This window comes from Chelmon rostratus, chromosome 1, assembly GCF_017976325.1.
Source record: "Chelmon rostratus isolate fCheRos1 chromosome 1, fCheRos1.pri, whole genome shotgun sequence".
NCBI lineage: Eukaryota > Metazoa > Chordata > Actinopteri > Chaetodontiformes > Chaetodontidae > Chelmon > Chelmon rostratus.
The window spans coordinates 6,817,083-7,054,047 of NC_055658.1; the positions used below are offsets into that span (position 1 = coordinate 6,817,083).

Consider the following 236,965-nt stretch of genomic DNA (forward strand, 5'->3'; position numbering starts at 1 on the left):
CATCAGAGCAGGGGGCCAGAGTGGCGTGATGTCAGTCAGACACATAGAACAGGATTAAAAGGGCAATTCAGGGACAAGGAAGAGAAATAAAGGAAGAAGGAAAGACCTTGTCCTCTTTTCCCAGCATCTTAAATTTACTCCTCGATAGATAGATAGATAGATAGATAGATAGATAGATAGATAGATAGATAGATAGATAGATAGATCACAGACTGGAGGGAAAAGCACACGATAGAGGGAAGACAAGCACATCTGACACAATGTAATATTTACAGTATGTAATAAAACGGCAGAAATGGACTAAGTACTGTCAAGTGGAGCTATTGATCACCTGTAAAACATTAAAGTAGATTTTTCTTTGTTGTGATGAGGATTCTGTGTTAAATGTGCCCCAGATTTATTGCTTTTGAACAGGAGTTCTGCACAAAAAGTGAAGCTGGTTCTCAGATAGCCTGCGTTTAATGCCAGCTTGTAGACAGATGGAGCTTGGTTTCAACAATGAAAGTGCTTTTAATTCTCCTGAATGTAAATTTATCTCACCATAATGCCACATTCAAATCAATGAAGCGGCTCAGGGACATCAGAGCAGCTGCAGCAAACTTTTAGGAACTTACACAGTATTTAATGGGGGTCTTCTGTAAGCTCGTGCAGTCTGGTTGTAAAAACCTCTTGGCAAAATATGACTTGATGTGTTTTTGAGAAAAGAGGATTGTGGTCGTTTCAGCTTCAGTCTATGGTCTGATAAAAGGCGTTAGGTTGAGCCACTGTACAATATGCATCCTTGTACACAACTATTCACTGAATAGGACACAGTTCAAGACTATATTATAAACTTTATCAAACATTCATAACGATAGAATAACAATAACTACTTAAATGAGTCGCTCAGTCAGCCAGTAAATAAATAAACATGAAGAGATCCAATATTATATTAAATAAAATAAAGGACACATTAAAACGATGAAAAATGTGTGTCTTCAGATATCATTCTGCTGTATATACACGACGGGATAAAATACCCTACGCTTTTTTATTTCGTGCCAAAAGCTGTGAGAATATTTGTTGGAATTTTTACTGCTTGGGTTTTTACAGTTCTGTTGTTTTTCCGCGTCTGAAACTAATGCTGCTTTTTACAATCATTAATTCCCCACAAATACGTGCAACATACCGAACGATGTTTGCGATGCAATCTGAACGCGTGTCATCAGGAAAATCCGATTTTTGTTCATTCAGACTCAATTTTTATAATAAAAACTTGAGACAAACGTGCTATAAAATCTATAAAACAAGCCATAAACAATCAGGAAATTAAAAAAAAAAAAGACAAAGAGAGGAATTGGAAAAAGTTTTATGTTTGGAGGAGGAATAAAGCTGCCTGTGTGGAATATATTTTTAATGAAACCTTGTAAAAAGGTGCAATAATCTGCTATAAAATACTCTGACTCTACATGATCAAATATTTATTTAGCAGGCTGCATTTCAAGCGTGAAATATTTCATCCACAACAGCGGATCAACAGTTTCTTCATGCTGAAATGATCAGCGCTCATTTATTGTGCGCGTCCCGTCAGACACGAAGCCCACAAAGAGCCAGTGAAACACCTCACAAACAGACAGCAGCACAGAGGAAAGAAGAGACAGCGTGCATTTTCACCGGCTATCCGCTGACTCTCACAGAAAAATCAAAGTGCAGCAACAAACGTTATTCAGGATGCTTTTTTCCGTCTTTGTAAAGTTGCGTCGTGGCTGTAGAAGAGGCACCGAGTGAAAAACAGCTTCATAAAACGGACTTTATTCCTCTTTCCCTGCTTTTACTGACGATCCACAGTCTCTGTAGCCTGTTTCAATTCAATCCAATAATTACATCAAACCAAAATATTCTGGATTTCTATAATTACGATTTTTATTAAAGTGAAATTATTTTTCAACTTTTTTTTAAAGACATACAAGCAGCATAATGTTGCTGAAATTAGATTTTGGGGAAGACTGTGAGCCAGTTCGGCATCATTATAGAATTGAGTGATAATTATTGGTTTTGTCGTTGAGGCTAAGGCTTGAAAAGCCGCAGTCAGCAGCTGTTTCACATCACAAATAAACCGGTCGGCCTGCAGTGGGACAGTCACACCAGACAGTCTATTTCACGTATTGACGTTCAGCCATGGCTGGTTTCATTCAGCCTCTCTGCTCTGAAGGCTGAGGGTTGAGGAAGGTGAGAAAACAGGAGCAGCCATGTGGTCCCTGCTTCCGTCTGCGGTTCACACCTGGAAATCACGCTGCTGTGATCCCGCAAAACAGGATCCACCAACCACACACGTCGAAGTCACATTATCGATTCATCAGGCCGAAAATATAATTTTTTATGAAATTCAGTAAAACTAGTTCACCGGCTAAAAGTCGTTTTACTGTTTTTTTTTACACCATGTCACCGTTTTCCCCAAAACTTCCAGATTCGTCTCCATCATAAATCAAGGTTATAATAATTTTCATTAGATACCAGTGACTGCCATGTTCACTTAAATTCGCACCAAACGGTTGACTCGCATCGTGAACAGGCTGGCTTCATCTCCCCACAGCACCGCAGGAGAAGAGCCTTTGGGTGGAGCATTTTCAGCTCAATCTGATTTTATTTGATAAATATAGTTTGATTATTAGTGTAACTCTGTACATTTGAAAACATTCAGATTATTAAAGCTTCCGGTGGGCTCGAGTCTTGAGGTTGAACAGTCAGTCCTTACTTGACGTTCTCATTCTTCTCATTTATTTTATTTCTTTCTTCCTTTTTTTTTGAGAATCTAATGCGTGATCTGATTGGCTGCCGACTTTGAGGCGCGCAAGCTGTTTGGCTAAATCCAAACCATGTTGCGTAATGATCCAGCCTCGGCTCCACTCGGTGCTCTCTTATTTATGACTCGGACCAATCTTAGAAAAGTGACGCAAATACGGAAGCAAACGCATTTGAGCAACGGCGGAGATATTTCTCCTCCTTCCGGCTCAGACTCAGCCAGGACTGCGCTGGTCTTCCTCCTCCACCGCGCCCTGCACAAACCCACTGCTTGTCATTTACTTCTGTTGGACCTGTACGTGTGTGGGAAAATAGTCCATTGTTTTATGTTGGCCCTTTGGCCCAGAACACCCAGGGGCCGTCGAGCGCCCAGCTTCATCCTCCTCAGGGTAAACTGTTGTGACAGAGCACTCAGGGGCCCCTCATTAGCTCTCTGTCCACTAAGAAGCAAAGAAGCTGCTTTAATCCTCTCTGTCCTCCACAATCTGGCAACACAGACGCGATTATAATTCCATTTTCATTCTGCTCACTTGTTTTATGCAGGGTTTAACCATCTTTGTGAATGAACATCCCCCTCAAAAGCAAGAAAGCACGTTTGTTGAGAGATGTTAAGTTAGTGTTAAGTAGGAATATTTAGTTAAACTGGTTTAACGTAGGTGAAAAGAGACCTTTACGACTGTAGCTGGAGGTTTCTACCACCATCTGTCTGACTCCCTATAAGGGCTGACTTATTTTTGATTGTTTTGATGCTGGTTTCACTATTCTTATACACTTCAAAATAGTGATTAATATGCAGCATGTGCATATTCATGTGGTGCAATACGAAACCTTCATCTACTTTAAAACTACAGCAGGGTGAACAGTGTGTGAGCTGTTTGCCATGTGTTTTGAACGTGTTTCTGTTGGTTAACTACATACCTGATCGAGCCCAGTGTTCTACAACTGCAGGAGGAAAGTTACATGTTTTCCTGCTGCAGGCCTTCAAATGAGGAACCTTCAAATAAGTCTTGACATGCACGTAAGGTCTGTCAACGGGAAGCAATTAGTTTGATTAAAATGTCTGATTAGTGACAATATTACAGTCAAGCAGGCTCCAAAACACCAGACAGCTCTGCTTGGCTTTCATTTCATTTCAGCAGGCAAACCTGTGCTCGCTCGCACACACACACACACACACACACACACACACACACACATTTTTTTCTTCTTTTGGGAGCGGGGGCAGTCATGAACACCATAGAACTGAAATGTCAAAATAAACCAAATACACTTTATTTATAAATCTTGAGTTATAATTTAATACGGTACCAATATGTTAACCAATATGCTTTCACAGTACATCAGAGTGGTTGTCAAAAAGAAGTAAACACAAATACACACTCACATACACACACACGCACACACACACACACACACACACACACACACACACATGCATGCACTCACACAGATACACACACGTTCAGTTCAGCAATACCCTGCAGTGGTCTGTTGTGCCATTAAGCGGCTTGGGCTCATAAATGCATGACTTATCATGAAATAGATTTGCAGACTTGTCCTAGGAAGTTGTGCACAGCTCATTTATCCCATTAACAAACTGTAGTTACATTATAGAGCCTACATCAGGCCCGGTGCTCTTAAAATCTCTCTGAGACAGTGTAAAAGACCTGGAAACATACATGAATCAGAAGGGTTTGGTAATGCATTAATCATTAATCCAGTAAAGTAATGTCATTACTTTTCCTTGCAACAAGTTACCAGTTAAAAGAAAATGACTGTGACTTTAACCATTCTACGTATAAAAATGTCAGATTAACATAAAGTTATCTAACATTGATTATCTAACATGATCTATTTTGCCATAATTAACCTGCTATCTCTGTTCAGATGAGAAGTAACAGAAAAGTTGAATTTCTCTGAGTGGTAAAATTCACTAATTTGATCAGAAATAAACATGATGGAGAATTCTTTTTTTCAAAATATTGTTTTTAGAAGGTAAAATGAAGCCTTATGACAAGAGGAAATACTTACATCTGCTAAGAAGTATTAACTAAAATATTTAACAAAATATTCATGTAGGACAGTAATGATATTACCTATGAAAGGAGTAATGCATCACTTGGCACAGCCTAACCCTGATCACGAGAAGTGCATTTCCAAACATTTTGTTTTTGCTCTTTTTCTTCTTACTCTTTGTACGTCAAAAATGGAAATGGAGCAAGAATCCAAAGTAACTTAAACAGAGCATTAATCTCACCATTCTGTCTGTACACAATTGAGCAAATGGGTTAAAGTCAGATGATGCTGGGTTTTAAACACCTGTGTTAAATCTTTCTGAAATGTTCATTTAGGTCAAAGTGCCATGTCTGGAAGGTATGAAACAAACGATAAAAAAAACGAAACAAAAAAAAAACAACAGGTTGACACAAGACAATCCCTGCACGTTTCTCACTGGCCGGGGCAAAAATACGCAAAACATTTTAAAAAGGAGCCAAAACATAATTTACAAGCACGATAAATATACACACAGGGTCCAATAAATATTGTTTGTTATCCCAAAAATCATAGACTGTGATTGGTCACCACACTGCAAAAAATGTTCATCATAACCAGTCATTTCATCTCGTGAAATATTGCTTCACTTTAAACAAGTAAAAAATTCTGCCAGTGGGGTCAAATCATTTAAAATGCTTCATTTACTTCAGGGGCCTTTCTAGATACTATGCAGAATAAGGCAGATCTCTCCTCTTGTATCAAGAAAATGGAGGTTGGTACGAGAAAAAATATGAATTGAGATAATCTATTTAACATTGGACATGTAATCATCTAATTCCACTGGCAGTTTTAGTTTTTTTTCCTTGATCGAAGCAACAGAGATTTGATGCCGCACTGAAATGACTTGATTTGACGTGCGGGACCTTTTCCTGACCTCAGAAGCACCGCTGTAGCTTTTTCCTCTATTGAATAGGCATGTAGGGCCAGTTGAAGCTGCTTCCGGACAGCAGCATGTCCCTTATCAGAGTTTCTATGGGGGTCTTCCCCACCAGACGGACGAAGAAAAGCTGCTCTATGACAGAAGATGAGACGGTGCGCAGGGAGGGCAAGCGGAGCAGCAGCTTCCCAAACCTGTTAGGCTGGTTGGGATACTGGCTCCTCACATACTCCTCTAAAGCACACTGGGATTTCTCCTGCAGACCCTCCACATGAGCCACGTCCGACAGACCACAAGCATCTACAGATGGAAAGGGGGACAGCGAAACAGGAAACAGACAGGAGAAGGAGCGGTCAAGACCAGTGCTTCAATCCAAAGGAAGGCCAGCAAAATGACGAATAGTAGTGGTTTATGTAGTGTTCAATAAATATAGGCCAACTATGATCAATAGAAGGCAAAAAAAACCCCACCAGAAATAAAAAACTATTATATTTTTAGACAAAAAACAACAGTTTATCTCTTGAAAGTTATTGTTCTTTACATATTTACTATATCACTGATCAAGACATTAAAGGAACAGGCAGGGCTGAAGACTACTAATATAGTTTACTATCTTATAATAAGCAGATCAGAGTAACAGTGACGTAGTAAGGGAACCGTAGAGCAGGAATATACAACACCACCGTGAACAATATTGAACAATGGTCAGTCATAGTCAGGAATAACATGCAATACAAGAGCAAATGTGTCCAAATGTAATCTGTAAATAAGTAAAATCCCTGTAAGTGCTGTGGTGAAAACACAACAGCATGCAGACAGGAAAATCATTATATTGTTGCCTGTCATTGACATACACTGATATCTCATCAATCTCGTGGCATCAGGGATCAAAGATGGAGCTGTTTCTGCCATTAAAATCTATAAAACCATGTTCAGCATGAGGAATAACCAAAGTATTGATATGTATCAGAGCGCATCAGCGGAGTGTCAACTGCTTTACTGTAAAAGACCGTTGCACACTGTATGTGTGGTATTTCCACACACAGCAGTGTCCTCTGTTTGCACTGTAACGCTGCAGACCGGATGGCAGCAGGGGTTAAAGAACGGTCTCTGTGTCCCAGTTTAAAGACACGTGTTCAGATGTGCTCCTGGGGACTAAAATAGACCTACAGTCCATAGGAGACCATTTTTATTTTTCACTCTGCTGCTAGTCATTCCTTTGATCCGGCTCACGATACAGCCACCAGACATCATCCTGCCTGTTGTTAAAAGGCTCTGGAATAATAATATGAATTTTACAATGCAGTGTGAAGCCAGTTTCACTGATTTCAGTAAAGGTCTTTTAAAAAAGTATTAGCTGTAAGCTAAATCCAAAGGTGTACCAATTCAAAGATATAAGAAAAATAAATGCATTGATTTACATTTATTATTTTTTTGTAATTAATATTTACCGTATTGACAAGAATTAGATTCAATTTCTCCTATTTAATTATTTTAATAAATAAAGTAAATAAATGCAGAATTTAAAGCGTACAAATCAGTTCACATCTGTTAATTTACCTGCTTTCTATTTGGAGTTTAAAACAAGCAAAAACAAACATTAAATAAAATAAAACAGTCTATTTGATAAAGTAGCTTGTTGATGCACCAGTGGAATGAAATGGAGATGCTCAGTCTTGTTTCCATTGGTAAAGGCTACTGTATGATTCATGCATACTGCTCTATATTTTAGGGATTCAATGCAGTTTGTAAATCCACAAAAAACTCACCCACAGCCTCTTAAATGTTACAATAATAATAAACTTCACAAAACTTAACTGTGTTTCTCAAGGGGCTGATAAACTTTGTAGATCCTAGTCTAAAGAAATGATACAGGTTACAAGACTTTTTCTTTTCTTTTGTCTTTTTGGGCTTACTTTTTGCTTCATCATGTGTGGAGGTCTGAGTTCTGATCAGACTGATTTTTCTTTAGGAATAATAATTGTTTGATCTAAGTATCTAACTTTTTTTTTTTGATTAGTAAAATGTGAATGAGCGAGCCCGTTCTAACGAAACATAACCCCAAAAGATTGATTTTAACAGGAGAAAGATGGAGTTGTCGGTAATGCTCTGAAAAACGAGGCATTCGTGGTTTTCCTAGAAAACGCCACATTTCTTTGAAAGTCTGTTGGTTTTAATCCTCTTATTATTTCCCACTAAACCAACGCTCATACCGTCACCGTTATTGTAAAAATATTCGTTCTCTGAAAATATTTTATTTAGGCCAAACTGATGGTTGTTTCCAATGAGACGGTCATTTATTAGTAACGCTTCAAAAAATTAAATGCTCTTAGAGTTGATCCACCTTTTATTACGCTGCAGTTTACTGAATAGTGATGTTTTATATATATACATAAAACAGAGACGTATTTGTTCATATGGTGCTTGTTTGACTGGATGTGATTTTATTTACTGTATTTTTAATGTATTTATGTATTTATTTATTTATTTATTTTTTGGACCAGGATTAAAGGTTTTGGTGAAAACACATTTCAGCCATCCAGGCCTCCGTGTTTGGGCGCAGAGAAAGAGCGCTTACCTGTGGTGAACAGCACGATGGCCTTAATGCAGCTGTACTCTGCTGAATCCACGTGCAGCACCTTCAGCTTCTCCACCTGCTCCTGGAACACCCGGATGTGGTCCATGAAGGCCACCACCCGGTCCGCGGACATCGGGGAGGCGTGGAGGCCGGCGGCGGCCAGCAGCGGGGCGACGTGGACGGGCATGGAGCACTGGGCGGCGTTCAGGACGAACAGTTCGCTCCAGGTGAGGCGGAGCAGGGCCACCTGGTCCGTTACCTGCAGGTCCGGGAAGAAGGGGATGTTGCGGGCCCACTCCACGGCGCTGAAGAGCATCCGAGCCGCCAGCTCGCAGATGTTCTCGATGCCCATGATGTTGTTGCTCTGCAGACACTGAGAGCCGAACCTGGAGGTCGGGTAGGGCTCGGCCCGCAGCAGCAGAGAGATGTATCCCGACAGGTAGGAATGACACTGCAGAGGGTCTCCGTTTGTCAGAGCAAACTGGCCGTGATAAGACTGGGTAGGAAGCCTGCCTCTCTGGACAGCTGCGACGAGAAACAGCAGAAATGTCAAATCAAGCTGGAAGGGGATTAATACGCACAATACAGACAATATCACACCAAAGAGGAACGGGAATATGCAGGAGCAACAGCGATGTCCGTTAAAACGATGGATCATCTTATAAACACACGCACACACTCGTCTTTTAGCCACAGACTTCATGTCTACGGCCATTTGTCTAATTTGAACATAAAGAAACGTGAAATTTCTACATATCCGCGCTTTACGGAAACGTACAACGTATACAGTTATTGTGGGTCGCATCAGTAGGCCGAGGCTACCCTCCAGCAGAAGCTCTTCAATCCCGGCCATGAGTAGCAGTTTTCATCAACACACACGCGCACACACACACACTCTCTGCTCGGAAGCTATTTTTAGGCCACGACCTGCAGATAATGGCGTGTGGGATTTTTCTACGTTTTCGTGGGTCTTTAAATGGCTCTATTGGATGTCGAATCGTTTACATTCACGACCAGAACTGTCGCGTTTGCGCCTTGAACTCGTGTCCTCTAATATTCGCCACTTTCTGGCGAGTAACTTCGCTCGCACCCGCTCTTCGTAACAGCCCAGGCTGCGGGGCCTGTGGGGGCTTTTCCCTTCGTCTCCGATGGTGAAATACTCTGCATTCAACTTTATTCAAATCTACAATGAAACTGTTCTCATAACTATCAGATGTCAGTGAGTTGTTTTGGCAGCAGTAGCCTAACAGAAGGCTACAGCAGGCAACGCTGGGCCTGTTCGACCAGCATGCATTATGAATAGCTAGTATACGCACACACACACACGCACACACACACAGTCCACATGCGTACACTTTATCCGTCAAAAACGTCACACACTTTGATGCTACAATTTAAACGAAAAAACATCGAAAATCACAAAAAATGTGGCGAAATGACTGTCGAATTGGAACACGTGACATTTAAAAGCGGCTCCGGGCTGTTTGAGCCACACAATGGCCACGCAGGACGCACGGAGAGCGGCCGGAGAGCAGCGCGCAGCACCGCACATGCTACGAGAGGCTAGCCGGAACACACTCATCTCTGTAACATCACGGCCGAGCCAGCGGAGATACAGACACATATATGATAGCAACACAGCGTGGACAGGCGCAGGAAACATCTCGTCCAATATCGCGGACCAGACAAAGGCGGCACGAATGGCCGTGTCCAGGAAGAAATGATACAGACACAAACTGTACAGACGCAGCATGCACAGAATTTAGAGCAGTTTTAAAGGACACACGTGTGCTCATAAATGATGTCGTTAAATGCATATTGTCAGAAGATTAGTGTCCTGGATAATATGATGTGATAATACCGATAGCAACAACAGGAGGACGCCAGCCCGTACCTTCCCTCCTCATGCCTACTTTGAGGCATTTCTTGAGGCGACAGTACTGGCACTGGTTGCGGTGGTGCTGGTCTACGGGACAGTTCCTGTTGGCCCTGCAGGTGTAGCTCAGGTTCCTCCTGACGCTGCGTTTAAAGAAGCTCTTACATCCCTCACACGTGAACTGTCCGTAGTGCTTCCCGCTGGATTTATCCCCGCACACGATGCACTCGATCTGCTGGCTCTGGTGTTTGTCCATGGACGAGGAGGAGGAGGAGGAGGAAGAGGAGGTGGTGTTGTTATTGTTGGTGGCGGTGGTCGCGGCGGCGGCGCTGGACGGATTGGGCGGCGGTGCGCCCTGAGGTGCTGCCGCTGCCGGGTTTATTTCCAGAGAGGGCGCCGGGTTCATGTGTCCCGCCAGCTCCCCGGGCAGAGACAGAGGCGCGACCTGGGACACCGGGGAGGAGAGGGTCCCCTGACTGTCCCCGACGCCCTCGGTGTTTCTCCACGCCACCATAGCCATATCGACCGTCTCCAAAACTTTGCGCGCCCAACTTTCCTCTTTTTACGCGATAATTAACGCTCGCGATTCGTCTGCATCAATCACTAGCAAAAATTCAAGGAAACTGCAGCATTGTTGGACAAAACTAAATACAAGTTACGCATCGAAATACGAACAGAGCGCATGAAATAACGGCCATATAATTATAACGCGCGACTTCACAAGTACAGAATGGGCAGTCACCCAGAAACAGCTTCGGCGCGGTGGAAATCCAAAAAGAAAGCTTCATTCAGACCGAGATAATGTACTATAACATCCACAGAGGGGAAGTAAAGACAGACAACACTGTGCCAAAATCCTCGGAGGAATGCAACGTTATCCCAAAAATATACAATCTTTAAACAGAACACCATGCGTGCAGATCCTTCATCAGAGATGGAGTCGCCGGACCAGGCTTTCCAGACGCTCCCTGCTCTCCCGATCAGTCAGAAGTTACATTAAAAAGACAACGGATGGGAGAGAGAGGGAGAGAGAGAGAGAGAGAAAGAGAGTGATGGATGAGGATTTTGATGATGCTTTGCTCGGGACGGAGGAGGAGAGTGGTGCGTCCCCGCGTCACGGGCTGTGACTCGGTGACGTCAGTGTTTGGGGCGGGGTTAACGCGAGGAGAAGCTGGTCTGGGAGCAGCAGGAGAAGCAGCAGCGTGGGGCCCCAGTCGTTTGAGCTAACAGCCCCCTTCCTCTGATCTTTTCTGGTTGTCTTCTCTCTTTGTTTGCGCGTGCGGTGCTGCGGCTACTTGACTCCAATACTTGCAGTGACTCAGTCAGGCCATTGTCTCTGTCTCTGTCCTCTACTCTGAAATATAAGGAGAGGACATACTTCAGCTCACACTTCATTCTCACGTGAGGAGTGCAACGGACACAGAAGCAGCAGATCCTGACTGCAGTAATTTGATGCCACCTAGTGTCATCAGTAACTTACGCAGAAAATTACCTAAGACTAAAAGATGCTCATGGCCTGACGAGATAAATCTACTGCATTACTAATGAACTGTCTTCACTGCACATGTTATGTAAAGGGTCCATCATGCATATGACTATATGTTAACACTCACTGCTCCCCTCACAGCTCTGTTGCAGTATTTCAACCCTGACTGTAATTTTATTTGTGTAATTGGACTTTTCTCAGTTCTCATGTTTCATTTTATGTAAAAATAATTTTCCCCTAATATTTATTTTTTAGAAACTGCTGCATCATAAATTTGCTAAATGTGAAGCCACTCATAGTGACCTGTCAGTTAGGAGGGGAGGGGATAATTCAATTTTCTCTGCTTGTCTCGTTAATATGTTTTTTATTTTTCACTCTAAGGATGTAATGTGAGCACAGTCCACAGTTTTGATTAGCATGTAAAAGTGCATATTTAACCATGTGTGGATGTAAACATGACTAAAATTTTACTAAGTCACTTAAAATTTTAATTGACTTAAAATGATTCTTACACTAATGTTACATCTACTTAATTACAGTTTTACCAATAGAGAAAACATCTAGGATACTGTGTTACTGTTTTTCATCCCTGCCTTCGCTGTCGTTCAACATGCAGCTTCTCATTGCTTTAATGAAAGATTTTTATAGCCACTAAATATACTGAAATCATGGAAAGCACAGAGACCAAAACTAATCAGTGTTTTGCAGAGACACTCATCATATGTTTAAAATTAGGATGAAATCTAAAACTTAGCCTGCTGTTTTCCATCAGTACAACTAATATCTTATAATATGTTGCTTTAGAATACATATAGACAGTATAGCACAGCTGCAACAATTTACAGCTGGAACCTACTGCACACACAGCGCATGACTGCACCTATATAAAACACTTTTGTTTTTTGCACTTATAGGGTCATATGCACAGTGTTACCCTCTTGTCCCAGTACCATCTCCACACACTATACTACTTTTAGCTCCTGGTGTGTTTCCAGTGTCACAAAGATTCATTCTTGTCCATTTTTTTGTATTCAGGGATTAAATGATTTCAATGTTCACGGAGGTTCTTGGTAGCAAATCATCGCCATGTGAAAATGACTGCATCGCCATTTCACTGTTGACTCATGCTCCATGAGTCCTGAGGCTGAGTGTGCCGTCACGTTCTTCCAGACGGCCAGCTTCGCAGTCATTCACTGACTGCTCACACACAAAACGAGCTCTGCTCTGCCTGCTAACAAAACACACGGCTGCCGTCCAAGACTGATCAACAGTGGAAGGTCAAGGCGAAAGTGTTTACTGCGCTGGGTGGGGATGATGCATTCCTCCACAGTTTAATGCACTGACCTCTCCCCTCCCTGCTCTATCTCGTGGCAAGACGAGTTCACATTAAACACAGATTTGAGAGTTTAAAGATGATAAATCCCCAGTTTTTGCTGATCTGGTGCCCTTTAAGATTTATCACACATGGCGAGCTGAAAGCAAGCTAATTGGAGGCAAAGTGAGGAAGAGTATGGACAGGTGAGACCCACTGTGTGTGCAAAACTACCTGGATGTAGCACAGTGGGAGGCAGCGCTAACTTGCTGCTCAGAGACCAGCAGCATTTCTTAAGGCTTCAAGGTGACTTCGTAAACACATATAGTTGAATTACAGTTCCCCGCTAAGCTCTTTACCCCCTCTAACTACCATATGGTTATCTGTTAAATCCACCAAGTGTTTAATATCAGGACAGGTACAGTACAAGTACAACAGGCTTGCTCGAGGTGAGAGAGATGAGCCCGTCCCATGACCTCTGTGCGCGTCCACTGGAGGAAACCTAAAGAGGACACACACACACACACACAGAGGAGAGGTAGTAGTACCACAATGATGTCACTTCGGGGAAACTTCACAAAGATAGAAAGTATTATTGAGAGTATTTTCAGAATCGTGCACATTATGGTGCTCTGGGACAATGCAGTAGTATTCATGGCATTCAGAGTAAATGGGCGTGGTGTAAGCTCATTATGTTAATGAGATTAATGGTTGTGATCTAAAAGTACACTGCTTCCTGTCTCATATCCTCCAGCAGGTCTCTCCTGCTAATGATTTGGCAAAGCCTCAGTGAGTGTATAGATCTGACCCACCCTGCAGACCACCTTTACTCAGTGTAAAGGAAACACAACACCAAACCACAACCACAATAATCTTCCATTTGTTAATATAGCACCACTCAAAACACAGTTACAAAGTGCTTTACAATAAAAACAACACATTTATGACACAAAAACTAAAAACTAAACACAGTAAAACAAATGTATGGGAAAAATCAAACAACAGTGCATACTTATACCAACCAAAGGAGCGAGAGAGAGAACGCTGTGGGACCGCTGATGGCAAGGTGCAGCTAGTCACATGATTCACCTACCAGGACAAACACACAAGCGTACAACCTGGACGCCACACAGCCTACAGGTCACCCCCCTTGATAACAGGATAGGAAACACCAGAATCCAGAATAAGGCAAGTTTATCAAAAAAGATAAAAAAAACCCAAAACATTTTGCCATTTAAAGAACCAGTATGTAAGATTTCTATTTGCAGCGTATGTAGCGTAAGTATGTTTTCATTAGTGTATAATCACCTGAAAGTAAGAATTGTCAAAAGGGGTGAGGTGAAGGGTACTTAGTTGGTTGCAATCTGCAATCTCACTGCTAGATGCCACTAAATCCTACACACCAATGTGATGATTAGTAAGCAAAGTCACACTGTAACATAAAGAGTCACCTGTTGTCATCTCATCAGATGGTTGTGGTTGATCACAGGCGCAACATCACAATCCACATGAGCATGAAAATGTTTTTTTTATGTATTCATGAATAATTTAACTGGTAGCATATTCTCCTCCCTTCCTCAGATTAATCACTTATTATTTACACTCACAATCACTACTTGTGACAATATATGCTTGATGCTAAAATGGAAGGTTAACAGGCATGAATGTAAATCTTCTAAATAAGTTGACACTTTTGGCATTCCTTTTATGGGCTAAGAGGGTGTTTTATATATATGGCACATTTGCTCACAGGTCAGAGTTCACCTCTGTTCACCCTTTGACCATGCTTTACAGTGTAAGCTTTCCCACCCTAACAGGTGCAACAAAACAACACGGCAAATGAGGAAGAAGAATTTGGAGGGAGGCTAACATAAGTGAAAACACTTGGGCAATGTTAAAATGCTGCTATAAAGATGTATATGGAGAGTAATAGTGATGTTGAACAGTGACTTGAAACCAAAATAGAATTTACAATGAATAGTTACAGCAATATGTGTTTCTATCATCTTCTCAGTGGATGCTAATGGGAGCAGGTACTGTAGATTGTCTCCTTGCTTTTATCTTTGGCAGCCATTGAAACAAAGCTGGAATCACTTAAGGCTGCTAAGCAGGTCAAATCCTGGGCAGAGAGCAGCACTTGTCAGTTAGATTAGTGCGCCTCAGCCACTGCTTCACCTGTGACTGCTGGACCGCTTTTCGCCTTTCATTAACCCCACACCACTGACCTCTGACTCCTTCAGGGCCGCTGCAGCATTCACCATGAGGTAAATTTCATGCTTGAGAGACACATTGTGCTACATGTCAGTGTGCAATGATAACGCACCACCAACGGTCTTCCCTGTTGTGAGCCAAGCCATCCTGGCAAAGTGAAGGGATCTTCATTAGGACTCGTACAGAGCTCTACTTAACCTCTGACCTCACTCAGACGAGAACTCATTATCTGGCACAAGATTAACCCACATACTGAGTAAATGATCAAAATGCACACAACTCAGCTTTAAATTGAGACGTAGTCTTTACAGCGAAATAAGCCAGATTAAAAAAAAAGATACCAGAGACGATTGCTGCCGTCTGTCTCTAGAGATGCATCATCAGTGCTTCAGATGTTTTGCTCATGTTAACATCTGCACACTGTTCTGGCGTGCATGAATACAATAATTGTCCTTTTAAACAGGGGAAGATTGTTGATTGCGTTCACAAATAACTGGTTATTTCTAAACACAGTTTTCTTAATTAGTGTGTTGTTATTTGTGATCTTTTACTGAATGACATAGACATTAACAGCTTTAAATGAGGAAAATGCATTATTTTTTTTAACTGTTAGATGCATAAGTGGGATAAAAATTACCCAGCGGACCTGTTTTGATTTTGTTTCTGTTTTTTTGTTTTTTGAATGAATTTCCTATGAAAATGAATAGGAACAGTTCCTTAGCAGTTTCTTTTGTCACATACATGCCTGGAAGGGTTACTGGAGTGTTTCAACAGTTGCTACATGTCATTTGCTCAAGTGTGTTTTTTGCCCTGGTTGGTGAGCAGCAGTGAAACCCTTGATGGCTGAGAGGAGGGCAAGCTTTGGTGCTTCCAGGAAGTTTCCTTGTCCTTGATCTGTTGATCTGTGGCCACTGCAGGGAGGTGATGCTGGGATGTTGTGATGTACTTGATGTTACATTGGTTCAGACGGCTGTGTCAAGGCCAGGAGGGACATGGACACTTGGAGGCTTGTCTGAATGACACAGAAACTCAAAAACAGAGTCTTTCTTGGTGCTTTTCAAGGTCAGGTGGCATAAATGACTGTAATTCAGGGAGACTGTCCCTTTGTATCCGTCTGCATTTGGAATAGTTTTACAGCAGGGTGGGGTGTTGTATGTGTATAGTCCTTTTAAAAAGGCATTAAATATGGAAAGTTGGAAATAGTGCAATGGTGTTAATTTGGCATTTAAATAATGAGATTTTGCAACCGCTTTTCTCTGCGCCGCCCTCGGCACTGATTTGTTTCCACATTTTTGCAGGCAAAAACACAACAAAGACCCTTTTTTCTCCAACAGGACCAAATGTCATTCAAAGGAAAGACACTTCTTTTGTCCTTCACAGCGGCACATTTCCTCAGACTGAGAACACTGTCTGCTGTTTTGATTGATCGCGTATTTGTATCTATTCATAGAGGCCAGATTCATCATCCCAATTTGTCAAGTTGCTCGAGTGCTGAGTTAATTATGTGCAGGAGAGCCAGGAAAAGCAGACAACCTCCTGTTTAGACTCATCTGAGGTTTCCCTGCCTCACCTTGCTCCAAACGAGCAGCCAAAGCTTCACTGGGCTACAGGAGCTGCTTGGCACCATGGGTAATTAGTATGATGAATGCTTTAGTGGAACAAATAGTGGCAGTCGCTTGTCTCGCTCATCGTGTGGCTGTGCTGTCGTAGCTCAGGGGCTGCGGGCTCATCAGGGTAATGGATGATTCTGCAACAGGACTATCCCTCAACCAACAGTGCCACTACTGAGCGGGAAACACAGAGTTTACAGGCTTTTTCTCTGTGCCTCTTACTTTCCCAAATGCATCCATGCTGGTTATAGATGTCAAGTGCATGTTTGGAAGGTTGCTAACCACCAATAAGAGTTTAGTCTAGAAATATGCAATCAAGGAAGCCTTCTTCAAGACCTGGACACAGGAAATGCAAGACTTGACACATTATTACAAATATGTTTTTGTGATTTTTTTTCCACACAGCCTCTCTGGACTGCATACGTGGATATGCAAACATCTTCATATTAATCCTCTGTGGGATTCTCTTCCATGCCTGGGGTGTAGAGCCGCCGCTGCCGAAATGATGGATCACATTATTAGATTAGAGGAGAGCAAGGACAGCCGGCAACTGGATTTGCAATTCACAGCCTCTTTTGTAATATGGACCTTTTCTGCATGAAAGGGATAATTGGGACGTTGTCACCGAGTCAGAGATTGTGTTTTTTAACAATGTGGGGAACCTTGCAATAAATCAGGTCAGCTGTCAGAGCCACGTCACAAGACGGGGCATTAGTCAAATATGCAGAATAATTCTTTTGCATACAATGTAAGGAGGAATACATCATCATTTATTTGAAGTGAGGCAAGTCCAGATATCCTAATTTTTCCAACAAATGAAGGGCATATGGTGATTTTGTCTTGTGGATGAACCCGGGGGCAGAGACAGCATGAAGCTTTGGCTCTTTGTGCTGTCATTTCAGGACCAGCTAATGGCCTGTGCTTACTCTGTGCCTTGACTTTTCAACCCACTGTGACAGTGAATAATATGCGGCACATAGAGCTGAATTCTCAGCCATGTCATCCATGGAGCGGAAGCTGAATATGTTGACTGCCACAGACAGGTAATCCATAGCTATATCAGTAAAAAAAAAAAAAGAAAAAAAAGAAAACCACAAGTTCATTGAAATGTTTCGATAGCAGCCAGACCCACAGCTAACAGAGCGTGAAAGACAGGCGAGGTCGCGGAAAGGTTATTTCTGGGTCCAGGAGGTGAGACTTTGGGGATGTGGACACGTCAGTCCGGCAGAGTCCTCGGGTCAATGTGAAGACAAGTGGAAGACACATTTCTCTGTCAGCACGCAGAGAGCCCGCACGGGTTCAGGCTTTTGTCGTGAAGTCCCAAGTCATTGAGTCAATAGCCAAGGAACATGACACAACCTCTCACAGTCACTCGGCATCAAGCGGAACAGGGAATGGCATGCTTTCCATTTCACTGCACCGTGGCCCCGGCAAGACCCCGTCTGCACTCGAGAAACAGGAGAGCTCTGAGCCCCGGCTCTCGCATAGAAGCAACGCTGCAACCTGGCCCCGGACACGTACATCGCTCCCTCAAAGCAGCGGCGCAAGGTGATCCACCGGTCAATCCATAACCCGAGCTATTATCTCCACTGGCTGTTGTAGCGCGGCGGGGAGGCCCGGGGATAACCAGAGGGCTTGGATGACAGGAAATTAGATCATAGCAAAGCACAAGCACATTTCGATTAAACTGATGTCAGGATTTATCTTCTTCTGTCAATGCATTTAGACGAGAAAAGAAAATGTGACCTTTCACCTTATCTGAGACTAGGAAGCTACACATCATATTGTCTGTGCATGAAAAGCAATGTCTAAACAAATAAAAATGAAGTATTGTGTATTCCTCATATCATCATGTTCTGCAGTGGTTCCCAGTCTTTTTGTTTGTGACTCTTATAGCCAACACATTTCTGCTAATAACCCCACAGTACGGGGTGTGTACGATCTGAACAGTACAGAATATAAGCTGTGAGCACCAGAGAATGATGTTCCCTTTTCAGATCGTTTGACTGTAGTCCTGAGAAGGTCATCTCATTACCCCAAAGATTTTTCACGCGACTCCTTTGTGGGGTCCCAGCTCCCCAGGTTTGGAGCCATTCATCTAGTGGTTCAAACATACAGGGAGGTAAATTCGTTACCCTCCAGCTGAATGCTGGTATTTTGTGGCTGCGTTTCAGAAGGTTTTAGGGATGGAAAAGTTGGTCTGTTGGTTAGTTCATCACTTTTTGGTCCAGATGGAAAAATCTCAACAACTATTGGAAAGCCTTGAAAGTTTGTACTGGCATTCATCTTCCCCCTCGGGGGATCAATCCCTCTGACTCTGGTGATCTCCTGACTTTTTCCCCAGCCTCACCATGAGGTTGACATTTGTGGATTTGAGCCAAATGTCTCGAGAGCTATTGGATAGATTATCATGAAATTTGGTTCAAGCATTCATCCCCCTCAGGAGGAATTGTAGTCGTTTAGGTATGGCTCATCTGGCAACATCATGCAGGAAAAAATTCTCCAGTATTTTGGTTCTTGGTGAAATACCTGCATAGCTCATGGCACTTCTGTCACCTTCAGCTCTACTTTGTGCTTAGTGCTTAATTTGGAAATGTTACTATTCTAACATGCTAAACTATGTTGTGGTAAACATTACCAGCACGTCTGCCTGTTGGCAGCTAAAAGCATCGCTGTGCCTGAGTGCGAGCATGGCTGCAGACTTTGTTCTACACCGCCACAGATTCTGACAGGTGGCAGAACATTACCTGGTTGTTCAAGGGTGCGGGTGTTTGGTGGATGAACAGCTAGTGTGATTCTGGCATATTGAGTATGAAAACTGATACTTCAGTGGTGTGAAAACCACCTCACAGTGAGACCTGATGAATATAACCATAGATTGGACGATAACAGTCAGGCAGAAAAGGGGTTATTAAAAACAAAAATAGTATATTTAATGTATTTACAATAAACATACAATCATGTAATCTTTTCCAAAAAATATACAGAACATAAAGCTTTTAAATATAAATTCATATAATTTAAAGAAAAAAGAAAACAAATCAAAGAAGCAATAGAGCATATCTAAAAATCTTTAGTGATGCTTTGAAAATATAGGTGATATTTTCCTATTTCAATTCCCTTTTCTTTTCCACGGTGCTCTGCAAAGGGCCATGAAATTCACATGATGAATACCTCCCACAACATCAGCAAACACATCACTCTAAAACCGTCACTAACATGGTTAGCACATGGTTTCACTTTAATCAAAGGCAACATGCTGCCTGAAGGCTCAAACCAAAGGATTATCTATCTGCATATGAAGAGTTTGCTTCCAAAATACCATCCATCATTTACAAAAACTGACTATCCGTAGGAAATAATTCATCGCAACAAAAACAGTTCATGGACCTATTTACAAGACAACTGTCGGTTGATGTCAAAGTGTTTCTTGAATGATAAACCTCAGGACGTTTTGCCCATAAAATGTCATATTTTGGCAGGAAACTCTTCATATGTCAATACTTCTGTCACTAAAGATCCGCTATAAAAGTCAATCTGCTGTTACCACAAGGCAAGGTCATCAAAAGAGAATAATGAGAAAAATAGGATGTAAAAAAACATTTACGCTCCAAAGTTATTTTCTCATCACAAGGCAAAACAGTCCTGTCGCCGCAGGTGAATACAAGGTCAAGCAAGCGCTGTCACACTTGCCAGCGCATTAGACAGACCTAGAATATGTTGGCTTCTTCTTCGCGATATTACAGTGCACAGGTTGATATGGCACAACACAGGCTCCCATTAGAAAGCCTCAGAGTAGAGCTTAGTATCCAGGCACAGGTGCAGGACTGCTATCAGTGAAGTTTGGCTGTTTTTCTACGGTCAACCTTATCTACTGTACAATGTCAGGCTATAGCTTAACATTGGTGCCACTTTTTTCAAGCAAAGTATTGTTTTTATTTGGACCAAAGCAACAAACAGTTATCAGCTTTGCCACTGATGGAAAGAGAGATTAATCTAAAATAGACAATACCTTCACTAGTAGAAAAGTCCTACATATTAACAGTTATTACATCCTAAATAATATTGTTTTCTAGACCCATATACAATATTTTATAGGCAATATGTTTTTGGGACACTTTTGTATGATATGGTGAAAGTAAGTAGAGGGATATCACAGAAAGGCTACATACAGCTGGAGGATCTGCTCTGAGCTCCAGCGTGGTGAGACAAAGTTCTCTGCAGGACATTACAGAACACTTCTATGGTGTCACTTTGGCACTTGTATGGCACTATTATATACAGAGGGGTCAGCACTATGACACACTGGACGTTACAGTTATCAAAGACAGCGCCACCTGTCTGGAGCTGCTGAGGAGGAGATGGTGGCCAGCTGGTAATGTTAGTTAACACCACCCTCCCTGTTAGAAGCTTCCTTTTATCATCGTTTGTACTGTACATCTCAGCATACTGTCCGGCTGTCCTGAATGTCCTGCTAGGAGCCGATCCTCCCATCAGGGACAGTCAAATTTGAAGCGTGAAGACTGTTTCAAACACTAAATCAGTGCCCCAAAATTCTTCCCTTTTAGGAATTATAGTCTCACTGTGGTGCTAAAAATCTGTACTTATACTCTTATAGTTCACATCAAACCAAGCAGACCTTTGTTTAGATTAGTCTGGCCTGGTTTGGCATGGCTCTGCGTTGAATGTAGGTCCATTGTTGATCTCCAACATTCTCAAACTATCTGTCATCTACTGCCTGTTTTCTCCATTTGATAAAAATATTATTTTATTCTTTTTTTATGATGCCGAAGCATCAATGTATAGTTTAAGTCTTATACTATTATCATTGAAGAACTAAACTAAATACATCATGGTGTGGATCCAAAGTAATTTCCATCATTTGCAAAAAAAAAAAAAAGAAAAAGAAAAAGACTCATAAAACATGAGTGGCAGCATAAAATGAAACTGAATCATGAAAATTTGCAGGTGGCTTTGACTGTCTTAAAAGAACAGTTTTGGAACTATGCTTATTTGATTTCTAGTCAACAGTTATATATGAAGATTGATACCGTTCTCACGTCTGTATGGTACATATGAAGCTACAACTAGCAGCTGGTTAGCCTAATTTAGCCACACAGAAAGTAGGGGAAAACAGCTATCCAGTTCCTTTAAAGCTAACCTGTTTACACCATATATCTTGTTTGTTTAACATGTAAAAAACAAGCATATTTATTGTTGCACAATGTGCACAAATTGTTACAGTTTTGGACAAAGCCAGGCTGGCGGTTTCCCAGTATTTCCAGCCTTTATGCTAAGCTAACCAGCTGCTGTCTCTCATGTTTACTGTAAGGCGTGTTTGGTATCAATCTTCTCGTCTCCTCTTGACAAGAAAGTGAATCATCTTATATTCCAAAATGTTGAACTGCTCCTTTAATCCCCACCTCCAAACAGCAAAGGGACAACACATTTTGGAAATGAAGTATATTGTAATGGTGACTGACTGGACAAAGGTCCATATTTTTGATGCAAAACATATTCAATACTTACAAAGTAAGCCAGGAAAAACAATATATTCTCTATATAAACTGGATATGTCAGAAATAAGAATCCCATAGAATTCCTTAAAAAAATGAAACCGTCTGTGTTTAAACAATCACTGCAGTGTGAGTGATTATGAGTCGGCTGAGGTTTGCTAAAAATTGTCAACATCACAATGCAGTATGCATTATAAAGCTTTTCCATGGTCTAAAATAGAATTTGGAGGCCATTCGAGTTAAGTGTGTATTTAACCATTACCATGGCCACCAAACCACAGAGTCTGTGCAGCTTAGTGATACTTCTTTTTTATTATTGCATGCGTTACCAGCATGCTTTTAAATGAACTAATTCCGGCTGGACACTGTGCGTCATGCTATGCTGTGTCTGCTGACAGCTAGCCCACCACAATCATCATGTCTCACTGCCTTGACTTGGCGTTCCACTTAAATGCTTTCACACTCTCACTCTGTCCACTCACGTGAGCTTTGCTGCTGTTACTGATTCTATTAGTGAAGGCCTCCTTCCTCAAAGCCTCCACCTGCTTTGGCCCTACTACACACATGTACCCTGGAGAGTCGTATTTGTGAAGTTCCCTGCTTGTTATTTAACGTGTTGCTATGTATTCCATGCGTTACTGCTGCAGGCGGCGTCCCCAAGAGTAGAGTAGAATTATACCACCAAGTCAAACTGTATGTCGGCCTCAATCTTCCATTGACATGAGCGTTCCAGGCAGAACTACAACGACGGTGCGATCAAATCAGTGGTAAGAGATAGTCATGTGACTGAAATGTCACAGGTTCAGTTACTGAATCAGCTCATATGTGTCTTGTCCAGCTATTCATAGGTGAGCCACCTATGGGCCAACTCCTATATCTTCTCTTGTAGTCTGTTGCTTTTGGTAAGATTATCAGCTAAACACCTAGAAGGACATTTGTTACAAGTTTGCTTTTGGAAGTCGTACCTGATTCCTCTAAATGTCAAAGAGAAAAAGACTGAATGTCAACAAAATGGTGTGAAGTTAAAAGAAAAAAAAAATCTGTGGCTCTGAAACAGAAAATCAGTCTCAGAATCTCGTCCAGCGTTCATGACAAAACTCCACATGATGACGCTGTAAAGGGATAATTATTACATACAGGCTCAACTCTGCTCTACCTTCAACAAATGTGCTAAAATGCCCTGTAGAACATGAGACCAATTACACTGAAAGCTGCTGAAAAAGACTCTGTTCCCTGCTTATTCAAACTGAAGAGTCTGGATTTCCACACAGGAACAGTGACCTCCACTCTCGCAGAAATGACTGGTAGCACAGAATGAAAAACTAAATCAGTTTCTGTTACAAGAAGATACTGAGCAATAAACTTACCAGTGTGACTTCTACGTCTACGTAAACTACGTCTTCCATTCATTTACCACTGCTTCCTGCATCTGGGTTTGGGTCACTGGAGTTAAGATGAAAGAAAAGTGCAGTTATTGTATAATGGTTTGGAAATTATTTGTTTGGTTTGAGGGTAGAGGTATTCTATTCTGTCTATACTTATATTTCATATTTATATATTTACTCCTGTCCTCTGAACTCAGAGGCTTTAACAACGTAACCAGGAAATAGGGCTGCCAGGAGCCTAAGCACTCTAGTGTTGATTTCTTTTATCATTATTCTCATTTACTGGGATTATGCCTGTTCCTGGGCCTGTATTTCTTTTTGCTTGGCCTCTGTAGTCAATGTATCTCTGTTTTTCCCTGTTCATTATGTCAAATTTAATTTCTTTGAATAAAATTGATTGTGGAAACACACAAGTCTGTAGAAGGGTTGTCTAGTTACGACTGTATGTTTGGTACATCTGAAAAAGTGCTCCAACCGTGATCTTAAATACGCATGATCACGTTAACTATCATTCTTTCTATCTGACATCTGGAACTGAGAAGAACCTCCTTCTCAAGGAAAACAAACTGTCTAATAAAGGTAATTAATAAGCAAAATTTCAGACCTCCTAAAGTGAATATATAAAGGCGATTTTAACTAAACTACAAGAAACTGCAGTGTTTGAAACACTACAGAGATTTAAGTGTGGGAAAAATTAAACTGAACTAAAGAAGTAGTAGTATGATACGTTAACTGCAACACCTCTGGTTCACATTTGGTTGGGGACACTTGTTGCATGTCATTCCTCCTTTCTTTCCAGATGTTTGCTGTCAGTCTCTATTCTGCTGTCAAATTAAGGGGAAGAAATTCCCAAATTTACCAAAAGAAATGTTTTTAAGTCCTCTTATGATATTGTGTAGACCAGATTGTCTGTATTTTAGAGACAGAAAAAAATGTAATGTGGATATAGAGCATTTTGGGAAACTTCTCTTCATTTTTAGCATTATGTCTGATGTCTTAAGACCCTTACTGACAACGTTCTTCCAAACTGATACGACACCAAAGAAATATTACACATCAGATCAGTTGCACATTAACAGCTACGGCTCGTGTCTGCAATCCCAGTGCAGACTGCCACTATAAAACTGACTCCATGTTGTCACACATCTCATGGTCTTCCAGGTTGTATATGAACTTTGTCCTGTTGGCTGGGTTCTGGGTGATCTCCTTGCCCAAATTGTCCAGAGTCACATTGGAGGCAAAGAGCTCGGTGGGTGTGAGGTAACCCTCGCTGTTCTTGATGTATTTCCTGTAGTTCTTTCTCAAACACTGCCACGTGGTGGTGTACAGGAGGAAGGCTGACGACTTGAGCACAATGGCGATGCTGACATACAAATGTCTGTAGGCCACGTTGTCGTAAAGCATGCAGGCTCCCTTCTCGCCGCACACGGTGCTCCAGAACAGACAGGTGGAGTCGATGCCCATGCCGAAGATCAGAGGAGGGGGGATGAAGCCTGAAGCGGGAGGGGATTGTGGACAGACAGCAGGTCAAATGGTCAAAAAGCATACCAGTTTGAGTTCAGGTTTCCTTTATATCTGCACAGACCGATGAAGTTGATTTCAGCCAAGGTAAGAAATTGCTCTGACATTTATAAGCCTACTTCAAAAAAAGTTGGGAGACTTTGCACAACATACATAAAACAGAATGTGAAAATTTTGACATGAATGAAAAACACTAAAAAAAACAAAAGATGTAAAAAAAAAAAATGTAATGCTTGACCTCGTCAACTTCATTGGTTTTTGTAAATATCTCCTTATGCTGTATTTGATGCAGCAACATTTTGCAATGAGTTGGGACAGGAGCAACTAAAGACTGGGAAAGTTGTGGAATGCTCCAAAAAAAACTGTCTGGAACATTCCACAGGTAAACACAGGCTTTACACAGCATCCCAACTTTTCTGGGACAAGGGTTGCACATCACAGAGCAACAATGTCATCAACACGACACACAGGACAAACACGGCAGTGTGAGGCTTTTAACAGAATGTGTATCAATACAAAAGAAGAACAAAGCCTTGTTCTTCTGGTGATATGAATGCACGACAGTAAAGCGTACAAAGTGGATTGGTTACCTATCAGTCTCAGGAGCAGGAACAGAACTCCAAGGGCATACGATTTCAGCTCTGGACTTACAGTTCTGAAAGCAAAAACAGAATTGGAAATACTCAGTCATCGCAAGTAGCCATTTGTGGTAGAGAGGGCAGAGCACAAGCAAGGAGTTTCATTAAACATCAGGTCAATCAAGCTCTTTCCATGCTCATGCTAAGCTAAGCTAAGCTAACTGGAAGCTGAGTGTAATGTACCATAAATACACATGAGAATGGTATCAATCTAATTGACAAGAAGGCTCTAATTGCTCTGTCTGTATACAGAAATGAAATAATAATACATAAGCCCAAAGTTTTAATAAATGCAAAGTATTTTTTAATATATAGACATATATGCATAATTTACTATACTTATGTAGGATGATATTCATACTTATCGCCTCACCTGTCTGTTCTGTACACTTCAGTGTTCTTTGACACTGTATATAACATACTGTGTCAGTATTTCTTTGTACCAGAGATGACTAAAGAGGCTCTGATTCCATCATTTTGCCTCTGATCAACCATAAATGTCACCAGCTCCCTCTTGTGGGCAGTCTATGAATAACAGCAGGTCGCCATACCTGATGAGGATGATGACAGAGGGTGTCTGGGCCATGGCTCCGATCATGCTGCATACACAGATAACACACAGGAAGGTGAGGAAGGCCTGCTGACAGCCTGGACTGGGACACTTCCCCGGTAGAGCCACTGCATCTTCACTGTTGCTGGCTATACACGTACAGCTGGTCAGGTTCTGACACAAAGACAAGACATGAGATCAAAATGTTGTTGACTCCCACTGTGAGTACAGAGATCTGAAGCAGGACTGCTGCACTTTAGGTATGTCTGTATGCATATATGTATCTTGTCCCCTTTATTAAGTTTGTGCTCTTCAGTGTTCACAGTAGTCATGCTCCTGCTTGTTTCAGCCACTCTTAACTTCTTCACTCACTGGTTTGGTGCAGCCGGCAAAGCAGGCTGAGAGGTAGGTGACTCCATTGGATCCACAGACAGGGCTCACTGATGCTGTGTAGCAGTTACAGTTACTGATGCACGCAGACTCAGGTCGCTGCCAGGACTGCAGCGTCCTATGGAGGAGGTCAAAGGTCATGTTAGAGCCTGTATACATGCTGTACTGTCTCTACGGTGTTCACATCAAATTGAAATATCCACAGGAATAATTTGAAAATCAAAGTTAACTTTTTCTGCAGACTTCCTTTTTCCCACTTCTGTATCATTTTGAGCCTGCAAGGACATTAAATGCTTTAAAGTTTCAGCCTATAGAGTGCAGGCCAACTTGAAGTCTCTTACATAAGACTTGAATGCAGCATTAATACACCAGGCATTAATGTAAACAGACACAGTGGAAGCAAACAAAAAAACTGCAATACATTATTCTGTTTGTGAATTGTCTGTTTTGACCATGTGACATTATGCTGTTTTTTAATATTATAATATAATTTCAGCATCTAGCATGTTTGAAGTGCAGGTCATGCCTAACTAGAATGTTTCTTGAAAAACTGCGTTCAAGCAATTCAATAACTTCTCCACAGAGGGACCCATACAGTACTAGAAAAGACTCCTCATTCGCATCAGTTGGTTTCCCTGCTTACTCGTTGCTGTAGGCGACCGTCACCCCGGCGACAGGTCCCGTGTCACAGCCCAAGAAGAGAAAAGAGACGTAGCAGGCAGTGGACACCAGGTTGACCAGCATGGCCATGCGGACAGCACCCAGAGCTGACAGGTTCAGCTTCTTCACCAGCAGCCCCCCGAGGAAGATACCCAGACAGGCACAGGGGATGGCCGTCATTCCTGGGGAGGAAAAGACAAGGGTGTCCAATGTTTCCCAACTATTTTTACTTGCATTTTCCTTTGCAGAGGTTTCTGCACTGCACAAATGTCATTATTGTTTTCATTTTTTGGTTTTCTATAACATTAACCTGCCCCTCCTGCCCTGATGATTTAATAGTAAAACACATTGATTGTAAAACCCTTTAGAAACAAAATAAAGTTTGCCCTCCACTCAGACAAGATTATGATCCATCTACCGAGCAGCTGATTGGCTGAGGAGGTGGTAAGGTTGAACTGCTGCTCCAGGTATTTTCCCAGGAAGGCAGCAAAGCCAGCAACCACAGCAATCTCCATGCAGGCTGCCAGCGTGATGCAGCTGAACACCGGATTAGAGAGAAGGTGCCTGGTTACCCGGGGGATTACTGGGTCAGTGATGGAAGAAAACAGAGAAAAGGAGGACAAGATAAGAAGCAGAACAGGTAGCAAGACAAAGAAAAAAAAGATATTTCTGAGATTTTTCATTAACAATCAAATCCTTTGTTATATTTTGAAGTTTCCAACTTTTCTTCGGCCCTTTTTTCTACTTACCTCTCAGATGCTCACAAACAGAGAGGCCGCTGTTAATGTCAAAGCCATGAATGGCCCCGTTGGGTTTAGAGCCCTGGTACTCCAGGGTCAGGGAAGAAGGCAGCATGGCCTGCTCACTCTCCCCTCCACCATCTATGTCCTGCTCGTCCAGCGCCTGGGGGAAGCCGAACATGAAGAGGGCCGACAGGAAGAGTAAGGCACCGCAGAGGAGGAAGCCGCCCCACCAAGCCCCGATCCAGCGAGGGTCATCTGGGGTGATGTCCAGCTTACCTGGACAGGAGGGAGGGGAATTTACCACAATGGATGAATTTTGAATGATGCTGTAAGATGAAATTCAAGATGAATCTGAAGAAATTGGTTCCCGGTAGAAGTAAGAAGTAAATTCTGCCTGATAATTTAATGTGTCTTTTGTAGTATATTATTGCGGCATTCTTTATTATAAAGGTCAATATAAATATAACCAATGGAAATGTCCACTCACTGGTGTCGATGAAGACAGCATCAACATAGACTTTGGTACAGACAGAACCTAAGATGAAGCCACAGGCCGGGCCGAACACTAATGTTGAAAACAAAATACCTGCAAGACAGACAGAGAGAAAAGAGCATCAAGGGGTCAGTCAGTTAAAATAGAAGCAGCAGCAGAAAAAACTCCACAATATTTCAAAGTTACCAAACCAATATTTACTTTGCATTGTTTTCATTTGGTTCACTTAAGCTGTCAACCAGAAGTGCACTTCACCTCATCTTTCAGCAGAGGGCAGCATTGTATCAAGACTGTGAAGTGTCTATTAGCGAGCCCCCCCTTATTAAATATGTGTTATTCGGTTGTTAAATGCTTTGCTCGGCTGAGAGGGAAATGTGTTCCATTCAAGGAAGGATTAAAGGCTTACTATGCAGGAATTGTCAGTTACTGCTTGAGAACAAACAGTTATCGGCACTGTGCCTTCCATTTTCATAGCTTCCTCTTGGTTGCGTGCTGCTTTCGGTTTGACACCTGGTCACTACGTTTTTGTAAAGTCCCAGTCTCACCCGCAGGCTGTTATTGTGTGGAGGCTACACGCCCACTGCCCAAAGACTGCAGCCCAGAAATGTCCCAAACACAGCACAATAAGAAGAAAAAAGACAATACAGGCAGAAGGCAGGGTCACTGCAGATAAATGCACTGCCACGCACTTCCTGTGGGCCATAAGCAATGATTGATGATTGCTTTTGTAGGGGAGCATAAATTGTTTTGTTTTTTTAGGAAAATCCTGCATAGCATAGCATACCTTCAAATATTGAATTCATACTAAGGGACTTTAAATTTCATCAGATGTCTCCCACTGGCAGACTTATTCACTGTCACTGTAATATGCAGCTCATAGGTTGCACAGCGAAATTGATCTAAGACTAGATTATCCAGCAGGATTATAAATAATCAAGCAGGAAATGGGGTCTTAGTGTAAGAGCAGTGGGAAACCATGATTCAGTAACTCTGGTTTATTTTCTCTTGAAAGCAAAGCTGCCCTGTTTGGGCCCAGAGGCTGAGAGGCTTCCAGTAAGCAACAGCAGACTGTGTGTGTGTGTGTGTGTGTGTGTGTGTGTGGTGTGTGTGTGCAGTGAAACTCAGTTATCCATGCCGGTGGCACGTGGAACAATAGGAGTGAGCTCCAGTAGCCTGACTGCTAATAACCGAGCCCTGAGCAGAGAGGGCTGCTCCCCACTGATGGAATGAGAGCCAGTCAATTTTCCTGTAAGGGATGTAATGATTACCGCTGTGGTTATGGCCCGTGGTGAATCTGAGAGAGGAACGGTTTAGTTTTCATAGTGTTACCAATGCATTTCTAAAGGAACATCTGCAAAATGTAAGTCAGAAAGAACCAATGTTACAACCAGCCTTTTATGATTTCTAGTCACCAACTGAAATTTTGTTTCAGCACAAAAATACATTTCATCCATAATTATTTTAAGCATTTCAGGACATTTTTATTCCCTCATAAGGGATACACAGTAGAGATGACAAGAAATGGGAGACATAGTGATTCATGATCAGCACCTTGATACCCAGGGCAGATTTGGGGCCTTACACTCAATTATTTATGATATGTAACTTGAATTTTTTAGTCTCAATCCTGACCACAAAACACCTAATGTTGGAGGCTATCCATATGCATACAGCATGCATATGCAAACATGCTCATGTTCATCAGGTGTAATGTTTGATAACATTGGTTAAGTCACATTAAACAGAAAATACAGCTGAAGCTCATGGGAATATCAGTCCTGGGGACCATCAATGTCTGAACAGAATTCCCTGGAAATTCATTGTCGAGCTGTTGCAGCCTGGAACAACGAGGTGGTCTGACCACCCCCCACCGACACCACAGACTCTGGTACACTCTGACCAACAGTGACCGTCTCTCTCTCTCAGTCTGAGTCTCTCTGTCAGCTATGCATTACGTTCATTTCAGCAGAGTCACCGATGCCAGCGGGGCTGAAGTCAGGTGACAGAGGTGCGCACACACACACACACACACAGACAAACACACACGCACACACATGGCAGTGAACAAGTGGAAAATTGCTTTACGGTGTCGTGTGTGCATGAGTATAAAGTGAGAGCCTGGATCGGCCTTCAAAGTGAAACAGCTGATGACAATAGCAGCAATGAGCATGATGACAATTACCGGTAAGCTTTGTTATGCCGTGAGAAAAGACAGAGAGCTCATAATCCAACAGCAACAGCTGCTGGACACCCATCAGGAGACGCATTCAGGACTCAACAGTTGGTGCATCTATGGCCCATTCCTCCGAGACCCGACTGAAGCCTCATGGCATTAAAATAATGTATGTTGTGAGGGAGTGGAGCTGTAACCACATAGTAAAACCTTGACTCACATATCTGAAATCATTTGGCCTCAATGTGTCTTTCTGCTGAAAGAAAGATTCTAGATTTTTTATCTAAACAAACATAAAGTTAATAATTAATAATAATTAATAATTTGTGTCATTTTAATTCTAACAGGAGTGATGTTTTCCAAAATAACAAATGGCAGAGAACTTGGGATTTTAATTTTATCTTGAAATTATGATTACATTTATGGATTGTGACCTTCAGGAGATGAAACATTTACAAATTATATAGAAGAATAATTTTATCTAATTTTCTAATTTAATCTTTAATTCAGTGGTTAAGTTTATGTGTTCACAATGGGGTAAACCTGTAAAATTATAGAAAATTTTAGCACTCCTCAAAATAAAAAAAAAAAAAAGAAAAAAGAAATCAAAGCATGACTTTCAGGCATATTCATTTCAAACTGATCTTGTCCTGAAATTAAAGTTGCTGCACTGTAATTTCACACATTTTGAAAACAGCAACCGTTCCACTGGAACGCTGGAATGAATAAGTGAACACATTTTTAAAAACATTAATTATAAAAATCAACACCAATGTGTTTCTAAATAATTGGTTTAACATTTGACTGCTCATTAGAGGCAGAATGTAAATCCCTCTGATTTTATTGACTTTGCAATGATTGCAGTTCTGCCTTGGTGTATGTGGATGAACGCTGCAGATGCTTTCAGCGTCGTGGTTGATCTACACCGTAGCAGCACCTATCAATAGATTGATGGACCATGCAATCATCAGAATAAGGCCTAACCCTAACCCTCATCCTGAGAAAGCTTGTTTAGCAGTGATGACACTATTTGTTGAAAAACAGCAACACCTGCGCAGGAAGCCACGAATAGACTGCAGACAGAATATTTCTACAACAATATATTTCAGTGTGCATTTTTAGAATAATAAAAATATTCCATAAAGTCCATTATTAAATAACTCTCATCTAGTCAGTGCAACATATTTAAGGATCTGACTGTGTTTTCATGTTTCCTTTCAAAATTGCCTCTATTAGTTAAAATATGTTGTGTCCGTCATCTTTTTCCAGACAATGATAATCTTCCATTATGGAACCAAAAGTTTAGTTTTGGATTGCAGACAGGATGTAAATGCCGCAGATGTCTGTGTACCCTGAGGCTGTTGACAATGAAACAGATTTTGAAAAGTTTTACGTACGCCATTATGTTTTTTGTTCAGAATGATTTCTATCAAATCAACACAGCCAATATATCGCAAGAAAAATCTACAACAAAAGGTTTAAAAGCACAAAGAAGACTGTTGGTTGGCATGTGGGAATTAAATCCGACGCCGTCTCAAACACACACTGCTGGCTGTCTGAGCAGTCAATGCTTTACCCAGGAGATGCCGTGCACACTAAAATATTTCCAGGGATCCTTAATGGATTTCCATTGTTTCTATGCAAAAACCAGACTGCTGTCGTATTCCTTCTTGACACTATCTCATACTGGTCCTGCTGGACAACAAGTTAATAGAAGGGGAGTTTATTTTCTCCCATGTGCTTATTTCTTATTCCTTTCACATTTTAGCACACGCACAGGCTGGCTACGCCAAAGGGACTCTGTGTCACATGAACCTGGATGGCTGAAAATAACTGTAAGAGAAATGTATAATTCACATCAGACACTCTGGGAGGGCCTGGAGCTTTAGAGGGGACTTCGCTATCCGTGTACGACGCGAGACTCTGGCAGCTTGTTTGACCCAGCCATTTGGAAAAGACAGGTGGAGACACTCCACTTAAGCCGAGAGCTTGGAAAGGATTTGACAGCTCCTGCCTACTGTGAGATTGTACAGCTAAGTGAGTTTAATACAATATGTATAATTGGATTTGTTCCTTAAATATTAGTTTTAAGATAAAAGGTGAAATGTGCCGAATATATTACTTTCAATATGAATTGTACAATTGTGCTACTACATCACAAAAATATACAAACAAATGTCAAGGTCACATGAATTTATACAAATAATAATTTTAAAAAGTCAGAAATAATAATAATAATCTGAATAATAATATAAAAATAGATATACTCTATATACTATTCATGCTCTCTGAGGCCAGTTTTCTTTAAACTATGCATTTTTCCTGCTCATTTACATACATGCATGGGGAGAGAGACATGTTAAAATCATCTTATAATATAATGCAATCATATCCAACATCAACAGAAATTACAGCCTTCGGCAGATTATCATAGTTAAATCTACACCTAGTGGACACTAGGTGCTGAAACCACTTTCGATTTAAGTTTCACATTTTATTTGCTAGTTTATTTGATCAGGAGGACTTTCTACAAATTTTATTTCCCAGCTTCTAAATGCTGTAATATTGTGTCAAAGCCACCTCACAGGCTGAAATATATATTCTGGTGAATTCTTTACTTGCTTACTATTTTAATTTGCTCACTTTGTCTCCTGGGGATCACTAGTGTTTCCAGTTATCTTTCCTAATTTATTCGTTGACCTGAAAGTAGTTAGGCTTATACACTGAGCCTAAATTCCTACAAAGAGCCTACAGAGTGCAACCATTTGTATGTTCTTGATTATACAACATACAGTAAATTCCTAGAAAAAAAAAAAAAGGAGGACATGACCTCAGCGTCCTCAGCAGCCCCGATTACAATGAATATGGGATTTTATTTTATTGAAGACTCAGTGTGATTTTAAAACAGGACTGTAGAGGAGGGTAGCTCTGTTGTTTTGGAATATTTAGACAAAACAGTCGTCACTTGGTCATTTTTACTGTTAATATTGTTACATTTGGTCTAATAAAAACAGAAGTGATGTAAATCAGCCTCAACATGGTGGCAATACTGGTCCCCTCTCCTGTGTTCTCTGCCAAGCTGTAATGAATGCAGCAGAGGGAAGGTCATACTGTATGAGACAGGGCTCCTCTACCTGCTCACACTGCCAGCACATGAATAATTTCTCACTCAGACTCACATTATGACACGGTTCAATCACTGGCACTTTGTATCTTGGCAAAGGTGCTCCTAAAAGGTGCACATATAAAACAGCCTGTGCTGGTCTGGACAGTGTGCGCTGAGTCAGCGTTCATACCTTCCTCTACTGTCCTACGGTGGAAGAGTAATAACTCCACTGGAGTAAAAATATTTTGCTGCAGTGGATTCTCAACTTGCAGCCTCACAGAGCTTCATTACACGCATTACAGCGATGAATAGATGCTGCGACATGAAGCAGGACCCAGCGGCTGCAGAGCTGGGCCTCTCCGGCTCCGACTGCTCTTCTACTTTAAGACACTCTTATGTACAATAGGTTACCGTACTTTACACTCATGTACTGTAATATATTGTCTTGTTGCTTCTGGTTAGCACTCTGCTGCAGACCTTCAATCTGTTGTTGTCCAGCCAAGTCTGAGGGCACTTTTGTGCATTGACATAATAATAGGAAGGTCTAAATGGCATGTGCTGAAAAGCTCATAGTGGTGCTAGAGGAAACATAAGGGGGGCACCACAGTCAGTGGATTCATTTTCTGGGCACCATGAAAGCTAGAGGCATGTTGCTACTGCAGCTAAAAATGAACGTGATCTTTGTAAAGTGTTTGTGGAAAGCTTCCTTTTGAGGGGAAAATTGCTTCTCTGCCGCAGCAGACAAACCTGGCCGCATGGAAACGAGCCATTTCAGTTGCCTACTGAGTAGCTGTTGCTGCGGTGCTCACATAGAGCCGACCATATACTGTATAGAAAAACAAGACTTACATCTTCCATTAGTGAGGTACAAACACTTACACGGCATCACATTCTGTACCACATTAGGGAGTGAAGCATAAAATATTTGGGGATACATGACTGTAAAAAGGACACAGAGCATGAATACTCTAATAGAATAGCTGCTTTTCTGTTAGAGGCTCTGTGAGCAATACAATAGATGGGATGGTTACTTGCCTTCGCCTGGGGTATCAGTCAAGCAGTAGACAGCAATCAATAATCCAATTACAGTCCAGCTCGGACATTATACTGTAGGCAACTGAGCTCAGGAGGAGGTTAGTCTTTCTGTGGGAAGCCATGTATCACAGTATCATATACTGTACTACTGTAAGACCTGGGTCAAGACTTGAACATTTAATAGACACAGAGTGTAACTTTAATGTGGATGGATATGTACACACACACACACACACACACACACACTCAACATGATGTGCATGCACTTTAAGCGCAACAGTTCTAGCCAGAACAGCGGCTTGGCTTTATGGACAGCAGTGTTGGTCGGGTCATCTCCACAGTGTCCAGAGGATGAATGCCGACGACTCTGGCGAGTCCCTGACGTTTCCTGAAGCACCACCATGAGGTTGACATTTGTGGTTATGAGTGAAATGGCTTCAGTGTATTAGACGGACCATGAAATTAGGCTTTCAGGTTCTGCACAGAATGTGTTTTAATAACTCTGGTGATCTTCTAACTTTCACGTAGAGTATGAACAATAAGCAAACCAGCAACCTCCGCTTCACTGCTGTGAACATTATAGCTGCTATACATCAGCAACATTGCCTTTGTGCTCATGTTAGCATGCTGACTTTAGCATTTAGCTCAAAGCACTGTGGTGTCTGAGTAACACACAGATCCCACTCTCTATTGCTTGTGCTGCAGTGTTTGGCTGCTGCATTAATACAATTCTTTTAATCTATTTTTGTTTTCCTCTCAACTGCCAGAAGGCACAATGATGTGATGGCCAGCTCACTGACAAAACAGTCTCTGGTTCTTTTAACAAGCGTGCTGCCTGATGTGTTGGTCACATTGATTAGGACGACAAACGCACACAGACACTGGACACCATGTGAAAACCGTTCTGAGGCACAACAGGCCGCAGTACTGACACAGAACAGATACAGGACAGGTGCGTGCTGGGGGATTTGTGCCATGACAAGTGGGAAGTGTCCTCAATATCTCATGCAAGCAGTATTGATCCATGTGGGGGTGAAAATGTGGCCACAACAGAGCAGCCTCTCCTTCAATCATCTGCTTTGTTAGCGAGCCCGTGGAGAGCTGCTGCTTTAATATTTAATCATATGGTTAGCTGTTTGCTAAACAACTCCTAACTGCTGCTCTGTCGCGCTGCATTATTCAGGAGTTTTCTTACAATGCTACAGTTTCTTCACACATCAAGTTCATCAAACAATGCCCCCGCCTAGAGCCTGGGAAAAGGAAGCAGCAGAAATACTACTGAGCAGCACATAACACATACGTGCTGTATATGGACTGCGCTCCATGCAATTACAGAGCCACAACAGACAACCCAGCAGTCACACTGTGGGAGGTAACCATGGCAATCAATACGCCTGGACTGTCAAAAAAATAGAACAGAGAGGGGGTGGTTGAGTGAAAGGAATAATAGACTATCTAATAAGTGTCAAAGAAGCTTGGGGGATGCTGTGAAAGAAACGCTTCCTTATGGACTGGCAATGGCCGCGCTGCACTGAGCCAGGACACAGAACAGTCGCCATGATGCCAAATCAGTCAAGATTTCAGCTCAAAATGCAACGTATGCAAATTAAAACTCACTGTCGGCCAGTGGAGAGTGAGAAAGAGCAACAAATGCTGGCACTTTTTTAAGGCTGTGGTTGACAGACGTCCTTGTTTGACTGACTGGACTGTCAAATCCAGTCCATCACAGAGCAACACAAACACAGTCAGATTCATGCTTACAGGCAGTTCTGACTCTCAAAGTCCAACTGAAATCATAGTTAGTCATTCCGGTTTGCTGTCAAGTATCATGCCAGAGCACTTAAGAAAGTTTGAATATTTTGGCAATATCAGTCACGATGATGATGGGTTGCCACTGAAACATTTTATAGGCCTCCAGACATTCATGATCCCGAGATGATGAATCCAACCGACTGTGACGATTCCGTCACCTTATCTCTCGGGCCATCGTTAGGCTGACATTTGTGGTTTTGGGTGAAGTGTCTCGGCCGCTGCTGGACAACTTATCACATTTTAATCAATTTTGTGATGTGTTTCTTTTTCATTTAGCACTATAATGAGGTCAAGATTTCAATTTGTCCAGTACTAAATACCTGCAAAATGAATCACATTCCCAACAACTTCCTATTTTTATATTGTTTTATTTTTTTGCAATTCAGTACTGGTTATATTGTTTCATTTTTCATTTTTCACTTGATTTTACATATTTCTGTTTTATTTTATCTGATGCAAGCTTCTGGAGCTAGGCGACTATGTGTCATAAAACTTGATTTGATTTGAAACAGGGAATTTTACAGATGATAAATGTGCAGCTATGCTCATGGCTTATCACATTATAACAAGGCGATGTAGGATTAGTGAATCATATTCAGTGATAATTCCTTTAAATTTTCTGAAACAGCAAAGAAATATCAAGTGTAGTGTCTAACATCAGGCATCTGGTATGAGTTGGCCTCCAGCCAAGCAGGGGGTAGGGTGGGTTGTTGGGTGCTCTGCTAGCCTTGTTTGCCCTCCTTCCTCTCCTCCATCCTCCCTCCCTCATCTCCTCCACTCTGAGCGCTGCTGGCAGAGACTGTACAGATCAAAGCATGCACAGAACAAACCGCAGGCCTTCTCACCCTGCAAGAGGCCTGCACCGCAACACAGGCAGGGTCAACGCAACTAGCCAAGGACTAGCAGAGAAGCCTCTGAGGAGGAATAACTAGCCACATGGTAGTCAACATTATTGTATTTTTATTTTCTTTTAGTGCCTTTGTTGCTCCCATATGGGCAAGCTGATGAATCCACAAGAAGAGGAGTACAAGGACAAGAACTCTTACAGAATAACAGTTAACTACAGTTGTGCTTTGACTTATTGCTGCTTCAGCTCTTTAAGAATAAACGCGATGGAGATTTTACTGGAAAACATTATCATACAATAGCTGAATGCCTGTAAAATTGCAATTGAGTGTTGCCCATAATAAGAGGAGATGTACCGACATGACATTTCGCGATCAATGACAATGACACATATTTACCATTTGTGTTAAAACACCAATAACATTAGTCTTGCTTTCGTAAAAATGTGAAGAGGATAATAAAGGAGAACTTTTTAGATGGACCAGTGTATTTTCCCACTGTCAGTATTTTCACAAATAAACTGTAGTACAGTTGCATGTTACATGCAGCCACAGAAGAAGCAGAGCTTGTCAAATTTAATCATTGAACTTCTGAAATTCTTCTCTTGAAACAATAAAAACTAATTTTATATATTCATATTTCTTATTTTAGTAATAATGTCTGTCTTTTTTCCCTCACGTCCTCTGTCGGTGGCTGAGCGGTGAGAAGAACAGGAATGGCACATACTGTAGCCTCAGTGCCTGTCTCTGTACTGTTGCCGTGGCAACTTTGGCAGACAAGCTGTAATGTGTGTTAAGTCGACCTCCTGGTTTCTGCCGCTAGTATAACTGCAGTCCTCTGCTGCCGGCTGCTCAACGTTGGCTGAAGTTGAGCTTCGTCAAGGGCACTTATGTCAGAGAAGGCAGGATGAGACCCACAATTTCCCCCTCAACCACGACAACCCGATACAGGAAACACTGGATCTTAAATTATTAGTCAGTAATCAGTAATAAAGTCAGTAATAAAATCTTGTCATCACACCTAAATGTCCCCGAAAACCCACAAATTTCCACAAATGAGCTTTTCGAATGAACAGTGAGCTGAGAGACAGTTTGGGCGCAATAACATAATCAAGGACTGTGCCATTAAGAGCTTTATTTATCGCTGCATTATACCCATGGCACCAGTTAGCCACTAAATACTTAGTAACATGACACCATTCAGAAAAGAAGAGCAGAGCACACAACAGCAAAGTATTGATGGACTCACGCATCCCCTCACACATAACTAACATGTTTACTAACATCCACTGGCCAAACTCATTATCCGGGTAGGACAAAAAAAGGTCAATACTGTGCAGCACAGCATCACAGAAACCCCTCTCATCTCCTGAATCCTATACATACAGTAATAGTTGAGAATCAGACTTTTCTAACTGATGTTAACACATAACGTGTATAGTGAGATGTTCATGTGCTTTGCAGCGACGCAGAGGCATGTTAATGTATGTTTATTCCAGCTATTAAAAGTATTCTGATTTTGATCTGGACACAAAGTCAGTCTGTGAATCAGATTTACTGAACATGACAATGCAAAAGGACACACACACACACACAAACGCTGCACGACACACATTAGGCCTTGATGTGGGCGAGAGAAGAAAAGAGGACAGGTCAAGCAGAAAGTTACTCTTCTTAGCTTCCAGTGTACCAAGACTACTGACCAAAATGACCACTTTGTCAGCCTGATGAGACCGGGCAGGTTACTTTGCATCACTTCAGTCATCCTTCCTTCAGTCAACAAGGTTCAGTTGAAGTAAGTAAGGTTCATACCAATCATCTATGTGTCTTACATTTGTGGTTTGTTTGAAACAAACTGAAGAAAAACTGATTCGCTAGCATGAGAAACCTAGAGCCCATTTACAGAACATCCATCCATACATTACTGGCCGCTCTGACTGACAAGTGATCTCTGGGCAGTGGACTGTGGAACAGAAATTAGATGAAAAGATTATTATTATTAAGATAATAATCCACACTGATCTTTTTCTGGACTCTTTCTGCTATGCCAACACCTTTGGGGCTGGATTCAGTATCTGATTGAGGAGCACATCAGAAGCAGAGTGCTTGTCGGCACGAAGGCTTAGTCATGGTCAACAATATTATATTAAGAGTTGTATGACTATAATCTTATACGTCATGACATCTCTAATGATCTGTAAAATACTCCAGTGTCTCTTTCCATTTACTGTCTTTTGATTGTGACCATGTTTGGATACATCACACTTCACATTAACTAAAACCTAAAACTCATAACATGTAGTAATGCGCCTTTTAAGGAGAGCTGATCACTTAGTTCACATGTGAATGATTAATGTCACAGTCATATTTCAATTATGACAACATTATAATCCCATTTATGTTCATAGAGATTGGGACTGACAGATTATTTATTATTTGTCTATTATTACTTCCACATAACTGGAATCAAAGTCGACCAAAAGCAAGAGCACAAAGAATCAAGCTGTTGCTGTCGGTTGTTTAGTTCAAGGATCGAGGATCTTTCCTTTCGTTTGCATCGTTGTTCAAACGCACATCATTAAAGAAATAGTTTGAGATTTTGGGGAGTTGACCTTAATGCAATGCAAAAAGGTGGAGCGCGGATGGCGCTTAGGAGGATGAATGAAGCCTGGTTGTTCAAACCTAGCACCTAGCTGCTAGGTTTCAAAGCAGCAATGCTCATAATTATGCATGATTTTAAGATTCAATGTAATTTAAATGAGTTTGTTATGTAAAAGGTCATCTCTATAGCCAACTGTTTGTCCTGCTTCTAATCTTTATGTTAATTTAGCGTAAACTGGTGCTTTCTGGCTCTAGCTTTGTATTTAGTCTAGAGGCATGAGAGTGGTGTCAGTTTCCTCATTCACATCACTCAGCAATTGCGTCAGTACTTTATTACATCGTGAAAATAAGCTTTTGATTCTGTCACTGACGCTTCAGCATGAGCCATAAACACAGACGTGACAATCAGCTTATATGTTTTAGTTCACAGTAGCTCAGTGTTACTCACCTATATACAGCGAGGAGTCCTTCCTGTGGACATGGTCATCGATGTAGGACACCCCCAGAGGCTGGACAGGTGTGGCTCCGATGCCCAGCAGAACCTGGGCTCCGATCAGCAGAAGGTACATCATGTTGGTGTTGGCTCTGTTGCCGCATTTTAACCCAGAGTCTCGGTTCTCTGACCTGGAGTTGTTAGAGCAGACGTCCCTGCCGTCCTCGGCGTGCCACGAGTCCCCAGCCTCATACTCATACTGATGAGTCAGGAACTCCGGCAGGGCTGACAGCAGTGCCCCCAACGCCATGACGATCCCGCCACAGCCAATCAGGCGGGGTCTGTGGGCCTTGGCGCCAAAGTAGCTGACAAACAAGATGAGGGCCAGGTTGCCGATTTCAAAGCTGCTGGCAATGACGCCCACATCGGCACTCTGGAGGTTGAAGCGTCTCTCCAGAGTGGTCAAAACACTTACCTGGCAGAGAAACAAAGAGATAGACAGATAGATAGATTTTTATACACTTAGTTTATTCATCAATTAACAGTGTATAGTTTCTACACCGTTAATCGTTATACCAACCTGTCATAATTATAAATTCTGCGCATTTTCCATAAATGTTTGTGTAAAATAATAATATAGGTCATTCAGCTTTAGGTGTTATTCAGTAAAAGCAGGCAGGAAACAGCCATCTGCCACTCGCACCAACGACAGCAACCTGTTAATGGCACACAGTAGCCAACATCTTCATCCCCACACTCCTCCTCCTCCTCCTCCTGCACCCAAACCAAGCCGGAGGCTAGCCTGATGCCAACCTGGGAAAAGGGATATGTGCATGTGTGCGGCTTGAGGCGAGAAACCTCACGCAGCTGTTGCAATTATCAGACGGACACAAACACATCGTACCAGCTGTGCTCTGGGTGCGTGTAAGTGACAAACCGGCTGCTTGCATCAAATGAGCGGTGAATCATCTGCAGGACTGACGAGAAAAGGTTGGTCAGGAGTCATTTGAAACTTTTAATCCTGACTCATTCACATCAAGGTGCAGCATAAGCCTCAAGACTTCTGGATGCAATTCTCCAAAAAGGAGATTGAGACCATGACTACGCAAGAGAAATCAGGCGGATCATCGATGCTATGCACTCATCCTTCGTCTATATTGCTTGTCTTGTTCGTCCTGTCACACCAAACTCCACTGCAACATAAAAACATTTCTTGTTGTCTTGTTTATCACCAAGTAGGGCTGCATCAGTTATTTTTATAAGCAATTAATCTAACTTTAATATTCTTTTTTCGAGACAAACAGTCCAGAAACAGCCCCAAAGATAGTCAGAATTTCCTAAATCCTAACAAGTGCGGTTGGAACTAAGAAATTTTAGTTTATTTTAATTTTTTTGCATTTGTGCCTGAAATATTACTTCAACAATTAATCAACTATCAAAAAACAGTTTTTATGTTGATCAACAGATCGATTAATTGACTAGACACTCCACACAGGTAGACATCTGGTGTCCTCTTCCAAAGTTTTACTGTCATGCCTTTGTAAAAAAAAAATAATAATGTGCAACTAAAAAAAGAGGACAAAATCAAAGCACACTGGGGCTGAATTAAAAAGAGACAGAATAAAAGATGATGACAACAATATATTATACAGGAGAGGATAGGCAGTGCTTCTACACAGTACAGTGCTTTTGTCTGCAGCAGGATTTGCTAATGGTGCACTTTTGGTTTGGGATGTTATTTTAAAGGAGGTCGTTGCACTGCAGTCTTCAATGTAAACACTAATGCACTTTAAATTTGTGACTGCAGCAAATCACATTAAACCCAAAGTCAGTGGTGTTTCTGCAAGCTGCAGTCTTCACCACACAAGAGGCAACGTCTTGCAGCTTTGTGTTAAAAAATCCTCCTTTTCAACAAATGTGCCTGTGTACAGTAAGACCGGATCCTGGAGATCAGCTCATGTTGATGCAGAGTTTTTTCATACAAATTACGCCTCTGTTGTTTTTCTCATCCAAACCAGCAAGTAAATGCTGCACTAATATTAAGGGCCGAGTCGAGCAACTGATCTTCGACTTAGCCTCTTTTTAAAATGCCCTCCTGGCATATGTTGATATGTCTGTGAATGAAGATGTTTCTCTCAAGCTTTACTGTAATGGCACACTATCAAAAAGGATGGTACTTTGTTAACGTTCTGCCCCTTATGAAGAATAAAATGAAGCCCCAACATGCATGTGCAATTATTTATAGTATCAAGAATGTGCTGACAACCATCAGGGGAATTGGCTTCGATTAGGAAAATATTAATCCTGATCAAAGTGGCATCTTTTATATTCATGCAGATATACAGTAAGTGGTTGGGCCAACTCCGACTAATGTGGGTAGACATCACCACACACATACATTAACAGCTGCTGTGGTTGGCTTGGGCCACAACATTCATAGCTACCCGCACTCCCATTACACTTCAGAGCTGATTTATCACGTACCGTCAGTGCGGAGCTTTTTCAGCATGTCTGGTGTTCTGCATCACTGATTGTGCATGAAATCTTACATTTCTTATTTTCTTCTGTCCCCTAAACTCATTTTAGCCATCTGTTCACCTACTGAACCGATCTTTTCTTTTATGCTGACACCAATCTAATCATATCAGTGCATCAACTATTGTTATTTTTGTTCAAACTGTGACTAGAAATGTGCAAATGAGCAAAGAATATAAGCAAGCTTTATTGAAGAGACAATAAAAGCTATTGTCGCTTCTGTGGTGGTGATCACGTCATCTCCTAGGCCTGTTCTTCAGTGTCAAAGGCCTCCTGCATCACATAGAGGTGCAGACGGAGCAGGCAGGCTGGATGGAGCCCTGACCAGCGTTTCGTAACCTGCTCCCCAACAGACCATCCACTTACGCATATACAATTCTCCAACAGCAACGTGGAGCCTACGGCCGCCGTGACGCGCTTTGTGTCATGCAGATGGTGCATAGGCCTGATGGATAATACGCAGCAAGTCATCAATCAGTGAAAGCGCCGCGTCCCATGGTCGCTGGAGAATGTGATTACTCTAATGTGATCAGAATGATATGATTATTAACCGCATCGGCTGAAGCACCGCATCGTCACTCACTGTGTGCTGCGCCGGGTTGAAGGGCGCTGCGCTAACCCGACGTTACCTGAGATAGACAGATACGACGTTCCTTCAGACCAGCACTGTGTCCGCGGTGGTTGAAACTCACCAGATAGGCGCCCACGGTGCCCTGTGCCAACATGAGCGCACATTCCGACACCAGAAAAATCTTGATGTTGGAAAAGCACGAGGTCTTCTTCTGGTTGTCATCCTGCTCCGGGTCGTCGGTGCTGCTCCGCTCTGTGCAGATCTGGTTTTTAACCTGCATCCTTCGGCTCAGGCTCCGGTGGGGTTGGACGGCATGAAACTGAACGGGTCCGGTCCGGCGGGGAGCATCTGGTTATAATGACGAGCTGCACTGCAGAAGACGTGCGAATCTTTTTGTCAGTAGCCCGTCTAGGCTGGAAAATACGGCGAGAAATGCTGCTGTCCACTCAGCATTACGCACAGTCCGTCTGCGACCTCTCTTTCCTGCCTGTCCAGCCAGTGCGTATCGGCTACATCATATTTAAATACGTAGGCGACGCATATATGTATGACGGCTCCTGACACCCGACGTAGAACTACAGGACGATGTTTCTCCACATCCGGGATGTTACATCTCCACCCAGGACTGGTACCGACTGGATTTGGTTTCTCAGCCCTGTTCCGAGCCGCAGCTCTGCGTCCTTCAGGCGGTGTTATGATGCTCCTCCTCCTCCCATCCATGGACCAAAGCACGGCGAGGGCGGTGTAATCTCTCTCTCTCTCTCTCTTTCTGTTCCTCCCCCTTCCGTCAACGTGTTTCCCCGCATCATCATTTTACCTGTGCAGACTTTCAGCTTAATCATCGCCACAAAAAAAGCTAAATTTAACCGAAGCGTCCCCATCAGCGCACACTGACAAATCAAGTGACTAAAAATGACACAGCAAATTTTTACTTGTCAATAACAAATGTTGTGCTCCGATATTACTTTGCAGATTAAAATTGCTACAGTAAACCAAAATCATAGTGAAGCAGCTTTAACAGGCCACCACCACATCAGACATCATCTCTGTAGGACTTGTCCACCACACCAACAGGGAGCTTTCAGAATTGGATCATTGTGTTTCGGGCCCTCAGGCCACTAACTTCATATTATTTTGTGCTTTGACACTCGTTTCCTCACAGCTGAAGCCTCCTGCTGCACTAATCTGCTGTTTCCTATTGTATGTTATATGCAATATAATATAATTCACCAGAAGATATCCCGCTTCGAGAAGGTCACCGCTGTCCTCTCTGATTCTCCATCAAGGTCTGGTGAGGTGCAGCGGGACACTGAAGCCCACAGCTTCCCACTGCTGCAGGGCCAGTAGACCAGCGAGGTTGCATGAGGCAGCTTAGTGTGAATGTACAGAACAAAGTTACTGTGTGAGATGCAGGTGCTCGGTCACCGAGGTCATGATGTCTCGCAGTAAGAAGTCAGAGGCGACAGGATTTGCTGTTCACTCTGTCTCGCTGAAATGCTTGAGCAACAGTTCTGTCACGACAGCAGCACACAGTCGAGCGAAATGTTTTCAGTATGACCACCAAGATCAGACAGACGGAGAAAAGTCAGGCAGGTGGAATGGCAAGAGGGAAGGCAGAGTGGGTGGATGGTGCTATTGCTAATATCATTCTCAAACATCTGGAATAAACTGAATGCGGACAGTTTACACTTTTCAGAACATGGTGCAGGTTTGTGTTTCTCATCAAACTGCATATCTTTTTGGAAACTTCACTTTATTTTCTGGTGGGGTCCAATGAAAAGAAGGAATTAATAAATAATAAGTCATTAAAAAAATGACACCAGTTTTCATCTTTGCCTTTACCTTCCAGAGATGGTCGCTGCCTCGATAACTTTATGCAGCATACTTTATTTCAGGCCTTCATATGTAATTTATATTAATTTGAATAGAGGTTAGGTTACTATTCAGCAACATACCCAGACTTTCTATGGGGCAGGACTGTGCAAGGCTGAGCATTTAGGTAACCACTTGTTTTTGGGTTGCTCATGTTTCCCCCAGGGCTACAGTGTGGCACTCGAGCTAACCAAAGGGTCACAACCAGAGAGACATTTGGGGCCACTCAAGCAGTGTCTCATTAGGGTAAACATGGAGCATGGAAGTATCTCATTATAGAAACAGTCACTGGATAATAAGGGTCTCAACAAAAAAGAGGATGGGCAGTTGCCCCCCAGCCCCACGACTGTCCACTGCAGTGTTATATTATTATTCTGTTGTTGTGAAAGGAGCTTCAGCCGAGGTAATCTACTGTCATGCTCGACTGAAGTGGACTCAGATAGCTTCACGGTGGTTAAAAATTCAACACTTGCCACAAAAGAACTGTATTACACACATCAGCAAGCCCAGTGTATTGCACTGCAGTAGCTGTTTTACATGAACTCAAGGTGAAGCACCGTGGTATCACTGTGGACAAAGGCTTAGGGAATATTACAATCTGCGGCTGCGCCATATTTATTTTATGATTTTCAATGTGCACTCTGTATTTTGACACAGAAGGTGGTGTGAGTCTCTTCCTTAGAGTGGCTACATGATGAGAAGGCGGCGTGCATCTTGTTAAAGGGCATGTTCGTACAATGTACTTAATAGCTCTTGTGAGAACTGAATTTCTGACCTCTGTAGCCACCATTCTTGCAAAACAGTAACACCTGTCTTAATGCTTTTGTCCAGTAAATGGATTGGTTGTGCTTCTTTAACTCTGGCAAAATCAAAACATGAGAAAGGAAAAAACCATTACAGGACTGGTATTGCTGGTGCAGTGTAAGTTATCCAGCTACCATTCACGCAGATGCAATGCAACTCTCCATTGTGCTATTTAAAGTTAATGCCTCCTGGAAATCTGGATGTCACGGTTGAATTAGAGGAGCAGCACCTCAAAAAAAGGACTCGCTTCTGTAATACTCCCTTCAGCTGTACCATTACCTCCAGTTTTATGTTACCAAATTTAAAACGACCCTGTTGTTTTATACCTGGTGTAAAAGGCAAACATTCACTTTGAGTCACAGCACCAATTTCATTTTTTAAAGTACAAAGATGGAAAAGTGTTTGCACGGTTTGTATCAGGGATCAGAATGATGCCGTTCATCCACACTGAAGTTTGTCATTCAGAAGTAATGAAAATGACAGCAGAGTGGCAGAACGGAGTGCCACAGAGACAGCAGAAACAAACACAGGGCGGAAAAATCCTCCATCATAACCGTGAAATAAGAGCACTGAGTGCCAAGGTCACTTACCACTCACTCCCCAGCTTTTGGCTTACAATAATCCTCAGACCATTCAGATGCTCTATCAGGACCGATTCAATAGCATCTGAAGCAGCACAATCTATCAGGCAAACTGTGGACTCAGCAGGAAGAGCGTCCATTTCTCATGGAGTCATTCAGAGTACCCGGGGTGATTTAAGATCAACCACAGTGCTTGCTGATGCAGTGCAAGTCAACTGAAGACATTATTCTAGGATGCCTCTTAATCACAAGGTCCACAGGAAGAAGAATGCATTCATGCATTTATCCTGTAACAAGCCAATAAATTACCAGAGCACAGATGCAAATGATGTCAGAGTTTATATTTAATGCTCAAACCTTTGATAGCCGTTGTTGGCTTTGTTTTAAGAAAATAGTGTATTGTTGTTGAATGTACAGTATAATGTCTCGTTCTGTGGTTGATTTCTCAATGATTGTTGAATATCTGCACTAAGCAGTGGCTTGGAAACTCTCCAACTTTGGTGTTACAAAAAACATGTTGAAGCTGTGTTAAAAATATCTGAATTTGTTTTTTCTTCTTTTTTTCTACATCTATCCAACTGAACAAGAAAAAAAGTCACAAAGCAATAACATGAAAACATGTTTGATTTGCAGACAGATATGCATTTATTTTTAATTTGAAATGTTTCCATTTGTAATAAATACATATTTTGGTGGGTATAATACATCTCTGTGAGCTGTGTATGATGGGAATCTTAACAGACGATGTCTCTCTGACTGTGACCTTCTTATTGGTGGTTGCCTGTCATGCTGGTGATAAAGCGACTTCAGGTCATTCTACTCTTGACCTCACTGGACATTTCAGTAATTAAACACATAATTAAAATCACTTGCATGAGTTAACATTCAGTTTGGTAGAGTTGACATTTATGATCTGAATTAATCTGTATGCGCAACCAGCTTTTATTTTAAACAGCTAATAATGAAGTTAATTTCTATGAGAGCACTGGCCTATTAAACAACTCCCAGGAGATCTGTATACAGGAGCTTTGGTTTTAACCATAGAGTACACACAAGTTATTACAATATCCCGAATGGATGCAAAAGATGGACTAGCATAATAATTTGGTAAAAACCTCATGAACAACCCTTAAGTTGTTAAAATTTATATATATCTATTTTTCATCATCCCTTAATATTCTGATTATTTTCTCCATTAATTGTTGTCAACACAGTGAAAAAAGCCCAAGGTAACAGGTTTAAAGGTTATTAAATGAATGTTGGCATGTTTGGCATTTTTGTGACTTAAGTATTTATGAAAACATATTTATTATCATTATTTTTTTGATTAGTCAGATACCGACTCATTAATTGACTCATTGTTTCAGTGCAAAACCCACTAGTGATGGATATAAACTACAGACACAGTCAGTGGTTCAATGCAAACAAAAATACAGCCTTAAAAAATAATAACAAAGATTGGAACCCGATATTTTTCAGCCATCGGCTATGCGAGAGGGACGTCATTGTCGACTGGTCAGTCACCTCTGTAGTCACACTGATATATCTCAACCACTATTGGATGGTTATCTTGGAAAACTGGACAAACATTGATGGCCCAGAGGAAAATGCTAATAACTTTGGCGATTTTCTGACTTTTCCCCCCAGTTAAATTGTTGGCTCTTGATGAAAAGTCTTGACTGTTGGATGGATTAGTACAAAATGTTCTATCAATAATCAGGATTCATTTAATCACTTTGGTGATCCATGGATTTTTTCATTGAGCACCAATATAATTTTATTTATGACAAAATCAGCCTCAACTGTAGTTTGTTTAGTGCTAATGAGTTGTTAATATGAGAAAAATACAGTACCAATGTTAGCATACAAACAATAGGATTTAGTTTAAAGCACTGTTGTAACTTAGTACTGTAATTTCAGTTTTAAAGAGACAAGATATACAGAATTTTACTCAAACTAAGGTTTGGTTTACAACAGAAAATGTGATGTCTTATTGGCTGAGGAAAGCACAAGACGGTTAGTTAAAAATGTCCCATCTAATGACCACAGATAACAAACCATGTTTAAAAAGTAGGTTTGTCTGTGGAGTCCTCCCTTCACATGTTTATTAAGGTCTGACAGTGTAGACCCCAACTCATAATCCACCTGCAGACACACCTGTAGAGGAGAGTATAAAGACCCTGGACTGAACCGAGTCAGACATCAAGCTTCACGGAGTCTCTCCACAGCAGCTCTCCACAGAAGCTCCACAGCCTCCAGACCGACCCTGAAGATGACTCCTTCTGTCAGCCTGCTGCTGCTGCTCCTGCTCGGCCTCTGTCAGGCACATCCTCTCCAGGAGGAAGGAGGCCGAGAAGAGGTCCCGGACGCCGTGGACATCACCACCAGGATTCTGACCTCCAACAACGCCACCCATGAGATCCTGCTGGAAGGAGACCTGCTGGCTCCCAGAACCAGAAACGCCATGATGTGCTGGTCCCAGAACTGCCTGTGGAGGAAAGCTTCCAACGGCTTGGTGATGATCCCCTTCACCGTGAGCAGCGAGTTCAGCGGCTGGGAGAGGCAGAAGATCGACTACGCCATGCAGGCCTTCCACAGCAGCACCTGCCTCCGCTTCGTCCCCCGTCAGAACGAGTACGACTACATCAGCATCGAGAACAAAGTGGGATGTTTCTCCGCTCTGGGGAGAACGGGAGGCAGACAGGTGCTCTCTCTCAACAGGCAGGGCTGCCTCTACCACGGCATCATCCAGCACGAGATCAACCACGCTCTGGGCTTCCAGCACGAACAGACCAGGAGCGACCGCGACTACTACGTCAAGATCAACTGGGAGAACATCGACCCGCAGATGGCCTACAACTTCTACAAGCAGTCCACCAACAACCTCAACACTCCCTACGACTACTCCTCCATCATGCACTATGGAAGAACGGCCTTCTCCATCCAGTACGGGATGGACTCCATCACCCCCATCCCCGACCCCAACGTCCAGATCGGCCAGAGGCAGGGCATGTCCTACTGGGACATCATGAGGATTAACCTCCTCTACGGCTGCTAATAACACTGCAGATGCTCAATGCAACAAATTCACCCGTTTTCTGTTTCTTCAGTCTACAGCCACTATAAGCTATGGAATTCATGCTAAAGATTTCAGTTTCTTTCGCCATATTATTTCAAACAGAACAGAATATATGACTCTCCACATGCCTAAATTATCTGTAATAAAGACGTGCAAAATGACTGATCTTTGTCAAGTTGTTTTTCTCTATTTGTGTGACTGCAAAAATTTGACATAATACACGCATTAAAATAAGGCACAAGATAAATAGATAGGTGTTGTTGTCCCCACACACTGTTTTGTTTCCACAAAGTGTGAATTAGTCATGCCTCCAGAACATAGATACATTTACACATAACAACATACAATATAAATACAGTGTGATTAGTGAGATATGGAATTTAGCACCGCTGTGGCAGAGGGGACAAAACATCAGCCAATATGTGCTTTTTCCCAAACATGCAATCATTGAACTATTGGGCTGATTGCTCAGCAGTGCAGCTGGAATCTCTTCCACTGATTTTAAGGGACTGTCACAAAGGCCAATTGGCTGACAAATGTCAAAAACAGCCTAGATCAAGAAATGCACTCAGGATGACAATACAACAATGATGTTATACAATATGTAAATAATAATGCTCAAAACAGTGACAAACATGAAAATACTTCAGAGGAGAAACAGGAGATGAAAACACGTCAATTTAAAGCTCACATTAGCTTTGAGATTGAGATGTCAACAACTGACTGTAAACAACTACATTATCTCAATGAGAGCAGCAAGCTGTAAAACTGCTCCCAGGAGATCTGTAGCCAAGAGCTTTGTTTTCTTTGTTTTAGAACACACACATGATATTACAGTATCTGTAACAAAAGGAAACAACACACCAACCCAGTTGTTTGTTGAAGTGTCAGATCAGTGTAGCAACAGGACCCTCTGATAATGTGACATGTCTTGGGTCAGTTAACAAAGCCCTCTAATAAAATCTGCTCTCTATTGATGTCTTACTCAAGAAAATGTTATTATATGTTTCATGGTTTAATTTAATACTGGTAATGAATTGATTACTTAATTGGGGTAAAGCAAAGCTACTATATCTGTATCTGCAACTATGAAGAAACTAAAGTTGATTTGATGTGTCGATAAAAAAGCAGAAAGTTGTCAACAAAATCTGACAAGCTTTCTTGGTGATTATTCATGCACTTTTGAGACGGTCCCTAACTTCAGCTCCTCATTTTCCCATCTACTGTCAAGTCATACACGGCTGCAGCATCGCAACACGAGCCAACATAACACCTGTGTAACATCAGTCAAGCTTTAGCCTGCAGTGAACAAGGAATCTGCTGCAAATTGATGAAAATGTACAGTGGGTGAACCTCACTCAGTGCTGGCCCCAGTTTGTGTGTCTCAGGTACGTATAACCATCAACTCACAGAGCTCGGCTGTAAACTTTTTAAAAACATTAAAAGAGGGGTGACAATGTTGGTCTGTCAGTCGATCCACCACTTTGGTCTAGACTGAAATGATTCAAAAACAATTGGATGGGTTGCTGTAAAATATTGTACAGACATTCATGGCCCTGAGACACTGAGTCCCAATGGCTGTGGAGGTCCCCTGAGCTGTCTCATAACTCTCAAAGGAAGTCAAAGGTTTCCCTTATCCTGTATAATATGTAAACATCTACATGATGGATTGGTTGCAAATCGTATACAGTATACCCTTGTTTTTCGCGGGGGTTACGTTCCAAAAAGAACCTGTGATAGGCAAAATCCGTGAAGTAGAAACCTTTATTTTTCTTTTTTTTTTACAATTATTATACAATTAAATACTCTATTATACATTGAAAAGAAAGAACAAACCATTTTACAGGCTCAAGCATTTGTTTCACAAATAAAAGTACTTTAGAAACGTTTTTTTCAACAAATAACTTCTGTACTGTACTGTCAAATAATAATTTTAATCATCGATGTGAACAGAAGGCTTCAAATTGCGGAGATTAGCACCGCCCACCGCGACCCGAGTAATTGGATTAAACGGGAGAAAATTAAAAATGATTATGAAAAAAATACAAAGTACAGTCGGATAAATAGTGACTCAGGTGTATTTCACTGCTCTTCAGACTGAGCCGCTGCATCCTGACTCCGCTCTGCAGTGTTTTCTTCTTTTGAAGCCCGCGGTGCAGGTGTGTTTGTTCGGGAGAAGAACATAGTGATAGGCAAAACTCGAAATTGCAAGAGAATTTGCACGTACGTAATGTAAATTTGGCAAGCTGCTTTACGTACGTGTACATATTAAACTGCAACGTTATTGACGCACAGGTAGAGAAGAAGCAGAGTGACTTTTTAGCCAATCAGAATGCAGAACACAATGCACGATGCAAATCTGTGAAGAAGCGAAACCGTGAAAAGTAAACCGCGTTATAGGGAGGGATCACTGTACAGACATTGATGTTCCCAAGAGGATGAATCCTACTGACTTTGGTGATCCCCTGACTTTTCATGTAGCGCCATCATTTGGTCAAATTTTGAACTACATTCCAGGTATTTAGTTATAAACACAAATAAATAGCAAATAACAAAGAAGGCTTCAGAGAGACAGAGACATGTATTAAATGCTCATGTTAAGGCTAGTTTGACAGGGATAAAATGATGTCTTACTGGCTCAGGACCATGCAAAGAGTTTAGCTTGACAAAGCCCACCTAGTAAACCACCTACTAAAGCTGTGCTCATCCATCTAATGACCACAGATAACAAACCATGTTTAAAAAGTAGGTTTGTCTGTGGAGTCCTCCCTTCACATGTTTATTTAGGTCTGGCAGTGTAGACCCCTACCCACAATCCTGCTGCAGACACACCTGTAGAGGAGAGTATAAAGACCCTAGACTGAACCGAGTCAGACATCAAGCTTCACGGAGTCTCTCCACAGCAGCTCTCCACAGAAGCTCCACAGCCTCCAGACCGACCCTGAAGATGACTCCTTCTGTCAGCCTGCTGCTGCTGCTCCTGCTCGGCCTCTGTCAGGCACATCCTCTCCAGGAGGAAGGAGGCCGAGAAGAGGTCCCGGACGCCGTGGACATCACCACCAGGATTCTGACCTCCAACAACGCCACCCATGAGATCCTGCTGGAAGGAGACCTGCTGGCTCCCAGAACCAGAAACGCCATGATGTGCTGGTCCCAGAACTGCCTGTGGAGGAAAGCTTCCAACGGCTTGGTGATGATCCCCTTCACCGTGAGCAGCGAGTTCAGCGGCTGGGAGAGGCAGAAGATCGACTACGCCATGCAGGCCTTCCACAGCAGCACCTGCCTCCGCTTCGTCCCCCGTCAGAACGAGTACGACTACATCAGCATCGAGAACAAAGTGGGATGTTTCTCCGCTCTGGGGAGAACGGGAGGCAGACAGGTGCTCTCTCTCAACAGGCAGGGCTGCCTCTACCACGGCATCATCCAGCACGAGATCAACCACGCTCTGGGCTTCCAGCACGAACAGACCAGGAGCGACCGCGACTACTACGTCAAGATCAACTGGGAGAACATCGACCCGCAGATGGCCTACAACTTCTACAAGCAGTCCACCAACAACCTCAACACTCCCTACGACTACTCCTCCATCATGCACTATGGAAGAACGGCCTTCTCCATCCAGTACGGGATGGACTCCATCACCCCCATCCCCGACCCCAACGTCCAGATCGGCCAGAGGCAGGGCATGTCCTACTGGGACATCATGAGGATTAACATCCTCTACGGCTGCTAATAACACTGCAGATGTTCAATGCAAAAAATTCACCCGTTTTCTGTTTCTTCAGTCTTCAGCCACTATAAGCTATGGAATTCATGCTAAAGATTTCAGTTTCTTTCGCCATATTATTTTAAACAGAACAGAATATATGACTCTCCACATGCCTAAATTATCTGTAATAAAGACGTGCAAAATGACTGATCTTTGTCAAGTTGTTTTTCTCTATTTGTGTGACTGCAAAAATTTGAAATAATACACGCATTAAGATAAGGCACAAGATAAATAGATAGGTGTTGTTGTCCCCACGCACTATTTTGTTTCCACAAAGTGTGAATTAGTCATGCCTCCAGAACATAGATACATTTACACATAACAACATACAATATAAATACAGTGTGATTAGTGAGATATGGAATTTAGCACCGCTGTGGCAGAGGGGACAAAACATCAGCCAATATGTGCTTTTTCCCAAACATGCAATCATTGAACTATTGGGTTGATTGCTCAGCAGTGCAGCTGGAATCTCTTCCACTGATTTTAAGGGACTGTCACAAAGGCCAATTGGCTGACAAATGTCAAAAACAGCCTAGATCAAGAAATGCACTCAGGATGACAATACAACAATGATGTTATACAATATGTAAATAATAATGCTCAAAACAGTGACAAACATGTAAATACTTCAGAGGAGAAACAGGAGATGAAAACACGTCAATTTAAAGCTCACATTAGCTTTGAGATTGAGATGTCCACACCTGTAATGAATGACTGGGATGGGATATAATACAAACATGTCTACAGTATGTAATGTGCTATACTGAAGCAGCTGTGAGATGTGACTGTAAACAACTACATTATCTCAATGAGAGCAGCAGGCTGTAAAACTGCTCCCAGGAGATGTGTAGCCAAGAGCTTTGTTTTCTTTGTTTTAGAACACACACATGATATTACAGTACCTGCAACAAAAGGAAACAACACACCAACCCAGTTGAAGTGTCAGATCAGTGTAGCAACAGGACCCTCTGATAATGTGACACATCTTGGGTCAAATAGCAAAGCCCTCTAATAAAATCTGCTCTCTATTGATGTCTTACTCAAGAAAATGTTATTATATGTTCCATGGTTTAATTTAATACTGATAATAAATTGATCATTTAATTGGGGTAAAGCAAAGCTACTGTCTCTGTATCTGCAACTATGAAGAAAGGACAGTTGGTTTGATGTGTCGATAAAAAAAAACCAGAAAGCTGTCAACAAAATCTGAAAAGCTTTCTTGGTGATTATTCATGCACTTTTGAGACGGTCCCTAACTTCAACTCGTCATTTTCCCATCTACTGTCAAGTCATACACGGCTGCAGCATCGCAACACGAGCCACCATAACGCCTGTGTAACATCAGTCAAGTTTTAGCCTGCAGTGAACAAGGAATCTGCTGCAAATTGATGAAAATGTACAGTGGGTGAACCTCACTCAGTGCTGGCCCCAGTTTGTGTGTCTCAGGTACGTATAACCATCAACTCACAGAGCTCAGCTGCAAACTTTTTAAAAAAAATTAAAAGAGGGATGACAATGCTGGTCTGTCGGTCGATCCATCACTTTGCTCGAGACCGATATGTTTCAACAACAGATGGATGGGTTGGTGTAAAATATTGTACAGACATTCATGGCCCTGAGACACTGAGTCCCAATGGCTGTGGAGGTCCCCTGACCTGTCCCATAACTCTCAAAAGGAAGTCAAAGGTTTCCCTTATCCTGTATAATATGTAAACATCTACATGATGGATTGGCTGGAAATCGTATACAGACATTGATGTTCCCAAGAGGATGAATCCTACTGACTTTGGTGATCCCCTGACTTTTCATGTAGCGCCATCATTTGGTCAAATTTTGAACAGCATTCCAGGTATTTAGTTATAAACACAAACAGCAAGTAACAAATATGAACACAGAGGGCTTCAGAGAGACAGAGACATGTATTAAATGCTCATGTTAAGGCTAGTTTGACAGGGATAAAATGATGTCTTACTAGCTCAGGACCATGTAAAGAGTTTAGCTTGACAAAGCCCACCTAGTAAACCACCTACTAAAGCTGTGCTCATCCATCTAATGACCACAGATAACAAACCATGTTTAAAAAGTAGGTTTGTCTGTGGAGTCCTCCCTTCACATGTTTATTTAGGTCTGGCAGTGTAGACCCCTACCCACAATCCTCCTGCAGACACACCTGTAGAGGAGAGTATAAAGACCCTAGACTGAACCGAGTCAGACATCAAGCTTCACGGAGTCTCTCCACAGCAGCTCTCCACAGAAGCTCCACAGCCTCCAGACCGACCCTGAAGATGACTCCTTCTGTCAGCCTGCTGCTGCTGCTCCTGCTCGGCCTCTGTCAGGCACATCCTCTCCAGGAGGAAGGAGGCCGAGAAGAGGTCCCGGACGCCGTGGACATCACCACCAGGATTCTGACCTCCAACAACGCCACCCATGAGATCCTGCTGGAAGGAGACCTGCTGGCTCCCAGAACCAGAAACGCCATGATGTGCTGGTCCCAGAACTGCCTGTGGAGGAAAGCTTCCAACGGCTTGGTGATGATCCCCTTCACCGTGAGCAGCGAGTTCAGCGGCTGGGAGAGGCAGAAGATCGACTACGCCATGCAGGCCTTCCACAGCAGCACCTGCCTCCGCTTCGTCCCCCGTCAGAACGAGTACGACTACATCAGCATCGAGAACAAAGTGGGATGTTTCTCCGCTCTGGGGAGAACGGGAGGCAGACAGGTGCTCTCTCTCAACAGGCAGGGCTGCCTCTACCACGGCATCATCCAGCACGAGATCAACCACGCTCTGGGCTTCCAGCACGAACAGACCAGGAGCGACCGCGACTACTACGTCAAGATCAACTGGGAGAACATCGACCCGCAGATGGCCTACAACTTCTACAAGCAGTCCACCAACAACCTCAACACTCCCTACGACTACTCCTCCATCATGCACTATGGAAGAACGGCCTTCTCCATCCAGTACGGGATGGACTCCATCACCCCCATCCCCGACCCCAACGTCCAGATCGGCCAGAGGCAGGGCATGTCCTACTGGGACATCATGAGGATTAACCTCCTCTACGGCTGCTAATAACACTGCAGATGCTCAATGCAACAAATTCACCCGTTTTCTGTTTCTTCAGTCTACAGCCACTATAAGCTATGGAATTCATGCTAAAGATTTCAGTTTCTTTCGCCATATTATTTCAAACAGAACAGAATATATGACTCTCCACATGCCTAAATTATCTGTAATAAAGACGTGCAAAATGACTGATCTTTGTCAAGTTGTTTTTCTCTATTTGTGTGACTGCAAAAATTTGAAATAATACACGCATTAAGATAAGGCACAAGATAAATAGATAGGTGTTGTTGTCCCCACACACTGTTTTGTTTCCACAAAGTGTGAATTAGTCATGCCTCCAGAACATAGATACATTTACACATAACAACATACAATATAAATACAGTGTGATTAGTGAGATATGGAATTTAGCACCGCTGTGGCAGAGGGGACAAAACATCAGCCAATATGTGCTTTTTCCCAAACATGCAATCATTGAACTATTGGGTTGATTGCTCAGCAGTGCAGCTGGAATCTCTTCCACTGATTTTAAGGGACTGTCACAAAGGCCAATTGGCTGACAAATGTCAAAAACAGCCTAGATCAAGAAATGCACTCAGGATGACAATACAACAATGATGTTATACAATATGTAAATAATAATGCTCAAAACAGTGACAAACATGTAAATACTTCAGAGGAGAAACAGGAGATGAAAACACGTCAATTTAAAGCTCACATTAGCTTTGAGATTGAGATGTCCACACCTGTAATGAATGACTGGGATGGGATATAATACAAACATGTCTACAGTATGTAATGTGCTATACTGAAGCAGCTGTGAGATGTGACTGTAAACAACTACATTATCTCAATGAGAGCAGCAGGCTGTAAAACTGCTCCCAGGAGATGTGTAGCCAAGAGCTTTGTTTTCTTTGTTTTAGAACACACACATGATATTACAGTACCTGCAACAAAAGGAAACAACACACCAACCCAGTTGAAGTGTCAGATCAGTGTAGCAACAGGACCCTCTGATAATGTGACACATCTTGGGTCAAATAGCAAAGCCCTCTAATAAAATCTGCTCTCTATTGATGTCTTACTCAAGAAAATGTTATTATATGTTCCATGGTTTAATTTAATACTGATAATAAATTGATCATTTAATTGGGGTAAAGCAAAGCTACTGTCTCTGTATCTGCAACTATGAAGAAAGGACAGTTGGTTTGATGTGTCGATAAAAAAAAACCAGAAAGCTGTCAACAAAATCTGAAAAGCTTTCTTGGTGATTATTCATGCACTTTTGAGACGGTCCCTAACTTCAACTCGTCATTTTCCCATCTACTGTCAAGTCATACACGGCTGCAGCATCGCAACACGAGCCACCATAACGCCTGTGTAACATCAGTCAAGTTTTAGCCTGCAGTGAACAAGGAATCTGCTGCAAATTGATGAAAATGTACAGTGGGTGAACCTCACTCAGTGCTGGCCCCAGTTTGTGTGTCTCAGGTACGTATAACCATCAACTCACAGAGCTCAGCTGCAAACTTTTTAAAAAAAATTAAAAGAGGGATGACAATGCTGGTCTGTCGGTCGATCCATCACTTTGCTCGAGACCGATATGTTTCAACAACAGATGGATGGGTTGGTGTAAAATATTGTACAGACATTCATGGCCCTGAGACACTGAGTCCCAATGGCTGTGGAGGTCCCCTGACCTGTCCCATAACTCTCAAAAGGAAGTCAAAGGTTTCCCTTATCCTGTATAATATGTAAACATCTACATGATGGATTGGCTGGAAATCGTATACAGACATTGATGTTCCCAAGAGGATGAATCCTACTGACTTTGGTGATCCCCTGACTTTTCATGTAGCGCCATCATTTGGTCAAATTTTGAACAGCATTCCAGGTATTTAGTTATAAACACAAACAGCAAGTAACAAATATGAACACAGAGGGCTTCAGAGAGACAGAGACATGTATTAAATGCTCATGTTAAGGCTAGTTTGACAGGGATAAAATGATGTCTTACTAGCTCAGGACCATGTAAAGAGTTTAGCTTGACAAAGCCCACCTAGTAAACCACCTACTAAAGCTGTGCTCATCCATCTAATGACCACAGATAACAAACCATGTTTAAAAAGTAGGTTTGTCTGTGGAGTCCTCCCTTCACATGTTTATTTAGGTCTGGCAGTGTAGACCCCTACCCACAATCCTCCTGCAGACACACCTGTAGAGGAGAGTATAAAGACCCTAGACTGAACCGAGTCAGACATCAAGCTTCACGGAGTCTCTCCACAGCAGCTCTCCACAGAAGCTCCACAGCCTCCAGACCGACCCTGAAGATGACTCCTTCTGTCAGCCTGCTGCTGCTGCTCCTGCTCGGCCTCTGTCAGGCACATCCTCTCCAGGAGGAAGGAGGCCGAGAAGAGGTCCCGGACGCCGTGGACATCACCACCAGGATTCTGACCTCCAACAACGCCACCCATGAGATCCTGCTGGAAGGAGACCTGCTGGCTCCCAGAACCAGAAACGCCATGATGTGCTGGTCCCAGAACTGCCTGTGGAGGAAAGCTTCCAACGGCTTGGTGATGATCCCCTTCACCGTGAGCAGCGAGTTCAGCGGCTGGGAGAGGCAGAAGATCGACTACGCCATGCAGGCCTTCCACAGCAGCACCTGCCTCCGCTTCGTCCCCCGTCAGAACGAGTACGACTACATCAGCATCGAGAACAAAGTGGGATGTTTCTCCGCTCTGGGGAGAACGGGAGGCAGACAGGTGCTCTCTCTCAACAGGCAGGGCTGCCTCTACCACGGCATCATCCAGCACGAGATCAACCACGCTCTGGGCTTCCAGCACGAACAGACCAGGAGCGACCGCGACTACTACGTCAAGATCAACTGGGAGAACATCGACCCGCAGATGGCCTACAACTTCTACAAGCAGTCCACCAACAACCTCAACACTCCCTACGACTACTCCTCCATCATGCACTATGGAAGAACGGCCTTCTCCATCCAGTACGGGATGGACTCCATCACCCCCATCCCCGACCCCAACGTCCAGATCGGCCAGAGGCAGGGCATGTCCTACTGGGACATCATGAGGATTAACCTCCTCTACGGCTGCTAATAACACTGCAGATGCTCAATGCAACAAATTCACCCGTTTTCTGTTTCTTCAGTCTACAGCCACTATAAGCTATGGAATTCATGCTAAAGATTTCAGTTTCTTTCGCCATATTATTTCAAACAGAACAGAATATATGACTCTCCACATGCCTAAATTATCTGTAATAAAGACGTGCAAAATGACTGATCTTTGTCAAGTTGTTTTTCTCTATTTGTGTGACTGCAAAAATTTGACATAATACACGCATTAAAATAAGGCACAAGATAAATAGATAGGTGTTGTTGTCCCCACACACTGTTTTGTTTCCACAAAGTGTGAATTAGTCATGCCTCCAGAACATAGATACATTTACACATAACAACATACAATATAAATACAGTGTGATTAGTGAGATATGGAATTTAGCACCGCTGTGGCAGAGGGGACAAAACATCAGCCAATATGTGCTTTTTCCCAAACATGCAATCATTGAACTATTGGGCTGATTGCTCAGCAGTGCAGCTGGAATCTCTTCCACTGATTTTAAGGGACTGTCACAAAGGCCAATTGGCTGACAAATGTCAAAAACAGCCTAGATCAAGAAATGCACTCAGGATGATAATACAACAATGATGTTATACAATATGTAAATAATAATGCTCAAAACAGTGACAAACATGTAAATACTTCAGAGGAGAAACAGGAGATGAAAACACGTCAATTTAAAGCTCACATTAGCTTTGAGATTGAGATGTCAACAACTGACTGTAAACAACTACATTATCTCAATGAGAGCAGCAAGCTGTAAAACTGCTCCCAGGAGATCTGTAGCCAAGAGCTTTGTTTTCTTTGTTTTAGAACACACACATGATATTACAGTACCTGCAACAAAAGGAAACAACACACCAACCCAGTTGAAGTGTCAGATCAGTGTAGCAACAGCACCCTCTGATAATGTGACATGTCTTGGGTCAGTTAACAAAGCCCTCTAATAAAATCTGCTCTCTATTGATGTCTTACTCAAGAAAATGTTATTATATGTTTCATGGTTTAATTTAATACTGGTAATGAATTGATTACTTAATTGGGGTAAAGCAAAGCTACTATATCTGTATCTGCAACTATGAAGAAACTAAAGTTGATTTGATGTGTCGATAAAAAAACAGAAAGTTGTCAACAAAATCTGACAAGCTTTCTTGGTGATTATTCATGCACTTTTGAGACGGTCCCTAACTTCAGCTCCTCATTTTCCCATCTACTGTCAAGTCATACACGGCTGCAGCATCGCAACACGAGCCAACATAACACCTGTGTAACATCAGTCAAGCTTTAGCCTGCAGTGAACAAGGAATCTGCTGCAAATTGATGAAAATGTACAGTGGGTGAACCTCACTCAGTGCTGGCCCCAGTTTGTGAGTCTCAGGTACGTATAACCATCAACTCACAGAGCTCAGCTGCAAACGTTTCAAAAAAATTTAAAGAGGGGTGACAATGTTGGTCTGTCAGTCGATCCACCACTTTGGTCTAGACCGAAATGATTCAACAACAATTGGATGGGTTGGTGTAAAATATTGTACAGACATTCATGGCCCTGAGACACTGAGTCCCAATGGCTGTGGAGGTCCCCTGAGCTGTCTCATAACTCTCAAAGGAAGTCAAAGGTTTCCCTTATCCTGTATAATATGTAAACATCTACATGATGGATTGGTTGCAAATCGTATACAGTATACCCTTGTTTTTCGCGGGGGTTACGTTCCAAAAAGAACCTGTGATAGGCAAAATCTGTGAAGTAGAAACCTTTATTTTTCTTTTTTTTTTACAATTATTATACAATTAAATACTCTATTATACATTGAAAAGAAAGAACAAACCATTTTACAGGCTCAAGCATTTGTTTCACAAATAAAAGTACTTTAGAAACGTTTTTTTCAACAAATAACTTCTGTACTGTACTGTCAAATAATAATTTTAATCATCAATGTGAACAGAAGGCTTCAAATTGCGGAGATTAGATTAGATTACACCGCGACCCGAGTAATTGGATTAAACGGGAGAAAATTAAAAATGATTATGAAAAAAATACAAAGTACAGTCGGATAAATAGTGACTCAGGTGTATTTCACTGCTCTTCAGACTGAGCCGCTGCATCCTGACTCCGCTCTGCAGTGTTTTCTTCTTTTGAAGCCCGCGGTGCAGGTGTGTTTGTTCGGGAGAAGAACATAGTGATAGGCAAAACTCGAAATTGCAAGAGAATTTGCACGTACGTAATGTAAATTTGGCAAGCTGCTTTACGTACGTGTACATATTAAACTGCAACGTTATTGACGCACAGGTAGAGAAGAAGCGGAGTGACTTTTTAGCCAATCAGAATGCAGAACACAATGCACGATGCAAATCTGTGAAGAAGCGAAACCGTGAAAAGTAAACCGCGTTATAGGGAGGGATCACTGTACAGACATTGATGTTCCCAAGAGGATGAATCCTACTGACTTTGGTGATCCCCTGACTTTTCATGTAGCGCCATCATTTGGTCAAATTTTGAACTACATTCCAGGTATTTAGTTATAAACACAAATAAATAGCAAATAACAAAGAAGGCTTCAGAGAGACAGAGACATGTATTAAATGCTCATGTTAAGGCTAGTTTGACAGGGATAAAATGATGTCTTACTGGCTCAGGACCATGCAAAGAGTTTAGCTTGACAAAGCCCACCTAGTAAACCACCTACTAACGCTGTGCTCATCCATCTAATGACCACAGATAACAAACCATGTTTAAAAAGTAGGTTTGTCTGTGGAGTCCTCCCTTCACATGTTTATTTAGGTCTGGCAGTGTAGACCCCTACCCACAATCCTCCTGCAGACACACCTGTAGAGGAGAGTATAAAGACCCTGGACTGAACCGAGTCAGACATCAAGCTTCACGGAGTCTCTCCACAGCAGCTCTCCACAGAAGCTCCACAGCCTCCAGACCGACCCTGAAGATGACTCCTTCTGTCAGCCTGCTGCTGCTGCTCCTGCTCGGCCTCTGTCAGGCACATCCTCTCCAGGAAGAAGGAGGCCGAGAAGAGGTCCCGGACGCCGTGGACATCACCACCAGGATTCTGACCTCCAACAACGCCACCCATGAGATCCTGCTGGAAGGAGACCTGCTGGCTCCCAGAACCAGAAACGCCATGATGTGCTGGTCCCAGAACTGCCTGTGGAGGAAAGCTTCCAACGGCTTGGTGATGATCCCCTTCACCGTGAGCAGCGAGTTCAGCGGCTGGGAGAGGCAGAAGATCGACTACGCCATGCAGGCCTTCCACAGCAGCACCTGCCTCCGCTTCGTCCCCCGTCAGAACGAGTACGACTACATCAGCATCGAGAACAAAGTGGGATGTTTCTCCGCTCTGGGGAGAACGGGAGGCAGACAGGTGCTCTCTCTCAACAGGCAGGGCTGCCTCTACCACGGCATCATCCAGCACGAGATCAACCACGCTCTGGGCTTCCAGCACGAACAGACCAGGAGCGACCGCGACTACTACGTCAAGATCAACTGGGAGAACATCGACCCGCAGATGGCCTACAACTTCTACAAGCAGTCCACCAACAACCTCAACACTCCCTACGACTACTCCTCCATCATGCACTATGGAAGAACGGCCTTCTCCATCCAGTACGGGATGGACTCCATCACCCCCATCCCCGACCCCAACGTCCAGATCGGCCAGAGGCAGGGCATGTCCTACTGGGACATCATGAGGATTAACCTCCTCTACGGCTGCTAATAACACTGCAGATGCTCAATGCAACAAATTCACCCGTTTTCTGTTTCTTCAGTCTACAGCCACTATAAGCTATGGAATTCATGCTAAAGATTTCAGTTTCTTTCGCCATATTATTTTAAACAGAACAGAATATATGACTCTCCACATGCCTAAATTATCTGTAATAAAGACGTGCAAAATGACTGATCTTTGTCAAGTTGTTTTTCTCTATTTGTGTGACTGCAAAAATTTGACATAATACACGCATTAAAATAAGGCACAAGATAAATAGATAGGTGTTGTTGTCCCCACACACTGTTTTGTTTCCACAAAGTGTGAATTAGTCATGCCTCCAGAACATAGATACATTTACACATAACAACATACAATATAAATACAGTGTGATTAGTGAGATGTGGAATTTAGCACCGCTGTGGCAGAGGGGACAAAACATCAGCCAATATGTGCTTTTTCCCAAACATGCAATCATTGAACTATTGGGTTGATTGCTCAGCAGTGCAGCTGGAATCTCTTCCACTGATTTTAAGGGACTGTCACAAAGGCCAATTGGCTGACAAATGTCAAAAACAGCCTAGATCAAGAAATGCACTCAGGATGACAATACAACAATGATGTTATACAATATGTAAATAATAATGCTCAAAACAGTGACAAACATGTAAATACTTCAGAGGAGAAACAGGAGATGAAAACACGTCAATTTAAAGCTCACATTAGCTTTGAGATTGAGATGTCCACACCTGTAATGAATGACTGGGATGGGATATAATACAAACATGTCTACAGTATGTAATGTGCTATACTGAAGCAGCTGTGAGATGTGACTGTAAACAACTACATTATCTCAATGAGAGCAGCAGGCTGTAAAACTGCTCCCAGGAGATGTGTAGACAAGAGCTTTGTTTTCTTTGTTTTAGAACACACACATGATATTACAGTATCTGTAACAAAAGGAAACAACACACCAACCCAGTTGAAGTGTCAGATCAGTGTAGCAACAGGACCCTCTGATAATGTGACATGTCTTGGGTCAGTTAACAAAGCCCTCTAATAAAATCTGCTCTCTATTGATGTCTTACTCAAGAAAATGTTATTATATGTTCCATGGTTTAATTTAATACTGATAATAAATTGATCATTTGATTGGGGTAAAGCAAAGCTACTGTCTCTGTATCTGCAACTATGAAGAAAGGACAGTTGGTTTGATGTGTCGATAAAAAAAAAACAGAAAGCTGTCAACAAAATCTGAAAAGCTTTCTTGGTGATTATTCATGCACTTTTGAGACGGTCCCTAACTTCAACTCGTCATTTTCCCATCTACTGTCAAGTCATACACGGCTGCAGCATCGCAACACGAGCCACCATAACGCCTGTGTAACATCAGTCAAGTTTTAGCCTGCAGTGAACAAGGAATCTGCTGCAAATTGATGAAAATGTACAGTGGGTGAACCTCACTCAGTGCTGGCCCCAGTTTGTGTGTCTCAGGTACGTTTAACCATCAACTCACAGAGCTCAGCTGCAAACTTTTTAAAAAAAATTAAAAGAGGGATGACAATGCAGGTCTGTCGGTCGATCCATCACTTTGGTCTAGACCGAAATGTTTCAACAACAGATGGATGGGTTGGTGTAAAATATTGTACAGACATTCATGGCCCTGAGACACTGAGTCCCAATGGCTGTGGAGGTCCCCTGACCTGTCCCATAACTCTCAAAAGGAAGTCAAAGGTTTCCCTTATCCTGTATAATATGTAAACATCTACATGATGGATTGGCTGGAAATCGTATACAGACATTGATGTTCCCAAGAGGATGAATCCTACTGACTTTGGTGATCCCCTGACTTTTCATGTAGCGCCATCATTTGGTCAAATTTTGAACAGCATTCCAGGTATTTAGTTATAAACACAAATAAACAGCAAGTAACAAATATGAACACAGAGGGCTTCAGAGAGACAGAGACATGTATTAAATGCTCATGTTAAGGCTAGTTTGACAGGGATAAAATGATGTCTTACTAGCTCAGGACCATGTAAAGAGTTTAGCTTGACAAAGCCCACCTAGTAAACCACCTACTAAAGCTGTGCTCATCCATCTAATGACCACAGATAACAAACCATGTTTAAAAAGTAGGTTTGTCTGTGGAGTCCTCCCTTCACATGTTTATTTAGGTCTGGCAGTGTGGACCCCTACCCACAATCCTCCTGCAGACACACCTGTAGAGGAGAGTATAAAGACCCTGGACTGAACCGAGTCAGACATCAAGCTTCACGGAGTCTCTCCACAGCAGCTCTCCACAGAAGCTCCACAGCCTCCAGACCGACCCTGAAGATGACTCCTTCTGTCAGCCTGCTGCTGCTGCTCCTGCTCGGCCTCTGTCAGGCACATCCTCTCCAGGAGGAAGGAGGCCGAGAAGAGGTCCCGGACGCCGTGGACATCACCACCAGGATTCTGACCTCCAACAACGCCACCCATGAGATCCTGCTGGAAGGAGACCTGCTGGCTCCCAGAACCAGAAACGCCATGATGTGCTGGTCCCAGAACTGCCTGTGGAGGAAAGCTTCCAACGGCTTGGTGATGATCCCCTTCACCGTGAGCAGCGAGTTCAGCGGCTGGGAGAGGCAGAAGATCGACTACGCCATGCAGGCCTTCCACAGCAGCACCTGCCTCCGCTTCGTCCCCCGTCAGAACGAGTACGACTACATCAGCATCGAGAACAAAGTGGGATGTTTCTCCGCTCTGGGGAGAACGGGAGGCAGACAGGTGCTCTCTCTCAACAGGCAGGGCTGCCTCTACCACGGCATCATCCAGCACGAGATCAACCACGCTCTGGGCTTCCAGCACGAACAGACCAGGAGCGACCGCGACTACTACGTCAAGATCAACTGGGAGAACATCGACCCGCAGATGGCCTACAACTTCTACAAGCAGTCCACCAACAACCTCAACACTCCCTACGACTACTCCTCCATCATGCACTATGGAAGAACGGCCTTCTCCATCCAGTACGGGATGGACTCCATCACCCCCATCCCCGACCCCAACGTCCAGATCGGCCAGAGGCAGGGCATGTCCTACTGGGACATCATGAGGATTAACCTCCTCTACGGCTGCTAATAACACTGCAGATGCTCAATGCAACAAATTCACCCGTTTTCTGTTTCTTCAGTCTACAGCCACTATAAGCTATGGAATTCATGCTAAAGATTTCAGTTTCTTTCGCCATATTATTTCAAACAGAACAGAATATATGACTCTCCACATGCCTAAATTATCTGTAATAAAGACGTGCAAAATGACTGATCTTTGTCAAGTTGTTTTTCTCTATTTGTGTGACTGCAAAAATTTGACATAATACACGCATTAAAATAAGGCACAAGATAAATAGATAGGTGTTGTTGTCCCCACACACTGTTTTGTTTCCACAAAGTGTGAATTAGTCATGCCTCCAGAACATAGATACATTTACACATAACAACATACAATATAAATACAGTGTGATTAGTGAGATATGGAATTTAGCACCGCTGTGGCAGAGGGGACAAAACATCAGCCAATATGTGCTTTTTCCCAAACATGCAATCATTGAACTATTGGGCTGATTGCTCAGCAGTGCAGCTGGAATCTCTTCCACTGATTTTAAGGGACTGTCACAAAGGCCAATTGGCTGACAAATGTCAAAAACAGCCTAGATCAAGAAATGCACTCAGGATGATAATACAACAATGATGTTATACAATATGTAAATAATAATGCTCAAAACAGTGACAAACATGTAAATACTTCAGAGGAGAAACAGGAGATGAAAACACGTCAATTTAAAGCTCACATTAGCTTTGAGATTGAGATGTCAACAACTGACTGTAAACAACTACATTATCTCAATGAGAGCAGCAAGCTGTAAAACTGCTCCCAGGAGATCTGTAGCCAAGAGCTTTGTTTTCTTTGTTTTAGAACACACACATGATATTACAGTACCTGCAACAAAAGGAAACAACACACCAACCCAGTTGAAGTGTCAGATCAGTGTAGCAACAGGACCCTCTGATAATGTGACATGTCTTGGGTCAGTTAACAAAGCCCTCTAATAAAATCTGCTCTCTATTGATGTCTTACTCAAGAAAATGTTATTATATGTTTCATGGTTTAATTTAATACTGGTAATGAATTGATTACTTAATTGGGGTAAAGCAAAGCTACTATCCCTGTATCTGCAACTATGAAGAAACTAAAGTTGATTTGATGTGTCGATAAAAAAACAGAAAGTTGTCAACAAAATCTGACAAGCTTTCTTGGTGATTATTCATGCACTTTTGAGACGGTCCCTAACTTCAGCTCGTCATTTTCCCATCTACTGTCAAGTCATACACGGCTGCAGCATCGCAACACGAGCCAACATAACACCTGTGTAACATCAGTCAAGCTTTAGCCTGCAGTGAACAAGTAATCTGCTGCAAATTGATGAAAATGTACAGTGGGTGAACCTCACTCAGTGCTGCCCCCAGTTTGTGAGTCTCAGGTACGTACAACCATCAACTCACAGAGCTCAGCTGCAAACGTTTCAAAAAAATTTAAAGAGGGGTGACAATGTTGGTCTGTCAGTCGATCCACCACTTTGGTCTAGACCGACATGATTCAACAACAATTGGATGGGTTGGTGTAAAATATTGTACAGACATTCATGGCCCTGAGACACTGAGTCCCAATGGCTGTGGAGGTCCCCTGACCTGTCCCATAACTCTCAAAGGAAGTCAAAGGTTTCCCTTATCCTGTATAATATGTAAACATCTACATGATGGATTGGTTGCAAATCGTATACAGTATACCCTTGTTTTTCGCGGGGGTTACGTTCCAAAAAGAACCTGTGATAGGCAAAATCTGTGAAGTAGAAACCTTTATTTTTCTTTTTTTTACAATTATTATACAATTAAATACTCTATTATACATTGAAAAGAAAGAACAAACCATTTTACAGGCTCAAGCATTTGATTCACAAATAAAAGTACTTTAGAAACGTTTTTTTCAACAAATAACTTCTGTACTGTACTGTCAAATAATAATTTTAATCATCAATGTGAACAGAAGGCTTCAAATTGCGGAGATTAGATTAGATTACACCGCGACCCGAGTAATTGGATTAAACGGGAGAAAATTAAAAATGATTATGAAAAAAATACAAAGTACAGTCGGATAAATAGTGACTCAGGTGTATTTCACTGCTCTTCAGACTGAGCCGCTGCATCCTGACTCCGCTCTGCAGTGTTTTCTTCTTTTGAAGCCCGCGGTGCAGGTGTGTTTGTTCGGGAGAAGAACATAGTGATAGGCAAAACTCGAAATTGCAAGAGAATTTGCACGTACGTAATGTAAATTTGGCAAGCTGCTTTATGTACGTGTACATATTAAACTGCAACGTTATTGACGCACAGGTAGAGAAGAAGCGGAGTGACTTTTTAGCCAATCAGAATGCAGAACACAATGCACGATGCAAATCTGTGAAGAAGCGAAACCGTGAAAAGTAAACCGCGTTATAGGGAGGGATCACTGTACAGACATTGATGTTCCCAAGAGGATGAATCCTACTGACTTTGGTGATCCCCTGACTTTTCATGTAGCGCCATCATTTGGTCAAATTTTGAACTACATTCCAGGTATTTAGTTATAAACACAAATAAATAGCAAATAACAAAGAAGGCTTCAGAGAGACAGAGACATGTATTAAATGCTCATGTTAAGGCTAGTTTGACAGGGATAAAATGATGTCTTACTGGCTCAGGACCATGCAAAGAGTTTAGCTTGACAAAGCCCACCTAGTAAACCACCTACTAACGCTGTGCTCATCCATCTAATGACCACAGATAACAAACCATGTTTAAAAAGTAGGTTTGTCTGTGGAGTCCTCCCTTCACATGTTTATTTAGGTCTGGCAGTGTAGACCCCTACCCACAATCCTCCTGCAGACACACCTGTAGAGGAGAGTATAAAGACCCTGGACTGAACCGAGTCAGACATCAAGCTTCACGGAGTCTCTCCACAGCAGCTCTCCACAGAAGCTCCACAGCCTCCAGACCGACCCTGAAGATGACTCCTTCTGTCAGCCTGCTGCTGCTGCTCCTGCTCGGCCTCTGTCAGGCACATCCTCTCCAGGAGGAAGGAGGCCGAGAAGAAGTCCCGGACGCCGTGGACATCACCACCAGGATTCTGACCTCCAACAACGCCACCGATGAGATTCTGCTGGAAGGAGACCTGCTGGCTCCCAGAACCAGAAACGCCATGATGTGCTGGTCCCAGAACTGCCTGTGGAGGAAAGCTTCCAACGGCTTGGTGATGATCCCCTTCACCGTGAGCAGCGAGTTCAGCGGCTGGGAGAGGCAGAAGATCGACTACGCCATGCAGGCCTTCCACAGCAGCACCTGCCTCCGCTTCGTCCCCCGTCAGAACGAGTACGACTACATCAGCATCGAGAACAAAGTGGGATGTTTCTCCGCTCTGGGGAGAACGGGAGGCAGACAGGTGCTCTCTCTCAACAGGCAGGGCTGCCTCTACCACGGCATCATCCAGCACGAGATCAACCACGCTCTGGGCTTCCAGCACGAACAGACCAGGAGCGACCGCGACTACTACGTCAAGATCAACTGGGAGAACATCGACCCGCAGATGGCCTACAACTTCTACAAGCAGTCCACCAACAACCTCAACACTCCCTACGACTACTCCTCCATCATGCACTATGGAAGAACGGCCTTCTCCATCCAGTACGGGATGGACTCCATCACCCCCATCCCCGACCCCAACGTCCAGATCGGCCAGAGGCAGGGCATGTCCTACTGGGACATCATGAGGATTAACCTCCTCTACGGCTGCTAATAACACTGCTTCTGATCAAAATTGTTTAGGTAAACAAAGAGCTCAATGCTAAATGCAATAAATTCACTTTTTCCAGTTGGGTGTGACAATTTAAAAGTTACAACACTTTTAATTTCAGATTCTGTTAATATATTATTATATATATTGCAATAAAGTCAATGAAAACTTCCTCAAATTGTCATGTTATTTTTTATGTGTTTGTGTGTACATACACAAACATTAGCACAGACATACAGATCAAGGCCGGGACTTACAGACCCCAAGAAAATGGAGCTGGCTGCTGGCACCGCTTCTTGTGGTGTAAGCTACTATAGAGTAACAGTAAGTCAGTCTTTCAGCATGACATCTGAAGAGCTGTTCCTTTTTTTAGCTCCACAATGAAACAGGTGTTCAGATCCTATAGCCCAGTAGGGGTGTGATGTGTGTGGGTGGGTGATGGTGGGGGCTTCATCTGCTGTTTTATTGCGAGCAATCACATATATCAGCCTTAACTACAGTACAATGCCTACAGAATGTGGTCCATTGTTTCTAATAATGCCTAAGTTATTGCTTACTTCGAGTGTTCTTTGCTTCATGCACCTTGAATGAACTGTGGGGTTGTAACAGATTTTTTTTTTTACCCTTTATCCCAGTGAGAGGCAGGCATTGCATGTTCATCCCATCTGTTTTCATCTTCCTGCGGAATCTCTCACCTCGGCTGCCTGCCTGCCAACTATCTCTGCCATGAAGTGGGGACATTTCGTACAGGCTCCGCAACGCATATGGAGGACCCTCCGAGACACAGCACACAGACAGAAAGCTGCTTCTAAAACGACTCCTGTATGTCCCACACAGAAAAGAACTGTAGTACCAATCCGACTCTTTAACCATGTGCAACAACAAAACGCACACATTGAAAAAGGTTTATTCGTAAACTTCAGAAACACATACCACCACAGCCATCAGAGCACCGCATTTCCAGTCAATGAAAACTTCAAAAGAGATATCTGTTTGGGTGGTGACACATCATGTCCACCATTTGGACACAAATGGTGTGACTATTCAAAATAGACTATGCAAAATTCAAATTAATATGCTATATTCTCTCTATTGAAGGACCAAAAACAACAAAGAAAGCAGCCTGTTATTATTATATTGCCTTGAAATTATAACATGATGGAGGAGATAGAATCTCATTTGCATGGTGCTTCCATTGTTGTTGAACCATCTCTGTATCTGGTAAGCTAAGTGTCTTCAATGTAAATAAATATGTGCATTTACATTTTATAGACTGTTCTGTAGCGCCCCCCGGAGGTCATTGAAACCAAGGTTAGTCAGAATTCAAACCACCCATCCATCCATCCATTAGCTTACAAAAGGCCTTTTTCAGAGAAGACGTAGCTCAAAAACAAATACAAAATTAATGATGGTTTGAATTAAATTGAGCTGTGTCAGTTTCATGGTCCTCGAATTGTTCATGCTGGCTTACTGTAACACTGCCATGACTTACTGAGACACTTTAACAGCCATTGTTAATGTTATCAGAAACACCTTTACTTTTTCTACAATAACAAGTTACAGTGTCCTGAAAACAGCCTCTTGTATTTAGCAGTGAGGCCATTATGACATCAATGAGTTCAAGCCTTTTTGTAAGCCTTGTACTGTATGTATCACACCGCTAGATGGCAGCACAGCACCTAATGATTATGTCACTCTATTATTTCCAAAAAGCGAGGCCACACAATCTCTGTACTCCACCAGCCTTCTAATATCTGCACTGCATCTGTCATTCAGGCAAACGGCCTGCATTGATTTTATTTTCCTTTTTCCTCTCCTGTCTCAGCTACTACTTCCTTCTGCTTTGGCACTATTCCCCTTCTGAGATCATCAAAGTTTCATCTTGTCTTGTTGTATCCTGGTCTCGAGATGACAGGAGATCACCGATTCAACTCCCCTGAGAGACTGGGAAGGAAATGAGAAACTCATCCCTCTCATCCCTCAGCATATACTGTCATTATTATGTTGTAATATTATGTACAGTGCCTTCACAGGAACAGCTGAGTGGTTCTACTGAGCAGCAACCAGACGTCACTCTGCAATCTGTCTCCTGAGACAATGCCTATACTCCAATGTTTGAGCAGGTTGGATGCTTCTCTCAAGTAAATCCAAATAGCATTGTTGGTGGGGCTTTTTTTTCTCTGACCTTCAGCATACCAACACAGCTCCACACCTGCCTGGGATAAAAAGCAGCGTCAGAAAACCAATTTCCTCCCTGCACATTTCTTTGTGTTTTCAAAGTTGGCGTTTTGTGTTAGCATGGTGTGGCATCTCTTTGCTGAAGCTGTGTAGGGCCTACACAGCCCTTTCATCCACACAGAAATGACAGACTGATAAGGAAATTTTAAGGTGCACAATTCATCAGTAGCCGTATTGTACGTAGGTTCTTTTTCATCTACCTCAATAACTTACATTATCTGTCAGGAACAACACACACACACACACCATCAAATCCCCACCAAACCATCCGCTCTGACAACACTTCAACAAACAATATGGACTTAGTATTTTGAATAAGCAAGTAATCCGACCAGCAGAGTGCCATATGTTGACTTGCTTTCCTGAAATTGCAAAGCATCTGAGTCTCTGATGTTAAGACGTTTTCTGTCACTATACAGGTATGTGTGTCTGTTTATGTTCAGTGCTTTTGTTCAGTGCTTTCCATGAATATGACCCACTGTTACATGTCGGTTGGTGCAAGCCTTGAAGAATCAGTCATATTATAAATCGCCCTAGTCACCATTTTCTTGTGTCTGTCTACACATATCTTTGCAAGACATTTTTACATTATTATTGTAAGATCACAATTAGCAGCCAACTTACAGAGTTCACCAGTAATACAGTAGTATCTTTATTTCAGTGTGGTACAGTGGTTTCACAAGCAATATCATAGTAAGAAGATCAAAATCATCAAATTCATACCTCACTGTCTATATAATGCGCAAATGGACAACTTTGAGTTAGAATATGCTGAATACATTACTATTCTTTATTCGTATTGTATAACGGAGCACGGAGCAGAGTGACTGTTTTGGTTCAGTCTCACCACTCTCATCTACTGCTTTCTGCAAAAAAGGTTCCATGTGCACGGCCTGCCCAGCACCGAACAGCAAGCAGATACCTGGTGGTCATAGAGGAGGATTAAGTAGCCAAAGAGTGAACCATTTCCTACAGGAGTTGGAGGAGACCAAACCCAGAGCTAAAGATACATTAGGATAATCCTTTATCAATCCCACAGCGGGGAAATTTGCAGTGTTACAGCCACAAAGGGCATAGTCTAATAGTAAGCAGCAGCAAAGAAGCAAGATATGACAACCCTCTTGCCAAGAAATTACATATATACTATGTACACGACTAACTTGCTAACTTGCAACTTCATAATTCCGGAGAGTCAACATTCGAGTGAATGAAACACAACAGTCATGTACCCTGCTGGAGGTGCAGGAAGGTGGCTGGGCATACAAAGTGCAGGTCCATGACACCAGAATCCACAGTTCATGTCCAGACTGTGGTTACCTTAAGCCAACATAAGCAATTTAAATAAGGTGAAAGGAAGATTTCACTTAAACGCTGACAAAAAATGTTTCAAGTCACTGCTGACTTTTTCTGAATTAAAACAGACGATGTATTATTAACCAAGCACTGTCGGTGCCTGAACATAACCATAATACGGCTGAATAAGGCAGCAGTCACTGTGAGTGCAAAGTGCACTGCAAGATTGCTCCTTTGGTGTAAAACAAATGAAACAAGTTGTCAGTAAACATACGTTCAGTATCAGGCCAAGTGCGTTAATTAATGTTTCCTCATTATGTTAACAGAAAACAATATTAGGTCAGTACGACACTTCCCTCAAAACATATTTCCTGTTGCTATTGAGTTGCATAAATGTTATTTGCACAGAAGACAGCACAGATAAATTATAATGAGTATTGCATTCATATTATTGGACATTGGAAATATAATATTGATGTTACCCAGTTTAGCAGCTGAAACAAAGTGAAACTGAAGGATTAACAAGAAATCAATATGATGCTTTTGGGTTTTTTGTTTGTTTGTTTGTTTGCATTGTTATCCAACCCAATCAACATTTCTCAGTACTGTCAACAGCATGAAAACGTTTTCTGGCAATTAATCTGTGATCCATTTCTTCTGGCTTTGTATTTTAGTTTATTAACCAGTTAAAGGTCTTAACTGGGCTGCATGAAGCTGTTTCACCCTAACAGGTAGGCGCCAAAGCCCCGTTCACTTATCCTTTGGAAACTGTATGGCTTTATGGAATGTGCACTGATAAAGGCGTGAGCACAAAGACACAGATCACTTGACCAGTCAGCAGAAAAACAAACAAACAGAGGCTTCCTGACAAACCAGGAAATGAATAATCCACAGACACTGAGATAAGGCTGTCCTTAAAGTCCGTCCTCCTTTCTTCTGTCACCGCAGAACAACCTTCACAGCGACAAGGAGGAGAGACAGACGAGATTAAATAAATGCAAAGCACTAATCACTTGAGAGAAAGCTTGGGGGGACCGCAGCATTTGCCATCGGTGAGATAACAATGCAGAGCCCGTGCAGTGATTACTTTTTGTTTATTGTTTTTCTGGAGTTGAAGGGTTGCGGAAAACTGTTCCAAAATCAGCTGAAGACGGATGCAGAGGGAGAGACAGAGGCATACTAACGCTCCACAATTACAGAGTAAACTAGTTACTGTACTTTGGCATATTGCTGTGCATTTTACAGCAGCTCTGAATTAGGAAACCTTTACTTCAAATACAATAAATATCATCATGTATTTCATCATATCATATTGATGCACACTCACACACATTGTATTCATTACATGCATGTGTATATGTGTCTGCACAATGCCATAGCACTCTCTTGCCTTCATAAATACCAGTGTTAGCGTGGAAAGTAGTGCATGTGTTCCGTGGGTAGGAATCATTTCCGAATCTGGTCCCTGGTTGGTTGATGAGAGGTGCGGAGATGTCAGATAACCAGCAGGAAGTGCAGCTAGGGAATCTAGATACTGGGAGGGTGTGAGGGTGGGGCAGCACATCATCCAGGCAGCTATTAAAAGGAGCATGTGATTGCTAACCTGTGCTGGGGAGAGTGAACCGCTGTCTCATTGACCATATCTGACTATGGGCATAGAGACTCTCGATCTACTGTTCGATCTTTGTTTTTCTGCAGGTTTGTTAGTTTCAGGGGGCTCGGCTTAAAGATTGCTAGACAAAATAAGACTGTAACCTGACTTCACTGAGTGAACATCATCTCACATTAGTCGTGGAGTACTTCGTCTCCCGGTTTACTTTGCAGCACTCGAAGTGCAGTTCAGTTCCAGAATGTGTTGACATATTTGAAAAGGTCACTACAGATTTGTTAAATGCCACCTGACAAAACCAGTTACCAAGGATTGTAGCTCCCTGCGTCTGGAAAATGAGTGCTGGGCTTATAATGTGGCCTTAATGACATTCAGCTATCTCGGCACTTTATCGGCACCAAGTGACAGAGAAAACTGCATTAGTCTGTACAGTAAAGTGGTTGAGCAGCAGGGAGAGAACCAAATCTCCAATCCAACAAATCTGCTGTTATCTGAAACTGACCGTGGAAAGGTGGGTAATTTAAAGTGATGTTTTTTTACCCAAAATGGCATCTCATACAGTACAAAATATCTCAGCGATGAGACGATCTACATGTTGTCATCATATACAGATTTTCTGTTGTGAATCTAGTCATCTGTTTTTGCATGTGTCTGTCTGTCCTGGGAGAAGGATCCCTCCTGATTCCCCATGAGGGTCTAAAGACAGAGGGTGTTGTATGCTGTACACATTATAAAGACCCTTGTGGCAAACTGTGATTCGTGATATTGGGCTATATAGGGAAAACTGACTTGAGGCAGTAGAGTGGCGTGAAGCATGTTGACAACAGAGGCGTTCCCCTGCTCCCTTGCCGCCTAATATGGGCTCCAACCACGCCGCCGGGCTCATTAAAGAGCGTTACTGCACAAAGAAGAAATGTCTTGTTAGACACGCTGAACAGTCGGTGAATAGAAGTCATCACTGTACTGTGTTACTGGTAATCCAGTCATAGTTTGTGTACAGGAAGAGCGACTGGACTGTCATCTAGCAAGATTTGAATCCATGTGTAAAAACAAACACCGTGGGTTCAAGTGCTAGTTAAACACGAGCTCTGGCCACAAAATTCATTGAGGGTTACAACAGCTAAGCTTCTGTAGGCCAGAGAATGTTCTCAGGCTAATAATATCTCGGTCAGGGACGTCATCTGACCCTGCTGACATAATGTGAGAGGAGTAAATGAGCGGCGGTGATTTCACCAGAGACTGAAAGGATCCAGACCAGAGCAGTCAGCTGAATTCAGGGCCATGAAATGATTTTAAATGAATTCTGTGAGGAAGTCTGTAACACTGGACCGTCCTCAAGCGGCTGTGTATTCTGCACCTATCCACGTTTCACGTTGATCAGCGCATCGGTTCGCTGGGGGCAATGAGGCAAACATATACCTTTCTTGGCTTCAGCAGCTGTCCTTCAGCGGGCCACAGGTACGTCCATCTGTTTCGCGAGCGGTACGACCGGGATGAATGTTGAAAGGAGGCCCGTGCGGTGATGCGCATGAGGCGATGCGCTCCCCTCTCGCCGGAGGAGACGTAATAGGAGTGGACAGGCCTAGGAAGCATCAGCGAGCAGAGGATGAGTTGGCCGAGAAGAGATGAAAAAATAATGTGGGTCAAGTCCAGAACAATGAAAGCAATAAGTTGTTCTACCGCAATGATAAACAATCATCAAACACGCACATGTTTCAGTCTTGGCTGAAAACTGGATTAGACTGAACACAGCATCAGTGATATGGATCCTGGCAGGTGACCAACTAGATTAAAACAACAGTATCGTCATGGGTGACTACGGCTGTGTGTAGTGTTTTATTCTTTCATTAAGCCAATGGCTATTCAGTCATTTAGCTCGTCAGAGGAGAGGAGCATCATCGCCCTTGACCAGACGTGATGACTGCCCTGGTAACAGGGACAGCTTCAGGGTCCCCGTGGTTACGAGTTGAAAACATCAGCGGTGAAATGTTGGACGTCGTTCAGCGTCTACGTACCCCTGGAGACTGACAGTGACTTGGATCATCCACTCCAGCCTGCTGAACACAGCAGCCACAAGCCAGGCCCAGTTAAACCAATAACAACAAGTGTTTGTACACAGGCCGACGCACAGCTGCTGTGGCTAACATCCACTCTACTGCACTGCGATACCTCGGCTTACACTACACTATATCATTTATTATCACTAATACTAAAGTAAGAAAAAGGAACAGGTTTGACGGGGTTTGACATTTTCAGAAAATAAACGTGTTCACTTTCTTTCAGCAATTTGTGTTGCTGAGATAGCAGACACTCCATCCTTCAGCAGATTAACATGCCCTTTGCCTACAAATAGTTACACTGGCATCATTACACAAATGGTCATTTTTACATCTCTGTTCACGTTTGGTTACGCAAACATGATGTCACACCACAGTGAGATTTACAGGTGCTAGTCATTTTGTCTAGTCAAGAAAGCGAATCTGCATATTTCCTGAACGATTTATTCAAATCTGAAATGGACACGGCTGGAATTTGAGGTATCAAAAGCTGAATTTGCTGCTATTTTTGCTATTAATTGTATGTTATCAAGGGTTTAACAAATGGAGGGATCAATTTGGTTGTTCTAATGCAAAAATCTTTGCATCAAATTGAATTTGAGGTGACACAGAGGTCGTACTTCATACAGACCTGGAAGTAATCTATATTCTTTCATACAGCAAGTGTAAATCAGCCTTTATTGTCTCTCTTAGGAGAAATTTGTCTCGCACATCCAGGTGCATCCTCCATGGATGCCAGAACCAACAGGCTTTGGTTTTCTCGGATTTCTGAGCCCCCATAACTCACCTGAGGCACATCATTTTGGCTGTTTGGATGTGTAATCTCAGTTTTTTCAGCCACTATTCCAACCTGACGGCTACAGCCTGTAAGACAGGGTGGGAGTCGGAATAAAAATAGTCCAATTAAAGGCTCAGTTTTCTTTTCCAGCCTTTTCCTTTTGGTCCTTCACTGACTGCGGCTCACACACCCTTTCACTGATACAATGTTATGCTTTATACAACCCTGATACACTTACACATTAACACTGAATATTTTCAATAGTAACCTGTTGTTATAGGCTGTGCCATGATATGTTGTTATGACGTCTTCGATCTGATGGATGCTTTACCCTCATCCCTGGCTCTCTTTGCATTATCCAATGTCTTTCTGAAGGGTTTCTGTGCAAAGGTTTGTCCAGCTGTCTCCTTTCCACTGACAGACACTCAGATCAGGGCCCAGTCAGCGAGTCCCAGAGGTGATACAAAACACCAGTGTTATGATCCCGTCAGAGAGCAGAGCAGAGATGATTCTCTGCTCTTTCTCATCTAAGTTTGGTGACATTAAAGTTGTCCAAATCAATGGCTGTTACAGCATTATGAGCAATACACTGAACTTTCACCAAATTAGCAATTAGCAATACCCAAATATATAAAGAGCAAATCAGTTTGCCTCACCAGTAAAAAGTCAAAACTGACTTCTTCAGCATCAAAGAAGCACATTTTGGACATGATATGTTCATTAACTAATTACAAAAACACACCAAAAAGGCATTAAGCTAACGCTAACCACAATCTTCTCTCCTTGCTTCTCTCTATGTGTGTGTGTGTGTATATATATACATACACACACACACACACACACATATATATTTATATATATATATGCACACACACACACATACATACATACATATATATATACATAAAATACTTTTTCCTTTTTCCTTCAACTACCAAGGTGGCGAGAGTGTTGTTGATGTAAAGGTCTGTCATCGTGGTAATGCCTTTATTTTTCCAGAGCACAAAAGAACTATCACTCGGTGATGGGAGGGAGGCGTCATTATAGCAAAGGGAATGCAAGCCGAGATATCAGGCACATTCAGTGTTTTCCTTATTTGATACCAAATTCTTAAAGGACTGGCAACCATAAAGTATTACCTGTAATAGTTGCTGGGGATTTTGAATGAGGCACTGCATTGACACGGCCTACAATGGATAGGGATAACAGTCTCAATGTTGGATTTCAATTTCCATAATCAGAACCACAATCAGCTCATAGATCAATTTTTGATCTTTGGGGTGACAGCTCCAAAGTATTCCATTTTGACTGTAACAATATCAAAGGGTAATTTGGGCTAAACTCACCTTTAAGAAGCCTAAATTCACTCTTACCCCAGTTAATAGTGCAACCATTAAGTTCACTAGCAGTATCAACTTTTTGGGACTTTCCAGGTACGTTAATTAACAATTTAACATACTTCCTCATTATGTTAATATAGAACATGGTCGGCATTACGTTTCCTTCGGAAGATATTTGCTGTTGCTAATTAGTTCTTTGTAAATATAATTTCAAGGAGATGGGACTCTGGTTGAATAGTTAATCACAGAAAATTATTCTGCAAATATTCTACTATACTGATTATTGTTGATTATTCCGGCATCTCAGTATGAGCAATTGCTGTTTACCTTAATGTCAAGTGGTGTCAAATGTAAAAGAGGCCAATGCCTTTAAGTAATTCCTATATTACTGTATTAGAAATGCAGCAGCAGTACAAGTCCAACAGCTTTCCTGCATTACCTCCACTTTGTTACTTCAGGCAGTTATTTCTTTAATGATCTACAACATAGAGAACAAAGACACCAGCACCAAACTCTGGTGTTTCTTAACAAACTTGTTACCAGACCATTGCTTATGATTAATAACCTGGCATGAGCCTGATCTTTTCCAACCTGGTTAACAAGAGTGCTGTAAAATGTGGAACTAACAGAGGACATTGTTTATGTGACAAAATAGCTGCTTCAGGTTCAGGCTCTTTTACATGCTGGTTTACTGTCCCTCTGACTCGGACAGTGACTGAGGCCCTGTGAATGTTATTAGTAACGGGCATTTGGGAGTAACGCATTACAAAGTATCACATTATTGTAATCCTCTGCTTCTGCCAGTAACTAAAGACATAACAAATTACTTTTTCAAATAAAATAATGCAATTACAATTACTGACATTTCCAAGGACTGTTCTCCTTACGTTTGTCTTACCTGAAAACAGTGGACAACTGCTCAGGATAGCAGACAAACAGCCTCATCCCCGGATCTTCCTGTTTATTGTTGACAATTTTAGCCTACCTTCCATCATAGTGATTGTAATGTTTCTAATATACAGTGAAGAAACTTGGGTTCATTAAATATAATTATTTACTACCTACTGTAGCAAAGCTCAGTTAAGGTGCACATCCAGCATGTTGTTGGTTTTCTTCTACCAAATCCTGTCAGACAGCTCAAGTGTAGCTCACAGCTGGGATTGCCAGTCATTGCTGCCCTCTGGTGGTCGGGAGTATTACAAACTCTCATCACAACCGTGATAATCTGTGCAGTGATCGATTGAATTCAGTTGTCTGGTCCCACACTGTGCCACAGCTACACTAAAATAGTACAGCTATGTGAGCATTAATAAGAGAATCAGCGGTCAAAGGAGGCAAATGAGGAACTAGGTGAAGCTTCCATTTTTATTTCTCCATCACACCAGTTCTGCGCAACAACTTCACCACACAGACTGATCTTTATATAAGGGTGTCTGCTCATTTAATCAGCAAATACATACCATTTACAGAGCCCAACACAGATATCCACACGCATAACTCTACATTAAATACTTACATATATCCACCACTGATCATATACAGTCTTGATGATGATGATTATTTACACATGCACATAGATTTACTAAATACCAATAAATATCTTACATAAATAAATACATTTAAACAATACAGCCAAACTCCCCTCTACCCACTTCCCTCCTCTCTCAGAACTGACAAAAGGTGTGCGAGCCCCTGGGGGGGTACAGGCAGAGGTAAGTTTGCGCATGACGCAAACAGATTTCAATTTACCGTTACAATTAACTTTAGTGTGAATCTCACACTATTCTCCTCAATTAGCAAACATTTCACCACTGGAGCCAACCATCACTGTGCGTTATTTCCTCGTTCACAGGTGAACGGCGAGGTGGAGCAGCCCTGCTGTGCACATGTGACACAAGCCAACTGCAACATCCAAACAATCAATCAATCGATATGTTTGTTCAAATATCACGTGTGTTCTTCTAACATCTTCACGGGTAAAGTGTACTATTAACTGGAGATCAACTCTTAACTCTTACTTTTAAATGTTGTAATTGGTAAAGTAATTCAATTATTTGACACCTAACTAGTAACTGTGATAATTACTCATTTTCATGACCTTATTTCAGATATGACTGCTGTCTGACTGGCCTGACGGACTTGTGGTTTAGCTTTTCCTAAGGAAATGGACTGGATAATGCATCTCTAAAACATTGAGTCTTGGATTGTGATAGCTGTAAACAAAAAGAAAGTAACCTCAAAAGTCATTTGAGTGTCCCTAATAAACCTGTTGGCAATGTGTGACCAAAAACACAACAAGGGCATCACTGTTGTGTATCCTGACAATCACTGTGTTCTATTTTTCCTTTAGTCCTGAAGCTTCTGCTGGAGCCTGGTTAACATGCATTGTGTATAGCGGACTTGTCTTAAAATGGGAGCCAATTACAAAACATTTTTACCGTGTTCAGAAAGATGTTTTATATCTATATACACAGTATATATATATATATGTATGCACAATAGGTGCAATTGTGAAATAAACATGCAGATAATATTTAAAAAAAGGTGAAACAGTTCAATAAATTCCAGGTTCTGCTCTGCTCTTCTCATCATATTGAGCTCTCAGCGCTAAAGTGGCAAGTTTGTCCTCCTCCTCCTCCTCGAATAAACGCAGTCAGACACCTGCTCTCGGAGGATTGTGGCTCAGTGTGTACACAGTTGCTGTCTTTTTCACCAGCGTCCATCCCTCTTTTAGTGGGCAAAGCGACGGCAGCACATTTCAAAGACTCTGTTATTGGCGCGTTAGTCTCCAGGCCTGACATCACTGCAGCTTTGCGGCAGCAGCTCCTCAGCCCCTTGCGGAAGCGCATGGTGAACAGCCCGTAGATGATGGGATCCAGGCATGCGTTGAAAAGCCCAAAGATGAACAGGATGTGGGTGAGGGAGTGAGAGACTTTTCCCTCGAGGTCGTCCGGAAAGAACCAGTACCACAAACCCAGCAGGTAGTACGGAGTCCAGCAGACGATGAAGCAGGTCACGATGACGATGCTCATTTTCAGAGTTCTCATTCTGGCTTTGGGGATGTTGTTCTTTGAGCAACGGAGATGTGGCTCGTTTGAGGATGCTGAAAAAAAAGCAAAGTGTTGAGGTGGGATGTGAGCATGAAAAGCAATTAGTTGGGACCAACCAAAAACCCAGGCTCAGCTGTGAACTCACCGTTCTTTTTTGTCATCTGTTTGGAGATCTGGATGAAGATCCTGGTGTAGCACATAATCATTATGACCAATGGCAGCAGGAAGAGGCAGGAAAAGGTGAGCATGTTGTAGGCTGTTTCCTGCCAGTGAGTGACAAAGCTCCCCCTAGTGGTACACTGTGTAAAGTTTGCTGGATAGGTGATGGTCACGTTATGGAAAATGAACATCTGTGGAATTAAAAACAAATGAATGAGAACAGCATTTGCTGCCAGCAGATGTCATCCAGCATTGTCTTTGCTCTGTCTGTTTGGCAGAGGTGAGACAGAAAGATTAAAGCATTATATAACAGTGACATCTGAGTGTGACCAAACAGCCCGTTATCCCCAGGAATTATGTCCATATGTTATATATGTAATTATGTTTGTAAGTCACCTAATTTACGCTCAGATTCAAGTGTTCACTGGTCCATTATATATCATGGCTCCAACTAAAGGTGGGACAGTCAATGTGGCTTTGACCTGACTCCCAAATATCAACAACCCTCAAACAGCAATTTATATGTTTATATATATAGCTATTTATATGCTTGCACCCATACTTACTAAAGGCCATGTAGCCGTTCATACAACATTATTTTGTGGTGTTAAACATTATGTAAAAATGTTTTGACTGACATTAGCAGCTATGTCCTGTTCTGTCAAGTTTACACTCCCAGTCGAAAGCATTACCAGGGTTAGGCTCACCAAACACATCAGTCCTCATCCTAAGCCTTTTCTGCTGTAACAATAAAAGTTGAAGAATATTGTTTGGAAATACAGACAATAAATAACAAATCTAATCAAAGGGTGGGGAACGTCTGGCCTCCCAGCAATAAGTTGCCCACAGGACCGTTTGATTCGGCCAGCGGGGCAAATCATAGATACAAAAAAAGCAACTCAGGAATACCAAAAAATAAAGAAATAAAGCTGATGTTCCTGACAACCTACAGCATGAAATCATGAAGCTGCAAAGTAACAACAACCTCCCTCTGCTCCAGTTCTACAAACTGTGTGCAGGTACTGAGGATTTTCCCATTCCGAGGAGACAAGCACTGAAGGTTGCCTCTTTTTAGGGCAACCTGCTACTGTGAGCCGCTCTTTTCAAAATTGACTCTTGCAAAGACTCAGCTACACACCAGACTGACTGACCCAAACCTGGAAAACCAGCTGCATCATCATCATCACCACCATCTGACATGAGACGCCTCACCAAACAGAAGCACTTCCAGCCATCGCAGAGGTTAGTGTGACATATGTGTGCTGCAATTTAGTATGGCCCTTGAAGGATGTTATACGAACTGAATGGCCCTCGATAGGAAAAAGGTTCCCCACCCCTGATCTAACCTCTGTCTTGCTTGGTCTGTTAGAACAACATAAAAGCCTAGGACCAACTGGCTCTACAATGCAGTAAAATAAACAATTCTGTTTCTATATTTCTTTTCTCCTGCATGGATTATCAACGTGTGAGGATTTGTTTTGTCTGGGACATGCACTTTTAACTTCAGGCTTTTCACATGTTAATTATTTGTGTGGCAATCGAGTGTTTCAGTTTTAAGATCCCTTTCTCGGGATTTGAAAACAGGTCAGCTTGAAACATTGAAGGGTCCGATGGAGATGGCGTTTTGTCTGCAAAAATGTCAGTCACTAGCTGGAAATGAGAGGCTGCTTTTGTCTCCCTCTGTCTGAAATCAGCAGTCATCAAGATTAAAAGTTAATCTTATTGTGTTTGCTATGTGTAGATCTTGTTAGAATAAATTATTTGAAAACGCTGCAATTGAAAATTTTCAAAGTGTTGCCATGTATTTCAGTCTGTAGAAGCATCAGCATTATGTTTGGAGACCGGATTGGACCGTAACGCTACACTCTTGTCTCTCAACGTGATCAACAGTGTTACATGCTAGGCTGCCACATGTCTCAGTGGTTACGGTGAAGCATCTATACTGCCAGGATTAGGGCTTCCCATCTTTGTATAACTCAATGATAGAGCCACTAATCCCTAACATCGAGACCCTGTGGCCCCCTAAAGCATACAGCAGGTTTTCTCGCATCAAAGCCTCTAGAAATTGCAGCAGTTTCTGAAAATACACGCAGACATGTGACTAGAGATAGCGATGAACCGTGTATAAGAATTTAATTCGAGTAAGTGTAAAACCGGATTTTAAGTCCCTCTAGCATGTGCAGTTTGCCTACAGTTTAATACCTTTGTGAGACTGAGATAATGTATGCAGATGTATCCGTTCGTCTGTTGCCAGATATAAAGACCTAAAGCCTGCTCACAGTAATGCATGCGGATCATAGAGGAGAGGTTTCAGATGAACAAGGGAAAGCCAAACACGAGAGAGAGATCAGTTCACAGCACTCCTCTCTGAATCACTTCCTTCAAAGTGGTCAATCTCTCTGTTTAACAGGACCAAACGAGCCATGATCACAAAGCAGTGTCACCTGGGCTTACCTGAGGGATTGAGAGCAAGGTGCTCATAGTCCACGCCACCATCAGCATGACCCTGTTCCTTTTCCGGGCCATGCTGATGGCCAGGGGATCAAGGACAGCTGACTGTCTGTCCAGACTAATCACCACTGTGACAAAGGCACAGGAGTACATGGCCTGTAGCTTCAGGAACATCAGGATTCTGCAGGCCAGGTCACCAGCCAGCCACTGAACTGTGATGTTCCACACTGCATCCACAGGCATCACGATGAAGGTAACCAAGAGATCGGCGACAATCAAGTTGATTATCAGCACGCGGACGTGGGATTTGCGCTTGTGGCCATTGGCCGCCCACAGCACAGCCAAATTGCAGAATGTGGAAATGCCACATAGGATGAAGGTAATGATCACTCTGACTTTGGCCGCTGTAGAAAACGTAGGCAGCTGTGGTGCTCTGTCCACCGATGTCCAGTTACAGTTTGAAGCCAACCAGTCACAGCTGGCATTGAGGTCAGATCCTGAGCTCTGCTGATACATGATGACTGGAGGATCACAGCAGGAGGAGGCGTTCATTTTCTGACCCTCACCAAGGAGTCAGCATTTTGTTCAGCTACATGGAGGCTGGTGACATCAGAGGGAGACAAGGCACACACATGAACCTGAATGCAGTTGTTGTAAAAGACTCATCGGAATAGATTTGCATGAAAAGACTGAACAATTAGTTCTGTGAGTAATACAGCGGCAGACAGAGAGGGAGCAGTCTGCTTGTAGGGCACATCTCTCTGATGCTCATTGGTGTGGAAAGGTGCTGTAATGGCTTCTAACAAGCCACACTGTGGCGTGGGGGGTCTCCAGACTACTGGATTTGCACCCAGAGCAGCAGCACCTGAAAACCAAGCAAGTAATAGCACTGTCGTGAAAATTGTCCTATCTGACAAAGAAAGACGTGTTTTTGCCTGAATTCTGCTCACGTTTCTTTTCTGCGGTGAGCCTCAGCCTGGAATTTACAATGCAAAACTTTTCCTGCATTTAGCAGCCACACAAGTGTTTGAGCAGAGAAAACTGCAATAAATAATACTGGCCTCTATTTTGCATAATGTGAGCTATTTATCCAATGTAAAGACATGACCAACAGTTAAGACTCAGAGCCAGCACACTGAACTATGATAATATCTTTTTATAATATCTACATTTTACTTACATGTTACACACTATTACTGCGTGTGTATATGTTCTTGCTCTCTTTTTTATATGGAAATAGCGAAAAAAAAAAAAAAAAACAGTATAAGAAGCAGCTATAACTCACATCTGTGCCCGTGCTGCTTTGGAGCGACGCGTTTCCCAGATCAGCCCAGTGATAACACAAAGTGAAATCCTCTTTATGAAAGTCCCAGACCCCTCTGCGGCTCCCCCTCCCTGCGGGGCTCCTTATGATCACTTCATGTCAGTAGTCTGTCAGTCTGAGCAGTGTCCAGTCTTGCCTCGCAGTTTTATTTCAATGTTCCTTCCAGAGTTTGCAGACGCGTTTAGAGACTGGTGCGCAGTGCGCGTCAGGCGCTCCGTGGGCGCGGCTTGTCCGCGTCCCAGGAGAGTCAGTTCAATGTACCCGGAGCTCCAGCGAAGTGCTTCGTTTTAATCCTGCCGGAGTAAATGTAATGAGACCCTGCAGCCCCTGTTAGCATCATTTTCACCGAGACTACAGCAAGCCTGCTCTTATTAACTGAATTAATTGGCATGCATCACATTGCCGTGTTTCTGATTTTGTCCACCCCTGATAAATAAATAAATGATATGATACAATGTTCTTGTTTTCCATGTCAGAAACATGTATTTTCCATTTGCACCAGTGCTCAAACAGGCAAATGATGGCAGGAATCTTTAGAGCGTGTGTTCTGCTGCTGTTTGCCATCTGCTGTGAGGTTAATATACAGTAGTAGCTACAGAGCTACAGTAGTACACACACTTCTTCACTCCTTGTGTTCACCATCGTACTGCTCAAGAAATTTTAATTAAACAGCTAAATTATTAGCTTTATCATTAGTAGGAGTAGTAGTATCATATAAGATACTACAATGACACCATATCTTCTTCTTTCTTCATGTCATATTGACTTTCTTCATCAAGCCACGTCTTTCTCTCAGGAGTTGGTGGAGACTTCTTTTACAGTTAGTTTCAGTTGCAGCAGGCCACAGTCACTGCAAAGTCCTGTACGCATGCCCTCACAACTACCAAGACCTTGAACGCATCAAGTCAACATTTGACATGTAACTGACTGTATTGATTGTTCATACATTATAGATCTTCATGTGATTCCACCCAAGAAGGGGCCACCAGTGTGTAAGTCTTGTCTCCACACATCAGTGCACCTCCCACCTCAGCTCCTCTGCACATTATTGTAAGAATGATCACGTCCTGCAGACCTGGGTTTTGCAGCACATTACACCCTGCGTATAATCTGAGCTCTTTATATGAAGAAACAGAAGAACTTTTATGCGTGCTTCCCATATAGACACATGGAGAAAAAATAGGTTGAAAAAAATAGAAAAGGTACATCGTGGGAGACATTTCTGATAATGCCACAGTCAGGAGTTTTAGTTGATAAGTTTAATAAAAATTTCACTAATTTTGAAACCTTAAGTCAGATTTATCCTATTAACTTTGTTGTCGCATATTTGGATTTTTTGCTTGTTCAAAGACCTGGATTCAAACCCCAGGCTGTGGCGTAGACTGCTAAAATAATCGCAGGCTCCTCCTCTGCAGGATGATTGTTGTAACAACATGATAAGGCTTCAGGTTATAACAGAAGTGAGAAAAGCATCAGTTCAGTCCCCTCTGACCATGGAAAGTAGCACCTGAGCAAACTAGAAGAAGAAAACAGTGGCAATAAGAGGCAGTTTTTTTCACTATGTGCGGGAGGTCCTTGAATCATGAAGGACATGTCCCACATGTCGTTCAGCCTTTACCTTTACCTCACAACGGAAACCACTTTTGACTTTGTATCCTTGCTATCCACGATAGAGGAAAGGCTCTCATGAAGGGGAGGAAATTTTGCATATGCTTATTCATGAACAACAGCATTTATTTTCAGAAATAAAAAGAATGGGATGCAAACCAGTTCTGGTCAATGCTCTGTTTTGGTTTGAAGTCTCTTTGGAAATTCAAATGAGAGATTAATTTTCAATGTGCTGTCTTTCATGTGGGTGGAATCAATTATTTGTTATAATCACAACAAACTGAATGGAAAAGGTTCACTACTGATTTGCTAAATATAGGCATATTTTAATTATTGGTGCCATTTTGGACCGGGGACAGTGGCCATGCAGAGTAAAAAAAACTTATTGTATCATATTGTGGTAAGTCATTGGTTTATGCTGAGGATTATCAGCAGCATAGCTCTTTAAAGCGGTGGGGCATCTGATTGGTGCTGGCTGTTGGTTTATGCAGTTGTCAGACTCCGGGCTACTGTCCAAACAGTCCGTGACCTTCCCGGCTCCACAGACATTAGACCCATTTTCACGTTAATCCGCAGTAATTGTGGTGCTTGTATTGAGGTTTAGTATTATTATCTTTCATTGCTTGACTGTGATCTTGCTGAAATCCCTCCCCTTCCACAACCAACACATATTACTGCACCTGCAGGTTTGTGTAGCCGAAGACAACCCTGTGCTTAAACTGGGAGTTTCTCAAAACCTCTCATTCTGCTGCTTCCACCTTCACATAGATATTCTGCTGAGCTTGTAGAGGCACAAAATGATTTCTGTCTGATGTCTGTTATTTTGACTGGGTGTGTAATTAGAGTGCTGATGAGTGCAAATACAAATTTGTTAACAGGACGAAGAGTCTACAGATATGCTAGCAGCTCTATGAGGCTGTATAGCCACAGCGTTGCTTTGAGCTAAATGCTAATGCATATTAACATGCCCACGCTGACAATGCTAGCATGTTGACTGGTGGTTGTTCATTTGTTGTTGGTGTTGATTGTACCTGCTGTTGTATGCTGAAATGGTTTCCATCAGTTGGATTGCAAGAATCTTAGCTTTCCAACGACGAATAGCATGAGCACAAACCTAAACATAGCAGCTGTGTACATAGACAGGCAGAGTGTGGCCATTGGAGCGTTATGAGTCAAAATCAATCTCAGATCTCCACCAAGGCGGCAGTCAGTGCTCAATATAAAAGCCAAAGTTCAACTACCAATGACTGAGTCCTGATCTCAACAAAACCTCCTCATCAGGATCCCAGGAAGCAAATCATCCGCTGGTGAGTAATGTTAGATGCACACATTTTCTGAATTCAGTAGTATTCTGCTTAAGCTTTGTCTGGCTGGATGTGGCCCACATGTGGCCGCTCACTTCTAGGTGGGCACACAGCAAGCCTTTGTAATGGACAGATGGGATTTATCAGGCCAAATGGTCCTGGCAGGGCAGTCAGCTGATATCCAAAGTGCTCATATTATATCACAGCCACAGCAGCCATATGTGTGCAACAGTTGGCCTACATGTCTTACGGTAAAAATACAAGTTGTGAGTCCAGCACGATCTCACCAGCACAAAAACACAAAAACAAAAAAAAGGACAGAGAATAAGTTTTGCATGAGATATGTGTGCTTGAGTGTGGTGTGATGCAGTTGCAAATGTAATAGGGGGATGCATAAAAGCCTCCAGGTACTGAGGCGTCCAACTGGCAGTCCAGCATGTCCCGAGGTGGGTGGTATGGGTGGTGCTGGAAGGCTTCTCACTGGTTGGAAGAGCTTCCAGACTTCCACTAGAGAGATTTCCACCTGTTGGTTGGAGGGCAGCTCACAGACCCTATGGAGGGAGATTACCCAAGGAGGGTCTGAGCCGCCTCTTTTTTTTCTGTTTTTTTAAGCCCCACTTTTTAATTGAGCCCCCCGTGAATGAACACACAGTGTCAAAGCTGGACAGCTGAGCCATGCCAAGGGCTAGAAAGAAAAGGGTACATGGGAAGAAGGGGCTCAGGGAGGACAAAGAGATCTGGCTGAGACGTATGGGTATGTATGATAATATGTGTGTGTGTGTGTGCTTGAAACTAACACGAAGCAATGAACTGTTTAATTCAAAGCAACCCTTTCTTCTTTGCACTTCACATACAGTTTGATGCACAGGCAGCAGTTTTTCTATAAGCGTTTTATACTTCACTTTTTCGGGTTAACCTAGATTCAGCTAATGCAATTCAACATAACAGCCCAGCAATAAATCCTGCCTTTACTATATGAATCATCATGTTTAGTTAATGCTGAGAGTGAGGTCTACAGGGAACAGAACGCAGAGAAGTGATTTAATGGCTTTTAGTTAGTGAAGCTGTTGAATTGTTTGCTTTACATTAGATTTTTCTAAAGTCACCCCACTGACATTTATTGTAGGGCTGTTTCTTTTAATTATGTTACATATAGCATGAAATACCTAATAAACTCATTGTATGAATGTGTAAAATGGCAGCATAGGAAAATCTTGGGAAACAAAGGAAAGGGAACATGAAGATAAATAAAAAGTATGTAAATTTAGAGTTGTAGGATTAATAAAATCTGCAACATGATGATGTAAAATCAGAAAAATGTACATGTAATGCGTTAGAGCTATGAAACCAATGTTTATCCTGTACATACATAACAACAAGTTATGTTTGGAGTCTGTAGTCAGAGCTGATGTCTCCTTTGAATGTCTATACTTTCTACACTCTGTTATGTATCGTGCATTATTGTACATTCTGCTCCATGGTGCTGTAAAAGGACAACAGACTGGACAGGTAAGCTGCAGGTGTACCCGCCAGCAGTCTGAGCTGTGTGTCATCTCTGATGGGCAGTCGAGGGTAACGACTAGAGCAAAATAAGGCTCTTTCCCAATGGACAGCAGGATGAAAATACCTGAAGTGGCCCTCCTTCAAAATAGGTCACAGATGATTTTTCTTATCCTAATACATGGCAGAAACGTTGTGCTCAGCTGTCTGTCATCCAGGAGAGACTGTGTAATGTAACTCCTTCCACAGTCAGACAGACTAAGCACTGAGACCCTCTGGCATCAGACAAGCCACCTAACAACACATCAGTCCAGTTAATACTCCAGCAGTGGTTTGGATGAAGTGTTTCTATCAATTTTCAAATCAGTGCTAATTAATGTTGTTCATATTGCTGAAATACCACATTCCAATTAAGTGAATGGCATTAAATGAATGATACTCGTCATGCTAATGGAATTGCATTAGTGATGATTACGTTGACCTGCTCGTCTCTCAGTCAGTCACTCACCTCTTGAGTCCTGACTAAAACATTCAAACAACTCTGGGATGGATTTGAGTACAGACATGCATTATAATAACTTATAATGCATGTCTCTGACCCTGACTTTTCATCGAGCGCCATTATCAGGTCAAAAATTATAACTTGTCTATCATTTTGATTGATGACTAAATAGTAAAGTATGACATTACTGTCAGCCCCAGCCACTTTGTGATTAGTGTGAATGAGCAAATGCTAGCAGGCTAACATGATACCTGCTAAACATCAGCACGTTACATTCTTAGCATGTTAACTTGCCACATCAGCATTTAGCTCGAAGCGTTGTCATGTCGTATTTATATATTCAAGTTTGGCAATGTTATGAATAATCTTGTGTAGACTGTATAATTCATAGCAGTGTGAACAGTCTGCGAGCAGTGTTCAGTACGTAAATGAACAAAATGAATCTTTAAACTGAACTGAATACACTGAATCACCATTGCCACTGAATAAATCAGCAGCTCGTAGCAGTGGAGCTCCCCTCACTGGCTGACTGAGTGCACAGCTCTCGTCTCCCTACCACTGCTGGCTATGTGAGGAGGATGAGCAGCAGGGAGGCATCAGGAAGGGCTCTCCTGTCAAGACACAGGACGCGATCATTTGTTTCAGTGAGGATTTTGTGACATTCTAATGCTCACATCCAGAGCAGCGCAGAACTATAATGCAAGTGACACAGTTAATCATTTAACTTAATCTAAATCATATACTGACTGTTTTTAATGACACCGCAGGTTCACTAACCACTTGCTGTTCTGTGTGATTGGTTGACCTGAACTAGCCACATGCACTTAACGGCCAACTCCAATTACAATCCAATTTATGTCTAACTGGCAAAATTATAATTGAGGCACTCTTTTCAGCACGGGTCACGATCAGTTTACCTGGGAGATAACAGAACAGGAAAAATCCACAAGTGTCTCCTAAAGTGAGTAAAGCAAGTGGGGTGGGGGGGAGTATCAGTCAAATCTATCATGGAGCTTGTGATGGAGGCAAAGTCTGCAGCTTCCAGTCGTGGACGTATGAACGTACACAGCTGAAAACTCCACGGCACTGCTACATCTCAGACGACTACAATCAAGAAAAATATATTACACGTTATTTTATTCACAAGCTGGACATCATTATCATATTCTGCAGACAGCAAGCATGTAAATATGCATTACTCAGCCCCACCCTAGGCCAGTAAGAGGTGAGATGTCTCTCTGAGTTTAATCAACACTGGGCTCGTGGTGTAACAGTCTCTGTGTACAGAGGCTTCACATTTTGACCCCCACTTTAACATGATAGCACGTCTATTGGTCCAGTTTGTTTTCTCACATCAGCATTAATGTGCATTAACTGCCAGTTACCACCACTGGTTTGTCATCACTCTTAATAGTCAGAGGCTGCTGTTTTTTTTCCAGAAATCCATTGAAAGCACCGTGCAAAGACAGCTGCTACTTTGACTAATATAATGCATCATGCAGTATCTTCGGATTCCAGAGCACAGTGCCAAATGAGTCATTTCCCAAGTTTCATCAAATGGATCAATATTGTCAATGGTTAGACATGAGATTGGAGAGAAAACTTGCAGTTACACCACCCTTATCTGGCTAGCCACGTGTTTGTAAACTGGAACACACTCATACATATTGTAGCTCCACGTCATCACAAATGTGGCCAAGAGTACAAAATGCCCCTGTGAGTTTTCATGAGCTGACAGTTATTTGAGGTTAAAAAATAGGGTGTAGTGTGTTTTGTCACAGTTGTCAAGAGTCCTTTTTGCAGCTTTTTGGCATCTTCCTTGTTGGAGCAGCGTGGCATTCAAGTGTGAAATTACATAAAATATGTCAGACCTACAAGAAACCCCATACTGTGAACTCAGGTGCTCCCACCTTTTTTTTCGGTACCCAGTATTTTTAGAGATATCAGGGTTGTTTTTTTCCACCCTATAACAGAACAATTAAATAAACCAGAACAGTGATCATTCCTTACATCAACAATGACAATCTAATGTATTGCAGACAGGAAAGTGACTATTTTCAAAGACATCAATACCCAGCAAGCTCAGAGGAAAAACACTCACCATCCACTGCCGTGACCAGTTTCTGGCTGCCTTTCCTCGCCACCACAAACACTGCTGGCAGTGCTTGTAGCGTGGGAAGCTGATGAGGGGCTGTGTCTGTGATGCTACTGTTTGGTTGGAACTGTGAGAGCATCATACCCACCTGGTACCATTCATGGGTGTATTATAGTATATCCTCCATATTTTACAGGGGAAAATAATGATGATTATTGTAATTCACAGCAATAATTTATTTTTTCTGTACAAGAACAAACATGAGAAATGTTTATCCCTCACAAGTTTGTACTGATGGCCAACATAAACTGCAGCACACTGCTGCTTTTCGCTAATGTGATTTGCCATTTTCCTCAGACATTTCTTGCACTTGGTGGAGTTGAGGCATCAAGGCCTATTTATTTATTGCCAACCTGAAAGTGCTTGCTCAGCTCCCAAACACTGACAACTCTCATTACAAACTGAGTGAAAATCCATTATCACATTATCATTATCACAGATTTATCTCAAGGATGATTCAGCTGTGGATTGCATGATTATAATCTTATTACACTTATTCGAAAGGCTGGAAAATATGGCTCCAAATAAATGATCAATAAAGAGAATATTTACAAGTCCACACTTGTCCTGACATGGCTGCAAACAGATGAACCCGATGCCTAAATCATTCCACTTTCGCTCTGCAGAGGTGGAGGTTTATGAATTAGAAAACCCAGTGAAAATATTTTTAGCCCTGTCCTGCTTCCTTCAGAGTGCCAAAGCTTGTACGCTGCTGTCTTGCCTCTCTGGGAGTATGGAGGGATGGCCCTAACTCAGGCAGACCGAGTCATCTCACGTTCATCCAGACAGAACACAGAAAGCTGAGCTGGATGTTTCCTGTCCCGAGTCAAGTCAATGTGGCCGGTCCACTGGTCCTCTCCATCACTGAGCTGTTTAGTCATACAACAAGCAGCTATTTCAAGTCAGCCTTGGCATGACTGAGGAATGCACTGGATTCTTAGGCTGACAAGGATTCAATTTGCAGCCGGATGGGGGAAAATGATGGACTGAAATAATAATGTTGTGGCTGTTTCTGGACTCTCAAGTGGACACAAGTCACTTTTGATTAATCCGATGTCAGTTAAACCTAAGCTTAAGTAAACTTATTTTGAGCTCCTAAGCACAATTGGCTGTGTGCTATGTGTTGGTTATGTTTGACTTCAGTTTTCACCTGTCTGAATCTATGAGCACAATCCCATAGTAAGAGAAGGTGCACAGCAAGAATGGTTATTTCAACAAACCTAAGCACGGCCACAGCAAAGCAAAGGGAAATGTGCTGACCTACCGGCATACTGCTATATTCTGTTTATACTGACCAACATGTGAAAAGAATCACAGTGAAATATGGTCTTTATCATGAAAAGAGGGAGTTTTGAGTAATTGCAGCAATATTGTTAGACAGTCCTAACTATTAGTGTTTACCATGTTATTTTGGTAGCACACAGTGGAATAGTAATTTATAGCATTTAGTTGATAATTAAGAAGTAACTGTTCGGAAAAAGGCTTATTATCCAACAACATATGATACTGTAATACATAAGACCCAGGGATAGCATGTTAACATTTGCTAATAGGCACTAAACACAAAGTAGAGATGAAGCTGATGGGACTGTCATTGTTCCCTTTCTGTCTGCTGTCACCTGTTGCTATCTTGCTATTGCCAGTCTGCCTTCATGTACCTGCATGTATGTCTTTTATTGTGGTTTTCCTTTTATTGTGTCAGACTGCTTTATGTATTTTATATTCTGTGCATGTTTTTTACATCCTCTGATTCTGCTTTGCATGTTTCAGTTAGTGTATAATTATAATGCAGCATGATATTTCCCCTGTTGTCCCCCAGATTACATGTTCTGAGAGTCATTTTGTTGCTTTTCTGCATCCTAACATGGGTCTACCTCTAATTATGTGCCAGCTCATGGAATCAGCACAGGGAGTCTTTTCAGTGTATTCCAGTCAGCCTGCTCCACATAGGCTCCTCGGCTCGAGACCTGCCCAATTCTGATTCTTCTCCATGGCATGTTTTGTCCTGCTGCGCCTTCAGGTGGTAGAAGACCACTACCACATCCTGATGCAGGACGGCTTCTCGGTTTTTCATCCGTCATGCAGCTAGGTTTTCTTTTTGAAAGAAGATACTGTGACTGTTACAAATTCCTTCAGTAATCATCATCAGGCAGTGTGCAAACACTGTGTCATGAATTTCACCATTCAGAGTTTGTAAAAACTATGTTTATTAAGGGTGTTGGTGTAAACTGACTATAATTGAAAATATTCAAGAAGATTTTTATTGGATGACATTAACCTACAAAAAAACACAAAAAAGATTGAGATAAAAATGCGTAAATGTTGAAGCAAACAGCTCAGTGTGCCACAAAGACCAGCTGTAGACCATATTCAGGCACGAGATGTCTAAAATTTCAAAGTTTTGATGGATGACGTTTCATTTCTTCCTCCATATGCAAACAACAATGAGAACTGTTGGGAAGTCACAGCTGATGAAGGTCTTTTTGTGATTCATATCTTCAGCTCCACAACACATATTGTCAAAGTATTGCACAGCCGTATATTTTGCCTCATTTAATTGTTAATAACAGCTAGATTCAGGTTACCATGTATGTCATATGTAACATTTTGACTCCATCCAGCCTGTAGTTGTCTTCTGCACAATGTTGATGAGTCAGTTTTTCATAAGTATACAAGTATAAGTATACAATGTACACAGGAATGACCCGGATTTTAGTGTTGTGTGCAGCACTGATCCAGCTACTGCAAAGACCTGTTATATCATTTGAGAGTTGAGGCAGATTCCCCTGCTGTGTTTGAACTGTCGGTGGTGCAGTTATATTTCACTGAGCACACAGCTTTCTAAAGATGGACCGACAGGTGAGAAAAAGGAGGCCGGTCACCTGCATTGAAACACGGTTTCATCAGTGAGGGAGCTTTAGGAAGACTGAACAGACGCTGATCAGTCTTAATCGATGCAGCTGCAGCTTTCTCTCGCCGCTAAACGCCACCTGAGCGTGCTGCCCTAAAGCCGCTGTGACTGAAGTCATCTCCGCCGGGTGCGGTGGCGCGCGCCTGTAATCCAAGCTACCGGGAGGCTGAGGCTGGCGGATCGATTGAGCTCAGGAGCTCTGAGCTGCGGCGGACTATGCCGATCGGGCGTCCGCACTAAGTTCGGTATCGATATGGTGCTCCGGGGGGAGCCCGGGATCACCAGGTCGCCTAAGGAGGGGTGCACCGGCCCAGGTCGGAAACGGAGCAGGTCAAAGCCCCCGTGCTGCTCAGTAGTGGGATCGCGCCTGAGAATAGACGCTGCAGCGCAGCCTGAGTAACACAGCGGGACCCAGTCTTTTTACACCCGACACACCTCATCACCTGTGTCTCCACATGGTACAACAGCTCCATCACTGCTGCTTTACGCTCTTTGATCCAAGAAAAGATCCCAGAAACCAGCTGTTTCTTTGTGCTACACCGCCTCCACCTGGAGGACAGGAGCAATGGCCATCAATCACTCCACACACAGCAGCACCGCCGACACAGAAAGTGTCACTTTTATATATTTCGGTTTTATTTCATCTGTTTCTTCTGTTCTCTGTTCTACGGTTAGCTTCATCTTTGCTTTATTTTTCTATTTGTTGCAGTCACTCTGGAGCCACACACCTCAAAGTTTTACTCTTTGCTAAGTTGTGCTGTGTGATTGATTCCACGTGACAAAAGGCTCTACCAGAAAACTACATGAGCTGCCTCCACCTGCAGACGAGACATTCACTCCCAGCCTCTGCTTTTATTCTGCTTTTATTACCGCATCCGTGTCTGCTATGTCTGATAAGCTATCTGCCCTTCTAACTCCCAAACTGGTTATGTTCAAAACATGTTTTCCCTTTTTCAGCAACCCTACAGTAGAACTTAATATCCTTCAACATCCACCTCCAGCCTCTGTTAGCAGCCAGACATCGTCTCCACCTGTAGATTTTGGCAGAAGGGTGCAAGCCATACCTTTACATTCTCTGCTGACAACCTGCAACTTCTTCCTCCACCTGCAGATTCTGATAGAAAGCTGCCTCCACCTGCAGCCGAGACATTCACTCCCGCCTCTGCTTTTATTCTGCAGCCACCTTCTCCACCTGCTGATTCTGACTGAGGGCTGAAGCCTTAACCTCCACCTACAGCCTCGGACCAAAATCTGACCACACCACCTCTCTCTGCAGCCTAAACATCCACCTCCAGCCTCTGTTAGCAGTATGTACACATCGTCTCCACCTGCAGATTTTGGCAGACAGGTGCAAGCCGTACCTCTACATTCTCTGCCAACAACCTGCAACTTCTTCCTCCACCTGCAGATTCTGATAGAAAGCTGCATCCCAAGCCCCCACCTACAGTCTATAGCAGCAAATTGGGGTGTCTCTCTCCACCTGCAGATTCTGCCAGAAACCTGCAGCCGTCTCCTCCACCAGCAGGTACAAGCAAAGAACTGCAGCCCAAACCTTCACTTCAAGCCGATGCTTGCATCATGCAGTCCCTGTCTCCAGCTGTAGATTCTGCCACACTACAGCAACCAAAGCCTCCACCTACAGCCACAGCCAGCAACCTGCAGCTTCTGCCTCCACCTCCAGGTTCTCCCAAAAAGGTGAGCCTTGACCTCAACCTTTATCCTTTGCCAGAAACATGCAGCCACCTCCTCCCCAGCAGGTTCTAGCTGCAGCACAATCTCCACCAGGAGACCAGTCACCTGCATTGAAACACGGTTTCATCAGTGAGGGAGCTTTAGGAAAACTGAACAAACGCTGATCAGTCTTGATCGTTGCAGCTGCAGCTTTCTCTCGCCGCTAAACGCCACCTGAGCGTGCTGCCGGATGACGTCAGCTTGTGTCAAACCCTAAACCCGCTGTGACTGAAGTCATCTCCGCCGGGTGCGGTGGCGCGCGCCTGTAATCCAAGCTACCGGGAGGCTGAGGCTGGCGGATCGATTGAGCTCAGGAGCTCTGAGCTGCGGCGGACTATGCCGATCGGGCGTCCGCACTAAGTTCGGTATCGATATGGTGCTCCGGGGGGAGCCCGGGATCACCAGGTCGCCTAAGGAGGGGTGCACCGGCCCAGGTCGGAAACGGAGCAGGTCAAAGCCCCCGTGCTGCTCAGTAGTGGGATCGCGCCTGAGAATAGACGCTGCAGCGCAGCCTGAGTAACACAGCGGGACCCAGTCTTTTTACACCCGACACACCTCATCACCTGTGTCTCCACATGGTACAACAGCTCCATCACTGCTGCTTTACGCTCTTTGATCCAAGAAAAGCTCCCAGAAACCAGCTGTTTCTTTGTGCTACACCGCCTCCACCTGGAGGACAGGAGCAATGGCCATCAATCACTCCACACACAGCAGCACCACAGGTCCAGTACACTAACAAGTTTTTCTTTCGGTGACTGAAGGAACTTGATCGAGAGGAGAAATTCATCAGGCTGCAAACACTCACCTTGGTCTTTTTCTACCTTGTTGTAAGGTTGTTGTTGTTGTCAGTGTATGTGTGTGTGTGTGTGTGTGTGTGTGTGTGTGTGTGTGTGTGTGTGTGTGTGTGATGTCAGCTCAAGATTATTTCCTACATTAAAATTATTTCAGACGCAGCACAATCGGACACCAGTAACATATTCATATCGACAGAGTAATAATATAAAAACTGAAACCAGACTGACCGCAGACAATATGACTGACAGCTACAGCTGCTTCCTCTACTTGCAGATTCTGGCTGACATCTTCGACCCAAATACAGAAAATATTATTCTAGTCAAAAGGCTGGCTGCAAGCTGAACCCCCAAAACAAGACGTCTGCCAGCAACCTGCAACCTGCAGATTCAGGCACAGAGCTGCAACCTGAACCCCTGCCTGCAGTGTCTTCCAACTGTCTGCAACTTCTGCCTCCAACTGCAGAGAGTAAGCCTTGACCTCCACCTGCCGCCTGCTGTCCCTGCAGATTCTGTTCAAACAGCTGCAGCCTGAACCTCCATCAGCCCCCCTATCAGCAACCTGCAACCACCACATCCACATCCAGCGCCCTAGCTTCCACCCATAGCTTCCGGCAACTAGGTGGCAAGTAGATGCAAATTCTAATCTCCAAATTTCCATCTCCAGCCTCCTCTAGTTCCTGCCACTGGCCTCCACCTGCAAGTTCCAACAATCATATGCATGTCAAACCTCCAGCTCCTGCTTGATGCCTCTTCTAGCTACCCTCAGCATCAGCCACTGTCAGATTTACACACGTGCAGCTTAAACCCCTGCCAACAATCTTTCTTTCCCAAATCCTTCAGCCTCTGACACAAATCCACAGGGGGGGGGGGGGGGGCAAACACTGCTGCAAACCAGACACCAAAGAAATAAAGTCACCTGCAAAGTTTTAATTGTGCTTGTCCAAGCTGATGGATGTAAAGCAGTCCCTAGCTAAATGAATGGAATGGTATTGCTGCAGCCGTGGCCTAGAGGTTGGAGAAGCGGCTTGTGACTGGAGGGTCGCCAGTTCGATTCCCCCCACCAGACTGGTAGAGGTGTGGTGGTGGAGTATCTCCATAGGCGGCTGATATGCCCTTGAGCAAGGCACTTAACCCCCCATATGCCCCTCGGGTGCCTGATGCGGCAGCCCACTGCTCCTGTGTGTTCACTGCATGTTGCATGTGCGTGTGTGTTTACAGTGATGGGTGAAATGCAGAGAATAATTTCCAAGTTTGGGATCAGTAAAGTGAATTAAATTAAAAAATTAGAGCTTACATATTGAAGCAGGGAACTGGCAGGCATTGCTGAGATTTGAACCCTTTTTAATTAATTAAAAAAATGCATTTTTTTTATTAATTAATTTACTTCTGGCAAAAAGTGCTGCAGAGTGGAGGTGATGCAAAGGTGACAGTAGAATAATGGATGGCATTAGTCTTATCTGAAACTGAATTATTACAATTATAAAGTATCATTCTTGTTTTATTGAAAACTGTAAGGTCAAACTTTTAACCACTCTTCATTTGGTTCAAATTTCATCAAAATTACTGTACATTGAGATCTTAATGACTAATTTTATTCTCGAGTCTGAAAATTCATCCATATGCAAGTCCACACATAAAGTGAGACAGAGATACTGTGAACATTTGACCTCATGTTTAACAGGACATGTCAAAGCTTGTGGTAAATGTTGTCAATTGATATTGAAATGTAACATTTTGATTTGTAGAATATTGAATTGATTTTAAATGTGCAATTGACTATACATTCAAATACACAAATCTCTCAAAGAACCACAAGTTTCAAAACAAATTCAATACTTTTAATATTGAGTGTGAATTTCTCTTTTTCTAGGCCTGACTTTTACTTTTAATCAAAGCAGAATGGCCTCCTGTCCTTCAAAATGATGTTAGCTAATAGTGGAAACAGTTGTGCTGATGGAGGTGGTGTAGCAACCACGTGAATAATATTTTTAAACATGTGAGAATAGATTGCTTCAGGTTTTACTTAAGAATAATAAATGATAATGAAAATCAAAGTGTTAAAAACTATAAATCACATTTTTTTCCTTTATGATTGAACTGTAGCAAAGACGCAGGTCACCTTACCTTACCTTTACTTGTTTGCTAGAAATCTGGCTGCTACGTCTTGATTCCTCTCCGAATTGTCTCTCAGAATGAAAGAAATCACAGATTCTCGCCATTTGAACAGTGGCTTTCACATTTATTAGACACTAATACCACTTTGTTTCAGAATCATTTTTTGAAGACACATACAAACTGACGATTGTAGACAAGCTCAACAGCTACACAAAGTAGTTGCTATTCGTAGCAATAACTCAGGTATCTAATCAGTTTGCTCATCAACTGTCCAATATTAGTCCAGCCCGTAGCAGGGCACACTGACTGCCAGTGTGCACGTGATCCTGCTCCATTTTCCCTCAGCTTTCCGGCGCATGTTGCTAAATTCTTTGCTAAACCCCAACGTTCTGCTCTCCCAGTGAAGCGACAGCAGGTCTGGCCTGTATGCGCACTGCAGCAGGTAGCATGATGTCAGAGTTTTTAGGAGGTAATGGACACCATAGTGTTAGGACTCAGGATCTCGATCCAGTAACCATCCGGGTCCTGGATGAAGGCCAAGCCTTTCATTTTACCTGAGAAGAAAAGAAGAAAAGGGAGGAAAAAGAACTGTGAATGCTGTATGAAGAAACATGGAACATACATAAATAAAAAGAAAAAAAAAGGCCAGATCTCCACAAGTTTGGGTTCAAATCATAGTGCAGTAATGAAAGAGAAATGTGTTTCAAATGTAGATACGGGCACTGAGCAGGTTGTTGTAATATAATCTATTGTCACAGACTTGACAGGTACACCAGTACAGACACTGTTAGTTTGAAAAGAACAGTCTTTGTAGATTTTGGTGCATTCAAGATTTCTGTCCAAGCTGCCTAGAACTGTCACAATGATGATATTTCCCTTTTGAGTATATAAGTCAACTAAAAAGGTAAATGGAGAAGAAGGTTAAAAAAAAAAAAAGCCTGTTGAGTTTTGTATATTCAAACACTTCACATCTTACCATCATCCGGCTTCTTGACAAATGTGACCCCTTGTTCTTCAAACAGTTTGCAGGCTGCATAGACGTCAGGAACTGCAATTCCAATGTGTCCTGTCAAATGTCAAGTGGACAGAGACTGTTGACTAGAAACCATGCACTGCACTTACACATATCCAGAGTTTGCTCTAGTGAGCTGATACATATACATAATAACATCCTCATATCTTAACAGACAAGAAGCATTCATTCTATCTTATTGGTGCTAAACTATGTCTTAAGAAGGATTAAATAATAAATTGTTTTTGTCAACAACTTTTAACCAAAATGTTTCTGCAAATCCAAGTGTGTGTCTGATATGATTAATATGTGTTCCTGTAAGTCCATGAAATCATATACAGGACTGGAAGCCTTCAGAAAAAAAAGACTTTTCTTTTGGGACAACAAAGTCTTGCATCTTGTAAATCTCACTTTCCATGACTCTTAAACTTGAATTCTGTTGGTCGCTCCTGTCAGTTTATAAAACATGGAAGCTATCTTACCAAAGCCACGTGGATCTGAGTTTCCGTTGTGATAAGACTGGCTCTCATCAGACTCTGAGCCCCAGTTACTGACAGACAGGAGGGACAGGAGGGGGAATACAAGTATGAGAGGAAGTGAAGAGAATAAGAAAGAGGAAGGGGAGAATGCACATAAGAGAATTTTCAGAGAGATCAGACATAATTATATTTTCAAATCATAGATATTTCAACCAAACCAAAGTTAGTGATGATTGTTCAAATAGTGAAAGATGAACCAAGAAGGTTTTGGTGACTATTTTGTTTTAGTCATGTTTGAATTAAGTGTGTTTTATGATAATAAAATTACTGTTTCTTTGAATGGAGTCTGGTGCTTTGGCGAGAGCTACAAAACAGCAGTTTCCGGTTACACAAAAATGTATGCTGAAATAATATTAAGTAAAATAATTTAGTGTCTCAAGTGGCCAAACTAATGCCAAGACATAGACCCTTACTGTGTCAGCTCAATGGTGGCTCTTCTAGAGAAGGTCCAGGCCGTCTTCTCCTTCACATCTGTAGGAATCTCCTTCTTGTCCTCATAGCCCAAGAAGAAGAGGGAGAAGCGCATGGATGGGAAGTCAAACTTTTGCAGGAGCCTGGAAGATTTTGCACACAAGAGAGAAAACTCCACTTTAGAGACAAAATCCAGTTTATGTATAGGAAACAGTCTGCACACACACAGAGACACAAAAAATGAGCATCGGAAATGTGTAGGAGTCACTAAGTCACTTTCATCACTTTTTGGGAATAATTTGTTGCAAGTTGAAATAAACATTTATTTAGAGTTCATTGAACTGAAGTCCACATTGTTACTCACGTCATGCCGAGGATTCTGGTGTAGAAATCCAAAGATTTAACTGGATCTTTAACCCGCAGCATAGTCTGCTGCATCATGAAATCCTGAAACAGAAACACAATCAGAGAGCTCTATATACATACAACACTGTAAGTCAAGTGGTCAGCAACTCTTTTCAGCATTCACAAAGACTACAGGATGGCGGGTTATAATTTCTTTAAATTTATATTGTCTTCCAAAGAAGAACATTTGTTTAGTAGCTCCAAGTGCAAATGTGTGTTAAATGGAAATACTGCTGGTTCATTAGTAGGTGAACCACAGCTGGTTAGCCACAGCCCCAACAGGCTACTCAGACAAAAACTGTGGCCAAACATAAGCCTATACAGAAAAAATAATAAAAATAGCTGTACACAAAAAATAACAAGAGCTTGCATGCTAGCCAACATTAGAGGATACTGGCCTATAGTGACTAGTTTTCCTATTATGCAAATTCCCTGCAAGTACATGTGCATATCTACTGTATGTGCATTTGAAGTGTGCAGGAAAGCTCTGGTAGACCCTGCTACCAGAGGAATAAATGCACTGCACAGCTGCCAAGAAGCAAGTGCAAAATATGTCATTTTTTAAAGAAAAAAGTATAAGGATTAACACTGGGACAGTTGCAGATGTTGAGCCCTGCAGATAAATCTGAAGCAGTCTATTTTATGTGCTAAAAAGCTCAAAAATTCCTTCACAACACATCTGTTTGCAGTGTTGAAGTCCTGTCTTTGGCTCCGCTGGCTGCGTGTGAAGTCCAGTAGAGGAAAATTTGGATCCTGGCACTCACTCGTGAAAAAGGATTTCAGCGAAACTACACCTCTGTGCAATCAGGCGCCTATAACTCAGTGATCTCCACATCCGTGTGAGATATGCATCAGTCAATATTACCACACTTACATTTCACAAAGGATTGTTGCTTAAATTGCAGATAAAGTCCTGCCGGGATCTCGCATGCCCACACATGGGTCAGACGCATGGTTTGCATTGTGACGAGTGTGAAAACTAATGAGGAAACTGTCTCATATAAAACGCAGCTGGTCCCTGCTTTTTACCCTGATCCTGATATTTTGTAGCTATAAGTGTATGAGAGCCAAACTTCTACTCAGTGTATTTGTGTTTCACAGTTGGGTGTTATCTATGTGGCTAGCATCTGTTCCCCTTTCCTGTGCCCTTCCTCAAACACTGCTGCAGCATAGCCTGTTTCTCCAGTACTCCATATGCTCTTAACAGTCAAAATTTTGGCAACTTGCAGCTAAACTGACTACTTGTGGCAGAACTTAAAGTTCAAGAGGACTGATGGGATGACACAGGAGCAGTGCAGTCAGCCATATTATTTACAATTCCGTGGAAAACAGAGAGCAAACAAACAGCAGAGAAGGTTTCTATGGACATTAAATCAGAATTTCAATAATCCCTTTTGTTACCCAGGTCAAAAGTGAACTTTTGATCAGAGGAAGTGCAGGAACTGCCAGAGCTCCTTCACTCTGTAGTCTGAAATATGGACTTCAATGGAAGTGAGTGACAGGCAGAGCAAACACTCACAGAAACAGCCACAAATTAGCTTATTTCCATTGTTATATACTGTCTTTATATAGTAAAAGAATACAGACAGCACAGAATGGCTGGCAGTGAGTGTCACAAAACAATACACGCTTACAAAAAGGTACACGTGTGAGTTAGCCAGCTGGACGAGTTAGCTCCGGCAGCTTACTGCTTGCACCAGTGCTCACATTAGCCATTTCCAGCGGCGCCTGCTTTTCGCCACAGCCCGGAGGTCCACCGTGCTCTGACAGCGCCTCGGCACCGCCTCGTGAGTGTCACCGACAGGCTTGTTCGACGTACACTACGCAGCTTTCCCACTGAGTTCAGAGGGACTTTCTTCCCACACGACAAAGTTGGGCTGTGAGTTAGCTAGCTTAACGTTACACCCAGCTGCAGTAAGACCACCACGCATTTGATGCCGGAGGTGTGTACGGCGCCACACCGCTCGACACAAGCACTGCTAATCGTGTTAAACATAAGCGACGCACTTGTCACCGGGTGTTACCCATGCACATTTTGAGAAGAAACGTGTCCCGGTGACGGACGCAGAGCTGGTTAACCTGAGTGGGAGTCGTTGGCCTGTTGGCTGAGTTTGACAGGGTCTGGTAGTGGTTTAGTTCAGCTTCAAGAGGAACAATCATTTTACCTTGGTGATAGGGTCTCCATCTTTACAAGCTGTTGCCGCTGCCTCGTCTGACAGACCTTTGTCGCTCATTTTTGCTAACAGTACGAAGCTGGACCACAGCTCGGCCGGGCGGACTGACAGCTAGTGGGACTCCGCTCAGGGAATCTTGACGGAGCGAGGTTCCGGTACACGCTTTCAAAATAAAAGGCACATTGTCGCTGCCCCATGAATGTGCTGATTACGGGGCAGCAGTGGTGGAGCATTTACACTTGAAAAGTGGCTTTTGGCTCCTTTATAATTTCATTGCACATAGAATGGCCTATAAAATCATATTAACATAGCTATTAATTCAGTTTTTGTGATCCATTGGGAAAACAGCAAGAACAAAAGATGTATGAATGAACTTGTATGAATGTCTGTGTACACTAAGGATGATCATGCTAATGATCATAATAACAAACAACAGAGGGTTTTATTCAGTCTGCCACCATGAAAACGTTTAACCCTCAGAAGTTGTACAATTGTTCATACTGTGGTTGTTAAAAAGTCTTTCATCAATCCAGCATCATTCAAGATATGCTGTTTAAAGCCATGAAAGGGACACTGTGGGATGTGTGTTGAGGCAAATATTTTGACATGTCATTGGTTTAGCATATATTTCAGGTCATGTTTCAACATCCAACATCCATCCTGAAACACTTAAACAGTTAAGTAGGACTTAAATCTCCTCTTTTGGGGCTGAAGTGACCACCACCAGTTGATCACATTTCCTGTCATTTTCAAATGTATAAACTTTGAAGAGTCTTATAAAGAAGCTCTGTTTTCAGAGGTGCTTGCATACAAGGGCATGTAGGGAAAATGCCTTTACAAATTTACTAGGACAATTGTAAATATTGTCTATGAGGTAAACACGGGACAACATAATCCTCATCCTCACCAGGTTTCCTTACTTTGACTCTGAAACTAGCTCCAGCATTTTGTCCTTCGCAATTGTTCGCCTTCACACATGTCAACAGTTTTATTTTGAAAATAAAGAGGGGAAGTGCCATTTTTTGTCCATCGGCTAGTCAAGGCTCAGTATTATGTAACCAAGGAGGCTTCCTGTCCGCATAATGCACCCAGCACATACCACACATTCCACTTCATACACACGTTAGCAGTTTATTAGGTACACCTGCACAATCTAAGGCATCCTAATACAATATCACTGCATGACTCATGTCTTTGTGAAGCTCACAATGCTACATCCCAGTATCGGTACTGGCCACTACCTGGAGCATCTCTGGGTCAGTTGAACGTGGCGGTGCTGTTTGGATTGTGTAGGAGCAGTGTGAACTGGCACTAGGGGGGGTGACTCTGGGACGCCGGAGTTCACTGCCTAACCTCCTGGAGGTGTAGTGGGACTAAGTAGGCGAAACACTGTTGAAGGGAGGTTTCCACCTGATGACCCCCAGAGACGTGTTAGGAATCACTGCTCTTTGGCAGGTATAGAGGCAGATTAGAGCTCCAAGGTTCTTCACTGAGAATGAATCCTCTTTTTGAGCACAAGTATCTTGTGTTTAAATTAACTCACAACTAGCTTGGCTAGTGACTGTTGTGAATAGAGCAGCTGACAACATGGGAAAGACCATGTGACTGCTTGGAAAGACAGCTGACAGGAGGGAAAAGACCCCACAGGTGCTGGTATGGGCTAGCAACCCATGGCAGCAGTGGCAAGCCTTAACCTTGCTACAACCAGACTTAGCTACAACCAATATAAGGAAAATACCCCAAGAGTCAGCGAGAGCAGGGGTGGAAGATGACTCACAGGTGGATTGCATGGTAACGAACAGGATAACGGATATGACTATGCCTTGGATACATGACTCAGTGAGGGACGGGGGCACGGACCCATCTCTTAGGGCCAGAGGTAGCAGTACTCAGGTGACAGGGAAGGCAACTAAGGAGAGCAAAAGTTGTGCAGCAGAGGATAAGAAGCTTCAAGTTTGCCCATGTGGCTGGCAGAAAATAACATCAATCCGAGGCCTTAGAACTCATCAGGGAAGGAGGAAGTGTTTAGCGGTGGAAGGGCAGAGTGGCCGCATCGACCAGTATTTCTTGAGAAGTCAGTCGAATCAGTCGGATGAAGTCCAGCGACAGGTAGAAAACCACAGTTCGCAGGATATCAGTAACACTATCCCTGGAGAGGAGGAGGTACGGAGAGGGGATGCAGTTGGTGTTGAGGGCAACAGGCCAGCCAAGGAGAGAAGCATGGAGCAGAAAGCTAGAGTTAAGTGGCCGAGGGCTAATGATAGCAAAGAGTGGGAGGCAGTTGATAGAGATTTATCAGTCATATTAAGCAGGCTTAGAGGAGATGTAGTGGAGAAATTGGATAAAATTGGAGATGTGATCTACTCCTATGGTCGAGAGAGATTTGGGGTGCTTGTCAAAAGGAAAGGCGAGAGGGTGCAGGTCGGCAAGTGTAGGCGGCAAAGAGAAATAGAGAAGTTAGTAAAGGAAAGGAGGCAGTTAAGAAAGCAGTGGAGGAAGGCGACAGAAGAAGAAAGGGAGGGAATTAAGGTGTTGCAGGAGGAACTGAGAAGCAGGTTAGCAGTACTCAGAAGGGCAGAACACCTTAGGGAGAAGAGAAAGAAGAAGGAACGTGCAAGGTCAGCATTTTTTAGGAACCCCTTTAATTTTGTGAAAGGCTTGTTTAATCAAGAAAAAGGAGGGCAACTTAAGGCAACGAAATCAGAGATTGAACAGTATTTGAAGTCGACGAATTCAGATTCAAAGGAGAATAGGAACATAGGTCTTCCACCTGACATGCCACCATTAGGGGAAGTGGAGCAGGAGATGGATGTGAGCCCACCTAGGTGGAGAGAAGTGGTGGAGGTGGTTAGGCGTGCAAAGGCTTCTTCGGCCCCAGGGCCTAATGGAGTCCCCTACCGTGTCTATAAGAGTGCACCTGGCATCTTAAGGACACTATGGAGATACCTGAGAATAGTTTGGGAGAAACAAAGTATTCCAAGAGCATGGCGCAGGGCAGGAGGTGTCTTCATCCCTAAGGAGAAGGAGTCATCGGACCTTAGCCAGTTTCGGATGATTTCTCTCCTAAATGTTGAGGGAAAGATTTTCTTTAGTATCGTAGCACAGAGGCTGGCTAAATACTTAGAAAGGAATGGTATGATAGATACGACAGTGCAAAAAGCAGGGATACCAGGATTTGCGGGATGCTTAGAGCATACTAGCATGATTTGGCATCAGATTCAGACAGCTAAGAGGGAGAAAAGAGACTTGAATGTTGTATTTTTAGATCTGGCTAATGCGTTTGGGTCAGTGCCACATAACCTTATTTGGAGTTCCTTTGACTACTTTAAAGTGCCGGAGATAGTTGTTAACTTGGTGAAAGCATATTTCCAAGACATCAGACTGTGTGCAAGTATCGCAGAGCTCACAACAGGCTGGCAAAGATTGGAGGTTGGTATTATGGCAGGATGTACAGTGTCCCCGCTAGCTTTCACAATGGCTATGGAGGTAATTATTAGGGCTTCCAAGTGGGTCGTAGGTGGAGAGAGACGGCAGAATGGAATGCGTCTTCCACCAATTAGGGCTTATATGGATGATATGACACTGCTAACTTCAACAGTGCCATGTACAAGGAGGTTGTTAGATAAAGTCAATCAGAATCTCAAGTGGGCTAGTATGAAGATTAAGCCTAGTAATTCAAGGAGTATTTCAATATACAGAGGGAAAGTAAGTGATAGAAAGTTTGCTATAGATGGTGAGGAAATCCCAACAATTAGGGAGAAGTCAGTTAAGAGTCTAGGACGGTGGTACAATGTGGACCTGAATGATGTTGAACAGGTTGTGCAATTTAGAAAGGATGTTGCAGAAGGGCTGGAGAGAATAGATAAATCAGGGCTCCCAGGAAAACTGAGGTTGTGGTGCTTGCAGTTTGGCTTGTATCCTAGGTTAATGTGGCCAATGTCAGTATATGAAGTCCCATTATCTGTAGCAGAGAGAATGGAAAGGCTAGTTAGCTCTTATATTAGAAAATGGTTGGGTGCTCCCAGGTGCTTAAGCAATGTAGCTTTGTATGGGAAAGGAATGCTTCAGCTGCCAGTATCCAGTCTAACAGAGGAGTTTAAATGCACTAAGGTTAGGACAGAACTTTTATTATCTGGGAGTAAGGACATGTTAGTTAGCAATGTGGTTCCGAATCCTTCTGGGGGGAGGAAATGGAACCCAAGGGCAGCAGTGCAGGAGGCAGAGGCAGCTCTTAGGCATGCAGAAATAGTAGGAAATGTTCAATTTGGCCGGGGAGGCTTGGGGCTTGGCCCAGGCAAACCAGTGTGGAATAAAGCAGGTCTAAAGGAGAAAAGAAAGCTTGTAGTGGAACAGGTGTGTAGGCAGGAGGAGTTGTTAAGAGGGGCAAAAGCAGTTGGTCAAGCCAAACAGGGACAATGGTTGAATTGGGAAGGTGTTGAGAAGAGGAAACTTAGTTGGAGGGACCTGTGGAATATGGAGGAAGGCCGTATTAAATTTCTGATAGGGGCGACATACGATGTGTTGCCAACCCCGCAGAACCTAAGTCTCTGGGTACAGGGTGATCAATCGTGCCCACTCTGCTCAGGTACAGCAAGTTTAAAGCACATTTTGTCAGGTTGTAGAATTAGCTTATCACAAGGCCGGTATACATGGCGGCATAATCAGGTGCTGAGAAGCTTAGCCGCAGGCATTGAGGAGAGAAGGAAGCAGGTGAATTCTGGAAGTTCTAGAAAGGAGAGGTTAGATGTGCAGTTTGTTCGAGAGGGGGAGAAAAATAGAGCTGCTAAGTCAGGGAGAAAGCAGGGAGGTGGCTGCCTGGTAGGGGCTGATGATTGGCAAATGCAGGTCGACTTGGGAGGACAGCTAGTTGTGCCCCAGGAAATAGTTTATAGTAATCTGAGGCCAGACATTGTCTTATGGTCCATGAGTAAAAAGACTGTGTATTTTATTGAGTTAACAGTCCCTTGGGAAAATTCAGTGGAGGCAGCTTATGAAAGGAAGAAGACTAAGTATGCAGATTTAAAGACAGAATCTGAGCAGAGGGGATGGAAGACCAGGGTCTGTCCGGTTGAAGTGGGGTGTAGAGGTTTTGTTGCAGGGTCAGCTGTTTCACTGTTGAGGGAGCTGGGAGTGCATGGGCAAAATTTAAGAAAGACAGTGAGGGAGATGTCAGATGAGGCTGCTAGGTCTAGTCAGTGGATATGGATCAGGAGAAATAATAGTAGTTGGGGGGTGAAATAGGGACAGTGGGGGGGCAGGCAGAGGACATGCATGCCTAACCCGGCAAGAGAAGAGGTTAAAGTCTGAACAAGACACCTCTCCTCTGCTCTGCTTTCCCCGCCCCATCTTCTCGCTCTGCCAATAGGAAGAGAACCAGGAAGTTTAGATAAGGTGGGGGTGTGGCCAGCTAGAGTCTCTCTTTGGGACCATGCGGCCTGTTCAGGTGAGTTTGCGTGGTAAGACACAGAGTTGGCTTGTTTTTTGATCTTTTTGGTTGTTTTCCTGTTTTGTCTGTGTAGCAGTAGGGCTGTAGCTGTGTGCTGCCTTAATTGGTGCTGCGGTCTCAGCTTGACTCTGCTTGGGGCGCAGTCTATAAAGGTGGGTGGTTGTGCCCTGGAAGCTCTCTTGCCTGAAGCTTCCGGTTGCCCCGCCTCCACCAGTTGCTCACCTGGTCGCCTCATGCCGGATCGCTCGGCTCGCCGGTCCTCGGGTATGTGTAGTGCTGCGTTGTTCTGTGCGCTTTAAAGTGTTGCGGACATCATTTAAGTTCCCTCATGCAGTTCCTGCACTTAGGTGTCCCCTCTCCATGGTCGGAGACAATCGCGGCCCATTGAGTGTCTCTCCCTCTGCGCCTCGTCTCACGTGCTGTAGCGTGGAGGTGGGTGGTCCGCGGTCCTCGGCCGCATCTGTGGTCGCGCCGCTGCGGCGCGGAGCTCTCCTCTTCCTCACCTTGTGATGGTCGTTCTCCTGACGGTATGTAAATCTCATGATGCGAAGGTTACCAGCATAGTTAATAGTTTTAAGTTTCTGAAAAGGTGTCTTTCAATGGCAGGGTGCACGTGTGTGCAGTCCGCTCTGCCGGCTCTAACTCCGCCCCTCGGCACGCCGCATCAGCTGACTGCTGTTTCGCCGGTCTGTGTCACCTGCTGTTTTGCCTATCGGCGTCACCTGCTGTTTTGCCGATCTGTGTTACCTGCTGCGTTTTGTGTACCTGCTGAACAGTTATTTGTTTCCATTCATCCAACCCTGCGCCTCCAGCGTCGCTGTTGTTGGCACTCATTAGGGTGGTTGCCGTTCTTACCCTGGGCTATGCACACCTTGACTGATTTTTATTAATAATTTCTCCTTTAATTGAGTCGCATGTGTATTGGGGTCTAGTTAGTTATCATCTTAGTCCTTTGCCTTGCGTTTGGATTGCTTTGCATGTTTGTTTGCTTTACTTCTTCTTTATTATCTTTCTTTGGTTGCTTTGCATGTTTATTGGAGCTTATTATTTTTGATAAATTCAAGATTATTTCTGATTATTTTTGCTTATTTGCTGTGGGCTATTTGACCATTTTTCTTTTGTTTGCATGGGTTTGGTTCTGTTAATTTGTGTGGTTCAATTAATTTAACCCAATTTAATTATTTGTCCTTTGTTGTGTATTTTGTGGGGTTTTGTTAATTTGTGTGGTTTATTAGTTTAACTATGAGTTAAACCCAATTTAGTTATTTGCCAATCTAGTTATTTGCCTTTGTGTTTATTTTGTTGGGTTGGTCTCGGGAGTGCTTGAATGTGTGTGTGTGCGTAATAATTTTATTGATGAATTGTGTTAAACTTATAATATATTGTTAAATAAAAGAACATATTATTTATACTGGACCCAGTCTCAAGCCTTCATCAGTAAAACGAACTTGTGTGCTATATCTACTGTGGAAAGGGTTAGCATAATTCTCCAGGTGAAATTCCTGGGGTGGCGTTGTCGGTTACTATTGTCAATTTGACTCTCCAACTGTCTGGGTGTGATTGGCCTAATCAAAATTTGCGTAACACTCACTAGATTAGATCATCCTTCACCCCGACCCCTCTGCTGCCACAATTTTGGCGTTGTCGGCAGGATCTACTGTTGGAAGGCAGAGATTTGTGGTCCAGTTATTGTTTTGTTTTTTGTTTTTTTTTCAAGAGTGTACTTTTTAGTGGCCCCCCAGGGTAAATATTTGGTGTAGGGTGTGTTGTGAATATTCTTCAGAGGCAAAACAGCAGCTTGACCTTTCGCGGTCTGCAGCGTCCCAGGGAGAACCCAGTTTGTTTTTGGTTTCTTTTGTCTCCTGTACCGTCTAGTGCATTGCCCTAGTCTGACTGCAGTATTATGGAGGGAGAGCTGCAGGAGTTGAGGGAGTTGGTGGCGCAGTTAAAGGCAGACAATGAGAGGCTGCGGCAGGAACAGGCTGCGGCCGTGCCTGGCCCTAGTACCGCACCCTCCACTTCTACTGTGCCACCTGTGGCTCCCCTTACTGCTAGTAATCCCATAGCAGACCGGCTGGTTTTTGTTCCAAGGGATAGGAAATGTCCTATGTTCAGGGGGAAATCGGGTATAGGGTTGACTGAGTGGCTCGAGGAGGTTCAAGCCTGCATGAGGGCGCGTCACTTGTCTGCATGTGATCAGGCGTTTTTCTTGTTCGATCATCTTGAGGGTGAGGCTCGTGAGGAGATTAAATATCGGCCTACTGTGGAGAGGGAGGACCCAGCTAAAATCATCTCAGTGTTACAGGAACTGTATGGGTGTTCCCAGTCTTATGTAGCCTTACAGGAAGCATTCTTTTCCCGACGGCAACAAGAAGGGGAGACATTGCATGAGTTCTCCCTTGCGTTAATGGGTTTGATGGCGTCGGTCAAAGAACGTGCACCTAGTGGGATGACAAATGCGGATAATTTGCTGCGTGACCAATTTGTTGAACATGTTTTGGACGGTGCTTTGCGTCGTGAGCTGAAACAGTTGGTGAGGAGGCAGCCTACTGCTACTTTGCTCGACGTTCGGGGTGAAGCGATCAGGTGGGAACGTGAGGGTTTGCCCGGGGGCGTGAGAGGTCGAAGTCATTCAGTCCCCTCAGTTTTTGGTCTCCAGTACGGGGTGCAGAGTGGCTCCCAGGGAGCAGCCACCCCACCTCAGGCGCCAGAACTGGCAGAGATGAGGGAGATGCTGAGATTGCAGCAAGAACAGCTGCACCAACTTACCCAGAGCATTTCTGCCTTGCAGAACTCTCATCTGCGCCGCCCTCCATCTCGTCGTGGTCCCGTCATATGCCGGCGCTGTCAACAGCCGGGTCACTATGCAAGTGAATGTGATGGCGTACGGGTTCCTCCTCGCACACAGTCTTCTCTGCCTGCTCATCAGCATTCCAACAGGCAGTCTCGCCAGGCCCAGGAGTCGGAAAACTAGCACCCGCCGGACTGCAGAGCCACAGTTCGGGGGGGGTAGCTATTGGCTCGGAGGAAGTTCCTGAGTTGATGTCGTCATGTCCCCATGTCAATGTGAGCATGAGTGGAGCTCAGGTCCCTTGCTTGGTAGACACTGGTTCTATGGTGTCTACAGTTACAGAGAGCTTCTTTCTTCAGCACTTCCAGTCATGGGGGCCTGAGAGGCTCCGATCTTGTAACTGGCTGGAGCTCCGAGCAGCCAATGGGTTAGCCATCCCCTATGTTGGCTATTTGGAGCTAGATGTCGAGCTCTGTGGTACTTCATTGCCACAGTGTGGTGTCTTGGTTGTCAAAGATCCTCCTGGGGATGTGTCTTCTCAGGTTCCTGGTATCTTGGGGATGAACATTATTCGCAGATGTTATCGGGTGCTCTTCGGACAACATGGGCAGGCTTTGTTTAATTTGCCCACTATATCGGCGGCACCCCAGTCAGTCACACAGGCACTGCAGACGTGCCATCAGGCCAGCGAGTCAATCTCGCAGTGTGCAGCAGGTCGAGTCAAACTTCGGGGTAGGAAGACGTGCCGTGTCCCTGGTGGTACGGTGAAAATCGTGGCAGCAACCTGCTCAGAGCAGTACTCAGGTACAAGTGTGTTGTTCGAGCCCTCTGAGTCTGGCCTACCTGCTGGATTGCTCGCTTCGCCTGCGTTGGTTCGGGTAGTACGAGGTACTGCGTACATCCCGATAGTAAATGTTGGTTCCACTAGTGTTTTGCTGTACCCTCGCACCATTGTGGGCACCCTGGATGAGGTCCGGGTTGTCAGCATGCCTGCAGGTGTCAAGGGGATGCCAACTAGTGTCGCTACGATGGCTTCCCAGGCCATGTCTGAAGTCTTGCCAGATCAGATTGGGGATGTGGACTTGTCCGGTTTGTCGGCCAAGGATCAAAGTAAGGTGCAATCTCTCCTTACACAGTATGCCTCTGTCTTCTCCTCTCATGAGGGAGACTTGGGGTGCACCAACCTGATCAGCCATGACATTCCCCTTCTAGACGACGAGCCTGTCAAGCAACGCTATCGGCGCATCCCTCCGTCTGAGTACGAGCTGGTTAAGGAGCATATCAACCAGCTGCTTGAAGCTCAGGTCATCAGAGAGAGTAGCAGCCCTTATGGTTCCCCGATTGTCCTTGTGAAAAAGAAGGACGGCAGTCTACGCATGTGCGTGGACTACCGGCAACTTAACAGCAAAACGAGGAAGGATGCTTTTCCCCTTCCACGCATCGAGGAATCTCTGGACGCCCTGACAGGTGCCCGCTGGTTCTCTACTCTCGATCTGGCCAGCGGGTACAACCAGGTCCCGGTCACAGAAGCCGATAGGCCCAAGACCGCCTTTTGTACTCCATTCGGCCTCTTTGAATGGAACCGCATGCCCTTTGGTCTCTGCAATGCTCCCAGCACTTTCCAGAGGCTGATGCAGCGACTGTTCGGTGACCAACAATGTCAGTCGTTGCTCCTTTACCTGGACGACATCGTGGTTTTCTCATCCACGGTGGAACAACATCTGGAGAGGTTAGAGGTGGTGCTGGGGCGGTTGCAGGAGCAAAGTTTAAAGGTCAAGCTGGACAAATGTGCATTCTTCCAGCGGGAGGTGCGGTACTTGGGCCATGTTGTGTCTGACCAGGGGGTCTCCACGGACCCAAGCAAGGTAGCGGTGGTTGCCAACTGGCAGCCCCCCACCACCATCTCTGAACTGCGCTCATTTCTTGGGTTCGCCAGTTATTACCGCCGCTTTGTGGAGGGTTTTGCCAAGTTGGCAGCCCCTCTACACAAGCTGGTGGCAGAACTGGCTGGGCGGAAGTCTAAGGGGGCAGAGAGAGCAGTAGTAGAGAATTGGTCAGAGGTGTGCCATCATAATTTCGAAGCCCTAAAGACCAAACTTACTACTGCACCTGTGCTTGCCTACGCTGACTTTTCCTTACCTTTTATCTTGGAGGTTGATGCCAGCCATGGTGGCCTTGGGGCTGTGCTCTCGCAGGAGCAGAATGGGAAGGTCAGGCCCATAGCTTACGCTAGCAGGGGGTTGAGGCCCACAGAGCGCAACATGTCAAATTACAGCTCCATGAAATTGGAGTTCTTGGCTCTCAAGTGGGCTATGTCAGAAAAGTTTCGAGAGTATCTGCTGGGTCACAAATGCATTGTCTACACCGACAATAACCCGCTCAGTCACTTGTCTTCTGCCAAGCTCGGTGCCACCGAACAGCGTTGGGCAGCTCAACTGGCGGCCTTTGACTTCGAGATAAAATACCGCTCTGGCAGAAGCAATAAAAATGCTGATGCGTTGTCTCGGAAGCACCCCCCTGGGCCACAGGACCTGGAAGCGATGGTTCCTGGCACCTCGCTCCCCGAGCCCTTACGGCATGCTCTGCGGCATGAAGGCACCTCAGCTGGTCAAGCTGCCATTGCTGCTTTGCCCCACCACGCACCTTCGGATCTCCGGGCACTTCAGCGAGCTGATCCGGTCCTCCACGAAGTTTTGGTGTTCTGGGGGCGGAGGCAGCGTCCCAGCCACCAGGAGCGGAAGAATATGTCTCACCCAGCACTTACCATCGTAAACCAGTGGAACCGGTTGGTTGAGCAGGATGGGGTGCTCTTTCGGCGGGTCTTCCGTCCGGACGGCGCTGAAGCGGTGTTTCAGCTGCTGTTGCCCGCCACGTTAAAACAAGAGGTTCTGGCTCAGGTTCATCAAGGGCACGGACATCAGGGTGTGGAGAGGACATTGGAGCTGCTGCGACAAAGGTGCTACTGGCCAGCTATGTTCACAGATGTGGCACAGTGGTGCAGAGAGTGTGAGAGGTGTCAAGTTGCTAAGGACACGCACCTCACTGCTCCTAGTTTCATGGGGCACTTGTTGGCTTCGTGTCCCAATGAAATCTTGGCCATCGATTTCACTTTATTGGAGCCGAGCCACAATGGGCTGGAAAATGTCCTCGTTATGACTGATGTGTTCAGCAAGTATACCTTGGCTGTTCCTACCCGGGATCAACGGGCTCCCACGGTGGCTCAGGTATTGGTTTCTGAGTGGTTCTATAAGTTCGGTGTCCCGGCTCGCATCCACTCTGATCAGGGCCGTAACTTTGAGAGCTCCCTCATTCAGCAGCTCTGTGTCCTCTATGGTATCAACAAATCTCGTACCACTCCCTACCATCCCGCCGGTAACGGCCAGTGCGAACGTTTTAACCGCACTCTCCACAATCTGTTGCGTGCCTTGCCTATATCGAGGAAAAGAGACTGGCATTCCTGTCTGCCACAGGTGCTCTACTCCTACAACACAACTCCCCACCAGTCGACTGGCGAGTCTCCATTCTACCTGATGTTCGGGCAAGAACCCAGGTTGCCGGTTGATTTCCTGTTGGGTAGAGTCGTAGACCCTGTTGGTGGTGAGGTTCACGAATGGATACAGGAGCACCAAGCCCGGCTCCAGCTTGCCTTTGAAGGAGCCCGGGAAAGGTTGAAGGTGGCAGCAGAGCGCCGGAAGAAGAACCACGATCGCCATGTTCGGGATGCACCACTCAAGGTGGGGCAGTTGGTGTGGTTGCGCGATCATGGGGCGAGGGGGCGCCATAAGATCCAGGATCTGTGGGGCCCTGTGGTATACCAAGTTATAAGGGCACCCCAAGAGGGAGGTTCTGTATATACCATCGCACCAAGGGACGACCAGACAAAAATCCGGCAGGTCCATCGCACATTGTTGAAAGCCGTGGCAGGAGCAGCTCCTGAGGGTGGTGCACTTGCCCTACATTCACCTCCTGACCGTCCTCTGTCAGAGGATGAGTTGTCATGCGACGGGGACTTGTTTGTTTTGGGGCCTGAGACCCCTGTTGCAGCCCCTGCTCGCACAGTCGCAGTGACTCAGACCACCCCTCAGTTACTGCTTCCACCACCTGACTCTGCTGAGTCAGTGCTTCCAAGCGCTCCTTCGACTGGGGTGGCAGAGTTACCCTCTGTGTCCCTGACTGTTCCACCAACGAGCTATTCTGGTGGCAGTGGAGTACGACGGTCGACAAGGTCGACTGCTGGCCAGCACCCCAACATCCATCACCTCCCGAGGCCTGTAGGGGCTGCAGCGTCTGGGGTTGAAAATCCCCCTGGTTCGGTGTCCAACGCGGTTACCGCACTCTTTAGGCCCTGGAGTTAGTTGGGTGATCCTTTGGATTCGTTGTTTCATCGTCGGGGCGACGATGCAATTGCTGGGGGTAGAATGTAGCAGTAGGGCTGTAGCTGTGTGCTGCCTTAATTGGTGCTGCGGTCTCAGCTTGACTCTGCTTGGGGCGCAGTCTATAAAGGTGGGTGGTTGTGCCCTGGAAGCTCTCTTGCCTGAAGCTTCCGGTTGCCCCGCCTCCACCAGTTGCTCACCTGGTCGCCTCATGCCGGATCGCTCGGCTCGCCGGTCCTCGGGTATGTGTAGTGCTGCGTTGTTCTGTGCGCTTTAAAGTGTTGCGGACATCATTTAAGTTCCCTCATGCAGTTCCTGCACTTAGGTGTCCCCTCTCCATGGTCGGAGACAATCGCGGCCCATTGAGTGTCTCTCCCTCTGCGCCTCGTCTCACGTGCTGTAGCGTGGAGGTGGGTGGTCCGCGGTCCTCGGCCGCATCTGTGGTCGCGCCGCTGCGGCGCGGAGCTCTCCTCTTCCTCACCTTGTGATGGTCGTTCTCCTGACGGTATGTAAATCTCATGATGCGAAGGTTACCAGCACAGTTAATAGTTTTAAGTTTCTGAAAAGGTGTCTTTCAATGGCAGGGTGCACGTGTGTGCAGTCCGCTCTGCCGGCTCTAACTCCGCCCCTCGGCACGCCGCATCAGCTGACTGCTGTTTCGCCGGTCTGTGTCACCTGCTGTTTTGCCTATCGGCGTCACCTGCTGTTTTGCCGATCTGTGTTACCTGCTGCGTTTTGTGTACCTGCTGAACAGTTATTTGTTTCCATTCATCCAACCCTGCGCCTCCAGCGTCGCTGTTGTTGGCACTCATTAGGGTGGTTGCCGTTCTTACCCTGGGCTATGCACACCTTGACTGATTTTTATTAATAATTTCTCCTTTAATTGAGTCGCATGTGTATTGGGGTCTAGTTAGTTATCATCTTAGTCCTTTGCCTTGCGTTTGGATTGCTTTGCATGTTTGTTTGCTTTACTTCTTCTTTATTATCTTTCTTTGGTTGCTTTGCATGTTTATTGGAGCTTATTATTTTTGATAAATTCAAGATTATTTCTGATTATTTTTGCTTATTTGCTGTGGGCTATTTGACCATTTTTCTTTTGTTTGCATGGGTTTGGTTCTGTTAATTTGTGTGGTTCAATTAATTTAACCCAATTTAATTATTTGTCCTTTGTTGTGTATTTTGTGGGGTTTTGTTAATTTGTGTGGTTTATTAGTTTAACTATGAGTTAAACCCAATTTAGTTATTTGCCAATCTAGTTATTTGCCTTTGTGTTTATTTTGTTGGGTTGGTCTCGGGAGTGCTTGAATGTGTGTGTGTGCGTAATAATTTTATTGATGAATTGTGTTAAACTTATAATATATTGTTAAATAAAAGAACATATTATTTATACTGGACCCAGTCTCAAGCCTTCATCAGTAAAACGAACTTGTGTGCTATATCTACTGTGGAAAGGGTTAGCATAATTCTCCAGGTGAAATTCCTGGGGTGGCGTTGTCGGTTACTATTGTCAATTTGACTCTCCAACTGTCTGGGTGTGATTGGCCTAATCAAAATTTGCGTAACACTCACTAGATTAGATCATCCTTCACCCCGACCCCTCTGCTGCCACATCTGCTTCTTGAAGGAAATGTTAGGGTTTGTTTTCCTGCTCTGTTTGCTTTTTGAAGGAAATGGTAGGGTTTGCTGCTTCTTGAAGGAAATGTTAGAAGAGGCTGTTAAATCTAGTCTGTGGTTTAGGCCTCCACCTTCAGCACCTTCTAAATTTTCCACCCCCTACCCGAACAAGGGTCTGTATCCAATCCCTACTTTCATCTTTTGACTCTACCTCTTTATTTTCTATCCCCTACCCGAACCAGGGTTTGTATTCCCACCCCGCTTTTTCTTGGTGCAGTTGGTGAGAGGCAGGGGTAGATGATGGTAGTGTGGCAATCGGCAGTTACATGTGGCATCTAGGCCTGTGGTAGCATTGTAGCAGCTAACAATAGCTAAAGCGGTGAGAGTATGATAGTATCTTAGCAGTTAGTATTGGTAGCTAGCAATTAACATTAACAGTATAGGTGAATCTAGCGTTATTGTCTTCTTCTGTTCCTCTTAGCAGGTAGCGGTTAGCACATAACATTAGCTAAATGGTAGCATCGGAACTGTATTGTCTTCTTCTGTTCTTCCTAGCGGTTAGCAGTAGCATTAGCAATAGTTAAATGGTAGCATCGGTACTGGCCACTACCTGGAGCATCTCTGGGTCAGTTGAACGTGGCGGTGCTGTTTGGATTGTGTAGGAGCAGTGTGAACTGGCACTAGGGGGGGTGACTCTGGGACGCCGGAGTTCACTGCCTAACCTCCTGGAGGTGTAGTGGGACTAAGTAGGCGAAACACTGTTGAAGGGAGGTTTCCACCTGATGACCCCCAGAGACGTGTTAGGAATCACTGCTCTTTGGCAGGTATAGAGGCAGATTAGAGCTCCAAGGTTCTTCACTGAGAATGAATCCTCTTTTTGAGCACAAGTATCTTGTGTTTAAATTAACTGGTAATATTGTGTATTAAAAGGTTTAAGTTATTTGAATTGTAAGCCTTAATACCCACACTGATATAATGCAGCTTATTTTTTATCTTGCATAGTCCTCTAATACATCAGTCCAATACATCATCATCAACGACCAGCTCAGCAGGGAAGTTAAACATCTGCCACCTTAATCCAAGAACAAAAACAACACAGGGCAGTTTGCCATGGAAACGACTTTATTATAGACAAGTTGTAGAGTTCTTTAATGGGAGAGAAGTGACAGTAGGCTATAATACAGGCCCATACAGAGTTGGTCAAAGCTTTTTCACTTTGGCTCTGGTGGATCTGAGGAATTTGTATTGAATCATGACTCACATACTGTAACCAGTTGTACACAGGGACGAGGGCTGATAAAGCTGTGACAAAAACACCCCAACTACAAGCCTGAGTACCTGCAGAGTTCCTGAGACAGTTTGGCTGCAAGAGATGGGACTGCTGGCAGGCAAACAGCACTTTTCCCCAGATGAAGTATTTGTTTTTTCTTTCAGATTTCAAAAGGCCCAAACACATGTTCACAGAAACTTAACATCACCAGGTCAGAATTGTTTTTTTTGACAATGTTGAGCAAGGAGTTAAAAAAAAAAGGCATCAATACAGAAGTGGTTTCCAAACTCGACCAGCTGCTTTTACCACTGTACCAAAAGATGACTCATTACCTGGCAGGCATAGGAAAGATTTCATATTTGCCTTGTTTCTGGTAGTACTTGCCATCCTAATACAAAGCACTGCAAGACAGTGTTCTTTTGACATGGCCTTTACAAAGTAGGTGCTACAAACATTTATTTCTCTCACCTCCACTTTCTTTCAGATGCATTATAACAATGTTAACATGTGTTTTTTTTTTAAAGAACATATTCTCATTCTAAAGCCACAGTCCAGCCACATCCATACCCATATTACCCCAGACACCCAGAGCTCAGTGAAGAAGAAATAGATGAGAAAGGGTAGGGAAGCCCTTTTCAACAACGATGTTCATCCACGTGCTCCAGCGGAGCGCATCTTTAGTAGCTGCGTCCAAACATGGTGTAGTACTGGGCAGGCTCCTTGCCACTGACACACATCTGACCAGGCTGCAGCGTCTTCAGTGGGGAGAAGGGGATGCAGAGGCTCTTGGCTCCCATGGACGGAGCTCCAGGCTCCAGGTCCTGGTCCCTAAAGGAGAACAAAGCACAAAAATGTCTTTATTGGTTGAAATTAAAGCACTCAAAGCAAAGGGAGGTGAAACCGCACAGGGACAACCAATATTTAACATTTTGTATTTCCCCAAAACCTTATGTGAATGTGACATATTACAAATAACACTCACTAAAAATCCTGAACACATGCTTTTGAAGTGACTCCATAAAACAACAAAAAATGTTTTTTGTCCCCTCCAGCGACCACACAGTGTGACTGTGCTTATTGCATATGCATATTTGATCAAACCAAAATCAAATGAATTTTTTGTTTTCATTTGTAAAGATAATGATGTAGCGACTACATTGTCTTTTGCTCCCTCAAAAGGTTGAGCAAAGCACTACTTCTGTCAAGTCAGACAACGACATGTTGCACATACTTGGCAGTGGTTTTCTTGATCCAATCCTCGCACTCAATTCCTCCACAGAACGGGATCTGGACAATCTATCAAGCAAGAAATATGTATGATCAATCACTTACTCAGGTGAGGACAGACAATGAAACGTTTTGCACTACACGTGGGTTGTGTTACTCACCTTGCCCTGGTCCAACTCCTTCTGGAACTGTTCCATTGTGTCTACAGCCACCATGTTACTCTTCAGCTCATCTGAAGCTCTGACAAAAACACACATTTTAATCAATCTTTTTGCATGTTTATGGACACCAAACATGTCTTCATTTTGCTGTAATTCTGTGTATCGTCATTTACAACTGGATCTTTCACAGTCTGCATAAATAATTTCCAACACAATGTTGCACCAAATACAAGTATATTTGATGAGAGAAAAACAAACTCCCAGCTGTTACAGCGGTTACTTTCTCACATCTTGTATTTTTTGTGCAGAGCAAAGCCTCTAACTGTCACATGATAAAATACTTTCAGTGAGATTTACAGCAGTTAAGACAAGTTTCAACTGCACTTTTTCCATACTCTAACAACACAATGTGCCTTTGCTGTAGCCAAGCTGTACTTGAGTGCTGATATGTCAAGTTGTAACAAAAAACCAATGCAGTCTGGCCCTGGTGTGTTCTGCTGCATCTTACTTCTTAAACAGGCTGGTCTGGATGTCCTCCAACATGGTGACCAGCCTCTTCTCCACCTCAGCTTCTGGAATTGTCACCTTTGCGCCAGAGTCTCTCCTCACTGCAACACACTGACGCTGCTGCATATCTTTAGGTCCCACTTCCAGACGGATAGGAACTCCCTGGAAGAGAGACACAGACACACAAAGATAGAAACAACAATGAGAGAGAGACAGCTACTGTAATTATCAATGCTTTCACAACATATTTGGTTGGTTGGTTGGCTGTTATGACTTGTTGGCTTCTTCTTCTTCTTCATTATCTCACTGTTTCCAATTGCTGAATGTATGCCCTCAGGTAAAGCGCTTCATTAGCTACCACCACTCCTACTACTATCTTCACATTATATCTGACCTTGAGTTCCCAGTGGTTGAACTTCCACCCTGGGGAGTAGTTGTCTCGGAGGTCAGTCTTCACCCTGACGCCGGCATCCAGCAGTCTGCTCATGTATTTGGAGCACTGGGCCATCAGTGCCTCCTTCTCCTGCTCTGGTAGGGAGGCAGTGATCCCACATGGGATGATGACAACCTGGAAGAGTTTGACCATTTAGTGTGTATTAGTGTTTGTCACAGGCCGGTTGTTTAACTTAGCGAATAATTTGTTCTTCATCTATTCTTTGAAGTCATGTAAACATATAAGTATAGGATAAAAAGCAGATGTCTCGTGCTTAATGAGCAATGTCACAAGACATTTGTCAGTTAAAAAAAGTTTAACTGTCCATTCAGCATAGCTACTGTGTTTCCATGTCTCTGTGAGTGTTTGCGTCTACCTGCAGGCAGGCCACCCTGGGTGGCAGTACGAGCCCCATGTTGTCTCCGTGTACCATGGTAAGGACACCGATCGTCCTGGTTGTGATTCCCCAGGAGTTCTGGTAAGCCAGCTCTTTCTCACCCGGTCTCTTTGGATCCTCAAACACAATCTCAAACATCTTGGAGAAGTTCTGACCAAGATGGTGGGATGTAGCACCCTGAGAAGGCACAAAGTAATGCCTGTTTCTCTGCAGCTCATCATTAGTGATCATTAAAGTTAAAGTGTTGAGATTTAAAAATAAAACATAATACTGGGCTGGTGTGAATGGATGAGGAGATCAAGTGAAGTACTCCAGTATACTGCAGTACCTGAATGGCTCTGCCGCTGGCAGAGATGTATGCCTCCACAGTAGTGGTGTAATCTCCTCCTGCAAACTTTTCCTTCTCAGTCTTCCTCCCCTTCACCACAGGGATTGCCATCAGCTCCTCATATACCCTGGCATACAGATCCAGGATCTGAATCACCTACAAATATATCATGTACAGAGCACGGAAAGATTTACTGCTTCGTACAATATGGCGTAGTTAAAACAATAACACTCAATCTAGTACTGTGAGTGATGTAGTAGGCAGCATTGCCCGGGCTGTTACCTCCTCAGCTGCCTCCTCTTTGGTGGCAAAGGCTGAATGGCCCTCCTGCCACAGGAACTCTCTAGTCCTCAGGAAGGGTTGGGGGTGTTTGAACTCCCATCTCTGGATGGAGGAGTGGGGGAGAGAAAGAGGTGAGAAGACAAAAAAAAAAGACTTCAGGGCTGCAGTTAGTTCCTCAACAAGCTTGCAATTAGGAAGTAAAAATGTACAAGTAAGATGAGTGACATAGGAATTGTGGATGAAGACGGTGTGGATGTGACTGTAGGAAGATACCGACCACAACATTACACCACTGGTTGAGTCTGATTGGCAGGTCTCTGTGGGACTGGACCCATTTAGCATAGGCAGGGTACATCACTGAGGCAAAACAGAACAGAACCAAAGGTTCATACCAAACATGACAGAACAACAAAACTATATACACCACATTAAAGGCAGAAGGAGTAGGATTTTTTGGTCACAGTTTAGAGAAATTCTGCCGGCCACCTTAAATACCTCATCTTTTTAAGGACGCTCAATAGGGTTGAGGGTCAGGGGATGATGGTGGCTACACCATGATTTTTCTCCTTTCTCCTTTCCACCAAGGACTCAACTGTGTTTTTTCCAGCATTGATGGTGTATTGTCCGGCAGGAAAATAATTTTGTTTCAGAGTGTGCGATTCTCTCTTTTATACCATTTATACCGTTGCATAATGTGGAACAACTTCTTTAAGTAGATTTCCCTTTAATTAAAATCAGTGGGTAAACAAATTAACACACCTGAGATTGACACCAGTCATCTAAAAGATAGGACAAATAAAACAGGCAGAAACATTCAGTGAAAAACTGCACTAATGCATGATAATTTGGAACAAAATGTGATGATTGAGAGGAAATTTTTTCATTACCACACTGAGTCTTTACATTTGTTTTTGTTTTGTTTTTTTAATGAAAAATGCTACTCATCCTGCCTTTAAAAACAAGACAAATAACGAGATGCCTCTGCATTGATTATATGCAGTATGGTCTTAAAGTCAGAGTCCACTAAAGAGCTGTGGTTCAGACCTGTCTCACTGGTGGGTCTCACAGCAATAGGCTCGGCCAATTCAGTCTTTCCTGACCGGGTTACCCAGGCAACCTGACAAAGATGACAACATTACCATTAAATGATTATTAACATCATGCAGTCATATTGTCAATGTTGTGCTGCATTAACTATATTCTTCTTTTAGTAAAATGTATTTGTATTTTTTGTTTTTCTTAATGCTGCTACGCATGTTTTTTTCCTCCATACGTCATTTCATCATTTAATCTATGGGAGGATGTCATAAAAATGGTCCTTTTACCTCTGGAGCAAAGTCTTCAATGTGGGACTTTTCCTTCTCCAGGGCGGCCTGAGAGACGAACATGGGGAAGTAGCAGTTCTCCACACCTAGTTTCTTAATCTCACGGTCAAAGAAGTCTTTAATGGCCTCCCAGATGGAGTAGGACCAGGGTCGCAGCACATAGCAGCCGCTAACATCATAGTACTCAATCATCTCTGCCTTGGTGATGACCTACAGGAAAGGAGCAACATTACATTGAGAGAATTTTCAAAAGAAATGTCAGAAAAGACTGGACTTGGAGTAAAGGGGACCTGTGTATATTTTACTCACCTGAGAGTACCAGTCAGCCAGGTTCTCCTCTTTCTTGGCCTCCAAACCCAACCTGTCAGGAGACAGACAACAGTTAGTCTGATGCAAATCTATTACATATTGCTTAATGTGTAAATGTGCGTTAAGGTATTTTTATCATGTTAATCACAATTTTTTATGTATTATTTTGTTTAGAAGTAGAGATCTTAGTTTGCAAAAACAAAGCCTGTGTTGACATATTCGTATTAGTGTTGTATTATGCTCTCACTGAAAGACCTGTTTGCCCAATTAAAGGCAATGAACAATGAACAAAATAATGAACAAATACAATGGCAGAGTGATCTGGGAAATTACCACAACACAATCACTGATATGTCAATGCATGGCTGATTAACTGCAAGGAAGTGCAGGAACAAGATCACACCTGAGTGGATTCAAACAATTCTGACAAAACATGCAGCCATTCCCAGTGCAGCAAACCATGCCACTCAAAGCTGACATCAGCAACTAAGAAGCCATCAAACCAGCTTCCTTCTGCTAACTGACACAACAGAGAGATAGAGCCACAGCAGAAGGGTACAACATAATCCCCATTATAGGTATGATACTCTGACCATGATTCTAAGTCTTTACCTGAGGAACAGAAGTTTTACTGTACTTTTTGCATCTTAGATCAAAAACAATTTCCAACTTCAGCAGGTCTTCAGACTGAGAAGATTTAAGGCTGCTGGAGTGTGTATTCACTGTGGAACCATGCAGGGTATAAATATTCATATATATTAGCCATGCAGCACTATTGTAGAGCCATCAAATTTCATTCTTGAGGCTGACAGCAGACCACAACACCGCTCAGGCAGATGAAAAACACACCAACCACTTAAAACTCACCTAATCTGAATACAAAAAGGACAAAAAACCTCTTCAGTCTTTAAGCTACAGTTGCAGAAGGTTGTGCTTACAGACGATCCATCTTCAGTGTCCAAGAAACAAATCCAAGTATGCGCCTCTGTCCCCACAAAGCTCTTGTTTTTATTTAAAAGGCTAAAATATACAACTCATGGCAACGTGAGGTCTGAATAAAACCATGCATCAACTGCCAGTTATTGTATGTTATGAATGTTGTCGTCACAATTAAACACCTCCATACAACACAATGCCTCCTCCAAAGGACATATGTCTCAACTAATTATAACGTGTTCAAAACAGACTTCTGAGAAGAGAGTTCAGAAGAAGGCTTTTTATTGGCTCAGATATTTTGATTCCACTTCTGGTCAATTTCAGCCAAATCATTTTCAGTGCAACAAACTGTTTTATGACCTTGTCATACATCTGACTACCCCGATACAGCATGGGGGAGAAATATTTCCACCAGTCACTATAGTGGAACACACCAAAATAAAAGTGAAAACATGTTGCTGAGGTCATGATGTAAAAGTTGGATCTTCACTTACAGAGAGACTGAAAGAAAGAGTCCAAAGTAGAAAATCTGACCGCAGATGCAAAAAGTAAAATAAAATCTTGTTCCTCAATATTAGAATGATGTTCAGAGTATTTATTGTGACCAGATACAAACTCGCCATTTTATACTAAACATTGTGCTGGCTGCTCACGTTATAAACTATTATCATCATCTGGATATACTTCTTCAACTCTGTCTTTTCATCTGTTTCCAGGCTCTCACCGTGTTTGTTTCTTAGGTCCCTGACCCTCTCCTGAGCCTCCTGCACCTCCTGAGGCCTCCTTGCCCTGGCCGCCTTTGTCTCCTTTACCCTTCTTCCCTCCTCCTGCTCCTCCTCCTTGTTTCTCAGACTTGTTCTCCCTCTCCTTGCGGTTTTTGTCCTCTCCTCCTGTGGCTCCGGCAGCAGCCACTGGCTTGTATTCCTCTCCAGTAAGGGTCTTGTACTTGGTCTTCAGGTCCAGAAGAGTCTTCACGGCTTCGTCCACCTGGTCCTGAAATTGAAAGAGTTGTTTTTTCCTCTCCAATACTAGCTGTATTTAATTCTACTCTGCAACCGGTTCTTTACCTTGGCTGCCTTGTCAGACTTCAACTTCCTAACCAGCTCTCCCTGTTGGGCCACCTGTGAGAACAGTTTCTGGGCCTCCGGGGAAGAGCTGGACTGGGTCTGGGCAGGGCTACTTGGGGCTTGCAATCCTGGCTTGTAATCCTGTCCAGTCTGCTGTTTATATTCTGCCTTCAGAGCCAACAGCTGTTTCACTGCAGCATCTACCTGATCCTGATTAACAGCAAGCAAGAAGAGAACAATTTAGCTATAGCATCAGGAACAGTTGCAGGACTATTGAAAGCAGGGGAAACACTGGTATCATCTGTATATATGGTCTCACCTTGGAGGCCTTGTCAGTCTTCAGTTTCCTGACCAGTTCTCCCTGCTCAGCAACCCTCTCATAAATTCCGGTGGCAGCAGGGGCAGCAGGGGCAGGCTTGTACTCCTGGCCTGTGACCTGTTTGTACTCTGCCTTGAGGGCGAGCAGCTGTTTCACTGCTGCATCAACCTGGTCCTGGGAACACATAGAGAAGGAAAATTGTGACTCAGCTCAAAGCAGTTTTCATAATCCTGTAATGGACAAATATTGTTTTACCAGCAAAAGTGCATAATTAACAGTAACAAGAATATTAATATTCCAATGAATTGTAACAATTTAAGTCTTGATACTGATTAATAAAATCACGTGTTAAGGCATATAAGCTTATATGAATTTGCTTATTTTCACCATCACTGGCCAAGCTTAGCTTTTCATCATTATTGGTGCTTTTCAGTGGGGGTTTGACTATCTGTTGATGCCCCACACCAGATGTTCTTCTTCTGTCTCGCTATATTACTTCGAGGTAGCTTACAGGCACAGACTATAGAGGCTTCCCTAGATCACACACTAGCAACTGAACTTGAAATCATTCCTTCGTCAATGAAAAATTGTATTTTCCTGCAGCAGCCACAGCGGCATTGGTCAAAAGTTATTCTAATCATAGAAACAGGGAATGTCTGGTTTTAGCACAACGGAGTCTGGCTAGTTGTTGACTCATATTAAGATACAGATTGAGAAAAAAGGTCCATGACCTATTAGACTCACTACCCTTCTAATATAGTCGCATATAGTGCAGACATTTACAAAAATTGATTAAAAGTCTCCAGAATTACTGAGTGGGTCATTGCTATTACATAGTAAACTCATGATATAGACATAGATTTGCTATTTACAACCACAAATTAGCAGTATTTCTCTGTAGTCTGGTGGTCAGTCACCACCCTGATCACTGGGCTGCCCTCTCTCAGTCAAGTAATGGATTACCCTTGTTATCAGCGTCTTGGTCATCTAATAAATGTGTTGTCGATTTTTATATTGTGTTTGTATGAGAAAGGAAACTGTATTCATTAGTGATAGCTGACATCCACTTGCAGCATTACACTAAAATTCACCATCATATTTTGGGCAATTATAAAAACACCGGTTTTTATTTTAATTTTTTTTCTATCACTACTTTTCTACCGTCTACAACATCACATCAGAGTACCTTTGGGGCTTTTTCAGACTTCAGTTTCCTCACAACCTCCCCCTGATGTGCAACACGCTCATACAGGCCAGAGGGAGGGGAGGAAGAAGAGGAGGAGGAGGAAGAAGAGGAGGAAGAGGTGGTCACAGGAGAAGGAGCAGAGGGAGCCATCCCTGGTTTGTAATCCTGACCGGTCAGCTTTTTAAACTCCACCTTGAGAGCGAGGAGCTGCTTCACTGCTACATCAATCTGGTCCTGGTACCATCAACAAACCAGTGTATTGTTGCAGGTAGTTAAGTGTAAACTTGACTGGCATGCAAATAATGTGGGGCCATGACGGTGGACAAATCATTCGGGAAACAAGCAGTGAGCAACTAGGCAAACCATTTTGGATGTGGGAATTCACTGAACAACGAATGAGGACACGAGAAATGGCTGCAACCAACGAATGGATGGATGACTTTGGACGTGAGTGCTGATTGGACAAATGGATGTGGACATGATTAGTAACTGGACAAATGTTCAGGTACCTTAGGTGCCTGTTCCGCCTTCAGTTTCCTGACTAGCTCGCCTTGCTGGGCAACGCGGGTGTGTGGGCAGGAGGCGGAGTCTGTTTGTGTGGTGGGTGGGGTTGAAGCAGAGGTGGGAGGAGCCATGCCTGGCTTGTAGTCCATACCTGTCTGCTGCTTAAATTGTGCCTGCAAAGAAAGAAAGAATAAGCAAATCAATGCAAATCATTGGAATAATAAATTGTCTTCATTTAGTTTGATTTACTTTTAAATACAGCTGATGTACCTTTAGAGAAAGCAGCTGCTGAACTGCCTGGGCCAGTTCTGGGTCTTTAGGACCCTTGGTCTTAAGTTGGCGAACAGTTTCACCTTGTGCTACAATGCTTGAGAACAAGTCAATGGCTGAGGTTGAGGCAGGCGCTGGAGAGGAGGTTGAGTTAGCCTTGGCAGGGGCGGCAGGCTAAGACAAGAGGGCAAGGCAGATTTATAGAGGGAAAAGAAGAGCGACACTGACAGTTACCAGTTTATCCCAGGTTCCTCTTAATGCCTTAATTTGCCTTTTATGATTCAACACTGAGAATAGACAGACTCTGAGCCAAGATTAAAAGACAAAAGTGGAGCTCACCTATCATTAAATAACAATAAACTCTATTTGTATAGAACCTTTCATACAGGAATTGCAGCTCAAAGTGCTTTACAACAATTTGTTCAACCTTTCTATTACACGTTAGGCCAGTTGCCTATCATGATCTCTATCATATGCTGTACAGACTGTGAAGGCCCTTTAGGCATATTTGTGATTTGTGACATTGGGCTATGTAAGTAAAATGTGACTGTAATGCTGTAAATGAAAAGGAATTAGCTTCTAAGGATATCAAAACATCTGCAATAATGAGTACTTTATATTTTTTTTACTTTGAAAAAAATTGGGACATCAGCTGCCACTGCTGTCACTTACAGTTGAACAAGTTCCAACTGCATGTTGCTGTTGGGTTATGTAAGAGGTCTTATACACCGATAACAAGTCTGACTGGGGGGGGGTTCTTCAAAAGCACTCACTGTGTTGCTGGGGGCCTGGCTCTTGCTTTTTTCCTTGGATCCAGCAGTCGGCATCTCCTTGACGTGTCCATCGGGAATGTAGAGCAGGACACAGGGACTTTCCTTACAGCTGTTAGGACTGTAGACGTTAACCACAGGTAGGCACAGACAGTAAGACAACCAACATGGCCACACAGCAGAAAACTGTGATAACACTGGGCGGATTCCAGTATGTATTTGGTGATCTCCATGAACTCAAACAAACAAATGGTTCTTTTCCCCTCACCTGACAGGCTCATAGGGCTGGTCACAGATGTAGAAGCCCCGTCTCTGGAGCTGGATGATATCTCCTTTCTTCAGGTTCTTCAGACAGGGATCTCCAAGCATCTTCTCCTCTAACTGAGAGAGCAAGAATGAGACGAAGTCAACAATATTTATAAAAATGATCGCAGCAAACGTCACGAGATTAAGAACACACATTGCAAAACAGACCTTGCTGTTTTTATTAATGTACTCTTTGAAGTCATCATCTTTGGTGATGACTGCTTTGGAGATGAGAGGTTGGTAGTTGATGCAGATGGTGGGTAAAAGGGGGGCACTGTTTGTGTCAGCCAGCCATGTGATCTTTGTTGTCTTCTTGAAGTCCTTGTTCTCCAGGTTCAGGCGGGCCTCCATAGAGACGACCTTAGCATCAGGCCCTCTGAGTATAAGAGTGAGAGTGTGGACAGGTGGAAAAGCATTGCTCCGTTAACACGACACCCTGTGATTCTCAGCAACAATATAGATTAGCAGAACCATGATCCCAACACACTTGTTGATCTTGGTGATGATGAGGTTGCCCCAGTTGATGAAGGTGACCGTCTCTCCCTCTGAGAACGTCTCAGCATCGGCTCCTTCAACCAGGACTCGAGGTCCATACCAAACCTTCTTCATGCCCACCTCTGCATTCTGGAAGGACACAGAGGTTGAGTGTTTCATGAGTTAAAAAAAAAAAAACAACGAAAAAACATTCATTTCCAAAGTGTCCATTTATCTGAGACACATCTTACATACAATAAATAAACTTATTAAATAATTAAACTAATTAACTTATGTGGCCTCTATATTGGAAAAAGCAGTCTGCTGATTAGATCATCTTGGGTAAAAACCTTTAGGGCAGGGGTATTCAATTAAAATTCAAAGACGTCCAGTTAGAGATAATTACCTCAAGCAAAGGTTTTATTGTCCGTTCAAACTGGTCTGGAGGGTTTATAAATAAGTACTCTAATGATAAATGTTTTTTTCCTCAAGTAAAATGAGAGCAGATCATGGACTTGTTGTCAGCCCTTCCTTCAGTAATGTTTTTTATGTTGACCCAAAACCCAAGCAAATTTATGGGAGCATTCGTTGGCAAGTTATTGGCCAGTGAATGACCTAGGGCTTGTGGCGACTGTCGATCAGGTTGTATATTGTCGATTAAAGGGATGACAGATTGATGTTTTTTCTCTAGGCTGATACTAAGGCCATTTTAGCTAACTTAATATCAAACTAAGATGCTATAAAAATAATCTCCAGAATCTGTACCCTCTTGTGTATTTAGAAATGTTTCTGGTGGGGCGGCTGGTCTGAGCACTGAGCCTCATTCATCCGCACAAGTGAATGTTAGATCCTTAATTACAAACCAGTCTCCCATGGATCTGACATCTGACATCTCCCTTCTGCATATACTGTGATTGCTCACCATAACATTGCTCTGCGCTCCATAAGAGAAGTTAACGTTATGAATATAATTTGGATTGTGATATTAAATATAACAACAAATGGAATATGATGCAATGATACTGTCGTGCTGAGCAGACACAGACTTCTGACTTTTGTTAAGTCCTTAGGCTGACCTTCAGCATCTGGATAAAACCCATAATATCCCCAAATACAAGGTGTTATGGTTTTGCTGACACTAAGACTACGTTGTCCATGCTGTCCTACTGCCACCGCCCCCTGGCAACAAGATCGGCATTCAGGAATCTTGAGAACTCTAACCTTGGGGTGTTTGGCCACTTCCTTGATCTCCTCTGTAGCCTCTGGGATGGAAACAGGAACCACATAGGACCTGGACAGAGCTGTGTACCTGGGAGCTACCGGGTCAATAACCTAACATACACACAGACAAAGACATACACACAGACACAAACAGGTCAGCAAAAGAAACAGCAGACTAGTGCTTTATTACAATCTCCACATACCAAATGCTGAGTAATGAAAGGACAAAGCAAAAAATGACGCAACCTTATCCAAAAACTGTTTGCTTTGAAAAGAAAACAAAACAGAAATTGCTAAAAAAAAAATACCCCAACTCAGTAAGTGACAACTGAAAAAAGTAAGATGCACAAGAAGAAAGATGAGTGGAGGAAGAAAAACTGATTACATGGGTGAACTGTGATTGGATGAAGGTGAGGGAAACAAGAGAAACAAGCTTTTCTTTTTCAGCTGCTTATTCAGACCCCATCCAGTTTCACTATTTTACCAGCCAGCTTGAGTGTTTAAGAGCCCAAACGACTGAATGAGCAGCAGAATATAATGTCCCAGCAGCAACACATCAACATCATCCCAGAATGGCCAGTGTTGTTGAGACTAAACCAGAGGATCCCAAAGAAGAGCTGTCTATTTCTATTACACTTCACAGTATAATAAAGCAGACATTTTCAGTATGCAGGCTCCAGTGGGAACAATAATAGTCTCCAGCTCGAACAGTGATGGAACCAGTTGATGAGCTCAGTTTCCTCAGACTCAGTACAAAACTAAAATACATTCTCAACAAAAAAACAAACAGTTTTACTAACTTATGTCACACAGGTTCCATAGCATCAAACTGATCATATTTGTGCTCAGGATGGATTATTATACCAGATGTTGCAAACATATATCTTGTGATCTTTTTACAGCGAGATGACAGCTGCTACAGAAAAAACATGTTAAAGATCTTATCAGTAATGAGGACAGGCTGACTTAATGATTATCTGTGAAGGGGAAATTTGACAATGACCTTTGACCTCCTCACTAATGGGCGCTTGTGATGTTGGTGATTTAGGAAAGAACACAAAGTTATGAACCTGTTAAATGAAGAGTATATAGTTAATAAATGAAGAGGAAATGTTTCAACTGCTCGCTCGAAAGGCTGCAATGGACTAAAGGATGAAGGGAACAGATGGAAAGGAAAACAAAGGGAGGAGGATTTTACACTAAATATGGCAGCCTTGTTAAAAAAAAAATAAAATAAAATCAAGCACAAGAGCTTTGATTTGATACTTCCTGTGGTGAAGGACAGTCTGACTTTTGAAATATATTTAGCAGTTTATGTAACCAGCCTGTTTTGTAGAGTTTTGAAACTACAGATAGAGAATCCTGTAAAATGTACCTCTCTCACTTCCTGGGTTTAAATCCGCCTAAATCACAGAAGGGCTGCAGAGTTGAGTAAGACAATGCAGTTTCAACTGGTTTGGAGTAAGTATGGGTAAAAGACCTTTCCTTTATCGCCAAGCTACCAAGACAACCTAGTATTATTTTTCTTCTTTCTATATAGATTTGTCTGAACAAAAATCAGGCTCCTTGTAAATATGTCCATAGAAAACTGAACCCATAACCCATGTCTCTCCATTCCAGCCCGAATTTTTCACACACATTCACTTTACCCATGTCACCTTTAATTGCTGCTACATAAATACACTTATTTATGTTTTGGATTCTTCAAAAACCAAAACAGTTTGACAGAAGAGCGTAAAACGGCTGATTATCAGTTCAAATCACGGAAGATGGAGAATGGTAATGAAAGCAGCAGACAAGTAAAAAAAAACATGGTTGGTATGCAAGAGTGTAACAACAGATCCACTGTCTAATCATCTTACTCATTTTTGTACTACGATACAAGATAAGCTTTCATACAGCAGAATTACTCCTGTACTGCGCCCTCCACACATCAGATTTAAAACAGATCCTGGGAGACGGTGGAGACTCTTAGTGTCTTGCTGAAGGACACGTCTCGCTGACCTATGACTACACAACTCTGCTGCCCTTTGATTTTAAAAGCTTTTTGTTCTTTGCCAGGTGTGTATTTCTGCTGCAAACAGTGAACATCTGCTTGGCTGGTAAAATAATGACGGTTGCTGGCGGATTTTCAGACTAACCAGCCCATGATGAAATCAGGGAGGGAGTGGGTGAAAATGAGCAAGAGGAGGAGGTGGAGGAGTACCTTCAGACAGCTAATTGGCAGCTTGGAAACAGAAGAGTGAGATGCTGTTTAATGTCAGATACAAGGAAAGAGGAAAAGAGAAAGAGGTAGAGACACATTTACAGAGAATGGATCGTTTACATAATTTCCCTTCATCGCTTTGTCCTTGATACAACTGTTACACCTTCCTGTCTTTGTTTGTCTTCGTTTGTCACTTGAGTTGAGCCAATCAAGCTTTTTCAGTGATGCTCTCTTGTTTTACGACATATTTCAGCCACAAATGTGACTACAAGCTTGTGACAACTTGCACTTAAGAAGTCTTGACTGAAATCTGTAAAGTTTCCCAAATAACTCGGTAGAGTAAGGCGTGTAGTTCACACGTTTTGAACAGGTTTAAGGAGCCACTGAGTGATACCACAGTGTGTCTGTTAAAGTCTGTTATTTTTCATTGGGTCTGCTCTTCCTGTATCATTCTGACTGTGATTTGACACCATAGTATGTACACCTGTGTTCACTGAACTCAGAGGCTTTAGCTGAATAAAGGTCTACCTAAAACAAGCAACTGTGAAGAATGTCTGTAACCACATTTAAACATGAGCTGTTGCTGCAACTTTAAATATTGCCAAGTTGACGTGAAGTCTGGGGGCATGAGACTGTCTGAAGAAGGCAGGGAGAGGAGTTAATTATCATGCACATAAAGCCCTTTGTAAAAACAGGAACTCAACCTGACGCTAACTGTCATCACTTCTGTTGGCAGCTGTTTAATTGTACTTTGCCCCTGATGCTTCCTTACAGCCTGTATTCAACTCAAGTGAAGCAAGACTAGCCTGTCCTTAGTATAAAAAGTACTTTTAATTCTAACATTCTCTCACTTGTTCTTTCCCTAGCATGAGATGTGTACGCTGTGTCACTTCTTTACTCTGTTTATGTATATTTTGAAACTATTAGCTCCACACTTTCTACTTGACTAGGAGATGCAGCAGCACGTGCCAGCAAGGAAAACCACACAGAGGAAGCAACACTGATGTCCAGACAGATGAAACTGGGTAAAAACAACATGAACACAAACTAATGTGGGACATGAAATGAAGCAGTTGGTTTGGTTTTTGAGGTTTTCAGTCTTATTCGGGGTGATATGGAAGGTGAGAGTGGGGTAATGAGGCAGGGAACCAGGTAGCAAATTAAAGTGTATTACAGAATGAGAACAGCAAAGCAGAAAGAAGCCATGCCAGCAGTGAACCCACAGGCAATTCTCTGAACCTCTGTCAGTCACAAGCTGCAGCCTGTGATGCTCATTATATTCCCTCTTTTACTAACATAGGAGGTGGATCAAACCAACATAATAGCTTTAATCCTTCAGAAACAGCACATTATACAAATGTCATTAAAACAAAATGCTCTGCAGTTGTATTTTACAAGATACAACTCAACAGTCTGATTCTCAGACAGACTAATCATAGAGGTAGGATTATATCATGTCATGAATTCAGTGGTCTACAGAAGGACCATTTATTCATACATCTTACTGTTACAGCAATGCAGATAATGCGTAAATAAAAAAGGAGGCAAAATCAATGTCAGAATCACTATTATCATCATTAAAGTAGCTAGGTTCAGACAATCAAACCTACCCATGAGAGAAACGTACCTTCTTATTGAAGGCCCAGATCTTGTCCCATTCCATGTTCACCACTGACCTTGATCCACCCTAGAAAGAGGAGGATAAAAGAAAACACATTTTTAACAGATAGATAAAAAAGCATGTTGCGCCCTATGGATGCTACAGACAAGCTAGAATTTTACAAAATATTAACTCTCTCACGTCCTTTTAGAGATTAACACTTCATAGAGAAAATTAAAACGTACTTAATAGGACTCATTAGTGCAGACTGTGGCATACTGTGCATAATGTTCAAAAGTATGTTAAACACTTTAAGGCCATGTGAAAATAAAAACAAATTTAAAAAAAATCTACATCTTTATGTGCTAAATGTGTAACATTCATTTCATTTTCTCTGGTCTGGTAGAGAGTTGAGAACATTATCTCACACATTTTTTAATCTGTTATCATCAACTCTTTGTGTTAAGAGGGGTATCCCATCTTGTTCTTTGCCCGTCTCTAACTATAGACAGATGTACCTGGGCTGCTATGAACTGTTTCAGACCCTCAACGGTCATTCCTCTCCTCAGTACCCCTCTGACGGTGGGGAAGCGAGGGTCATCCCTGGAAGACGAGATGAGAAAAGCCAAAAGAGAATGTGGTGGTAGAGAGGACAAGGAGAAGAAGGCAAAGAGAGGAGGGGGAGGAATACAGAGGGGAAATGTAGGACAGGGGGAGGGAGAGTATGTTATGAGAGGCCACAAAAAAGTACAAATAATAGACACCTTATACATTCTTCACATGACTAAGCATCAGTCACCAAATAAATCAAACTAAACCTACCATCCGTCGACAAATCCCTGGTCGACGAACCAGGTGAGCTTCCTCTTAGACAGCACTGTGTTGTTGAGGTTCAGTCGGGAGTACTCCCAGATGTAAGGCTTCCTGAGGCGCAGGGCTTCGATTATCCAGTAGAACTGCTCATCACGATCGTGGTACTCAGTGGTCCTAAGAGCGTGGGTCACACCCTCCAAACTGTCCACGATGGGACAGGCAAAGTCATACGTTGGGTACACTCTGGAAGACAGAATCAGGACAGTTTCAACAATTAATATTTATGGAATATTGTCCAGTATTTCATGTGCAAATTGCCCCCAGAATTATGAAAGTAAAGTACTTGTAAGTGCTTCCAGTGCGAGGGTGGGGAGTGTTCTTGCAGCGGAACAGGGTGGGGTCTCTCATGCAGCCATTGTTGGAGTTCATGTCAATCTTGGCCCTCATGCAGCAGGTCTGACCAAACTCTGTCCCAGCTTTCATCTCTGACCACATCTTCATGTTCTCTTCCACCGCTACACAGGACAGAGAAGTTCCACATTGTAGCGTCATAAAATTCAGAAATGTGCATGCTACAGCTTCAACATTCACTGTGACTGGTAATCATGTCATATGTTCCCTTAGACATACTATTGTTTCTGCATTTGGACTCAGTGCGCTGCTCCCTCTCCTGCTTCATCTGCTCAGGGGGAGTGTTGTCGATGTAGGCCTTGCCCTCAGTAAGCAGCTGTTCAGCAAATTTCATTATGACAGGAAAATGGTCGCTAGTGTAGGTGAACTGGTCTGGATGGATCTGGAGCATAGCAACATCTTCCAGGATCACCTGAGAAGGGATAAGGACATGCAGAAATTAGTACACAAAGTCACTTTTTTAGGCATTTTTTTGGGAATAATGACTGACAATTTTCAAAATTCAATTTTCTATTTGCTCTCTGATTTGAACACTTTACCTTTTCAAAGTCCTCCTTTTCCTTCTCGGGGTTGGTGTCGTCAAAGCGCATGATGAGTTTGCCTTTAAATGTGACCTGGTAGTGCTGGTTGAGCAGAGCAGCCTTGGCATGGCCGATATGCAGGTATCTGGCCCCAGAGAGATAGAAAAATTAAGTTCAAGAAAGCTACTGAACTCCTAATGAGCTTTTAGGAATCTAATGACCATGTACATCTGAAACTTCAGATAACGACTTACCCGCTAGCCTCAGGGGGGAATCGAACTACCACCTTGCCCATCTCAGCTCCTGGCAAATCCACAAACTTTCCAACATCCTGCTTCTTCTCAGCCGACTGTTGACCAGGGACACAAATGCAGTGTAAGTTACAATAAAATTCATAATCAACATTAAAAAACTTTGTTTTTCCTCTGTCTATTCAGGACAACGAATATTAACGTCTGCCTGCTTCCCTTCACACTGATGCTTCTTTTTTCCAAATGTTATAAATATCAAATCACAAATCACTTTAATTTTTAAATTTCTGAAATTACACTTACATTGGATTTGCTCAATGGAGCTGTCTTTTTGGCGTACTTGTTGCCCACAGCAGTGAAGGGAACCTGCGAGCTCAGGAAGGAGAACCAGCGATTGACATGGGAGAAGGCTTTGCCCTGGCTTGGCCATTCCCCGTGACCTGCAGAGAAACAACCACAACTGTAGTGCTGCATTTCACCTGTTTTACTGCATAAATTCCACCCAAAAAGAAGAGAATGAGTAAAGCAGACAGAAAAAATCCTGGATGGTACTGACCTTTGAGGGCAGCCCAGACAGAAAGGTCAGCCAAGGTGATGGCATGTCCAACCAGGAAGGTCCGCAGGGAGAGGGCCTTATCCAGTTCACCCAGCGCGACAGTCAAACCAGGCTGACCACACAGACGGCGAGCACTGAACTCCAACCAGTGGTCGACCTGCAGATACCACACAAGCATCTCAAATATGGATCAGGAACCCCAAACTGTTACAAAGTATGTCTCACACAGACACATACAAATATACACACCTCAGTCTGCTCCATTGTGTTGGTTCCATAGAGGCCAAGAGCAGGAGCCACCCGAGCCAGGTACCGACTGATAGAGTTGGCATCATTGAACTGGATCGCACTGAGGGAAGGAGGAAAGAGTTGAAATAAATAAGCAATAATGAAAACATTACAGCAACAAATTGCACATATTCATTTCCTACAGTACATCACTTAAGCTCATTCAGCAATTTGATGAAATAATTATGTCACTTACTCAGAGACGTGAAGACTGGTGTCTTTGCCTTCCTCCACTGATACCTGCACGGTGCCCTTCACATGCTCTGCTGCCAGAAGCGCTCCTGCAGGACAGAAGAGCAAATTCAGTGTTTGAGAGTCTGAATAAACTTAACAGTAAACACCTACACCAGCTTGAGTTAACTTTACTGAGAGAATGTAGAAGCGTTAAGTCAAGGGCAACTGGTTTTTGCTTTCGTTTCTTAAAAGACATTTGGCTCCTTCAGTGCAGAACAACCATGACCAGTTGAACTGGTCCTGTTGTGCAAAAAATGCACAGCGCTTCATGTCACTCTGCTGACCCGCAATCATTACCTTCTCTTGCTGCCTCAACTGAAGTGCACTCTTTGCATGGCTAGAAAAACATCAACATCTCAGTGCTCAAGTGTTTGCTTTGTGTGGAAAGGGTTGTAATGACACTGACCTGATATCAATACAGGCAAGAGTAATGGGGCTGCATTGCAAGTATGTTGCATCAGTTTGAAGCACAACCTAAAGACCCCAGTGTTCTTTCTCTCATAATTTTGAAAAGATACAAACAGCTTGGCACAGAGATCACACTTGTCTAATTAGACCATCTTTCCCTCATGCTTTCATCATTCCTGACTTTGTGTTTGTCTCGTGCACAGGTGCTGTTACATCTTTACAGTCTATCGTAAAGATCTGATCAAGGAGCTACAGAGACAGTTTTACCATTAGTAGGCTAATCTCTGCATGATTGGGTTTGTGGGTACCACCCCAGCCACTAAGACTGCCCAGTATTACACTTTCCAGGAAGGGCGCTGTCGCTCAGCCAATGAAACAGGATTCAAGACAAAAACATATAGCCTCCGTATCCAACACTACACGTTTCAGCTTGCTTGCATCAGCCTGCTGTAGTCACAGCAGTCGCACAACGGCGCTGTTTAGTCACTGTCAAAGCTAGTCAATGGATTAGCTTTTCTTCGTACAAAGCATTAATATACTAACCACTGGAAAGCCTTGTCCAAACTATATTGAGCACGATCAAATGGACTGTCACATAATAATATAACACGTTAGTTTACAGATTATTGTAACAACAGGTAACGTTTCTTGTCTAAGCCCAAACCACCCGGCTGAGCTAACCTGGGTTAGCTAATGTCAGCGTGTCAACTGATCCATAATGTATGTCCCTCAATGTGCATGGTTTATCCACGAGTCATTTCTAAGTTCATAAAGATTTTATACATATAAAGAAGCATGTTTTAAAGCATCCCACAATAAAGGCTGAGAAGTGGAAGTGCTAAGTGTAAAGTAGCTGGTACTGCTAAAAGTCAGTTTTAGAGAATTGCCCGCATGTTGTGGTTCAGTGTGCCACGACGACAAGCTAGCTAACGTTTGCTTGTTAGAGCCAGTGCTACATCTTCCCTTAGCTAGCTGGACAGTAGCGTTAGGTAACTTAAAACACGCCCCATTTTAACTTACATGGACAAAACGACATGCCAATTTTAATTTATATACAGGTCAAGTTACAGAGTTGCTTGTTTGAAAAATGAACCACTTGGCCAGTCCGCTGCTATTTCCCTTTTCGACCTGCAAACATCCGCTAATCGATTTGGCTTGTGTATACAAAAGACACTTGGCATCATTTGACCAAAAAAAAACTTTTAATATCATCGTTTAATTTTAGCATTTCCTTCAAGTCTGCCGTAATAGCCAGGAAATCCCAAAGACCGGCCGAGTGTTTTCCTTGACAAAGCTATTTATATTTGATAACAAGTTACGCAAATAAACATCAGAGGGGAAGATTTTCAAATGGAGTTTGTCCATTTGTTAGGATGACACGTATTGGTGCTAGCAGTTTGCTAGCCGGCTGTCACTAAATGCACAGGACTCATTGAGGAAGTGTTTACTCAAGAATAGCAGGCTGCAACTCACCTAAAGGCGGATTGCTTGTGTTGATGGTGAAGTTTAACGCCATGCTGTGAAATCCTTCTTCCACACAGGTGGTAAAGCCTTCTCACTGTTTAAGAGACCCAACAGCAGTCAGCGGACAGCCGAGACTACTCTCCACACTAAGAAGCAGCACGGCGTGAAGAGACAAAATGCACCTTCTGTTGTTTTTATGACTGCTAACCAACAACTTATCGGTGCAATACTGCCACCAACTGTACGGGAGTATGAACAGACATGTCTAGATGACAGGCGGTGAGGCTGACCAGCTCACACTGTGCTTTGCATATTCCCTAAACACATTTTCAATTAAAGTAGCTCAGTTAACCGTGTGACAAACAGTGAGCCTGGAACTTGCAGGTCCCCTGTAAATTTCCCATGTTGCCCAGTCTCTAATCTGGCCTTGAATTGATCCTATCTTTCTGAATCAAAATGGCCCTCACTAAATCTTTAAAGCCAGTGAGCCTATACCTGAATCCAAACAGTGCTTGTGCAGTCATTGTCGTCTGTTTGTACTGTAGCCAAGGCTGAGTATATACACAGTTATCATCTCTCTCCATTTCTTTCCAATCAATAAAAAACAATAACGTGAATTTTGTGTCTCTCTGGATTCTAACTCTTTTGCACTTTATCCTGTAAGGTCAACCCCCGCTTACAACACAAAACACCTATACAGTGAATTTACGACAAATCTGAGTGACATTTTCCAGTATCTTACTGATTAATAGGAGGTTGGATCTATAGTTGGTGAGTGCATGACTATTTAGGCTGTGTTTCTTTAGTAAGAGATTACAACAGCTGTTTTAAACGAATCTGGGAGATACCCATTTGTGTTTACAATATTTAGCACATGACTTGAAACACTGCCAACCACTCGCTTTAAAAATGCTGCTGATATGGGGTCAACACATGAGGTGGAGGAGCTACAGTCAGTGGCAGTCTTGCAGAGCTCAGTTAAGGTAAGGTACGGGTGAATTTTCTCGTGATTACATATTTTATACAGGGTTTGTTGAAGTCATCTGTGTTCACATCAGCAGTAATACTGGCTCTAATTGAGGTTATTTTGTTATTGAAGAACGATGCAAGTTCATGACAGTTTTATGCAGAGAACTGTGGACGGGTGGGGGCGGTGTTGAGACCACACCACATCCCCAGAGGCAAAGGAGTATCCTCCAGAGTGACGTTAGATGTGCGGAGTGCAGCACCCAGCCTGAGGGAAAGCTGGTCTCCAGCTTGTTTCGCTCCCCAACCTCTGATTTGGAGGTCAGATTACATCAAAACCCAGAAAATCTTGCTTGTTCAGTGTTTATGAGAAGTCTAGTGTGCACTCAAACACAATTTCGACAACTTTTCTGTGTAGCTGTTTCACTTTTGAAGTATAGCCTATAGCCTGCTTTAACCACCCTGATTTCCTGTTAAAGCTGATATATGAATATATGGAGTCTTGTATCTATAACCTTATATTCAGGTTTCACGATTTTAACGCATATTTCCCATTGACTGATTGAATGAAATTGTTTTTGATCTCAGTTACGGTGTCACCAACAGCCGACTAAACTGATGACAATGATCCAGTAATGATTTATGATTGACAAGATAACAAGGTAAGACAGTTTGCTCAAAAAAACCTTCAAACTAGATCTACATATAAACTGAATGTTTTACACAGTGGCTGCTGGTCCTCACTCAACACAGAGTGGGCCAGTACATTTTAGTCACAATATGATTTACATACACAAACACTTTAAAAACAAGCAAAAATATTAATCACAAAAATCAATCGCCAAAACCAATCCATTTTTAATTAAAAAATCAAAAACAAATGGGCTATAGTAAAAATCTAGGCAATGTAGACAAAATTTAATATGAACCAATTGATTTTGCCGTGATGCGACTCAGAATTGTAATAGTCATGCTTAAAAAACTTCACATTCACCACAAAATGTATATACAACTCTTACAGAAATTATATAGGAAATATACATAATATTCAAAGCAGGAGTAAGGCCAAGCTTACATAAATGAACAAAAATAACTCTCTTTCTCTCTGCATTCTTTGAGCATTTGTGATTTTTTAACAGTGTGCTTTCTTTGGACATATAAAATTAGGGATTCTGGTGATAACGGTTTTAATGCTCTGAGGACCAACATACAAAAAGTGAATCGACCAATTTTCGATGTTCTCTCAGGTACTATCAGGTAAGCCATTAGTTGGTAATGATCATGCTTGAGTACCAGCCCTCATTTGTTAAACCTGAACTGTGTCTCAGTCTTTTAATGAGTGTTTGGATTTACATCTCGCCCTTTGGTGGAACTGCAGGCAAAGACCGGAAGAGGAGTTTCGAGCCGGACACGTGTGGTATGCGCACCTTCTGCACCGGGGTTTGTTTCATGCGGATGTGCTGGGGTTTGTTTGGCGGTGGATTGAAATCAGTGTCTGCACTCACAACATCGTGAATCTGTGGCTTTTATCTGACCTGGTAAAAGAAATATGACGCTCAGCCGTTACGTTATTCATCACAGAAACACTTATAACACCGTCGTATCATTTCTATTTCTAAATGCCCGACTTGCATGATCTCTTTTGCTTGTATTGACATTTTTACTTGCTAAGTTTAATTTTTTTGCTCTTTATTTTAATTCGTAGTTTCATATTGTACGCGTTTTAACCACTTACGCACATTAATATATGCGCTCGGTTTAGATTTAGACCCAGTTAGTTCCCCCGTTATTCAGTTTGGTCTAATCAGTGTTTCATAGCATTTTAAATAGCGTAGATACACCCAAATACTGACACACTGTAAGTTGTTTTTCAGCTGCAAACATTTGGGACTCTATTATCATGTTAAGAGCAGCTATTCATCACCACCAGACTGGAGGAATAAGTTTGCTCAAAACTAATCTGTTTTCCATCTTTGGATGGATATCATTTGATGCATGGTCTAACACTCATAACAAGCGGGTGGGGTGTCCAAACAGTAAAAATCAGGGTAAAAGTTTGGCCACATCGAGTTGTACTTGTCCTCTTCACGTTCAGTTCAGGCTGGTAACATCTGGCATGACTGACCAGTTGCTTGAGCTCAGGCTCACTCTCATCCTACTGCTCAGCTGGTGTTTGACTCTCTGTATCTCTGGTCAGGCATGTCTCAGGACAGTCAACATGGCAAGTGGACCATCTCCAGCAGTGACGACGATGACGAGGATATTCCTCCATCTGGGACTACAACAACTAAAACCCACCGACCGACTGGATGCAATCCCAGCTCCCATCAGACTGCCTCTCTCCCCATCCCCAAAGTGGAACCAGTAACAGCCACTGTGGAGGTGAAAGCAGAACCAGCTAACACGCCTGTATCCTCACTTGTTATTGGTTCTGAGGCCAGACAGTCGGCAGCAATGAACCAGTTAAATCCAGTTAAGTATGAAACTAGTCCATCATTGGCTGGAAAGCGTAAGAAAGAGGTGTCAGATGGCTCAGGCTGGGCTCTCTCAGATAGTGACGATGATGATCGAGATGTGAAGCGTCTCAGTAACTTGCCAAAAGAGGCGCCTCCGAGCCCCAAGCCAAAGAAAGCAAAGGTGGAGAAGGAACGTCCTCCCAGTCCCCACGGCCGACTCTACTACATCGACGAGCCAGAGGACTTCTTTGAATCCAGTGTTCCTTGTCTAAATGACATCTACAGGTTTTACCTCAACAAAGTCACAGGCCTGGACAGGAAGTACAACAGCGGAGCTCTGCACATCCGAGGTGAGAAGACTTTCATTGACTTCATGACTAGCTATCATCAGTTCAAAGGAAGCATTATCAGCCATCGCTTAACCCAGTCTGTAAATTCTGGTGGAGTCTGACTCTGCCATTGGTGAAGAATAATTCTAGCTGCAGTGAAGAAGCCTTTCAGTGCTCAACCACATTCTGCTCTCCATAGTCTGGTGGTAAAGAACATTCCCACAATGAGTGTGAGAAGGTACCGACCCTTTATGTTACATTTTTAACACAAGTTGTTCTGTGTCAAGCCCTTTTTATGAAGTCTTACTGCTGTATAATAGCAGCTGTGAATGACCCCTCACTGGGAAGCCCCCAGTCTGAATTTGAGAAGCAGTCAAAGTGAAGAAAAGATGGTTGTTCTCTGGGTGAATGGAGGCTGAATATCTTTTGCCTAATGAGTTAAAATGTGTTTCTGCTTGTGTGGTTTCTTCAAGTCAGTCTGTTAACATTTTTGTTATTCTAGTTTATGAAAGAGCAGAGTGGCCTCATTTGTGGAGAGACCCTCTAGGGAAATAAAGGTCCTACTTTTAACTCCCCATGAGCACGGTGGCTTGTTTCTCACCCTGCCGGCAGATCTCCCTGCTGTAGCTGTTTGAAATCAGTGGAGTGCAGCTATCTCCTCTTGTCATCAATCTTGTCCACATAAGGTCTGTCAAGCAATCTTTCCTGTTTTCCTTTCATCCAGACATCCTCTCTCCATTATTTGGGACCCTGAGAGAATCAGTTCAGGTGAGTAACCATATAAACAAAGGGAACAATTTTATGTCCTGTTTCTTATCCATACTAGAAGCATGGCTGTTTGGTTATTCCACCACGTTGGTCCAGACTAAAATGTCTCAACATCTATTGGGTGGATTGCTGTGAAATTGTGTACAGACACTCCTGATCTCCAGGGGATTAATCCCACTGAATTTCCCCAGACTTTTTATTTAGCCCCACCAAGAGGTTGACTTTTTTTTACTCAAGAATGTCAACATTTATTGGATGTATTGTCATGAAATTTGGTGCCATTCATGTTCCCCGCAGCACTTTGGTGACGTCTTAACATTTCATCGGGCCAGAAATAAAATTAGGTGTTTTAAACAAAATACAAAATGAATGAGACCATCAGCCTCAGCTGTACTTTGTGTTTAGTGCTAATTAGCAAATGTTAGCATGCGAGCATCTATTTAACATGCTAGCATTGATGAGAAAACACGGTAAGCACTATTCCCGTTTAACATCACCATGTCTGCATTGACATTGTGATGCACGCATTAGCTTTTAGCACAAAGCAACAATGCGACTAAGTACAGTCTCAAAGCTATCTGTTAGCATGGCTGTAGACTTGTTTCCATCTTTCTGCCAAGTTTGAAGAGATTTCGGCCATTAATACCAGTGTACTGTCTTTCTTCATAGTTTAACTACTGCTTTGATATTGCCTGGATGGTCGAGCAGTACCCACCAGAGTTTAGGTAAGTTCTGCTCCTTCTGCTGCCGACATCACATTATCATAAACATACCCACAGTGGAAGTCTGCCTCATGTCCACATTATACTAATGACAGCAGCCTGTGGTGTATTATGGCTTGTATCATGTGATTGCAAATGTATTGCTCTATGTGAGATGTTTTTTCATGATGTTGAATTCATGAAGTGAAGAAAAATCTCCAACAAGCTCTCCTGTTAGAACACAAGTTAATGTGTGCAATTCAGCAGCTAACCAGTGAGTCATGATTACAAGGAAATCAATTTATAAACCCGTGTGGCAAGCATTTAGGCGACTGACTGCATGGTGAGGTTTAAGGTTTTACAAACATGGCATTTTAAAGGCTGTTACTGGTGTTGTACTTAGTCCAGTTGTATTTTTGAAATTTGAGCTTTTAATTAATTATTAATGTTTCCTTAGATTTTATTCTTGGAAAATCCTCTGAAACTGCAATTAAACCATTAGAGGACACTAAAACTCCTGATTCAAATTGACATGTGTGTGTTCTTTTTGTATGAGTGAAACGATGTGATACGCTGCTTGTATTCAGTTATAGGGCAGACTACTTAAATGAAGAAAAGCTATAATAAATGAATCGCTCCAAAAACAGCAAATACATACAGACAGATAAAAGTAGTTATACTGGTGACAATCAGGTGAAAGGAGTCCAGTATTAATCCTTGGTGTTGGGTGGTGTTGACAGGGATCGTCCGGTTCTGATCGTCCATGGAGACAAGAGGGAGGCCAAGGCCCGGCTGGTGCAGCAGGCTAAGCCTTTTCCTCACGTTCGATTCTGCCAGGTACAGACTCATCTGCACACAACAGCAGTTTTTCTGAAGTGCAGTTTGGCTGATATTACTGTATATACACTCTGATCTGTAAAGTGAGACTGAGACTGTTCTTTACGGACGCTGGATTTCCATTTAAATGGGACTAATGTGTGTGATTTTCCCTGACAGGCCAAGCTTGATATTGCTTTCGGAACTCACCACACGTAAGAATGTCTTTCCCTGCATGGTATTACGTTTTGCTGACGTTGTCACACACTCAAACGTCCTGGGTTTGACACAAGTGGAGGTTTGTCAGGAATTGTCTGTGTGCCTCTAAAACGGCATGTTTACATTCAGCACCAGGCAGCTTACATTGCAGCTTTTACATGTGTTAGAGTGAACTCTTTGTCGTTGTTATATGAAGCAAACCACTGTGTACCTTTGTGCAGGAAGATGATGTTGCTGTGGTATGAGGAAGGCTTCAGAGTCATCGTTCTGACCTCCAACCTCATCAGAGCTGACTGGTACCAGAAAACACAAGGGTGAGTCCATATGCTGCACACTATCTAGACATGACGTTTTTTTTATGGAAATGCACCCGAATATTTTATTTCTATCCCAGGATGTGGATGAGCCCCATGTTTCCACGGTTACCAGAGGGCAGCAGTGCGAGCGCAGGTGAGTCACCGACCTTCTTTAAGAGGGACCTGCTGAAATACCTGGGGTCGTACCGAGCACCAGAACTAGAGGAGTGGATCAATCGAATCAAAGAGCACGACCTGTCAGAGACCAGGTAAAAGTGAGGCACGTACAGTTGAACATATGCATTCTCACATTTCACATAGACGTGATACAGATTTCACTGTCTGAGATAGATAGGAGTAGTCATGCTGGAAAATAAGGAGATATAATAATGACTCTTTCAGTAACCAGGTAATATAGACATTAGTTGCTCAATGATGGTCCTGCAACAGTCAATGCAGTTCTAAGTAAATCTAAAATCCTGATTACAAGTAATTTATCTTATACTCTTCTTTTATCAGGGTTTATTTGGTGGGCTCAACTCCAGGGAGATATGTTGGTTCAGACATGGAGTGCTGGGGCCACCTGAGGCTGAGAAAGGTAAAGATTTACATTTGTCTCTACTCTCCTCATCTCCTACTCCTAGTTAACAACCTGCAGCAATCCATGACACGGGCTGCCAGCTGTTCCAGTTTCTCTCAGTGTTATATATAAGGCTTCATGTAATACTGTGCATGCAGGCAGAGGAAAGGATAATGCGAATTCAGCCAACTTTTACATTTCAGAGCCCCTTGTGAGCAGCTGAACGGCCTAACACAGACGCTCAACTTTGGAAGCACTTTAAAATGTTAACATGCAAACATTTCCATGTAGTGTCTAACTGTGATTTCTTTATCTCTGTCTTCTCTCCTTATTCTATCAGCTGCTATATGACCACACAGATCCTGTTCCTGGTGAGGAAAGCTGGCCTGTGATTGGCCAGTTCTCCAGCATCGGCTCTATGGGACTGGATAAGACCAAATGGTTGGCAGGGGAATTTCAGCGCACCATGACCACGCTGGGGAAATCCTCTCTTCGCTCAGACCCCCCTGTGCACTTGGTACGTCCCTCCAACACAAACTCAATGTGGGCTGTTGCTCGTGTGATGCAGCGTTCAAACGCTATGAGAAGGATAATCCAAAATAATACAATACAGATGCGGTTTTCTGTGACTGCTGCTGCTAGTATTATCATGCTGTTCTTTAATAGAGAACTGCCTGAGCTTTCAATGGGTAAATAAAAAAAATAAACAGTCATTTTGAGGTCACATTTTACACTCCCTCAGAGTCCCTGCAGGACGTTTGTCTGCCTAAAACCAATTTGTAAAGAGTTTCAGTTGCAGTGATGCTTGAAAATGTAACCCCTACCTGCCACTGGCACTACTGACCGATCTCTTGACTTTTCTTTGTGCTACTGTTCTTGGTCTTAACCATTATCATGTAACTGCCATGTTTGGCCACAGTTCAGCAAAAGTTACACAGCATCAGTTAAAAATGATAAAACACAGAACTTGTAAATCAGCTTGTAAATGGCTCGATCTTTCTGCAGCTGTATCCATCAGTTGATGATGTGAGGACGAGTTTAGAAGGTTATCCAGGTAAGTCATTTTTTATCTTTTTTTTTTTTTTATTTCAGACATCAGTCTTAGACTTACTGCTTGACTGATCTTGGATTTGATTCATGAGTAACTGCTGTGTATTTGGTTGGGATGTACATCTCTTTTGTCCTCCAGCGGGAGGCTCTCTTCCCTACAGCATCCAGACAGCTCAGAAACAACTCTGGCTCCACTCCTACTTCCAGTAAGTTCACTTCCACCAATCCAAATTCAGTCCTATCATACTGGTACGTCTACGTTACATCACCTCTGTAAAGCTGTTTAGCCAGTCATGATACCTGTATTTTTTTCATTTGTATTATTTTCATTTGTAATACCCATATTACAAATTGCTGTGGCTGGTTAAACTGTAAACACTCTACACCTGAGTTGCATTTGCGTTTGAAATGTGGTCAGAAGTGATGGGACATGACCAGGATGGCTTTAGCTTAGTAAAGACCTCCAGAGTACACAGCCCTATTCATACATTCCTTAAGGTGAAATTCTGCAGATGAATAAAACAGTCTTGTTTGCATGTGTGTCTGCGTGTAGCCGTTGGAAGGCAAATACGTCAGGAAGGAGTCATGCTATGCCACACATCAAGACGTACATGAGGGCGTCACCAGATTTTACTCAGCTCGCCTGGTTCCTCGTCACAAGGTGTGTGTGCAAGCGTCTTAATTAAAATATGTGAATTGATTTCTGTCTTTTTTTGTGATTTACAGTGTTTTTTCATTTCTTACATATTACTGACCCGCTGAAACTGGTGTGGTAACCAATTAAAGAAATTTTACCACTACACTTGATCCAAATTGTGTGTTTTTGTGTGTGTGTGTCAGTGCCAACCTGTCCAAAGCAGCTTGGGGCGCACTGGAGAAGAACAACACTCAGGTGATGGTCCGTTCATACGAGCTGGGAGTCCTGTACCTGCCCTCCGCCTTTGTAAGAGCAACACACACGGACAAGCAGTAGCTCTATGACAGCATGTCATCCTTCATTCGATACGCAGCTCTAAATGTTTTCATTGTTCAAACGTATGAGTTACAGTGCAGAAGAAACAGTGTTACATGTGCTGGATCATGCTAAAAACTCCACAAAGCTGGTGTGTAGTAATATGTGGTGTGATGGTTGTCTCCTTCCAGAACATGAAGACCTTCCCCGTTCACAAAAATCCATTTCCTGCCTCCTCCTCCTCCTCCTCTGGTTTCCCAGTGCCCTTTGACCTCCCTCCTACATGCTACTCTCCTAAAGGTACAGAAGTGTGTGTGTGTGAAATCTTCTGTTTGTATTTATGTACAGACTGGATTAGTCAGTGACTGTTGCTCTCTCACTTAGCATTTTACTGTATCATAACTGCAGGCTAGAATGGCTCCTCTCAGGTGTAACCCTGGTTACACACACTCATTTCTCTTGGATAATGATACAGTAGAAATATTTTTTCAGTTTTTAGATATCTCATTTCAGTGTTGTGCTGAACTTGGTCTTAAACCTCATGCTGTCCTGTCAACTAAACTAAACTAAACATTTTAAAAATAAATGTCTGTTTTTCTTGATTTTGTGTGGGTTTCAAATGATGACAAGATCACCCTGATGAGATCAGATCCTGTCAGACGCTCTCTCTGTGCTGGGATGAAAAGTGGTTGGAGAATGGTTGTAGTTTCCTCTTTAATGGCAGACATCGACAAAATCTTTTCCCCCCGGGCTTTGTTTGTGGCACTCAGATTTGAATAATTCAACCAATGAGGCTGGACTGATGAGTAGTTTTCTTGCAGTACTCCACCACCGGTTTCCAGAGTTTACTTCCCACAGAAGCTGAAATGGAGCCAGCTCAGCAGGTCATTTTATTTTCTGGCTCAGTGCAGAAACAAATGGTTTGAGTAAAATTCCTCATTTGTTAAATTCGAAGCATTTCATATCATCTAGATTATTTCTGAAGACATCCAGTTCAGTGTCTTTTCGTAGCTCAGTGCAGCTAAACGGGCATAATTTAAAATTCATGGCATCTATGAGTGCCACTTGAATATTAAGCTCTGAGTGAGGCGTGCACTTCCATTTAGCCGGTGAATGCAATGTCCCTTTTATGTATGAAACCAAAGAATTCACATTTCATGTCACTGATATTTTTCTTTCTCTGTCTTCAGATCAGCCTTGGATCTGGAACATCCCCTACAGCCAAGCTCCGGACACACACGGCAACATCTGGGTTCCCTCCTGAATGAACACACACACACACACACACACACACACACACACACACACACACACACACACACAGACATACACACACACTTGCACAGGTACCAACCTCTTTATTTCTTTAAAACTGCTGTTTGTAACTGTTAGTACTATACCTAGGTGTTAGTTGTCAGTAACATTTATTTTTATATTTTATACCGTACTGTAGACTCACATGTTTTCTACCAATAAATAGAACCATGTTGTATTGTCCAGTAGTGGTGTTGTGTTTCCTTAAATTTTGCAAGTTGGTAGAACATTGATTAAACCTCTGAAAACTCATCTCTGTTCTTCAAAATTGCATACTGAGATGTATGCTTCACATGGCTTAGACGTAACTGCACCTTTGCCTTCATTTAGAATAGGCAGATCTATGAATATGCAAATAGTCTGCACCCCTATCTCCGACCACCCCACTGCCTCTTGCCTGCAGCACGAGCATACCTGCTCACCTTCGACTCAGCTAATCAAACACACAAACGGTGCTTTCTGGCTGAAAGCCCTGGAGGAACGCTTCTCCCACATTCCATATGCACTTGAATTACCTGATCCTATCTTACGATTGCTATACTAGTAGCTTATGAAGATGATCCTCATCATGACATGCTTTCTTCATGAACAACCCCAAAGCCATGTAAACCTTTCTGTCAGAAATCGTATTGAATGTAGTCCTCTGGCCACGTTGGCCAAATCATCCAGCACAACAGATACAACACAGCTTACCATTTAACAAACATGTTGGTTTGTTCTCGCTGTGTCCGCGGGATACATACATGGAACAGTGCGGAGCTTTAATATAAGTTTTGTGGTAAAGCCCATCTGTTTTCATGTCAAATTTTCAAAACAGTGCTCTGGAAAATGGCAAATGCAAACCCGTTTTTTTTTTGTCTCAGATTTTTTCCAGATCCTTTGGTAAGACATGAAGGCTCACCATGTCTCATTTTGTAACTCTGCAACTGAAAACAGAACACATCTCCGCCATTGTTTATTCTGAAACTTACCTTGCAAAATAGTGATATGTACCTACAGCTGTTTTCACCTGTTTTTTATGAAACCCTGCCTGTATGAAGCCGTGTCCATGAGACTGTCATTGGTCCACTGCAGTTCCAAGGTGAAAATGCTCAACCATGGCATTAGCTGCTTATTTCACCTGTGATATGTCACCACATGGACAAGAGGAAAAAATTGATTTGCAAACAAGCAGGACTCTGAGTAAAGAGCACAAGCGCTGCTGCTTTAAGGAAGAGCCATACCTCTGGGTTCCTTCCTGTTCTGACACATCACTGGCATTCTGGGTAAAAGTGTTCTAAGACCCTGTTTCAGCTCCAGTTTTAATTTTTTTTTTCAAATCAAGATACAATATGTCTGTGGCCTAATGGGCCATTTTTCCCCTAAAGTCACACCAGAGCAGCACATCAGCCCGGGTGACCCAGTAGTCAACCCAAATGCCCTCAGGATCCACACCACAGTACCCTAAACCTAAACATAACCCTAAGCCTGTGCACAGGGTCATGTGTTGGTAATGCAGGCTGTCCCTTTGATCCGGTGTACACCACATGATGAAATACTGTCCAGCTACTGAAAATGTTTCATGTCACGAATGCACATGAAGAAACTAACCTGGTGGTTCCAATCACTCAGGGGTCACAGGAGCAACACCGTGCTCAGCTCTCGGCTTCCATGTTTTCCTGCTCTGTGGGTACAGAACAAGGCACAAGCTTTTGAGCATGATTAGTTAACTCTTTGGTGTATATGTGTGTGTGACTGTTAAGAGTCGCCTAAGCATTTACAAGGTGAAAAAATAAACAAGCTTAAAACAAGGAGAAGGTGTTTACTGACTGTGAAAAAAGCAGGGACAAAATACTTCAGACATAAACTAAGTAATAAAAAAAAGTTACATTAACAAAATATTAGAAAAAGTTGAGTTGAATCAACACCTCTCTGGCACTGTCAATAAAAGCTGAACACCATAACCCACATAAAGGCAGGTAATATTGCAGGGATACTGTATTAAATTTCAGTTACAGCCAGGTAACTGATGATTCTCTGAGTACAGTAAGTTCTGTAAACTGCAACTCCCGTCGTTCCTTGCGTCATTGTGTCAACATGGCGCCTGTCTGCCGGACAAAAGGCGAATCTGTCTGACGGTGGATTGAAACCCAATTAGAAACAGAGGAGACATTTTGGGAAAACTGTCAGTGTCCGTGTGCCCTGGCGCCCCAAGACAATAGATATATGGTTAAAGAAACATCAGTGGAGGCTCTTAGACTGGAATATTAAGGTAAGTTAAGTCCTGCAGCTCCAACTACTGCTGTCTTAAAACGGTCCTGCTAGCCCGATGCATTTCCTTTTCTCTGTATGGTGATAACTGAAAACTCCTTAAAATTTTCGGCTGTGCTGCGGCGTTTTACTTGGCGGTGAAGGTTCGCACTACGTAAACTGACATTAACGGTCTTGACTGAATGATAACGAGCCAGTCTCTAATTCGGCGTGGACGAAGTTCACCAAAAAACACTTAAAATCAACTTTTCCAGTTGGTCTAATGCTCGCTACCGCGATGCACAGTGTATTTTAGTAGAGTGTAGCAATTACAGTTAACAACAGGCGAACTAGTAACAACATGTACTATTTTGTTGTGCTAAGAGTGCTTTAGTCTATAAGATATATGCCGAATTGAATTGTTGTTTTTCGTTATGCATTAAACACCTTAAGACACCGTCTATCGGGGATGACTGTTTTCCTAGAAGCAGGGCAAAATTAAAATCCATTATTTTTTTAGTGTGATTCGGCGTGAAGGGCGATCATTTCAAGAGAACACTCTGCATCGGGTCGCCCTTGACATCTGGGACCACTACAGTATAGTCTCCGTCCACACGAGCCAGCTGTTCTTTTCTGTTGTAGTTAAATTTCGGGTTAAAAAGTTGCCCACTGTAATTAAATGACTTTTGTGTATGTGCTCAGCTGGCTCATGTCTGTAACCAGGCTGCGCTTCATGCCACGTCTGGACGGGAGGCAGGTCACCGGGTTCAGGAATATTAATACGGTTTATCTTTAACACGTTAAACCTTTCATTCGACGGACGCCTCCGAACACAGCAAACTTGAAATTTTTCTGGACATACAAAATGTGAGTCGTCTGAGGAGTGAACCCGGATGGTGACACAAAGCCTCAATCCAGTTGGACGGTGTGTTGATATGTTTCTTGTCCTGTGGGATTCTGTGGAGACGTTCTGTGCTGCACAGGGAGGTCAGAGGTCAGGACATGTTCAGCTGCAGAGCTGCTCTGTGTTCAGTGCCTAGCTCAAGAACACTCACACAGTGTTGTGTGAGCTGGAGGACCACTCTACTTTTTGAGTCAAACAGCATTACCCCGGTTGTGACTTCTGTGTGTGTATTTTCATGTGTGTCCCAAGTCTTATCTTTTGTCTTCCTGCTGTTGCTGCTCAGCACAGATCTCTTAAGGACTAGAGCAGTACCAGTCAGCACTATTTGATTACTAGTCCTTCTGTCCCCACTTGCACACATGCTCTTTCCCAGCCGCACGTAATCACCCGTACTGAGACACACAACGTCTGCTTTGGTGCACTACTGGTTTTCTGTCAGTCCACTATAACCTGAACTCTTCGGCTAAAGTCAGCGACCAGCAGAGCTTCCACGGCTGCCAACGTCAATATAAAACTGGACCATGTTATCAGATTTTGTTTTTCTTCCAAAATTTTTTGCCATATTTTCTTGATGATGACTTTTCTTTATAATGCTAAAATTTTGGAGTACTTTGACTTGGTACTTTGTCCTGTACTGTGCTAATGTTGCCTTTAGTAAGCATGGCTACTCGGAAGGCTCTGTTAATGTGCTGTAGCCATAATGAGAAACTTTAGTGACCACTGAAGTGGCTCAGTCCACGTTCCAGATAGTGTGAAAAAGTAAAAGTTTAAACTCTGACTGACTGAAATGCAGTACATAAAGGTGGGTTTCCTGCCTTGATATGGTTTGCTTTGGAGGGAAGATGCATGTTGGATGGGATACACTCTTGTCTGCCAGGCTACAATAAATAATTAGTCTGATTCTTTTCTCAGAGCAGGAAGGAAAAGTTCTGTTTGCCTCCTGGTCACATGGTGTCATTGTGCATCTAAAAGCCACCGTGTCTTCCTATAATAAGAGCACCTTGTACAGGAAGTTGATTTCCTGCCAAAGTGGCTGCTGGAAGATTGATGATCTAGCAGATAGATTTGGCCAAAATACCTCTGTTTTTCCCTGGTGGCTGGTTTCATCACAAATTATTAAATAACTTACAAAATGTTTGGCCAGATGAGACATGTTCATACACTCATAAGTGTGTAAGTAAAAGAAAGAATATTTGTTAATTGAAAGTCACATTTTCTTGTTTGTTTATCCACCTGTGTTCATCATAAACTACAAACTAGATTAATAGATTAATAGATTTTCTACAGAATGTGAGAATAATCCGCTGTATTCCGGCACCCTTTTACAAAATCTCAAAGTGTTGTGATTAGAAATGTGTTTCACCTTTTTCCTTTTCAAATGTTGCTGTAGTTGTAACAAGATGTTACTGTAGAGGTAAGGTATTCATTCCAGTCAGCACTTTAAATAGGTTCTTTTTAGGTACAGCTTCAGTGCATTTCTTCTGGCTGCCCCTGATCTTATGTGGACCAGTCACATTGCACTGAGATACATCTTGTTTCCTTTGATCATTCTAGATTTGTCTGTCGATTGCATCAGGCAAATTGACACATAAACACACATGGCGTAGTTTACACAGTTCACAGTGCATGTAGGGCAAAGCTTAACTCCACAGAACCTCCGCATCAGAAAGATCTAAGTGGTTTAGAGCCACCAGAACTCTTTGTAAAGCCGTCTTTCTGGCCAGACTCAGGCAGGGGCAAGAATCGCAGACACTGAGGGGCAGAACTGATTAAAAGTGATCCGGTTGGCCACCCTGATGTCCTTGGAGCTAAGGCGTCAACCGTGAACTGTAACATCCCTAGTTTGCGTTTGGCCGGGGACTTTTCGTGGCATGTCATTCCGCATTTCTTTCTGTTTTCATTTCCTGTCATGTGTCTGCCGCCGGCTATCGAATATAGACATAAATGATGATATTGAGCAAGGCTTGCCCAGTCAATCAAAATTAGAATCATATTTGTCACTTTTTGTTTGAATATTAGTGTTTCTTGTACTCTGTTTTCTTCCATGCTCCCCTTTGGTCAGAGAAATGTTGCGTAAACCACAGATTTTTGCTGCAGCTGTGCCAAAAGTAAAAGCAATCATAAGTGATTTTAATGTTAAATCTAGCAGTTTTGTAAAGAATTGCAATAACAGCAGTGAAGGAAAACTGTAAAAAAGACTTAACAAATGCTACACAGAAATAAGTCAAATAATGTAATTATTAATCTGCAATTACGTATTGTTGATAATAACATCGGTTATGATGAAATGATAACAAAGTAGTTGAGATCAGGATTTTACCACACTCAGTCCTATATCGATCCTGTATATCAGTCTAACTTTATACAGCGTGACTCATCCTCTGCAGCAGTGAGAGAAAGTATGGAGCTTGGCTGCCTGAGATGTAAATTTTTCTTGGCATTTTTCCCAAGACACACTCGCGCACACACACAGATACACACTCGACCTCACCCTCCTTCTCTGTGTAAGTGTTGACATGTCTGCTGACTTTGATTCTCTGCTGTGGCCTATTTTTCTTCTTGGCATCTGAAAAAAAAGCATTGAGACAGATGTGTTATCTAATTTCTCCGTTTATCTTCCTCTTCTGCTCTCCCTTTGTTTTTCTCACTTTAGCTTAGCAACTGTTATTATGACTGTTATTTAGAAATGACAAATTAGTCCTTAATGGCACATTGACGTGACCATGTTTGTGGTTTGAAACATACCATTCATGACATTATTTGAATATTATTTGATTATTGTGGCTGAAAAGGTATCCGCTATAATAAATGGCTTATTTAGTCTGGAGGAATGCACTTCATATCTGGATAGCAGCTGCTGAGCTCTGACGTCTTTCTGTGTGTGTGTGTGTGCGTGCTGTAAATCTGCAGGCAGGAAGCTAACAGATGTGACTGTACATTCGTTTTGTTCTGTGATTGTCCCATTGGAGTTTTTTATTTTTTTCAGGGATGTGAAGCTCAGTGCTAGGAGAAAAGTCACCAATGAGCTAAAATGAATCAATTAATCAGAGGTAGAAACTGGAGATCTACATTAAACCAAGCCCCATTTTTGACCTGCTTTATGACCAGTATTCCAGTATTTTGTTTTTGCAATTGTCACTCAGTGTATTTGCATTCTTGAATGGCCTCTCTACAAATATAATGGTTTTCTTCGTCACTAGTGGAGTCCACCTTTCCTGAATGGGATTCAAATTGTGCATTCATGCACGAGGGATTCACAGAAAACAATGCATGCATGTACTGGACGTGATGTGGAGGATAATCAACCAGGGCTGAATTATGTTTACATTCAGTGTTTCTCATTAAATACACTGTATGCAACCTTGAGGTCTGAGAAACATGTTTATTACTTTTCCTACTCATTGTTTTCTGTAGCTGTTTTTTTAAATAATATTTTCAACTGTGCATTGTTTGCATCCATCTTTTCTTGCTAACAGGCTTGGTCTCCATTGTGTTTGTGGGCGCTTTGCAACACTTCTTTGGTGTGTTACTGCCAACAACTGTTGATCAGCAAAACATCATGAAACCAGTGGCAGGATGTAAATCATGCCAACTATGTGCGCACTACAAACAAAAGAGGTGCTTGTAAACACATTGCTGCAAAGCACTACTAGTGGTCAGAAGCTCTACAGAGTGACTCAAGTGCTCTATTTTCAGTGCAACATTTGAACAGTGCTCCATTAAATTTTGCTTCAATAAACTTACTTGTAAAATGTTTTTTACTAGCTTGATTAAAGTAGACAGTGAAATGAACAAAATTGCATAGAATATTTCTGCTTGCAGACAAATACCTACGCAAAGCTTGTAGTGTGTGGTGCTTTGAAATACAGTGGTTGCTCTTTGCGAGAGAAAATCAAGTCTAATTTGATCAGGGGCATAACCTACAAGAAGTGTTTGCGTGGCATAGCTGACCTAAATCCATTTATTCTAGAGGAGGCTGAACTTTGATATTAAATGTTTTAATGTGCTATGTATTTCCTCCAACATGTAGGGTGCTACTGGAAAATCTTACAAGCTGGGAATATTTATGTAAACTGCCACTGCTTCAAAACTGTACTGCAGGGCACAGCACTTGAGTAAATGGACTGAGGGTGTTGTCATTTTTCTTTGGTATTAATGGTGTAGTTATGATTTCCTCTAGGATGTTCCAGCAGTGTGAGGAGCCTCGTTTCACCATCGAGCAGATTGACCTCCTCCAGAGGCTAAGAAGGACAGGGATCACACAGGTGGAGGTTCTCCATGCCCTGGACACCTTGGACCACCTGGACCGGAAACATGGACACAAGTTGACCCATAAACCTTCCTACCTGCCCCCGTCATCTTCCTTGTCTTCTTCCAGTACTGTCGCCGCCTCTTCCTCCATGACCTCCACCGCCACTCAGACAAGTTTCCCTGACAACCGACTGTCACTGTCACCTAATAACAACTTTGACACCACCTCTCCGCCTTTGCCAATTCCAGCAGCCTCACCTGTCACCATGGCTGCGGTAGCTCAGAACGGTCTAGTCGCTGTCACCAATGGGAAGCTGTCACCGCCCCGGTTTCCTCTTGGTGTGGTTAGTGGCAGCGTGACTACGCCAGGCTACGGGTTTGAGACCAGTGAAGAGGACATAGATGTTGATGACAAGGTGGAGGACTTGATGAGGTAAGACCAGACTAGACTTGTCTGTACTCAAACTGGGTTAGACCAGAACTGGCTGCCAGGAAAAAACAGACAGACAATAGCAGGTATTGAGGGATGGCATTTTGATGGTTGATTGAAATATTGTTGTCAGGCTACACAGTCTGATAACAGTGTTACATCATGTTTAAATACACAGCAAGTATAACAGTTAATTTTCAATGTATGATATGATTGGCCTATGGTAGGGCCGTTTCATCCACTGCATTAGAGTTCCAGATACTTCCCATAGAAACTTCCCATAGGGAAAAACCAAAAAGTACTGTTTGCAAACACTTTACATTGGGCATCATTTCCACTGTGATGAGCCAGTCCATGCTGGGCTTTTCCCCCTCATCTGCCACAGTGAACAGCAATGAGCCCATTCCACATTCACAGACAGTAGACACACAATGGTGAGATTTATGCTTTATTGGAAGTGTGCTGTAACATAATGTTTTGACTTTGCAAGAGGGAAGGCGTCAAGGATGAGGACTGACTGGCTGATTTATTTAAACTTAAATCCGGTTAGCTTTCCACCTGTGATATAGAGCAGTGCACAACTGTTTCCATAAACTTTTTAATCTGGAATTGTTTCCCACACAGTGGGATGAGAAGCTAGACCAAGGCTAAACTGTCATTCCACCTGTCCAATTAGACACTTAATATTGTTAAGCATGGACATTGTGGACCGATGCCCTTCCTCAGTGTGCAAAGTTTCGTTGACAGTGTTGCAACCAAGCAAAGGTGTGTGTTTGTCACAAAAATCTCTCAAGTCTGTAAAATAATCACCAATAGTTTTGAGCTCAACCCATAAATAGGCCTGGTTGATATTAGCTCATTGCAGATAAATCTTGTGGGTGTTTATGTCAGCCAATAAATGCCAACACCTACAGTAGATTGCTGCAGCAGAGAGCAGGTGTTAATACAGAGGGCCTGATGGTCGACAAGCGTGCCTCTAGCCCACACTGAATCTGAATATGATACAAGGATTAATGCGTACACACACTCACACATACTGTGTACTGTGCATACACACGCACACACACACACACTAGTGCCTCTCATCTGCAGTCTGCAGTCAGACAGCGGCAATCAGAGTCGTATTGATTGGAGGGTGTATGAAAATCAAACCAGAAAGAGAGCAGCGAATATTACAGCAGGATGGGGCCACATATTCAGCTTCATCAGCCACTGCCATGAATATGTGTGTGTGTGGATTGCAGACCGACAGCTGGTTTAAATACAGTGACGGTCATCTTGTGCTGTGTGTGCCAGTAATGACAGACTGTTGCAACTGTGAACGTTTATTGTACTTTGTGTTAAACATGATATTGTCTTCTCTGCTTGTAGGAGGGACAGTGCTGTGATCAAAGAGGAGATTAAGTCCTTCCTGGCGAACAGGCGGATCTCCCAGGCTGTGGTCGCTCAGGTAACGGGTGAGTATCATCATGTGCCACTTAAACCAGACCCACTGAATCAGCAGCAAAAGCAGAAAGAGTTAGCATGCCAGCACACATCCAGCCGACTGATGATACAGATGTCGCGCCGTTCCTCTTCCTCCAGGGATCAGCCAGAGCCGGATCTCCCACTGGCTCCTGCAGCAGGGATCAGACCTCAGCGAGCAGAAGAAACGAGCCTTCTTCCGCTGGTACCAGCTGGAGAAGACCAACCCCGGTAACACCAACCTCCACCTTCAGGCCTACATCTGCTGCATAACCTCCCACTCCTCAATGTGTGAAAAAATACTGTAAAATAAAAGGGATAGCCTGTTTTTGGATAACCAGTCAGCTGCTCTGAATGTATGACTGGCAGTGCTGACTTCAATAACAACTTGAGTTTCTCAACACTGAGCAAAAGTCAGACCATTCAGAACAATTCCCTCTGCAACATAATGGTAGGAGCTAGTTATCTATTAAAAGCATATTTCACAATGGACAATCCATATATCCGTATGTCCACATAGAGCTAGAGTCTCCAAGAGCAGGACTCTGGACACCCTAGATTGACAGCTCTTGTAATATGAACTGAAATGAGGTGAATTGTTTTTTAGCCACAGTTTTGCAGGAGTGGTTTCAAATATTTGGAGACTGGAAAATGTGACATTAAGTTGCTATCAAAGAGTCTTTTGATAGAAAAGAAAACCATGGCATGTGCTTGCATTTTTTATGGGCATCTTGAGACATCCTCAGTTAAAGAAACGACGACCCTAAACTGCTCTTGTGACTGAACAATGAATACATTGTGCTAAGTTGAAACCAGCATAGTGGAATGTGCAGTATGAGAAAGACTGGTGTGATGCTTTAATCATAATCTCTTGACTTTCATTTGTTTCATTGACTTGATCCTCTGAAATAAATGAACGTCAGGGTGTAATGGATCACTCTGTCCTTACAACCAGATGATGAAGCGTACGTGCTCCAAAGATACATATTAGATGTACAATATACAATTATTACATTACATTATTATATTTGAGGCATGTTTTTAGGTGGAGAAACACTGAACAGAACTGAAATAAAAATAAGCTATATTACTAACGCCGTCTGGTGTTTGTGACTTCAGGTGCCACTTTGGCCATGCGAGCCGCTCCATTGGCTCTGGATGACATGATGGACTGGCACCAAACCCCGCCTTCATTTGGCTCCGCCCCAACGGGCTTCCGTCTGCGACGCGGGAGCAGGTTCACCTGGAGGAAGGAGTGTCTGGCTGTTATGGAGAGGTGAGGAGGAGGAGGTGGTCAGCTGCTGGGAGGGTTGGGAAGGAGGTAACAGCAAGAAAATTAAAAGGAGGAGGTGTGGACTGACTGAAAAGGTAACAAAGAATTAGGGATGCACGATAACTGTTTTTTAAAACCGATACCGATAACCAATAACTTTCAGCTCCTAAAGGCCGATACCGATAACCGATAATACACACATATACCTAACATCATGACATCAATACCACAAACAAAACCAAAAAACAGCAGCCCACAGTGAGAGGTGGTTGCTACGCAATGTACGTGTTTACTTTCAGATCCGCTGCGCAGTGAGAGATGTGACAGACGAATAGGCTCATTTTTAATCAATAAAATGTGTTTTAATCACTATTTTATGTCACATTATTGAATGCTTTAGTAGTAAGCCGTGTTCTAAGCGGGATAACGTATAGTGAACAGGTTCCTATGGAGAAATAAACCCCACCGCTTCACATCGGCCTTCTATGTCATTCTGAAGAAAGATACATTATCCCTTACTTAGACTTATCTATGTAAACAAACTGAAAAAGGGCAGTCCATAGTAAGTCAAGCACCATCATGTCCATGATTAAATCTTCAATAACCTTAGCCCGTGGTTCATCTTTGGCAAATTTCTTGGGTTTTTCGAAAGCCTCGCCGACATGTGTCAGTCCCGGTGGCTTCTTTGCGGCTGCCTTGCTAACGTTAGCGTCTTTAGCAGGCCGGCCGTCCTCATACGCTTTCCAGACTCCGTCAAAGCGGTGGTTATGTTTCAGGTGGCTGACCAGGTTTGAAGTATTAAAACTCTCCCTCCTCGTGGAACTCGCTTGGAACATTTGTTACGAACAAACAGCAAACAGTCTTCTTCGGAAACTTTGAAGAAGTCTGAACTCTGTTTTCATAAGCACGCTGTGCCGCATGCTGCATTCAAGGTGTAACGTACATTCCCCCGTTCCCTCGTTTGGTAGTCGTTCTTTCGGCCAGCCTTTTTAAGTTCATGTTTCTATTCCTTATGTGTAACGTGTAAAAATGCTGCGAATGTTAATTCAAGTCAGCAACTATCAAAATTATGACCGAGCTATTGAGTTGTTTTCTGGCACCCCTACAAAGAATAATACACAACTGGCTTTGCGTGCGTGTCTACACAGCTACTTCAGTGATAACCAGTACCCTGATGAGGCCAAGAGAGAGGAGATTGCAACTGCCTGCAATGCTGTCATTCAGAAACCAGGTATGTAAAAACAGGGATGAATGACTCCATAGCTCATTACTAAATGTAACTCTAACTCTCACTTGATTAACAAAATTGGTTTACTCTTTAATTATAGCAACTTGCCTCATAATTCCAAAATAGACATTCAGCGCTTTAGCAGAGGACGAAGGTTTATCGTCCCGCTCAAGGGCACATAGTGGATCAGTGGTGTCCTCAATAACAGGTGTGTGTCTGTGTGTGTTACAGGAAAGAAGCTGACTGATCTGGAGAGGGTCACATCTCTGAAAGTCTACAACTGGTTTGCCAACCGCCGCAAAGACATCAAGAGGCGCGCTAACATTGGTAATGTCTACCTCTGTGTGTGTGCGTGCGTGTGTGTGTGTGTGTTTAATAGTAGTAGATGTTGTTGGAGTCATACATACAATATCCTAGTGGGGCTAAAAAAGCTGAAGAACATCTTAAGTACTTGTGCTGGTTTCTCACACAGTCTCTAAATAAGTGAACACACATGTACAGCAAACATCTCTGTAGACCAGCTGGATGTTCTCTGCTCTCTGTATCACCCAACCAACGCTTAGATGCCATCCTGCTCGTCACAAACGCTGCTGTATAATTTCGCACACACCTGGGCATGCACACACATTCCTGTGTTGAAATTCTCGCTTTTGCAGCTGCATGATTTTCAGCAGTAACAGCAGGAACAGAGCAACGTCTCTGCTCATTCAGTCTTACTTCGCGTCACTGCTCGCTTGCATTTGAGTGTGTTCCTGTTTGAGGTCGATATGCTATGATGAGGTTTGTGTTTTTGAAGAAGCAGCCATCTTGGAGAGCCACGGCATTGAGGTTCAGAGTCCAGGCGGTCAGTCCAACAGCGACGAGGTGGACGGCAATGACTTCCCTGACCAGGTAAACTAGACTCAAACAGTCAGTGAGTTGTAACTCCTCTTAAGAGCTGTCCAGTGACAACAGGGGATGGTTGTATTTGCACTGAGCAGCTCAGAGGTATGAATGTGTGGAACAGTAAACATACACAGGGGTTAGTGAACGTTTGGTCAGTAAAGTTTTACAGTGTACAAACATTATATAATCTACTTGTTGTGATTCCTGTTTGTGTAACCTGTTTAAATTTACATTTAGTCACATATTTGTGAGTGGAATGAGCTGGGTGTTGTATAACCTCTGCTGCTCTGTCACAGGCTTGTGAGGTGTCCTTATTTGACAAGAGAGCTTCAGCCAGGCAGTTTGGTTTCGGTCGAGCTGACCTGTCCTCTCCGACCCAGGTACATACACACTGCCTCCTCACTACAGCTGCATTATCAAAGAGCTTTGGCCTCAGATAAATTGATCTGGGCAGATGTTCATTAGAAGCTTTAAGTTGAAGAAAATCTAGATTGAGCCAAAAATCTCTGAATCATTCCCTTCATTCCTCCTCTCCTCGCTCAGGTTCCCACGCTGCTCCCCAGCTGGTTCTCTGCCCTGGGTAGAGGAGGCTTGTCTGGACAGAGGGGCGCTGCTCTGATTGGTCGCTCCCTAGTTTCAGGGGCGGGCGCTCAGGCGGAAGGTTCCAGATTGACAGGTGTGTCCTGGTCTCCCCCCTCCCCTTCCCTCCAGGAGGAACCCACCATCCACAGCGTGCTGTCCGAGCCCCAGGACCAAATCGGATTGGAGAAGGTGGCTGTCAGTCACAGCAACCAAGCCCTAGCCAATCAGGTGGATGAGGCGAGGTGCAGTATGGGGAATGACATCAAGACGGAAACGCTGGAAGACGACTGAAGGGAGCGGTGGCTATTGAAATTGTCGGAGTGATGAATGGAACAGGATCAGAGGTCTGTTAATATGCAAGCAGATTTTATAGGAATGTATTAAATGAAAAAAATGACCAAAAGTCGTGTAAACTCCAACCCTGAGATACCTCCCAACCCTACCTCCAACCACCAACCTGCTCTGCTACACTCTTATAGGTATTACAAGTATATTATAATAATAATGATAAAATAATTAGCGTTTATTTGTTTAAGTACTCCCTAGCAGGCTATGGAAATGCCTAAATAAAAACAAATCAAACAAAGAAAGTGACAAATTCTAAATTATTTAATTCTAATTACAATAAAAGCGAACTTAAAGGACATGCATATAGCAATGTGTTTTTCACAGTTGATTTGGTTTTATTTGGGCATTTAAAATCTTCCATAGTGAGTCTAACAGGACATGATGCATTGTGCAGCTTCCTCTGGAAACTGCATTTCTCACAGCAGGACAACACTGTATTTGACACGGGGCTCAAATAGTTTCAGGGTCTTGCACTGTGATCACACCACAACTGAACCTCCTCAAAAGATAAATACATGAATTTGAAAGTTCATTTTTAACTGATTGTTTTAATTTATGGTGCATTTCATCACAGCTGATCATATTACAGTTTTGTTGTGTTAATTCCTTCCAGTGAGAAGAATAGCAGAATAAGCTCAGTTTCATCGAGGCCACAGCTTGTTGGTAATTTCTGTGAGTTAAGATGAAAATCAAAAGAGAGAAAGAAGCAGAATAACCCACACCTTGATCCCCTGTCCTGTTAACATAAGCTCAATATATGGAAGCAAAGAAAGGCAATAATAATTTTGAATTTAATGAGCAACTGAACTTAAACTGGGTGAAATGTAACGCTACCTTGCTAGGCTAGGTTTGAGCTGAAAGAGGAACCGCAGTCACGACCGTGATGCCAACCTTCACCCATAATGATGCCATCTTCAATTTTAGTGCATAATCGTACATTGTTGTAATGTTCACTAACCGCGAGGCCCAGCCTGGCTGAGACTGCACCCCCAGCCCCCACTGACACTCGGCCAGTGAGCGTGCACGTTTCCACGGTGTCAGCTGACTGTAGAGCTCCGCCCTCCTGCAGCCGCACACACACCTGCAGCTTCAGCCACACAGACAGGTGAACAAACACACCAGCAGCTTCTTGGTCCAGTCTCACATGTTTTTCATGTGACTTTTGTTTGTTATTGTAGCCAAGTACAATACTTATGATAAAAAGTACTTCAGGAAAAGTAAAATGATACTCCAAAGTATAAGTACACAAAAAACTGCTTTGTTGGATTCTGATGTGTGAATTTCACCAATTCAAAGTGAGCAACATGATTTTTTCAACTTCACTTGAAAATAATGAATTTGAGCAAGTTTTTTTTAATATTGGACACCAGATCTTAAGATTTTCTTCAGGCTTCACAAATTCAAATGTTTTTTTTTTTATTATTATTTTTTTAATTATTATTGTACTAACCCTAACCCTAGCTTGAAACAATGAGGAGTTTAAACCTCAAGCAGGTGGTTTTCTAGATAAAATGCTCCATTGCTATAAATTCAGTGGGATTTAAATATCAGCAGTAGATATTCTGTAGAGAGCGTATTTCACAGTTAGGTATTCAGTTTCTTATATTCAAATCCTTACGGCCTCTCTTTGCTTCCATAATTATAACAAGTAATAAAAAAACAAGAACTTACTGAATACATGAATGTTGAAGGAAGCTGAAACCGTTGACACATTTGTCTAAAAACCAGAAACTCGGATGTCCCGGTGGCCGAGTGTTATTCATTTATGCCCTCTTACCCAACGGGTGATCAGGCAGAATGAATGAATCACTGTGAGATGATCTAAAATCAATACAGATCAGTCAGTTGGGAGGTATTCAGTAGTGAAACAAACTGTTACTAGATACTACAGATTAAAGTATAAAGTGAATATATACTACATATACCACATGTGTATGTGTGCATACACACATGCACATATACAGTATATTCTATAAAGTGGGGGTTTATCTCTCTTTACAGTATATAGACATATTTAGCTTCAAATGAGAGAAACTATCAGTATGAGTCTTTTCTTGTTGGTGAAAGGTGAGTGAAGCATTAGCCAAAGTATTAAGTTTAAATTTGGTGTATTTTCTGAGTGTATGATCATGGGTGGAACCATGTATTAGAGATATGCTAATCAAAGATGCATCGGATGTGTCAAATTATTGCAAGCAAAATGCATTTCCTTTTAAGGTACATCTGTGTTTGTGCTCGATATGCCATGTGTTCTAAACACATACTGTCAAATGTTCAAATCGTAAGTTCATTTTAAATGACACTTTATTGGATCAATGTCATGGTGCTTAGAGTCCCTGCTGTTGAAACATTTCATTGATCAGTGTGAATGACAAACCAGAGAGGCAGTAGGAAGAGGAAAAAAAATCGTTGGGAAACTGATGTTTTCCAGAAAAAGTTAAGTTTCACATTAAGTGAGTGAGGAGGATTCTCTTGAAACAACCACACCAACAAGTGTTCTTTCAGCCATTGTAGAAGTCCAAGCATTTATATTCATCTCTTTAAACGTCGGGTTTCGCCCTTTTCTAGCCTTTTGGACAGGTGATATTTGGTGGGAAATGATACTTGTTTTTAAGTCATACGTCATCATCTTTAAGCGCTTATTCACTAGTTGTTAGCATGCACGATGTCTTTTCAGATCAATTTGTTGTTTGCATGAAGTTGGAGATATGTGTATAAGCAACAAGCTATAAACACAGTACTGACATTATCAAGTTGTGATGGCTACAGACACAGCGCAGCATCAGTATTGAATTTATTCCAGCTCTTCAGCTGCTAAATGTCTCACTATGTTCACTAACTTGTTGCTGATCAGGCAGCGGGTTGTTTGAGCTTTTTCACTGAACGCGAAGTTGAAAACGGTGTTTGCAGGCTGGAGAACCAAACAGTTAGCTGAAAGAGGCTGAGACGATGAGGGGAGCTGCAGAGTTGGATGATAATTGTCTGTTTGTCGCTATAAGTGATGGCTCTCACATGACACATAGTCATTTGGTTCAGTTGTAGTGGAAAGCTTTAATTGATCAGGTTCTAATGGAAAACTACATTTTAACAATACAAACGTTAGTATTTAAGTGACACTAAACACTTCCTCACTGGTTAAAAAGCCAATATAACTTGAGTTTAATGTATCAGTTACTATGTGATCTAGTCATTATGTCAGTGATGTGACATTTGTTTAACATGGTGTATGGTTTTCAGTTGAAGTGCCTTTATTTTTTGCAGTGTACTAACACGGGATCGGTGCTTGACAGATTTCTACAATGGCTGTAAACGCATCACTGTATCAGAACTAATGCACGAAAGCTGAACACATGATGTTCTGAACAGCCGACACTGAAGTGGCTTCATTCAGATCGCTTCATCATTGTTCATCACCAGGTGCTTTACAGGCTAAGCTACTAGTTCAGAGTTAAAAACTCGACACAAATACCTCACTTTACCCCCCGCAGCTATAAGCTACACCCCACAGGTTCCTCCACAGCTGCTTCAATGTGAATCAAAGTTTCGACGGCTGAGAGTAAAAGAGGAGGCTGACAGCAAACTGTGATGAGGCTGTAAAGACGGTTCATTGGCTGATCTGGGACAACAGAAATGTCAGTGTCCTTTTTAAAAGGGAAATTCCTTCTTGAACTCGAGCCAATAAATGTTAAGTTTGAAAGTAAAGGGAAATTCCACTTCAGAAAAGATTCTATTCATTCATAAGCTCCTGCCTCCACCAGAGTCCATGAAATCCTACAGCATGTTTCCTTCATCCTGGTGGAACACTGACGCAGCTCGTCAGTGTTGGGTTCAGACTGAAGGTCTGACAGGATTTAAGTTTAGTGGTGGAATGTCTCTTTAAATGTACGGCAGCAGAGCTGTCCTGAGTGTCTTTGTCTAAAGCGTTTATAAAACTCTGAGGCATTATTAGTCAGTTATGTAGCTTTCTGTCATGTGTTTGAATTATTTACACCAAATTATCAAAGTATACTATCCCACTAAGGGTTAGAAAGTTTTTTTTTTCTTTTACATCTGCCAAGCAGAAGCCTTTCTGAAGTGAATCTGTGGATTCATTGAAGACAACATGCTTTTGAGATTATTTCAGGGTTTTAAATCATTTCAGTTGCTGCCTTCATGGTCTTCTCAAGAAGTCGTATTTTGGAGTTCTAAAGCAGCAAATTAATGTGAAGTGCAAAAGTAGCTTAGGTAAGAGTAATTAGAATGAGAAACAAAACAACTGAAACCAAACTGTAAATGGTAATTGTGAGCTTGCTGTCTCAGTTTTATTATGTGACGTAGTTATTTTTGCTCTCAGATCGTCTTCCTACCTTACCATGTTTATGGCACAAAATGATCCTTTCACCATTTTCTGCCTTGTTTAAACATGGAGCAGACTTCCTGATCAGGTGACTGAAACATTTTCCTTTTCATGGCAGACACACTTGTTAAAATGCTTAAGATTCACCTACTGTAACACTACAGTGTGAGTAGGGCCAAAGTTCCTTAGATCAAGAAATAATCCAAAATAACGACTTCACAGAATAAACCTGAACAGCTTTCATGGCAGCAGTGTCGTGATCTTTTATGTTGTTTCTCATTGAGTGGTCTTGGTCTTTGTTTCTTGACTACATTTTATTTTGCTTTGTCTTTATTTCTAAATTGTCTCCGTACTGTTAATTTACAAAAATCATCAGAGTGCCACAAAGTATGTTTTCATATTATAATCAACTTAAAATGCATAAGAAGTCAAAGTTAGCATGAAACACAACCACAGTAACACCAGTATTCCCATACGTGACATAAAGCCTTTGCTCTTTCAGTTACATTCAGCACTCTCTCTCTGACACAACTGAGGGCGGCATGTTGTTGGTTTTACCATCAGCCTTCAGTGCTCTGTTGCCTTGTACGGTTTGGTTTGACAGGATGAGCGTCCTTCACGGTTCCTTCACAGGAACAAAGCAGCCGATTGTTCAGATCAGATCCTGTTTTTCACCTGGAATACCTGTACAGTACAAGCACCTTCGGCTAAATCCAGCTGCCTCTCCCTCTGGCAGTACACCTGTTCCTGAAGACAGGCAGTCCAGTAAATACTTGTCTTAACAATACTGTTTGGATTGTGGATGCTTCCATTGGCACTTGATGACAATGTTAATGGAGTTGCAGAGGATTTTGATCTGATCTGAAAGAGAAAGCGCAGGGGATCTGGTGTCAGTGTGGTTTCAGTCAGTAATGCCTCAGGACTGAATGCTCCCTGTCTCTTAGTCAACATGGTGAATACATGAGATGCAGTATGACATTTGAAGAGTTATTTTCCAAAATGCTGTTTTTGTTTCAGTGAAAAAAGTTGACATTCATGCATTGAACATAAAATGTAGATGTTCCATTCATAATGTTCCTCCTTTAATCAGCCAATGACTGTAAATACGACTTAAAAAATGAGCATCTGGTTCAAACATTTTATCAGTCATGTAAGAAACGTTTTTGAAACTTCTGAGCGGTTAACATTTCATTTTGGCAATAAACTCTTCAATAACTCTCTACAGAATGACAAATATCAAACCTCAGCAGGATGTTTGTTTTATCAGTTTGAATAGATTTTTATCCCTTCTCGTTCTTCTCTATTTCAAGATTTAGTGCCTTTTTTGGACAGTAGACTGTTCTGTAATCGCTATGTAGAAAGTCTACATATGCCTTTTGTTACTTTTTCATCTGTTGGATAAACCTTATTTGTTATTTTTAAGGTGTGTTTTTATTGATATTCTATTTACAAGGGAATAAAAACTGATCAGACTCCATGTAGTGTGTCTTGTTTCTTTTTCTGGAAAAAAACTAAACCAAACAGCGGTTCACGGTGGAACGAGTGGACTGCAATCATTACACTACATGCTGCATCAGCCTCCCACAACCCTGCACATTTCTGTATATATTAAATCCATTTGGTACAAATAAAGAACAAATACTCTGTTAATCTTTCTTTTTTATTTTTTCTTACCAGATTACTGTTCAGATGATAAAAAATGAAAATTATAAATGTATTATAATACATGTTTATTCTTTGGATTGCAGCATAGAATTACATAAAACAATTAAATTAATCAAAACCCAAACTTGTGCTCCAGATTTTCCTTTTTATAAGTCTTAATATGCGCATATATACACAGACATACAAAGAACCACTCCAATGGTGCACTCACACATACAAATGACACATCAAGACAAATCCGCTCCACAGAATCAACAGTAGCAACAAACATAATTGATAGTGATTGGTTAGGATGATACAGTAATACTGTTGAGCAGGCTGAAACCTCATTTAAACCCATGTTGGATTTTTAAAATCCATCTTTAGATGAATCAAAGGTCACAGGGACTGGAGGGGCTGTTTTTTTTGTTTTTTGTTTTGTTTTTTGCAGGAGTAACAAGGTTCTACTAAAACTCCTTGACTTACCAAGCACCAAGCCCCCTCCTTAAGATCCTATTAGCCTTCCATTATTACACAGCTCTGGTAAATATGGCCGCTGGTACCTAGGAAATTTAAATGCAACATGGTATTGATACCAACTGCCTTTAAAATGCACCAAGAGGAGAAGTATCTGAGTGTTCCTCGAAAAGCAGACCCAGATGTAGGTCAGCGTTGCCAAAAACTGCTAAATAAAATAATAAAAAAAAAAAGGCTGTGCACCTGCAACAGGGCTGCATTGCATCACCTGACAGCCAAGTATTGCTTGTGTGTGTGTGGTTTATTCTAATATTAGAGAACACACAGAAAGTGAGCTGAATGCAGCCGGATCAGTCGTGAAGCAGGTACAAGTCTCTGTCAGCTAAAAGGCCTCAGGGACGACGGTGGCAGAACACTCTGGACAGGCGAGAGAGAGGTAGTAGAAAAGGCTCACGACTGAGAGAAGAAAATATGTTTTAGTGCCTGGCAAATACAAAAGCTCATTACTTTTCTGCAGGTTCAATTATTATTATTTGTTTGCTTTTTTTTTTTTTTTAACAACAGATCACCTCCTCAGATCTCTGGCTGGAAGCGGAATGATCCCAGGTTGGCAGAAGCTGTCAGGCATGCTGCTGTAGGGCAGTGGCGGCTTGTAAATTCACTGATTTTGATGATTTTCTGGTTGTGGATAAAAATTCCCTGTGTGTGAGTCAGGCCCTTTTGTGGCCACCAGGGGGCAACACAATGACCATCCCTCCAGTAAGGCAGGAGGTTAAATCAGTGAAAATCTTTTTCCAAAATCTCTCTGATGTCTTAAAAACCTGACAACATCTGTGACCAAATGACCTTCTACTAAAATCAGAAGATGACCTTACTCCATCCATTGATGTGAACCAGAATGGTTTTATACGGTTTCAGAATGACTCTCTTCAATAGCACAGGTTTATAGTACAGCATGTTTAGTTAGAGAGCTGGGATTGTTCCTGCTAAAACCAGTCTGGCTCCAGATTGAAGGCCACGTCAAGGTGGGGAAAATGTTGCTCCAGGCCAGCGACCCCAAGGTTAGCACAGAGCTACAGGAAATGCAACAGGAGGTGAATGCAACTAAGATATGGGACCAATTCTGAGCAAAACAAATGCTCTCAGCCCAAAAAAGGGAACCAAAAACAATACAAAAAAAAAAAAAAAAAAAAGAACATTCTGAGGGGCTGAAGACTCGTTCAGATCAACATGCAGTCTGAATATGACTGGACACAAATCGCATCAATAGGAACAGAACTGAATGTGGTTCTTATGGTTGATACAGTCACATCTATAACACTGCTGGCAGAGATGGAGACCACTGAAATGAAGCTACAACATTAAATCCATTCCGAGCTGTTATTACTAATGCGAGTTTTCTTATTACAGTTCCTTTAGTAAAATGGCTCTTGTTGATCATCACGCAGCCCATGAACTGCATGTTTCTATCTAATGTCAGCGTCACACTTTATCTGCTAAACGAATGCATTTACGATGCTGCGATCTGTGTGGACATTTATAAAGGAGGAAGTGTGCTGGAAAAAGACAATACTCATTACCACCACTTATTAGCTCAAATAATAACTCCCAATTTCACCAACTTTTATCTTCTTTACTTGAAGTGTAGTGGAGCAGTGAGTGAAGGAATATCGCTGAAAAATATCGCTCTAAACACTGAACTGAAAGCAGAAAATTCAAACCGTTTCAGTACAATTTAAAGCACGAGAGGAAACTTGAGAACACTGGACCAATGAAAAACAAACCAAACAAAAAGACAGGTTGTATTTTCTTCCTACATACACAAGTGTTCCAGAAATGAACTCTTTCATCCCCTCTGGAGACTTCTGTGCAAACGAACTGAAGCGTTGATATGAAAACAGAGTGTGGAAGATACATGGTCATGTGATTTCTGAGGCACAGTAACATAAAGGGACATCCAGAAGCCTGAAGTGATCTCAAACCCCTTTAGCAGTGCCCTGAGCAAAGACCAGGACAGGAAAGCACAGCAGCCACAGAAACTGGAATTTTAAATGCATCAAGAGAGCGGGGGTCAAAGTTTGTTGCTCTCAGCTCAAGTCAGAAGTATAACAAGTAAAGTGGCAGCTGGCGGTCATTTCCCATCTCGGCGAGAACTCACGGACACGACTGAATCAAAGCCACGCCCACCCAAAATTCTCTCTCTCTCTCTCTCTCACACACACACACACACAAGAAAACCATACTCCCTTCCTTCATTACCACATTACTGCTATGAGCCACTATATTCTAACACACAACCAACCCAACAAGAGTCCATTCTATGAAACACCTCACAACTCCAACCAATAACATACCAGACAGCCACCTACAGCAACCAATCAGAGGGTCCTGGGCTTTAAGGCCAGATAATAAATACACAGATAATCACAGATAATAACTAGACTATGGTGATACATTGTCTCCTCGTCTCATACTTCAACTCCAACATCATAGTTTCCTCTTCCTCTTGAAAAAAATAAAAGTCAATGGAGTGATTATTCACCCAGAACATATTCCGACCTTTACTCCCACATCTTCTCCAAGGCTCACATGACAAAGTGCCTCATTTTTAGGAATTGCTTCATATTAAAAATAGATTGACTGAACCAAAGCGCTGACTTTAGTTTCTGTCTGGGATTAAAAAACAAACTACTGAATTCCTATCTAGTATACAGTAAAAGATAGAAAGTGTTAGATGAATCAATGGATCCATTTACAGGTAAATTTACAATGCTAATAGCAGCAATTTTCATGGAATCATTTGTGCAATATTTATTAAAATAAAAAGGCTTTATCAATTTTCATGCGATAAATGCATGTGTACAAGCATTTAAATATAAATAGTAAATTCATGCCTCTCGAATTAAGAAGACGCATGATAAAAAGAATGGAAAAACATATATCCATAAAGATGATAGTGTTTGGACATACCAAGTGCGTTTACATGCGCACAGTATTCCAGATAATGTATCATAAGCATGCATCGTCACATCATCTCATCAGGAATCTGCATAGACTCCTCAGTATACATGGATAAACTGGATGTCACCTCAGTGGACATCAATAACATGTCAACTAGCATATTCAGGTTTGTCGTCATCATCAGGCTATGAACTTAGCCTGGCCATTGTTAATGAGACATGGTACTAAAAGACACCAAGTAATGATGAAACACTGCTTTTCCATCATCCACCATAAACACATGCCTGTTGCTCACTTGGTGAGACAGCATCACTGCAGTTAAACATTTTACACTGACCTCAGTCTAGTTTATTCAACAGGTACTCCCATAATTTAGCATAGCGATTAGGAAACTTGTGAAAAACATGTCAATGAAACAGAAAGAATCACAACTGAAGAACCACAAGTTGAGATATCGGATCAATATGAGTTAAGCTCTAAAAACACTAGAGCCTGCATCTCCCACAATGCAACTCTAGAATTTCTTCTGTTAGACTCTCCCAATGTGTTATATGTCCATGTCTATCAAACTCCATGTGCCTTTCTGGCTTTCTGCTCAAAATGTGTCGTCTTCATGTAGTAACCCTGATGACATCTTCAGGGCTAATTTCTCAGACGTTGTAAAGCTCGCTCTAGAGCTACATATGATATTATACAACCGTTTTCACAGGCCGAGTAGTACTCCTCGCACCCTTTTTAACCTGCGGATAAGCAGTGGGAACACGTGTAGTCTGATGATCTACACAATGAATGAAACAGTGCTGTGGTTTATCACTAACACTTTCTCAATAATTCATATGCAAAGAATAAGGTCACTGTAAAATGTTAGTCCCTCTGGAATGTGATGTTCAATATAAGAACTAATAATAAAAACAATCTTTCTTTAACAGACATGCCAGGAATGCTCAATCGTCAGAACTGCTCTTGTGTTGAAGACTTTCCTGAAATGTGCAACAACTTGTGTCAGCCACCCAGAAGCAAAAGATAAAATCTGTTATAAAACAGATCACATGCATAGAAGCAAGTTGATTCTCTGCTCAAGAATGAAACACGCAGCAGAACATCTGCGTGTCCATCTCACTTTCTTTTCCTCATCACATACACATACCTGTTTCCTGTTTCCCACCAACACGCCACCAAATCCTGCTCTCAACAGCGCCTCCTGGTGTCCAAATGTCAGCCACAGCGGATAACTAGCAAATCTGCCTCAAGAACAGACATCAAGACGGCCCGCTCAGATGGAGAGCACGCTCTAGTTTAAGGTCATCAAGAGCCATTTTCACATTGTCACACGTCGCGTTGTTAACACAGCTCTACCTCTACCTGCACCATGACCAGACGCCTTCTGCTCACATACAGATGCTTCTTATTCGACGTCACCAGTGCAAAATCGACTTTAAAAGCCTCCCAGTACGAACAGCTTGCTCCCATAGTGGCTTTGTCCAACAAGGACACAACTTTTCCTGCTTTACACAAATAATCTTCAACATCAACACGACTAGGACAACATGAACCTGTGCACAAAGAGCAACACTGTACAGCATTTACAAATACACGCACACACACATACACACCCCTCCTTGTCCTTTCCCCTCTGCAGTCCCTGAGATCACCCCACACTTAGCTCAAGGCATTCTCTTAAACACAAACACAGCTAGCAGACATTAAATATACAGACAAACAAATGCAAACCAAGCCATGGTGAAGGCACATTCTGGGAGGATCCATCTTCAAAAGAAAAGAGAAGGAGTCCAGGAGGAGGAGACGTGTCTCAAACAGCGAGTCGAAGTGTCTATCTGCAGACATAGAGAGCTCAGGGGAGGCAGCTGGAGCAGGGGGATTCTAGGGCTATCTGGTAGAAACGTCATATACAGGGATGCAAACGCAGCGCAGGTGAAAGTCACTGCGTGACTGGCATGGTTTGAACTTAATGTCGCTCTGACAGCAAATAAAAAAATTAAAAAATCAATTTCCTCATTCACGCACATATTATAGTGCGACATAAAGGGAGAACAAGAATTACTGAAGAAAAACTACGGGACAATATTCTACATTGAAGACAGTGTTTTCAGCTTGTCACAAGAATGTGGTTACAAATCAGAATGTCCATACAGTATATTTTGATCTTTTCTAGCTACGACTACAAAGAATAACTAATCATTATGAATGGTGAAAAGAAGAAAAAATAGAAGTGGCAAATAAATCCATCAGCCAGCATCCAACTGAGAAAGATGAAGGCTTTTTTTGTTTTTCAAAAAGGTTTCTGCAGTCTTAAATGAGAAAAGTTAAAATATATATTTACAGGAAAAAGAAAAAAGCAGCTCTAAAGTGTGACTAGTTTGCATCCCTGTATATCAACTCAGAGAAAATTTCTGAGGCAAATCATCCAGACACACCCCTGCAGAGCTGCAACACTCGAATACAACAAAGTCTGTAATGACCTCCAATCACTCTCGGCAGTCTTCCCACTGACCGCCAGTCATTTAGCATGATCTTCGCACGTGATAATAGTCCTTCCATGGACTTCCATATATTCTGCACAGTCCTTCATCAACTTACTTGCATTTGTTCTGAATAGTCTTCACTGACATTATTCTATTTGTATCCATTACCTGTTAATGGATGTAGTGAATGTAGTTTTTAAAGTTTAGGAGGGTAGGCAGTATGTCAGTTCTGATGTAGGAGCCTGTTGCATAGCTGGGAGGAAAAGAAGAGAGGAGGAGGAGGAGGAGGGCTGTGGGGAGTTCATCTCTCCCATCCAGCTCCTGGTTTCCCTGTCTCAACTGCTCCAGGACTTGCGGTTCTCCCCCCGACGGGCAACAATGGCTTCTCCTCGCAGGACGGGGACGTGAGCGGGAGCAGCGAACTCTCCCATGCGCCTACTGGTCCGATCACGGCATGACAGCCGGTTTGGGCGAACCAGCACCCCGTAACCTGGTTTACATTGGAAATACCGATGACCTCCTACCGAACCGTCATTTTTACCTGTGGGAGAAAACGAAGAAGGTCATCACCACCAATCAGAAGTCAGTCAGCACTAAACTGAAAAGCTCCACCAATCAAAGGCGGCGTATTGACTGGGGAGCCAATCAGAGCTCAGCTGATCATTCTGAAATTATTTGTGACAATTACAGTGTTTCAGTGTATTCTACTACACTGTACACAGTACAGTAATGTTACTGATTTAAATGAGCATTGCTCTTTAACTCTTAATCCTGTTGTTTGAGGATGTGGGTTCTCAAGCAATTGCATCATTTGGGTGAAGTGACTCTTTTTATTTGAGTACCTACCTACAGGGGTGTCCAGCTCCACCCCGACCCACACTCCCTCAGCAAACTGTGTCGTTCCCACGTAGCGCACTGTCCCAGCCTTATTGCTTCCCACTGTAACACAGGCCCCATCTGACAGCCAATCAGGCAGTACATCCTCGTGGCTATGCTCTTCATCATCCACAAAGATCTCCAGCCTCTCAAAGCCTTCACCTCCTCCTCCTCCTCCTCCTGAGTTGGCCAGCTTCTGTTCAGAGAAGGAGTTTTCCGCAGTGAGGTTGTTGTGATTGGCTGTGCTGTGGGAAGCAGGTGGAGTGACGGCGGCCACCTTGACGCTAGGCTGAGGAGAGGTCACAACATCGTTCCTGTCAGCACCCTGCTGCTGGAGGTTTGTGGGTAACGTAGTCTCAGCAGCCAGGAGGGAGGAAGATGAGGAGGAGGGTTGGAGGACGTCAGACAGGGTAACTGTAGAAACACTACTGGAGAAGTAGCCACTTGATGACTGGCTGAGAGGGCTGAGGGGGGTAGTGTCATGCGGGTCATGCACAGGAAGAGGAGGGACTTCTGGGAACTCTGCCCGTCTGTCTTTGGTTGGGGGCCGTAGAATAGCAGTCTACAGGAAACCAATGGTTGCCACAGGAACGGAGGGACAGACGAGAGCATGCAGACAAGGCAAAACAACAAACAATAATCAGCAATAATAATCAACTTCCCCAAAAATGTTATAATCACCCACTGGACCAATCATTTGCTATAAAGTCTAGGGTGTGTTATGTGGAATACAAAGACATGTTGAAGGACCATTTGCATTGTCTGCTAATGTTTTCTTTTGACATTTCCAGCCACTTAGTGGTCAACTACACAAATAATGCAGTTTCCCTTCGAGCTAGTAGGTAAATACACAAAAACCTCTCAAAGCCATATATAATGTACACACACATTTATGTTACTGCAGTTTGCAAAACATCAACAACAATAACAACAATGAAAACTGGTCAACTTCTAAGGGGAAGCTGGACAGGGACACAATCTCACCGTCTCAGCCTTGACTCGGCTGTCGTCCCCTCCTGATGTCATGATGCGAGGAACATGCTGCTGAGCAACAACAAACAAGGTCATGACAAGCAAACAATGACGCTTGCCTCGCGCCAGAGTTTGAAATTTAATAGCTGAACCAGTCTAGCATAATTCATGACTAATTATATACATGTTATTTTTATTGTAATTCTGGAGGCTGGGAGACAACCTAAAAGGGCTTTATGCAACGCTCCAAAATGAACCCCTTAGCTTAGGGAAATGTGCAGGACATTTAACATTTGCATAAGGGACAAACTCAAGTTTGAAACTTAAGGTAGTTTATGCAACCAGGCACAGTATTCTAGGATGCACTGAGCTCTGCTGACTCTGCTGACCTGCTGGTTGTGTGGTGAAGGTCTCAACTCCTTCTTGTCGTCTCGTGCCGGAAACAGAGACTTGAGCAGTTTGGGCATCTGAGGAACCAGCGCCTTAACTGAAAGATAAGAGGCAGCAAGTCCTGAACGACCTGGGGGAGGGGGTGGAGAAGTGACAGAGGAGGACGAGGCAGAAGAGAGGAAGGAAGCAAGGAAAAGATGAGCAGGTGTGGGAGGGTAGAGAGGTGTGAAAGATTAAGACAGGAAGTTGAAAGCGAGTCCAGAAAATGGCCAAAAACCCCAACACAGTGACAGACAGAAGACATCAGCTGACCATAAGACACACTGACACACAGATGGTTGATTTAGCTACTACAATGTGATTAAACTTTCTATTCACTGAATTGTCAAACAGAAATAAAAACAAAACAAAACATAAACAGATTAATTCTGCTCATTTTGTGAACAGAATTAATGTAAAGCACATGGGCAAGAAATCACTGTGAGAAACAGAAATACTCAGATTGATAAGAGCAGACCAACTGACTAGACACTGAAAGGATTGGTAATGAATATGAAGAGAGAGAAGAAACACACTGCACTAGACAAAGCATGTTACAGAAACAGATGTGACTGACGCCAGCAGGAGCAGGTAGGAGGAGAAATATAACTGGGGAGGAAGGAAACAGTGTGGAAACCCAGCATTTAATTATGTAAACGACACATGGGACTGTGTCGTGAACTGCTGAACGCTGGCAACATCAAGCAGAAGGAGAAGAGATGAAAGCAGAGGTAAAGCAAAGCAAGGAGTGTGCCAAAGCATTAACGAGATCAGCACGTAGTAGAAATGGATAAACCTGTTGGGAAAGAAGAGGAGAGGAGGAAAGAACTGGCAGGAAAGTAAGAGAATGAAGTATGAAGGAAAAGTGACAGTGAAGAGTTCATGGTAGGGAAGAGAGGAAAGGCAAAAGGGGGAAAGGGAGGAGGTTTACCTTGTTCTGGTTCCTGGTTCTGTGGCGGCGTCATGCCGAAGGGAGTTGGGGATGATGAAGGGGAGGTGGAGTAGGTGGAAGGGGAAGAGGCCGGTCGGGGGAGGGTGCGGTGAAACTGAGAAGGCATGAAGATATCCTGCTGACTCTCCCATCGACCCTGAGAAACAGACAGAGAGATGACAGGACACTGCTGTGAAAAGAATGAATTATGGTGTCAGGGCAAAAATGTGTGTATTGTAGTACATCAACATGTGAAACCAGATGTCACGGCTGTACATAAACACATCGACTTGAGATTGAGAAGTTTTCACATTTTTACTTTAAACACTAAAGTCTTATTTAGTTACATCAGACAAATACTTGACACTGGATTCAGAAACAATTACAACACATTTGAAGTTTGAACTTGATGTTGAGACAAGAAGCAAAGAGCGTGTGTTACCTTATCGTCTAGCAGGCAGGTTGTGGATAAGTCTTGTCTGCTTCCAGACAGCTGAGGATGAAAGGACAGACGGACAGTATATTGAGAGAATTCATATCATATTGTGATATATTGGACAGCATAATGGCGTTGTATTTGTCTTTACCCTGTGGACGGAAGGAGAACTTAGGCTCCGTCTGCTGCTCTTCCCTCTGCTCGTCAGCTGCTCCTTCACTGCCACCTCCTAAAAACACACACACAGGACATTTTCAACATACTGGAAGGGATAAAAAGTACAGTGAAGAAGAAAAGCAAATCACAACTTTTGATATATTTAATATTAAACAAGCAATGAGTCTTCTAGGCTGCTGTGTGTTACAATTTCACATGGATTAACCTTCTAACTATCAGACTGTCTAAATCTACCAGTTTCTCCATTTACCTGTCTGAGTCTATCCAGAGTCAGGATGTTCTCCAGACTGAGGACACTGCGGAGGTATTTCTCAATTGCAGCCTCATCATCAGCTGACTGGCTGTTGTGTGCGCTGGCAGCAAGCCGGGCCAGCATCTCCCTGTCCTCTGAACCAGGGGCGTCCTGATGGGACAAAACGTCATAGAGGATGTGTGTTAAATAATCCTCCCTGCTGAGGTGTTCTTTGGCAAAAACACTAAATCCCTGACATTTTACCGTGGCCTTACCCCAGGGATGTTGGAGACCACCTCAAAGGTGACCCCACAGCCAGGTATGGTGCTACGGGTGGACATCCTTCTGAGAAAGTTGTGGGCAAAACCCTGGCGGCCCGGGTTAACGTTGACGCAGATCCTCTTTCTGAGCACCAGCTGCATGTCGGCAGGGTGGCTCAGCTGAACCACCACTCGAACAGTCAGGTATACTCGCTGCTCCGGCCACGCTCCCCCACGACTGAGCTGGGGACACTCATGGACGGTAGAGTCCCATGATGCCTCTGCTTTTACCTGCAGGGTTGGACAAACACAGCCGGTTACTGAAACGATTCCCAAAACAGACTCCAGGAATTCCTCGGAAAAAAAACTCATGCAGGTCCATCCTCACCTCTCCATCATAGTGTTTGACGATCTGTAAGTCAAAGAAATCGTCCTCATCCTCTCCACTCAGGGTGGCATCCCAACCTCCGGCCTCAGGAACCTCAAACTGGTCTTGTGAGCTGAGGTCATCGGCTGGGAAAACCAATAGAAAACATTGTAAATCAGCCTGCGAGTAGAAAAACATGTGAGCGAGCATATGTCATTCAGAATGGAAGAGACTTACGTTTGAGGTTCAGGAAGACAACAGGAATATGAGTCTCCATGCCTGGCAGAGGAACCCTGTGAACAAGCGTGGTATATATACCATAAAGGTAAGTTGAGGCAATCACAAGGAAACACTGAATAAACCAAATCAGACACACCCTGCCATGTGTCCTACCATTCAGCAGGTGCTCCAGGAATGCCGCTGCCAGCAGAGGGCACCATAACAGCGTTCCTCTCCTCTGTCAGAGTCAAGCGCCACTCGAGCAGCTGGGCCTCCCTCTCCATGTCATCCTCTGTCTTTTCTGTGCACACAACAGCGTTCAAATGTTAAACACACTGTAAACTAAAAAACACTCAAATTTTAACTGGCCTAATACTGAAGATGCCTTTCAATACAACTTTAAGTTAAAGGAGCAGAAAGCAGCATTACTGATTTCTGAATGTGTAAGCATACTGACATGTGTGCTTTTATGCATTACCTGCTTTGCTGACCAGGCTCTGCAGGTGCTGGTCGAGGTATTCCTGTCTCTTAGTGAGAGCTGCTAACCACTGGCCCCGCATACGTTCCAGGTCTCTTTCCTATACAATAAACCAGTCGTTAATCATCTTCAGTTCCCCTGTAACTGAATGGAGGACTTACTGAAAGGGGCAAACAAGACTGTAGGGTTGTATTAAACTGGTCTACCTGATAACTGTCCATCTCATCTCCTTCCTGGTTTGCCGTGGTGTTTCTGATCTCCACACAACCCACTGACACTGCAAGCAGTATTTCTGCAATCAAAGGCATGGTGCCCGAGTCCTGAACTGAGCGCACGTCCACCTGGATTCGCCTTGACTGACCCTAAGATGAGGAGGGGGAGGAGGTGGAGCAGGACACACATATTTTGGAGAAAGGACATTAGTTTGAAAATATTCTGAAGATGGCTTTTCAGCTGTTTGCTAGTTCTACCTGGTTGTGTTCTGTCTTATCCCTACCTGCCGCAGCTGGAAGATTCCCCCTGTCCGCACATCTCGAGCAGGAACCACTTCCACCGGGACAAAGTCTCCGTTCTCGTTTATCTCCAGGATTTGAATCCACAGCTCCAAGCGGCGTGTTACCTCACTCCACCTTCAAAAAACAAGATTATTGGCACTTCTGGGCAACACTGGTGCACTGGTTTTTCATCAGTTACTGGAAAGCTAGTCATTCTAGTCTTGTGAGACAAGACTACCAGTCAGAGGTGAGTGTGTGTGTTTACCTATCTCGTAGTGTGCGTGTTTTGGCCTGGATGATGCTAAGGTCCCACAGGGCGGGGTTTCTCCCTGCATCAGCCTGTCTATGTCCATACACTTCGATGGCAACTGCCCCTTCAGTCAAGTATTCGATGAAATCCTCTGTTACTGACACTGCCAGCTCCTACAGGACCAAAGAAAGATCAGTCTTACACCACAACAACAACACAACAACTGAGAGCCCCCACCACCACTAATATTAATATTTGCTTTCCTGCTCCTCATGTGTCAGTTTAAACACAATAACAATTAAACCCAGACAAAGTTCATTGAAACATTGAATCTGGACTTGTTGTCCACCTTCTCCCTCCCAGGTTTCACCTTGCAGCTGTCAAACACCACCATGCAGTGTGGGTCCTTGGTGCTGGGCGAAGAAGTCGACGGGTCTACTTCAGGAGCCACGATGATGGGCTCAGGCTGGTCCCAGAATGCATACTGACAGAAGACGAAGTTGGACAGGTACTGGGGAAGACCAGTGGCCTGCAGGATCTTTATCTGTAGAGGAGGTGCAGGTAAAAAGTCATTTAAACATTTAAACATATCTTTTGTAAGCGAAAACTAATGCAGTCTAATAATACAATCTCAACATTATTAAAGGTGGGATGTATTGCGGGACAGTGTATAATGAAAATTAAAATAGACTTAATGCACTCAATGCTCCATGAACTACAAATCAAAGCTCCTGGAATGACTCAAACTACTGACTAAAGCAGGTCTGAATAACAGAGATGATGTCCTTCTGGCTGATGATCTGTCCGTCTTACCATGCAGACCAGTTTACGATCCTGGACTTCAGCGTCCTGGTTGTTGTCAGATTCATCTCCTCCGGCCATGTTGTCCTCCAATCCCCCTCCAACTCTCACCACCTCCACATGAAGGCGCCCTGCCACCTGACCACAGAGTGGGAAAACATATAAAAATAAAATAAATAAAAAAAAACACGAAACAACAGCCTGCACTGCAACCACACCGAGAATATGTGTCTGTGAATGTAAGGTAGTCCACTCCACAATTACAGCTGGCTTTTCCTTTTTATAGTTTTCATTGTATTTTCCCATCAATATTACAGTACTTTGGCATTCTTACAGTGAAATTCATTTTAGAGACTCAAATGAAAGCTGTGAAAAATAGATGTAGAATTTTATAAAATCTTTGACTACCCACCTCCCCCTTCTGGTTGATGATGGGAACAGCGTACTGCAGCTTGACATCATAGAAAAGACAGGAAAGGAAGACGTTTGCAACGCCGATCAGACTGTGGTTTTCCTGCTCGTCAAAGAACGGGTCCGCTCGACGGAAATATGAGCGCATCACCTGTTCAAGGCAAAACAGGAGAACATGGAATGCAACTTTTAGTGCTATGAAAGTTTTAGCATGTTAGCAAGTAGGTCCTCAACCGTGCCCATCATTTATGATTCCATAAGCTGGTCAAAGGGTGTGTCCTCATTTCTCATTATATAATTAATGTAGTTGTTTACTGTATTGGTGCATATCAGCAACTCACAGGGTTGTCATGGTGCTGGACGTGGTAGTCCTGCCACTCCTGGTACAACTCTCTCATATCGACCAGACGGTTCTCCATCTTCTCCAGACTCCAGATCTGCTTCCCTCGACACCGACGTCGAACCTGAATTGCTGGTTCACTGAGCACTGCATCCCTCTACACACACACACACATACAGACACACAGACGATAAGGGAATTGGCTCTGAAGACAGGAAATGTGTGTATGAGTGTCCACGTGTTTATGTGTGAGAGACCTTGCGGTTTGCGTTGAGGTTGTCCGATGGGATTTGTAGAGTGACTTTGTACTCTGTGTGTCGCTCCAGCTCCTCGGCAATGAAACAGGCTTCTTGCACCAGGAGGTTTGCCCTTACTATCTGCTCCCTCAGCCGTCGCAGACTCCTCACCAGCACCGCCTCCCTGATGGAGGAGAGAAGGTGTCAGAGAAGAAGAGGAGACCGAGGCGAGTAGGAGGGAATATAAGGAGGTGTTTGTTTGTTGCATTCATATCCAAACAGACATACAATACAAGGATGTAAAAAGTCTCTAATTCACTTCTCTATAGGCAGACAGGCAGACAGGCAGACAGACAGACAGACAGACAGACAGTCCCACCTGTCCTCACTCCACTGCCTCAGTCTGCTCTGAGCGCTGGTTGAATGACTCATCCCTCCCATACTAAGTCTCTCCAGGCTGCGGTAGTGAGACTGCTGTCCCGGTCCCTGCTGGCCAGACACTGACCCTCCAGACGGGCTTGTGGACAGACGGTCTGGGTTCAGCTTCTTGCGGAGCTGCTGGAGTTCCTGCTCGTACATTTGTCTCTGTCGCTCCAGAGCAGAGCGCTTCTCCTCTTCATGCTGCCGCTCCAGAGACTGCAGCACTGCTTGCATGGGGTCTGACAGGACAAAATGTACGTGAATCAGAAAACGCACATACCAGACGAAACTAAGTGATGTTCTGTCCATGCAGAATATGCATATTTCATTTTCCTAACACCTCCTTACCATTATTGCCCAGGGCCTTCATCATGACCTCTGTCTGGGCAAACTCATAGGAGAAGCTCACTTCACTCGACACTTCGCTGGCTGTGTCACCATCTGCATCCAGTTGCTCACTGCTGCCACTGTTCTTCATTACACTACCCTCGCCCTCCTCATCCTCAGTTCCCCGAGAACGCCGCTTAGGCAGGTTGATCCTGCAGGTAGGATGTCCAATTAATTAACTGTAATCTTTGGTATCAGTTGGTCATTTGCTATAACCCAGTTATTAGCAATTGGGTAACATCTTTAATACATGAGAAGAATTGGGTGCAAATAAAAAAAAAAGAGTAACAAAATGAAATTAAAAATGTATACTAAAGATATACATGAATTTAAAGTATGTGCAATTATGCAAAATGACAAAATTATTTATGAAAATAATGAGAAATATTTTATTATACAAAAAAGTATGAAAACACCATTAGACAATACAAAATAGCAAACATACAAATATTTGGAGACTATAAAATTACCTGAAGAAATGGTTGTTTCCCCAGAGGATTCGGTCACCATGGTGAAGCTGCAGACCACTGGTTACTGGAGACCCATTAACACATGTCCTAAAACACAATTAAGACAGCACTGACATTAGGGCATGCAGTTCAAAGACTGATGTAACGATGTCTCTGGTGGTAAAACAACTCTTAACCATGCCATTTTAAATGTCTTGCCAACACTCTGCTTCATGTTCTCATCGCTCAGCCTGGACTTTGGGTCTGTGATGTTTGTGGTTCTTACCGAGCATTGCGGTAGGGGGTGAGCACGACGGCAGCATCTGCAGTTATTTCGATGACACAGTGCTCTGCCTGGATACCCATCCCGCACAGCTGGATGTCCTGAGAGTCTGCTGAGCCCACCTTTGTGTGTTCCTGAAACACAAGTTTAAATTCAAGCTTGTTTATTGTCATTTAGTCATCCATATAAAGAGTACACATCTGAATGCAGTGTCATTCCTCATGGGCCCAAGCTGCTTCAACATAAATAGGAATGAGAATTAAAAAATATAAGATAAATATCCAATAAAAGTGGATATAAACATTCAAAATATTGCTTAATGATATCATCTGAGAGTCAGACAAGTTTTTTAAAGTGTATCCGTTTTTGCTATAAATGACACACACTTTATTTTCCCCTGCCATGACAGTTTTGATATGACTTTATCTGTTCTGATCCAGCCCATTAAACACTAATTTTTATTGCTTTTTTTCTCAAAAGCTGTTCTGTGTGGTCAGATTTGACAGAATTGATTACATTTCTGTCTTGAGGCTTCCAAAAACACAAAACACAGTCATCCACAAGTACCAGCTGTCAGTGAGATGACAACTGACTCAGACAGGTTGTTAGGACTTTTTTTCTATAATCCAAATAGTGTGCATGTGTAAAAGTTTTCTCTGACAGCATAGCTGGGATGTTTTGTTTGAGGAGCAGAATGATTGGAAAATAAGTCAAACACAGATGGTAAACTCAATGACGGCAATAATGTTGTCTGATATTCTGTGTTTATGGGACAAATAAATAAAAAGGCGTTCAGAAAAGCATGATTGGGGAGGCATTGTGTGTGTGTGTGTGTGTGTACCTTCAGGTAGTATACCAGAAGTTCATTGAGGGCAGGATCAGCGTTAAGGTTTACAAGAAAACTCTTATCATCTCCAACCTTAATCCCTGAGGACTGGAGAGAAATACCCAGACTCTCCAATTGCTTCTGACGCTCCTGTAAACACACAAAGACAATATTTACACAGTGTATAAGCCACATCTGCTTGGGAGGCGTTTCACCAAATGGCAAATCAATGGAAAATCAAACCGGGAAAGATTTCGTACAGTAGCTCAATTTAGTTTAATAATTACAGATAGAATAAAAAAAACTCAAAAGCTCTTCTCTGTCTACCTGTGCAATCTCCTCAGTTTTGCGAAGTTTCTCCTCCCAGGTGATGGTCATCTCTTGAATCAACTTTTCTGACTCTTCTAGACGGTCTTTCAGCTCTGGAGCCTTCAAAGACTGGAGAAAAAAAGAACAGCAGATGAGAGGTATGGGAAAGTTGAGATTTCTAAATGCTAATTTGTAATATTTCAAAGCTATCTCACCTCTGCCTGAGTCAGTTGTACTCTTAGTTTCTCTACTTCCTCTCTGAGCTCCCTGATGATGCGAGCGTTGGGGTCCTCGTTAACTACAGCATGGTTCACAATGTTCTTTGCTCGATCTGCGTAACGCAGCGTCGACAGAGTCTCCTCATAGTTGTCTGCTGCTGGACTCACAGTTGCAACCATAGCTGTGCGACTGTTGCCACCCAGACAGTCCTGGAGATAGATGCAAGAAATACAGAAGGAGAGAGACCGCGAGAGAGAGAAAGGGGGAGAAAGGATCAAAACAGCAGTACTCTTTCTTTGCGGAAATAAAGAACATGCACTGGATATGTGTGTATGTACCTTCAGCAGCCATGTCAGAACAGAGTCTCTGTAAGGAACAAACTTGTTTTTGTTCTTGGTTGTTCCCTGTTCAGCTAGCGCCGAGATCACCAGGCCCAGAGTCGTGAGCGACCTGACAAACACACAGAAACAGTCGGGTCAAGTGCTTTCTATTTCACTTCATTTATCTGTTCAAGGGTTGGTATGACCATGTCCCTGTTCCTTTAGTGTGTGAGTCTGTCTGTCTGTACTGGGATGCTACAAAATTATGTAGCATCAACATATCACGTCATATATCATCAAGTGTGTTTCAAAGGTTTTCAGACACATTCACTTTGTATGATACTATGCTTTAGGTGCTGCAGTTGGACTCTATATTGGGGTGGGTATACTGGTTTCATCACTGTCACGTTATTACTGTGAAAATTATTACTGTGATAAATGTTTCAGCATATTTAAAAACAATGTTTTTACTGTGGCTGCAATAACATGCACACACCCAGTAACTACTATTTATTAACCTACAACAATATATATTAATTATTAGATAATTAATATTTTGATATGACAGTGATATGACAACGCTCGGTAGAAAGTGTAGAAACACTGCCGGGGTGAAAACATCTGTAAGCCAGTTAAGGGTTGTGCGTGTGCATGTGTGTTGAACTGCTTTTGCATACTTGTTGATGTTGCTTCCCTCCTTGAGCCGTTCTCCTGCTGCTCCAGTCTTTGCTGCTCGCTCACTTCCAGCCAAGTCCACCAGACTTAACCGACTCACCTTCTCCCCACTCGTCTACACAGAAAGAGAACAGGACCGGAAGAAAGTATGATTATTGTCACTATATTCAGCCAGTAATCTGGTAAATTGCATCATCTTTATTGATTAAGGACAAGTAGTGTCCCAGGTGTTGTAGATGATTGTCTGGATTTTTCTGTCAACATTTTTGTCTAAAGTAGACAGCTTTCTCTTTACCTGGGTGCAAAATTGTACCCATAAGTTGAGTTTTGCCTAGACTACGTTCATGGTAAAACTGGCCACAGTATTTAACACTGACTCTTGACAATGACTCTTAATGGCATGCATGTTATTCACAGCAATAATGCAGTCATTATTGCCATTATTTTCTGTGTGTCTTGTAGCCAAATAGTATGAAACAGTTTTAGTGGGCTGGAAGGACACACAACTCAAACAGTGGCCTTGAAGTCTGACAAGGGTTGATTTTCATTTTTGTACAGCTTTTGTTGTCCTTCTTAGTGTCCTCTGACTGAACGTTCACCGGTTTGTCAGATTCAAGATGGCTAGCCAAAATACTCCAAGCAGTATGATGTCCAGCCTGGTTGGACATACAAATGTCCTGGAGCTGCAGTCTAGGACATATCTGCAGATCTGGATCTGCTGACAGTCCTGAAAGCAGAACCATACATCATTGTGCACTCTGACAAAACTCTGAAGGCTCATTAGTCACCATGGCAGCACTACACCAAGGCTGGGTTTTCAGCAGGTTTCAACTGAGCAGTGCTCTGATTTGCAAACATGGCAGCAACAGACAACCCATAAATAAACAACAAGGTGTTTGGCTTTATCGGAAACCTCCCCTTAAGAATTTGCTGTTGCCTTTGTTTAGCTAGTGGAGATGCTTTTGCCCACGTTTGTTCAGAGGTTCCTGCCTCTCTGCTTTGATCTGATTCTACCAACAAGGTGATGCCAAAACACTCTGTTAGACTTTGGATTCTCATCTTTCAGTCTCTTGTTGACAGATTCCTTTGGTTTCCTGCTGCAGGCTGTTGAAGAACAGGATATCACATCGCACTCTGTACTGGGACAGATCCACTCCTGGCCAAGCGTGACAGGTCAGTAGCTGACAAGGCTGAATGTAACACCTGATCTTCACCCGCCGCACAGTGAAAGCAGCACATCAGCAGCTCAACGTCAGCAGCTTGAGTCATCTGTCTGTGTCTACAGTTTACCTTTTGAGAAAACAGGTTTAATCCTACACCCACATACCTCCGTGAATCAGTCTGGATTCTTACTACTCCTAACTGCTTGAGAGCAGTGACCTTTAACCATTCCAACACAAGTCAGAGCAGCAAAGTAAAAAATGAACTGCCTGAAAACACATCTATATAACAAACAAACTCTTATTAGATACTGTCATGATCACAATAGGAACACTGTGACCTCTGAAACTTCATCTACTTCCAGTTAGCTGCTTGTGATGATGAAGAAATGAAAGCTGAGAAAGCTAACAAACATTAATCACGAGATCTGGAAAAAACAAAACAAAACACATACCTAATTCTTTTGCATACAGAAACCAATCATATCGTGTTTTAAAATCTCTTATTTAGCAGGTTGGTTCTGTGTGAAGGAAAGGAGAGCAGTGTCTATATGTTACTGTAAAATAAGCATATGTGTAAGGGGGTTTCCACTGTATTGTGAAAACAAAGACAACCTTGTCCTGACAAAGTGATAGGTTTGATGTTAAACAGCTTACAGAGTGTTATCACACACCTCAAGCCACACTAAACTCTCAGGTAGAACAACCCAAAACCTGAATCCTGAAAAGACCCAGTCATGAGAGTAACTGATAAGGATCAACCTCAAATGTACTGTTAAAGATCAGCTTCAGACCAGCACTGCTACAAACGCCCCAGAGTAAAGCAAATTATTAAACAAACAAGAGATTTCTATCTGAAACACTAAGCAAATAAAATCCAAAAATAGAGTTCAACTTTCTTTTTAAATTTCACCCAAAACTATAAAACTATACTTTATAACGCTGTTAACTGTGAGCACCAGCACATAAAGCAGGAAGCTACAACTTAGTGCGATTCAGTAATCGAAACTCCTTATTGTATCAACCAGTAACTGAATTCTAATGTACAGTGAAGGTCCTGTTACCTGGTGGTGTCAGACAGAATAAACACCTGTAAATAAACACCTGTAAACCAACTCTACTTTCTTTCTTCAACGTGCATCACCCCACATTTTCATTCATTGAGTACAGATGTCTGCAGATGCTCTTTGGTCATATTCAGTTTTAACATCTATGACACTGGCTGAGTTAATAATGAAAAGGAGAAAATGACTGCCACTGTGGCATTTTTCTGTCTTAAAAAGGGATTCTGTAAGCGGGAGAGATGACCTGGATCAGTGACCAGATCAGCAGGCAGGACATACAGCTCGTCAGCCTACTTGGCAGCAGCTTGAAGGTAACAGCACAGAACAAGTGTCATGGCAACATCAGGTACTACACATGGTAAACAATCTAACAGATGTCCTCATGGAACAAAAAAAAAAAAAAACTCTGCGGTATACTATAGTAAGTGACCAAAGCAGAGGACAACACAGAAAACAACGGAGCGTAGCAGCAAATGGCAGCAAAGTTCAGACTGACTGAATTTTGCGTACAATGTTTAGTTCTCAAGTTTGAGCATGGCACGTAAGGAAATCCTGTGATGAACTGTCAAGCATCAGAATGACTCATCCAGCACTGGCAGATGTTGCTAGGTGTCATAGGTTTTTTTTTTAAGGTGTCCCTTCATGACTGTTCCTCTACACATGCTGAGCCATTAGGGGGCATAGATGAGCTCTAATGCTATGATGCACAGTCAGTATTCTTGTAGAGATTACGCTGAAAAGTAATTCATCTTAAATCACTTCTAATATAATATGATATAATATAGTAAAATAACATATTTAATATACAGCATATATAGAGCAATTGTTCACATATGCATGTGCAATCTGTATATTCATGCTATTAGTAGGCTTTCTCTACACAGGGGATACTGGCAACAGAATTAAAATATGAAAAATGTACAACAGACAACCAACAAGACACAAGAAACTAAATGAAACCAGGGGGACTAAGAATAACAAAAGGTGATTATGTTCAATTTTACGTCATTATACATAAAAAAGTAGTACACTACATTCAGTTATTTGAGTTTGTAAATGAACTGTATTATCACTGCAAGGCTGCATCTAGTGATTCAATCTATCATTGAAATAATGTGACAAAGACAATAAAATACTGACTCATCCAGATACGAGACCTGTCAACTAAGTGACTCACTGACTAGACAGACCACGAATTAGCCATTTGTTTGATGAGCCTACTGACTGACTGGCCAGATTAGTGACTGACTCTGGGTGTGCCTTGAAAACAGAGCAGGCTGGATCAGCTGACGAACTCAAAGTCACGCTTGTGAATTATTAACAGCATTTGCTAGTGCTAGTGGCAAGTTGGTCTGGAAATAAGAACAAGGAGCAGGACAGGCTAAGTGGGTCAGGGAGGACAGAGAATTAGTCATTTAGGTCTTTCTTTTCTTTCTTTTTTTTTTTTTGAGTTCACGCTCAGACAGCTGAGCTGGCATCATTTTGTAACTACCTTTTCACCCGCTGGCTGCAGTGGCTGATTGATCCAAAACTTGCCAGATACTGTCTGCCCAGTGAAACGTGCACAATTACACATAAGCTAATGTTCTGTTACATTGTTACATTCGTTAATGTTTGCCTATGTCAGTCAGATTTTGCAGATGGATTCTGGGACAACAGAAGGTGATGGAGGAAAGACATTTAATGTATGGTGATGTGCAAACACAACGACAAAGATCAGGCAGAAAAAAACACTCTGACCTCATCTTTTAGTTCAACTTTTCCTCAAAAGTGGTAAAAACAAATAGTGTGTGTTAAACTGGTGCCCTACCCCATCCTGTGTTTGTGTGTTTTACAGTATATCTTACCCCAGACTGCAGGTCTTTGAGTGTGTGTGTGAGGATGATGTTGAAGACAGCGTGTGATCGGCTGCTCTCCTCATTCATATTGGTAGCGGCAACAGTCCGAGACTTATTTCCCTCTGACATCAGAGACTCAATGTCCTGTCACAACAGTGAAAATCAAATAACATATAAATGATGAATTAATCATTTTGATTCTCCCTGCAAACATGTGAGCAGCACAGAATTCTCAAAGTGAGAGGGAATGCAAGTACGATGCTCAACTCATGTCCGCTGGACTGCCCAGACATAAAAGCAAGGCAAACATTTAAATGAACTATTCAAGATAAATATTTTTACCTTGTAGCTTGCAACAGCTAGTCGAGACAGGCCATCCACGTAGGGACCCAAAACTTTATGTTCCCTCACCCTCAGAGTTTGTCTACCCCTGGACAGAAAATAAAAGCAGGTTTGAAACACAGGCAAACAACATGGTCACTCTTGCTAAGTTACTATTGTTTTTGATGTATTAGCAGAAGTAGCAATATACGCTAAGCAGGTTCTGGCTAACACTGCAACTTTCCCCAGTTCATAAAGACTTTTTTAGCACTTGGCACTTGATATAAATTTGCTCCAGGCCTGAGAACTTCATCATTCTGTTCTCCACAGCAAAGCCCATATGGCTGTCAGATGGTCTGCTTCTCTTTGGGCCGTTTTACTGAGGTTAAAAGGTCACATAGTGAGTGAAGGTCAAAGGTTATGCTGTCTGGGGCAGCAGACACAGGCCTGCGGTGCTGATTTACTGCTGACCTGCTGGACATGAACTGGACGCCATCAGTGACTGCAGGGCACAAGAGTGATCTTTTTATCTGCCGTCCACAGCAGCTGGTGGTACCAGAATTCACCAGCTACTTTCACTGTTCTACAAACTAACTTGATATTAACACAAAAAATGACTTCAGATACTGGTTATTTACTTAAAATTTGTATTTAAAGTTTGATGCCACAGTCCTTGACTGTAATACAACTGTGGTTGAGCCAAATATCAGAGTCCCCAGGGTCTGCACTTGGAAATGAAGCTTGTAAACAAGGTTGAGGTTGTACCCTTTGGGATCGAGCAGATCTCGGACCTTCTCGTTGTAGATCTCCATGTAGGACACCTCAACAGTAAAGCTCTCCTCCTCCCGCTGTTCCTTCTGGGTTCGTTCAAACAAAGCACTGCACAGCCGGGGAATCAGACCTGGCTGGTCCACTGAACCCATCATGGTGTACGACTTTCCTGAACCTGGTAACAACACACGCAGACACGTCAATTAGAACAAGTCATCTGAAGTGAAAATGGCATTTTTGTGACAGCTGATGTAAGACTTTGAGGAACATGACTAAGTTAGTCACACTGAGTCACTAACTATTAACAGTCTACTTCATTAGATATTACTATGCAAGCTAATGAAATTCAAGAAAACAGTCATATTCTACCTTTACAAAGTTTTTATGTGCATTTAGTCTTGACATTGTTGAAAATGTGCAAATTCTATTATATGTTTATTACTGAGGTCATAATTAAGGGTGATTTTATACTGGAATGCATCATGTTGATTACACCGAGTGAATAGAGTGAATATAGTGCAGTCCAGTACAACACCACCATGACTTTTCTGCTAAGAATTATTAAATTAACACCTCTATGACAGTGTCACAAAAACTGTCACATTATTGACATACTAAAAGTAGACTTTATGGCAGAACACTGGAAACTACATTTGAGCTTTGGTATTTTGTTCATGGTGGAGAGAAGAGGGGCAGTCCAACCTTCCTGCCACAACACATCCACACTGACACTCGTCTCTTAATTTAATCAAAAAGGTTTAGAGCACTATGCTAACGGGGGCAAAGAGAAATTGTTTATATATTGTGTCCAACTACCGTAGCTACAACCCTGTTTCCAAAAAAGTTGGAACACAACGCGCAAGATATAAATCAAACAGAACGTCCTTTTTTTTATATATACTCAATTGAAAGCAGTACAAAACAATATCTTTAATGTTTTATCTCATCAACTTAATTGATTTTTGTAAATATATGCTTTTTCTGAATTTGATGCAGCAACACAACGCTCCAAAAACACCTGTTTGGATCATTCCACAGGTGAACAGGTTGATTGGTAACAGGTGATAGTATCATGATTGGGTATGAAAGGAGCATCCTGGAAAGGCTCAGTGGTTCACAAGCAAGGATGGAGTGAGGTTCACCACTTTGTGAACACATGACTGTATGAAGGAGATTACTACATAAACTGAGGAACATGTGTAAAATCGCTGTTGGTAAACACAGTTTGTTGGCAATTTACCACACTCTGTTTTTATTTACAACTCACACAGTCACTCAACATTTTTTGAAATGAGGTTGTATGTAATCAGCTCTGTTATTAAATATATTCAAATCATATTGACCACAGCATAGTGAGGTGTCTCATGGACAATTACCAGTTTGTCCATAGGCAAAGATACAGGCATTGTAGCCCTGGAAGGCGTTGCGGAGAAGACTTTCCCCAAGGCACTGGAAGACCACCTCCTGACCTGGAGGGAGGGAGGGGGAGAGACAGACAGACAGACAAACAGACTTTTATTTAATATAAAACTGACTATGCAGTCTCTTTAAACTGAATTGTTTCAATAGCATTTTGGTGACGAAACATTAAAGCTTTTAATAATGTGAACTGGATCTGCTGAAGAAACTAACCTGCAAATTTCTCTTTATCTGTCTCATCCATGGACCAGAAGCAGTAATCGTAGGCAAACACCTGGCAAGTGAAAACAGTGGCAGTATGAAAGATATGAATAACACAGGTCTATGGCTGATTGTTACACATCAATTTCAGCAAGTGTTCACATTTCATTCATTCATTCATCACATTTCCATTCATTATTATGGAAAAAATGCCCCCAAATATAACACTTGAGTTAAATTCAGTGGGAGATAGTATGAATGTAGAATGTATCTCTAAGGTGGATATTTTTAATTACATATGCCATAGATATTACTGCTCTTCATCATCAGTTACTACTGTTTGATTCATTTAACTTTCAACTGAAAAACTAAGTTGGATACAAATTTCTTTTTAAAACTCAACATAGTGTAAGCACAGTGTATTTTAAGTGTCATGTGGTCTATGTAGCACTATGAAAATATTTCAGATTATAGAAAAAAAAGACCTTCTTGGGAGATAATGTTATACAGTAAAGTAAGTTGTGAAGACAAAAAATATATTCAAAGGTCTCCTTGCAAGTTTTTAAACAGGGCTCTTGTGCAGAAAAACAGTTTCACAGACATTACTTTGGATCACTAGTTTGTACAGTTCCCAAACTGAGTCAAAAACATACAGGAGCTTCTTTGTTTAACACAGAGATGATTCACAACCATGGAATTAGCTCAGCATTTAAAATGTCTGTGCAGGTTTGTGTGTGCGCTGTTACCTTAGATTGACTCCTGATGATGTTGTGAGGGTCAGGGTCCACAGCAGCATGTGGAGAGATAGGAAGATGACATTTAGTGCACATGTCAGACAGGCTGCTTGTATGTTAAGCCTTTCAGAACAGGATGCAGTAAAGTTTGTGTCTGGAGCAAATGAAACCCGAAGTATTGGAGAATGGAAACAATTTATCTAGCTGTCTGTCTATCAATGTTTTTACTATTATCATGTGTCCCTATAAGCAGAAAAGGAGGAGAGTCAGAAAGAGAAATAAAAACATGGCTCAACAGAGACAGAAAGACAAAGGCAGAGCTAGAGCCCCTGGCCTCAGGCTTTCCTTGTTTTCATAAGTCACTTTAGTACACATTTGATTCAAAATCAGCCTTGTGTGTAGCTTGTTCACATCTTGTGCATTTTGTCACATGTCAAACCAACTTCTCAGGGGGTTTGGTATGGGTGTGTGTCATGCATTCAACCCTGAGGGCTTGGGGAGACGTAACAAATCTCTGTGACTGGGTGAATTTGGAAGAATTTGGCAGAAGGTTGAGGTCGTCTGCGGCTGAATCAGATGGTGGAGTAAAGGGGTTACTGGGTTGAGGTCACACTAAGAAATGAAAAAAGGACAAGTGGGGGAAAAAAGCTTCTGAAAGCTTAAAAAAAAATTGTGACATTTAAATAGACAGGGGGATTGGCCCAAATACGTGCTTGATCTTTTACAGAAAAAAGTGAGGAGACAAATGCAAACAGGCGCATACAGTACACACATGAACCCACACACAAACATGTCAAGAGTTGTGAGCATGTAGCCGTCAGCCATGTCCTTTAAAACCGATGCACAGTCACACCATCTGTATATCTCAGAGCATCCAGACCAGGCCGATCTACTAGTACTATACAAACTAAAAAAGTTAAACCTTTCTTTAACATCTTCTATGTGTCACCAGTAAATTACAAGTTTTCTTTCTGGACATGGAGCCACTAAAGGGTACACCTGGTCTGCAGGCCAGAAACAAATTAAACAACGAATGTTTATAAACGTGCATAAAAGTAAGCTGCTGTAAGAGCTGTGCTCAGGGAGGCAGGTGTGATGACTGTCATAATGTTCAGGAGTCGCTAGATGCTAAAACTTTTTTGACCATAAGCTCGGTATAGCAGGAATGTATCACAGCATGACCCATAAACTATATATGACCTGTGCAGTACTTTCATATGTAGGTTGGAGAAAAGTAGAGTTTCCCTGTGTAAAAGATCCGTAGCATGCAGTAAAAAACATGAAGCTGGCAGGGAAAAAAAACACAATTTACTTCTGCCAATATCATTTAAATTTCCAGTAAAATCTCAATAAAACTCTGACCTGCTTTCTTGCGATTGTGAAGTGACAATTATCATGAGGGCATTAACATCAGCCATGTGGCCTTTTAATCAAAAAGGCTTACTGCAATATGACAACATTAGGACTGGCAGTCCCTAAGGGCACAAAATCTGAAATGCTGGCAGCCTTGTTCTTCCCATTAACTCGTACAACACATGCAGCGCTCTAATAAATTCATCTCATTTATAAAATAATCTCTTGCCACATAAACATGGCTCCACAGCCTAAAAAGTTCTGTCGTATTCTTTGTGTCGTGGGTTTCTTGCTAGAGGGTACTATTCATCTTCCTCCTCCATCTGTGCAGTGCTTGCTCCACCCACAGGGTGAGGGCTGCTGTCAGTCAGAGACTTGTGTCAAGACTGATGAGGAGGCCAGAGGATAAGAGACCGCTAGTGGTGTGTGCGCACACACACACACACACACACACACACACACACACACACACACACACACACACACACACACACACACACACACACACACACACACACACACACACACACACACCTGTTTCCTTTTACCCATGCACATTCTTTATAAACCACCAAAGCTACAGTTCTTGCACACACCCGGCAGCATGCAGTCCGATCTGTAACACTTCATATTTCACTGACGTTCCACTGCAGACGAGCTGCATTAGTAATTCTTATCTAGAGGCATATTGATTCCAGTAGCTCTTCAAATCACGATACAATGAGGACCTGTATCGTGTCAGAAGTTTATCCAGAGCGCTGTTTTTAGGTTTACAGGACCTCAAGCAGATCAAGAGTCAAGAGATATTTGAGAGAATATTCACCATCTGACTGTTGAGAAGAAATGCGTTCAAAGCATCTTATTCTTTAAAAATCCAAAGAAAGGATATAACACTGTAATTCTGTATGAATATTCTATTAACCAAAATCTTCACAGATTGGGTTGTTTGAAGTAAAACCTAGTCAAGCTGGAATGCTTTTCCCAAACAGACACATTTTTAAATCCTTGATTCTGCAATATTTTCGTATCTCTGAATGCTCCTCCCAGGGGTTTTTAGAGCATCTTACATGCCTTCTATCTCCCCACAGTCATATCCCTGCACACTAGGGGGGAAATCTGCGTGGCAGGTTTTGACGTACGTAGTGATGACAGCTGTCATGGTTGTTTCAAAGACTGCAGGCGAGAAGGGTCACCAATGTCTTGCGCTCAAACGCCCATTAGCAAAGCTAGGGGCCCCCCTGACCAATGGAAGTGGAGAATGAGGCGGTCAGGAGAGCTGTGAACCCGCCTCCCTCGGTCCTCGAACACTTCTATTCGTCCCTCCTCCCTTCAGCGTGCTCCTCCACTCTGATCACCGTCATTTAAAAAATAACTTGATGCATGGTTGCTCCCCCACCCCACCCCACCCCTCCTCTCTTTCTCTACTGTTCCTGTGTTCTTTTTTTTCCTCTTTGGGACTGTACCATCCATGGCTCTGTAGGGATGAGGAATGGAGGATGGAAAGGAGGCTGAAGGTAGCCAGGGGGGTTAGGGAGGAAAGAGGCTGGGCCTGAGACTGGAATGTTAAGCTGAAGCAGAAACAGTGTCAATGTAACACAGTACATACTGATGGCACAGGACAACAGGACATGTAACAGGCTAATTCTTGGGTTCAGCACATATTGTGAGAATGATTTTGCGGTAGACAGCCTCAGCAATACATCCTACATATACAAACTGTATGTTTGGGGGACATAAAGTGGATCATACCAATTACTGTTCAGCCCCTGTCACTTTAGAAATATACACTGAGTCAAGTAGACAAGGCTTGCAGTACATGTGGTAAATAAAATTCATTGCCATGTCATACCATCCAGTCTGAGGCTGGTTTTATTCATTCTGCCTGAGGGGATGAGCTCTGGCAGACACTTTTACTTGCATTTGTATCACTTATTGTAAATATGTGGTAGGTGCAGCTGTTGCATTGACATATTTTTTTGTATTCTTTATGTCAAAGAATTCAGGCATTGCAAATTTCTGTCTGTTTTTCTGATACAATTATATTCAGTAATACAGTCTGCTGTTTTCACTTGTGTTTGCCTGCTCAAGGAGGAATTCTTTGGCCACTGAAACAATTCAACAACAGTATACACATAACATATTACATGGTCTGCTGTAAAATTATGAGATATTATTTGAAATCTCACTGGACAGTAAAACCTGAAAATTGCCAAGATCAAAATAATCCCTCTGCATAGGCCAGTACAACATACATTTATTTATCTATCAATAATTCCTTGACAAGCCCATGACAAGCTTGTCGGAAGCAGAGCTTGCAAGAACCATTAAAATCAATGCACATGTCTTGACATGAAGCCCTTGAATCAAAATTGACTTTGCTTCACTTCTATCCATGTGATGCACATGAACTTGATTTCTCATGCTAGCTTTCATGCTCCTTATTGAAATGTAAGTGTAACAGCAAGTTGACCGAAAAAATATAAACGGTCTGCATGGTTAATGTTCATTATCTTGCGACAGTAAACAACTTTATATGTAACTAAGACATTTCTAGCTATGCCACCAGTTAGAAGTCGGACATTCCTGACTGTGGCTGGGAAGAGCATGCTGAGTAAGCATTCTTCAACGTGAGGATGGAGCGTGAACTCACCTCCATTTTTTGAGAAACTAAATTAGTATACAATGGGATCATATTCAGACTTCAGCCAGTCCCTGACCCTAAATGTTTAGGCCTGAGCCATTAAGCACACCATGATTGTCTCAGAGTCAGGGTTCAGTCTCACTAGCAGGAAAATCAGCATATTTGGACATAGCTGTCTGACTATCCATGGTTGGAAAAGCACACTACATTTGCAGTGGTGACTATGGTAGCCTCCACATACTTGTGAAAAGAGCCAGTGAACTCTGTCTGTCACTCTCTCATCCTGTGCTCTGAAGCTACGACACACATAAAGAAAAGGTCAAGTTATCGTTTCCTCTTTACTCTTCACTGTCTTTAGCTCAGGCTTAATGATGACTCTAACTTTCTTCACACTGACACTGGTTTATGGTCAGGGACTGTGTTTAACATTTTAGCTCAGTAACTCCTCACTTCGGCCCAGTTAATGCTCATGGTGATGGATTTATAGGAAAGTCCAACATCCAACAGGCTGCTGACCAGTGACCATTTTAAGAGTCACATTGCTTATATTTGCTCCTATGACCTGTGAATGCAATGTTGTTTGGCACCTGAGAGTAGTCTCACACATTAACATACCACAGATTGTTACAAGGATATGCTGCAAATCTTGTTTTAGCCAGATTTCATAAGTTGATTTAGCTAACTCTGTAGCATTGCATGTCCAAAGCCCTACCTGAGCATGAATAAATGGCCTGAAAACTGGTATAAACTTGGACTTCACCATGCTTGGGTCAAGTTGCTGACCTCCACACAGCTTCAGACAAAATCAGGGAAGCAGGGAAAATTAGGAGAAAATGAGCCACTGTGGCCTGTGGATGAATGACATGCTCTTGCCTTAATTCCTAACCCTATCATTATCTTAGTGGGCTGTCAGAGACTCCCACCATGAGACTGAACTGTTTAAGCAATTGTCAATACTCTGCACACAAATACCACCTTTCAATACTGACAAATACACAGCAGACCCTTCACTTACAAAAACAGATATCAGTGAACACAACAACACCAGCAGACACACACAGTAAAAACAGCACTCGTAGACATGCTGAGATGGATTCCAAGAGACGGGGCCACACAGTCTCTTTTGTGTATCGTCTTGGAAACCAAGCTACTTGTGTTTGCCTCAGTGACATCTGACAGGAGACAGATCATTGTCAGAGTGTGTCAACATCCAGATTCACCAGTCCAATGCAAACAGCCTCAGGTTATCATGCAAACTGTAGTGTCTGACCACATGGCTGCAGGGATGTTAGCGGTCTGCTTATCAAACAGACTAGTACAGAGTGCCCTGGCCCTGCAGTTCAATCTCTGGAGGTTAGGACATCAGAAGGGCAGGTGCAAAAACAGATGGGCTACATGAGAAAATATGTGTGCAATTTTCAGTGCCAGACAGCAAAAAAAAAAATGAAGGAGAAAGAAATCAAAGTACTGAAACTTTATAAAAACAAGTCACCACTGCAATGAGTCACTCAGAGTGGCAGCGTGAGGAACTTTCAGCAAGTCTGGCCTGTCCAGTGTGCACCGCTGGTGGAAAAACTGAATCGGATAGACACATAAGCAGAACACACAACTGAGGAGTGAAAAAAAAAGAAAAAAAAAGGGGAATGACCTTGAAGTGAGGTCCTTTCAAATTATTCGTGGTGGAGAATTCAAAAATAGTCTGTGTGTTTTGATCAGTTAAAACACAGCATGCTACGGTTGTGTAAAGCTAAGACGCTTCAGCACTTCAGCTGTAGAAAAGTGCAAATTGTTTGCCATCAAACTCTTAGTTAAAAACACTTTACCTTAACACTTTGGCTTGTGGAAGGGACTTTGTTATTAAACTTCAGTGATTAATTCTTGTTGTGCAGCTCAGGCCTTGTTTTAATGTAACAGCATGTGGCAGAGAGGCAGTGAGGAGGTCTACACACTGGGTGGACATGGTCTATTGTGTGTCAGGGTTGTTCAAGTCTCAGCGTTTAACCAATCCTCATTGGCCTTGTCTTCTTTTAGTGATGGGCGGCCTTTTCTTGTCCATGCTTGAGTGAACAAGACTGTCATTTCTCAGCATAGTAAGAGGAGGTGAAGTTAAGTTGGCACGACAGGCCTAAAACGTATGTAAACCCAATATACAGAACATTAGGCTCTTGAGTTACACCGTGATCGAGCATGCCTTCCCATACATTTTGTATTTGTTGATGCCTGTATCAGGTTACATAAACCAATAAGGAAATTAGCATAATCTACCAGGTGAACACTGGTCAATATAAAGCCTGGTCTGTTACGTGCTTGCTCAAGAGGGAATTGTCGGGTCTCTGTAGATTAAGAGTTTGGTCTGTACCTGCTTTATATGGAAAGTGTCCTGAGACAACTTTGGTTGTGATTTGGCACTATATGAACTGAACTGAAAATTGAATTGAATTGTTATGTAACTAACCATCATTTTGCCCTCGGAGGGTAATATGCCAGCCTATGCCAGGAGGAGGAGAAAAATGGACAACAGCTTCCATTTGAAATAAATGGGCACCACATGGTATGAAAGTCAAAAAACAGATCAGTTCTAATGTATTAACTGTAAAACACACAGCCTGAGTTATAATCAGTAACTCAGTTTGTCTGAATGGACTCACTAACCAGGAGTTAGCTCTGTAGAAAAGGCAGTGAACACTTGAAAATGCAAGTTCTACTTCCCAGCAAAACATTTAGTGGAAAGATATCAGATCAAGCCCATTGGCTTTTACAAATTACTTGGATGGAGCTGTTTCTGACAGAGCAAGAAAAACTCCATCATTTATATTTAAACAGAGCTAATCCTTAGCTTCTGCAGCAACTCTCACAGATACATCAGTGCAGACATTGTTCAAAGGTTTATGTCAGACTGCAGAGATCAGGAGTCTGCTGCTGAAGCTGGTGAATACAGATGATCAACAGAAAAGTTTCATTGCATCACAACAGACTAAGTGGGCATTCACACTGAAAACCTTCCTTAGAATGAGAACACACACACCTCGACATTACTTCTTGGCATTTTCCTAAGGCTGATTTGTATAGAGGACCATTGTCCTGACCAATTCTCAGGTAAAGAGTAAATATTACACTTGAACAAATTGAAAGCCAAAAAAAAAAAAAAAAAAAAAAAGTGGGACGTGGGGAAGTGGGGTAGGATGTGTCTGTAATCTAGGAAATGAAGATAATTTGAAGATACAGGAATGTGCAAGAAATACCAAAAATAAATGGCTGCTGGCAATAGATTATAATAGAAGACATAATACATGTAACATTATGGATGGAGTAGTACCTATGTATTAGTAGGAGTAAAAATCCAACAACTGTCTTTTACTTCCAACCCTAAAGTGTGTGTTGAATAAATTATTTTCTGTTGGGAGAGAGAGTTGCAGATAAGCCACAGAAGTTTGGAGTTTGAATTCAGTCAGGACTCTTTCTCATCCCCTTCTCATATGTCCTCCCAGGTTTAAACAAAATGCATGCTAGTAACACATAGCTATGAAAAAGCCATGCAACTGCATGGCTGCACTTCCTGCACTTCCTCTAAACTCTGGAGTCATTCTTTTATTCACAACTAACTATTTACAACTAAGTGAAATGCTGAGTAAAAGATAATCCTCCAATGTAAATAGTATGTAAATTGAAAATGGAGAACAAACAAACAAAATGAAAATAGCATCTGCACGCTGAGGATAGCAGTCAGTCAGCCCATCCTCCTGCTGCTTCCTCGCTCTTTTGTCACAGAGAGACAGAGAGAAACTACAGCTCTGCTCTTGTTTAGTCCTCCATAAAAGTCACGGAGGGAAGTTTATGGTCGACAGATGCTCGAGAAAATGAGGGTTTTTCCCCCTCTTCCATCGTCTCCTCACTCAAGGAAGGGGCTTCACGGTCACTGACAGCGACCCGGAGTTAACCTCCCCCTGTGTTGCCACGGAAACGGAAGAGCTGAGAAAAAGGGAGGAAGCCAGGCAGTGGGGAGTTACGACCCAACGGAGTGAGAGAAGAGAGGAGAGGAGTCTGTCTTTTCATGTATATTTATCTCTGTCTGCCTCTTACTGCTGCTGCTGTCTTTCTTCCAGCCACGCGCGCATGCATGCACACACACACACACACACACACACACACACACACACACACACACACACACACACACACACACATTTCTGTTTTGCCAATACAACCAAATCTTATCTGCCTCCTTCAGTGCAGAGACTGAGACAATCAAGACTCCAAGCATAATTCAGTGTTGCCCACAAACAACAGCTGGTTAACAGGATGGAAACAGAGTAAAAGCCAACAGAGGAAAACAAGTGACAAGTGAGCTGAAATACACCTGCCTCTAGAAGGCCCAACAGCTGGTTAGTCAGCTTCCTGCCAAAAACTACATTACGATGACAAAGAAATATTCCAAACAAAGTAGTGGTCGGAGCACAGTGACGACAGAAGAAAATGGCACTGCTGTAAAATACATGACTCATTTCACGTTGAGATTTTGTAATGATTTTATAATCTAGCACTTGCAGCATCCTTTATGGGCGGTTACTCAGTGGGTTTATCCTGTCCTGCCCTTCATATTCTAAGAAGTAAAGCAAATGTGTCGAGAAGGAGGCAGGGATCATCAAATCTGAGATGTTTCACAAGCGCACAGGAGGAGTGTAATTGTGAGAAGGGCTGAAGCTGCAGCGCAGGAAACCTGTGCAAGCAACAGTATACCTGAGTGTAAGCATGAAGTTTGATCAGAAGCAGAGCAAATCTAAGCACAAGCAGGGGCTTTTTGAGTACAATGGCAGGGTTTGCCGGACAGCACTACAAAATCGAGAGCCAAATTCTAAAATGGAGAGCCCACGCTCTTGAATAAAGAGGTAAAAACCACAGACAAACTGCATACAATAACTAACTTTCACCCATCTGTCCCTTTCACCTCACAGTATACAGACACACAGTGATACACCGCACCCCTCAACCTTTCCACAAAATCTTGTGCAAGTCTGTGAACCCATTTGGAGGTTATGCGCCCTTCTGTGATAGGACACTCCCATTGCCATGCCCCTCTTTTTAGCTAACTGGCACACACACAAACATACACCTTCACGACCAACTGACAGAGCAAGCTACAGTGCTTTTTGCTGCAGTTTTAAAAAAAAGTGAAGAAAAAGAGAATGTAGTGAAGCTACTGACAAACATACAAACGTACCTGGAGTCTCCTTTGCCCAGGTTACCTCCGGCAGGATGGAGGATCGTCTGGTTCTTCACCATTTCCACAACACATTTTGTGTTTAATTCCTTTTCTGTGGATCAGACAACACATAGTGTTACAACCCAAAACTGCCTACATTTCTACAGTTATGCTGGATGGTTTCTACATTAATGCACAATGTTGTTTTGTATGATTCTCTCATTTCCAGCTCTATCTCATAATATCAGCATTAAGACTTTAAGAAATGCATAAATCTTTCCCCTGCATTCTTCCCATGGTGGAAATGAAACTGCAAAACTTTACAAGCTACCTTGTAAACTTCGACCCTTTTACCAGCCAACTTGATGCTTAATTAATAAAAATGACTCAAAAGGTTAGTATCCCTAAATTACTGACACAAACTTTTACAAGAATAGGTCGGATGGTTATGTCTTAGTCTACTCTGCATTAAAAGAGCAGAAGTTAAATAGCTGAAAAGCTCAATAATTTCCTGTGGATCATCATGTTCAAACAACTGTGTGAGCAGGCCGGACACACAACTCCAAAAATGACCTTTTACCTTGGAGTGCGTATTCAGCTATCCAATAAAACGGGATTGGTAAACAGTCACACACACACACACACGAACACAGACACAGACACAGACATCTTTTGGGGACATCACATAGACTTACTTTGACTTCTTGGAGACCTACCCTAACCTTAACCCAAGTCTTCAGCCTAAAATTTCATGATTTATATTATGTGGACTTGCTTCCCAAAAGGAAGCAGAGTCCCCACATTGTGACTGTGTAAATTGATTTATGTCCTCACAATGTGAGAAACACTCGCACACGACTAAGGACCGCCCATATTGGCCCTGACCTGTTGTGTGTCATGATGCAACACTTGGCCTTCAGAACACCAACTGGCTATTTCCAGCACAGCATAAGGAGTGGTCCTACATCTTTGTCCACTCAGGTATTTATGCTGATCTACTTGATCAAGGTTGTAGTTTTGCCAACTACATTTTTGTTGTACCATCAGAAAAAAAACGCACCTTCCCAAATGCAATAAAAGCATTTGTACAAAAATGCAAAAAGACGAAACTGAGTAAATATCTGATCCTTTTTGATAAAATAGATTACAAAGGTCCTAGGGTAAAAACATTACATGTTCTGTGTGTTTTCCTTCTAACAAAACTTTTGCTGTGAAAGCATTGGAAAATAACAACATGAACTGCACTGGAAATTCATGAGGCTGGTAGGTCTCTCCATTCATCCCTGTTGCCAATGAGCCCTAATGCTGGTTGCCTACACACAGGCTAAGTGCTGCCAGCATGTCCTGGGCATCCAGTGTCTGGCAGAACTGGTCATGCATTTTAAAAAAAGCATATGATTAGTTACTTGCAGAGCTGACTAATTCACCAGTTGCAGAATACCATCCATTTACTGGTGGCTGTTGGCGAATGCTTGGGCTACAGCCATTGAAAGACTTTAACCGTGAATTCCTGCAATTTATCACACTATGCATTACGCTTTGTTACCGTGGTAAAAAGCTAAAATAAAAATGTCTTGTTAAGGGTCACGAGATATTGCAGTAACACAATCACGACCATGTCAGTAATACTGTTTGTTTTTAATGAAAATGTCTGGGATACTGGCCTGTAGGCTGATCAATAGCATAGGAACAGGTCATATCACCCACATGATTTTCTCTGCAGTTAGGAAAGGTTTTAGCAACAGCAAGCAACAATAGTTTAGGATTGTACTCAGGATTCTTTGGCCCTGGTTGCTCCTGGTAGGGATATCCTCTTCTACTTTGTTCCCTTCCACACGGGGGTCAGAGGTCATGGCTAGAACAGCTCTCCTTTAGATGCAAATCACTGTTTGCTCAAGGACACTGCAGCAGAGAGGGGGCTTACTGATAACAAATAATGTGCGCCAACTGTAAAACCTAGTTCAAGCCTTCCATGTAAACAAACATCCACCCTGCTCAATTCCCCTTCAGAGGGAACCAGTAGTTTTCCAAAGCAGAACCACTACTGCAGGAGTTTACTGGCCATTGTATCACTGTGTTTACCGGGACGATTCAGCCCCATATCTATATATAGACTGCTAGATTTTTAATACACAAATCAAGCTCCAGATGACAGTTATCATTTTCTCTATTATGCAGCAAGCATGCAAGGGATTTGAACTTCAGCAAATGTCAGGACAGGAAACATGATGTGGTTTCAATTCCTTTCTTACACAGCATCATTTTATGATATGTATGCCCACAGTTGCTTTTTCAACCAAGGCAAGAATACTCTGAAGAAAGGATGAGCACATACTGTATAATCATCATGTCAGTAGTAGAAGCAGAGCATGTAGCTTTTTCTTGATAAAGAAATACTATGAGATTCTCAACAACCAGTGCACTACTCAGGTCGATTACAGTGCACAGGAGACAGAGCAATTTCAAATAAACCTCTTCCTAAATGTGCAATGACTTCAACAGACAACAATTTGTTGCTTTGGTCATAAGTATGACTGCTGTTGCAAAAAGCTTAGGGTCATTGCCAAACAGTACCTGGACATATCTGCCTACTGTGTTCCTGCCAGGAGTGTTTTCGACTGGTGTGTGGGTGGTCAGTAAGCTGTGTGTTTTACATAACTAATCATTAGCATGATCTTGTTTTCCCAACAAGAATATGGAAAAAAACATTTTATCTGGCTGTAATGGCAGGAAGAATAAAGTGGACACTTCACAAGTACCTTTTTCTAAAAGTGACTGCTCAGGAGGACTACATAGCCATATCATTTCCCTCCCTGAGATACAAAGAGGAATCCCAACCTGAGCACCTACACATCTGAGGAGAAGCTGGCTGTGCCTACGCATACCAGGAGCATAAGAGATTTGAGGCTAAGTTGTCTATTTAGAAAACCTCAGCACTGCTGCTGCTGGCAGAAACACAGGGGTAGAGCCATGGAAACTTGGTGCCAAAGGTCAGAGGACCTGAATCACCCTGCAATTCTTCTGCTGTCAAGAACACAACAAAGCAAAAAAAAAAAAGAAAAGCAGGGTCAGCCAGCAGAGACAGAGTGACAGAAAGACAGTGAGCGCATAAGAACAAGATAAAGTTAAACAGGGGAAGTGACACAGAGAGAGGCTGAGTGAGAAAACTTTTTGTCCTGCCTTCTCTTCTTCTGCTGCTGCTGCCTACATTACCCATGTGTCCCTAGTGCTGCAGCTGTACTTCCTGATGAACTGAGGGGAAAGTGTGATGAGGTGCGGTTGGGAGGATAAATGTACCCATTGTTATCTGCCTCTCCTTGCTCCATAACCAGCTCCCACTTTCCACTGGCCTTCTCTCCAGTCCTTCCCTGGGTTACCGGTGCTGAGGTTTGGCCCAACATCAGGCAGGAAGCTGATTGGCCATGGTGTTGCTGTTGCTACGCCTGGCGTTGCTCTGTTCTTCGAAGGCCACAGCCATGGGAACATGGAGCATTACGCAACTTTAGCAAATATTCATTCAGACTCACTCCCTTCCTGTCTTTGTCCAGCCAGGCTGCTACACCACCTCTCCTCCTCAACCTGGGATACACAGGGACAGTGGCCTCAAGGCTAAATAAGCTCATTGCAGTGTCACAGGTCTGTGTCATGGCACTGGCTGGGGACAGGTGAGTGTGGAAAGTGAATGTGTACTCCTTTACTCTTCTGAGCTGACAAGTGATGGAAGAATTCTGCGTCCACTCACAGCTGATATAGTTTTTGGAGTCTACTTGAAATCATAGAAATCTTACATCAAGTCTGGTGGACACGGACAGAAGCTCCATTCAAACAGGGATCACAAGGCACTACTGGAAACGTGGCACTGCTGCTTCCAAACCCATTCCCACTGCCATTAGTAAGCTATCAATTTGCCTGCTTGCTCCCTTTCACCAAAATCATGATTGCCTTTTCTTGTTGAGCAACAGCAAACAGATGAAGGCATTTGTTTACATGTTGTTTTATGATGTTTCACTCAGTCAATCCAGCAGACAGTTTGCCATCACCTATACCTGTCAAGTTAGTTGGAGATAAACTTGACTGACTAAATGTCTCGTGCAGAGCTCACAATGACGGTGGACATGGGCATACTGGGAAGAGAAATGTATTTGTCTGAAGTGGAATTCCACCAGAGCTAATCTGCATCCTCTCCACCCATTTCTCACCATCGACAGTATATAATCACAACACTGACAGTTAAATTATCCATTGTCAACTGACTCATGGTTGCTGTTCAAAAACAGAAAAACATGGGATTTTTGTGTGAACAAATGTCTAACCTTGCACTGACAAACATCCCTCTGGCTGCTGAGTTTCCCAGTGTTAGGGTTAACGGTAAATCACTCCTTATGGGAACAGTGTGGCAATCCACTGCTTTGGCCTTGTGACCGATTTCTCCAACTCAGCGGGAGGAGAGAGAGTGATACACGTGATTCATTCTGCCACTTGTCAGTCAACCGCTCTGCCTCAGTGGCTCCCTTCCTCCTCCTCCTTTCATGGAACACATGGTCTCCCATGGCAAAAACACAACTTGGCAATTGACCAGGAAATGTCATCTGTGCCTCCCTGCATGCTGTACTGAACATTTGCTATATAATTGCTGGAGGATTTGCATGCAAATGTGTGTAACAATGTGCCTTTGTTTGCCAGGCTCTTCTAAAACTGGAGATGAGGATGTAACAATGTGTAGACATGTTGGTGCCCGGGGAAGACTGTTGAACTGAAGATTCATGACTGTTGGCCTAAGGTTAGTGAGGCACAGATGACAGGAGTACAAGCACAGCCTCTGTTCAGAAAATACATCATCACTGTACATCTCAATTTCTAGTATAGGATTCTTTGTGGCCGAGAAAACTGATGCCAAGGGGAGAGTTCTGACATATTGCTGTTGTCCTTATTAAAAGGTTCAATGAGTATGAATTGTCCAACTGCCGGGGGTTGCTTCAAACAAATAGGGGGCAGCATTTCACCAACCACTAACTGCTGCTCACTTTGCTCTTTGCTTTAGTGTCTTTGGCTGAATCTCCCAGCTGTCATTAGCTTGTTAGCTCAGTTAGCCATGCGGCTAGTGGCCCTATGAGCTGACTGGAGTCTGCCCACGACCAAGACTTTGGAGCACCAAGGGATCGTTGGTGCTTACACCTTGGGCAAGGGAACTGGGCTCAGCAGCCTCCCAATAAATAGGCCAGGACCAAACACAAGCTTTCGAGACAGAAGGAGGCCAATTTGATGACAGGGAAAATGGTGCAGAGGTGATCAGCAGCTCTGACCAGGACTGTGACTCTGGGGGTGATGAAGACGCAGCAGGCTGGGACAGGAGAGCTGTGAACCGAGAAAGGAGTGAGAAGAAGGTCGGTCTTTACCGGTGTGGAAAAGCAGCGTCGCTAGCTGGAATATTTTCACATCTAACCTGGAGAACCAAGCCAGAGTAGGTGACTGTTTTAACAGTGAAAAGACAAACCAAGATGGTTTTGATGAGTTTTAATTTGTTTCTGTCAAGGTTGAATGAAGTGGGTTTTTACGATGAGTTAAGCTGGCAATCAAGCTTGTCTTAGTTCAGTAACAGAGAGAAACTTGGATTTTGAGGGTTGTGTTTTTCTGGTTTGACATTTGGTGAGTTTTTTTTGTTTATTTGTTCATTAGACTAAAAAAAGCAGTGAGCTCTTGTAAAATGTAGTAAACTCACATACATCTCCCTGCTGAAACTATGAGGGGCTACACTATCAGACCTCTTAAGATCACCTCTTAAGGTACAATGTGGTATTGTGAGGCAGGACACCCGGTGGCTAGCTGGACAGCATGCTAACTTCAGTAGATATCCCTGCAAAAAACTACACAGATGTTGTTGACATACTGTCAGAACTGTTACTTCTTCACTTTCAGAATGTTTATGCATTTTTTGGATGTTTTAAACTAAAATTCTGGCCACATTTTGCACATTGTACCTTTAAGTCAAACCAACCAATAGCTGTACAGTTTAACTACTGACCTGCCCCACTGTTGCAGCAAGTAACAGATGAAGTCAAGCCATTGGCAACTGCATCAGCCAGTGAAGAAGACAAAGTGTCTAGACCTTCTAACAGCAGATCTCACACAGCAGCTCGGCTTTAAATCGAGCTGGATGGCAGGCAGCCACGAGGGAAGCCCTATGGCAGCACTGTACAAACATGTGCCATCCAGACGAGCCAGACTCCAGCTTTCTTTAATCTGCAGGAGCTCATTTCACTAATGGGTGGTGATTTCTGACTGGCATGCCATTCCCAGGAAATTAAACAGGGAGCACTTGACTCATATAAGCCTGAGATCGCCCATGACCAAACACGTTCATTTGATTTTAGTGTACTTATAATAATAAGAGTTTCACTCCATATATAATACTGCCACAATGAAGCCTCCTTATAACCTGAAATTCAGACAATGTGGACAGATGCAGTCTCCGTGTGCAATAGTGATGTGAAAGTTAGTGTGTCAACAACATCCAAATGTGAGCAGACTGAAGCCCTCTCACCTCTCCTGTTCATGGGCCGTACACGAACAGCCACCTTGACATTGGCGTCGTCCAAGCTGGGCTCCCCCATGCTGACCGCTTACCCAGGGAGGGGAGGTAGCGCTGATCCAAAATAAATCAGCTCTTCGGTTAAACAAGCATCCAAAAGCCTGGAAATGTTGCGCTAGCCGGATGTCGGCCAGCTAGCTGCGTTCAGCTCCATAGACCAGGCATGTCCACGGAAAAACAAAAAGCCTGGGCAGAATTCCCCAGGAAGCCTGTCGCCGCTGCTTATCGTTTTCTTCTGCTCATATTCCAGGCTCGTTTAAATCCACAGAGGCGTGGAGGCTGTAAAAGGAAGACGAAATGTAAATTAAGCAAGGCGTTACAGCAGCTGGTGGATGTGACTGAGCAAACATATGCTATCTGCAAGGCAAAAAACGGGCTAGCGAGCTAATTTGCCAGGCAAACTGAAGGGCAGCAGCGGCAGGGAAGAGGCAAGTTTTGGCCATGCCCTATCATTTGACTGCATAACATCCCCACACACTACCAAACATTCGAGCGACATACCTTGGTGGATTCATCCCAGGGGTGACACCGCTAACCTGCACTTACAACCGAGAGAGATCCCGCAAGAACCGCCTGGCGATGTTCTACAGCCTCCCAACGGAATCCACCATGTCCTCTCTGTGTCGAGCTACACGCAGCTAGCAGCATCCGCCCTTCCGCCTAAGTATTGCCCCTTCAAATTAAAAGCGCGCCGGTTAAACTCGTCTGTCACAGTCAGAAGTCGCACTGGAAAATACGTAGCTATGTAGCTTTGAGACGACGCTTCATTATGTTGTGTAACCCTACAACAAAAACATCACATTTAACGCTAGTCCTGTCGCTTTTACGGTTACCGTGCGCTAACGTTAACCCACCGTGGACGCGTGACATCGGGATCGATATCAGTGTCAAACGCCGACAAAATAGTCCTAGACACGCACATTTCACTTAAATTGTCTTTTAGAAGTACCGTAAAATGGGAATGTAGGTCAAAGACGCTAAAATAGTCGAAATTACCGCTAGTTACAGGTAGCGTTAGCTTCAATTCTTAACGCACGCAGCTGTCTCGTCTGAACTCTCCAACCTCGTAAACGTCAGTTAACATATAGCAAGTGGATTAGATGTACAGATGTTCAGTACAATCACCTGAAATTCTTCGCTTAATGTTGTAAAGTTATCTGTGAGCATGTTTGCATGAAGTTTGTGGTTAAAACTTCAGTCCTCACTCTGCTATTGCTGCAGTTTCCACAGGGGGTAACTTACATCATTTACTTCCACCAGTCCAGCCGGGGACCGTTAACGCCAAGTTAGCAAGTGAAAGTGCCGGTCAGGCTCGCTTAGTCAGAAGTCCATTTATAATTTTACACGCAACCAAGAATAAACTGATTAATTATTACATTAAGCTACAGTTCTTTTGGATTTAGTTTGAGAAAAAAGGTGTTTCTTACCAGTTATGTTGAGGACCCCAGTTAGTCACGCGACACTTCCGCTGTCCACTGTCAAATTAAACACAATAAAGGTTCTACTTCTGTTTTTAGTTTTCAAAATAAACTCTGATAATTCACTCAGTCACAGTACATCACATTGAAGTGGGTTTTTACGATGAGTTAAGCTGGCAATCAAGCTTGTCTTAGTTCAGTAACAGAGAGAAACTTGGATTTTGAGGGTTGTGTTTTTCTGGTTTGACATTTGGTGAGTTTTTTTTGTTTATTTGTTCATTAGACTAAAAAAAGCAGTGAGCTCTTGTAAAATGTAGTAAACTCACATACATCTCCCTGCTGAAACTATGAGGGGCTACACTATCAGACCTCTTAAGATCACCTCTTAAGGTACAATGTGGTATTGTGAGGCAGGACACCCGGTGGCTAGCTTGACAGCATGCTAACTTCAGTAGATATCCCTGCAAAAAACTACACAGACGTTGTTGACATACTGTCAGAACTGTTACTTCTTCACTTTCAGAATGTTTATGCATTATTTGGATGTTTTAAACTAAAATTCTGGCCACATTTTGCACATTGTACCTTTAAGTCAAACCAACCAATAGCTGTACAGTTTAACTACTGACCTGCCCCACTGTTGCAGCAAGTAACAGATGAAGTCAAGCCATTGGCAACTGCATCAGCCAGTGAAGAAGACAAAGTGTCTAGACCTTCTAACAGCAGATCTCACACAGCAGCTCGGCTTTAAATCGAGAAACTCTGATAATTCACTCAGTCACAGTACATCACATTGCACTAAGTTCAATTCAGTCCGTTCAGTTTAAATTCATTGCATTCTACGTCACAGAGATCCACAGCTGAAAACACATTAAACCACAGAAACTGTAACACTGCAGTAGCCTACAACAAAATACAACAAAAAGACAGCACTGGAATAAATCAGCTACACTGCAGTGCAAATTTCATCTATTAGAAACTCACAATTGCAACTTTTTAGAGATATTATACATCAAAATATGAATTTTGCCATAAATCACATCTTTTACAATAAACAAAAAGCTATCTGTGATTTTACCTGCTGTCAAGTCAGCTAATAAAAACGTCAAATGCAATGCCCTGTTTTAAAAATTGACATTTGGTTGTCAAACATGCAAGTGTACAAATAGTATAATGCTGAAAGTCCAAAAGAAACCAAATTTTGCACAGCTTTAGCAGATTTTTTGGAGAAATGTTCATAGAAACTTATACAAGATATAGTGCCATTTAAAGTAAACTCTTAAACAAATAGACAATATAGATTTGTATATTTCATCGGAGTTAATCATCTGTTAACAATTTGTTCATGAACTATGAAATCATAAAAAACATCATTATTATCTATGATGATATCCTGTACTTTGATGATGGGTCGATTCATACATATTTGTACTGATGTAGGCTAAATATGATAATATGTACAACATACCACAAGAAAAGTCCCAATGATTTATGAAGACAAGAAATTCATCATCTGTTTGTTTTCTTACAGATAAACCCGTAATGTATTGCTGCATGACTAAGCTCCTGTGTTTATTCATACATTTTCTTTAAATCTTTGGGCTCCTTGTCTTAAAAGTCAGCAAAAACATTCATTAAACATCTACTAGTTTGTTAAAAACGTTGTTGCCATCCGTGACTCTAATAAAGAAAATATACAAAATACACTTTTTTTTTTTAGAATCAGCTATTCTTTTGAAAAAAAAAAAAAAAACACGTACCGGAAGTAAAGACACATCCTTCACTGAAACAAAGGATTGATGTCAATTTATTTGCGACTGTGGAAGGTGACTGACACCTGCTGAACACTGGTGGAACTGCATGACATTATCATACAAGCAGAACAAAATTGGCCTTGTTACTACTTGGATAATAATATTGTCATAATACAATATAACAACATAGGATGAGGCAAAATCTTGCCTAATATTTAATTGCAAGACAGCGGTTCCAGCTTTGGTTTTGGTTTGTTGGCTGAAACATTTAAAAGTCACTTAAGCCCCACCTGCTCCAGGAGATCTGCTCAAACCCTACATGTGAGGAGGAGTCTGGATGTGAAGCTGATTAGATTACGTTTGAAAAAAGAGAAAAGGGATGATGAAGACTTTAACTGGATTGTTAAATACACCTGGATTTGAGCCTCTCCTGAGAAGCTCTGGACCATAGCAAAACACACACACATATACACACATTTTTGGTCAGTAGGAATAGACAACCAGAATTCACCAAACTTTATCAATCCTACATAAGGAAAATGTCTATCCTTTCCTCGCAAAGAGGTATTGGTCTCTTCCTCTTACTTTTGCAAAGAAGATGTTTTTATCTAAAACAAAATGGCTAATAATTTGTCTGCTTATCAAGACTTATTGTCACAGGTTTGTATTTTACAAACAGAGTAGTTTAACAGTGAATTGTGTATGTTGAGGCACTTAGGGGCAACATTTTTATTGTCTTTTACAGTTTCTTGTATTGGAGGCGGACATGACCACAAAGGATCCCCTGTTTACTGTTTATTGTGATTAAAGAGTCTTCTAGGTGCAGGAAACAGCAATTCTTTGATGTGATCTGCTCCTTGGAAAAAAAAAAGACGCTGGAAAAATCTTTCACTGACTGTTGCCGGGGTCTGAACCGGAGAGAGCTGTTGAGACCACTAGAGGGCGCTCTGCTGCAAGATGTGGCAGCATTGATGTGTGAACTGGTGGATACTATGGAGAACAACTGTCTGTTTACCACTTGCTTGTGTCTGTAACCTTTCAATACTGTTGATATTACTGGTGTTTTCCCTAATGACAGAGGGGTGGAGGTCATAAATGACACTTTTATATTTAACCCAACATCACTTAAGCTTTTCGAAAGCAATGCATTTTCCCCAGGTGTCTGTCACGGTGATTAGAAGGACAGAGCATATTTAGCTCTTATCCTCACAGTATCAAGAGCATAGGCAGAGGGGAGAAACCCCCACTCTCCCACCCCCCGTCTGTTTTCATGATCCACGTACACGCCAGCATCTGCTGTCATTGGTCACATCTGGAGGACTTCCAGCTGTCTTCTTTTTTGAACTGGGTGGCTCCAGGTGTGAATGTATTGTGGTGCTGAATATGAAACAGAGAATTGGTGATTTCATGGCCAGCTTTGCATTCCCTTAGAAGATTCCTCAATCTAATGAGGAAATGAAATGTCGTAGAAAAGCAAATATATATATGAAAATACAGTAAAATACCATATTAAGACTACTCTCATTTTACTGTGCAGAATGTCAATGTAGTCTGTATCCGAAGGGTTTGCATAAACCAGTATAAACAGATGAAGCACCTTAACATGTAAATCTAATCTCATTTAGATGGTGCTCTTAACAACTTAAAATATAAAACAGTGAGATGGCTAGTGGGATTTCCATATTTATCCGTTTAACAAGAATACACATCACTTGACAGACACTGGGATCTATTCTGTACACACTCATGCAATTGTAGTGTACAAAGAGTGTAGAGTGAAATGCAGTCATGAGACATATGAAATATAATTCATGCAGTCAGAATGCTCAGAATATTCTTACAAACAGATAGTGGGCAGAAAAATCAGGCAACAAAATCCATAAAGACACAAGGCAAGTAGACGAGTAATCTAAAGTAGAGCCTCAGGCAGGGTGACAGGTAAAACAGATAGAGAACAATGGCTGCTAAAGCAACATCGCCAGTGAGAGTTTATATGTATGTATGCAGAGAATACAGAATGTCCCAGGCTCCATGCTGGATCTGCGTCTACCATGTGATCCTTATCAACTTGTGAAGTCCAACATTTCCAAGTTTATCACCATAGAATTGCAGTCAAACACAGTGCAGATTTAAAGGAAATATGGCTATTTTCTTTCCTCCGGAGAGTTAGATGAGAATGTGTGCTACATACGTAGATGGGTCTGTAGATGTTAGCTTAGCACAACGGCTGGAAACGAGCAAAACAGTCCAAAGGTAACAAAATCCACCTACCAGCACCTCTAGAGCACTGAAGGATTTACTGTACAATGGACATCTGACATACGTATGGTGCATCTAGTGCTGTATCCATGTGAGCAACTTCTCATTAGCAGCCTAAATAGACTGTTAATCATGGGGTGTTTCAGATAAATAGAACATCGAGGTGAGTGTTTCCATTATGATTTTTCATTGTTCCAGTTCATGTGATATATTGGGACGGTGGTTGCATCCTCCAGATTCTGGCATATGAAGGTGGCTGTCACAGCCACATTTGGTGGAGCCTCTGTAATGGCCCAAGGCTTATGACGTCCCACCATCCAGCCCCTGAAACTGGTGTGGAACAAGTGGACAGGCAGGAGGTGGGATCAGGTGACTGGCAGAGTGGAAGCACTTGCTGAGGGCGATTAGTTGACAGTTGATGGCAATTTCCATCGCCACCTGATGTCTCAGTAAGTTCATTGAGACTGGCTCATCAAAGCTGAGGGCCTGAGAGACTTCTTTATGAAAGTTCTGCTAGTTCTCAGCATTTATGGTCATTGCTTGCTTAAAGGCAAAGACATTTCATTTTCAGTCCTCTGCGTGACGTATAGTGCCACGTAACTGCTGAGAAGAAGTGATGAGAAGACGTCAAACCTTTCCTCTTATGTGCAGGAGAACAGGAAATAGCAGGTTTAAACTGAAGGAGGGGGGCACACAGCTGTCACCATGACACATTGTAAGTGACTGCATTATTAAAAAAAAAAAAAAAATCAAATTATGCCCCACAGGTCTGTTTACTTTCTTTAAAGCTGGATGATTTAAAGTAAATGTTTGCACCACAGAACCGAAGGAAACCTGGAGGGCTGAGAGTGATTAGGACTCCCAGGGGGTTTTCCTGAGCAAAGGGCAGGAGCTTTGAAGAATATTAAGAACACTCCCGCTGTTTCCATTATTCAGTTTCAATCAGCATCTTCCACTCTGGGTAATGACGAATTAGCTTCTTGCTATCTCCCTCACACAGATACATACAGTGACCACATGTCAAATGAGAGGTCAGAGGTTATCAGGGAGAAGCACAGTAAAGAGAAACTACACCCTCAAGTTCTACTCAAGCACTTTCTCCCAGCATATTTTTCACAATTGTTTGCATACTAACACAGTAATAAACACTGCATCAAAAATGGTGCTCTTCTCTCATTGGCTACAGTAAGCAAAAACACCCGTTTTATATTTACGCCAGCATAGTGAAGATAAGCCTCTGTGGTGCAACCAAACATGGACACCGCTGTGTATCAAACCAACTTACATATAGCTGGTGCAATGGGCAGCCATAGATGTCCTCTCCTGTTTTGGAGGAAACTGGTGAAGCCAGAGCTACAGGCCACGGACTAGAGTATGTGGAGGACGAGGGTGATGAAGCACAGCTGTCTCAGATGGATCCACACTGGTTGACCGTGTGCTCAACCATGGATTGAGTATGAGGGAGGCTGGGCAGAGAGTTCAGACCAACCTAAGGAGCTGCACGGTTCCAGCTTTGATCCGTACATTCAGAAATGAGAACGTTACCTGCTAGCTGCACTATGCTACTGCTCTTTATGTACGTTTACTGTAGTACAGTATACTGCAGTATGACATATCGGCAGGCCTATTTTACTCAGTGACTGAATATTCAATGGCATTCACCAGGTGGGACTGTCTGCGTTGGATTGTATACGGCACAATCAAATAGCAATCAAACAATCAAATATAGATGAAACAGGTTGACAATGAAAATAAGAGACCTCTGAATACCGTGAAATTACTATCACATTAGCACTGCTTAGACACATTACAGTACTGTAATCCAGTGTTTTGTGCTTCACCATATTGACTGCTCTAGGTCTATTTCTCATATTGACTTGTCTGAGTCCTGGAGCTGGATGCCGCTGCCATTCATCATGTTCATATTTCAGTATTTATGAGGCTAGCTTTGACCTAGCCAACATTGTCAACATTGGCCATTGTGAATGTGGACAGGGAGGGAGGGGGCAGAGAATTCGGCTGATGGAAAGATTCCAATCCAGGAGACACATATGACCCGATTTTGAGCAGCACTTTTAAAAACACACAGTTACAAAGTGCTTTACACACACGACAAGATAAAAATGAATAAAGAGGTGGGACAAAATAAAAGTGTGAGTCAGTAGTTAAAGATCTGCAGAAAACATGCATCTGATTTTTGCACAAGGAAATATAAAACCTGGTGAATTGCACTAAAATTGTACTAAACAGGAACCTTGGGTAGTGTTACTATTAATTATGGCAGAATAGTCGGCAGCTTGTGCATCTTTAATAGTCTGATTTAGTTTAAGCAGTTCATCCTTCATATGCAGGTGACAAACTTCAAGTTTAGATTTCTTCCAGCTACTTTCAGCCTTCTCTTCTTTGTTGTCTGATTGTTGTTGTTGATCCACGGGGTTGTAATAATAATTGGGACAGCCCTGGAAGTGTATGGAGCGGAAGCGTCGAGGGCTGATGTACACACTTCATTAAACCAACTAACTTGGTCATTAATATTGGTGAAGTGAGTTGGGCAATTGGCCAGACTTGAAAAGTAGCTAAGTAGCATAAAAGATGTGACGGTGGCTTGTACGTTTATGTGTTATTGCAGTAGGTAGTAAAGGTGCACGAAGGGTAATACATTTGTGGTTAGAGACAAAGTCAATCCTATCCAGGGAATTCAGAGACATGCTCAGAATAAGTGAGACGAGTATGTGGCTGCGGTCGTGTGTGGGACCAGAGACATGCTGCACAAGGATAAAAGATTTGAAAATGTTTTTCAAAAATCTGTGGGAAATGAGTTAGAAGTTAGAAGAATGTTAAAGTCACCAATTATAATGGAGCTGTCAAATTTAAGCACACGAGAGGACAGTAGTACTCAGAGAAAAGCCCATTTTTGAGTTGGGGGGATCGATAAATGATGACACAGCAAATTGGGTGATCACGCACAAGTTAAAAGTTAAAATTTCAAAACTGATAAAAGAACCAAAGCTAAAAGGAAAACAAGCAAGATGATTCTTAAATACAGCTGCAATACCCCCAACATGGCCAGTTTACCCAGGTGTGTTCAGAAAGTCGTAACTGAGGGGAGGGCTCCTCAGGTTTAGATCAGGTCTCAGAAAGGAAGTGAAGTCTAGGGTAATGCAATAAGAATTAGATCACTGAGGATGAAAGATTTATCAGACACAGACTGAGAGTTTAAAAGAGCAAAGACAACTGGAATAAGGGTCTTAGCAGGATTGGATTTACTACAGCACACTGTAATCAGATTACATGGCCTAGCAGTTGAAAACGCAGAATGGATTCAAACAAGTTTTAAGTGAGAGTAATGGTGGACATCTGCAGGAAACGAAGCTTTCTCCTGTTCTCTATTTCTTTGCCATGTTGTACGTGTGTTTTGGGTGTGGTGATGTGAGTGATAAGGGCGGACGCGTGGAGGGGGAAGGTCTGACTCCTTATCTGCTCCTTCGTTGAGATGACACGATTACAGTAATTGTTCCGGCCACTAATCAGACCAAAGCCGGAGACGTCTTGTGTGTGCTCATTACCTAAACCAGTCTACAGCCTGGCATACACAACAGGTAGCTTCATCCGAGCAACCTGATTGGTCACTGCTGTAGTGATGATTTCCAGTTATATACACAACTGTGTGTGTGTGTGTACTTTTTGTATGTTTGTGTGTAATATCACACTTGTGGAGTTGTCAATAATCCTTTAAGATGCACAGTTTTGATCCACTGCTTCCCATTAAAGGCCAATGGTATATTTTAATTTCAATGTAAAAATATATTAATGTTGTATTAATATTAACGTTTCACAGTTGTGGTGTTTTTCATTATTCTCCAGTGATCAGGGCTGTGGCGCCTTGCTCAACGGCATACTAACAGCCGTTGCTAAGGATCAGGAGGGCGCTACACATTCTTCCTGCCTGTGCAGGTAGTGATAATGTGATACATTAAATGTCCCACGCTCTGTGGACAATTACCAGTTTTCTTGTCTCCTGGTCTGTCTGCTGTCGGCAGCCAGGAGTCACATCAGGTTACAGGAGCCAGCTGGTGATTGGAGTGCTGCTTGGTTGAATTCCCAAAAGGCCCGGGGAAATCCAGACGGGATGAAGACCTAATTGAGTGATGCTACCCTCCAGCACTACTGTATACACACAAACACACTGCTTCAATGTTTTTTTCATAATGATGTCTGCTACTGAAAACTGCTACTACTGTTTGTACTTTTTAGCCCCCAGGTTAGACTTTCTCGCTGTCTATCCTCACTCAATCGAGGGTAAAAACAAGACTGTGTGAGACTTAAAGTACTTTTGGGAAACTATTACTTTCGATCAGGCAGACTTCTTCATCCCAAAACTTAAAAATACTGTCTAGGACTTCAATATGTGAACTCCAAACTTGTTAGACACACACCAGATTTGGCTGTCAAACCAAAACTGGAAAGCACATAATTCGGTGAGGTTTAACAACCTAACATGATCTGAGAGTAGTCCACCTGAGGACATATTCATGACCGGAGCGATGTGATGTCATCCAGTCCATTACAAGAGGCAAAGCAATGCATCAAACCCCCCACATCTCCCAAACCTGAAGCTCCAGCCAACCAAACCCTAATGGGATCTCAAATGGTTGCTTAATATAATTGTCTTTATTGCCTATTGCCTCTGTGCAGGGCGTAGTGGGGGTTAGGGCGGTTGGATGTGTGCGAGGGGGTGGGGGGCGAGTTGGAGGTATGAGTCTAAAAGCAGAGCCCTGGTCAGGAGACAGCAGTGATTGCTCTTTATGGCCTTGGTTGCAGAGGTCCGTGCCAGAATATGGCCGTCCATTACAGCGGGCTCTATAAGGTTAATGACTTTAGCAGCTTTATGGCCATGAGCTCATTACTTAGACAGGCCAATCTAATCAGCAGCCGCACCGGTGACCACTGACGAAGCAAACTGGTTTGAGGGTAAAAACAGGCCCAAGGGTTTTCCCTCTGCAGCCGGGGAGACACTCATGGTGTACTGCAGACAGAAACTACTTACCAAGGGCAGCACACATTTACATTTACAGTATATACCTTTACTCCTGACCACACAGTGCACTTGAAGAAGAGGCTTTCTGAGAGTTTTGATGATTGCGGTGGACTTCATTTCCAACTGATGTCACATTTACATAAGACCCAGGCTATGATGTACATACACTGACACAATTAAAAAGGTCCTTGCATATACAGTTGGCACACTTGTAAACATGGGTGCATGTGTTTTCTGTGGACACAGAATCTTTAAGCCTCCAGCGGATGGGCAGACATGACGAAAAACAGCAGCAATAGCCCCATCGACTGTTCCTGCATCGACTCATCTGCCTGGTGCTTCCTAGGTCTGCAGTGTTCAATAGGCAGCGGCAGGGGTTTATTTGGTTCATCTCACACATCAACCACCGACAGGGTTATTTTTAAACCCAGAGTTTGGGACACAGTGGTCTAGGAGCTGGGCAGGGGGCTTGTGATGGTCAGGGTAGAATTTCTTTCATGTTCGTTTATCACATGTTCAGCACACTTCATTTTGAGCTTCTCTTGTGCCGCTTTCAACCATTGCAAGTTCAGTTTCCTTCATTTAATTGATATTAAAGAGCAAGTTAACAGCACCTGAAAATCTTGGTTTGCTAAGGCTCCTTTGCTGCAGTGACGTAGAAGAGTACTCCAGCGTGTGGTCAGTACATTAGTCTATGTTGGGTGTGGTTTCAGGTGCAACGACACTGAAACACAGCTTTTCAGCCTGGCATTAAGCTACTGTTAAATATATCTGCAATATCTGTGCATGACAACTGCAGGACAATTAGATGGGGTCTTTTTGGTTATGGCAAAAATCCCCCAAAAACTTCATGCATGGCAACTTAAACACTTGGTTGGTTGCATTTTGCTCTTATTTGCACACCATGTCATTCAATAAAAAGCTATTTCAAGGGAAAAAGAAAGCTCTCTCAGCTAACGAGCTTGCTAATGGTCATCTTAGCTTGTTCACACAGCTCTGTGGCATCAACTCCTGTCTCATTCAACTTTCTGCAAACCACTGGCTCCTTTGTGGAGCAGTTCATGCTCTGACAGAGCAGGTTGAATACAAGCAAATGGGGCAACACTACCTAATTAGCTGATAATCTCCTCCATTTTGGACTCTCTGGCTCTCTGTCCCCTCGAAGGGCAGCACTGTACAATAAAGATGAATTGGACCAGTGGCATAAACAACCACTTTGAAATCAAAATATTCCAAAAAACTTTACTAGTTCAGTATATTTTTAAAACTTTGTTCTTCTTTTCATAATCGTCCATTTTCACCTGTCATGGGAGTATCCTACCAGTCAATACACAGCATCACCTCTCAATGCAACAGTGATTTCTGTTCCAGCCCTTAAATCTAACTAGTTAAACATTTCACACTTTCAAGAGGATTTAACCTTAAATTAAGTGCTCAGTGCTACTCACTAAATTGAGTGTGTGCTTGCATTCGCAAACATGTACGAACTGTGCATGATTGTAAGTCTGTGTGTGTGTGTGTGTGTGTGTGTGTGTGTGTGTGTGTGTGTGTGTGTGTGTCAGACACAGACATGGCAGCAGAAGTGAAGTGTCCAGGGAACACTGGTAGATAACAGAGTGTTTCTGTTCTATGCTCTGCTGAACACCAATCACTTCCTCTTTCAGATAAAGCCCAGAGGAATGGAAATAGACAAATGAGTGTGTGCTTCTGTGTGTGCGTGTTTAAGTCTATGCAGGGGTGTGTGTCAATGAACCATTGCTCTTTTAGAAGAACGCTATTAAATATTTTTGCAGTTTTGCTGAGCCAGCTGTCCTTGAGTCTCTTTTCCCATCTTGGTTTGGACTGACCCTTATGTGAGAAACACCCACAAACAATTGGGTTGGGCATCTCTCAGTCCCTGATGCTTTGGCCTGCTGTCCACATGCACATTTCTTAGCTATAATGGTTCTGACCTCTATTAGCGCCCCTTTCCACCATAGACTCACCCTGGTCTCCTCCTGCTCCGCCCCCTACTCCCCTGTTTCATACTTTTTCCTTTCAGCTATCCTTACTGCCTCCAAATCCAACAAGGATGCCACTGACCCTCATGTTGACAGCATCAGGGCTGGATCAAGACTCTGACACTCCAACGGGGTTAAACCAATGGGACACAAAAATAGTTTGGTAAACATAATCTGAAAAACGAACCATGAAAAATCTTGTCACAGCGACACATAGACTTTATGGTGAGGATGTGGCCCAGAAGGAGGCTTCAGAATTACTTCTAAGTCTGTAGAATGCACCAGTGAAGTAACACAAGACATGAAGAACATCTGAATATTTTCAGCTGTATCTGTATCATAGCACCACCATTCTGGAGCTGAAATGCACATATCAAAAAAGGTATTGCTGAGTCCTCTGATGACCTTCTACAGTAAATACGGTGCACATTTGCAGACTAGAAACATACTAAGTTGTCACTTCTGACTCATAGTTAAACAGCTAATGCTGGTTCGATCCCTGGCCTCTGCAGTGGCAGCCACCAGTGAACAAACATGTGTGTGAATGCTGCCTCGTGTTGTTAAAGTGCTTTGAGCGGCCATTAAGAGTAGACACATAAATACAGTCCATTTACCATGTACACCACTCTCATATCTATAGTTGGAAGCTCCAGCAGAGAGATGGTTAGCTTGACTGCACTAAGCCAAGAAGTACTTCTGTACATAACTACATGTTGGGGGTTTGGGAAACACTGCTCTAAGTCAATACTGTGTACATCCCCATACCTCCATATTTTACAGTGTATTTTTTTATTTTAGTGTATTCAGATCATATAATTGACAGCTGTAACACCCGCCAATGTAATAATGCCCACAAACGTAATAAACCACAAACGTTATAAAAATATGCAGCTTTTAATGTAATAATCCTGCAAACGTAATACATTTTCCACAAACGTAATAGCCGCTGCCTACTACAAACGTAACACGCGTTTTCCCACGAATGTAATAACTGTTACGTTTGCAGAGATTTACTACGTTTGTGGGGAAGTGAAAATCTTCAACTTTCAATGTTGTAATAACTTCCCACAACTGTAATAATGCAATGAATAATGGCTGTTGCTGCTGTTTAATTGTTGTTGTTCTTACCTACTAATAGGCTACTGACCATGGGTACGGAATCCAGATGATGACCCCACCCCCCACCCCCCGGCCCAACCCACAAGCAATTGAATTGACTTGAATTCTGTCAGATATAGGCTATTTATAAGTGTTGTGTTTACAAAGAAGCAATTAATCGAGATTTCTCAACATCTTTATTGAGTGAATTATACACTGTCAAACTCTAACAGGCTGAAGGCTATAGCAAAGAGGTTGATGAAAAAAAAGAATGCACAGGCTACAAAGGGCCAACTGGATATTCCTTGTAAATTCCTTATCCTCACTAAACAGCAGGCATATGTCTGAACCATTAGAATAAATCAAAATATAAATAACCTGTGCATTTCATAAACAAACTGAATATAGCCTATGAATAACAATGGAACATTTCTGGGACTAAAGAGGATACTTTCAAAATAAATCCTTCATGTGAAGAAGTGGGGACTTAGGGGAACTATGAGGGAACCCAGATGCAGACACAACGGGGACGTAGATTCAAAAATAAACAAATTTATTAAACACGAAGTTAATACAACATAAACCCAAACTCGGGGAACTATGACTAAAGACGCACTTTGGGAAAAGGAGTCACACAACAATGAAACAACACAGGGAATGAACACACCTGAACACAAGACACAACGGAGCTGGGGACAAGACTAAGACAACACAAGAAACTCACTAACACAAAACGTGGCAGGACTATAGACAAAGACAAGACTAGAAACTCACTTACATAAACTGTGACAGGACTATAGACAAAGACAAGACTATGAACAAATTATCAATGACTAAAATAAAGAACAGAAAACGCTCCTGTAGGAGGAAGAAACAAACGACTATGAAAGACCTTGAACTTAACTAACAAAACAACAGAAACAAAAATCACTCTTGAAAACTCGGAGGAAAATAATACTACTAAGAAATAAAACAAAACCAAAGAGCAATCTAACAAAGAACTGAAAATCGGCCATGACTAGCGGTTACTAAAATAACAAAACTAGGTGATAGAAATAACAATATAAGGAAAACTCACAGAGAACACTGCACAGACATGAACGCAGACAAACTGAGGGTTAACACAGACATTAACAGAGACACGGACATGAACAAAGATAATGCAACAAAATAACACTCACTGAGGAACTATGGCAAACATAAAAGACGGTGGAACACTAACATGAAACAAGGCATGGACAGGAACAAAGACAAGAAACAAACTTTCAGGGATTGTAGCAAACAAAGGACAAAGACAAACCAAGGAGACAATTACCTGATGGGGGCTATGGCTATGGCTGTGGCTTGGGCTGTGACTATGACTGTGGCTGTGGCTGTGGTATACGGCAAGGTGACAAGACAACAAGGTAGCGCAGACAACGACCCGACAAAGACTGGGGGGAAAACAAAGACTTAAATACACAAGGAGGGATCACTAATGACACACAGGTGGAGACAATCAGACAATCACAAGGACAGAAAACACAGGAAGTAATGTAACCAAAGACACAAAACATGAACCTTCAAAATAAAACAGGATGGGACAAAAAACAGGCAAAGACAACACACAATGGGAAACTTGACAAAAAGCCGGTGTGCATGGCACGGGTCATGACACTTCACTCTGTAGTGGCCAAGAATGAGGCATGCTAGGGTCATCCACGCTTTCATCCATTTTTGTTCTTGGCAAAAAGTTCTTTGAGACGTTGTGCCAAACCGCTGTTCCGACCAGCTTCTTTGTATACTTTCATAACACTGATAACTTTGTCATGATTTTGAGATAAATCAAGATGCTCAGACAGAGGAGGCCTAATATAAATTGAGGGAAGGTGTCTTCTAGTTAACTCTCTAAACTGTGGAGACACTTGATTAAATGTGCCGATCATGGACATGTCCAGCAACAGCTGAGATGACAGCCAGTGAATGACACTTGCACCGTGCGTTTTGTGTTGTGTTGTGTTGTGTTTGTGTTTAATGAATTCAAGTAACACTCAATGCAACATGGAGAAATGAAGGTTCCCAGCCTGTCCTTTAGTGTATTTTGTGGTGGTCCTAATAATTGTTGAGGCAGAAAAATGCAACTGATGTTAAACAACTTCAGAATGAGCCAAATATTAACTTTGCTGCAGTCGTGAACTAAAAGTTCATCTCCGATCTGTCTCTGTCTGACTCAACAGCCTCAAAGTGATTTGACAATTCAGCCTCATCTGCCACCTATGACTGTACCTCTGCAACATTAACAGTCTACAGATTATTATGAGAAGTTAAAAAAAAAAAAAGTTAGGTCGGAGGGTTACCCCCTACTTGTTTATTGACAGGGCTGATACTGACAGAGGACGTAGACTATATGTAATTGACAGAGGGAGATCGCTTGAATAAAAAAAATCCTGTGAAATTATGAAGAAATCTGGATTTACTACTCATTTGTAAACACAACACTTATCAGTCAATAGGCAAGAATCCAAAAGTTCATTAATTGAATTAATAACCAGAGAGAGAGAGAGAGAGACAGAGAGAGAGAAAGAGAGAGAAAGAGAGAGAGAGAGAGAGAGAGAGAGAGAGATGCTTGCGGGTTAGGGTGACAGCAGCAACAGCCATTATTCATTGCATTATTACAGTTGTGGGAAGTTATTACAACACTGAAAGTTGAAGATTTTCACTTCCCCACAAACGTAGTAAATCTCTACAAACGTAACAGTTATTACATTCGTGGGAAATCGCGTGTTACGTTTGTAGTAGGCAGCGGCTATTACGTTTGTGGAAAATGTATTACGTTTGCAGGATTATTACATTAAAAGCTGCATATTTTTATAACGTTTGTGGTTTATTACGTTTGTGGGCATTATTACATTGGTGGGTGTTACAACAGCTATACGCATGTAATCTAAAATGTTATCACATTCATTTTACTTTTTTTTATTTTACTATTTTTATTTGTGTGTGTGTGCACTGCTTCTGAAATCAGATTGGCCCCCCAAGTGCCACCCCATTATCCTGATGTATGATTATCTATCTGCCCAGTGAGAGGGGTGATTGAGAGATTTTTTGAAATTGCATATTGTAAAATGTTAAACACAGGAATTTTAGAAACTGTAAGCTTAGAGAGTAAAGTAAATATGAGAAATGGTAAATTAATGCTATACTGACATGTATACTGTTTTGGACATTTTACCTCTTTCTTACAGACAGTGAAGAGACAACATGAAATGAGGGTGAACTGCTAGACTTAAACAGGAGATTTATCAGGTTATGGCTGGTGTCTTTAACCCTAAGTAGGATGCATTTTTGCATAATAATGATGTAACACATTACCTTTTAAAGCCTACAATGTATTGACATTGAGAGTTCACGTTAATTCTGCATGCTTTGTTTTGGAGGCATTTGATGACGTACTGCCTGACTTATCTCTCCATGTAATCCTTCATGACATTGTCACATCCTTCACTCTTCCTCCGCCTGCATGTTGTCTGACTTGGATCTTGTGGACAAACAAGTTGTAGCACTTTCTACACATTAACACACTGTAGCTTTTAAAACATGAGATTTTGATTTGTTCGTCAGTCAAAACTGCTGCAAATATAAGAACTGCAATTTTGTCTACAACTGACTTCCCAGTATACAAAATGTACAAATACAAGTACAGAAGACAAAATCTAAAAGCAGCAGTATGTTCATACACATTAACATTTTTTCTTTATGTTTTTCATTAAAATCTGTTGAATCTATCATGTTTATATTCACAATGTTTTGCTGAGTTTTCCCCATTTCACATTTTTTTTTACCTCTGTTCTTTGATGTGATGGATTTCAGTTAACCATTTCTGTTATGTATGATGAAGAACATATCCCGCTGCCTCCTTGCTGCCTCCAAATTCATCTTGTGACTCCTGTTACTCATGGCCTCCCCCATGCTGAGAACCATTGCTGCTGATCAACTGCCACCCCAAACCTCCACCTCAGCCTATTAATAGAGAGCACCAGCTCTATCACTGATCAGTCTCCAGATAAGGAGCTCTGTGGGCTGGGGGGGTACACATCAATCCATTTGACGCAGAAATCCCTGGCGTGTCATTGCGGCCCATTTATCTTGAAATTGAGGTGCTTGTTAAATTCCTTTCCGCTCTCTGTCTGATCCTCCTCTTTCTTTTATTCATCTTGTTTTCGTCCTCTCTCCAGCACCACTTTATTGAACAACCGAGGCCTAGATTATTGACGCTCTCGCCATTGACCAGCTGATGACTCCCTGCTATGAATAATGGGAACTGCATTGAATTGACAGTGCCACACCAGCACTCTGTCACCATTAAACTCCTTATATGCAATCGCAAGACAGTGATGGAGAAATATATTTATTCAGTCATTTGCTCATGAGTTCTAGTTGATGTGGCCATCACGGTGTGGTTTTTAGGGGCTGATAAATCAGACATCTTGGTGGAGGTGGGATTGAAGCCTAATTGGCTCTAGTCTCAACGTCCACTGTTTAATGAAGCAGGAGATGGCAACAAAAAGCAGTTGTCATCCCCACTGTCGTCATTATAGAGCTCATTTTGCTTCCATTTTTTCCCCCCTAGATCTTCATCTCTCCTATTTCCTTATATATCAAGTATGTACAGTTGTTTCGTGATCCTGATCACTTGATTTATCTGATCAATGGCATCAGAGCCGGTATCACTAGAAAGGAAGCTTTGACCTCATTTTCATGGCCTTGAACGCTGACGATTTGCGAAAGACATCTCTGTCTTTTAGCACGACATTATGCAGTCATCATGTGCATATTTAATACCGTGTTAGCTGTGAACATTTAACAGCCAGAGACAGCATTTTTAATCAACTCGGGGTGCTAATGTTAGCTCCATTAGCTAGCTTGGTGATCAAATCTACCACCGACAGATGTCAGGTGACAAAATTGACAGCTGCCAGCTAGAATTGAGAAGCTGCTTTTGTCTGCCTCTGTCTGAAGTCAAGGACTCATTGTTTCAAACAATTATGATCAATTTTGAGTAGTAAATCTGCCACCATTATCATTATATTGACAGGGGGAGCAACATTCGCAAGGCAGCTGTAAATTTGTAAACATTTCTCGCAGTTCCATTTGCTCAACATCACAAAAGTGGACTTACTTTTGCAGGGATCGTGTTTTCTCATAATGACAGCATGCTATAAATAATACAGAGAGAAACTGTCGTGTCTCTGCAGGGAGCAAACACTTGCACATCACCATCAGATATGACGATGGTAGTAACGGGAGGATGACCATTAACCTCCGTAGACAGCGGCTCAATTAGATGGGAAAGAATGGCAGCGGACAGCAATGGAGAGGAAGGGGCAGTCACTGTAACCTTTTTGGCACCGTGGTTGGTTAGAAAATTACAAGGTCTGACGCCTTCTGACTGAATCACATCCGTGACATTTGGTCCATAGAGAGGTTTTCATATATGGTCTGGTCCCCCCCACCACCACCACCAGCAACTGAACAACCACAGGGCTCAGAGAAGAAAAGTTCAGGTGAAAGAGTTGTACACATCGTGGAGCACTTAGGAGCAACGGCTGCATATTGTACTATGCGTGGTCTGTGCTTTATTTGGTTCAGGAAGGTCTGCCACGTCTAGTCTGGATGAGTGTTTTTCCAGGGCCAACTTTAAGGTACTTGTCTTTCTCCGAGCATGTACTTCCAAAATGCACAAAATGCATGTTAGTGTTTGTTCTCAAAACTTAGCTCACTCTATGTTTACGCCCTACCTCTTCCACTTAAATCACTGCAATGCTCGTTCAAGATGACATGGAATTTAACAAAAAGAACCCCCAACCCCCGCTGACATCTTTGCTTTGCCCCAAACCCACTTCATATTGAGGCTTGGGTGTAAAAGTCGATGAATTCTTTTAACCGGGTCTCGATTGGATCAGACCTCTCAGCGTCTGGCGGGGAGAAGATAAGACCTGTTATCTCTTTCCGACAAACCTGCAACCTGCCTCTGTCCTTCCAATGACTGGACCAGAGCAAGAGGAAGAGGAGCGGAGAAGGAAAGAGAAAAAAGACAAATACAACAGAGCATGAGGATGGATGAAACAACAGTCACTGTTTGCTATCTTTAAAGGTCCAGTGTGTAGAATTCAGGGGGATCTATTGTCAGAAATGTATTACAATATTCATAGCTTTGTTTTCATCGGTGTAGAATCACCTGAATTTTCAGTTGGTTTCAGTCTGCAACCTCACCATTTAATACCACTAAATCCTACACAGTTATCCTTTAACCTTCTGGATGGTAAAAAAACGTTCGTTAGGTATTCGATCAAACCAGGAGCCTGACAATCTCAGCCGCTCATACCAATTTAGCAAACATGCTGAATTTGCAAGCTTGTTTGGTGCTTGAGGAACTTCTGTGGGTCCCTCCTCTTGCTGCTGGCCAGCTAGCGATGCTAACTGCTGTCAGCAGCCCCGGAGGAGCGTGACTACAGTATCTCACAAGTAGGGTACATCCCATTTCTCAAAATTGCATCCACGTTTCCCTCACTTGCGTCCTTTCCTTGTGTCTTAGTCCGTCCCACCGGGGATTAATGGAAGGACGCAAGGAGAGGAGAAACAAGGAAATATGTTTTAGGAGAATTGAGACGTCCTTTCCTCTGAGGCGTCACATGAAGTGACATCTGTTTCTGATGACGCGACACAGCTGGATCTGCTGCATTTACCGTTATATTCACACCCCCACCTCCCACGCCCTCAATATATTTATATTTTATACTTATATTTACATTATTAGAAAAAAGTCTCCAGCACTAGAAAATAAGTATGAAACACTTTTATTAGCGCACATGAGAATTAATGAGTTCATTCTTGGCTGGACGCCTCTTTCTGGTGAACAGGTGGTCATTTTCTGACCTGAACTTTATCAGCCTCGCTGTGTCTTCTGTCCCTGTTCAATGAGACACATTTCATACCTGTCAGTGAAGAGAAACCTACAAGCCATGAAACACATTATTTCACTCAGATAACATGCAGAACAAGTGACGAGAGGCCGATGTGTTAGTGTTAGTGAGATTTATAACATAACAAAACAGGCTGTAGATAAAAGACTGCTTATGGAGACAGAACTGGAGACAGATGTTTAATGTCTGACGCTGAACGCTGAAATCAGCTGCTGCGAGACTTTTATCCATCAGTAGAAATAACAGCGGTAAACCAAACTGTCTCCTGCTATGTCTCTCTCAGGTCTGGGATATCCCGTCACTTCTCCACATTTGACATGATTTCTCTGAATAACTGTAAAGAAATAAGTTTTCCTGCCTGCCGGCCTGCGCACAGTGACAGGCGAGAGTAGGCTCATTTTAAATCAATAAAATATGTTTTAATCACTATTTTGAGTCACAGAATTGAATGCTTTAGAAGTAGTAGTGTTCTATGTGGGATAATGTATAGTGAGCAGGTTCCTATGGTCCCTGCTCACTATACATTATCCCTTACTTAATTGAAACATGACGGATCCTCATGTTCTTGTATTATTGCTCTTTGGAGAAAGTACCGTGCAGTTAGGCTCATCTGAATGACAGCCATTCATTGCAGGATATTTACACTAGCGCACTTTCTCCTCCACCTCTTACAAACGTGACAGCTGTGGGGGCGGAGTCTTCACACTGTTCAGTTGAAAAACTTCCGGGAAGGATGCACTCATGTATCCTCGCTCATGGCTCCTCCGAGATCCCTCCTCGCTCCTCGCTCCTCAGAGCCGAAATATGCCCTTTGGGACGGCCGGCAAGATGGCGGACCAGAAGTACTTCCGGTTGCGAGGACAATTTTGAGAAATGAGATGCACCCCTAGTCTCCCTCCTCTGCTCTAACCTCCCTCTCTCTTTATGCTGGCCTCCACATTCGCATTCACACTAGTTTCTGTTTCATCTTGACAAAGATGTTTAATGGTTTTAACAGTTCAAACTAAAAACCTTGTTTGCCTCCTGGAGGCTGTGGAAACAAGCTACGAACACAACACTGACATACAGTCAGCAAAAAGGTTCATATTTACAGATCTACAGAGTAACAGATCTGGCTCTTTGGGTGCAGGGTAGGTAGCACAGAGTAGGATTATCAGAGCTTTCTTTCACTGAAAACAGCTGCCAGGATAGTAAATTTGCAAGCCATCAAATCAAAACAAGGAGCAGAAAGTTAGAGTTACCACGACTGAGCTGACCTTGAGAGAGGCCCCTAAGATCCCCACTGACGTTCGATGGAGCATGATGTTTCACGGTGATGAAAATAAATCCATAAGAAGCAACTGCGTGGACACTTGTGATGGTTAAATTGAGCAAAGCAAAAAAAAAGTCACTATGCTATGTCAACATCAGACTTGTGTTTAAGAGGTATTCCTTTTGGGCAAGTGGACAGTTTGATTAACAGAGAGGGAGAGCGGTGAACATCATTTTGCAGGTGTTTCAACCACCACAAAGAACAGGAAGAGTTCTGAAACAGGCTAAAATTAGCATCTGTTGTGGTTCTGTCTAATTTACTGTTTAGCTATCAGCCATTTCCCACAGGAAGTCTTAATGAGAATTTAATTAATGACATTGATTCATTTGGTGGAGGAAAATCAGCTTCATGGATCGGACACTGAGATCAGACAAAGCGACGTACCTCATCGTCTCTCATGCCGTGTCTCAGTTTGTCGTGGTGTGTTTTACACTCAAATCTCACTGTTTCGACATGGTCCCGCGTGTAGAAACCCAACATTTCCCTGTTGCGTTGTTTGGCTCAATTAGCAATCAGCTAGCAGCGACTGGCTCCACAACACATCCTAACTGCTCATTGAGCATGTTGTGTCTCTTTTCGCATTGCCAAAACACCAGAATGTGTAATCAGGGGTGGGCACTCAATGAGGCGAGGCAAAGTCATTACTGTGCGGGTGATCGTCTGATGCCACCGAGGTTTGTTACCCCCATTTAGCCTGGTCTCTGAAGATGGAGGCAAGTGTAACTTTGAACTGAAGGAGATATGCATCAGATGACTGTCTCTGCTGTCTTTATTATGCACTATCTGCTGCTGTTAATTTCATTTGTGTGCGAGCTGATTCCATATTATTTGATCTGAGCTGAGCTGAGTCGAGTAGACTTATTTAATTATTTCTGGGCCTTTTCTGACATCCAAGCTACCACCAAATGCCCATCAGTGTTAAGACCAACTAGGGGAAATGTATTGTTCAATCGTAGTGATTACCCTAAAAAAGCAATTATGTGAGTAATGACAAGGCAATGAAAAAGCATAGTCATGTCCTTATAATCACACTGAATGATTACAATTTATGTAGTTGCTCTGCATTAACAATTTAATTTTCCTCTCAGCAATAAACTTCAAGTTTCAAAACTTTTGACATTTTACTATTGTTTGTTTAGTGCTTTGAGGTATAATAATATGACATGGGGACAGTGGGGCTGAACAGAAAAACCTGAGACGTCTTGATTATGGGACCGTCTTTTGGATTACTTGACCAACCTGCAGTCTCTCCTCTGATGGCTATCTACTAATGAACCACTGACCAAAACAAACAAGCACAATAATGGTCTATTGACCTCGAGCTGGCTGTCTTTACTGCTGCAGCAGTCTGTCTGTCTGAGCAACAGCTCACTGGTTTGGTGGCAGTGCGGTAGCATAACAAAAAAAGACTAAATGACCTAAATGGAATGGTTCAACATTATGGGGCTTAGATGAGAGGACCAATGCGACTGTCTGCTCTTATACAGTATCTGTTTGTGAAATAGTTAGCTGAGCATAAAGACTGGTGGCGGGGGGAACAGCTAGCATGCTCTGTTCAAAGGTACGAAAATCTGCCTTCCAAGCTCACTACTCACTACTCAATCTCACTTGTTTCATTTGTACAAAATCCAAATGTGATGGTTTAATGCGGCTCATGGGCCAGACTATTTCTTTAGT

General features: G+C 42.7%; 14 protein-coding genes across 22 annotated transcripts; 8 read left to right on the top strand and 6 right to left on the bottom strand.

Annotated features, from left to right (window-relative positions):
• Positions 1-5,738: 5,738 nt before the first annotated feature.
• LOC121604487 (COUP transcription factor 2-like) lies at positions 5,739-10,687 on the bottom strand. 2 transcript variants are annotated; one of them, XM_041934015.1, is made up of 4 exons: positions 10,186-10,687; positions 9,477-9,485; positions 8,292-8,825; positions 5,739-6,013 (listed from the first exon to the last, which is right to left on the bottom strand). In XM_041934015.1, exons 1-4 carry the CDS (start codon positions 10,685-10,687, stop codon positions 5,739-5,741), a joined length of 1,320 nt encoding a protein of 439 aa, XP_041789949.1. The 2 variants fall into 2 exon arrangements, with proteins under 2 accessions (XP_041789949.1, XP_041789959.1); XM_041934025.1 differs by lacking the exon at positions 9,477-9,485 and having other exon boundaries at positions 8,292-8,816.
• Positions 10,688-24,803: 14,116 nt separating this feature from the next.
• Positions 24,804-44,209, bottom strand: LOC121603775 (solute carrier organic anion transporter family member 3A1-like). Its single transcript, XM_041933403.1, has 10 exons — positions 43,915-44,209; positions 40,703-41,162; positions 28,677-28,775; positions 28,196-28,465; positions 27,865-28,029; positions 27,430-27,628; positions 26,769-26,904; positions 26,398-26,570; positions 25,799-25,863; positions 24,804-25,180 (listed from the first exon to the last, which is right to left on the bottom strand). Exons 1-10 carry the CDS (start codon positions 44,071-44,073, stop codon positions 24,804-24,806), a joined length of 2,103 nt encoding a protein of 700 aa, XP_041789337.1. The 5' UTR covers positions 44,074-44,209.
• A 5,113-nt stretch (positions 44,210-49,322) lies between these two features.
• On the top strand, positions 49,323-50,108 carry LOC121604616 (high choriolytic enzyme 1-like). Its single transcript, XM_041934544.1, has one exon. The coding sequence runs from the start codon at positions 49,323-49,325 to the stop codon at positions 50,106-50,108; it is 786 nt and encodes a 261-aa protein (XP_041790478.1).
• Positions 50,109-53,076: 2,968 nt separating this feature from the next.
• On the top strand, positions 53,077-53,862 carry LOC121604852 (high choriolytic enzyme 1-like). The gene has a single exon (XM_041934525.1). It carries the CDS (start codon positions 53,077-53,079, stop codon positions 53,860-53,862), a length of 786 nt encoding a protein of 261 aa, XP_041790459.1.
• A 2,324-nt stretch (positions 53,863-56,186) lies between these two features.
• On the top strand, positions 56,187-56,972 carry LOC121604585 (high choriolytic enzyme 1-like). The gene has a single exon (XM_041934178.1). The coding sequence runs from the start codon at positions 56,187-56,189 to the stop codon at positions 56,970-56,972; it is 786 nt and encodes a 261-aa protein (XP_041790112.1).
• Positions 56,973-59,296: 2,324 nt separating this feature from the next.
• LOC121604677 (high choriolytic enzyme 1-like) lies at positions 59,297-60,082 on the top strand. The gene has a single exon (XM_041934285.1). The coding sequence runs from the start codon at positions 59,297-59,299 to the stop codon at positions 60,080-60,082; it is 786 nt and encodes a 261-aa protein (XP_041790219.1).
• A 2,963-nt stretch (positions 60,083-63,045) lies between these two features.
• Positions 63,046-63,831, top strand: LOC121604280 (high choriolytic enzyme 1-like). The gene has a single exon (XM_041933798.1). The coding sequence runs from the start codon at positions 63,046-63,048 to the stop codon at positions 63,829-63,831; it is 786 nt and encodes a 261-aa protein (XP_041789732.1).
• A 2,328-nt stretch (positions 63,832-66,159) lies between these two features.
• On the top strand, positions 66,160-70,692 carry LOC121610747 (high choriolytic enzyme 1-like). Its single transcript, XM_041943004.1, has 3 exons — positions 66,160-66,306; positions 69,788-69,803; positions 69,983-70,692. The coding sequence occupies exons 1-3, from the start codon at positions 66,160-66,162 to the stop codon at positions 70,690-70,692; spliced, it is 873 nt and encodes a 290-aa protein (XP_041798938.1).
• Positions 70,693-82,592: 11,900 nt separating this feature from the next.
• On the bottom strand, positions 82,593-86,222 carry LOC121608311 (putative gonadotropin-releasing hormone II receptor). The gene is made up of 3 exons (XM_041939552.1): positions 85,668-86,222; positions 83,200-83,404; positions 82,593-83,107 (listed from the first exon to the last, which is right to left on the bottom strand). The coding sequence occupies exons 1-3, from the start codon at positions 86,214-86,216 to the stop codon at positions 82,593-82,595; spliced, it is 1,269 nt and encodes a 422-aa protein (XP_041795486.1). The 5' UTR covers positions 86,217-86,222.
• Positions 86,223-101,346: 15,124 nt separating this feature from the next.
• Positions 101,347-106,280, bottom strand: glo1 (glyoxalase 1). Its single transcript, XM_041937854.1, has 6 exons — positions 106,141-106,280; positions 103,935-104,017; positions 103,573-103,713; positions 103,103-103,170; positions 102,585-102,674; positions 101,347-102,162 (listed from the first exon to the last, which is right to left on the bottom strand). The coding sequence occupies exons 1-6, from the start codon at positions 106,207-106,209 to the stop codon at positions 102,071-102,073; spliced, it is 543 nt and encodes a 180-aa protein (XP_041793788.1). The 5' UTR covers positions 106,210-106,280; the 3' UTR covers positions 101,347-102,070.
• Positions 106,281-121,483: 15,203 nt separating this feature from the next.
• On the bottom strand, positions 121,484-142,577 carry eprs1 (glutamyl-prolyl-tRNA synthetase 1). 2 transcript variants are annotated; one of them, XM_041937089.1, is made up of 35 exons: positions 142,427-142,577; positions 140,508-140,592; positions 140,273-140,372; positions 140,024-140,180; positions 139,771-139,907; positions 139,471-139,565; positions 139,235-139,361; positions 138,915-139,107; positions 138,628-138,799; positions 138,294-138,527; positions 137,990-138,074; positions 137,499-137,558; positions 133,666-133,776; positions 132,458-132,594; positions 132,139-132,346; positions 131,933-132,045; positions 131,668-131,785; positions 130,895-131,068; positions 130,630-130,797; positions 130,121-130,354; positions 128,935-129,108; positions 128,616-128,825; positions 128,273-128,541; positions 126,613-126,664; positions 126,304-126,513; positions 126,023-126,095; positions 125,256-125,335; positions 124,979-125,080; positions 124,697-124,852; positions 124,348-124,545; positions 123,933-124,106; positions 123,540-123,700; positions 123,032-123,110; positions 122,875-122,939; positions 121,484-122,471 (listed from the first exon to the last, which is right to left on the bottom strand). In XM_041937089.1, exons 1-35 carry the CDS (start codon positions 142,467-142,469, stop codon positions 122,321-122,323), a joined length of 4,905 nt encoding a protein of 1,634 aa, XP_041793023.1. In that variant the 5' UTR covers positions 142,470-142,577; the 3' UTR covers positions 121,484-122,320. The 2 variants fall into 2 exon arrangements, with proteins under 2 accessions (XP_041793023.1, XP_041793033.1); XM_041937099.1 differs by lacking the exon at positions 130,121-130,354.
• A 2,254-nt stretch (positions 142,578-144,831) lies between these two features.
• Positions 144,832-153,042, top strand: tdp1 (tyrosyl-DNA phosphodiesterase 1). The gene is made up of 16 exons (XM_041936312.1): positions 144,832-144,921; positions 145,581-146,189; positions 146,893-146,936; positions 147,606-147,661; positions 148,378-148,474; positions 148,634-148,668; positions 148,894-148,986; positions 149,067-149,237; positions 149,488-149,566; positions 149,889-150,065; positions 150,554-150,602; positions 150,738-150,804; positions 151,152-151,259; positions 151,439-151,541; positions 151,742-151,850; positions 152,741-153,042. The coding sequence occupies exons 2-16, from the start codon at positions 145,583-145,585 to the stop codon at positions 152,812-152,814; spliced, it is 1,869 nt and encodes a 622-aa protein (XP_041792246.1). The 5' UTR covers positions 144,832-144,921; positions 145,581-145,582; the 3' UTR covers positions 152,815-153,042.
• A 1,920-nt stretch (positions 153,043-154,962) lies between these two features.
• Positions 154,963-172,271, top strand: LOC121608295 (homeobox-containing protein 1-like). 3 transcript variants are annotated; one of them, XM_041939521.1, is made up of 10 exons: positions 154,963-155,115; positions 160,178-160,681; positions 162,050-162,135; positions 162,263-162,373; positions 163,262-163,418; positions 164,564-164,646; positions 164,875-164,970; positions 165,440-165,534; positions 165,825-165,908; positions 166,072-172,271. In XM_041939521.1, exons 2-10 carry the CDS (start codon positions 160,179-160,181, stop codon positions 166,399-166,401), a joined length of 1,545 nt encoding a protein of 514 aa, XP_041795455.1. In that variant the 5' UTR covers positions 154,963-155,115; position 160,178; the 3' UTR covers positions 166,402-172,271. The 3 variants fall into 3 exon arrangements, with proteins under 3 accessions (XP_041795455.1, XP_041795462.1, XP_041795472.1); XM_041939528.1 differs by having other exon boundaries at positions 165,443-165,534; XM_041939538.1 differs by having other exon boundaries at positions 165,446-165,534.
• Positions 172,272-173,410: 1,139 nt separating this feature from the next.
• On the bottom strand, positions 173,411-214,890 carry kif13ba (kinesin family member 13Ba). 5 transcript variants are annotated; one of them, XM_041939485.1, is made up of 39 exons: positions 214,875-214,890; positions 213,400-213,726; positions 206,877-206,970; positions 197,677-197,689; positions 196,943-197,003; positions 196,687-196,779; positions 195,305-195,485; positions 194,561-194,648; positions 194,228-194,362; positions 190,159-190,271; positions 189,500-189,611; positions 189,158-189,370; positions 188,961-189,071; positions 188,649-188,783; positions 187,811-187,941; positions 187,546-187,632; positions 187,037-187,227; positions 186,648-186,927; positions 186,290-186,452; positions 186,034-186,189; positions 185,694-185,843; positions 185,294-185,419; positions 184,851-185,024; positions 184,496-184,653; positions 184,233-184,365; positions 183,943-184,098; positions 183,737-183,836; positions 183,433-183,559; positions 183,277-183,332; positions 183,061-183,185; positions 182,688-182,963; positions 182,431-182,583; positions 182,155-182,232; positions 182,010-182,060; positions 181,568-181,724; positions 180,597-180,727; positions 180,220-180,279; positions 179,206-179,797; positions 173,411-178,900 (listed from the first exon to the last, which is right to left on the bottom strand). In XM_041939485.1, the coding sequence occupies exons 2-39, from the start codon at positions 213,467-213,469 to the stop codon at positions 178,695-178,697; spliced, it is 5,436 nt and encodes a 1,811-aa protein (XP_041795419.1). In that variant the 5' UTR covers positions 213,470-213,726; positions 214,875-214,890; the 3' UTR covers positions 173,411-178,694. The 5 variants fall into 5 exon arrangements, with proteins under 5 accessions (XP_041795419.1, XP_041795444.1, XP_041795436.1 ...); XM_041939510.1 differs by lacking the exon at positions 214,875-214,890 and adding an exon at positions 213,949-214,056 and having other exon boundaries at positions 180,220-180,276; positions 180,597-180,694; XM_041939502.1 differs by lacking the exon at positions 214,875-214,890 and adding an exon at positions 213,949-214,056 and having other exon boundaries at positions 180,597-180,694.
• Between the last annotated feature and the right edge of the window lie 22,075 nt (positions 214,891-236,965).

What these genes read in the sequence shown, in the direction of transcription:
- LOC121604677 (XM_041934285.1), top strand. Translation starts at nt 59,297, where the DNA reads ATGACTCCTTCTGTCAGCCTGCTGCTGCTGCTCCTGCTCGGCCTCTGT.
- LOC121603775 (XM_041933403.1), bottom strand. Translation starts at nt 44,073, where the DNA reads ATGCAGGTTAAAAACCAGATCTGCACAGAGCGGAGCAGCACCGACGAC. An exon ending in TTGCCGGCTGCACCAAACCA is followed by an intron (nt 26,571 to 26,768) that starts GTGAGTGAAGAA and finishes TCTTTGTGTCAG; the next exon opens with AACCTGACCAGCTGTACGTG. An exon ending in TCTGTCATCATCCTCATCAG is followed by an intron (nt 25,864 to 26,397) that starts GTATGGCGACCT and finishes TTTTGCTTTCAG; the next exon opens with AACTGTAAGTCCAGAGCTGA.
- eprs1 (XM_041937089.1), bottom strand. Translation starts at nt 142,469, where the DNA reads ATGGCGTTAAACTTCACCATCAACACAAGCAATCCGCCTTTAG. An exon ending in GTCCAAATGCAGAAACAATA is followed by an intron (nt 138,800 to 138,914) that starts GTATGTCTAAGG and finishes TGTCCTGTGTAG; the next exon opens with CGGTGGAAGAGAACATGAAG. An exon ending in TGGCTGACTGGTACTCTCAG is followed by an intron (nt 126,514 to 126,612) that starts GTGAGTAAAATA and finishes CCTTTCCTGTAG; the next exon opens with GTCATCACCAAGGCAGAGAT.
- glo1 (XM_041937854.1), bottom strand. Translation starts at nt 106,209, where the DNA reads ATGAGCGACAAAGGTCTGTCAGACGAGGCAGCGGCAACAGCTTGTAAA. An exon ending in GCCACCATTGAGCTGACACA is followed by an intron (nt 103,171 to 103,572) that starts GTAAGGGTCTAT and finishes CCTGTCTGTCAG; the next exon opens with TAACTGGGGCTCAGAGTCTG. An exon ending in TGTCAAGAAGCCGGATGATG is followed by an intron (nt 102,163 to 102,584) that starts GTAAGATGTGAA and finishes TTTTCTTCTCAG; the next exon opens with GTAAAATGAAAGGCTTGGCC.
- LOC121604616 (XM_041934544.1), top strand. Translation starts at nt 49,323, where the DNA reads ATGACTCCTTCTGTCAGCCTGCTGCTGCTGCTCCTGCTCGGCCTCTGT.
- LOC121608311 (XM_041939552.1), bottom strand. Translation starts at nt 86,216, where the DNA reads ATGAACGCCTCCTCCTGCTGTGATCCTCCAGTCATCATGTATCAGCAG. An exon ending in CCTTGCTCTCAATCCCTCAG is followed by an intron (nt 83,405 to 85,667) that starts GTAAGCCCAGGT and finishes TTAATTCCACAG; the next exon opens with ATGTTCATTTTCCATAACGT. An exon ending in ACAGATGACAAAAAAGAACG is followed by an intron (nt 83,108 to 83,199) that starts GTGAGTTCACAG and finishes CTTTTTTTTCAG; the next exon opens with CATCCTCAAACGAGCCACAT.
- LOC121604487 (XM_041934015.1), bottom strand. Translation starts at nt 10,687, where the DNA reads ATGGCTATGGTGGCGTGGAGAAACACCGAGGGCGTCGGGGACAGTCAG. An exon ending in CATCGTGCTGTTCACCACAG is followed by an intron (nt 6,014 to 8,291) that starts GTAAGCGCTCTT and finishes TTCCATCTGTAG; the next exon opens with ATGCTTGTGGTCTGTCGGAC.
- LOC121608295 (XM_041939521.1), top strand. Translation starts at nt 160,179, where the DNA reads ATGTTCCAGCAGTGTGAGGAGCCTCGTTTCACCATCGAGCAGATTGAC. An exon ending in GCTGGAGAAGACCAACCCCG is followed by an intron (nt 162,374 to 163,261) that starts GTAACACCAACC and finishes TTGTGACTTCAG; the next exon opens with GTGCCACTTTGGCCATGCGA. An exon ending in GCAATGACTTCCCTGACCAG is followed by an intron (nt 165,535 to 165,824) that starts GTAAACTAGACT and finishes GCTCTGTCACAG; the next exon opens with GCTTGTGAGGTGTCCTTATT.
- LOC121604852 (XM_041934525.1), top strand. Translation starts at nt 53,077, where the DNA reads ATGACTCCTTCTGTCAGCCTGCTGCTGCTGCTCCTGCTCGGCCTCTGT.
- LOC121610747 (XM_041943004.1), top strand. Translation starts at nt 66,160, where the DNA reads ATGACTCCTTCTGTCAGCCTGCTGCTGCTGCTCCTGCTCGGCCTCTGT.
- LOC121604280 (XM_041933798.1), top strand. Translation starts at nt 63,046, where the DNA reads ATGACTCCTTCTGTCAGCCTGCTGCTGCTGCTCCTGCTCGGCCTCTGT.
- tdp1 (XM_041936312.1), top strand. Translation starts at nt 145,583, where the DNA reads ATGTCTCAGGACAGTCAACATGGCAAGTGGACCATCTCCAGCAGTGAC. An exon ending in TGGTACCAGAAAACACAAGG is followed by an intron (nt 148,987 to 149,066) that starts GTGAGTCCATAT and finishes TTTCTATCCCAG; the next exon opens with GATGTGGATGAGCCCCATGT. An exon ending in GCCACCTGAGGCTGAGAAAG is followed by an intron (nt 149,567 to 149,888) that starts GTAAAGATTTAC and finishes TTATTCTATCAG; the next exon opens with CTGCTATATGACCACACAGA.
- kif13ba (XM_041939485.1), bottom strand. Translation starts at nt 213,469, where the DNA reads ATGGGGGAGCCCAGCTTGGACGACGCCAATGTCAAGGTGGCTGTTCGT. An exon ending in ACGGCCCATGAACAGGAGAG is followed by an intron (nt 206,971 to 213,399) that starts GTGAGAGGGCTT and finishes TCTGATCCACAG; the next exon opens with AAAAGGAATTAAACACAAAA. An exon ending in ATCGTAAACTGGTCTGCATG is followed by an intron (nt 185,025 to 185,293) that starts GTAAGACGGACA and finishes CCTCCTCTACAG; the next exon opens with ATAAAGATCCTGCAGGCCAC.
- LOC121604585 (XM_041934178.1), top strand. Translation starts at nt 56,187, where the DNA reads ATGACTCCTTCTGTCAGCCTGCTGCTGCTGCTCCTGCTCGGCCTCTGT.